Genomic DNA, 288,358 nt, shown 5'->3' with positions numbered 1-288,358 from the left:
GATGGGCCTTATGCCAATGCATCTAACTTGCCATTCCACTCTTCAATTCTTGTTAATATGTAATTCAGTTTAAGCTATCTGAACTACAGAGGACCCAGGTTCAATTCCCAGCATCCACATGCTGGCTCACAACTGTCTGTATCTCTGCTCATGGGGGGGATCTGACCCTCTCTTCTGGCCTCTTTGCACTGCGTGCATATGATGTACAAACATACATGAAGGCAAAATACCCCCATTAAAAATGGGAAAATTATCTTTTTTTTAAAAAAAAAAACCAAACATCTGAAATATGTTCAAATTCTTATCTGCTCCCTAAATTTTATCTAACCCGTATTCTGTTTGGGGAAGCACAAAATTATATCAAATCAGAGGTCCTGGGTTAGCGGACCATTCCTTTGAACCGTTTGACCTTGGAAACGTTATTTTACCTTTTCTGTACTTAGATCTCTTATCTGTAGGGGGGAATGTGACATAAGCAGCACAGGTGACAGCTGGGAGAAGGAGAGGGACCCAAGGAGACAGCAGAACACAGGCTCTGTCAGTTGGCACTACTCTGAACATGCCAGCTCTGGTTTTCGCCTTCACTAGGATTTAACTACCTTATCGGTACCCAAATATCCTCATCTTCATTCTGCTTTTCCTCAATAAACTGTTATCAGGGACTAGTTTTTACTTCACAGATATGCGGGTGTGGGGCGGGAGTGGGTATGTGCGTATGTATGCGCGTGTGTGTATGCCCGTGTGTGCATCTTTTTTGAAGACTGGCTAGCATCCTAGGCTAGCTCTGAACCCCCGAGCCTCTTGCCTCAGTCTGGGTGATGCACCCTCCTAGCTGTTCCGTTTCCATACCGTCATATTTTCCAAGTGGGTGCTTGGTGGGTAGGTTTCCGATGGAGTCTATGAGACAAACTACAAGAGCACTGAAGCATACATTTTGTTAGGAAAGTGGCTCAAGTTTACTGTCAAGTACTTATCACTATTGCGAAAGGGAGCAGGCCTTTTCGGCAAGCAGACGTCCTTCTCTACCCTTATCTAGAGGTGAAGGGCCGAGGAAGCTGAGGGACTCAAGCTCCTCCAGTCCCTGCTACATGACAGGCAATGATGCTGTGGGGGAAAGGCACCACAAGCCTTGAGGGGAAAATGTGTCTGGCTCATTAAAGAGAATTTTCTGAAGGCTAAAACGGGGGGGCTAAGAATCATGGTGTTACGTGAGAATGTTAAATTTTCAATCGGTGTGAGTAAGCCTTATGCTTACTTTGAAAGTAATTAGGAAAGAAGGCAAACAAGAAATGGTTGAAGCAGAAAGACAATGAATGGGTGTGTCTTCGTTCCCACGTCCTTTGCTTCAATGGTTGTTTGAGCTTTCAAATAAAGATGCATGTTTCCACTGAACGCCCTTCTGGAAGTAAATCTGTCATACCTCCACTGTCTCACACTTGGGACAATCAAACAAAATAAAAACCATCTCCGAAAAGGTATTCAAAAAATCAAAGGGGAAAAACATTTCCAAGACTATGTTAGTGCTGTGTTTTGTATTTTGTGTGTGTGTGTGTGTGTGTGTGTTTTAGGTAAACTTATAGGGGATGAAAACCTTAATCGAGCATGACTTAAAACCCACTGGCTGCTGTCCAACCAGACAGGACGAACCACAAAATCGGATTATAGAGCAAAATACCAGTTAGTTACAATTAAGTGGTAAAGTAATAGGAAAGGGTATTAGAAATTCAAAGATCTCTATAGTGTGTAACTTCATTTCCTCTTCCTCCTCTTGCTCCATCCTGCATTTTTCTATCTGATTGTTTGCTGTAGCCACAGGCAGCAGCTGGCACTGTGGGCATGCAACACCACATCACTTGATGGAGTCTAACTTGAATCCAGGAGACACAAATTATAAGACAACTGCATTTGGAGACCTGGTCTCACGTTCATGTAAAAAAAAAAAAATCTCTGGAAATGAACAACTTTTTTTCCTGCTGCACAAATGTTTCTCTCTGTTGAGAACATAACCTTACTCTATTCAGAGTAAGTTTATCTGGAAGCCGTGGAAATACAGGTAGAATACAGAATTGCATGTAGATGTGATGGCTAATGGTTTCATTTTATGGCCACTGATTACCACGTTTGGACTAGGGATACAAGCAATATAACCTAATAAGTACCCACTTTTCCTTTCCTCATGTACATAAATGATGGTATATGTAACAGCACTTTCGATTTGGTGGGGGCGTGCTGTACCCATTTTACAAATGAAGGAACAACTAGGAGCTGGGATTAAGCCTTTGGGACTCAGACTCCAAACCTGTGTTTATACAGGAGTCAAATTTCGTAATCACTGAAATAAACTGGTTTTTACTTAAAGGAACTGTACCTTTAAAAAAAGTAGACATGGGAATATTTCTAGGCTTATGATTCCAATTTAAGATATCTAACTTAGTATCTGATTTAATTTTGAAAGCAATGCTAAATTAATTTTTTAAAAGCTCAGGTCTACAGACATGCTTCACGCACAGCAGGTGCCTGCCATGCATGAGGCCTGTATTGGCTCCTCAGCACTGCAATGGGGAAAATGCTCAAATAAAACAGAACGGAGTGGCAGTGTGGCTTCAGGTGCTCACACCATCACCTATAAATTACGGTGCTCACATGAACGCCTTCATATTTAAAAACCCAGTTAGGCTCCAGTTCTAAATCACATCATGGGACGCGTCATATTCATTAAATTCGCTGTGGTTTTCCCTTTCGGTGGTTTAAGGTAATGACATTTACTTAAATTTGATACAGCATGATATTATCTCCATTTTATGAATAAAGAAACCGGGGCCGAAGAGTAGACGTGACAAATTCACACAGCTGGTTGGGACCAGAGGTGGGGCTCCAGCCCAGACAGCTTTACTTCAAGCTCACATCTGTGCCCCTCACCACCATGCTCTATATAGTGACAGCCACATCCCCCGGGCCTACACTTATGAAGGTCGGTGTTCAGAGAGTCCTACAACCCACAGTGTTCCAACACGGCACCCTAGAGCTCAAACTTCACCATTCGCCATGCCACCGAACCCGTTCAGGTCCCGAGACATTCCCCAGGAAGAACGACGTACACCAGGCAGGCTTTGACCGCGAGCACAAGGATTTACTGGTAAGCATCCACTCTCTTACCGTCTACGCTGGCGTCGTCCACCAGAATGATCTCCTTCAGCAGTATTGCAGGCGAAGAATAGAGCACACTGTGGACGGTGCGGAGCAGCGTGGACCACGCTTCGTTATGAAAGACTATTATGACGCTGGTGGTAGGCAGGGGAGGGCAGCGCTTAAATTTCTGCTCAATACATCTAGGAGAAGTTAAGCAAGTGGGAGAGCAATGATGACTTCTGATTTATTTCACCATCATTACACCATTTCTATACCATCGCTAAGTTATCATTATTTAATCGTTATCACCCGAAACGATGGCAACTCAAATAAACAAATAGAACCAAATAGACAGCAATGCTTATTCATATATGAAAGTATCTTAATGATTCATGAGTATAACTAGGCTGAAGCAAAGTTCTAGAAGCAGCTCCTTCCTCCTAATCATGCTCACCGATACAGACGACATGGGTCAGGTTTTCTACACTGTCCTGTTTTAGAAAGAGATATAACCCATAAATGAATCAATGTGCAAAAATCAAAATGTCTAACTACTGTCCAATAAATTTTTTTTCTTGTTTAAGTCACACATTTTTCTTATTTGATTTAAACCGTATAACTTCATTTCCCAAGTTAATTTAATCAAATTTAGTTTTATATATGGAATCAAAACAAGAAGTAAGCTCACCACAAAACCTAGGTTCTTATCATCAAATGCTTAGGACCATTTAACCATCTGTGTTAAGGAATTCACTCTGAAAATGTCCTTTGCTATTTGATTAAGACCTATCACTTTCAAATTATCTTTTAACAGGACATACTTAGAAATTTAAAGATCTATATATCCACGCTCAAAGGTCTATGCTGGGCCAGTCATGATGGTACATGACTTCAGTACCAGCATTTGGAGCAAGAGGCAGGTGAATCTTAGTGAGCTTGAGGCGAGTCTGGTCTACATTGCAAATTCCAGGCCAGCCAAGTCTACATACTTAGACCCTATCTTTAGGAGAAAAAAAAATAAAAGTCTTATGCATATTACCATCTGTTACATTGATATACACAGGGAAAGGATTCCTAAGCGGTCTTGATTTGATTAATTAGTGCTACTTTCAATTACCTAAAAGCATTGGTTACAGATTGCTATCAAATTTACTTTTGCAACATTGTCTTCCTCATAAAAAACATTATTTACAAATTAATTAGGACAGAAAGGCAACTGTGGCTCCGTACAGCCTCCAGCCCTGTCATGATGAACACAGTCACCAGTCTTTAGAGTGGAGGTGAGGAGAGAGGGAGGCATTTACAACCCAGGGCATGACATTAACTGTGTGTGGTCTGTGCAGAAGATAAGCTGACAAGACAGCAGTGTCTATAAGGTCATTGAAATGTCATGCATGACTGCTCCATTTGAGGCAGTAGACTATACCATTCCCCCACGCTATAAAAACAGCATGCAAACAATCAAAGATTGCTGCTCAGACTCAAAGGGAAGGAGGTAAATCATTCACTCGTAGAGATAAGAGCCAATACATTTCAGTTGTCGTGAGTGGCCAGGGGGCCTTCTCCAGTGTAGCAGCCGAGCCTACAAACAAGCCAGCAGGTCCTCTCATGAAAGGCCTTCATAACCATACCTTGGTAGAAATGTGCTTGGGATTCTTTCCCAAAAGCAGGTCAGTAGGGTGAGATGTTTATGGAAGAAAAAAGGAATTAGTCAGCGGTAGCTGTGAAGAAGACCTGTCGGGAAAGCGGACAGGGAAGAGAGGGCAGGGAAAAAAAGCGCTGTTTGGGATAGAATGTCACACACAAACTACAGCAAGTTACTTTTTAAATTGAATTTTGAATAAACTACTGAGTGAAAATAAGACGCAAATATGCATATTCATTTTCTCATAATGATGCAGAAATAAATTACTAAATGTAAGTTTATCTTTTAATACATATAGGTTTATAAACTAACATACAGTTCTGACAAACCCCACAGTGTGGCATTTTCTCACGTTGTAAGGAAAGAAGAGAATTAGGGATTAGGGATTTTTACCTACCTTTATTTGCTATGTAGTCAATTAATACAATATCAGGTAAGGATTATATGACATTAAAGATGCAACGGACAAAACTGCGCGCGCGCACACACACACACACACACACACATGTCACTAGTAAAATGTCACCAATTTAATTGGGTGAAGCATTCCCTCTGTTTAAGTAAGCTAGAATGTATTTGCCTAAGAAGTAACTATCAACGAGAATTAGTAAAAATGGAAGCGAGAGGGTCACAGGCCAAGTGTTGATTCCATCATTAATGCAAGCGATAAAATTTCTCAGTACGACTTTATAAACTGCAATCATTCTGAAATAACGTGCACAGTAAATTTATGCTACAAGCCATTTCATATCATTTAAACTAGCGCAATCAAATAACCTGCTGCAGAGACTCTATATTTACTGTAAGACAATTTGTAAAACTCAGCATTTAGAAATCACTTAGTTATAAATCAGGTCATCATCTGGCTTTAGGAGACACTAGATCCACATGGCTGCTGAGCCTTGAATAAAACACTGGTGAGATTTTCAGAAAAGGGGGTCCCGTTGATACTGGTTATGTTGAAAGTAAGAAACAACTAGCCTTTAGCACTCCCCACAAAATGTTATCCAGAGAGTGGCGGAGAAGCAGATCTCCAACTCCAAACTAATTATGGCTGTTAATGTGCTCAGCTGGTTTTTTTCTCCCTCAGTAACTACATTACTGAACGTTATTGAAGTTTACTAACACTAGAATTAAAATGCTCATCTTAAGAAGATAGTAACTGACATCTAATAAATAAAAATTATGCTAAATGAGTTCTTATGGGGACTGCTTTTCGGTCACCATGTCTTCCAGAATCAGTAAAATGTAATACTGCATCTGAATCTATTGATAAAAGAGAGAACCATCGGAAACACAAGGGTATTTTATAGAGCAACTGTTTCTTCCTGCACTTACTCTGAAGTGATGGGCAACTTAACCTTGAACCACACCGGTGTTACATCATCCTTCCCCTGCAGCTTCAATATGCAGGGATGCATGTAGTCAGAGCAGGAATTCACAGTTGCAAATCTAGTAAAACTCTCTGCGTGCAGATGTAATCTGTTAGAACCAGTAAACGGAATATATAGTAGGCACCAGCTGCTTACTGTTTGCCTGTCTTGTCTTCTTAAAAATTCATGGATGGTTCGAGAGTTCAGGAATTCATACCACCCTTTGCAATTCAAATACAGTATTTAAACCTCACGTTAGGTAACAGAATGCTTAAATAAAGGCACAGAGAAAGATTCTGTATAGCTGAGACAAGTACAGAAATGACATAAGGAATATTTGCCTCTAATTCTACAGCCATGAGAGCACACCAGCAGACCCTCTGAGCAGGTGGAAGTGAGTTGTAACAATGTCCTCTCTAAGAAGGAAGTGTACAAACCCAGGGCCTTCTGAGATATAATCACGTCTTCACAGTACACAGAGCGTGTGACATACTTTACAAACCAATACACTACCTAATAGCTTCAAAATCTTGGCACAGTTTAAAAAACATTTCTATTCCATAGCAAATCAGAGAAATGAGAACTATCCCTTCACCTCCTCTATTTTCTATAAAAAACTGCCCAAATGTTCCTAAGTGGATGAGGAAATTATAGCATTTGGGATGGGGGGAGATTTCTCCTTGAGTATACATCAGATCTAGAACACGGTTTTCTAATTCAGAAGGTGCGTTTCCTGCCTCCACTGCCAAACCAACAAGAGCTATGGATTCTCTGCCTCAAAAGTTAAAAGAAAATCAAAGGAGACATCGAACGCACAGCACTGACTGCTGTTTTGCTTCAGAGTGCCTAAGGAGCCAGCCTGAGTTAGCGCCTCTTCCTTGAAAACCCTGCTGAAAAACAGTAAGGGAATATTCTTCAACATACTCAGGCGGTCGGGTGTCAGGTCCAAGGTCGCGGTGTAAAGAAATCCTGTCACTGGCAAAGGCGTTGAAGCAGTGCTTCGTCTCCCCACGCTCTTTCTCCTTCTGCTCCTCCAGGCTGAGGTGGGTGACCTTGAAAGGCTTGCCAGAAGCACCAGGTGCATTGGAATCCTGAGGTGGGCGGTCGAGAACGGGTTTCAGCTCGGCTGCTGTATAGTACCCCGGCAGACAGGGTCTCTGGGGGATATCGATGCTCGGCTTGACGGGCGCTCCTATTTGCATCTTTGGCATTGCGTCTTTGATGTTGTTTACGGCTTCGAGCATGAAGTCAAACATTTTGTTCTTGTTTTTCAAGTTTCTCTCCATCCTTGATTCCTCCTTGGAATATTGAACGCTTACTTCTCGTTGCATTAAAATCAAAACGACCAAAAAGAAAAAGATGACCACGCCAAGCTTCCAGAACTTTTTGTGGTAATGTTTTTTAATGTGCAATTTTACTAGTCGCTTTAGGTGAGCCATTCTGGCATTAAGCGCTTGTTACTTGACAGATAACAGCTATGGTTTTCTTTGTTACTTATACTTTGTATCATAGATTTGCTGGTAAAAGGTTTCTTTAAACAGTAATACCTACAAACAGAGATGATAGATGATGTTAGTAATGATTCTTTTCTAAAGTCAAGGTACAATTCATTACCTCAGCCAACAACTGAACATGAGCTGAAATGTCCTCTTATGGCTCAAAGAACACGTAGACATTTCATCCTCAACAAAATGACACTTTAAGAAGAAAATAGCCATGGTCATTAAGTATGATTGACTGTGCCCTTTGAAAGAATAAAACTTCCTTGCCAGGAGAAAAAAACAAAACAAATCAAACCAAACCACACCACACATCTTGTTCACTCTGTCAACAACCACTATATGATACACACAAAATACCGCATTGCAAATAGATTTTTCAGATTTTCAAAAAGGATTGTCTGAGCTTGCTAACCAAGGGGTCAGCAAGGGGTCAGAGCCCTTCGTGAAGTGGATTATAAACAGGGCAGATGCATAGGGAAGTCATGCTGGCGTGCACTGGCAAACAACCTCAACAGTGACCTTCTTTTCATGTGCTTGGCCATTAACCAGTGAAGCACCGCTCCAGCTAGGCCAAGCTGATCAAGAAGCTGTACCTGTAAGTCGGCTGGCATTCTCTCCCAGATCTGTTCACAGGGCATTGCTGTGAGTCAAGACAGAATCACTACAAGTCTTACTGTAGGGTAATTTACAATTTACAATCAAGTTAAGTCATTGCTTTTGCCTGCTACTTCAATAACTCACACAAATGCAAAACCTAACATCACAGTGAGAACTGAGTTAACTTTGCTTGAGGTGTCTCTGGGCCTCCAGCATCTGAAGGCAGAAGTTGGCCTGAGGAAGGGCTGCTTGCAACTGAGCATGAGTCGAGAACACCGCGTTCGTTAGGCCCTGAAGTGAACCAGCATGAGTTGAGTTTCTTCGTGATCCTTGAAAACATGTTGTGTAAACTGGGTGGTGGTGGTGGCGGCGGCACGCGGCTTTCATCCTAGCACTCAGCACTCAGGAGGCAGAGGCAGGAGGATCTCCTTGAGTTTGAGGCCAGCCTGGTCAACAGAGTGAGTTCCAGGACAGCCAAGGCTACACAAAGAAGCCCTGTCCTGAAAAACCCAAATAAATACATAAATAAATAATAACAACATAAAAGGGCTCAGTATGATTCCAAGCCATCCCAATTATCAACAGTGGTGATGAAAGGCACATTGCCTCTTTTGTTGTCCCCCAGTCTACAAAATAATTAAATGAAATGTCATTTCTAACGGTGAAAACTAACTTGGACATTTTATTGGGCATTTGCTCCAATGTTATTATGTAATTTAAAATAAGGAAAAAAAATAACCTTGGCCCCAAAGATGCTCGATATGTCTGTTGCCCATAAAACTGAGACCCCAATGTTTTCTGGGCATTTCTAGCTTTAGGAGCTTCATGGTAGAATAAGGTGACCTGACGCGCTTTCGCCTGTCTTTAAACACTCCGTGTAGTTGTCTAATCTATGCTTTGGCCACAACATCCCAGTGCTTCCCCTCAGGGCACAAAGGCCTAGGGGTCAAAGTAATATAGGGCAAGCCAAGGGGCACAGCAGGGTCATATGACTCGGGACGCTGGCAGAGGTCTTAGAGGAAAGTGCCCAGGAGTGACTGACACGGCTGAACAGAATCTTGAGAGATAAAAAACTCTTAGGCAGATTGCCTAGACGGGTGAGGAGAGATAGGCTGGCACAGTTAAAGGCTTGGAAGTAAAAAAGGCACGGCCCGATCCGAGCCGAGGTGGGAATGTCGGGAGAACGACACGGGGAGGCCAGGTAGAAACCAATTCACAGAAAGCCTGCACATCTTCTGGGGATTCTGGAATTTACCCTTGTTATCTCAGGGGCTGATGACTTTAAGGCATGATCATAACCAATCTCATGTACTGGAAAACCCAGCCCTAGCAAATGTGGTACTATCAGGGGTACCAGAAGGGTAGAGAGGAATCCTAAGAGTCCAGCAACAGAATTAATTACATTTAAGAGAGGAACAGGAGCCGGATGGCTACAGAGATAAGAGCTGACAGAGGCAGGTACCAGTTCTGAGACTGGCCAGAAACCTGCCTTGCGGAGTCCTAGAAGAGGCTACTCGCAGAGAGGAACCAGTTCCCTGGACTAGTGCTGAGGGGCAGTGCCGGCTTCTGAAGTCAAGCTCACTTTTCATCGAGTAGCTGAGGCCAAGATAACTTTGGGCTGGTTGCCTGGGACAGAGGGTTGAGAGCTACCTCCACAAATGACCAATTGTTTCAGGCCTTTGTGTGAGTCTGGGAAAGGGTTTGGGGAGCAGCTACCTAGTCCAGAAGGATCCAGCCTTACTGGCCAAGTCAAGTCCTGTAAACAGGACAGAGTGGGGGAGGCTGGCTCTCGGAAAGCTGTTCCCTGTGGGGGCCTAGCACTGGAGCAAGCCATGGAAAGAGTCCAGCAGCGGTACAAGTATGCTCACCAAGAGCCCTGAAGCCAGGAGGGGAAGCCCCTGTTCTGCTCAGTGTCCTTGAAGCACTTTGCTGGTGTGGCTGAACCCTGCATCAGTTGGTGCAGGCCAAACCCTTATGAGATTCTGCTCTAATACTGCACGGCAGGCTAATAATTAATACACACAGACAGTAAGCTGCTGAGCATTAAAGGCTTTCCTTTGGACTCCCCAGCCTTTCCTGTCCACTACAAGGCTCAGTGTTATTCTCAGTAGATTAGGACCGCAGTAGCAGAGCTGGTGAGACAGCCTCTGTTCCTGCTCCGGACAAAGCCCTCAGGTAGCTGGGGAGGGGTGCTGGCTGACGTTCATGGCCATGGCATGTGTTCCTTACCCCGTTTCATCAGTAAAAGCTTTTCTCTTGAAGAGAAAAATCCTTCAGTGTATTTACATGAGATAAACCTCTGCAGGGTCTGCCCCTTCTGAAAGGCTTAGATACACAGCCTCAAATTCCAGCCTCATCAGTCTTAATGGCTCAGCTCTTTCAAGGCCATGGCCGTACAAAGCATCGTAACTTCCAGTCAAGCAATAAAGATCTATATCCCTGGCCATCTCATTCTAAACCCAGTGGACAAACACAGTTTCTACCTGTCAGAAGAATTTCCTTGTTGGGGGGGGGGGCATCTTTTACGTCTAACAATGGGCGGGGCTGGATTCTGCAGCTATCTTCTCTCAGTGCTGCCGGGTAACCGCATTCTCTTCTGTGAATCAGTTCTGAGATTTCTTTCTCTATCATTTGGACTAATTCCCCCCAAGAAGTCACAGATATGAGCTGGAAGGGACCAAAGGCTATTGTTTGGGACAGAGTCACCCAAAGAGCCTTGTGTTAAAGGCTTGTCTGCCCTCACCCCCACTCAGAGGAGGGAGAACTTGAGGAAGGGAAGTCTAATGGGAGCAGAAGTTCCTTCTGCTACTTCACCACAATGAGTTGCTAATTTGATACTTTCTGTTTCTAAGAATTGGTGCAAAAAAATTCTAGAGTATTCCCAGGATACTCCAGAAAATGGCTGTTGGCACAGCTAGGGAAGAGTACTGGATCTGGGAATTGACACAGGTTTGGAAAATAGTTGAAATGAAAGCTCTCGCTTCTGACAACTAAAAGTTGCTTATCTGTTCCAGTCCTTAGTGACCACTAGGGATCTGTCAAAAACATCTCAGCTGCCAGGAGTGATGTAGACGGCACGCACGGCTTTCTGATGGTTCTACAGCCCCACCCTCCATTACGGGAGAAGTATCTACTTTGTCTTTGGTGGTTAAGGTGCGTTTGCCTCTTTGCTTCAGCTGCAACGGGATCCCATTAACTCCACTGAAATCAGGAAGCTCATCTCAACAACCTGAAGAGAGCAACGGCCGACTGCTTTATCCCCAGGTGCGAAGGCACGACTCACGGGTATATTTCACAACATCTAAGGGAACGGCCCTGTGGAATGTGGCTGGAGGGTGAGTGTCCGGGATGCACTTGGTAGTAAGTCTCATCAGACAGCCCGGTTAGGGAGGGGTAGAACACAACTCCCAAGCAGAAGGTCATTTCAGTTCATTCGTCTTTCGTGGAAGGCCCAAGAGTATTGAAGGATGGGTATACAGAGGGCAGAACAGTAAGACTCCTCGCTCAGCTCAGCTACTTTCACCTTTCTATGGTCTTCCTCTCCACTCCTTCCTGAATCTCAGTGCCCCGCCAGCCTATAGAAGGGACAGCGAACTTTTCATAAGGAGTCAATCACTCCCGTCCTCCCTACCTTCCTTTTTTTCTTTTGTTAAAAGACCACATGGCCTCTAATGCAACTACTCAATGCTGCGGGGGTGGGGGGGGGGGAGGACAATGTATAAATAAATAAGCATAAAGCATATCTGTGTTCCTATTATTATTATTATTATTATCATTATTATTATTTTGCAAAGACTGTGCACCAAATTTGGCCCAGGGGCTGTGTATTCCAACTCTTGCTCTAAAACTCCTAAAAGACTTGAATCTCAACATAGCAAATTTCCCCATTAGTCCCTCCCTAGCTCTACCAACCTGGCTGGAACATAACCACATCCATCTTCAAATCCTTCACAGCATTTTTAAGGTCAGATGGCAGAAGGGCCTAACAGGAAACATAAAACAGCTTTGCCTGCTGCTTCAATTTTCCCCGGGGACCCCGCATCACCCTCTCCTCGTGCTTCAGCAATCAAAACTTCCTTTGTTATAAGTTTACATCGGACATAAAGCAGTCTCAGCCTAAAACATAACTGCTCCTTCAATAGCTGACCTCAGGGCAGTTTTCCTGAAGGCCACGAGCAGTCAGCTGTCTGTCACAAAGGGAAACTGAGCATCCCTGTACTGAATGACAAGCTCTAAATAGGGAGGGTCCATAATCCTGCGGGATTTAAACTTAATTCCCTAAGCAATGGGTGAGGCCCTGGTGGATTTTAAGCAGTATGTTAACCAAAACCGAAAGCTAAAATGATTGCCCTTGAAAGTTGTTCGGGATATACATTATTTTTGGAGAAAGAGGAGGTCAGATAGGAGGGTAAAGGCAATTAAGGGATTATTAAAAATAATGTGAGCAAGAGACGGATAAGAGAGATATGGAGGTTTGGAAAAAAGACCCAAGAGGCAGCTGAACTCAGCAAATCATTTGATAAAGAGCCTAGGAGATTCAGTCTGAGCTGGAGATGACCCTTCGCTTGGTGAACGGAAGTCGCTGATGAGCTCTCTGTTCTAGACTAAGGAAAACTGTGTCAGACAGCAACAACGAAAGAAACACTGCACGCTATGTTTGCAGATGACGACCATCATGAAAAGGTTAACGACAAAAATAAATTACGAAGGAAATGTGCAAAGGTAATAATGATTTTCTTAATGTGGTATCTTGACTTCCTTAATGCCATAAACCGTTTCTCAGGAAGATATGTTATACAAAACAGGAGAGGGAACAAGTAGGAAGGGTCACATTATCTAAAAAAGAGCAACTCGAGAGATATCAAAGGAAAATCACCAACAGAAGTCCCAGAACAGGCCCTATCAGCAATGGCTCCAGCAGAACAAGAGGACGAGAGAGAAGGTACCAATAACCTAATGTTTAGATTACATACAACTAAAGAGGTCTTGGCATATGAAGACGTCAGACTGCAACTGATATATGGAAAAATCAGGCAGGCCCCTTTTCTTAAATTAGCTAAGGACTAACAAAGGGTTAAAATTGATCTCTAAGCTAGCCACAGGACACACGGAGGTCTCAACTATTTGGAGGCTGAAGGTTAACTTATGTCGGGAGCATTTGAGACCAACCTGGCCAACTACAGACCAGACCTGATTACACCTCATTTAAAAAAAAATAAATTTAAACTACACCTAATTTAAAGAATAATTTTTTATGTAAATTTATTTATTTACACAAATAAAGACCGATGCCCAGCTGAGGGTGAAGGAACACATTGGCAGGCAGGGCGCTCGGAAGCCGGAGGCAAGAGAGTCCATCCTGGACTGCACAGCGAGCGCAGCGGCCGAGCGGGGCTTATCTAGGAGACCATGCTTCAAACGCCAAACGAAACCACCTCAATGGACCTGGGTGGATGTGTCGTGAGCTGTATCTACATAACCCTAATAAATAAACATCACACCGCAAACGAAGACCGAGACTTCGATGCGGAGGAAGGAAGAGCAGAGGTGGACGTGTGAACGTCACAACGAGAAGACCGCAGACAGTGCCAAGCCCTGACCGGGGAAGCAGCACTGTCAGCGTATCATTCCGAGGGAGAACACTACTAGAGGCATCTAAAGAGAGGGGGGACGGGTGACTGGAGGTTCGCCGTCACCGTGGTGACTCATTCAGTAATCACACTTCAATGTCTTTGCTCACACATGAGGGAGATGGAAGCCGTGAGTTAGAATCAGACATCCGCGGCCGTGTCTTAGTTCTCAGAGCTAAGACTGAACCGTCTAGAGGCAGTGAATGCGCTAACCTCTCAGTTTTTCCCCCCCTTTCTCTAAAGGAATGGAGGAAAACGGCATATATTTCACAAGCTGCTGTGAAAATTTAATGAGTTCATACATGGATCTAATAGCAAGGGAAGGATAAAAAGACAAGATCTCCTGAGGAAATTGGGAGCATGGAGACCATGGGAGAGGGTAGGAGGGGAGGGGAGAGAAAAGGAGGGGAGCAGAGAAAAATGTAGAGCTCAATAAAATAAAGAAAAAAAGAGCTTCTAATCAATTTCTTTTATCAGTAGATGATACATATAATGTTTGTATGTTGTATCCACGAGTGCAAGCAGTTGTGCCCAGTGTTCATAAGTCTTATTATTTCCTTAGAATAGATTTCTAAAAGTGGATTTTGTTGTCTATAGATACAATCAACTTAGGACTAAAAAAAAATTTCTATGTTGGAAAAAAAATTAATGAGTTACATGTAGATTGCTGAAAGTATGTTGGACAAATGAGCAACAGTAAGCAAAGATCAGAAATTACTAAGGTGATAAATAGGAATTATTACATGATAAAAAATAGCGGTTAGTAATTGAAAACATAGTTCAGCCTGTGGGGTAAACATTAAAGCTGACCACCCTCTTCTGGGAGGAAATTCATTATAAAGGTGGATACATAGCCAAGTACCAAGTAGCTCGTTATTTCTTCAGGATAACATTTAGTGTGTGATTGGGAGGGAGGGGAGTGCAAATTCCAGAGAGAGACAAATTCCAGTTATAGTTAGAGATAAAAACGAAGAAGCTCAGATTGGAACTTGAAGGCTGAGTATTAACTGACAGGCCCAAAGGTAGGGAGGTGCTTGTTACAGGCAGAAAGAATCACACTTGGCAATGACTTAGAGGCAAGAAGAACATGGCAGTAAAAGAGGTTGCCAGAGAAGCAGGCAGGAGGGGGTGGGGTGGCAGCAGCTGAGTCATGCCCAGACTTTAGGCCACATTAAAGGGTTTGTCTTACCCTAAGGGCGTGGAAGGGTTTTGGGAAGGGGTCACTGTGGCCAAGTATTTTGAAAACTCTCATTCTGAATGCAGTGTGAAGAACAAACCAGAAAGAAGTCAGAAGTAGTTCGGAAAGGCTGGCTATCAGGCCATCGCACAAGTCCAGGTAAGAGATGATGCTCTTCATGGGCCTGGAGGAAAAAATGCATAGATTTGGAAAATGTGCATTTAAAAGATAAAATTAAGAGAATTTGGTCATGATAAGAAATTTTAAAGGAAAACACCAAATATCAAGGCCCCCTTTTCTTTACTTTCTGTCGCCACCCCCCACTTTTGGTTTAGCCTAACCACACTATACTCGGGTAAAACCTGCCCTCCTATACTGTCTCACCAGGAGTAACGTCCTCGATTGGGAAGTATTTATAAACAAAAGCTGCATGGTCTTTCAACCACAAAGTTAACTTTTCACTAATGATAAATACACAAAGTCCCCCAAATAACAGAATTCAGAGATGGGCATAATAGCAACCTAAGTTAAAGAGGCAAGTTCAATGAAACGCTTCTCTCATATTGCTGGTCGTTTCCTAATGCTCCCCCTCCCCCAGAGGAAAGTGCTCTACCACTATGCCTCCCAGCCACATCAATTCACTGCTTCATACTCCAGGTATGGCTTGCAGAAAATGGTTGCATATTTCGCAAACCATCCAAACGATGTTTGTGCCTGCACACAAACAGGTGCAGAAGCAGATCCACCAAAACCCTCCAATCTGTTGAAACCTAAGAGTTACAGAAAAATTTAGATGAGCTCTACTAGAGAAGAAAGTAGTTCCAGTTTATGATTTTCATTTGTTTTGAATCATTGCCTCAGGGGTTCTGCTGAGGGTGGATTTGAGGACTGCAAGAGGACACACTAAGATTCAGATAGGAAGGAAGTATAGTAGCCTAGACAAGAGCTGTTAACTCCCTGCTAAAGGGGAGAAAGCAGGGGAGGAGTTTTAGTGGTGAGAAACCAGTAAAACGTTGGGCAGACTGAGTGAGCGGATGGTTGCTGTGCTAGTCTGTGATGGCCACATCAAAGTACTCTGCCCCAGCTCATTTATAAACAAAATTAACTGTCCACATTCTAGTAAGTTCAAGGTTGGGGCCCTAGCAGACCAATGCACAGAGAGGGACCATTCCCACAGATGACACACTTGTCCTAGGTGCATCCGCTTAGGGGAATTACCAAAAGCTGACAACGTTCCAGCTCTCCTAGCCCCAGTGAAGCACAGCCCTCACGACCCAATCACCTTCCAAAGGCCTGGGTCTTGTTTTGAGGTGGGTCTAAACAACGCGGCCTTGGCCAGCCTGTAGCTTGCTAGGTAAGACAGCCTGGCCTTAAACTCACAGAGATCTGCCTGTCTATGCTCTAAGGGTACTAGGACTGTGTATACCACCATAGCTGGCAGCTCTCATATCTTAAAACCAACACACATGGAATTAGATGTCTACATATGTATTTTGGAGGGGCACAAATCCTCATATGATAATTATTGTGGAGGCCGGTAAGACATGGTTAAAAACAACTCTGTATTTGTGGTCTGATTCTCAGATAGTACTATAGGCCCGTAGTCTATTCTTCCCAATCTCTTGAGCCGGATGTGTTTCAACATCAGAATGTTTTGGAAAGTTAGGATAGTGGCATGGTTCATATACCTAACGTAATGCTGTTCCTCATCACAGCCAAGGGCAGTACTGTCTAATAACAGCCAGCACTATTTCTGTAGCAAGATCCACCCTACTAATGGTATAGATGGCAGTTTGTCAGTTTCCTGACGGTTCATTTGCTCAAGTTTGGCTAACAAATGAGTCACACGAATTTTTGTGGGTAGGACGACATGATAAGATTTCTGACACCTATAGATGGACTACAGGAAGTGAAACTTTTTCTTTCTTTCTTTCTCTCTCTCTTTTTTTTTTTTTTTTTTGCTTGTGACGTGATGATGGCCCTGTCTACACACATGTGTAATCTCCAGTTATTAGGATGATAAGTTAGAGACACCCAGCAGGCCATCATACAGATGAGCAAATTAGTTTACACAGTTTGAAATTCAAACAAGTATAAGGAAAAGGTTACAGAATTACAAGCCCAATTCAGAGAATGACTCAGAAAGGCTTCTGTCTAGTTATCAGTAGCCACTAATGACCCAGAATTCTGAGTCTTACTTGCCCGTGTTTTACCAGAAATTAAAGTATTTTGGTCTCTGGCCATCACTGGAACTGATTAAATTCAATGTTGTCATTAACAGTACATTAATTATGCTAAAATCACCCAAATTATATAATACTAATTATACTGTACTAACTAGATGCATAAATGGATAGGTAACAGAAAACATTCCTTTCTTCTTGATCAGCTTTTAGACTAATAAGTGATTTGTTTATTCCAAATGTATTACTATACTCTGTGGACCAGAGAAATGAATGCATCTGGTATTAGCCATTCCCCAAATATAAAATACAGAAATATTTTCTTCAGGAGCAGAGCTATTTCCACCAAGAATGTGAAGGTGGGGTAAAGTTAAAAGTGTTTTTGAAAACATTAATTATCCACAATCAGACTGCCCCGGACTATATCCCTACAAATCACTTAGGGATCTAATCTTGGTTTTATGTGTGATTGTTTTTGTTTTTTTTTTAATATGAGGTCTCAGCTATGTAGCTCTGGTTGGCCTGGAACTCACTATATAGACTAAATTAGCCTCAAACATACCTCTGTCTCCCGAATGCTATATTTTAAAGGCAAATACAACACCCCTAGTCTTAATCTAACTTACTGATTTATTACAATTTATTTCTTTATCTTTATGTGTATAGGTACTTTGCCTGAGCATATGTGTGCAGTGCTCACAGAGGCCAGAAGAGGGCGTTAGGTCCCTTGTAATTGGTGTAAGTTTGTTGTGAATGGCCATCTGAGTGCTAGGAACTGGATGTTTTCTTGACCAGCAGACCATGCTCTGATCTGTTGAGCCATACCTCCAGCCCTTTAGTCTAATTTCTGAATCTAGTCTTTTATGGAGAGGAAGTGAGTCCTGTAATTCATCTCTTATACCTGTTTCACAATGAACGTTAAAATATTAACAGAATATATATATATATATATCATATATAAAATAGTAAATTAGACTATGCATTCGTTAGTAAATGTTTTTCATAATCCCTAAGTATAACTCAGTCATAGAACTTATAATAAAATTAGCACCAGGGGTGGAAGAATGACAGAATTACTTTTCTCACTTTACTTTCACTTGACAACTGTTACCATCAAGATGTCCTCACAGAACATTTCTAGTCCCCCCCCCATCTCTACATACACCACAGCAGGGGAGCCCATTTAAAGTATAATAATATACAATGAGATTTTGTGTAGCCCCTGATGTTTGAGAGGTTATCCAGTGTCGAAATGCTAGGGCCTCAAACTCTCCATTAAATAAGGAGTGCAATATGATTTAATGAAGTGTGTGTGTGTGTGTGTGTGTGTGTGTGTGTGAGAGAGAGAGAGAGAGAGAGAGAGAGAGAGAGAGAGAGAGAGAGAGAGAACCTTCAGAACAATGAGCCTCAACACATATAATCGGAGGACACTTTTAGCATTTCAGGTACTACCCATTAGCTGACATGAAATCAATCTAGTATATTAATGCATTTTTTTAGAAAAGCATCTGTGTCGCAAGGCTAGATATTGTTTTGTGAAACTCATTTCTTGTATGTACATACACCCTTGCCAATGTACTGAGTTGAAACAGAATATTTCAAATTAGAGGACTGTGGGTTTAAAAAAAAATGTTTTTGCAGCACTGGTATTAAGGAAGTGTGCTTGAAACCAAACGTCTAGATTATTGCAAGTGCAGGGAAGACATTGGGTCTATGCCTTATAAAATATGGTTCCAGCCAATATAATAAAAGATCAGAACTGGCTAATATCGTCCAAACTGGCTCAAAAAAATAACAGTGCCTCTGGAATACCAAAAAGGGATTAAAAATTCCAGCCCATATGGCACCATCAACACACACGTGAAATTCTCAGCCAGGGGAACGCATGCCGGCCTCCCGGAGACTCCACAGAGCAAGGTGGAGAACAGGGTAAATCAGAGCTGGACAGAGGACAATGGACCGCCCTATAGTTACAAAGCCCTTACAGACTGCGTGAAAGAGAAGACCAGCATCTTGTGATACGTGAGGAGAGCGGAGAGATGTAATGATACAAAAGCCACCACAACAGGGCCATCGCTAGCACTTGCGGCATGACAGTTAGGACACCCCTCGGGGCTCCTGCTATTCAACTGGGATGGCTTGACTGGACAACCAAGACAAGAAGGGACGACCGAGAATGTTCTTAAGGCTTCATGAGCTTCGGGGAGGAAATCATCTCCCCCCCCCCCAATACTTTACAGACAGAAACCAAGGCTGCACTGTTATTGCAACTAACAAAAACATGCTACATTTTTTCCCCTAAAATTAGAGTCAAGGTAGTCTGATAAAACCTGCCCAATAGCCAGTGAAAACTAATAGTGTTCAAACAGCACTTAAACATCAATTTCTCACTATGGAGACAAGACCTTCTTAAAGGTAGGTGAGGCTCTTGAAAAGCCTTGGTTGAATTAACTATTATGTGCTGCTATGATGTTTTTTTTAAAGGATTTAATTGCACCTCATAAAAAAGTCCATCTGTATAGCCTAGAGCATTTTAAGTTAAGCCTACAATCTAAATATATATTTTAAAAATTAGTAAAGGCAGAACTAAACACACCTAGGTAGTGGAATTACTATTTATTATTAATTTTTTTCTATGAAAAATATGTTGGTTAAAAATGTATGAAAAATGCTTGGTAGTAATATACTGCCCAGAATGTTTCAACTAACATACATGTTGGGTTCAGATAATGGTAAAGGTTAAAAAGAAATAATTACAGGGTTCGGCCTTGAACTTAGATGCCTAGGAAACAAACTCTAAAGTTAGTTGGAGTACAGACTTTCTCACAACTCAGAAACTCTGAAGCGCAACTGTAACTTTCTGGATTTTAACAAAGGTTCGAATTCAGATGTTCATTATGTAGTGTAACTTCAGTGGCAAGTCATGTTAGTAACATGTTCCTTAAAAAAAAAAAATCAGAAAAGGAGGGAGGGGGTAACTTGATTCAATCCCCAAAACAGAAGGAAGGAATTAACTCTATGGTAAGAGCAGTTTTAACCTTAATTTTTAGGCTTCCGAAAATCCTAATTAGGTAGACAGGAATTTGGGCTTGGCACTCCCAGGTTCAGACGTGGCAGGATGCTGAAACAAAGTTTTTTTTTTTTTTTTTTTTTTTTGAACCTTTGAGTCATATGCCACAGGCACACCAGATCCGAGATACACTGGTCCTTAAGTCAACAGGTCCTCTAAGAGGAGGGTGTGCAGCTGGTGAACCGCAGCTCTATTTCCTCCTGCCACGAAGACCTGGACTCTGCAACCTTCAACCGGAAAGTGGGCGCAGCTCTGGCTCCGGGAGTGCACCCGGAAAGTGCAGAGCGCGAATGCCCGCGTCCCGACCACCAAGCGCCTTCCAAACCATTCGGAAAGCTTCGAGATGGCTCGGAACTGCCGCGGTTTCCAGTCTGGGACTGTCTGGGGGTTGGCGGGGAAAGTTGCCCAGCACAGCCACAATCCTCCCCGTCGTGGGTTTGGCCCCACTAGGTACCCGGGAGCGGGAAGGCAACCTGCTAACCCAAGTTGGCGAGCCTTGCGCAGCGCCTCCGCCGGAGATCCGCCTTCCCGAGGACCAGCCCGGGGTCAGAGGGACTTTCGGTCCGGGTAGAGCACTCGGGCTGGAGCTTTGACCCCGGGGCTGCCGAGGGGCATCGGCGACAGGAGTGACCCGTGTCCCCGCCGGCCTCTCCCGCTCCCGAAGGGGGGCAACTGAAACCCGCTCTCGAGACCGGGTCCAACCGGCCGCGGGCAGCTTCGGGGGGGCCGTCCCACAGCCTGTCCCTCTCCCGGATCGCGGGGTCCCCGCCGGCTTCGAGCCGGCTTACCTGGCAGGTGGGCAGGGCAGGCGGCGGGAAGCTGTGGCCGGCCGGGGGCGCTGCCCGCCGGCCCGGAGCCAAGTGCAGGTGGCGGCGCGGGCGACTCGGGTGGCTGGGACTCGCGTGGGCCGTTCGGTTCAACTCCTCCGCCGCCGCCGCTTCCTGCCTGCCCGCCGGGCCTCCCGCGTTGCCAGGCGAGGAGGCGGCCAAGGCTCCTCTTCCTCTGCGAGTCTCCCAGGTGAGCTCCCGCCGGCGACGTCGGCAGGGGCGAGGCCGGATCCCGCGCCTGCGCGCCAGCCCCGCGCCCCGCCCAGGTCCTACCTGAGCGCTCCAGGTGAGCGGCGGGCGAGCCGGCCGGGCGCGCGCCCCGCAACTCCTCCGCAGCCCGCGCGCCTCCTGCCCAGCCCCGCGGCGTTTCGCTCTGCGCGGCCCCGCGCCGGGGCCACCCGGTACCCGGGCCCACAGGCGGGCGGGGGGTGAGGGGGACCTTGCGAAATCTGAGCCGCACTTCCCCCCCCCCCCCGCCCCTTACGCGGCTCCCCTGCTTCTCCGCGTGGTCCAAACCCAGGGATGCGGAGGGGACCACGGTGGCACCGCGTGGCTTCCCCACGGGGCCGGCCGCTTATCACCAGTTAGGTCGGTGAGCTTCCTCCCTTGGTAGCCTTGATTTCATCACTCCTCTCACTTGAGCGCAGCTAGTGGTTTCCGTTTCTGGCCGCGGGCGCTAGGGTAGGGATGCCTCGCGTCCCAAGGAGGCGCCTCCCCTCTTCCAAAGTAGAGCTTCTAGTATTTGGTCAAGTTTAGCTGATTTGAGGTGCACCACCATCCTTTCCTAAGTTGCTGTCTGTTGCAACGCGAGCCAATATCCACAGGAGAGGCATAGCAGCGCCCTTGGGAGAATCCCTCTGCCAGGGTTTTGGAACGAGAGTTTGTGGTTTCCTGGAGAGGGATTGTTTTTATTGAAGAGTGGTCTAAAAGACCAAGGTGAGAACCTAAGCTATTAAACATGGTAGGTTTTGCCGGTGTGTCTAAGACACTCAAGTCGTGTTTCCCCCTTTCTTTTTCACAGTGCCTTCCGTTCCTGGGACCCTGACACCCAAAACTAGGGCTTCAAATTGCCTTTACGCGGTCCTATGCAATTGTTATTTGACTGTTCTCAAAAGTATGTGGGGACATGGAAAAACAGCTAAGGACTTCAGGCAACGTGTTTGATCACATAGGGTTAGGTTTTCCTGTAAAAAACAACGAAGGCCTTCCTTCTACATTTTGCCACTGACACCGCTTTACTAGCTTATGAGTTTTATATGTGTCTTGAAATGAAGGTTTAAAATTATTAGTACACTATCAACAGAGGTTAGTTTTACTTGTGTACAACGTTCATTTTAATCAAACACCATTTTACAGTCCTAACACCTATAATTAGGTTTAAAACTCAGATAATTCTTTGTTTTGCATATTTCTGATTGTTTTGTGGGAATCCGGGAACTTTTGTGTGACATTTTTAGCATTAGCATCTAAAAGCATTTTTACGTTCCTTCCTCTTTTTTCCTCCTAAAATAAAGATTTAAGAGACAAGTGTGTATTGTGTTAATTACCAAAACAACTTTTCATGGTGGGTCTTTAGGCCCAGAAACAAAACATGAATTTCCTAAATTCATTTTATTTTGTTGGTTCTGTGATTTCTTTTGTGTGTGTGTGTGTGTGTGTGTGTATGTGTGTGTGTGTGTGTGTGTGTGTGTGTTTGCATCTAAATGGAGAGAGAATCGTGCTCGTCTATGGGGGAATTTAGAGGAAATCCTAGGAGCCACAACATTCCTCCCTCCTTGCTGTGCATAACCCACCCTGGATGAGGCAGGAGTGTGGCAGTGCCCACTGAGCAGGGCCAGAGCACATGGTACAGGATGGCATCCTAGAGTCACAGGAGAGCAACTGGGAAGGGCAGCTAGGACATCGGACCAAAGGACAGTGTGAGACAATAGGCCCAAAGATGCAAGATGAGTGGACAGGGGAGATGTGGGAGGTGTTTGAGTTATGGAAAAAATTCACTGCCAGTTTTACAAGGGCAGAGATGGTACCCAGGTCATCAGTATTTCTGAATCTAGCCTTACTTGTTCCCTCCGCACGGTATCTGAACTATTATTTCACATCATTCTGAAAGCAGTGTTACATTTAATTTCAAAATTTTCTTCTTCATATCAAAATTAGAATGCTAAAGGCTAAGAACAAGCATTATTGTACTGAAAAATTTAATATCCTAAGTCTAATTAGATGTAAGAAACTTGAAAGTACCATCCTATTCGTAATTATGAAACCAAGCATTCATTTCATAGAAGTAAAATTAACATCTCATTGCACAATAAACTCCGGGAGGCTTCATGCACACATGTGTCTCTGAAACAAGTCTACTTAATAGTACATATTTGGCATATGATTATACTTAAACGAGGAAACTGGGCAGATTTGACACAGGAAAGCTGTTTGCCACAAACAGCTCTTCTCTCGTCAACACACGCATGTATGTTCAAACGTGTAGAGCTAGTCACAGACTGCTCAGTTGTGTAGACCTGAGACACTCACTGATGAATCATTTCGGTTAACATTTAAACTATTACCAAGATCAAGACTTGTATCAGCTTCATAGGAAACGTGTGAATAAGTCCACCACATGCCACGAAAACCAAACCAAACAATGTGTGTGGCATCTTTACCAAAATAGAGATGCAAAGAATGGCTGGCTTAAGACCACATATAGGGAAATAATCTTGGGCAAGAGAAGTGGTGGGTTGGTCATCTAAAGTACATGGTTTGAAGAAGGGCCAATTTTCAGATGCCTCTCCTTTCTGAGATGCTGTGTCAAGCTCTTTCCACTCTCACGAGGCATATTCCTTTCCACAAAGTAAACTGTAAATGTGTACAAAATTCTTTTACATTCAAATTCATCTAAATGACATACTGTGAGAATTGTTATGAATTTAAGAAACCCTACATATATATAAGCATAATATATTATGTACATTTATATACATATATACATAAATATATAGCAAGGAAGAAACATTAAAATAACTTACACAAAAATTAAATTAGTAAAAATTCTTTGTAAAATATACAGTTTAATAAATGACATGGTGGCCTTCCGTGCGGCATGCTGTATGTTTAGCTTGCTAAGTGTTTAAGTGCTGGTTCAACAGGCCTTGGCTTGGACTTGAGAACAGTTTCCCCTCTTGCTATCCTCCTTCTGAGCTCAAAGCCTAACGGAGAGATTTGGCTCAAGAGAGACTAAACAGGTTGAAACAATTTCTATCAAAGAAACAAAAGACCTGAAGTGCTATTGATTCAAAGAGGACAAGGGGGAAGGCATGTCTGCGAGGTGACACCAATGTGCAAGCGTTTTCAAAATGATAAACCAGCTCACCCTGTATTGTACTAGACAACACAATGAAGTCATTAGAAAGAAATTATTCATGTTTGAACTGTTTTGGACTTCTTGGGGGTTTTTTGAAGGGGCTGCTTTAAGAGTATCGTCAGAATGACCATTCAGGTTTTGAAAAGAGATAGACGTATTTGTGAAGCTGTTTATTGACTTAAATTACAGTAGAATTGTCTAGTTAATGTTGTTTCCTTGATGATTGGCACACAGTAGGTGCTTAATAAATATTTGATGAAATATATTGAATAGAGAGAAGAGTTGCAGGCTTTTAAGCATTAGCATAAAAGCAAAAAGAAATGCCGTGCTGAGTCAGACTAATATTCAGTCTAAGTAGCTCTGAATTCTGACAGCGGCACAAAAGGACATAGGAAAAAATAGGACAATGGTCTTGCATGATGTGGACCTCCAAGATCTACTCCAGATATTGATGGAGGCGGGTCTTCTATCAATCTGTTGATTTCATTGGTTAATTAATAAAGAAAACTGCTTGGCCTAATAGGTTAGAAAATAGGTGGGTGGAGGAGACAGAACAGGAAGAAGGAAGTGAGGTAGAAGGCTCAGTCAGATGCCACGCCTCTCCTAAGTCAGACAGGTCGCCATGCCTCTCCTCTCCAAGATGGACGGTTAAGATCTCTCCTGGTAAGCCACACCTCGTGGTGCTACACAGATTACTAAATATGGGTTAAAGGAAGATGTGAGAATTAGCCAATAAGAAGCTGAAACTATGGGCCAGGCAGTGTTTCAAAAGAATACAGTTTCCGTGTAATTATTTTGGGTAGAGCTAGCCGGGTGGCAGGAAACAGCCCCGCCGCTCCTTCTACAAGATATCCCTGGCTGATACTCTTCCTAGATTGATATTTCTTTTTCTGAAAAGTGACTTTTTTTCATGGCAAAAGAATTCACATTCACTGCAGAAAGATATGTTCATAGCAAGATGCATAAATTCGTGTGTGTGTGTGTATGTGTGTGTATGTGGACACACACATGCGTGCGTGCTGAGTATTGAGTATTGAGTTCAGGACCACTTCACATACCAAGCAACAAACATTCTACCACTTAGCGACACTCATGACTCTTCAAACATTTTCTATTAAATATATTTCCAGATATATTTATTATTAAAGGCATTGTGAAAGTAGAAAAATGAACATAGTAAACAGCTTGCCAAATAAAAAGGCAAGATCATTTTGGGGAATTTGTTTTATAGCCACAAATTTTTGAAACATAACTTTCAGATGGTTCTGGAACAACTGCAACCTTCATCTCTTAAAACATTTATAATAATTTTTTTTTATTTCTCTTAAGATAGCTGATGGATACCACAAAAGAAGTATTTGGGTCGGATGGTATAGTAGAAAAGATGCTGAGGACTTTGGATTATAAATGAGAAGTAGAAGAATAAAACGCAAACAAATCAGTCACGTGGTTTATTCTCTGAGGGCCTGAGGGAACTTTTGGGACACTTTCCACACCAAGGTCTAGTCAAGGAGGCTTCATTTCAGAAAGTATACAGGCAAAGAACTAAACCAGGAGTGGTACCAACTTTCTTCAGCTCCACGGAGATCTGATACAATTACCTCAACATTGTCGCTAGGACCTTAGACTTCACTGGAATCCAGTCTATTTGGTTCTTGGAAGAATGGTGTCCATGGGGGTCTGAACGAGAATGCTCTCCGTAGACTCATAGATTTTAAAATTTGGTCAGGGAGTGGCACTATTTGAAAGGGTTAGTAGGTGTGGCCTTATTGGAAGAATTGTGTGACTGGGGGGCGAACTTTGAGGTTTCAAAAGTCCATTTTAAGCCGAGAGTCTCTTTCTTCCTGCGGCCTGCTCTTGGATGTAGAACTCCCAACTACGTCTCTAGTACCGTGCCTGTCTTCATGCTGCTGTGCCTCCTGCCGTGATGATAATGGACCAAGCCACTGAAACTGTAAGCAAGTCCAAATAAATGCTTTCTTTTGTAAGAGTTGCCATAGTGATGGTGTTTCTGCACACCAACCAAATGATGACCAAGACAACGTCCAACAAAGCCTGTGTGCTTTTGATGATTAATTTTGGTTGTCAATTTGATGGAATTGATAATAGCCACGGAGCACACCCTTGGGAATGTCTGTGAGGGTTTTTCTAAGTTAGATTGAAGTAGAGATACCCACCCTACATGTAAGCAGTGCCAATTTATGGGCTAAGGCCCTAAACTTTTATAAACAAAAAGAAGAAATGGAGTCAAACAACAATATTCATTGTTCCTCAGCTCTCTGCTTCTTGCTTCTGCAGCTGTGCTGTCCCTCCCAGAATGGACTGTGCTTCTTAAAACTGTGAGACAAAATAAGCCCACCCTTTCCCGTCCCTATTTCCCTCCTTTTTTTCCAGTTGCTACTGACCACACAGCAACCTAACAAGTAACTAATACCATCACTTGAACGGTCTTATGTGTGCCTTAGAAAATGTCATCAGTGGGTATTGTGGAGCTCTGTCTTCCAAGGGTATGATCTAGAACCTCCCAAGATCCAGCCTCTTAACACTCCTTAGCTCCTCTCCCAGCAGCATCTAACCTGCGTGCTGTCTTGAGATGTGCTAGAAGGTATAGAAAATGGAATGTTGGCTAGACTCTACTGGTGCAGCTTTTATGAGTGTTCCCTCATGCTTATTGAGTTTTGGCTCTGAATATTACTGAGTTCTGGTTAGTTATCCATGCTCCTGTGAGTAATTTCTCATGAATGCTTTTTTAAAATAATCCCAGTTACTCGCTTGTTTTCCCAAGCTGGATTTGTAAGAAGTTGTTTATTTAGTTTGTTGGTGTCCTATTTGCAATGAATAGACATATCTACATATCTGTAGATCTCCCCAAGGAAAGTCATGAAACATTGTAAAGTTCACACGTGGGTCCAGGACTTAGCAAGTGAATGGCCATTTTCCCGTACTAGAAGTGATGAGCTGTGATTCAGCTGGCTGAAGGGAAGCTGGGCTGCCTTTCATCCCCATTCTTCCTGTAATAAGATACTCTCTCCCCATAGAGTATAATCTCCTATCCCAGCAGGAATTTATCCCCTTGCACAGCCAGCCAGCCATCTTCAGATGACCACTGGAATAAAAACTAGCCTCCAACTTTGTCTTTGAATGTGTGGAAGATGGCAAATTGGATACAAATTCTTCCTGCTCCAGTAAGCAAGCATGGCCTTCACACTTCAACTTTGTTGTTTCTTCCACCAAGAAGTGCACTTCATTTTCTTGACTATTGACCTTGTAGTATTTGCACAATTGGAACTAGAACTTAAGGAAAACATTTTACCTTTTTCTTTCTCTTCCTCGGAATGTGCTCCTGAGTGCACTGCGCCACAAAGCACGGGGTGAAAGAGTATGCGTTTGTGGGGAAGGGGACAAAGCAGGTAGAGAAGGAGACAGAGAGAAGAGAAGGAGAGATGGGGGAGAGAGAACCCTTCCATCCTAGAAGTTCCATTTGAGCACAACTCCCTGCCCAGTGCCAGAGGAGTGTGATCCAGTGGATAACCACAGGCAATTACTCCCCAAAGAACCATGTGAGCGGTTCACAAAGTTATGAGGAAACATTAATTTGTTACTGTTGATGCCGGCATACTTTGGGGTTCATTTTAAGTATTTAAGTTTGATATTTCATCAGACACAAATGGAAGGGTTCTAAGAGGCGAAGGATTAGATTTATTAAAAAGAGAGGAGTAAAGGCCCAGAAGCATGTCTGTAACATCTCAGAATTTCGGAATACCATAGCTTAGGATGCTGCTTGTGCAGACCAAGATAACCACTAAAATGAATCTGACCCGTGAAATCTGACTGGCAAGAGGATTCTGACAGGGACAACAAAAGAAGCTGGTTTCATTGACCCTATCAATGCAAGAAGTGAGCACCTGATATTCCACATTGTCTAATGTTGATTAAGAACAGAAGGCATCTCAGGTAGCATTAACAACATAATGTGCCCCAGAAAGGCGCACCAGGTTCCCCAGATGTAACCAATTGTAGGCAAAATAATTTTTGTAAATTATGTTTTATTGAAAAAGAAGCTTGTCCATTCATATATATATATATATGCACATATATATATATCATATATGTATATGTTGTTTACAGTTGCTTTGATGTAACAGTGCCAGGTTAAAGTAGCTGTGACAAAGACCACATATTCTGTGTAGTCTAAGCTATTTTCTGTCTGTGCTTTGAGAAATCTTTGGTTTAGAAGAAGCACAAGAAACTGAGAAAACATGCAACTTGCATGACATCACAAAACGAACCATGTAGATAGACATGGTCAAAGCCACACAGAGGCCGTCGTCAGAATAGGACAGCCTAGTTGCCTGTGATGACTTAGAGCCCCATGAAATGTAGTTGCTAAGATTTGATTATCACATGGTGTGGTAGGGATGGATGCGAGGAAAAAAATAAAACTTAAGGACAGACATTGAGGACTGTAGAGATGGCATAGTCAATAAGGTGCTTGCTGAGCTGTGCAAGCATGAAGACTTGAAGTGGGTTAAAACAGCACTTCTGTTTGTCCTTGTAATTCCACTATCAGAGAGGCAGAGACAGGAAGAGCTCTGAGGTTGCTGAATCGCTGAATGAGACTCTGGAAAACAACTGAATGAGATATCTGGCATCAGGGCTGGAAAAAATGGCGCAGGCATAGAGGTTAAGAGCACTAACTGCTCTTCCAGAGTACCTGATTTCAATTCCCAGCAACCACATGGAGGCTCACAACCATCTGTAATGAGATCTGGTGTCCTCTTTTGGCCTGAAGGGATATATGCAGGCAGAATGCTGTATATACGATAAATAAATCTCTTTTTTTTAAAAAAGACATCTGACTGGTGACTTCAACCTCTGGCTTCCACGTGCATCTGTACACACATATCCACACAAAGCACACATGAACATGTCCTCACACACATGCTGTTTTTGCATAAAAATAATGTTGCATTAAGTTTCTTATATTTTATTCTGTCTTTATAAATTCATGTGCCCCTAGTTGACTATCACAGTGAGAAATAAAAAAATTAATACAAAAGAAATGCATGTTGAGTATCTCGCCTCCATGCTACAGGAGAGCATTGGTGTTTTGCAAAGACTGGATGGCAGAATCAGCACATGCATGTGAGCTTTCATGAACAGCGTTCTGAGACGGATGGTGACAACACACTCTTGTACTTCCGTCTTTTGAGATGCAAATATCCCCTCTCTCCTTTCTCAGATGCCAAGACTAAGAGAGACTGCTGGATGGGAAGACCACTGTCAAGTAAGAGACAGTAGAACAAGGCTCATGAAGCCCGAGGTTTCTTGCTTAAAAAAACAAAACAAAACAAAAAAACACTGTTTAAGCACCTCAGAGGATAAAGAAGTGGCATATAGTATTTAGTCATTACCTTGCATTTCAAGAAAATTTTACTTTTTTCTTTGAACTAGGGTGTGGGAGAAAGAAGAATATTTGCTGAAAATTACCACCATGCTGAGGATTATTACTACGTTGCCTTATGTGGTCCCTGTCATTCTCAGGGACCTGTGTAATTAATTGTTCGGGTGAGGAGGTGCAGGGCCATTCTCAGAGACTTACAGCTAACAGTGTGGAAAAGTGAGAACATTGCGAATGTGCCGTCACCTTTAGTTTATCCGTAGATTTCTGCCCCCCTGGGCTTTCTATTGCTATGATAAAACACCGATCAACAGCATCCTGGGGAAGAAAGGATTCATTTCATCCTACTGGTTATAGTTCATGACTGACGGGAGACCAGGCAGGAGCTCAAGCAGAAACCGTAGAGAAATGATGTTTGCTGACTTGCTTTTCGTGGCTTGCTCAGCCTGCGTTCTTATATAATCCTGTACTACCTTTTAGGGAATGCCGCCACCCACAGTGAGCTAGGCCCTCCTTCATTAATTACCAATCAAGCAATGCTTCATACCGTGCCCACGAGCCATTCTGATGGAGGCTCATCTTCGTTTTCACTTCCCTCTTCACAGGTGTGTCAAGTTGACAATCAAGAATAGTCCCCACAACAGTCACAGAAGTTTCTGATTCCCCAATTTCTACTTTGTTAATTCAGTAACAAATTGTGGAAAAGTGAAGCCATATAAGTTTATTTTTAAATACATATTTTACAATACATTCACTTCTATTAAGCCAAAATTAATGATTGTCACATAGATATTCCTTTAAACATAAGATATGATAAAACATAATATTATACAAAACCAAATATACCAATTTTCATAATGAAAGTATTAAAGAATATGGGATCCAGAGATGTAAAAGGAAGTTAAAAAAAACTATGTCAATACAATGCTTCATTTTGTGGTTTGTTTCTTTTGGTACATTAAATATACCTGGAGGGCTGGAGATGTAGCTCAGGGGTGGAGTGCTGGCTTAGAATATACAAGGACATGGATTTGACTTTTAGCTACACACACGAACACATGCACATTGAAACACACATGTATCAATAGTTATACATATTTTCATGTATATACATTTGTATATGTACATAAAATATAGTAAGGAGGACTTAAACATGCATATTTATGTAATTGTCTAGTAAAGCAGTATGTAATATTTTAACACAAATAAAATGTTATAAAATAATGCTTTATAATATTTTACAGCATAATTTTCTTCATTTAGTTATAATTAAAATATATAATGACAAATTTTCAGCTTATAGTCTGATGTAAAAATAGTCTTTAGAAAGAGCAACTGTTAAATGAAACTATTCTTGAGAGCAGCCAAACTAAGGTGAGATAATAAAAATCCACTGATATAGAGGAGAAATTGTGGGTTTTGTAGTTTAATTATACTGTAACAATACAGAAAGTGCTAGATTTTGGAATTTCAGAGGTTAGGTTGCACTGATGAGGTAGACTAAACCAGAAAAAAGATCCTCATACTATATCATAAGATTTCAAAATCCAGAGTCTAAAGATGGTCAAGCACTGCAGACTGGTGACATCCTGTCAGTTTTCTCCATGGAATGTGACCTCTCATGGTGTCACGAGCCACAGTAAACAGGATTTACTAGTTCTCATCTGACCTTTCCTTTCCTCTTACAGTAATTAAACACATCCATCATCTCATTGAAGTCATGAAATGACGGCTAAGGGAAGGTTTTCAAACTTGTGTTTATTTCATGCACATTGGTGTTTTGCCTGCATGTATGTCTGGGTGAGGCTGTCAGACCCCTTGGAACTGGAGTTGCAGACAGTGATAAGCTGCCATGTGGGTACTGGGGATTAACCTGAATTTTGTGGAAGAGCAGCCAGTGCTCTTAACAGCTCAACCATCTCTCCAATCCTGGTAATTTAAAGATTGTACTACCTTAAAAACATTTTCCTTAGATGTAAGAGTGGCAATGGTTTGTTTATATTCTTTTTTTCTCATTTTTTTATTAAAAATTTCCATCTCCTCCCCTCCTCCTCCCCCTTCCCTCCCCTCCCTTCCACCCATACCCCCACTCCGCCCCTTTCCAAGCCAAAGAGCCATCAGGGTTCCCTTCACTATGTTAAGTCCAAGGTCCTCCCAGCTCCCCCTAAGTCCAGGAAGGTGAGCAACCAAACTGACAAGGCTCACAGTGAGCCCGTCCATGCTGTAGAGTTCATGCTCATCACCATTGTCCTTGGTTTCTCAGTCCTCCTCCACCATCAGCCACATTCAGAGAGTCCAGTTTGGTCCCCTGTTCCATCCGTCCCATTCCAACTGGACTTGGTGGTCTCCCATTAGATCTGTCCCACCGTCTCAATGGGTAAATGCACTCCTCACGGTCCTGACTTCCTTGCTCATGATCTCCCTCCTTTTGCTCCTCATCAGGACCTTGGGAGCTCAATCCGGTGCTTCTATGTGGGGCTCTGTCATTTTCTCCATCCAATGCCAGGTGAAGGTTCTATGGTGATATGCAAGATATTCATGAGTATGGCAATAGGATCTGGACATTTCTGGCACCCTCTCCTCAGCTGCCCAAGGAACTAGCTGGGGGCGTCTTCCTGAACACCTGGGGACCCCTCTAGAGTCAAGTCTCTGCCAACCCTAGAATGGCTCCCTTAATTAAGATATATAATTCCTTGTTCCCATATCCACCCTTCCTATATCCCAACCATCCTATTCCCCCAAGCTCTTCCCATCCTCCACTTCACACTTTTCTCTCCCCATCCCCCCTCCCCCCATCCCTCCCCACCCCTATGTTCCCATTTTTTGTCCGGCAATCTTGTCTACTTCCAATATCCAGGAGGATAACTATATGTTTTTCTTTGGATTCACCTTCTCATATATCTTCTCTAGGATTTTTTTTTTTACGAATTATAGGCTCGATGTCCTTTATTTATGGCTAGAAACCAATTATGAGTGAGTACATCCCATGTTTATATTCTTTTTATACTTTTACTAAGTATGAAACATTTTCTAAGGAATATCCATTAAACACATGCACTGTGAGAAGACTCATGGGAAAATGAAGAAGTATGAGCCTGGTTAGACGAGTGTTGCTCTCTCCTGTGAGGTACTTGGGTCCCCACCATTTCCAGATCTAAGCTTTGTGTTATTCGTTCTCTTTGCCTTCCTACAGAATTTGGCCACATTTCCATTTAACATATGTGGGTTCATTTTGTGCATGTTTGAACTTAGTGCAGCAGTCCCATGCACTGCCCATGCCGTATTTTTTCTCTCAAAAATGTATACATTATATTTATATAAAATTGACACATGCTGTTGTATGTAGTTGTGACAAATTAAACTCCTGCCATTTTGTGTTCTCCTGCACCGAAGAATCTTGTTACATGTGTTTGTAAGAGAGAGACGAAGGTCCTGCTTGTATGTGGCTTCTGGTTACAAAGTATGTAAAAGATACCCCTTGGATAAATGTGGATGATCGAAATTGCTGTGTTATAAGTGACTTATTAGATGATGCCCAGTTGTTTTTCTCATTGAGGTTGCACGGTATGTCTTTGCAGTCTTACCGGAACATTCTTTAATAGTTTGTTACATGGCTATGGCATACATGTATATATGTGTAGGAGAAATATATTCTTTTGCATAAAAAGGTTTTCTGCTCCAGAAATCTGAACAATAGCACCGAAGCAGCCTTTGAAAAGAACCAAACACTGCAAAAGCTGTGGTTGATTGGGAATTTTGTCATTTGTTGCCAGGAAACAAAATATTAAGGGAAAAAATGGGAAGTATGTTTTCATTGTGTCTTGACAGATGGAAAAACAAATGCGTTTATCTTCCACTTGCCTTTCGTCACGCTGCAGATGCCTCCATTTCAGGAGCCGGAGTAGGCGTTTGCTCCTGTTTCAGCCCTGGGCCTTGGTCTTTCAGACTCCAAGGCTGGTGTGATAAACAAGAAACCAGCTTCAGGCACAGGTTCTTCTTGAGCCATATCTCCTAAAATAGTCAGAATCTGAATACTGGAAGGTGGTTTAATATATTTTTATCTCAACCATAACCTTTTTTTTTCTACTATAGCAATTTCATGTTTTAAGCTGATGGAGACCCACTACTGCACTATTGGGTATATCTCAAATATCCTAAATCTTTAGACTTTACTTTACTAAAGCCCACAGGGCACAGTACCACCAGAAGTAGATACTTCTCATTTATAGCTAAGTTTCTTTAATCAGTGCACGCTCATAAGAAGAGTGATATTCTTTTAAAAAGAACATTTGGCAAAATGCAAAATGGGGAAGGGTCTTCTATGATGTTCCCTTTACATGCTATTCCAAAGCTTCCTAATGTTATGAGAGCTCCAAATTATTTAATTAGAACTGAGCAAATGGTAATATCTTGAACATTCCTCGAGTGGTTCATGCCAGCTCTAATGTTTTTCTGATTAATGTCTGTGCCTTTTATGGTCTGCTGCACTAGAAGTGGGTATTTCATCAGATGCTCAGTTCATCAGAGCAGGACGCTTGCTAATGCACTTTGGAAGTATCAAGTCAGTAACCAGAAATACTTAGGAACAATCACTGCTATCAGCTTAGTGGAAAATTTATGGAATATGAGACAGTACAGTTAGAAATATACCACAGACCTCTACTGCTAATCACATGAAGAATCACAGAAAATTTCTGGATTTTTCAAAGCAGAGTATATGGAAGTCTAAATGATTTGGTGGTGGTTGTTAATTCGTTGTTGGAGAGCTACTCAAAACAAAGATGGTTTCTGCAATCCAGTATTGCGTAGTGACTGATTACATAAGCCATTAAAACTTCGAACGTCTTAAATTCAAATAATGATGGCATGGAATGAATACTAAGAAATGCTTCTCAGGGATACTAAGCATTTTCTGTGTGTTATTCTATGATTTGCATAAAGCCCTTGAAGGTAGGTAATAGTGTACCATGCCACACGAGGTTTAGAAAATGACACAACTTCCCTAAAGATGCGAAGCTCATGAACAGACGAGTGAGAACCCACCCCGTGCAGACGACTACAGAAGACTGTGTCCATGATCACATACAACTTTACTAAGATGCGCCTTATATTTGTACCTCCCTCTCACAGCAACGATCTCACGTGGTGGAAACACTAAGCCCTAGATGGATACACTCACGAGTAACAATAAGATTGTCTTACATATGAACTGGGCCATGGTGCCATTTGCTATCCCTTTCCCGAAGAAACTGACAGTGTGGTTGAAGGGACAATACGTGAATACAATTATTTGCAATCAAAAGCAAAATGCGTCAAGTGCCATAGAGAACGTACCAAATCAGAGTACAAATGACAGATCTCCCAGTGGCTAAAGGCATGAGTCTTTATAAAGACAGGGATGTGATTTTTGTGAGAAGGCAGAAATACCCACGACTTTGTAGCAGGCATTCTTTCATTCCCCACCCCCAGGGAAAAAAGGAAGAAGGAAGAGGAGGAGGGTTTTTATGTAATGGGATACGGTTCTTACTTATAGTTCTGGTTGGGCTAAGAGAAGGCTTGTATATAGGTTAGAGGAAAGAATTTGTGTTAAGTATTAGGGAGGGAGGAATTAGTGTAGGTTTGCAGACAGCAGGATCATTCATTTAACAAGTATTCCCGTGGCTTCTCTCATGCCAGGTCTTGTGATAAGTGATGGAACTCGAGTGAACAAGGCCACTCTATTCCGTCTCCTTCTGTCCCCACTAAAGGTCAGTGACAGGGGAACATACCAGGTTTCTCACTGAGAAAGTGACGGCTATGTGTCAACCAGGGGCAAAACCCAGAATGGGGAAACGATTTGGTGCCTTGCTTAGTGTTTCTTAAATAAACCTCCTTTAAGAACTAAACGTTTAAGGATGACATTAATGTGGGATTCCCCTCAGTTAAAAAAGAAGCTGTTTTTGGCCAATGGTTTTACAGAATATAGCTAGGCTGGAAAAGATATATATATATATATATATATATATATATATATATATATATATATAGAGAGAGAGAGAGAGAGAGAGAGAGAGAGAGAGAGTAGGTGGAGTCAGAGAGAAGCCGTGTAGCCCTGCTACACAGGTTAATCGAAATGGGTTAATTTAAAACAAAAGACTTAGCCAGAAATACACTTGAGCCATTGGCCAAACAGTATTGCAAATAATGTAGTTTCTGTGTGGTTATTTCGAGTCTAGGCAGCCGGGAACAAATGAGTGGCCTCTGATAAAAGATCGTGGCCCCTGACAACAAAACGTGACAGAGTGGATGGGGAAAACCCCATGAAGCTTCAACCCTACGCAAAGAACCACAGACAACTAAGGAATGCTGAGAGTGGGGGAAATAGTCTTCCCCAGGGAAGAGCACAGCAGTTGGTTACCCAGGTCCAAATGGTCATCCCTGAAAACGTACTTACAAGTAGCATTATACAGACTTGAGAAGGTTATGTTTAGGAATATATATGCATATACATATATGTACTTAACAAGAATTAATGAAAAAAAGAGGCCAGAATTTGAAACAGAGCGAGGGGGGGGGGGGGAAAACGGGAGTGTTGGGAGGGAGGAAAGGGAAGGGAGAAATGTTGTGATTATAATCTCAAAGACAATGCGAGGCATTTTGTTTAGGAATAGCTTTAGGTTCTATTACCTTTTGTGACGTGAAAACAATGTACCGTGTTATTATTCAGAGAAGGTTATAAAGCATCTGAACTTGGTCACGTTAGCAATACTCAAAACATTTTTGACAGCGTTTTCGAACAATGATAATTTAGAAAATTCATCTTAATCACGATTAGAATTGCTGTTTGGGGCTGGAGTTGAGGTCAGCGGCAGAGTATACGCTTGGCATGCACAAGGCTCTGGGGTCAAACCTCAGGACTAAAGCCGTTGGTAACAGTGTTTCTCCCTTAAGCCCCTCCCACTCTCTTTCCACTTTCCATTAATAATGTACATTCTCTATAATGTAAAAAAAAACTGAGGAACGAATCAGTTTAATATTATCACTGCTTGATTATCAGAACATGCCTCTGTGTCAGAATTCTTGTCAGTCAAGTTTTGGAAAGATAAACACATTCCACACTGAGTTGCTCGTTCCAAACTGCTGCCATGACTAAATAGACAAACATATTGAGGGATGTCTTTGGTACATTTGAATGTGGCTCTGACACCTCCAAATATATATATATATTAAAATGTTATTTGAATTAGAAATTTTTCTAGTGAACAGATAATGAGTATTGGAAATGTGAGAAGCCCAGTCTAAAAGGAACTCAAGGAAAAGGGTTGCAAGCCGGCCAGCTTTGACTGAACGCTTTTCCCCATACGAAAAAATGCAAACTGGCAAGATTTGGTTTTCTATAGACTTAGAAATATAAAGTATGGGCATTTATAAAAACCGAAGGTTTAGAGTACTGAATTCTTATTTCTGAGAATAGCATTGTCTCAGTAGAAATTAGCAGTTAGGGAAGAGCTTCCAAACAATCCAATTAGCATGGAAACAGCTCACAGGAAGAAGAGAGTAATTACTCAGAGAGAAGAAATCAGACTGCAGCCAATTAAAAAAAAATTAAGCGGAACATACTAATGCTTGCTTTGCTTTAGCAGCTCAGTGCATGGCATCGAAAGATGTGGAAGCAGCTGGTAGGATGTATGTACCAATTCCCTGCATTGCATAGCAAATAACTACTATAAAAGTTTCTCAAAATAACTTGATTAAATAACTAAACAAAACCATCATTTTATGTGTTTTGCCTTTTTAAAGGTATCCTGTTTCAAATCAAAATGCAGGATTTTATGTTCCCTAATGTATATACTTTCGAACTGGGCATAGTGGTGGCACATACTTTATCTCAGCAAGCAGGAGACAGAGGCAGGCAAGCCCTGTATCAAAAAACAAATTCTAGATGGTCAAGATTCTCTCCTGTAAGCAGCCCTGCAGCTGCCTTTGTGAGGGTTTTATTTGATAAAGTATGTTTTTACCAGGAAAACCTTCTGAGAGAAAGTCCCTGCTTTATTATCTCCATGTCAGTAACATCCTATCCCTGTTGCCGTTTTATTCTGACTTCACTGATCTAGCAACCCTGTCACCTGCTGCTTGTTAGGAGTGTATTTGGCTGCAAATTGAAAATAAAAAAGGGCACAAGTATCGACATAAATAAAGGTTTGTTTTTTATGTAACAAATCTGCGCTGCCAATGGTTCTGTTACCAGGCAGTGTCAGTATGAATTGTATCTGATTCCATTTTCTGTTTTTACATCTTTGTTAATGGTGCTGGCTTTTCTGACAGAGGTTTGTTACATGGGACATCTTCTGCAATTCCCCTAGCTGAGGTCTGAATAAGGACCTTTTGCATGTTCTGTAACTCTTCTACCGCTGATCTCCAGCTCCTGGTTGTCAAAGCAGAAACACAAAATGTAGGCAGCGATAGTAGCTTGTCTAGCAAGGGGAAGCTGCATAGACAGAGAAGACAGGGAAAGCAGAAACCAGTTTCTCCAGCTTGCATGCCCATTGGCAGATATATGGATAATGACACATACACGCCATGAAAATGCATGCAGTCTTAAAAAAGTGTCAAATCATGGCACTTTCAGGAAAGCAGATGCAACGAGGAAGCATTATGTTAAAAGAAAACAAGACTCACAAAGAGAAAAATCATATTTTTCTCTCATATGCAGAACCAAGATTTAAATGCATACCTCTCTCTCTCTCTCTCTCTCTCTCTCTGTGTGTGTGTGTGTGTGAGAGAGAGAGAGAGAGAGAGAGAGAGAGAGAGAGAGAGGAGAGAGAGAACTATAAAGGGGACTATGAGGGAGAGAAAGAGATCTGTTGATAGAATCTGTATCATGTAATAGGGAAGCAGAAGACAAGAAGACCTGGAGAAAGGAAAGAACCAGATGGAAGGGAAAGGATGCAGAAGCGAGGATGAGGGTGGGTGGAGGAATGAATGAGAGCCTGGCATAAAGTCACAAGTATGAGGATGGTATGGTGAAGCCTATTGCTTTGCGTGATAATTTACAAACTTAACCTAAAAAAACAACTAAAAATAAAATATTTTTTTGCAGGGAGTGGGGTAAGGAGAAGAGCATTTCTATGTGCACCCTTGGCTGTCCTGGAGCTTGTTCTGTAGGCCACGCTGGCCTCAAACTTAGAGATCCACCTGCCTCTGCCTCTGCCTCCCAAGTGTAAAATGTTTAAAGATTAGGATTGCGTTTATTCTCTTTCTTACATTCAGGACTGAAGTCATACCAGGGGAATGTCCCCAAATTTCACCCAGTTGTGCAAATGTGAAAGGTTCTATATGAAACCAGAGAGTAACTATATGAGTACAGGAAGATAGATAGATAGATAGATAGATAGATAGATAGATAGATAGATAGATAGATAGATACATAGATACATAGATACATAGATACATAGATACATAAGTAGGTAGACAGACACATACATACATATATACATACATAATACATACATAGGTAGATAGATACATAGGTAGGTAGATAGATACTTAGATAGATAAATAGATAGATTGACAGACAGACAGGTAGGTAGATAGATACATAGGTAGAAAGACAGATACATAATACATGCATACATACAAGGGTAGGTAGATAGATAGATAGATAGATAGATAGATAGATGATACATACATACATACATACATACATACAGACAGACAGGCAGGCAGGCAGGCAGGCAGGCAGGCAGGCAGGCAGGCAGACAGGCATTTATACGTATTTCCATTATTACTCATCTCAGAATGCTGAGGAAACTGCAGCCTGCATACCTTGATAACTTGAACACCAGAACTTAACTTCGCGATTCCAGGGGACGATCCAGGTTTTGATGGGTCCCCTTGTTTTGATTTGCAGCATGCTTCCTCCTATTTTTACTTAAGGTGCAGAATTAATCTGTTTTCTCTTCCTTGTTTTATAAAGAAAATAACCTTATAATGAGCTTTCCAATACCATTTCATAGTTTAAACCTCGTCAATTCCCAGGGATCCTCATCCATAGTCCATAAAAAATAAATGTCTGAAAAATGTGGAAATACAGGAGTGTGTTTGGGTTCCACGTCTTATATCTTCTAGTGTGCAACAAAGTTGTAGATGCAGGAAAAATAACAACAGAAAAAAATGGTTCTCATTTTAATTCCGTTTAGGTGAAGATGAAGAAATTATAGCTATAACCTAAGACATGCTGAAATTGTACACAATCCGTGTGCTGTTCATCTTCTATCTGATGACAGTTGCATGCTCACAGCCTGGCCCACTTTACTGAGCTATCCCAACAACCCACCCAGTCATGAGTCTTATCTTTTTATGAATAAGAAATCTGAAAGCTGAAGCTCAACATTAGGAGGCCGAAAGCTAGCCAAGCCAAGCAAAGTGGAGCTCCAGTTTGGACTAGAACTTTTCTGAGTTCCATCTGAGTCAGGTTTTCACACACAGCACGTACTGCTACAGACTCACTGATTGAGTTCGTGGGGGCAAAAAGACAGCTTAACTCATTTTACACATCCGCTGCGTTTTAACCCCCTGTCAATTCCTGGAGTTCTCACTGGGGTCTTTGGTTAAGTGGGTAGAAAGAAACAAGATTAGATTAGCTTCTTGAGAGATCAGATAAGAATGTGTGTGTGTGTTTGTGTGTGTGTGTGTGTGTGTGTGTGTTTGTGTGTGTGCGTGTGCGTGCTTGTGTGTGTGTGCATGCATGTGTTTGTGTGTGTGTGTGTGTGTTTTGGTTCTGGAGTTGAAGTGCTGCTTGCATCCTTATGAAGTTATGAAGAAGGATGATTAAGATAAAAGGGTGGCCTCGAACTCAGAGATCTGCCGCCTGGTCTACAAGAGCTAGCTCCAGGACAGGCTCTAGAAACTACAGGGAAACCCTGTCTCAAAAAACCAAAAAAAAAAAAAAAAAAAAAAAAAAAAAAAAAAAAAAAAAAGAAAAAAGGGTGGAAGAAAAGAAAAGCATCAAAGATGGAAAATAGGAAACAGAAAAGACAAGAAGAGAGGATCATGAGGTGTTTCTCTAGGACTCTCCCTGGACGCTTTGGCAAAGTACTATGTATGCTGTGCTGTGGCTCAGTCATCTCTGGTGTCCAGCCAAATAGGTGGTTTGGCACGGTTCATCACAGTGAGCAGAATCCTGGGGAATCAGGACAGGGACTGAATTACTTTCCCAAGCTATTCTTCACATTCTAATCCTGCCCTGAAGGACTTTGGTTGTTAATCTCAAACCACATAAATATTTAACTCGGAGTTATGGCTCAGAAGTCCGCTTTCCAACGGGTGTTGGGTTAATACTCCCAGTCTGAACATCAGGCTGAGATGAAGCCACGGTGGGTGATTTCATGCTCATGCTCCGCGTGCAGGGGTCTGAAAGCACAAGTGTCCAAACTTGAATTTATTTTGTACGTGCTTCCAGGTCCTGTTATATGGCATAGAATCCCTGATACAGAACAAAGTTTAAGGCTCAAACATGCATCCAAGATTTCAATCTGCCTTTTTGTTTTCTACACGAAAACAAAGAAAAAAAAAAAAGTCATGACCTAAACTGGTTTCCTAGCCCCGTTTCGAACTTTTCTCCGTTCCTGTACAACACTGACATTTATAGTCCTTTCTGAATGACCATTCAAGCTAGCTCAGGCATTCTGCAGTAACAAATGTTCTTAAAATGTCAGTGACCTCAAATGAAAGACTTCTTTCTTGCAATGCTATGTGCTTATTACAGATACACTTGACTCTGGTCTACAATCCTGACTGAACAAAAAGTCCCTCCCTGGAATATACACAGTCTCAGGTCAGGTTGCTAAGAAGTCACATTCTGGCCATTTCAGTTTCCATCTTTTATTGGCCAACACGGGTCACAGAGAATCCTCCCACTAGGAAGGCTAGAGAGGAGGCAGGACAATCCAGAGAAAGACCAAAAACCAGCTGGGCAAACTCCAAACTCTTCAACGCCATGTCTGGTGTCAAAATATGCTTTAAATTGCTAATTCCTTTCAGCTTTGTTGACTGCAGCACACTTCTTTCTCTTGGGTTAGCACCACTCACTGTAAGCAACTTTTCTCATGACTCTGACATCTCCAACATCTTTGGGTCTCCAAGGCAACCCAGGCTTTACCTTTACAGCTTCATGCATGGCCTCTCTAGGCCTTTGTGCAGGGACACTCTTATAGATGTCTGGCCTCATCAGCGTTCCCTAGTCTCAGGGATTCCATAACCCCTTTCTTGTATCCTTAACTCTAAAGCCAAAACCACTTGGCTAAAAGCTGTCAAGTTCTGCTGCTTGCTGGGGCTGGAACATGACCCCTCATTCAAATACATTTTCACCAGTTTTATGTTTTTGATGGTTTCCTTCACTTTCTACACTTGACTGTCCTGAAACTTAGCTGGCCTTAAACTCTGAAATCCACCTGCCTCTACTTCCTCAGTGCTGGGATTAAAGGTGGGGTGCTACCATTTCCACCCTAGGCTTTTCGTTAATTCATTGTCACAAGTTGGAAGAGTTGGAAGCTTAGTGAGTAGGATCTTGCCTTAAGGTCAACACTCCCTTTATCCCACCTAGCATAGGACTCTTCTTTAATCTTTTTATTTTGATCACATGATTTAGCTCTATTCAACTTCCTGGTGCCTTGTTCTCAAACTATATATTTTGTACTTTTCCTTGCTTAGCTTGCTTCTTTTCATTATAGATCTGCATAAGACTGGCTACCAGTAATGTCATGACACAGCCAATGATAGGCTTTTTTTTTTTTTTTTTTTGACAAGGGTAGAAAGCAGCCACATTCTTCACCAAAATATCACAAGAAGGTTTTCTGGACCACATACTAATTTTTTTTTCCTCTGAAACCTCTTGAACCAGATCCCTACAATTCAGTTTACGTTCAGCATCACCGTCTTCCATGCTCTTGTAGCACCTCGTCCCTGGTAGCAACTTCTGTCTTAGGGTTTCTATCGCTGTGAGGAGACACTATCATCACAGCAACTCTTAGAAAAGAAAATGTTTAATTGGGGCTGGCTTACACGTCAGAGGTTTAGTCCATTGTTGTCATGGCAGGAAGCGTGGTGGCACGCAGACAGATGTGGTGCTGGAGGAGTAGCTTAGAGTCCTACATCTGGATAGGCACTCAGCCGGAAGAGAAAAAGCCACTGGGGGCCTAGTTTGGGCTTCTGAAACCTCAAAGCTAACCCCCAGTGACACACTTCCTCTAACAAGGCCACACCTACCAATAATGTCCTTTTTTATGGGCCTATTGGGGCCATTTCCATTAACACCACCGCAGCAGTCAACAGTGATTGTCTCATGCTAGAGCAACAGGGAACCCTGCAGCTGCTCTGTTTACAAAGCTGTATTCCTCAGCAGTACCAACCTGGCCCTGAAGGTTTGGAGGGTTCCTGGTCTTCAGTCCCCATTGTAAAGCTAAGGAACTTGGCTTCTGATGGCAGCAAAAGATGGCAGCAAAAAACAATGTATCAGATCAATTCATCAGCAAGAAAGGAAGATGGGCCAGGGACCAGCTGCTTCCCTGTCCAACTTCTGGTTCTCCAGCCACTGCCCTTACTGCTCACTCTGTGGGGAAGTCAAGCACTTCCAATGGACCCTTCCTGGAAACACCCTCACACACCCAGCCAGAGGCATGTTTCTTAGCTGGTTCAAGATAGACTGTAATTGGTGATCAAGATAAACCATGGTACCTATAATAAGCCTGACAAAATTAATTTTAAAAAATTTCCTAGAATTTGAAACTTATGCCTGGGTCTTTTCATTCTAAGAGCAAGCAAGGCCCTTCACTTAGCCATTGCTTCTTCTCAAGTTCTTTTTATTTTTTTTTTACTTTTTCTTATTTTTAAAACAATCTTATTTTATACACCAATCCCAGTTCTCTCTCCCTCCACTCTTCTCAAGTTCTTAAATGGCACCGTTATTTGTTCCTGAGGCTATTAACTATACCGTGGCTGTGTAGTCTTGGCCAAGTGTTTTTCAACCCTGTGCTTCTATTTCCTCCTTTGGAAATTTTGTTTAGTGTTGGTGCCCATAGCATATTGTCCTAGCTATAAAGAGATGAGCGGGGAGTACTGAGGAAACATAAGCCATTTTTATTAGAACTCTCATCAGCCTAGTTTCTTTTAGGGCACAGTTCTCGCACTGCCTTTTGAGGATAAGTTGATGGGAAAATTGTACGAAAAATAAGAAAAGAAGAAGTATCAAGGGTTGTGTAATGAGGTAATACAAATGTATACTAAAGCCACTCTTGGCAAACACTTCCTTTATGATCCTGTCACTCTCCCCGCACTTATCACCCGTCTTGCCTACAATGTCATGTCTGTGCCTAGTTAAAAAACACAGCAGTCTGGAAAATAACCCATTGTAATAATACTGTCCTTAATCAAGATCTAGAGTGTGGCACTAAGACAGGCATTCAAATGAAGTGTGTCTTGTCTATCTTCTCATTTATGCAACTCTCTTTCATTTTTCCTTTGTTCCATGCGTCCTTTTTTCTGATTTTGATCTCTTTATAATAGGTAATGTGCTATGATACTTCTTACTAATGGATCTGTAATGGAAAACTTCATAGAATATTTTTGTGCTGCAGATAACTAGGATAATTTACTTGAAAAAAAATACTTAGGATAATGCCGGGGTGGGTAACAGACATGAAGAGTGGGTTGTTCCCCCCGCCTCCCCCACACATGCGCCCTTTCCCCCCGCCAGACACAACCATGCAAGTTTGTGAAGAAATAAATAGGGGAAGCTATCAACCAAATAAGCTGCAGTTGAGGTCACTGTGTAGTGCTAAGGGAACTAGAAAGTAAGTTCCCTCTCAGGCCTGGGTCACTTCTTGCACCCCAGTGGCCTTTCTTCTTAGGGGCAGGCCTCGGAGTCCAAGGGAAACACTAAAGATACACTTGGGACACCGCAGAGAAAGCTCTTGCAAACACACTGAGAGGAACTTGACATTTGATTTTGAGTTAAATTTGTTTTATTTGTAGTTATTTTCTGCCTGCATGTATGAGAGAACAGAGGACAGCTTCCGGGAGTCAGCTCTTTCCTTCCCTTCCTGATGGTAGGGTTGTGGAGTGAGGGCTTTGACCTGCCAAGCTACTCCACCATCCTACTTCATGGCGTTTGGTTTTTTCCTTAAATTTTCTTTTTTTTTTTTTAAGAGTGCTTTTGGAAAGATAGAGGATAGGTGAACTTTGAAATTGCCCTTTACTTTTAGAATGTAAGAGTTGTAATTTTTCCTAGTCCAACGTTGCTTAGGGATAGTTTTTTTTTTTTTTTTTTTTTTTTTTTTTTTTTTCCTCAGAAATAGGTATTCTGAGACCTTTGCCTCTATCTGGATTTTTTTTTTTTTTTCTGACAGGAAGATGTGGAATGTGTCAGTACCACGACTCTGATGACTAATATACTAGCCTACGCTCAGATAACTGACTTGTGCTCTGGCCTTAGAGTCGACCCTCCAGCAGCTCAAGTCCTCCTGTCTTTGAAGAGCATGAGCAAGTGTGTATGTGAACACACGCCCTTCCCTTTTCCATCTCCTGCCGCTCTGGCACATCGGCTTACTCCATTGCGCTGGCTGTGTTCGCCCACAAACACTTCGTTGCATAAATATTGGCTAAGCGTGAACTTTGAGTACACAAGTTAACTCAGTGAAGATTCCCAGCTCTCCTGTGCATCAGGCATGAGGAATTTATCCATGGGCACGAGGAGGAGTAGAAGGAGGAAATTCCTGTTCCAGGAACTTCAGATGTTCCAGGGGAAAAACAAGTAAAGACTAGGGTCATAAAAGTCTTGTATTGCCTCCACACAGAGAGAGGAGGGGCGGGTTAAAGTGTGCTGGGGAAAGGGGGATTCTGGGAAGGTAACATTTATGGCAAAGTACAAGTAGAGTCTAGAGTCGTGTCCTAGGAAGAAGGCTTGCATTCAAGTGGAAGCATAGGTTGGAGACAATGTATAGATTTGGGAAGTTAAATATGGTTTTGAAGTCATTATTTTTCCAGCAGCTTGTGTGACCTCGGACACGTCATTTTTCCTTCCGAGTCTTGTGACTGCAGTAGGATCCGCACGGGGGGGGGGGGGGGGGGGGGGGGAATGAGTGTCTCTGCTCAAGTCCAGCAAAGAAGAAGCCCAGAGCCAACACTCATTAACTTGGGGGAGTTGTTGGAATTGCTCATGCCTCAGTTTCCCCATCTGAAAGTAGAATTGATAGTGCAAGCTGATTTCTTATGGCTGTTGAGAGAGTTACACATGCTCACTTAATAAAATAATTAGTAGTTCCTATTCATGCTAGTCCCTCCAACTGTATCCAATTATTTAATGACACAATATGTAATAGTAAATTTTGCCTCTGACATGAGGAGTGGATGCACAGTAAGCTTTTTTTCTACTTACTATAGAGTACTATGCTAAAAAATGATGAGAAAAATAAACATACATTTTAAGAAATGTAAAAATATATAGCCTAATCATAAGAAATATTGGCATGTACTCATAATAAAGGTAAAGTATAAAATATGCAGGGAAGCACAAATATTGGCCTTTAGTGGTTCAGGAAAACAAGAAATAATGAAAAGTATATGAGACACATCCTTGGGTATGGGACTCTGGAGGAAGGATTGGGCATCTCCTGGGTAGGAAGATTAACCAGTCTTGAGTCAATGAGTGGGCAGGTTGGCTAGTGCTGGGTGGGCTATGGGAAAGGAAACAATGGGTTCAAGACAAGCATGAGCAGTCTCTCTCTCTCTCTCTCTCTCTCTCTCTTTTTCTGTGCATGCGTGTGTGTGTGTGTGTGTGTGTGTGTGTGTGTGTGTGTGTTGGGGCATCGTGGCAAAGAAAGTGACCCATTCAAAATAGTTGGCTCTTGAGCTGCCTTCTGGTGGTCATCACACGATAGATGGGGATACAATAATGAGTAAGACATGAAAGACATCTTGTTAGGTGCTGCTCGCTAAAGACTTGTTTGTCTTTTACTGCCTGCCTTCTCCATCTTTCCTTTCTCTTTCCTCCCTGGAAAACAGAATTATTATTAGGCACAATACACTAGAGGGATATACCTTCCCTTACATCATTCCTACGTGACACAGCTTTGTTGGGGGAAAAGTGATGTAAGAAAACTCCTTTCATTTCGCATCTCACATGATATGATGTTGTCACGTGAGACAGCCCGGTTACTATTTCTTGAGTTATAATTAGACTCCAAGTGGGCTGTTTTATTAAACGCAGTGTCTGTTCTGCTCTCTTCTCTTACCCCTCTTCCCACCCTTGGAAGCACAGGGTCCTTGTTTTCAAGTCGTGTGAGCGTGGTGAAGGGTAGTTAGCAATAAATACAGAGGGGAACTGAGTTGCCTTGAGAACTTCAGTGGTCTAGAAACTCTCATGATGCAGGCAAATTCTTCCAGATACTGTGAGCTGATGTTGTTCTGAGGGGCACAAACTTACGGAGATCCTTTTTTTTTTATGATAGGAAAGCAAACATATGCAAACATTTTAATGCACTAAATTTTTTAAATGCATATTCTATTCACTTTAAATCAATGCTCATCTCTAGTATTACTTGGCATAGTGAACTTTCTGACTGTTCATATTTTCATTACAAAATTATTCAGTGAAGAATGTTTTGTCAGATCTCCTAGCCAGGGAGAGTTTCTACTTCAGCTTCATTTATAGAACGCCACCCTACTGCACACGCTCACATGTGTGTGCAGACATGTGTTCCCTTGTCTGCTGTGAACCCAAGAAGCAAAGGAGATAGAAGTGCCCTTCGGTGTAGCACTAATATAATAAACTGTGGTACAGTTGCACAGATAATCACAGTGTACTTAGTAGAGTGAACGCTTTTGCTTTGAGTTGTCTCATTGCAAATAACACCTTGGACAGATTTTCAAACTGACAAAATTACGTAAAAGAAAGTAAATGGGCATAAGGTTTGTGAGACATATACAAATACATATACACATATGTATATATGTATATGTATGTATGTATACACACACATACATACTTAGACTGCATAGTTCATGTGTTCATTCAGTACACTTTAAAGGCTGTGTTTGCCCAGAAAACTCCTGGAAAGAAGAAGGAAGTACACACTTCATGGGTGGACATGAAGCTAAGGCAACTTCTCAACTTTATAATCCTGCAGCTTTCACCATCACCTGTGCTAATGTCTTTTTTATTAAAATGTTTAATTAATACAATAACATAGCAAATGGAGAAAAGCCTAAATAGACTTTTAAAAGGCGGCTTTGATATAATCTTCACATTAATCAAGCAGTGTCTCTCAGCATTTGTTTTGTTAAAAGGCCATTTCCTCCCATCTCGAAAATAACAACACATCTTAACAACAACTTAGTTTTCAAGGGAAGCATGTTTTCTCACTTTGGGGAAAGATAGAGACTGAGTAGGAACCACAGAAACCTGGTATTTCATAGCACAGTAGAATTGCTTTAATTTCCGTTTTTTTCAAAGGCCCAGGAGAGCCTCCTGCTCCTCGCTGCCACTCACTAGGGTAATATTTCTCTTTGCTCTGGAGCACAGTTCGCGTTGGGGGCAGCAGGCCAACTTTTCCCCTTTCTGCCTTTCATGGTTTCTGTCCGTCTTCCCCGCTGCTTCAGTTCAGGTCAGGCACACAGATAAGCATTATGCCCAGAAGAAAACTGCCTTTGTCTCTCTGGACTAATAAATGAATGGAACCAGTTATTTTCGTTGGCTTATTCTGCAAGGAAACCAAACTTGTTTCCACGGATCTTAGATTGGTCCTAAACTGAGCTACTTGTTTTTATTAATAAGCAGCAGTGATTACTCCAAAGTGTGTATGTGTGTGTGTGTATATATATATATATGTATATATGTATGTATATATACATATATATATATATCCACAGTTTATAGACGCAGTCCTATGAGCTGCTGGTAGAAGAGCTCTGTTCTAAACTGGAAACCATGAGGCTTGAGGCCTGTCATATTCCCACTTTAGGGAGTTTGAGTCTCTCCGGTGAGTGGACTCTGCCTTCATGTTCTAGATGTTTCTATATTCTTGTATGTAGGTAGTGCTCCTTCTCGGGCTGCACTGCCTTCTGCTGTTGAGCAGAGAGCATTCATGGAACATGCACAAGTATTGCACAGAGCTCTGCATTAGGAAGAAATCCAAAACCCAGGTCTGTGTTTCCAGGGTTCCAGTGTTCCAGGGTTCCAGTGTTCCAGGGTTCCAGGGTTCCAGTGTTCCAGGGTTCCAGGGTTCCAGGGTTGGTGCTGGAAAAGCAGCAAGCTTTTCGCTCCCATGGTGCACATGCAGCGAAACCTTAGGGTGATTCTCCCTCTGTCTATAAAAAGCAAGCGTTGTCTTTTTCAAAAGTGCTCTGGTTAAGATTTTTTGATGGACCTCTTCATTACATGTTCAAACTGTCCCTAAATTATTCCTACAGACTGTGCATGACATCATTTAACATAATTATTATCACTGTCCAGGGGATGACAGAGGGTCTCAGTTCTCACTTGGTGTCCCAGGCTGGCTTGGAACTTGAAGCAATCCTTCTCTTTCAGCCTTGTGAGTGATAAGATTCCAGACATGAGCCCTTATACCTGATTTTAGTTATCATCCTGCTTTTTAAAAAATTGGAATTGTCTTATAATTCAAATTTTGCTTAACTGTTCTCTCCAACTGTCATGTCTGATATACTGGCATATCAAAGAAATAATTTTGTAAGAAAAAATAGACAAGGAATTGAAATCAATATAAAATTTTCCTAGTCTATATTTTATATGCATTTAGCTTTAAACAGATCCATATCCTACCTGTATTATTAAGCCCCCAGAGAAACCGACTATTAAAATGGCCAGTATATTCCTACAGACAGCGGCATGGCAGACCTTAGGGAAGCAGAGATATATTTCCAAATAAACAGGATTCTCCGCAAGGAGTTTAAGACATGCTATTCTTTGGTGTGTTGGTTATTTGGAGGTGAGATCACTTGAGAAACAGCAGGGGTGGGAGGTTTCTGCCCTCCCCTTTTCTACTTAAATACTCGCTACAGCATTTTGATGAGAAGGAGACAAATATCCTGACCTCCAGAGACTACAGTGGCTCCCATCCAAATCCACTGCTATAGTTCAGTTTCCCTTGATTTTCTTCAGCACCTTCCTATAACTTTACTGCTCTGAGAACCTTAGCCCACCCTTCAGGGCCACTCTCTTTCAATTAATAACATACGCATCAGAGAAATAGACTGTTTACTGATTTCTACCCAACGCCTTATACTGTCTAGCGCAGGCAAACATTTAAATAATTCTGATTCAGATCTCCAGTAACACCTACTGCAAACATCTAAGTGCCTTTTTTCTGATCACTTGTTCAGGTTTTATTTTTGCAAACTCCTCGCTATAGATATTTAAGGTGCCTGCAATGGAGTCTCACTTTAAAATGTTAATATTACTAAATATTACTCGTTATTTCACGCAGAGGTTACGTTCTGGGTCCATGAAGTGGTGAGGAGACATGAAATGACGAGAGGTCTGCATAAAGAGGTGAGGAATCAGAAAACTAGTAGAGCTGCAGAGACCGCAAGCGGAAAGATGAGAAAGGTGTGTGCTGCAGGAAGTCAACGCATTGCTAAGACAACGCCCCCGAGTTTGGTTGCCTTCTGGAGGAAAACCTCAAAGTTTTGGCGTGAATAAATGTAACTGAACAATGTTGTTTAGGAGGACTGATAAAATAGATCATGGATAAAATGGATAGCAATAGATCATGCCTAAATCTACTTTCAAATATTGCTAATTTGTCAATGGGCTGAAAATAAAAGCCCCCTTTCCTACCAGAGTTTAAAATAATCCCTTCTTTTCTTTCCCTCTCTCATACTTATTTATTTAGACCAGGACCTGATGTCTTAGATCCGTTTTACCAGGATCTTTTAAACCAAACACACTTAGAAGTTTTGACATCTTTCCAAAATGAATTAGGGTAATTCTTACAGTCTGTAGATATTTAAATCCAGAAGTGTTAGTTCAATGGTTAAAATCACGAGGTGATTCATCTGTTTGGCATGTTTGGCAAAATAAGTGAGTCCCTGGTCAGCATGTAGATAATACTGTAGCCCCGCGGATACTGTTTCCCAGGACTGCTCAACGTTTCCCAGGGACTCACCCTTCCCAAGGACGCTTGTGTGACACTGCAGGTAGAACTTCCAGGCAGGGCCCAGGAATCAGACACAACTTACGCTGTCCAGCTCAATGAAGGAAGGTCTGGCTAGGTGTTTTCAGTTAAACCTACAATTGTACCAAAAAAAGCAAGGATGCTTGGCTCCTTCTCACAGTTGCGGATGCTGTTGAATACAGTGATAAATACTCTTCAGCAGCTTCCGTTTGAGGTTTTTTTTTTTTTTTTATTTCATCAGAGCAATGCACACATGCAGTTATCTTCAAAAAACTAAACCAAATACGTGAAGACTCTCAAGAAAATCACTTCCCATCTCCAGTGTCCCAAGTCAAGGGCAAGATTTTCCACACTTAATTTGTTTATATTCAACTGCAGATACCTCTGCTAACTGCTCATTACACCGAGTTTCCAACTGGGCATCATGATGAATGGTTGCTTTTTATCTGTAAGAACAACATCAGTGTACACACCAGGAGTACACCACACTCTTCTCGACACTCAAGTACAAGGTTCTCTGCTGACTTTCTCATTCTGGAGAGCACACTTGGGGTTAAGTCAGAATTTAATTACCATTGTTATGACTATGCACATCACTTACATCTGAGCCATGCTGTCTTGTAATTGAAATTGCTTCGTGTGTGTGCGCGTGTGCGGGCGTGCGTGCATGGTGTGTGTGTGTGTGTGTGTGTGTGTGTGTGTGTGTGTGTGTGGTGTTTTATAGACCTTAAAGGAGACCTTGTCTCCTTATTTTATGTACCCTTCAGTCAGTTATCTCCCATTTTCTGATGCTTCTGTTAAACTGCTAGTAAAATCAGATCAGTGTACCGTCTCTGCTACCCCTTTTCCCAAGATCACCTTCCTGAAGCTGTCTGTCCTTCTTTTCATCCCTTCTTTTCGCTGTACTCCAGCCAACGGCTTTGGCTCTTATTATAGACATTCCCCTTTCCCCTCATCTGTAATCTGCCTTTTTCGGGGTTCAGATTTCACACACCTCTTTTGTATTCTCCTCACCATTTTTGAAGAAACAAACTGTGGGGCAGCCTCTTACTTCGAGGCCCTAAGCAGCAAACATGTTTGAGGAATTACGTGTCAACAAAGCACCTGCATTTTCCCCTCAAGATTGGCTGTGGTTTGGCAGGTCCAGGACCTCTAGGTTAGAAGTCACATTCCCTCAGAATCCTGAAGGCAGCGTTCTAGCAGGAATGTAGTTCGGGTTGCTCTTGAAGAAGTTCGGCGAAATCTGATCTTGATTCTGACAGATAAAATGCTTTGGGTTGTTCTTTTATCTCTAGCTTTCTGAGGATGACTCAACTTGAGTCTTTCTACATACACTAGTGATCATCGGTCCTTCCATTTTGTAAATGTGTCCTGTGGTTCCATTTTAAAGTTTCTTGTTTTTCTTTGATAATGCTGCTCCCTCCATGTATCTCTTCCTCGGGCAATGATTACTGACAAGATATGATGATGTCTAGTTATTCTGAGCAGCTAATTGGATCTTACAAGGCACAGGTCTGGTCCCTGTTGATAGCCATACAGGACAAAGGCTGTTCTTTTCACATTTTGCATTTCTATTTTTAATTATATTTATCTGAAAGTTTTATCAACTCTTATATTTTAATTCTTTTAGGTTTTTTGGTATTACTGTGTTTTCTTTTTTAATGTAAAAAACTTTTATTTTTCTGAACATTCCTTTCAGAAAGCACCCTGATGTTTTTCTTGGGTGAGTTCTCTACTTTTGCCTCTGAAATCCTTGCTTCCAGGTATTTGTCATGTTGCTCTTTGAAGGGATCCTAGTGTCTGATGGGATGCCAAGAGCTCGGACTCTCCAGGCCATTCAAAAGCCAGCACCAGCATTGTCTTCTGCACGAACTTTGGGCAAGTGGTCTGGCCTTTGTTTTTCTTGGTGAAATGGAATAGGGATATCCTATTCGCTGTATGGGATATTGGGAAATACATGAGAAATTCATGTGTACCGAGCACTGAGAACACTTCCTGCGACAGAGGGAAAGAGTAAGTCAGATGATCTCTATCACACTGTACACTCTTCCCGTGTGTTCGCTGTTAGTTTCAGACTGTCTCTTTCTAATGATAAGTACTGGTGGTCTTTAGTTCTGTGTTCTTATTTAAGGATAAGAAACTAAAAGCTGATTGGATGCTGTCAGAATACTTTGTATTCCTGTGTTAGGATTTCAGGAGAGACAGAACCTTATATGCTCAAGAGTATTTTAAGGGCCAAGAAATGAGAGTTTCAGGTAAGTCCTCTTTAAATAATTCCTTCAATGATTTGTTTTTACTCTTAGGAATTTAATATGTGTATACTATGAAATATGATCACATCTAGTCTTCCACTTTTCTCTCCCACTCTTCACATATCCCTTTCAGTATGTCTCTCCGCCCAAAGTCATCTCTCTCTCTCTCTCTCTCTCTCTCTCTCTGTAACCCAAGTCTAATTAAAGTTGCTTATATGTTCATGGCTGTGAGGACTTCCACTGGAGCACGAGAATTCTACCAGCGGGCACATCCTCAAAAAAGAAATTTTTCATGCTCCAGCACCTGTTAATTCTACTAATAGTTCTTTGATAAGAAGTAGGGTGTGGCCATCATCTAAGTCACCTGTGCCAGAATTTTAGCTGTGCAGGTAACTCTGTCTGGTGAGATTCACAAATTAGATAGCTGTGTCATATCTGGGAGACTGAATTTCCCACCACCCCTCCTCGTCCTCTATGAAAACTCAAGACCACACTCACTTAGACTTGACTCTCTGAAGCAGATAATACAGCATTAATGGCATGCAGCATGTTTAAACTATAGCATAACCACCGCACTGGGAAGGATAATTTTGGACTTTGAACATCTTGACAGAGACTTTGTGTCTAAGATATATTTATTTCAAGTAGCAGACACTGTTTACATTACATGTCTGGCTTTATTTTCACCACGGAGAATGGGATTAATCTTCACTCATAGACTCACTGGTTTGAGAACAGAAAGAAAGGAAAGTAGTCAAGAAGTTCAGTGGGAGGCACAAAACAGCTAAGCATCCAAATTGGGACACTTAAGGAACCGAAAGTCATGTTATCAGCTGCTCACAGTGTAACTGGCATTTCTAGCTGTACACACTGGCAATTTTACCCTGCATTTACCTAACATGTTTCAAAACTCTTAGTTTAAAATGAATATGATAGTAGGTTAGCAGGGAAATTTTTACCTGTTCCAATTATACTAAGTTACAGTGAACATGGAGAAGTACTTTGTAAAAGACATGGGAGATATTTATGGATGATTTATTGATATTATTATCAACCCATTCACAGGCTGATCATTGATATATCAGCACTTAGGTGCTATGTTTAAGAAAGGGGAGATGAGGACAATCTCGCCATTAAATAAGATTTATTTGGTAAAAAGGATTCACACCTTACACATTGTATTCTGTCTTCAAATTAACATAGCTGCTGTTTCGTCGGATCACCGGCATGTGGAGACATACTTGGCTGTGGACTGTGGTACAGGGAAGTGACAAAAAAAAGCTCGGGTTGGTAGCCTTTCGCACACATCAGAATTACCAGGAGAACTGGAAGGGGCACAGATGTCCCGGTCCCACCAGCTTTTGATACAGTAAAATCTAGGTTAGGGACTGAGAATTTACATTTCATGAAAAGCTGTGGGCGTTGCTGCTGCTATTGCCTTGGGACCACTGTTTTCAAGACTCTAAAACACAGCTCTTGCCTTCATTATGGACCCGCAAATGCTAGATGGTATGAAATGATATTCATTGATTAACTACTATTGTTACAGCAAAATCAGAGCCTGTTGAAAGGAATCAATTGCATTCTTCAAGAGTTTACATGAGTTTCCATTAAAAAAAAAAATAAGATGAGAAAAGGTAACTTTGAGCTCAATCGGAGATCCCAAAGCCTAAAACTAAATTGATCCGGCAAAGCTCGGTACCAATGGCTTTCACAGGGAAGTCACCTAGATGAAAATGTCAGACGGATGTGTCCTTATCCCTCTGTGCATGAGGAGAAGCTGACGCTTAAGAAGGATAAGAAGTGGGTGATAAAACATTCTGCCTTGCCCAGGTGTCGAATTTCCCAAATCAAGGGACCCTGAACAAACCGGGATGGCTGGTTACCCTAACAAGGGAGTCAGCAATTCCCAACTTATGTGGAAGAGCACAGCTTGGGGCCCTGCAAGTCTGCGAGTGCTAGAGCTAGCGGGCTTCATGTATCCCCTGAAGGGTTATGGGTGTTTCCATCCCCTGTCCTCCGTCTATGGACCGGGAGCTGCTCACTCTGTGCTCTCTGCTAGAGAATCAAAGCTGAAACCTGTTTCTAATATACCTTATATTTGCAATGGAGGAAGCTGGCGCCTGAAGAGCATAAATTACTTAATCAAGATGACCTCTGACTTGACTTTTAGAGATCATCTTTTGAGAAATAAACAGATCATTTTAATCTTTATATTAGAAATCCAAATATTTGAGAAAATATGTTTTTTTTCCACAAAGAAATCACACTTCAACTTGTTAGTACTGAATGATAAAATACGCTAACTGTAATAATGTATTTTCTGTACCAGAGAATAGTTAATTCCACTAGAGAAAAATGCATGGGGTAGGAGAAACTCTAGAGATGCATTAACATTGGTCAGTCAAATAGATTTTGTGAGTTATGCCCAATATAAAAGCAGAACATATGGGTGTGAATATAAGCAGGAAAGACAGAAAGACCATTCACTATATTCTAATTGTATATGATACAGCAGCTAAATTAAAGACATTGCACAGTGCAGTATGGTAAGAGCTCACAAGAGGAGGTTCTTAGCCACTTAGGAAAGGGTGGGTTACCAGGGGGCTCATTCCTGAACGCAGTTCTGAAGGAAATTATGGTTGGTTGCAGATGGAGCCAACCAGTGGGAGGTAGCGTCTATGAACTCGGAGCAAGGATTCACTGTGAGTTGGTATCATGGAAATCAGGGATGACTTAGAGATAAAAACAAAGCACCAACTAAAACAGCACTCAGGAGGTATTCAAGAAGCTCACAGGCTACAGAGGATAGTTAGGACAGTAGGTAGCTTTTGACCTGCTGACAAGGAGCCAAAGTGCTTGTGTTCCAATGCCTTTAGCGACATCAATTCGACATTATATCTGTCATCATCATTACTGTTATGTTTATTATTTAGGTAATCTGCATTGTTTTAAATAGGTATAAACACTATCTTATGCTATGTGCAATATGGTAAGGCACATATGAAACTAATTGTGTGTGTGTGTGTGTGTGCGTGCGCATGCGTATGTTCGTGTGTGCGTGTGTGGCAGGGGAGTATACTTTCTCATGCAAGTATATATGAGGAGGCCAGAGGCTAACGTCAGGATGTCTTTCTCAATCACTTCTCCACCATAGTATTTTAAAAGAGTTTTTGAAAGGTGGAGTCCATCGCTGAATCTAGAACTTGAGGTTTTGGGTCAGCGGCACTCAGAAAGCCTTGGGATTCACTATCCTCTGAATCCCGGTACTGGGGTTACCATGCCCAGCTCTTTAAGGGTGATGGGGATCTGAGCTCAGGTTCTCATGCGTTCACAGCAAGAACTTTACCCACGGAGCTCTCTCTTTAGCCCCCTAAAATGAATGCTAACGGAAGCTATGACTCAGAGAGTTGGGGTGTACGCCGTCAAGTGGTTAAAGCCGATGCAAGAAGACCAGCATCTCCCTTCAAAGCTTTATTGTGAAACCCTCATACTGTATGCATAACAATTAGGCTGCAAGTCACAGAATTTAGACCAGTGAAGTTTCCACAAAGTTCCTTGGCAGCAGATGCTAATCCAAGTGGATTATGTGATTATGTGATGACACCTGAATATTCCTCAGTAGCCACGACAAAAGAACAAAAGCTTAGTGTTAACACTGCTTACGACATTCAGTAAAGGAGGATTTCTTAGGGCATCTGGATCTGGAAGAGAATGCCACACTGGCCCTGACTTGAGCAACTGAGACCTCTAAGCCCTCCCCTAGTGACACACTGCCTCCAACAGGACCACCACCTACTCCAAGAAGGCCACATCTCCTAATAGTGCCTCTCCCTGTGGGCACATGGGAGCCATTTTTCAAATCATCACAGCGGGGGAAAGCCCATGAAACTTAAATTGCCTATTGAAGCCATACTTCTCGCCAGGGCTACTGAGGGGGCTCGTTTATCCTCTCCGTGATCCTCACATTTTTCTCCTTCAATATAAAAAGCTAATAGGGTCATATCAAATCATTAGCCTCTTTCCCTTGTTATCCTCTACCATTAAGAATTAGCATGCTACATTATAGGATTTGTGCCACTTCTAGGGAATTTTAATCAACGGAGAATACATCTTTTTAAATTAAGATTTTTTTAAATGGGTATATAGATATTGTTCGTGCATGTATGTCTGTGTATCCCACATATGCAGTGGCCAAAAGGGCAGAAGGGAGCATCCAATCCTCTGAAACTGAAAATATCCTTAGTTACATCTATGTTTTTCTCCTTTTCATAGCAAAGAGAGGGGAAAGGATGACAGGCTGTTTGGTAGACCAGTTAGAGAGAAGGAAGTCTTATTCTCTTCGTAACTTGCTTTGTTTGTGACGATTCCACTTCTGGATCAGGAATATTGTGGGAAAATCATTGGAGAGTCTGAACTGTTCTAAGTGCTAAGCTGGAAAGTCATTCATTGTAGTCTCCCTCTACATGCATGCATGTGTCTTAGCATCTCTTTGCAATAAATGTGTGTGTGTGTGTTTGTGTGTTATATTCACCATTAAGTTTATCAAGCATAAATAAGGACAGTTTTCTGTGCCACTGTCGAATCAAGACCTTGAGACTTGCCAAGAGAATAGCACTCATAATTAACAAAAGATCTGCCTCTAAAAATGTACCCACATCCAGGTGTGGGATTCAAATATTCGAGAATGCACCCAAGATTCAACAGTTTCAGGCCTATGTCCAGGTACCCATTTATAATATTACTTCTCTACTGTTCACTTACTGATGAAGAGCCCACCATTTTAAAAAGTTTTCCACATTCAGGAAACTAAGAGGCTCTGGTCATTCTCGCTATGCTTTGTTTTCTTTCTTATGTCTTGATCATAAATGTGGGGAAACTGAGCAGGACATAAGACATTTTGCGATCTCTTGGTCTTGGGATAAATAAAGAGTAGTAACAACAAAAATTAATAAGGACTTTAGAATGAAACCCAACAAAATTGTCACCCCCCATACCAATAATCTCTTTATCTCTGGAGTCAAACAACCACAGTTCCAAAATATTTTTGAAAAATCATGTCTGGATCAGCTTGTATATCTATTATTTTTATTATTCCCTAAGTAGTATAGTGTAATAAATATTTCCATACATGTCCATTGAGTTTGGGATTATAAGTAATGTAGAGATGATTTAATGTATTCAAGAGGACATCCATAGGTTCTGTGCAGGTTCTCTGCCATTAGATGTAAAGATCAGCAGTCAGGCGTTCAGAGATCCAAGGGGTTCTAGAACCAATGGCCTATGGTTACTGAAATCTGTACATGAAACCTCTTCATTATGCCATCATCTACTTATTCTTTTTGAGTCTGGTCTGTGAAGATTCTGAGAGCTTCTTAGCAAGATCCCATAATGAGAAAATTTAGGCCCATTCATCCATGTATCCCTTCCATAGGAGTTAACAACTGGCCCCAGGTGGTACAGCACTCCTGTGACTAACTGAGGCTTGAAACAACAAAGGAGTGTAACAGCCCAATGCCTGCGGTGGAGAAAAAGAAACCCATGTCTCATTATTTTGTGGGTTTCCTAGTCAAGGTGTGGGCACTTACTGTGTGCTGGATGGGCAGACCCTGAGTTACTTGGTTTTCAGAAAGAAGCAATTAGGGCTCAAGGTCACAGATTCCCCACAGTTGTGAACAGTTGAGGCGTCAAGTGGTCAGTTCCTCTCTGAGCTTCATTTTTCTCGGGTTTCAAACGAACATTTGAAAAATGAAACAAAATCCACCTTGCAAAAATATTTCAGTAGTAATTTCTATGAAGACCCCGCTTGTTCTACCTAAGAGGACATGTCTCAGATTGCTAAGGTAGAGTTTGAAGCAAAGACCTGCTGGTTCAGTATGCAAGGGATCCACATGCTATTTGGTAGCGTGGTACAAAAATCTTCATTAGTTCAAAGGAGAATCTGATTGGCTGGATACGTGGCCCCTCAGGGCTGTGAGATGTGTTTTGAGAAATGGTGCCCTTGCAGTAAAAGCAATCAGTCTTCTTCCCAGGGTCATGCTCCAGAGAGCCCCCTTAATGTGTCTGCTGGGCAGAAAGAAGCACAGTATTTCACAGAGAATCAAAGCCTGCTCTTTTTTTGATGAGAACATTTGATAAGAAATGTCCTGAGTCTTAGTTTTGCTGAGATCCGAATTATTGAGAAACAGATGGGTGCGCAAGGCTTTATGTCAGGAACGCCTAACGCTGGCCAGACTTGCTTTCTCAACCATTTAGTCCTTGAATCTCAGAGATAGAAGCTTTAAAGATGTGTTTTGAGAGCAGGAAAATTTGAAACCTGGTGAGAAGTCTTACCAGTTTAACAAACTGGATGTTATGACTACTTTCTTTGTGGCAGTTTCCTCTACTCTGAGAAAAAAAAACAGTAACCCACGCTAAGAGAAAGAACTGAGAACCGTGTTGTGTCTGACACCACATTATGGATAATAAATATATTCTCTAAATGACTTTGTAGATGGATGCCAGCACAGCAAGAGCTTGTGAAACAGTTCATGTGATTATATTGGAGAAGATTTAATGATGAAAGGGTAGTAATTAAACATAATGATAAAAAAGCATGCAGCAACCAATTCTGTATGCACGTAAGTATCATCTGAACATAAAGCCAACAAACCCAGGGTGGACCCTGATAAGACTGCAGAGGGTCAAGCAGAAGCTGCCGTTCTTGCTGGATTTAGTGCTGAGACAATGTTATTTGCAGCTAAATGCATTATAATTGATTTGCCATTGACGGATTTACTTCCAGTGGGGCATATTCTTCCCGATAACCACGATATGCTTGTTTCTTCCCCTAGACAATCCCCCACTGTACTAGAAGATCTAGGAAACCTTATCAGTAATCAGAAATGACTCTCCCAGGCCCTGTTGGGTGTGGAGTCCTTTTGAAGTGTGTAGAGTGGGTGTCCAGAGAGTTTTAACCTAAAAGGAAGCTGCCTTTTCTTAGTCACTGGGAGATGCCAGAAATTAAAAACAATTATGTTTTATTTATTATTATTTATTTATTTATTTATTTTACCTTGGGCAAGGGTTGAGACCCTGCTTTCTTTGTTTTTGTTTTTGTTTTCCAATTGTTGTTTGTGTAGATTATCATGATCTAAAGGAAATAAAATCAGATCCTCACCTACAAGTACATTTAAAGTTTATACTTTTCTAATATCTAAATTTTAAAAGTTAACAGAAACCGGTGGAAATGCAGTTAATTACATATTGCATTTAGTTCAATACATCTGAGTTATCATTTTAAAATTCAATAAAAATTTTACAAATTCATCTGCAGTATTAATTTCACACTGTCTTTCAAATCTTCCATGTATTTTATACTTTTACTTTATCTCCATCTTGGCTACCTGGGTCAAATGTTCAGTAGACGGTACATACACAGGGAGTCGTACACACATCTCCTCTGCTTCAGTCACAGAATATAACACTCAGCACATAGTATACGGTAGCATGCTACTTTGTTCTCCAAGACATCATTAGACGAGTGTTATTCTGTTCTCATGTCTGATTTAATGGAGCCCTACACATCATACATCCTACTACTGGAGATGAAAATAACCTCGGTAGGCCTAGGGGATGTCATAACTGCATCTGTCCTTAAGGCTTTTCTTATTATTCTCTATTGAATGCCAACTTATAGCTTGTAGGTGGAAATATAGTAATCCATCCTAGGAACTCCCATTTTTCAAGTGCACATTGATGGCAAATATAAATAAATTGAGTGCTGGCTTTGTCCAGGTCAAGCAGAATAGTTGATGTCAGAAACAAATGCTTGGACCAAAATCAAATCTTTGTTAGTGTCTTTTGGGTTAAAAAGTGTTTTACATAAGATTACTTGAGTTGCAATCATCTTAGGAAATTGATTAAGAGTCCAGAGAGTGGACTATTGTCATACAAGTCTTCCACTTGTTTGTTTAGAGTTACTCTGAGATATTTTATGCTAGCTGTGGCTATTGTGAAGGGCGATGTTTCTCTGATTTCTTTCTCAGCCCATTTACCATCTGTGTAAAGGAAGGCTACTCATTTGTTTGAGTTAATCTTGTATCCTGTTACATTACTAAAAGTGTTTATGAGTTGTAGAAGTTCTTTGGTAGAATTTTTTGGGTTGCTTACGTAAACTATCATATCTTCAGCAAATAGTTAGGGTTTGACTTTTTTTCCGATTTATATCCCCTTAATCTCCTTTTGTATTCTTATGGTTCTAGCTAGGACTTCATGAACTATATTAAATAGATATAGAGAGAGTGGACAACCTTGTCATTTTCCTGATTTCAGTGGGATGGCTGTGAGTTTCTCTCCATTTAGTTTGATGTTGTTTGTTGGCTTGCTGTATATTGCCTTTATTATGTTTAGGTATATTCCTTGTATCCCTGCTCTCTCCAAAACCTTTATCATGAAGGGATGCTGTATTTTGTCGAAAGCTTTTTCAATATCTAATGAGAGAGTTATATGGTGGATTACATTGACAGATTTTTGTATTTTGAACCATCCCTGCATCTCTGGGTTGAAGCCGACTTGATCATGATGGATGATGGTTCTGATGTGTTTTTGGATTCGATTTGCCAGTATTTTATTGAGTATTTTTGCATTAATGTTCATGAGTGAGATTGCTCTGCAATTCTCTTTCTTAGTAATGTCTTTATGTGGTTTGAATATCAGGGAAATTGTAGCCTCATAAAAGGAGTTTGACAGTGTTCTTTCTGTTTCTATTGTGTGGAATAATTTGAGCATTGGTCAGTTCTTCTTTGAAAATCTTGTAGAATTCTGAGCTGAAACCATCTGGTCCTGGGCTTTTTTGGGGGGGTTGGGAGATTTTTGATGACTGTTTCTATTTCTTTAGCAGTTATAGGTATATTTAATGCTTATCTGGTCTTGATTTAATTTTGGTAAGTGATATTTATCCACAAAGGAGATCTGTCTTTATCTACTTCTCACATAGATTAGATCTATGTATGACCTTTGAATGGACCCAATCTCATCCGATGCACCATTTTCTTAATGGAGCTTCTCTCTTCTCAGATGACTTTTGCTTGTGTCAAGTTGACATAAAACTGTCCAGCGCAGTGTGGCTCTGTGCTGTGAGCTGTAGTGTGCTGAGTCATCCCTCTGCACCCAAGATCCCCAAAGGCAACTCAAGGGCCATAGAAGGAAGTTCTTTTTGTATTGGCTAATAGCTTATGATGACTTTGGGTGATTTAGTTTTCAAAAAAATTGGGTCCTCTGATTTTCATTATGAAAAGAATTATACCAGGAGCTTGTACAAGGAAATGATGATAGAAATAGAGGATTTTCTTTCTAAAAATCTAAAAAAAGCTAGTTTCTTATTTGACCATGGGGTCATGTAATTAAAGATGTCTTGGAAAGTCTTTGGAATGTGTTCATTGTTCTTATTTTAATGGAAAAGAACAATCAACCCAATAATTGCTTCTGCGTAGGCAGTGTTGAGGTAGTGGTACAGGGTATGGAAGAGCACAGAGTTTTTCAGCCTGGTTTGCTTAAGGCATAGCTTCCAAAGTCCACTCAGGTCTATGTGACCACTTTACTTAAAAATAAAGAATATACCAATTATATATATATATATTTATACATATATATGTATATATATATTATGTTCAGTCTTATTTGACAAGTAAGAAACTGCTAAGACAGTTGTTACATTTTCCTCTTCTCCCAAAAATCATATACTTTTGACATTTTAGTTAGGGGGCCCAGAATATATTTTCAAGGAAAGAAGAGTTTTAGAGTTTGTTGATAAAGTTAGAAATTATATGTAATTGATAAAATAAATAATAAGCAGACAAATGAAAGAAGAACAATATAAAAACGGGGAAATTAAGGATGCATGGCCTTACACCCAACACCCAGATCAGAAGGAGAGGAATGTTAAAAGAAGGTAAACTAGAAAGTGTGTCATTCAACTGAGCTTATTGAGAATGATGGATTTTATCTGTGTGTTGTTATTTAACCTGTGACTTCTTTGGAGTTCACCCCCATTTTTAGAAAATCAAACCATTTTAGTAAAATATTCTATTGCTCTCAGTGAATAGAAATTGACCACTTGCCTTAGGCATAGGATGTCTGGTGTCTCCATGATTTTATTGAGGGCGGCCCAGAAATGCCTGTAAAGGCCTCGGGGTGTGAGAGTTTAGGGGTTCATCTTATATACACAAGTTTTGAAGGTTCTTTTTGTTTTGTTTGTTTGTCTGTGTTTTAGAAGCTCACACGAGCTATTTACAGAATGCAAGCCGTGGATGTTTTCTTTCTCTGTCTTTAGGATTTTCCGTGTCAGGCCATTTCTCAGCCACCCTCAGAGCTAATACAGGTACATCTTCCTGTGCGGGAAGAAAAAAATTCGTTTGTCTGGTACGAAGCATGTAGACAAATTGCTTTCTACTTCCTTCAAGGCTTCAATACTCGTTTCAGATACCCAAGGGAACTCAAAAACTTTGTGGTACCTAGCGTAGGAAATCCTTCCCATTCACATTAATTTCATATCAAATCTGTCCACAAATAGCTCTTTGTGTATCCATTTCATTTTTAAGGTATTCGATCAAAGGCATGAGGAGAATTTTACTATCATAGCTCTTGAATTTTACTAGTGAGTTTGAAACAATTTTCCCTTTTATCTCTTCTGCTAACTGTAGTTTTTCAGAAAACTTAAAAAAAAAATCTGAATTTTATTCTTCTCTAGTTACAGCCACAGCAAAATTTAGCATTGGTATAAATATGACATAATCCAGAGAGGTTTGAGGAGGACCCCATTCTTTCCTTCACATTCAAGCACCACCCTCTGGATAGAAAAGGTACGAAAGCCCAAGCATGTCGCTGTGTCTCCACACTCAGCCATAGGACCTGTAACCCGATCGATCCTGTTTTCACTGCAAGTCCTTTGAAGTTAGGCTCTTAGCATGGCTACTGATGCCTGCAGCGTGCCTCGCGAGCATCAGTCCTTCAAACACAAAGCACAGGGCTTGCCATAGTGATGGTCCATGAATTACTTTCAACTCATCTTAAAAATAACCTTTACTACTGAATGCTATTATTTCATTTTTAGAAATGGAAATAATAATAGTCACTTGGCCCTACCGGACACACTCCCCAAGCTGCTATCTAAACTTGGAAGCAAAGACATTTAATGGTGTGCTTACATCCGTCTGGATTCTTTCATTATAGTCTCCTTACACACCAGACACCAGCTCTTCTTGCAGAAGTATAACTACTGAAGAATGGCTTGGGGAATCTGTGCGCTGCACCGTGTATTTGATGTGCTTCCAGTTCAAGCAAAAGACCATTGACCAACAAAAGCACAACTCAGTTACTTCAGGAGTGATTCTAAATATACGTATTTATATATTTATATTGGTACACAATGAAAACCATACTTAAAAGGTTTAAAGGGCTGACTTTTGAATTGCATTATGTAGATTCCTAGAATCAAATACAAAGGGTTGAACATTTTCTAATCCAATCATTTCTTAAATTGGTATTAACAGATAATAATTTTTTCAAGGACTCTCCAATTGTTTTCCAGAAACAATTGAAAATTGTCCTTTAGTTTTTATTTACATTTCTTTAAGTTGTGTGTGTATGCGTATGTAGTGTATGTATGCTCGTATGTGGGGAGGTACATACCAGTATGTGGGTACACGTGGTTATGCATGTGTGTGCTGGGGCCAGAGGTCAGTATCAGGTGTCTTTCTCAGTTTCTACCTACCATTTGTGTGTGTGTGTGTGTGTGTGTGTGTGTGTGTATCTCTCTCTCTCTCTCTCTCTCTATATATATATATATATATATATTCATTATTGTATATATGATCTCTCTCTCTCTGTGTATACTATTACATTACACTGTCAAAGTATGGATTTACATGTTATGCTTGGTCCTCCCCAAAAGTGTCTCAGTTAATTAAGAGATTGCCTAGAAATAATGATAACCAGTGTTCAATTCTCAGAACAAACCTGGAAAACTACGTGCAGTAGCTTGTGTTTACAATCTTCTCACTGTGGAAGTAGAGGGACGCAGACCACTAGAACTCCATGGCTATCCAGCTACAATATATATATATATATATATATATATATATATATATATATATATATATATATATTCCTTAATATAGCCTGCTAGTTCTGTATGTATAATATTACTTGTATGTATGTTTTTAGGGATGACCATTTGTTATTGGATAATCAGTTAGTTTTCTCTTCCCTGAAGCTCTTCTCAGCATTCCTTAGTTTTTATGTAAGGTTGAGGCCTTGCAGGCTTTCCCCCTTCCGTTTTTGGCATACTTGCTTAATTCTAGTTGCAAGGTTCTAATTGAGTTTTTGGATTTTTCAATTCCATCTTCATTTCAGCTTGTCGTCTTTAATGTTTCTATCTGCTTTTTGAATTTCATTCTCAAGTTTTGGATTCTCAAGACACACTGACTTACACGATGTGCCTCCATGCAGGTATCAAAAAGCCAGCTAGGATGCAGCATGGGGGGAGGATGTTTCCAGACTGTGACCAAATGACTATCAGGAAAGGAAAGTGAGTGTTTAACTCAAAAGGCCACCAGGGAGAAATTAAATTATATACATACATCTTCACTCTTCTTGCCTAACAAAAGTCCAAAATCATGAAGGAAAAATTCCAAGGGAAATAAAAAGAGAGGGAAGGAAGAAGGAGAAGGAGAAAAGGAGAAGGGGAAGGAAAAACGGAGACGAGGAAGAAGTCAGTCGTCAAGACAAAACTAAAACTGCGTGGATAGAAAAGGATCTTGGAACAATCATTTTTTGTTAAATGATCTGAGAGTTAGAAAAGAAACCTATTCAATGTGGAATTGTGTTATCTAAATAGCACAGCACTCAGAGGGTGTGCAGCTTTTCCCATGGGTATCACCGTGAGGCTTGCGTTCGTGGAGGGGGTGTAATCTACAGCAAACAAACAGCCGCGCGTCAAGCCTGGAGCGCCAATCCGCTTCACTTCCAAGGAGGCTCGGCGAAAGATAAACAAGTGCCATCCCTTTCCTTCTGCTAATTTAAGCTTAAAATGAAAATCGAAAATCCCCAGGGTTGCTGAAAAAGGTCTTTGTTTTCAACAAATGATAGGCTTTAAATCCCATTCAGTCGCTACTGTTGAATATGGCTCAAGACAAAACTGCAGCCGCTTGCACTTCAGCGACCGGTGTAAAGGCTCGCTCTCGGGATTGCCTTAACAGATGCATTAACCGCATCCGCTCCAGCTCAGGACACGCCCCGCCCCCTCCCTTTGCTGTCTGGGTTTATCGGGTACGACTTTGGTCTCCCAAAGTGCCTCAGTGACTTGCAGCACTAAGCGGAACACCTCTCCGAGGAGATGGCGTGAAGAGTTCAAACCCCTCTGACGGACATTGCTTTAGGCAAGAATCTTTCTCAGGAGATTCTGACGTGTGCCCCTCTGCATTGCTTTGAAAGTCCCTCCCCTTTCTGAAAAATCTCCCTTATTCTCAAATATTACAAACTCCCTCTCCCTTTGAGACCCCCTTGCCTTTGCATGAACACGGGGACTTTACAGTTTTCCTTCGCGCTGATGTTCTAGAACACGCCATGTGTGCTAGCTGCACCGAAAAAATGCACCAGGAAGTGCACTAGCATCTGGGAGAGCTCAGCTCTGACTTCTTTTCATTTTTCCCAGCAACAAAGGATTTGCATCTGACGAGCAGCTTGGTTGTGATCAACACCCTAAGAAGATGCTTTGGGATTAAAAGGCCAGGGCATAGAATGATGCTTTTTGCTTTGGATTATTTGCTTAGAAACTCTAGCCAAAGCCAGTGAGCCATAGATCAAAGCCGGTTTCCTCGGCGATTTTAATGGCAGCTTCAGGTCTGAGTCAGCGACCTGGACCTTTCATTCATTCAGGCTGCCAGGAGAAGGGAAAGGGGAGGTCAGGTCCCTGTTGGGCTGAAACTCCATTCCCTGGCACCTGAAACAACTAGCCTCAAGGCTCAGGAGGCTGCCAGAGCTTCTCTACCTCAGACAGTAAATGACTAGATGCCATCGGGGTACCATTCTGGGAAGGAGGCTTTATCCCACAGTGGATGCTTTCCGTGCGTCTTAGGACAGGATCAAGGCCATCACCCGTCTGGTGCCAGAAGTGTTGGCTGCCCATGGCTCCCAGCTAAGCCTCTCCAGGAACTGTCCTTGGCATGAGATTGTTTTCTCTCACGTGGGTAGGGAGCAACCTGCCTGAGCAGTGCAGGGCCAGGCCTGGGGAAAGGTAGGTGAGGAGCTGGCCTTCTCAGCTGAATGTAAAACTGTCAGATTCTGTACTGATCAAAATATCACAGTTCTACATAACAATACCATCAGTATGGATAAATTTTTCTTTTTGCTAGAGACTTGGATATGTTTCCACATAAACACTGATCACACATTTATTTATATTTATTTTTTAATGTCTTGTACTTTATGATTTTTTTATGATTTTATTTTTTTTTAACAATGATGTGTTAATACAGTCACCATTTTGACTACTGAATATTTTGGACGGGCCTAAAATTTGCCTCCAGGCAAATGCCTCACTCATCCACTTTAACCTCGCACTGCTGGGTTGTTTTATCAGGGACAAAAGCCTGTCTACTTTGACTTAAAAAGGCCAATCCTGAAGGGGCTTCTTCAGCAGCAGAGAGGCCCCTGGAGATCAGCAGAATCCTGCTGCACAGTCCAGCCCTGCTTCTCATCCCTCTTTCTTTCATCAGTGTTATTCCCAAAGATGCTTCTTCAGGTGAACCTCTGTCTGTTTCCCCTGGGCGGTACCAGGCAAGAGAAATGAATATGGATTCACAGAGAGTCTGGGAAACTGTCCAAAATCCCACAGTCCCTATGTGCTGAGAATTCGGGATGGTCTCACATAAAGTCCTCGCTCTATCCTATAGACTAGGGCACAGCCCAACAGGTCAAAGGTAAGGCCAAAGACCCCTGCCATTCTCTTACACCGTCCCAGTGTGCTGCGGTAAGGTTCTGGGATTTCTGGGTGGTCAGCCTGAGATGACTCCAGCCTTGTAAGCAGCAGACCGACGGGCTTTCTTAAAGATGTCCGCATACCAATATCTAGAACAGCAGGTGTGCTAACTGTCAGGGCAAGAGAAACTGCAGATGTGGCTGCATTAATAGGGGGAGCACCTTGCTCTGTTCGTCAGGAACCACTTCAGGCCACTACAGGCACAGGCTCCTCACTAAAGGAGGAAGGAGACAGAAGTTAAGATATGATGACAGAAACCCATTGGAGTGATGTGATCATGAGCCCCCTCCTTCCCCCCGTCCACACACCACAAAAAATGCAGGTGGCTTCTAGAACCTGGTGAGTTCAAAGAACAAACTCTACATTAGAACTCCCAAAGGAAGACAGCTTGGTAACACCCTGTACCCTGCACCCTGCTTTCAGGCATAGAAGACCCATTTCAGACTTCTAACCTAAAGAGAGAGGAAAACAAACTTGTTCTATTGGGAGCCAACCACTGTGCAGTGATTTTCTTGGAACAGCAGTAGGAGACTAGTACACACCCCCCAAGGGCAGGACTTTTTCTCCCAACATCAGGGTTTCTCTCCCTGTCACTCTGACTTGCTCCTTAGCTGGAGGGGAACCCTAATGTAACTTGAAGAACTGGAGACAAGTTCAGCGAAGACTTCTCAGCTATACAACATTAGACAATTTTTTTTTTAAAAGAGCTTGATTGTGTGCAAGGATTGATCATCAGTACTGGTACAGATGGCCATGTTCTTTCGACAGATGGGAGTCTAGGATGGGCGGGACAGCTGCATGGAGGCAGCAGGATGATTGACAGAAAGGCAAGCACAATCCAGGAACTCTTTAGACAAGGACACTTTTTTTTTTTTTTTAACTGTTCTGATTTTTCCCCAATTCTTCAGCAATACTTTCATGTTTTTTAAGATAATATTTTACAAGTATATTTCCTTTACTCTGCTGATTCTGTGGTATTTGTCTAGTACTCAGAATATTGATTGTCTAAAACTATTTAGTGTGTGGTAGCAGAAGACAAAATGCCTATTATTTTCATGTGAAACCAAGGGTTCTGTTTTTCTCTTGTTCCTTGCTGCCTTGGAAGAGAGTCCAGTTTCAGATTCTCTTGTAGTTGAACAATAGAAGACTGGCCTAGGGTCATGCTGTTAACCATTTGTGTCTAAAGGACACCAAGGTTTATCATACAAGAGCTGAATGTTGGAGAACTTTCTATATTAGTTATTATGAAAATGATAAAATTTCTTGGATAAGAGCCACAACAGGAAAATTTGGAGCATTAACTAAATATAAAAAACATAAACAGAAGAGAGTTGATTAGAGAGAGGATCTTATGTTGTGTCCATGAGATGAGGGAGGGAGAGAGAGGCAGTCATAGTTTTATAGTTAAATGGCTAGGACCTTGAGCAACCTTGAAATGCTATTTTGCTCTTAGCATGTGTCAGCAAGGTGGGTTTACAGTGGAGTCATTATCAGACAGAGCCCTAGAATCCATCCGGAGACTCATCTCTTCCTCCCTAAGGGCTGGCTGTCTTCACTTGCCTTCTGCCTCTCCTGATAAGTTCACTTTACCAGATAACATCTTGTTTGTGCTGAGCCCCTGAAGGAGTGACACTCATCTATCTTCTTGGATTGAGCTTCCTTGTTTGACTGATGCTAACTCACAATGCCCCAGGACAGACATATGATCCCAAGAAGATGAAGGTGTTATTACTCACACTTGGAGAATGGCATAACAGGGGATCCTTAGGGCTCAAGGAAGCCAGCCTGATTTGATCCTCTCCAAGTTTCTCCTCATCTTTCAAAGCAGTTGAGATGGTAGTTAAGGTGCATTTTTACACAATTAAAAATATATAAATATAAAACTCTTAACACAGAAAGAGCTATATAAGGTTCAGAGAGTTCTATGCCAACACAATACCAAAATGTAGGCATATGGATCTTTATGACTGTCTTTGGTTGGGAAAGTGGAAAGCCTTGCAGTAGTCTGAGTAGACGACAGACATCTGGTAGGAAGGAAATAAATGGAATTGCAGTGTAGAGGCAGGTGTGCTGGTTTACTTGGGTGCTATGGCAAGAAAACCACACACTTCAGGCCATCACGGGCAACTTGATAAGACATTGTAGAAAAAGATGACAAAATGATGAGATGAAAATTTAATGTTTTCTCTATTTTTAATTAAAATATGCTTTTTAAATGTAGATGATTAGCTATGCCTGGGTATAGGATGGGTAGTTGATGAGCCAACATGGCTTGCACAGAATACAGTGTTGGAGACGGATGGTTAGCTGGCTTCCTGTGATGGTCTCATGGTTGGATAACCTAATATAACGGAAGGAGAGATCACAGACTAAAACAGGAAGCCAGAGGCAGGAGTGGGGGACAGTTTTTTTTTATAATAATAATCTGGTCTTGGAGGCTCTAACTGGAGTCTTGAGAGAACTACATTAATCTCTTCAGAGGTGAAGGTTTAGGTGACCCAGTCACCTTTCACTAGGTGAAATTTCTTCAAATTTCCGCTGCTTTTTAGTGTCAGAACACTAGGGCATATGCCTTGAGCACACATTCCGTTTGGGTGTGGGATTACCCTATATAAAATTAAACTATAATTAAAATTAAAATTGATTTTGTATATATTATATATTATATATTATATATAATATAATAGATTTATTATATATATTTTTATTTTAATTATATATACATATACATACATACACACACACACACACACACACACACACATATATATATATATATACATACACACATTGGTAAATGGATGTGGTAAATAAATCATGTTCTCTGAGCTCTACCCCTCATTTCTAAAATGAAAGGACAGTAACCTGAAATGTTAAGAGGCATATGCATTCCATAAGCAATGTCAATGACTTACTAACGACCAGAAGACACCCTGTTGTTGGAGATGAATGGCCTGACAAGGCGTTTCAGAAACGTATGCATAGTGCATTTTATCTCACTGCCAGCAGCTCCCGGCGTTCCACTAGGAAACTGCATTCGGACAGAGCAGCCCATTCTTTGCACTGCCTCCTTAAAGGCAAGTTCCTCAGTATCAAAGGTTGACGGCTGTGCTAGGAATAATCATTTGAGCCCAGAAATAAGATTTAGCTGTAAAACATACGTAAAAATGTTTTTCTTTGAAACGGTCTGGGGGCTGACCCTCAAGGAGTGCCCTGTCAGTGTGCACGGAGGATGACGTCGCATAGGTGTGAACAGGCTGAGTAGTCTGCCCTCAGGTTCCTTTGTGGTCCTTCCGGCTGGGGCTCCAGTATTGCTCCCTTATTAAGCACAATGCAGGGCATTTCCCACCTGCTCTGTGTGCCCTTCCGGCTCAAACCACATTCCTGACAGCAGGTCAGTGTTGAATCAGCTGCCTCCCATCTATAGGCTTGTTTGCATGTCAACAGTCTACCCTTAAGTACCATCTTAAACACCAGAAGCCAGAGGCTTCAAAAGCCGAGAGAATTTGCCCCGAGTCACACTGTTAAGAAGGCTGAAACCCCAGATTGTCTGGTTCCAAAGCACAAGATGCGACAGGGGCCTCTCTGTTCTTATCCACGATTAGAGGCAGGTCAGACCGAGTACAAAGTGGTGTGCCTCATGCTGTTCTAAGTCAGAGAGGGTCTATTAAAATTATATCGATCTGAACCAAACTCTGCTCCTGTATTGCACTGTCTCCTTAGAAAATAACCATAGAGGATGGGCTAGAAACGGTTTTAGAATTGTACTTAACTATTTTTACAATGCGAATCTCCAGCTGTCCCCTTTCAATTTGTTTTTGGTGCTGTTTGAAAGGATAGCATATCTCGTCTAGCTCTCTCGGCCACCGATGTAGGTTTTGCTACTCTTTTCACCTTCCACTATTTGCCTTCTGCCGGGGCTCCTCTGCCACCCACTGCAGTTCGGTTCTCAGCTGTTGAGGGAATAGCAGAGGGCTTCATTATTTTTTTTTAAGTTAGTGTGGATAAGAGGGAACAGAGCAGGTTCCTCCCAGACGCTGATTTCTAGTCGGCATGCTGCTTGGGTTCCCTGGATGAACATATTTCAGCCATCCTGTGCCTAAGGAGAAAAACACCACTCCTGGCTCAGGTCGCTATGGTAACCGATGCGCAGCAGGCAGCTGCTGTTTCATTTAACATCACTGGCTTTAAGAACTTGAGGGGAAAGTATACTTTCATATAAGAGAAAGGGGAAGGTGGGCAGTTTAATTAACGCATCTCAAGCTAATGCAAGGAAACAGGTCACTTGCTCTGTTTGACCGCATCTCTCCGAGTTCTATTTTAGGTCTGTATCAGATCTCAATAATCAAAGGACAGGATCTTTCTCTCATCACGTGTGAAGCGCACAGAGTGGGCAAGAGAGGAGAAGCAGGGGTTATGCCGGACCTTTAGCAGAGGATTTTTCACTTTCTAAAGCCATCTCAGCTTGAGCGTATACAGAATTGCTTTCTCTTCTCTCTCCCACAAAGGAGGCCTGAGAGATGGGTTGCTAGGCAACCTCACACCGAAGTCTGGGGCGCTTTGAAATTAACATAGCTGACCTCCCCATCATCTCTGCAGCTATGCTATTCAAAACCATTTTATAAGTCTGTAGGATTCAAGAAAGTAGATATAAAATGTAAATACAAAATAAAGAATAGGGGAAATAAATCCTTTTCAAGACAAGACCAAGATACACTCCATGAGCTAGGCAGCAATCAGGAAGGATAGGTGGAGGAGGGAAAACAGTGCTGGCTGTTGTAAATCAGAAACTCACATTGTTTAGTCATATAGGAAGACAACACTTTCCTCAGTATTTTTGGAAATATTTATAACTGCCAAGTAGACCATCACAGCAGAATCTGAAAATACTTAGGGTCCATGAAAAGATAACTCAGTTTCTAATGATGCCATTGCTTTATGTTCTTCACCACATGGTGGTTTGTTGAAAGCTTCAGAGTCTCCTCTCTCCTTTCTGTCACTACCTCATTAATGTGACACTGTTGGCGTGGGAAGAGATAGAACTCATTCTGCAGGGAGGGGAGCCTTTAGAAGGAAACGGCAAAGGTGCTCTATGGAACACAGCAGAGGCTGGTAGCTACAGGACATTCTTTCATGTGACTTTTTCAATGCTCCATGCCACTTGGGTATCGTTATGGGGACATTTTAAGACAGGCTGCATGGATCAATACTAAAAAATCAAAGTTGGCGGTGTGTGTGCTGGGCAGGGAGGACTGCAAACAAATGGGCTTCAGAGGGTTTTGTGTTTGTTGTGAGTGCTGGGGTGGGGTGATTCTGAACCACTTTCATTGGATTAATGAGAAACTAATGAGTTAGGATCCAGGGTTTCAGTATGAAGACTCATGGAAATAATTCTGGTGGAATCAAGAAGCTCTGTGGAATGATTTGGAATTGATGGGGTTTTGTGATTCCTAAAATATACATGTTCACATGAAAAGAAGTACACCTATGAGATCCATATATATGTGCTCTCATGCATGTATACATGTTTACTGACCGCAGAAAGAGTGCAATTTTCTACCCTGGGATCAAAGAACAGATTTCTGTACCCATATTTCAATTATTTTTCCTTTATTTATTTGTTGTATAAGTGTGTGGGTATACGGATTCTTGTATGTGTGTGGAAAATGGAGGATGATTTGTGGGTGTCAGGTCCCACCTTCCATTCTGTTGGTTATAAGGATCAAACTCCTGTCATCAGATTTGGCTGAAAATGATTTCAACCTCTGAGCTGTCTATCTCTTCTCCTACCTTAGGTTTGAATTTCAAATATCAACCCCCCCAAAAAGGGAATCATGTCTTTTCAGCCCCCAAAAGGGAATCATCTCTTTTCAGTCTTGTTTAAATGGCATAGAATGGAAATGCCTGGATTCCAAGGCCCTGGGCAGAGTAATCAGAAATTGAATTCAGGGGGCCTCCTCATGCTGGAAAGTAAGGAAGCACACATGGTAGACAGAAGTTTCTGTCCCATCCGGTCCCATGGCCATTCAGTCCCAAAGAAACACACAGAGGTTTATATTAATTAGAAACTGTTCAGCCTACTAGCTCAGGCTTATTATTGACTAGTTCTTACAACTTTTAACCCATAATTCTTGTCTATGTTTAGTCACGTGGCTTGGTACCTTTTCTCAGTAAGGTATTCTCATCTTGCTTCCTCTGCATCTGACTGGTGACTGTATCTCTGTTTTCCTCGACCCAGAATTGTCCTAGTTGGTTGTCCCACCTATACTTCCTGCCTGGCTACTGGCCAAACAGCATTTTATTAAACCAGTATGAGTGACAAATCTTGACAGTGTACAAGAACATTTATCCCACAGCAACACACACACACACACACACACACACACACGAATGATGCAGGGTGTCACAAGGTCACAGGAATTGGCTGAAGGGACTTCAGATGCCAAACCTGAAAAACCTTGAGCACCAGAATTATTAAAAACATTTAAAAATTATGAAAGATCCTGAAAACCTGAAATTCCTTGCCCTACAGGCTAAATTATAAATTTAAAATGGAGATAATATCCTTTCATATAATAAACTTCTGGTTGCTGAATGCTGTATATTGTAGGAGAAAGGGGTAATATCTCTTCTGGCCATCAAGAGGAAATGCAATCAGAGAAGACGAACAACACAAATAGAGGGACTTTTGGAAGAAGAGTGGGAAGCCTATGTGATACCCAAAGCGTCTCTTTATAGATTTATAGTTGTAAGGAGAAATAAAGCCATATATGCAGAACTCTGGGTAATCAAAGCTAATTCACCTGCCAGGCAAATGGACATGTGTGTTTTTTTTAGATGTGATTTTCTGAGGACATAACACTCATGTTCTGTGCTGGCCGTGGATGCTTATGATCTCAGGTGGAATTATCAGATAAACCCAAAATAAGTAGTATTACAGCATAAAAATCAGGTGCTGTGGGGGACTGTAGTTACCTAGAAAATGCATGGCATAAAAGACAGAGAAAGTTTGAAACTAAAGATTTATTTATTTTATGTATATGAGCGCTCTATTGCATGTATACCTGTACGCAGGAAGAAGGCATCAGATCCGACTATAGATGGTTGTGAGCCACCATGTGGTTGCTGGGAATTGAACTCAGGACCTCTGAAAGAGCAGTCAGTGCTCTTAACATCTAAGCCATCTCTCCAGCCCCAAAGTTTAAAATTTAAACAAGGCTAAAAAGACAGCAGCTGACCAGAGAGTAGATCCTAATCCAGAGGTGAGGCTGGGAGTTGAGAGAGACCCTATGGGATCAATTGGCAGTAAGAGGCGAGAAGGTATTGTATCCATTCTGAATTTCCTAATGTTGATAATGGCCACAGTTTGACTACACAGGCAACTATCTTCTTAGGGAAGAAATTAATTAAGGGTAGAGGTGTGTGTAACTTACATACCACACAACCCCATCTTGGGATGCTCCGAAAGAACAAGCCATGGTTATTGATATGTGATTGTGTGAATGCATATAAAAATTGCACTTATGCAAAGATAAAATATTAGATACTTCAATAAGTCTCTGAGTAAATATCTGTTTTGGTTTGGGAGCCTCTACCGTCTTTTCATCTATGCAACTCCCTCCAAATCTGAAATGATTTCCAAATGAATTGTTTATTTAACTGTTCATATCTGTTGGTGGAAAAATTAATTTATACTGGAATACAAATGGATCCTTAACATTTTAAGAAACATATGAAGGACCGGACGGATAGCCTAGTGAGTATTTATAAAGAAGCCTGATGAGTTGAGTTCTGTTCCCCAGAATCCACAGAAAGAAATGGAGGCATGATGATACCACTCTGTAACCCAGTACTGGAGAAGAAAAGACAGCTTCATTTCTGGGGCTTGTCGGTCATCTTAGCACACCTGGCAAGTTCCAGGACAATGAGACACTCTGCCTACAACACACAAATGACAAAGCATAAAAAGTGTGGGTGGTCCCCAGGCATCAAAGCTAACGTTTTTCTCTGGCCTCTATGTGCCTGGATACACATAGAGACATGCACATGTGCACAATCCAACACTCATGTATATTCACACACACACACACACACACACACACACACGAACAGAACCAGAAAAATATATGATTAATCAACACATCAAATAAGACATGCTTTAACTGCAGAGAAATGACACCAGGTTATAGGCCCATGTCTATCTTGTGTGGCATGTGTTCACGTATTTAAATTTGCATATATATATACACACACACACATACATATATATGTGTGTGTGTGTTTAGACTTTCCTCTACTCTGTGATTCTTGCATCACACTATCTTCTGCACCTTACTGTGTCTGTCCTGATGAGCATAAATAGCAATTTTCCAAAAACACTGCTATCAGGCAGGATTTCTCATATATTGAATCGGCGGATTTCAATGGTCTCGCTGTGGTTTCACGGAAAGAACACTTCTGCAGGTCAGCATTTTGGCTTCACCATTTTTCCTGAGAGCAGCTAAGCTTAGGGAGCCTTCCAGTGATAGCTCAATCAGATGCTGCCGTCTACCGCCAAGCACCTGTCCTGCTGCAAGTGTTTTCTCAGGCGCTTACATCACTTCCCCCATTAAAAATACAACCAGGCTGCCTTGGGCAGAAACGGAAGTAGTAATTACCTTCTTAAAATATCCCTGTTTTCTTAAAAACAGCTTAAGATTGCCAAAAGAACTTGCTTGAAGGAAGATAAAAATAACCCACACTATTTGACAGCAGGCTGGCTTAAAGACTGCCTTCTCTTCTAAGGTTCACCCCTCGGAAGGAGGCATTCAGAACCCCGTTGCTCAGCTGTCTTCATTTATGGGCTCAGATTGCATTCGTGGGCAGCGCGCCAGCTTTCCCGATGAGCACTGTAAGGCAGATTGCAAAGTGAAGCGTTTGCCTCAAAAACATCTGGCTCTAAAGAAAGGTGGGAGGAGCTAGGTGACACACTTTTGCTCAGAACTGTGATTTATCACGTCTAGTGCCAAACCCCCCTGCCCCCATCTCAAATCTGTAAGGCCGACTTCTAACAACCACAACTCGGAACATGGAAGTTAGTGGGAAAGTCCCTCAAGTCCAAGCCAGACAGGGGCCAAGACTTCATGTTTATGCAGGACAAGGGGCTGCCCTTTGGTCAAGACTATTTACTATAAAACAGCTAAAGCCCGTTAGCATAAGTGCTCCTCCAAACACCTTAGTACAGCCTGTCTCCCTCCGAAGTTTCCTCTCTTCATTTCTTTACAAAAATTGTGCAGCTCTGACTCGTTCTTCTATAGTTCCTGCACCCCCCTGTTTTCCTACTTACACTTTCCCAAATCTCTGAATTCTTCTCCCTTCAATAGTGACTGGCTTTTCCACATAAATATTTCAATACCAAATACTTCTTTCTTAAAAATTAATCAGGCAAGTCAAAACTTCTCTTAACCCTTTTCTTTCCACTGTCCTTTATCTAAATATTAGACTTCTAAATATCTGTCTATTCTGTCTCCTGATCCTTGCCTTCCATTCTCAGGGTGTCACTAGTCTACATAGCTCTTAGCCCCTTTGGGTGAGGAATTCTCCGTGTGATCCTTCAAGGGCTCCTCTGTCCAGTCAGTCAATGCCATTTCCTGGAAGTCTCTTGTCTGTCTTCTCACTCTGGATCTCAGGCAACCAAAGGAAATTAGAATATATTTTGTGGGGACAATTAGAAAAAATTTGACTTAAGAAATGAATGTCAGCTCTTTTTTCTGACTCATATTTGCTAAGAGCTTTGAACAGTGAAAAGGAAGCTTGCAAAGGTTGCCCTCTAAAAATTATATTTAAAATGTTACATTTTTATTGTAAAATGTTTATTGTTGGCTTTCATCATGGCAAAGAAATAATTATAACTTAAATTATAATTATAAAGCAAGAATATATAAATATATGTGATATATATGTACATATATTCAGTCTTGTGTATGTGTGTATATAGGGACTGTTATATATGGGTCTGGGTTATTTTTTTAAATTTTACATTTTGAAAAATGGTATATAATTTGAACAATTATACTTTTCAGCTTTTACAATTTTAAACAGTTAAATATCTTTGGAAAAATTTACTGTTTGAATGTATTTAATATCTACATAGCAATCCATCATTAGATAAATGCGAATATATTTGGTTCTTTCTTTCTTTTTTTTTTTAATGTGAACAGTGTCAGTTCAGTGACACCAAAAAAAAAAAAAAAAAAAGCCATGCTGCCCATGGCCCCTTCATCCCTGAGTACTCCCGCTGGTGCTTCTCTAAACAGGGCAGGTGATCCGGGGAAAGATTCGCTGTGTGGCCTTATTTCTAGGGCAGTGCACAAGCACAGCGCTTGCCGTCCATGCATTATTTATAAAGAGCTCAATCAGCACCAACAGTGCCACATGAGTCTCTGGAAATGACTTGTCTTCTTTGGCCGCTCTTCTCAGAATCTTGATTCCAATCTACTTGAACCCTAGTCTAAAGTTCAACCTCAATCCCTCCACCATTCCTGTAGGAAGCCCTCCCCTCCCAGGCTTGCTATGGGTTTTCTTGGCTTTGGGGGAAGGAAACTATTTTCCCCAGGATACCCCCACTTATCACACCAAAACTGTAAAAATCAAAGCATGCTAAACTTCCAAAGACTCCTTTTTCCCTGAGGGCATTTATTGAGAGCCAGGCTCCATGGAAGTTTCTTCTACCTGTGGGACTTGTGACTCTTTTCCATCCTGAAGGTAGGCACAAACATCTACTCAATGTACCGCAGCTGTTGAAAGTGTAGTTTGGAGTGGTAGCTGCCTAATCTGAGCTTCAAGTTTCACATACTTGTGATTTAGAGATGTCATAAAAAAAAAATCAACTCAGCGGAGAAAAAATATTCAGTCAATACTGAAAAGTTTAGATAGGGTGGCAGGAGCCAGCGTGGTAGGATGGTTACATGGAAACCAGCCTGGGTCTGGCAATGGCTTTTCTGAAGTGAAAGGAAAAATAACGAAAGGAGTAGGGCCGTTCAGGGACTGTGCCCCGAACGCCCACCCTCGGATATGCTCTTGCTCCAGCACGGCTGTACTCCTAAAGGTTCATAATGTTCACAAACAGCACTACCAAGGGGGACCAAGTGTGCAAATATACGAGTCCGTGCGAGGATGTCTCACAGGCCAACCCCACGCACAAGCGCACAGTCTGAAGGGGGCAGAGGAAACAATGAGGAGTCTCACCACTGGGGAAGAATCCTCTTTCAGCAGCTGCTAATGCTCACACTTCTTCACATAGGGGTTGGGTAGTTTGGAGTCTCTAGAATAAGAATAACACATTTTCCCAGAGTTGTGATGAGCAAGTGTCGTAAGACATGTAAAAGTGTTTTTATTAGATATGAAATAGTTCCTAAATGTCATTATCAGAGTTTTATGAAATGTTATAATTGCAATTTTGGTGAAGGATGATTGGAATTTTATAGCCCATAATTGGCACTAGCGGGACACAAAAATCACAGAGATGTGATTTCCAAAGTAATCTATTTTAAAGAAAACCAATTATTAAAATATTTTATTGCAAGTGAAAATAAAACTGAAGACTATTATATTTTTAAAGAACTGGAAAAGATGATGTAGATGAGAAACTGAAGAAAACGCTAAGGACTGAGCTGGCTAAGATTCGGGCATTGTGATGTAAAAAGCCGAGCCTGGCTATGGAAGAGAGCTATTAGCCAGGGCAGGGCCTGCAGCTGCGCTCGCTCCCCTTCTGTGCTTTCTGAGTCCCTGGTGACCAAAAGCAACGCCCATGCTTCTCAGCAGACCTGTGCCTCCGACCCATTAGAGACACGGACTGGAATACTTCACTCAGTCCTGTGGCTTTTGGGTAAGAACTGCCAGGCTACCTATTTAAACAGGTTTCAGAAAGTGGCCATTTAATATTGCACTAGCTTTGAGAGTAGGAAGCACAAACATAACAAAGGAAGAAGGCAAAGCATGCTTTCAAACTTTTCCAGGAAAGGTTTTTCTAAGAAATGCCATTTCCTCCAATATGTAACACTGCAGATTGTCCTGTGAGATTATCTTTATTCTACAAAACAACGTATCTTTTGAGTTCTGAGAAAAATGAAAACCATTTTATTAAAATATACATTTAACATCTTTTTATAAATTACATGAGATTATATCATAAACTATAATAAAAATTAACAGATAACTGTAGACTTTAAATAGGATTGTTGAAAACCTAATGCTCTTTAGAAAAGATATAATACCTAGACCTTAACAAAAATATCCTCTGTAGACAGGAGCTAGCCTTTATCACAGAACTACCTCATTTGCGGCTAACGGAAGAGGAAAGCCGGCTCTCACCCAGCCTCTCCACCAGCAAACACCACAGAAGATGTTCATCCGTGGACAGCAGCAGCCTCTGCTGGAGAAGGGGGAACAGGCTTCTGTGACCATGTCAGCTGGAGGTGTGTGGCATCCCTGCCACCTCCTGCTCAAAGGAAATAATCATTTTCATGGTCTTAAAGATGCACGGGCCTTATCAAGTATATCCTTTCTGATTTTGGGGTAAGCTGGATGCGCTTCAAGAACCTGGGAAAGAAAGCCAACATAAATTGTAATGAACGGTTGAGAACGAGGGAACCACGACTCTTACTATAAATGGGCATTGCGGCCATAACTATAAGGTTGCAAAGGCGACCACGGCTGTAGTGGTGACTCATTTAGATGAGCAGGTATGAGCAGCAGACTATGGAACACATGGAAACATCCCATACGCGCTTCTAAACAAAAGGCTTAGAGGGCAACTTATAATACTTCTGTAACTTAGCTACTTCAGATGGCTAACAAACTCTGGGCGATGAAGTTACAGGGAGCATGCATCAGCTTTCCCTGGACTGTTGGAACACTCAGATTCTGGGAATACCATGTCTAAGAGTGAGGAGCTGCCGGTTTAAAAAGACAGAGTTCTATCAGTGACCCTAATATGCACTAGGATGCACAGCCTTGCTTTACTGTGCACTCTTACCCCTAGTGGGAGTCTAGAGCACGGTCTCTGTAGCGTCCACAGTTACCTTTGTGGGAAACGCTGCTTTACAGATTAAACAGTCAACAGCAGTCCCCTCCCCAGATGTTCAATACAACAAGATGGGAACATAACTCTCTGATCAAAGGGACCTGAAACCATTTTAAGGAGCTTATTCTGGAATTCTTGCCCTGCTTGGCGGATCACTGAGACAGGGCAGGTACAAAGGAGCTGTGGAAATTCTAAACCTGGAAAGAACTTAAATACACTGTTTTAATTGTGGGGTTTTAATGGAATGAAATGCAAAAGTACTTTTTATAGAGTAATTTTATCTGTAATTTACAAATCAAAATTCTCTAATAAATACATTTAAATACAGTCAGTTCTACTTAAAATAACGACCTGGGAAACCAGTATTATCTTCACATGTGTGCCTGGTGCTGCAGAAATCAGAAAGGATGGTGGAGCCCCTGGACCTGAGTTACAGGTGGTTGAGAGCTGCACATTAGCGCTGGCAACCAAACCTGAGCCCTCTGCAAGAGCAGCAAACGTCCCTAACTGCTGGGTCATCTCGCCAGGCCTTCACATATCTTCCAAACTGGGTTTTGTTTAACATGTTTTCCCTACTAGCCTATGTCTTTAAAATGACACAAGCACTTTACTACTTGAAGTCCATTCATAAGCACGTCCTTGCTTTAAATAAACTTATTTTCTAAATTTTGAGCTGACACTGATAATTTCTCCACAATTTATTTAATAAACTAGCTAAAGGACTGCATTTGTCTATTGCTTTCGATTGGATTACATTTTGAGAGTACAAGAAACTTGTCCACCTGTGCCTTGTGTTATGAGGCCTGTCCTTTAAGAGCTGAGCCGCCTCTCTAGCCTCCATCTGCACTAGCAAAGAAACTGTAATTTCAGCATTTACCTGGTGACAAATGTCAATTGCATCCACATATCGCTTTGCTTTTAAGTAGTTAAATGCCAATTTGTAACCTGTTAAGACAGAAAACAAAATACAGTGGTATATGCTTTTTTCCTTCCTCTTTTGTTGACTCATTAGAGAAGCCCCGAGGGAGGCTGTTGGCCAAGCTAGCACAGAAAAGTGACGTGGTATTAGAAAATGAAGGGAAATTAAGACGAGTAACCAGAAAAGAGCAAAGCTAGAAAAAAGGATGGCAGTGAATACCTGTTGGGAGAGACACTGCACAGTGTACTGAAGAGGTCTCATTGGTTTCAGGTTACAGTAAAAAGTCATCAAAAGGCAGTAAAAAAACACCATACACACTAATTTATATGGCACAGGTTCATTTTGTATTTATTAGGGAAACTGATTTCTGTAGCCAACCTTCTATTAGGAGAGGATGTACCTTATTTAAGCAATTGGATGAGTCAATGAGTAATTTCAGACACAGAGAGATTCCAGTCATGAGCCAATCCCAGAATGTTATAGCAGGAGTCTAAACCACAGGAAAAGGGTGTGGTATTTGAAATGGAAGGATAAGGCCTAGGATGAGCTGGCTGGGAATCAAAAACACTTCCTCTTTCAGGTGGGGGGGGGAGACTGGGATGACTACATCTGTCAAGACCGGTGAGTGGTGAGACACAGAAGAAACAAAACCCCTTCAGAGTCCTTGCTTACAAGACAGCAAATCAGAGAGCAGCACAGGTGATTTGTCATCAGATGTCCAATTAACGAACAGTAAGTCTTGTCACAATTTTGCACACCAGAATGTCACTCTTCTAGTGTTGACAACTGGAAATTTTAAGACACCCAAAATGATTATTGCTCTCCTACAAGAACTTCAAGAAAGAGAAAACTAAGATTACAGTTTGGGCGGCTGGGAAACAAACGGGCAGCCTCTGCCTACAGGTCCCCAAGTCCTGGGAGGAGAGGGTAAGTATTGATGCCCAGTTTAGAGCTGAGCCGTTCTCATCCTCTCATTACCTGCACCTTGGCCATTTGTGAGTTTCTGAGTCACCATCTACTGCAAATAGAAACTTCTCAGATGAGGGTTCAGAGGTACATTAATCTATGGGGATAGCAATACGCCATTCATTAGGGGTCAGTTTAATACTCTGGCCATTTAGCAGAATAATTCTAATCGGTTCTCCTTTAGGGCCTATGGCATGCTAACCACAGATTCTTGGCCCAACAGTGGTGCCAAGTTTGGGTTTCATCTTGAGAACAGGAGTTAAATCCAATTAGAAAGCGGGTGGTTACTCCCAGGACATTTGTGCCACTAGTCCATAATGGCTATGTCTTGTCAGGAATGTTATTATTGTATCTCACAGATTTCACATCTGGGAAAAATAGTAACTTTTCTCCTCCAGTAGTGTGAACATCAGTTTTCAGCACTGTGGAATATCAGTTTTCAGCACTGTGAAAGCCAGCCAGCAGGGAAGCTAATTTAGTATCTTCAAGTTCACTGACTCAAGTTTGTGATACTGTCAGAAATAGGGTCAAGTCCAGGGTAACCAATAGCACTAACAGTATCCTGTAATGTTTAGGTACCTATGAGACCTCATTGACCAGTAATTCCAAAAGGCGAAACCCAGGTGACAAATAGGAGACATGTGTCCTCTGTATCCTACAGAGCCACTGTACATATGAACTTGCAGTGGTTATGATAGCACACACAAACCCCGTGCAAACACAAGCCAGACCAAGTCCCAAGATGGAGGGGAAAGTGGGCACAAATCCCAACATTACTGAGGAGTCATTAGCAATGGATAGCTGCTAGGAGAGGGAGAGTCAGTTTCCTTTAAGACTGTTGACATTGGTAGGCTGACGCACTCCAATGGAAGGCCACACATTATGAATATGTGGGCAGTCAAATTGGACTCAATAGGTGAAAAAAAGAGAGAGAATACAAGTTTGGTGGGTAGGGAAAGGAGGTAGATATTGTAGAAATTAGGGCAGGAATGAATATAATAAAACAACTGTGCCTCATCCAGGTGGTGGTGGCGCATGCGTTTAATCCCAGCACTCAAGAGGCAGAGGCAGACAGGTCTCTATGAGTTCAAGGCCAGTCTGGTCTACAAGAGGACAGGCTTCAAAGCTACAGAGAAACCCTATCTTGAAAAAAAAATTGTGCCCCCCAAATTACTGCTCAAACAACTAATGAAAACTGAAAACTTAAGAAAGAGAAAGGTAAAAACAGGATAGCTATTTAACATTTGACTACTTGTTGAAATATTATTAATATAAAATAATGTAAAATAATAGATGTTTAATTTTACATCTTAAAATAGAAAACAGGAAAATAAAAATGTTGCTCATGGGCTCCAATGAAAGGACTGTGTTGTAGCTTCATGTCTGTTGCTGTGATAAAATACCATGATCAAAGCAACTTAAGGGAGGAAAGGGTTTATATAGCTTACACTTCATGTATAGTCCATCATTTCAAAGAAAGCAAGGTAGAATTCACACTGCTGGTCATGTCACATCCACATCCAAGAACAAAGAGAGAACAAATGTATTTTTTGCTTACTTGCTCTCTGCTTCGTTTTCTCTTCTACTGTTAAGGAAACCCTGCCTAGGGAATAGTCCTGTCCACATGGGTTGGGTTTTCTCACATTAAATTAATAAGACAGTTCACCACAGGCATGCCCACAGAACAATCTGATCAATTCCTCTACCGAGGATCTCTTCTTGGGTGATTCCAGGTTGTGACATATTGAAAATAAAAAGTGGTCACTGGCTGGAACGAATTTTTAATATTTCAAACAAACATTTAAAAATACTAATTGAAAAATATAATCACATGGCAGAAAAAGAAATAAGAATTATCCCAAATTCACAATGTTTGGTATAAATATGTATGGATGTAAACCTTAAATATACATACATGTGCCTATGTAAAAGTGAAAACAAGTTTCTGTGAAGTAAATTCAAGGTTACAACCAAGAAATTCTAAAATGGACTAATATCCAGTGATATTTTAAAATAAAAGAATTTACGATGTCATGTCACATCAAACACAATTTATGTGAGAACTACTCACATACATAAGTGTGGGTGGTTTTCTGGATTGCTAACTGTGGTAGTTTAAAAGAAAATGGCCCCCAAGGGGGTGGTACTATTAGGAGGCGTGGCTTTGTTGGAGTAGATGTCTTGTTGGAGAAAGTGTTCCACCACGAAGGTGGGCTTTGAGGTCACCTGTATGCTCAAGCCACGCCCAGTGAGAAAGTTCATTTCCTGTTACCTGCAAGGTGTAGAATGTTCAGCTCCTTCTCCAGCACCATGTCTGTCTGCATGCCACCGTGTCCTGCCATGGTGATGATGGACTAAACCTCTGAACTGTAAGCCACCCAATTAAATGTTTTCCTTTTAAGAGCTGCCATGGTCACGGTGTCTCTTCACAGCAATAGAACACTAAGAAAGTGACTACTTTGGAATCACAGGCACATGGCCCGAGTTTTTGGTTTCCAGTTTGCTTAACTATTAAGAAAACGATTATTAACCTCTCATAGTATAATTATATTTGTTTTTGTTTTTACTTATGGCTATGGGTGATAATTCATGTGTGATATGCACCACTTGCATGTCTGGTTCCAGAAGAGGAAGTCAGCTCCCCTGGAATTGGAGATACAGATGGCTGTAGGCCATCCTGTGGGTGCTGGGAACAGAGCCTGGGACATCTGGAAGTGCATCTAGTGCTCTTCACTGCTGAGGCATCTCTCTAGTCCCTCTTAGTGCAACTTTAAAGATTATATGGTAATCTTATTATGGAATGTTTTTAGGAACTTTGGAGTACCACATAAATAATAGCACCTTTTTTCTGACAAACTCTATATTAAAAACCATGACTTGAATGTTGGAAGTCAATAAGGTTATCTTGAACAAAAGCAAAATGAGAAAGGAAATAAAGGGCTAGAAAGCACAAGGAACACGCGTAATACAGGCATGCAACATCTCTCAAAAGTGTGCACAATCAATTATAGGGCAAGCGGGAGAAAGGAAAAGCGAACCAGCAGTCTAGCGACTGCCATGTAACCTTCCCTCACTGGCTCTCAGTTCCTAGTGCTCCTCTAGTTAGAATAATATCTCATTTTAAATGTGTTCTTGTGCATAGTTAGACAAGGTACACAACTATATGTATATATTATATGTGAATTATAAATATATTACCGGCATTTCTATCTTGGTGCCATTTGCAGTGACAGCACCCGATTCTGAATGCTATGGAAACAGTACGTAGATTCCAAGGGTCTCTTGACAAGTGAAAGTGAAATGCACTGTGAATTTGCCCGGTCAGACTGGAGGAGTGGATACAGTGACAGTCGGAAAGGGGAAACAAAATAATTGAAAATGTCGGAGGAACAGCTATGAAAGGAATACTGGGACAGCTGCCAAGATCATTTATAAACTACAATAATGTAAGGAAAAGCTGGCAGGCTGGAGTCTTCGTGTTTTCAGAAGCTTTCCAAGGAATGGAGTATATAAATAACTTGGAAACATCTTACTCTGGAATAAATTATGAACATTATTTATATTTTATGGGTATTTCGAAATTTACATGTTACAAGGCGACTCTACCTCATGTGATGTACAAAATGAAATGGAATAAAAACTTCTAAACAATCATTAGCTCCTGCACTTTGTCTAATCCAGTGATTTAGCAGATCCCGAAGACACACAGTCAGGGCCGGGCTACACAGGTGGCACCGAGTGAAGGAAGAGTGTCTGACTATAAGTCAACCCCGCGACAGCTCTTACAGACTGGGCCCATCGCAGGCTAAGCCATGAAATCGCCTAATCTAATGAAAACATCAACACCTTTATACTCACAAATGAGCCAAACCATATTTAGAAACACAATGACATGCAGTAAAGCAGATCCGAAGGGACCTAGCGAATAAAGCAGTTTTACAGGCTTTGTGGCCACAGAAACTTTCTCCATCACTCTCTCTCAGCTATAAAAAGCCCGCCAATGTTTTAAGGGAGCGTAGGTGAAGTCTGCTTAGCAGTTTCAAAAGACCGTGTCAAATGGGAAAGATGACAGTCTTCTCAGAAGAAAAGAAAGTACCTGAGGGTCACATCAGGAGGAAGTTCCACTGGAGGCCATCCTCTGCGAGAGGGAAGGACACTAGACTGCACCACAAGACAGATCTGTACTGCTTCAGTGAACCAGACTCAGCTCAATGGGAGGAGCCCCATTACCAGGAGGCTGAGGCTAGTCACTGAGCACACTTCTGATGTCACCCAACTGTTCTGAGACTCTAGACTGATAGTCTTCAAGCAAGAGTCTACAGATACAACTAAAGATGGCTCTAGATGCTTAGAGTAACGCAGCCCTTTAACACCCCAAAACTGTACTTGAAAGGCTTTAGAAGATCAACAAAAGAAACGTAGGTGATGATCTAATGTAACATTTGCATAGTTTATTTGGCAACGGGATACTTTTTGTCCATAACGTTACCTTTTTTGCAAGTAGGAGAGCAAAGGAGAGGAAAAGGCAGAATCAGTCTAGATGAAAGTTGACTGAAGACAAGCCAGAACTGGAAATCATACTTAACTATAATACAGGCAATAACTCATGAGTACGAAACACTGACAATGGAAGTTGGTTTTTAACATATATATTGTTCTAAAGATATATTTGAGAGAAGATTTAGAAATGATATGCCATTTCTTGTGAACACCCTGGGCCCAGTGTGCTGAACTCACCCACGGCTGGATTTGTCTGGTTAGTGTGTTTCCATGCCATCTCGTAGTTGAAGGCCGCGTCTGTATATGCTTGCTCTTTCTCCATAATGTAGCCCATATATTCATAAGCTTTGCAACAAGACTGAGGGGAAAACGGAAAGCATGAACAGATCAAGCTCTGTACCAATCAGATTTCATGGGATGTGAACGACAAGCACAGCAGGCACACGAACCCTTCCAATGGTGGCTCAAGGAGTGGCTTTCAAACTCGACTCTGACACCAAGAACCAGCACAAAGCTTTCAGGAGCAGAATTTGTTGCATAGAAACACATATCATGGTGTGCACGTTTTACTCATATACAGGCGCCCAGATTATTGTGAATTTAAACACATATATAGACTTACTATGGATATATAACTTTCCTTCAAAAATTAACTACTGACTCGGCTCCTGCCCCATATGACCAAGCAAAACATCCTCAGATGCTACGTAATTTTAACCATATAAATGCTGGGATGCTTCTCTAAAGAAAGACTTCCTAAATACCACCAAACTCATGGCACCCAGAATGTACCAGCTTCTAAATCACCCATATATTCAGACACTAGTCATATTTCAAATTGTCATCCTATAATTTAATTTTTAAAAAGTTTGTTAGACAGAGAATCTAATCCATGCCACAGATCGTGAGTGGTTTGAAATAGTTCAAGTCTGTTTTGATCTAGAGAATTTCTCTTCTGTCTCTCTTATCTTAACCAAAAGTAGTACAGTCTTTACAGGAGCATTTACTTCCATGCAGGTTTAGATGACTGCATCTTTGTGGTATTTCTATAATATAGTTCAATAACACTGATAGTTCCTGCTTTTTGCAGTGGTTCTCAACCTTCCTGATATTGTGACCCTTTAATACTGTTCCTCGTGCTGGGTGACCTCCAACTATACTTCATAAGTGTAATTTTGCTTCTGATATGAATTACACTGTAAACATCTGATATTCAGCATATCTGATATGCGACCCCACAGGTTGAGAAATGCTGTTTTAGCGGCTCAGTCTGAATATTTCCTTTATATGCTAACAATTTATTGTAACATTTTTCCTTATTCTAAGACATTTCATCAGTATTTTCATTAAAGCCACTTCCCATTAAAACACAGACAAAATGAACATCTGGAAAGTCCCTTTTACTGCTGAGATGCCCAACCCAGATCTTAATGTTTTGATATTACTTTTTTCATCTCATTTGATTGAAAATACAGTGTACATTTGTATTTAACTTAATTATTGTGTATTCTGTCTCATCCCAGAGTTGTCTTTGTCACAGACATTTTGTTCTTCCATAATAAAGCCCAAGGTATTTGATTTTCTCCCTTTTTGTAATATTCTGTCCATTCATAAACTCATCAAGTTGGAAAAAATAGTGATACTTATCATTGCCTATTACTTGGAAAAAATCTTTACATCAAGATGTTTTACCAAAGAATCGACTCCTTTGCAGTGCAGTTTACAGAAAACCCAGGACAAGGGCTGCATTCTTCCCAATTGTCTGATAAAGAAGTCAGTTTATTAGCACACTGCAGTGTTGACTCATTCTATTTTCTGTTCGTATTTTTAAGGAGTATTGGTTTAACATATTGGATGTGCTTTAATCTGTTGCAGTTGTCATTCCCTTTGGTACTTGGTGTCCCAACTCTGGTTGCTGGACTGTCTTCAGGGTGGCTCCCAAGTGCCTGGCATGACTCTTTGATAGCTTCCTTGCCATCTGCTATGGCAAGATGCTCTAGTGTTGTCTAAGGCTTTCTTGGTCCAAATATCAGTGATTTTCACTTTAAAATTACATAACTCAAGGTCCCTAAGCATTGATTTCGGAGCCTCATGCTTTCAAATAGACAAGCCAAACCAACATGGCTGAATGAAGGCTCTAAAGGAGCAAGCAAGTTTAATCATGGAAGGTGTTGCTGTTTGCTCAGTGTTGACAAAGCTGAGATCTATCTGTGACAGAGTTGTAAATCCTATTCAATGTTGCCTAATATCAGACTAGGCATATAGCATTCAACTGTACAGTAATTTAGATTTTAAAGCTTATTAATGAATATTTTGTTTTCAAGGCCAATTTAAGTTAAATTTGATGAAACTGGTCATTTAAAGAAGCCTACCAATTGATAAATGACTAATGAATTGTAATTTTTAATTTTTAAGACATTATCTTAATACTACTAGGTAATCATAACTCCTCCTTAAAAAGTAAATGACCTCCATTTTATAATCTAATTTGCTTAAAGAAAATACAAAAAATTACTGTGATTAATATTTTTAGCTAATTGGTATGAATCTGTGAATATAAACAGCCTCAACTTTCTAAGTCAAATATAACTATTTCTCAGCAAATACTAATTCATACCTGAACTTTAAATATGTTGATGGTAAGATACCTTCTTTATGTGTATGAACAACAGAATGTAAATAAAAAGGGCTTACATTGTACAGACTTGAAGATTTTCCATTTTATATCTAAAAATAAGAACCTTTATTAATTAAATTAGAAGCCTCCATCTCTGTTATGCATAGGGGGTTCTAATACTATGGAAATGACATGCAGCTGCAATAACTTAATCAAAAAGACTTCTTAAAGGGAGGGACAGACGGCCACAATTAACACTCCGCAATTTTCATTAGCTCTGGGATGAGATGGGTAATCATGGCGAATGCTTGACATTCTAAAAGCACTTCCTGTTAAGTAGGGCACCCTCAGCTGAAACTTGAAGCTGCATAAATCTATCTTCCTGTTCCCCTCAAGAGAACACAGCTTCTTTCTTTACCACTCATCACACTCATTTCCTGATTACAGTAAGAATAAACATTTAAAATTCAAGACCCCCTGGGGAAACACCAGGAACTGCCCCATTGCTCTACAGCGGACGCTGACATGACACAGCTGACCACTGTTTCTCAGTCACCTACCCGGTTGTGGCACAGGCACCGCTTCAGCAATTCTTCTGCCATGTCATATTTCGCTGACTGAATATAAATATCAGCAAGCAGCAGCCAGCTCTTTTCCAGGTCCTCGGCTTCAATAGGATTCCAAGTCATTTTTGCAATCCGCTTCAGCTGGTTTCTGGCTTTTGGAGTCTGTTTTAAGATCATATAAGCTGTTGCCATTCCCAAGAGAGCTGGGATATGGTCCTTCTGTAAGAAAGCTAAACTTTAGATCACAAGAAGCACCTCCCGGGCAGCAGCAAACACCTGCTAGGAACTCACCTGTGCCTCTGGCTGCGTGCAGGGTAAGTGACTATCACTCTTCCACACAGCAAAGGATCCCCAGGAATCCACTATGAGGAAATCAATAAACCTGTGGCCCAGGTGGATTCACAAACTATGCAGATGCTGAAGCTCAGTCCCAGCAACCAGTGCAACTTCATCTCTAATGGGATTGACTGCCTGATGTAGTTTTGTACAGAAACAGAAAGACTGAAATCTGACTCCACTGTAAGGCTTTCCGAGTTAAAGTTTTGCCTCCTTGGTTCTTTTCACCTGTCAAACAGGAGTAACACTTTCCCGTCCAAATGATGGACCTTACTGCTATTTTCCCGCTTTTATTGACAAAAAACTTTTCCCAGTGAAGTTTGGCTAATAAAATGCCATAAATAGGAGTGCCCCAAATCATTTGTACAGTCCATGAAATACTCATGGTTTAAAGCAGACTTCTAGATGTAGAGCCTGCACTCGCTTGATAGGGTCGATAAAGCACAATATTCCTTCAGATAAGGTTAAAGTCCCAAAACGTCAGACTTCTGTAATGCCAAGAAGCTAAAAAGAACTGGCACACAAAAGGGGCTGTTAGAAACTACCCAGAACACGGACTTAAGCAACAGTGTGTAAATCCCTGACTAAGCTCAGTGGAGGAATCACAATACTTTGAGGAAGAAGGTCTCAGTTTAAAGCTCGGAGAGCAGAAATGTAATGGAGGAGAGTGTAATGTTGTGGCAAGTCCTCTCTCTCTCTCTCTCTCTCTTTCTTTCTCTGCATGTGTGTGCATGCTTGTGTATCAAGACCAGATGCTGATGCAGGTGTCTTTCTCAGTCACTTTCCAAATATTCATTTCTGAGTCAGGGTCACAAACTAGACATGAAGTTCAATGATTTGGTTAAGGCTGTGTAGTCAATAACTCCAGAGATCCCAGGACCCCCAAGTGCTTGGACTACTGAAGGGCACCTCTACTTCTCTGACTGATATGTGGGTATGGGGAGTCTGAGCCCATGCTTGATTGACAAGCACTTTACCAACACAGCCATCTTCCAATCTCCATAGCTAAGAGTTTCTGAAAACCGAGTTCGAATCTTAGCAGTAGACCATCGGGCCTCTTTCTGACCTCTGATGTGGACTCAGCATTTTCTGGGTACACACAGCTTCTTAAGCGCAATTCCTTTACTCTCAGCCACCGCAGAGGACAAAACTCAGGGTAGGCCAATACAGTGCCAACATGATCTCTACAGGGGTTCAGTGGGCCCACAAAAGCCAGTGGGCCAGTGCAGCATGGCCTCGTGCACCGTGCCTCTTCCCCCATGACTTCCTGTCATGTTCCTCTGAGCGACACAGTGCTCTGAATTAGACATCGCGCTGCCTTTGTTCGTACTTCCCTTCATTCAGAATACTTTGCCCACTTCTATCTGTAAAAATGCAAATTTCCCAAGACCTTGAGCCACAGCTGTTTCTAGAATCCCAGCTCCTTTACAAGAATTTCCAACTCTCCTTACAGTCCCTTCCATTTGCAGCTACAAGGGAGATTAGAACACATTTTCTGGATTCAGATAACCATTATATTCAGTATGCTTCTCTTATTTTTTCTGAAGATTATGAAAATTTGAAAAGAAGAATACACTATTTATTCCTGTGATTCACACTCTGCTGAATCCCGACTGGCTGCTTAATGAATAGTCATTGTAATGAATACACTGCCTATGAGTTACATGAAAAAATGCAATGCAAACACCACGTTCCTGAATTTTAGTTCCCCCATCACCATCTCTTGGCTCATCCAGTTAGTAAACAGATTTGCAGGTAATACCCGAGTAACACAGACAGGCAGGCTAAAAACAGTGCAGTCTCTTCTCCATAGAAAACCCTGCTTAGTCTCTCGATAAAAGAGATGCAAGGCTAGTAGTCACTGCACCTGGCTTTTATTTCTCTTAAGCTTTACAAGAGAATGATGGATTTACTCAGTAAAAACTCATGACTATGTGATAGACTACCTCTCACAGCAGTCGGTGGCTGGGACACCTAACTGCAAATTGAACCTTTCAAAATTCTTTTATTTTGCATGAACATTCCAATGCCAATTTTTTCAGTAGCTGACAATCTGTTACAGAATGCCAATTCGGGGAGGCCTATTCTTTTCTTAGTTTTAAAAAACAAAACCATATCACAGAAACAATGTATTGATGGAATATATATTATTTTATTTATAAAATATATTTTAAAATATATTTTATTTCTTTATAGTAATATATATAAGATGACACAGTGAATTACTGTTGACCTTGAAGTCAGACTGCTCATCTTTAAAATGGGAGCAATAATCATGACAGCCTCCCTTCCAAGAGTCATGGTCTGAAAATTAAGCTGTATTTTAGTCTTATAAATTCTATATAATATATGAATATTATATCCTTATTATGACCTGACCCATAATATAGATATTAACTAAAGTACTCTTGTTACTTTGCTTTCATTAATGCCTTATGTTAACAAAGAATGACTCTCTTTTTATTGAGTGAAATGCTTAATATCACATTACATAAGTTTTTTTGGACTATTTTTATTTTTGAAACTTTTTATAACGAGAAAATCTATACAAATCAGCTTATTTCTAGATCTGAAAAACCCACTATTTTATGTAAAGGCTTAGATTATCATTCTAAACTAATAATGACTATCAGTACTTCATTTAAGGAGTGTCCACAAATGTCTTTTCCTGGGTTTTGAGCCGGACCTGACATTAACAACATCACACTGTCAATCAAAGAAGGAAATTGAAGCAATCCTGAAAGGTATATTTGGTGGTCTGAATAAAAACGGCCGCCATAGGCTCATAGGGAGCGGCACGATTAGAAGGTGTGGCCTTGCTGGAGGAGTGTGGCTTTGTTGGAGGAAGTGTCACTTGGGGGTGGGTTTTGAGGTTTCAGATGCTCAAGCCAGGGCTGTTGTCTCACTTCTCACTTTTTCCTGCAGATCCAGATCCAGAACTTCCAGCGTCCTCTCCAGCACCATGTCTGCCTGCATGGCTGTTTTCTGCCATGATGAAAATGGACTAAACCTCTGAAACTGTAAGCCAGCCCCAAGAAAATGTTTTCCTTATTAATAGTTGCCATCATGGTGTCTCTACAGCAATAGAAACTCTAACTAAGACAGCTTATCTGCCTTTGTCCCCTATTCCATCCTTCAGGGCATGGGGCAATATTTTTGACAACATCATCTTAGTATTTACAGAAGGGTTCTGCTCTGCTCTCTGTGGTGCTGATGCTGAGGTGGGCTTGCTGTTTTGTCTTATAGTGGTTTACAGTGATAATGAAGCTGCCATCTAAACAAGTCTGCACGAATCCATGGCATTTTATTCTCAGGGTCCTGGAAAGTGGCCAGTGGGACCACAGGAAGAGAATTTTGGTAGCCTATCTACCATTGTGACCTCCAAGTCAAACACAATCAGAAACACTTTTGATATCCTATGAGAAAAACATAATCTTGAGTTTCGGGGGTCTAGGGCATTGTTCGGTGGATGAGAAAGAGATCAGTGATGATAGCTAGAAACAGGTGTTACTAACTGTGACTGTCCTTTCCTTAGCAGTACTGTGTACAGGAAGGGAAGGTCTGATCAAACCCTAGGGATAGGGATAAGATTTGAGTGAGACAGGAAAAGAAAAAGGAAATAACAATAAGAAATATTCCAGGAGATAATTTCAGTGTTGCTAGAGAAAAATCATTTGTATAACTGAATTACATATCAGTGCTGATTCCACTCAGCTCTCCAGCTGGAGAAGCTCCAGGTACACCCGAGTGAGAAGGTGGACCAGCTGGGCAGCATTCATTTTCACTTCGTAACTTAGACTCAGCCATAGCTACGGCATGAAAAGCCTCCAGAACACAAGGTTCTTTTTAGAATTACCTGTGCTCTTGTGAAGAATTTCCTTTCTGTAGAATTAATTTCATGTTCCCTTAGAAACTAACACACCAAAATGGATGGTACATTATGTAAGGTTACATAAAAATATGTGTCTACTTTTTGTTAAGCATCAGTTATTAGGTCATGTTCGGAAAATAATCAGCTACCCCAAACAGCACTTTGTCTTATCAAGAGGAGGCCGACAAAGCCGCAAAGGAAAGCCACTCACCTCCGCGGCTGCGATTTCAGTGAAGGTGTTCAGTGCCTGCTCCACACTGGACTTCTGCTTGGTGGCCATTAGACAGCAGTTTTCCATGACGCGGAGCTGCAGGCGCCCCTGGACAGTCTGAGGCTTTAGTTCCTTCAAGAGCTTCTCTGCCGTCCGCACTGCTAACTGCACAGACTCCTGCTTCTCCGTCGAACTACTGTGGACGTGAAGAATAAATCAATAAATATATATGTCTGCCACTCATGGCACAAAATAGACTGATATTAGAACTCAGGGCACTGGTTCCTCTTTATCATTCATGCAAAGAATTCTTGGTGAAGACCATACATTCATTCTCTTCTAATACCAAGAGATGAAGTATAAATTAATTTTAACCAAAATTACTATCTCCTCAGTGAGATACCATTAAACCCTGAATCACTCTAGAATGAAAACCTGACAATATCTATACATGGTAAACATACTTTATGATCATACTTGTGCTGCAAATACTTTACTTACTGAGACAGCTCCCCAGGGCCAGTCATCACTATTACCTCATGGACTGTGTTTATTATGGTTGTCAAATTCTGTCCCTTACTTTATTGTTGACAGAGGAATTAGAGGAATGCCCTTGTAATCCATCTATTATGATTTAGGAATGAAAAGCATTTCCTGCCTAATTGTTTTAACTTTTAATATTGAGATAAACACCACGACTAGGATAACTTATAAAACATACTGTTTAATTTGGCTATCTCAGAGTACTAAGAGTCCATGATCGCATAGCAAAGGAAAGTTGAGAGCTCACATTTTGATACACAAACACAAAGCAGAGACAGCACTGAGAATCTCCAAGTATTTTGAAACCTCAAAGCCCACCCTCGGTGACACACCTTCTCCAGTAAGGCCACACCGCCCAATAATTCCCCCAAAGTTCTACCAACTGGGCACCAAATACTGAAATATATGAGCCCATGGGATTCGCAGTCATTCAAACTACACACTGAGATGGAAAATCATTATTTTCATCCATCTGTCTGTCTGTCTGTCTAGTATCATATATCATGATATATTTATCCAATTTGCCTTTTCCTCTGCATCATGCTAGAAGGTGGTTTTCTTTTGATTTCCTGTTGGAAATGTGTCAACTGCTACTCACCCCAGATCCCCATCGAGGTTTTCAAATACTTCACCGCCAATAGTTTCGTTATCTGGATTCAAGCAGATTTCTATCATATTATAAAGTGCATTTTGGCCCCAATCACTATCTTTTCGAGCTTTATTAAAATGTCGAAGGGCATCATTTGGTTCTCCAGTATACCTAATTGTATGATTGAAAAAAAAGCCAACTCAATCACTGATTACAAATTTTATACTAGATCACAATATGCTTCATAAATAAATCTATTAAAACACTTCAAATTGCAAATTTATTTCTAAATATGAAGAAAAGCCTTTTCTACTTTCTGTACAATGAAGGGAGAAAATCATTATGATGTAGGATTTATCTGACAAAAGATTTACCAAAAATGTAATCCTTTACAGTACTGAAATCCTGGCTCCAATTTTGATCTGGAGTTGTATTTCTCGGCCATTGAAAAAAATCTAGGAACATCTTCAAGTTTCCCACATCTTCTCAGGAGATCAATCAAACGAGACAAAGTCATAAAATTATCTAGAAACAAACAATGTTTCAGATATAGATAACATGCTAAGACATTTGGTCTAATTGCTATGATTCTACTTTATTAATGTAGAATTTACTTCAAATGAAACACAATGTAATCATCAAATGATTGCTTTATGTGCTATAACTTCCTAATGAGATGCGTAGCCTTGATCATCTATCAAATGATACCTGTTTTCCTGGCCTGGCTACTGTGGAAGAAGGCGTAACACGAGCATGTCTAGAAAAAGCTTCATTTTGTTGCTACTTTCCATTTTCCTGGAGTCAAACCTCCTAGAGAAACTCTTAATCTAGGTCATCTAAAATCTGAAATGCAGGAAGAGGGGTTGACAACTGTCTGAGACTATTTAAAACTGCTTGCAGATGGAGGTGGTAACAGATGTGTGTCCTGGTGATTAAGGTGGGCAATCAAGGTTTTATTCCGAATTTATTTAATGGGTGAACTGCTAAAGACTAGACTCAGTGGACCGAACTGCAGCCTTACCATAGTAGTTGCAGGATTTTAATCTGATTATACCTTTTCCTAGAGGAAATAATTAATTCAGTTCTCTGGTTTCCAATAGAAAGTAAAACTTTCTATTAAGTCCCTCCCAGCTTTCCCTTACCAGTAATGCACTAGGATTTGAGGATGATTTTTACTAAGATTCCTGAACACCAGAAGAGGAAAAAATACACAAAGTTGTGTGTGAAGTAGAAAAAACTGACTCAACTCATGACATAGAGAAGAGGAAAGTCATATTTGCATGACCAATGGTAAAGTATTTGTAAATAGAATTTGGCTTAATCCCAGCACTCGGGAGGCAGAGGCAGTTGGATCTCTCTGAGTTTGAGGCTAGTCTGGTCTACAGAGTGAGTTCCAGGACAGCCAGAGTTGCACAGAGAAACCCTGTCTCAGAAATAAAAATCAGCCAACACTTAGGATTTTGATTTTGAGTCAATATTAAATAATAAATATTTTCCAATTGTCAAGGAGTCAATTGTCAATGCTACGATTTTAACAGCTGCCTGACAGTATATTACATTAGTAGGTGATTTCTCTGGGAGTTTATTTTTAGGTTGTAGGGCTCCTCTGTTTCAATTACCATAGGGCTCATTAGGACTTTATTAAACCTCTTACACACACTACTACGAGAACTTTCTTAGGGTGAATTCACAGGACTAAAGCATCTATTTGAGCAAACAAACATAACCCCCATTTTTAAAACAAATTATCCTTGATTTTAACTTTGAAAAAGTTAAATTATATGATGTATCCATACTCTTATGAGACCATGCCTGGAGCACTAAATAAAACCTCAACCAGATGTTTGTGCATTTTACAGCAGTGCTACTCACAACAACCAGGAAAGGGGCACTACCCATATATCCATTAAAGATGGCAGATAAATGTGATATAAGCACACATAAGACATTAGTTTCTGGAAAATGTAAGCAAACTCTTAACATAACAAGACGGATGAACTCCGAAGACTAAGCTAGGTGAAATAAGCCAGACACATAGACAAAGCTGCAGGTTATCGTTAGCCACGTGGACTTGCTAAGAATCACAGACAGCAAAATGGAGATTGTCAGCAGAGGAAATAGACAGAAGAGAACTGGGGCCCAAAGTCACAGTTTGGCAAGATTACACAAGCTGGGGTGGTTACCATGGCTTCACAACAGTGTCAGCATACATGCATACAGTCACTGAACTGTAGGCTTAAAAATGGTTGGGATGGGGCTGGAGAGACGGCTCAGCAGTTATGAGCACTAGCTGCTCTTCCAGAAGTCCTGAGTTTAATTCCCAGCAACCACATGGTGGTTCAAACAATCTACAGTGGGACCTGATGCCACTATATTTCTGGTATAAGTTGTATGTGCAGATACAACACTCATACATAAAGTAAATAAATCTTAAAAAAAGAAAAAAATGGGTGAGATGGTAAATTTTATGTTGCACAATTTGTCAGAATAAAGAAATTAAGAAAAGAACTTTGGAAGATTTGCATCTATTCAGTTACACATCTGAAAAACAAGCAAATTCTTGGCCCTCTCCAAAACCTAAATTTGAGTCTATAGATTCTGTGTATCTTGCCTTGTGGTGTCATTATAAAGAACAGAAATTTAGGAAAAGAAAATTCAAAACTGGCCTTTTCTTTTAGCAGTGTGAAGACAAATAAATAAATTATCTCTACCTAAGGACTAATTTTTTTTTCTTAAAGTAAATATAATATCAACCTTCAGAGCACTGCAGAAATGAAATCAAATGAAGGTACGGAAGAGGTTTGTAAGCTTCCAATACATTTACAAGTCTTTGTACAATAGGATGCATAGTCCGTCATAAAGCCAGAGGCTAAAAGTAGAATTCAACTAAACAAGGACTAAAAGTTAACTACCTGGCTGAACTTCTTGTGTGCTATTGCTAATATGCATGAGACATATTTTGCAAATATGTGCTTTCAACACTGGGAAGCCAGTTTCTTGAAAAATTCTCTCCTTCTAGTATTGCTGAAATGTAGTCATCATTAGCTCAAGTAATAAGGACCACAGAAAGACTAAACTACATTGTGTTATCTTTTTATTAGCATTGGCATTTGAGAGAATGAAGCATTTTCATTCTTAAAAATGGCAATATCTGATGACGTAAAAATTGTGCGCATAAGAGTGGTGCTATTTGAGAGAGGGAGGGGATGCGAGTAGCAGGGAGAGGGACAGAAAGGGTTAATGGAAATGAACATGGTGGACTTAGTATATACATCCAGGAAAATGCCATGTTGGCTTCACCGTGCCATCATCCTTGCATTTTTACATGGGTTTTTTAGAGATCCACAGTATCTCCCCATCCCCTACTTTTGTGTCTTTTTTTTTTTGAAAAAAACTATTTCTTCATAATTTCAATGTAAGGACATTGTAATCGAGCAATACTAAAAGACATGAACTCAACTTTGCACAATTACTATACACTTGTAAAAAAGAAGGAACATGTTTATTTATAAATGTTCCGAAGCAACCAGCCTACCAACTCAATAATTATCAGCTGTCTACAACAAATGCTGGTGTTGAGGAACAGAAGCCTAGGTGAGAGAACACCCATGTGACACAAGAGGGGTTCTCTAAAGGGGTTCTTGTCAAAGAAACGCCAGTGTGTAAGGGCAATATGGCCAAGAACAGCTAAACCTACTCAGGAGGAAACCAAGTCTGTGTTTCAAAGAGATAAGATTGGGTAATTCCTTCGTAGCAATATGAAATGGCAACAGCTTCAGGAAGAACGAAAACAACCTGTGGGAGATTAGAAGAAAGGGCAGGAAAGCCATGATGGAGGCCTACAGGAAATAAAGGTGGGTTTGGGCAAAGTGAGCAGAAAGAATATGAAGCGGCTCATATCTGAGTACTGTCGTTGTAATGTGGGAGACTGGGAATGGAATTCCCTTTCAACTCCTTGCATTTTCTCATTTAGGTGAGGGGAAGGAAAGTGGTAGGAGTGCCAGAAATTTGAGGAGACAAAAGAAAACGTGAAAAGCAGTTGGAATGGTGAAGGCACTCGAGTAAAACAGGGGTACCACAAGGCAGGCCAGCCAGGCGAGGCTCACCATTACAGACACCAACAGACAGTGGGCATTTTCCTAATGGCCATCTGAGCTACTCAGACCCAAGTGTGGGATTAGCAGAGTCAGATTCAAGCAGCTTCTCCTTCCCTAACAGTTGATAAGCTAAAGAGGAAAACAAACAAAACCTAAACAGACAGCGGGGTGATTACATTTGAATGAAAACATCAGCGTGCACTTACCTGGCTGGCGCTCTAAAAGCTGCCGCAGGTGAAACACCGCTTGTTCGTAGTCCTGTTGTCTGAACATGAGGTCAGCCATCAGCTGCAAAGACAAACTGGCTCTAAAAACAGTCCACATGCTTTTACAAAGTTTATTCTTTTAAAGAAGATTTATCCCTATAAAAATATTTATGAAAAATAGGACAAGAATTTGCAAAAAGCTAATCAAGCATGCAAACCAGATTGCTCTGTTCACAAATTTTTATTTTGAGGGAAAAAACCCAAAAAATGTTTCACATGGTGACATAAAAATAAATTTGAAGGGACAGAGAGATGGAGTTTAAGAGCATGCACTCACTGCTCTTTTGGAAGTCCCAAGTTCAATTCCCAGCACCCACGTGGGCAGTTCATAACCACTTCCAACTCCAGTTCCAGGGTGACCCAATACCTCTGAACTCCGAGGGCACGGGACTGAAGTGCACACCCCCTATTATCCTTACAATATAAATAAAAATTATAAACATATATCTATAACACCAATTCAAAGGTTATTTAACATTCCACTGTGCTACTGTAGAAACTTGCCTCACTATGATAGAGTGGCAATAATAACATAAAAAATGTTACATATATTTCAAGTGGAAAACATGCAAGACCTGCTGAGATTTTTCCATGTGTTTTAAAGCAGGATGGGTTATATTCTACATAGTTGTAATGAGCCTCATACAATGTCACGCACATGAGATTTAAAAGTTGAAACAGCTTCGATCCAGGTAGAAAAGAAGAACTGTGTAAAACAAGACAGTGATACATCGAGGTTTTGCTATTATCTATCTATCTATCTATCTATCTATCTATCTATCTATCTATCTATCTATCTATCTATCTATCTATCATCTATCTATCTATCTATCTATCTATCTATCTATCTATCTATCTATCATCTATCTATCATCTATCTATCTATCTATCTATCATCTATCTATCATCTATCTATCTATCTACCATCTATCTATCTATCATCTATCATCTATCTATCTATCTATCTATCTATCTATCTATCTATCATCTATCTATCTATCTATCTACCTATCTATCTATCATCTATCTATCTATCTATCTATCTATCTATCTATCTATCTATCTATCTATCTATCTATCTATCTATCTATCATCTATCTATCTATCTATCTATCTATCTATCTATCTATCTATATCTATCTTCTATTTATCGATGTATCTATTATCTATGTATGTATGTATGTATGTATGTATGTATCTATCTATCTATCTATCTATCTATCTCTCTGTCGATGTACTGCTTCTGTGACCCCAGAAGTCTACTGGAATCTTACATTAACCCAGAATGTCAAATTCAGGGTTTAACAGGTCTCATGAAGGATGACCACAGAACTACACCTGTCCAACATGCCCCACAGGCTCCCAAGGGAAAGCAGAGCGCAGTCAAATTTGCTGTCACTCCTGTAACTGTGTGGCTAATGAATGATCTTCAGTATTTGTCGGAAGACACGCCCATGTTAGCCATAGGTTGTACTTCCATAAGCAAAAATGAATAGCACCTCATATCCAGTAACAGTTCTATGGTAAATTTGCACATTCCAGTTGCTTGAGCAGAGAACTCCAGACTGACCATGGTGGCCGGTTCACTATCCTGGTCCCTCTGGAGAAGCAGTGCACAGTGCCGCAGGGAGGCATCAAGGTCTTCTTGGGCCAAGTATAACTGTGCCAGTTCCAACATTATCTAGGCGACGAAATCAAGACAGTCAGAAACTGGTTTCAAAATAAAATGAATGAAATGTCTGGATAAAATTAAACTTCATGTGTTTGAAACTCATCACAGTAAAAATGTCACGCACAATAGACCCTGTAAACGATAGGCACATTCGTCTCTACTCTTCAGGAATAGACTGAAAAGCAGGTGATAACTCACTTCAAAGACAGGGAGACAAAAGGCATTGCTGATCTTAAAGCTGGACACTGCATTTCAGTGCAGACTTCTCTGGAAGGGCCATGGCAAAGCTCTTTAAACCTGCTGTCTCATTGTAAAGTGAGAAAGGATCAACTAACAGTGGCCACACAGGCTTCTGAGTCAGAACTACTGTTCCTCCTCTTTTGTCACCACTGGACAGGGTGCCTGCCTGGAAGGCCTTTCCGAAGACTATTCCAGCAGTGACCACACTGAGTCACTACGGTCACCTTCAGTCCCCGCACCAGGGAACCATCCAAATACAGATGCTCAAGTGGACAGCATGCTTACCTGACTGAATCAAACTGCCTAGCTTGAGATGGCTGTGATTAAAAAGGAGCTGTAAACTAAGTATGAAGACACAGATGAATATTTGCAATAGAGCAATTGCAGATTTCGTTTACATTGGTTATTCCACTACACATTTTGTGTTTGTGGTGGATGTGTGCAGGGAGGCTCGAGTTCCACATCAGGTACACTTCCACTGATCACCGATTCAGAGAGGCTGTCTTTCTAGAAATCCCGTGATCCTCCTGCTCTGACTCACCAGTGGGATTGAGATGTGTGCTGCTGTGCCCAGCTATTTAACACAGCTTTGCGGTGGGTGTAAAGCGTCAATCTGGGTCCTTATGCTTGTGTGGCAGGCACGTCACTGATTGTGCCAACTCTGCAGTCCCTCCAGAATAAGGCATCACCAGGCTTTTTGATTTTCTACTACTGGGGATTGAGCCCAGAGCCTGGAACATGCTAGGGAAGCAATCTACTGTGGAGCTCTACCCCAGTCCCATATGCGTTCTGAAAGCTTTCCAGAAACAGTATTGATTTTCTAAAACCTGTTTCCTACTGTTTTTTTTTATTGTCAAATAATCTTTATTAATAATCTTATGAGGCTTCTGCATCTAAGCAAACTAGATGACACCCGGAATAAAAGGTACTTACAATGTTTGTGATAGTACTGACCTTACTATCTGTTTCACAATGAACCAGGGCCTCTCTATAAAACGTAATTGCCTTTTCATAGTCTCGCTGAGCAGCAGAGTGTTTTGCAATCTCTGCACAAATTTCAGCTGCGAAGTGCTTCTGGGAGGGAACGGCATCTGGCTGCTCCATCTGAACGCGCTTCAGTATCCGAGTCTGCAGTTCACGAGCCTAGAAAACAGTAAGCATTGAAAAAGGAGAAAGAATCAGAAAAGGGAAACAAGCGATTTTCGACAGGTCATATGACAATGTAATTTTGCAGTGTCATATAAATATCAATATGAGCATTGATAGTCTGTGAGCCTTATGAAGATCTCAAACATGCAGCGACTAGCAAATTAGCCAGCAGGCAGTATCTGCCCAACCAAAGTACTGCAATATTGAGTATTTTTCTATGTTATAGGGATGAACACAGGAAAAAAAGTCACAAAAGGAAGCAGCGACAAAACAATTAGAAAGGTCACTAGATGCTATCAGTAAATAACTATAAATGCTAAATGTTTACTATATTAATGAAATAAAATAATAAATTGAAATATTGGTAGATTATAAGTAACAAGTACACTGCATGTTGATAGCTTATGAACTAATTAAATATTTTTGTAAAGAAAAAGCCATACCATAACCCAATCAGGCTATTGAACTGTGCTTTTCTACACTTGGGAATCAATGATTTATTCAGAAGGGATGGAAACAAAACACAGCAACTAGCTACCCACTGTCAAGAATTATCTCTGTTATAAGATATAAAAACTAACAAAGATACGATAGCAACAGAATGAAAAGCCCTTGAAGTTGCCTAAATGTCTGCTGATGGGCAAATCACCTGTCAGTGTATAGAAACATATGCTAAGCACATGCACCTTAGAACGAGGAATCTTCACCTGTGTAAGAACAGCAAGCTGATTGCTAGATTGGAAAAAATGCTGTTTTATCCATACTTCTGGCTTGGAGAACATTAATAAGCGGGAGAGAATGCCTATTCTTTAGTGTTTAACAAGCAGACTCGAGCCCTGACTTATTATCATTTTTCATAAATATAAGAATTGACTAATATCTGAGAGTTATGTTAGTACACCACATTAATAGACACAAAAGAGGGCATATAACCATCTTTTTTTTTTTCGAGACAGGGTTTCTCTGCAGCTTTTTTGGAGCCTGTCCTAGAACTAGCTCTTGTAGACCAGGCTGGCCTCGAACTCACAGAGATCCGCCTGCCTCTGCCTCCCGAGTGCTGGGATTAAAGGCGTGCGCCACCACCGCCCGGCTCTTAACCATCTTGATAGAATAATGACTTTCACTTTCCTATTAAAAATTGTTAGTAAACAAGAAAGTTAACTGAAAATCATTTAACTACTTTAGAAAATAACCAAAGAAATGCAAAACTTCTACTTTGAAAATCACCAAGTACAGGAAGAATGAAAGAGGAAAGTAAGTGGAGACATTCAGCACTGAACTCACACACGAGTCATACCACTTTCCCGGGTCATTGAGCTGTAGCAGAAATAAAATGGTGAAGCATCCTTGTCTGTTACAATTGCAGGGTCTTATGTGGACCGTTTTTTTAGGCACTGAATCTTTATTTTTTTTGGTACATGCTCTGGAACTATCGGGTCAACAGGGAGTATTTTCAGCACGCCTCCCCGCCCTCGGCCCACAGGCACACACACTGTACCTGCTGTAAGGCAGCAATTGCATCACCGGGTCTTTCCAGTTTAGAGTAGACTTTTGCTAGAAGGACTTGGGACCGCCCATCCTCCATGAGAGCTGACAGTTCATTTACTAGGAATGGAATGGAAGGGGGATGATATCATCTTTAATACCTGTCCATATTTCTCTACATTAAAAAACTGGTCCTAAAAAGATTTTGACAATAAATAACTTAACATTTTATATAGTTAAAGTATAGCAAAATCTTAAAAAAAATTTAGGATAGTAATTGGCTGGAAGACAATGTAGAGCACCAAACAGTAATTGGCATTTGTTTTTAGACACTTTTCAGCAGGTAATCTCATCAGTCACAAGATCGCAACTTTCATTTTTCAGTCCATAAAAATGTCTGTTGAAGCCATTAAAATAGAATAGTCTCTGCATATGAAGGAAACTGCTTTTTTTTTTTATTCTTAATAAGTCACCATCATTAAGGGCCCAATGGGTAATGTTAACAGGTTTGGTTTCTAGTCTAGGCTCATCTCTATTACCCTGTAGAATAATATTACCTACTAGCATTCAAGGTAAAACTTCAAATAAGTCCAGTAAATAATCCAAACAAAGAGGCATGCCACACCACTAAATAAGGAAAAAGGAAGTTTGTTGCCCCATTTATGAAGCATACAATCCAGGCCACAATCTGCTACAAATTTTCATATACATCCTATACCTTTAGATCAAGCACTATTTGTAGGAGTTGGCTCTCTCCTTCTTTCATATGGATCCTGGACTTAAAGCTCAGGTTGCCAGGCATGGCAGCAAGCAGCTTTACCTGACTGAGCCACCTTGCTGGCTCAATCACTGTTTAACATTTCAACTTGCAAAGTAGTATTTGTTTTATAATTAACTTAATCAACAAATCTGGGTAACAAAAACAGCCTAGCATGAGTAAGTTTCCACAATTTCTCATAGCTACTTTACAGGTAAGAAAAGCTGTCAAGTGAGCACAAGTAGCCAACAGTCAGATGCTTGTGAAAGCCCACGGAAGCCAGAGTCTTTGCTCTGGCCTAACTGGAGGGACAGAGGGGCAGGTCTGGCAAAGTATTGTGGCAGAATTTATACTGAAAAGTTTCAGATCACTTCTGGATTCAGGGAGACTTGTAGCAGCAGCTGAGGACAGAAGCAGGCCAGAATGGTGGAAGGAGGGAGACGCAAGCAGCAGGCCAGCCAGCTCCCATCCTAACCCAGGAGAAACAAATAGGGACAGAAGGTAGTGGACACTGAGTCGTGGGAACAGTGAAACACAGAAGTGAGTCGTCAGCTATTTAAATGTAAGGAGAAGGCAGAAGCCAACACTTTGGTTCTTACCAACGAAAAAGGGCAGGGAAGCTGTGATGGATGGTAGGAGGAGGGCTCCATGCAGAGCACACTGGAGAGGTGCATTAGGAATTCAGGGTTAGCCAGCATAAATTAAAGACGTGTGTTAGACGTCAGGTACTAGTGTTTACAAGCTGTGGAAACCTGTATACATGCAGGAATGTGAGCTGTAGGTTGCTGATTTAAGAAATAGGGACAATCAAAAGCTAATTAATACAGTAATGAAATGTGTATGAAGGTACCTGAGGGTGCCTCAGGCTGTGTTCAGCAAACATTCACTAAGCATTTATTACATAAACACAACACAGCTAACATATAAAGCACATTTGTATTTCCTCTATAACCTTAGGCCCTTTGTGTTTAATAGTGATATCTGACCGACCAATGTATACTGTTTGGCATAAGTAAGGAATCACACAGTAAATGTATTTCTAATTAGGAGGATTTATGGGTCAACTTCATTAAAACTAAACTAAGACCATTTGGGAGTATTAGAGAGCTTAGGGTAGATTTTTCTTACAGATGTGAGCATACATGGTGTTAGCAAAAGAAAATCAATGGAATGAAATTAAAGTTTGCTATAGAGTAACATATATGTGATTTATTATGAACTAAAGGTGGCATTTAAAAAACAACTAAATTAAGATTGACTATCCATTTCAAAGATGACAAAGAAAAAAATTATATATAATATAAAGTCCTTAATTCAAAAATAAAGACAAAAAGGCTAGGTAATATCATAAAACTTTTACAAAATGATTAGAAAAGCTTTTTTAAAGAATAAGTAACTTAGAAACCAAAGAAGAAAGATGGTCAGATATAATATATGGTAAGACACAATAAATAACCTTGATAAAACAAACAAATAAACAACAATAAAAAACCCAACAAACGCCAAAAAACACCAGTCCCAACAAGATCATCTACAAAAAAAAAAAAAAAAAAAAAAACCAGGTAAAGGATTAAGGACAAAGAGGATGTACTAAAAACTGCTTGTGATCCATAAACAGAAAGATTAACCTCAGTCATCAAAGAGGTGCACGTTAAAAGCAGGGCAATGTTTTTTTTTTGTCAAATGATACACAGTACCTGGCATTTTTATCCTTAAGACATTATAAGAAAAAAAAACCAACCACACTGAACCTCATAGAAGAGAAAGTGGCAAGTATACTTGAATGCATTGGCCTAGAAGATCACTTCCTAAATATAATCCAAGTAGCACAGACACCGTGAGAAACAATGAATAAATGGGATCTCCTAAAACTGAGAAGCTGTAAAGCAAAGGACATGGTCAACAAGACAAAATGGCAGCCTACAGAATAGGAAAAGATCTTCACTGACTCCACATGGCTGATCTCCAAAATATAAGAAATTGTTCATAAAAAGAACAAATAATCCAATAAAAAATGGGGTACAGACCTAAACAGAGCTCTCAACATAAAAATATATAGCTCAATAAAAACAATAGAAAAAGAAATACAGCAAGTACTTGAAGAGATGACTCAGTGGTAAATATGGCTGCTCTCATGTCTGACAAATAGTTCAATCCCTGAGACATACTTCACCAAGTTGTTCTCTGACCGTAACACCTACCTAATGGCATGAGAGCACACCCACAACACATATTATAAACAACATATATTATAAGAGTAAATAAATGTAAACAATTTAAAAAGCACGTATACACCAAGGATTAAGATGTAAGTATATTGATTGTTATTCTTTATGCTGCCAATGTGGGAAAACAAAATAAATGCTCAATAATACCAGTAAAGTTAAAAATATTACCAAGTTATAAAACACTAACACTATTTGATTAAATGGTATGAATGTAAAGGTACCAGCATATATTTCCTCACATTGTATACAGAAAATATCTGAAAAGTTAATACATTTTTTGAAAAGAAAAATCACAATAACCACATTTATATAACAACACAAACAAATGTATAGAGAATATATATTTAATCACCTTCTACCTATATGGAAAGTAATGAGGGTAAGCAGAGTATTTGGATAGCAGCTGATTTATACATTACTATACTTTTCTAATACCTGTATTTTTTCATGCATGTGTTTGTATATGTGCATGTGTGTATCATGCAGAGGCCATAGTCAATGTCAGGGCCATTCTTCATCCTACCTTTGAGATAGGGTCTCACAAACATGGAGCTGGATAACTTGGACATAGTATCTGGTCAGTATCGAATACAAATCATGTGTGTATTCAGGCATCTGTATGGCCTCTCTTTGGGGTCCACGTCCTTATCTGGAGCCACTAAGAGCACTGCCTGTGCACATTCTCTGTGTTCCCTTTTATAAAGGCTCTGCCCATCTCCCATCTCTCCCTCTTTCTCTCTGTCTGCCTGTCTGTCTCTTTGTCTCTTTCTTCTCTTCTGCTACTCCTGTTCCCAGAGGCCGGTCTCTCCTCTCCCTTCCCTCTTTTCCAATAAAAATCCCCTCCACCTGAGCTCTGTCACATGGCAGCTTTTTTTTTCAAACACGGTCTCTGCTTCCCCATTTCTAAGATTACATTCACAAGGTGATGGGCTTCTTAAAATTTTTCTTTTAAATGTCAGTGCTAGGGATCCGAACCCAGGTCTTCAAGGAAGCATGTTCAATGGAGCTATCTCTGCAACCTCTCAAGACGCTTGAATTCTTTAAAAAATTAATAATTTTATAAGGTCAAGATTATAAAAGTGTTGATGTGCTTAAATACCAGCAATTGTAATTTGTATATGTAATTTTGGGAAATTAAGTTCTAGTATAACATAATGAACTATTTTTTATTAAATTCATTATTAGATTTAAATCACACCCATTTGGCAGAGTTGAGTTCTGAAAGAATAAAAATACATGTGAATTAATATTACCAATCACATGTAAAAATATAAAGAAAATCAATATATAATTATGTATTAGAAAAATAAATGGACTAGATTTTTCAAGCAAGCTTATTTCCAATAAGAATGACTTTCATACCAGGTTCATGAGCTAGAGAATGCTGGAGAACTTTCTCTGCTTTCTCATACAACTTCAGCCTTAGTAGAAGCTCAGCCAGATCATAGCAAAGGCAATTCTGCTGTCCACTCTTCAGAGCCGCTTCGTAATAGGTGATCGCCTAAAGACAGTCCATTTCAGTCAGGTCTTAAAAAAATCAAGGAAATTTCATACATCCCAGGCATAAGTAACATATAAAGAACTTTAGGAATATATCTATGCTTTCAGAGAAGTTGCTTTTCTTAGAGAATCACAGATCATATAGCAATCAGCATTTTCTTACAATAAAGGAATAATGAACAATAGCTGGTAAAATATGTTTAGAGATTGTTCTAGAGGTCAGAAAGCCTTCCTAAATGCATTTGCATTTCCTAGTTGGATTTCTAGTTGGTGTACATACACTTAACAATACAAGAATACACTAAAGAAAGCACTTTATCCCTATTAGAAACAAAAAGACAACCTTCTTGAAGCATACAGCTTGACCAAAACTGGCACAGCCAAAAGAAAAATGATTATGTTACATTATATGATAGAGGAAATGCGATGTTAGTGACTTTATGACCATTATTTGGTTGCAAAGATTGAAAAGAAGCTTAAAGAAATGCTCCGGTCAAAACAATCTTCATAAAATACAACACTGAAGAAAGAAAGTCTCTGGGAAAATCTGATATGACACCAATACCAGTTTGCACACACGAATGTAGAGCTTAATATCAGCAAAGATGCAGAAAATGAGGACTTCTCCACAGCGGGTCGAGATCTCCACAGCAGATGTACTGGCACTGTGAAGCAATTACCTTGGAGTAATTGTGAGTTTTGACAAGTGCTTTTCCAATTTTTCTTGCCAGTGTTCCATCTTTCGGGTTCTGATTTAATGCTTGCTCGTAGGCCACTATGGCTTCTTCGGGCTAACATTGTCAGACACAAATGACAGACATTAACAAACAAATTAACTGGACCCATTAAAGAGCAACATTTCCATAAGTTAGCCCCTTCCAACCTGGAATACTTTTGTTTTAACACAGTATATAGTTCAGGACATACAAGTAGATAATTCTAGATGGAAGATAGAAAGTAGGCTGGATATTCATCACTGCAGGCAGACCCACAGTGACCACACTCTTTGACTATATCAACTCTGCATTTTCTGCCAGTCACCATAACTGTCAGAAGCTCTCTCTCCACCTTTCTGTTTAGAGGAACCTCCAGACACTCTTCTAGCAACATCTCTACTGCAGATAAGAAGATCGCTGAGCTAAGTCTCTATGTGGAAAACATCGTGGAAGCTAACCTTTTATTGCAGTCACTAGAACTCAAATATTAAACATGATGAAAAAGCCAAATTCCTTTTAATAGAAAGTAATACTAATTATAGAGTTCCACATTTTTTTTTAATAAATTTGAGTTAAGTAGAACTAGAAATTTTACCTCTTGAATGTTCATGTAGGCATCACCAAGGAGCAGAAAGGACCGGGGGCTTGGTATTCTTTCAGCAATTTCTCTGGAAATTAGACCAACCCTACTTAGCATATTGAATACTGGTAACATTTACAAACCTGTTAGATATAATGTTGGCTCATGTGCCTCAAGTGTACAGCAGCCTTCAGAATATTGCCAGCATTGCTAGCTTGTTAAAACCACACGCTCTGCATGCATACATTTTCTGCTACATCAAAGGTACTTTCCATTGGCTCTTTCCATTTTCTGACGTGCACGGAGGAGAGTAAAGGTAGACAGTGAACAGACAGCTCCCATTGTCTAGGGGATTCCTTAACAGGAGGAATACATTGTGTTGTCCTCCTATACAACCTGAGCTCTCATCTTCAAGGTAAAAATTATTAGACGAATTACCTCAAAGATAGCAAGTCTTCTGCTTCAGTAGCTGCTGTTTACTTAATTGCAGCAATTAGAATCCTGCAGTCTTCCGGCTTCACCCTACTCGCAAGTGCTCCAATGACAAGTGTGCACCTGGCTTGCTGCTCAGCTTTAAGCATATCTTATCTAACTAGTATTTGCTAGATAAAGCTAACTACTATTTCAACTTTATAGATGATACTAAGGGTGCATGTCCATTGAGGCAGGACCGAGGCCTTCCTCCTGTAGCTAGGCTGAGCAAGGTATCCCTCCGCAGGGAATGGGCTCCAAAGAGCCAGTTTTAAAAAAACAAAACAAAAAAAGTACATGCTCCTGGCTAATCTATCAGATTTTCCTGAAACCAAACCATGCTTTTCATTATCACAGTACAGCACAGCCAAAAGAAACGAAACCTTTTGGTCTCTGTTTTGTTTTTGGAGAGAAGAGTCTTGCTATACAACCTCACTGGCCTGAAACTCTTATGTAGTGCAGACTTCTCTCAAACTCACAGCAATCCTCCTGCCTCAGACTGCTGAGTGCTACAAGCCATCATACTGGGCTCTCATAGGAATAGTATAGAAACATGATTCTGGCCCTTGAACTCCTCACCAACAGAAGGTGCAGGTTTCTCTGAATACTTCTTACCAAGCATTTGAGTAAAATGTCTGGTTAGATCATGGAATATGCCAATGAGCAAGGGCTGACTCGGTCTGCTTATTCAGTCACGTACTTGAGTCTGTGTGGATACTGTTTTGTTTGTGGCAAAGAACAGCAACATGTATGCAGGTAAATTCAAGTAAATCTTAGGGGCTTGGTGTGACAAAGCCATTAGAGCTACTGCTCACTAGAGTCTGGAGCACACTCACAATTTTCCTCTTCTCCAATAGATACACCAAGTATTAAATATGCCTGTCTGCTCCCTGGACTGGTGCTATATATAACATGTTGCTATTAGAGTGTTATCTAACTCTGGCTTTTTCTTTCTTCAAACAACGGAGTAAGAGCTAAAAGGAACATTTGATGAGGGGATTTAAGAAACTACAAGGCCATATAGAGAAGCAACCATGGTTCTGTTTAGGATAAACGCCTTGGTGACAGTGGTCATGGGCAGAAGGAAGAAGGGGACCACCTCCAAGAAAAGACCTATAAAGAATCTGTGACATAAAAAAGACAGAGTGTAAACGAGAGGCTTCATTTCAGGAGGGAAGGGTGCCCTGAAAGTACTTACCTGTAACAGGTGATATATAACATTTTCTCTTTCCTATGCTTCAGGTAAATATCTGCCATTTTTTCTTTGGCTTCTGTAAAATAAGGCTGTTCAGTTGTGACATTCCGAAGCATGCCTAATGCACGCTCTGTATCTCCTTGAGCCAGAGCCAGGTCTGCATTAGCAATAGTGACACGTAATTCTTCACACGTTCCAGAAAACTCATGGATGGCATCTTGCAAAACCTTGGCTGCCTCATGCTGTAAAGAAAAAAAAATTAAAGACTCCTTCAAAACAAATTACCCCAGAGAGGAAGCTCATCTACCTAAACACAATGACTAAGAGATGTCAGTACATTCATGGTATTTACAAAAATAAACTGATACATTTTTAAGTAAAGTCTGTAAGTGTAAGGAGACCAAAACCAGTAGAGGTTATAAATATTAGTCAAGTGATTATTTTCTTACAACCAGGATGACAGCAGTTGCTATACAGAGTCACTGCTATTCCAGAAGAGAATCATAAATTACATGACTTGATTTCATGGTGGTCAACAAGGCAGACACACCGGAAAAGTCATCCAGGCAAATTACATTTAACTTCTAGGCACTTGCAGAATGCACATGTTTTACTGAAAACTAAGGAAAAAGTCTGTTGCTAAATATATACATATATATTATATTATATACATATATATAGAAAATTTTTCAAATAGAACTACAAATCTATGTATTACATATTACACAGGAGATTAGAGAAGTAGTACACACGCACACACACACACACACACACACACACCTCCAATTTGAGCTAACTTACCTGTTCTCCATTTAAGCGGTGAACCTCCACCAACTCAAGAAAGATTGATAATCGATGGCTCGCATCAACCTCAGTTCTGTGCTTTGACTTCGAGGAGGCTCTGCTTTTCCTCATTCCTGGTAGGTTCATTGCCATGTGCAGAGTTTTAATTGCTTCTGCTACCTCTCCCATTTTCTTCTGTGACTGTGCTTTGATTAAATGATATAATGGGTAGTCTCTCACCTGAGGAAAAAATTAGCAATAATTCTCTGGAGTGTATACAATGGAAAAACAGAATTAACAACCTACCAAATGTGATATAGGATTCCTGAGTTTAGCTCATTTGTAATCCTATCCACAACATCTATTTCTGACTTTTTACTTATTCACTTCCTCATAATAATTTTAAATTAAAATTTTATTAGAAAGGACTTGCAAATTAAAAAAGAGAAAAGAAAACCTCACATACTGAAATTAACCAGACCCAAATACTGTACATCTCGACCAACCATGTAGAAGCCTAATCATGCTAACTCTAAAGTCCAGGGAATCTGTGACTCTAGCATCCTCCTGATGTCTAAGAGGTTGAACAACTGATTTTTTTTTTACAGGCTAACAATTACATCCTAAATTTTGAATTTTCAGTAAAGGGATATCTTTATTTGAGGCTCCTCTAGTAGTGATATGTCTCTTTGATTTCTGGAAAAAAATATACATTTCTATTATTTTTACTTTTAATACTAAGTTTTACTTTTAATAGTAGGTTAAAAGCTACTTTTAATACAAAGGTGCTTTCCTTAAACATTGGCCTTCCCTTTTCATACTACCCCTAAACACAAAGTAAAGAATCTTCCACTTGTATCACAGCTGTAAACAGTACACAGAGAGCACAGAAGGGGCTAACAGAGTAGATGAAGAGAAGCCAAAGGAGACGGCTACCAGAGTGGTGGGATGGAAGCCACCAAAGAACGAAGGAGCCTTAGTCCTCCAGTGGCGAGGCTGTGCGCCTGGGGAACTGAATGGACACTCACACCTTACTCCTCATCCAGAGACTGATGCACAGGGCATGGGCACAGCACCGGATGCTCCTCCATTGAGAGATCTATTGTCCCAAGGAAAAGCAGGACTAGCTCTGGACTCTTACTTAGAATCTGAATTCTCCAGCTCATTTACTGGCTTTCCCACGATAATGGAGTGAACCATCAGTTTGACGCTTCTTCTACGAGTCTTAAATAGTGCTGGAAGCATTCAGGAAAAATAACTGAAATTTCATGGATAGTAAGAAGTGTCTTTATAGCTGAAAACCATATATTATTCATTTTGAAAATTATCTGATAATTTTCTGTATTATCTGATAATGAGTCTTAAAAGAGATTATGAGAAAATAACGTGAAGAGGTTGTGGTGGCTCCCGCCTGCACTCCTAGGACTGAGGACGCTGAGGCAGGAGGACTGCTGTAAGTTTGTGGACAGCCTGGTCTACAAAGTGAATTCCAGGCCAGCCTGACCTACAAAGAAAGATACCACCTCTTTAAAAAAGCAGAAAAGGAACAAAAAAAGAAAAGAAAGAAAAGCAAAGCTCAAAAAAAAAAAATGGGCAGCAACATTTACTAACTTTATCCATAACAGTACTTGCACAATTCTCCATGGTTCAAAATTGTTGTACATATACTGACTGCTATATTTAATTCTCATTGTAACAAGTACTTACTCAATAAATTATACAAACCCACCCCTGAGGCTTAGAGATAGATACAAAGTCTAAAAGTTGATTCTTAATCATTAATTACCAAATTCATACAAATTTATTTTATTCTTTGGTGTGTGTGTGTGTGTGTGTGTGTGTGTGTGTGTGCTGTGACAGGTTTTCCATATTGTCCAGGCTGGCCTGGAGCTCCTGGTCTCCAGCCTCTTAAGTAGAGAGGATTACAGGTTCCCACTGCCTAGGTAGTCTGACATTGTGGTGTTTATGTTGGGGCAATTCATACTGTTTTTAATCATTATCAAAGACACCTGAACTTTTTCTCCCATTTCTTGTAATTTCAAAATTCTATTAAAATATTTATTGGCAAAATATTTTAGACTCAGATGTAAACCAATTGAACATGTATATATTCATTAAAAGTACAGGGTATGTCTTAACTATTTTAATCTGGAATACTTACGTTAAAATTATAGCTCAGACAAAGTTCCAGGGCCTGAGAACACAGTTTGACTTTGTCTTGAGACAAATACACCTGAGCCATCAAGAGGTGGGCCTCTGCATGAGACGGGCTGCGCTCCAGGCAATGCTGCAGGTTGTTGTACGCGGCTTCAGTGTCACCTAATGCGGGAAAACAGCGCCCGTGAGGCTGAGTTCAGAGGTAGAACCCAGAGAGGACCCAGGCTATGAGCAGCTATGGTTCTTCTGTTTAACCCCTCTGTTCTTGAAGCCATGCCCCATCCTGGAGTCACCTGAAAGACAGGCCTATGTGTCAGGCCAACAGCAGGTCACAGCAAACCAAAGGAAACATAAAGGATGCCAGTTGGTCCCCATTATTACTGGCAGGACTAAAAATCTACCTTCATTTTCCTTCTAAAAAGTTGTTCCTGATTGCTTTAAAAGGGTTTTGAGACTGTCGTCATTTCTATGAGAATTGTCTCCCAGAGGCTTGAGCATTTGAGCCCTTGATGGCCAGCTGGGGGCACTGTTTGCGGAGGTTTGGAAATGAAGGCCTTGCTGGAGGAAACGCATCACTGAGGGGGGGGGGGCTGAGTTTTTAACCTCACTCCACTTCCATTTCACATTCTGGGCTTCATGTTTGCATGTGAAGCCTGATCCCAGCCTCTCGCTCCAGCCACGGCACCTGCACCCGCTGTCATACTTCCCCACCATAAAGGATCGGATCCTCTGGACCTGTAAGGCCACCTAAACCATTTCTTCTATAAATTGCCTTGCTCTTACTGTTTTATCATAGCAATAGAAAGGTGACTAGGACAAAGACACCTGCATTAATAAACCTAGCATTCTGGGGTATCACTTACACTAACGAAGAAGACACATTCTAAATCTGGACTACATGACTGTGTGTAAAATAGGAAAAAGGCCAATGACACATTCCTGAAATTTTAAAGCATGAGACATAGATGAAAATGCCTTTAAACACCAACTGAAATATCAAATATTTTGGAAAACATCTGCTATGTATCCAGAAGTCTTAAAAAAAATCCACTTAGTTTTAAAGCATTGGCTAAGATTAATGTGTAAGAATGGTAACGTTAATCTCGGGCTGGAAGTTAGAGCTGTCAGAGGCTCTGCACAGCATCTGCAGCATTGACTTTAGGTGCTGCAGCTGCCTTGAGATGCAGTCCATACAGACTCATTTGTGCCGTTCCCAAAAACTGGCTTTAAGTAGATATAACAAGGCCCACTTCCCATCCAGCCTTCTGAGAATGGGGGAAAGAAGAGTCCTAAATTATTTTGTTTAAATATACTTCACCTTTACCTACATCTGCAGAAAAAAAGGGGATGAATTCAGTTTCCTAGTTCACAGGAACTCAGCCTACAGAACCTTTACAGTACCCATTGTCCCCTCAGAGGTAGAAAATTAACGGACAGATTATTGAGAGACAGCGCAAAGATTTACTAAACAAATTGTCAAGGTCTGGCAACCAACCATCAGCAAAACCAATAACTTGGGGATCTTTGTTACTGTAATGCCCAATACCTAGAACTACGATGGCAAAAGGGGATGAGCATGCTAAGGCTGGTAAATTTAGGTGTGTCAGTGGTGCTAGACTCAAAATGGCCCCAACCCCAATATACTGTTACAATAATAGAGGTAAGTGGTTAAGAAAGGCCGTCATGTGTAGTGCCACTGATGTGAACTACTACTCTCTCTAGTGGGTGCTTGGACACGGTTTCGCTCTTAACAGCTGCTACTGCAAGGGATTCTAAGAAACTGAAGCTTCATAAATAAGTGTCTGTGCACTGAGTTTCCAATATGCCCTTGGTCCACTAAAGCGTACATATTCTACATTTTAATGTTTCTATTTACTCCCCCAATACATTTTTAATGTTTGGACAGCTTCTCTTACTTGCTACTAGGTTTTCACGTGAAAACTGTTTAAGAAGAAAGAGTAATAAGAACTAATTGGGGTCGCTTGTATGAAGTGATCTAAGATAACGGGTTTGGCATTTTTGTTTCAGTTTCAGGAGAAACACATAATTCACAGACACAAGGCACACTGCACGTGACTGTGCTCCCTGGGGTGGAGTACAGGACCCATTTCCATCTGTCACTGCCAACACCACGACCACAGCCCTCAGTTACTCTAAGAGCTAAGGTATATATCACCTGACAAATACTTCACTTTGGCCATCAAGAAGACAGCTTGCGGAAGACCTGGAACACTCCTTATAATTGTCTCCAAGACTGAAGAGCAATGCCTGAGAACTGGAGAGAGAGGTTGCCCGGGACCTGCAGGCTAAACAAAGAAAATCAGAGCAGTTTGCTGAGTTCATAACTGCAGTTAGCCAGGATCAGACATACATTCATTTCAGCGTGACTAGAAGAAAGTGGTATTTTTTATAAAATTTCTCTTTTTTCACACTACCTTTGCTATATAAATGGACAAATATTAAATTACCTTCCTAGTTCATCTATGAATAGACTGTGCAAATAGTGGGTTGTGCAGTTAGAAATTAGGGATTGTTATGTAATTAATATTTTGATAACACAGTAATAAAGCAGTAATCAGTTCTAAAGTTTTCAAAGAAACATACGTTGAAAGAAAAAGAGCCGTTTCTTGGTTAAATACCCTGCATTGCTTCATTGATGCTGCTTCCTTGACCTGAAAGATGCTGTCCCCATCCTCTTCACCTGATGTACTGTCGGCTGCATCCTTCAGGTCAATGACTGTGCTCCTTTACAGAAGATCCCTCTGGATGAGGGCCACATGGCTAACAGTAAGGTGCCACACTTCCTGTCCTATGCTGAGGCACAGAGCATGTTCTCAAGAAGATACTCGAAATAAGACTACTGCCTAACCTCTTCAGATCCCCACAGCACACATCCTGCAGTGCCTTCCCACCCAGTGCTGCTGCTTTTATGGGACCAACGGTCTTTGTGTGTGTTCAAGTTCAGAATTTTATGCTTCTTTGAATTGAAACTAAGCCAATTCTTTAAAACTGTTGTGATGGTTGATATTGACTGTTCCACTCTAAGTGCGGCTGAGTCCATCCTATGAACCAGACTCCTGGACCAAATACAAAGGAAAAAGTAGTAGAGCACCGTGTTCATCTCTCTGGCTCACCTTACATTCCTGCTGCCATCCCCTCTCCATCATGTTGGACTATACCCACAAACTGTGAACCAAAATAAGCCCACCTTTCCTTCCTCCCTCTCCCCACTTCTTCAGTCCCTTCTAATTTCTTTCCTCTTTCCTTCCCTTCATCCTTCTTTCTCTCCCTTCTCTCCTTCCCTCCTTAAGTTGCTTTTATCAGGAATTTTTGTTATAGCAATAATTCAAGTCATTAATACAGATTTTTCTCACTAGAGAAATAGTTAAAGTAAAAACGATGCTAAGTATTTAATAGTTACCTAGCCACCAGAGGTGGGAGTGCATGCCTTTAATCCCAGTACTCAGGAGGCAGAGGCAGGAGAATCTCTGTGAGTTCAAGGCCAGCCTGGTCTACATAGTGAGTTCTAGGGCAGTCCAGGCTACAAAAGAAATTCTGTTTTGAAAAAAAGTCACCTTGCCACCTCTAAGAAATACTGAGAACAACTCTCATTTTTTTCCTTCTATTTTATGTTGTTGTATTTTGAGACTGGGCCTCACTATGCAGCCCAGGCTGGCCTCAATCTCACAATTCTGTCACCTCTGCTACTTAATAGCTACAATCATAGGTGTGGGCAACTTCATCCAAATAAAACAGCCATTGCCTTTTACTAGGATTTTCTATACAATCAAATATTAAAAATAGAAGACTAGAAACAATTTTTGAGATTATACTTGTTAGGTTATAAAGAAAAAGAAAACTGAATGTGAAAGAGGCCAATGAACGAAGAACAGGCAGATCTGTGGCCAGTGTTGCCTTTCTGGCATGTTCCCATGTAAACTGACCAAGTTACAAAATGCGGATAAAAACTGCATTATGAGAAAAACAGGATGTGTAATTGGATTAGATATCTAGCTACAAAGGAATATATCACTTTGTGAACTATGGTTTGAATCATTCTTAGCACAGTTATCAAAGAAATCCTCTGAAGTCCTCAAAAACAGAAGCCCTGTCTGTCCTTGTCTCCCCTATGATAGTCTCACCCGTGATTTCTCCACTCCCACTCCCACTCCCAGGCCAGTCACACTCATCCCCTGGTGTCCCTGTGGGCATCTTCATCAGCTGTTCCCTTTGTTGAAACCAACTCTTTCCACAGGTTACCTTCAATTCTTCTTTTCCTATGGCCTACTCTGACCCTTCCACACAAATGTTCATCACCTTTCCCCTGTTATGATTCCTTGAAGCATACTCTACCACGTCCAGTCTAATTAAGGCATATTATCACACTTTTAAAGTATGTCCTTTGGGGCAAGAGTTATTTTTCTCCATGCACATTCCTCCAGCTCCATGCACTGTGCTGCATGTGTTATAAAACCTCTGCAGAAAGAAGCCTAGGTGCTGAAGGAATACTGAAATATGCATTCAACCTTCTAAGCAACTTGGACGGCTGCTGACATAGGAGTCTGATCTCACCCGGTCTGAGTTAAGCATCGAGAATGTCTCTGGGAGAGCATAGTTTTAGGAGGATCTAAAGGCCTGGCAAATGACACAATGATAAACGCCCTGTGGAGCTTCCCAAGAGAAGACCATCTTTCTAACTTTCTTTGGTCACACATCATCTAAGGCTGGAAATAGGGATGTTAATACTTTGATTTTGGCAGTGTGTATTGGGTAGAGTTATCTGAAAAAAACCTATGTTGAAATATGAGCTGAGCCCAGGAAGATAGGTTATTTGCAATTACTGCCAATACCAAGGAACACTGTGGAATGAATGCATGTCATGTTGGAATGGATTCCCGGGTAGGGCACATGGGTTTCTAGGGCTACTACTCAAAAATGCTAATGCTTTCAAAAGACCACCAGTATCTCCAAGCTAAATCAAGCAGATGGAGACTGACATTCAGGTTCCATATAAAACAAATGACAAGAGCTAAAAGGAGTATGGTAATTGGAGTGTGAACCTAGAATACAGAATGTCAAGAGAGATGAGGAGTCCTTCTCTGGAACTCAAAGGCATGAGTAATAGATTAAGTTATTGTTAACTGTTAGCTCTGTAGGTATAAAAAAAAGGAAATGACTCACCTGCACTCATACAGAACAAGAACAGAAATGTTGCACACAAGAAGGATCTAATCCAAAGCTAACCATCTACTTTATGATGTTCTCTATGTCATTCCAAGGAACAGAAAGAATAGTCAACGGTCCACCTTTAGCATAAAGTAGAGTTTGATTTCATATGGGAAGTGGCTTCATTGGTTTCATAAAAAGAACTCCAGTTTTGAGTTTGCCTAAGGTGAGATTGCACTTAGCATGATCAATCAGATCCAAATATGAAGCAAGCATGAGCATTAAGCTCCTTTAATACTTCTAAAGGGAGAGTTTTAGGATTTTAAAAAATTTTAAATAAGTTTTAACAAATCATTACTTTCCTTATTTGGTAGTAATCATTTCTATAAAGATGGATTTAAAGTGATTTCAGCTAACAGAATTATGAATGCTAATTACAGGTACAGATATAGTTGAACACAGCAAAAAGAACTTGTTAACCTTGCAGAATTACCTACCTGAACCGGACAGAAATTCAGATATTCAGTAACAACTTCTAGTAAGAAGTCAGGATTGAGCTTCTCAAAATACTGTATTCCAAGAGGTAAATCTTCTAAGTGTGACAAGTGAGTATTCACAACATCATTTAACAGATTTACAACTTCCTCCTGTCGATTATTTTTCTTTGTAGCAAGAACTGCGTGCAAATACATTAATTCCTGAAATATAAGTATATTTCACAGTTATTCCATTTGGCTATAAAGTCATTTATTTCTGTTTAGATTTCAAAAATACAGGAGGTTTTATTTATAAGAAATTATTTAAACCTTTGATATGAAATCATTAAATCTAAGTATGAGCTGCATGGAATTTTAAGATCCCTGAGAAAAACATTTAAAGCCGACTTGCACAGTGGTAAACTAACAAATGCAGTCATACATTAAGTGCGCGCTTCTTCACCATCTAGAGCTGCGGCTGAACTGTCCCTTAGAGTTCCCGTCTCATGACAGCAGCTGTGACCTGCCAGCTGAGAAAACGCCTTACCGCGGACTTCCCCATCGACTGCTGGAATTCACTGAAGAACTCCAGCTGCTGGGCTGCATCCTGCAGCTGTCCTTCCATTAGCTGACATCGGATGAGCCCTAGATCAAACCAAAGCAGTCAAGGCGTATTCCAACCAACTAAACTAAGTTAACAAAACATTTTCTTCCCCCACAGCAATCTTGCTTTAGACTGAAAAAAAAAAAAACACTAAAAGAAGAACACAGCAGGGGCAGAGGTGGGGAAGAAAATCAGTAGCCGGGGAGTAGGTAACATCTTTTACCGCAAATTCATAACTTGATAGAAGCAACCAAATGAAATCCATTCTTTCAAGATAGTATTTGTGAATTATTGTTATTTTTAAAGATACATGACAGCCTCTTGTGTATAGAAGAAGCCGTTTAGTTAGTACACACACACACACACACACACACACACACACACACACGTACATTCTCTGCTTCAGTGGGCTGGCCCTTCAAGCAGGTTTCCCCTGGAGGACATCTAAGCATTAGCATACCTGTGATGGCAGAGATGTTGCTTTCGTTCAGGGTCATGGCAGTCCTGTACCACTTCCAGGCCTCCTTAACTTTGTCTTGCAGAATCATTTGGTAGCCGAGCTCCGTAGCAATTTCTGCTTGCTGCGGGGTTAAACTAAATGCTTTTTCTAGGAAACCTTGAACTTTTTGAAGAATGAGTTGATTACGTCCACACTGAAAAGAAAACAAAATAAGAACAAAATGAAACAAATCTAGACAAGAAGCCTAGCAATGCTCAACTCAAAGACCTATGCTTCTCTACATTAAATGCAGCCTGAAGTGCATAGGATGGAAGGAATGGGACTTCTAGGTACTGCATCAAGGAGGAGTGTATGGTCCATCACTAGTTGTATATTTTAATTTAACAACATCACCATTTTATTACATATGATCTTGCAGCATGAAAACAATAATTTTCATGATTCTTTTACAAATTAGATAGGAAAATCTTTATTTTAAGGTTTCTAAATCTATGTGCATAATTAAGAAAAAATTCTCTCCCCTTAAAGACAACCTGTACAAATAGCAAAAAATATTTGAAAAGGGATATGGCTCTCGTATTTTTAGAATAAGCTTAACCAAAAATTTTTGACACCAGTGTTGTTAAATAACTATTGGACATATCTACTTTTTTTTTTTTTTTTGGTTTTTCGAGACAGAGTTTCTCTGTAGCTTTGAAGCCTATCCTGGAACTAGCTCTTGTAGACCAGGCTGGTCTCGAACTCACAGAGATCCGCCTGCCTCTGCCTCCCGAGTGCTGGGATTAAAGGCGTGCGCCACCACCGCCCGGCTGGACATATCTACTTTTAAGAGCAAAATACTTCTCTAAATATTTCAATAAACAATTCTATACGTGTTCTCAAAAATGACAATATGTCTGGCAATAACACAAATAAAAAAGAAACATATCATAAATTTAAAATTTTTCTTCTCTAAATTTCATACATCCTACATGTTTTAAGATACGATAATTTCTAAAGTTTAGCAATAATATCCTTAACTTTTTCTTTCAAGTTAGATAATTCTTTTACTTATGTTTATTTTCTTCCATATATTTTCTGCTAGCTCACTGAACTGTTCAAACCTCTAATTCCTGTTGCTGGCTCTACTCTTCTGCTGTATCCATCCCTATCGTTTTGCTTTTACAGAATGCTCCTAACAGAAACATGCCGTCACAAAATTAAGACAGTGGTCTTTTCCTCCATTGAAACACTCTGCAATTCACCTTAACTGATTTCCCCAAAGGCTTTATAACAGAAAACAAAAGCACAGAACCTCCCTCACCCACTGCACTCTTGCTTTCTTTGTATGGAAGGTTCTCTCATCTCCGTGACCCCCTCCCCCATAGTCCCTCGAAATCTGGGAAGAGGTAGTTACAATCTCCTGCGTCTCCTTTCTTGGGAATGAATGATACACTTAGATCACATTGATTTCACCCCAGGCCATATGCTCCTCAGTGCTTCATCCATGGCTAACTGCAAACTCTTAGAGATAGAGGTCTGGCTTGGAGGCAATCTTACGGTTCTGCTGAAGGCTATTGTAAGCTTATAAAATAGCTGAGCATTCTGTGGTTCCACGACATCCAATGCAGTTGCTAAATTTTCCAGCTTGGAAGCAGCCTAAAACAAGGTAAACAGTATTACCCTTAAAATAAACTAAGAAAAAAAATCTATTACATGAATATATGCTCTAATATACTATTACTGATATATTTTTTAATGATTTAATTTTATTTTACATGTATGTGTGAGTGCCTGCTTGTATGTGTACGTACCATGTATGTGTCTGCTGCCTGTGGAAGCCAAAAAAGGGTGTGAGATCTCCTGGAACACAAATAGTTGTGAGCTGCCACAGGGGTGCTGGGAACTGAACCCAGTTTTCTGCAAGAGCAACAACTACCACTGAGTACAGCAATACAAGAGCATCAGTCACTGCTGAGCCATCTCTCCAGCTCTCTATTACTGATAAGACCTTGAGTTTTTATAAATTTCTCCTGTGTGTTATGCATGTGTGTGTGTGTGTGTGTGTGTGTGTGTGTGTGCGTGCTTGTGTGCACATGCACGTGCGCACATGCATGCTATAAGGTGGTTTGTGCATGAGTAAATGTTTGTGTGTGCACGAGTTTGTATGAACATGTGTGTGTATAGAGGCTATCTTTTACTTTCTTACTTTTGAGACAGGGTCTCCTACTGAATCTGGAGCTTATCAATTCTGCAAGAGCAGTTGCTAGGTGAGCTCCAGGTATCCTTCAGTGTCTGTCTCCCCAGTGCTAGCAATACAAGCATGTGCCACCATGCCTGCTTTTATGGGTACTGGAGATCCAAACTCAAACCCTCATGTTTGTATAGAAAGCACTTTACATGCTGAGTATTTCGTCAGGTCCCCCAGTGGAATCTTATATATTGTAGGGTGACTTAAATCAATTTGAAGCTCCAGTCTTTTTTTTAAGCTCCAGTAATTACACAAAATTATTTCTTGTAAATAACCATCATTGAATAGAAGCCTTTGGATGGGTGAAGATAGCCACAGTTATTCAACAAATGTACAAACTGAGCTCGCTCCTTAATAATGAAGCCATGACACAAAGGCTGTTGGAATGATAATATAGTTACAAAAATGTTACATGAACCTTTGAACTACACAGATAGCCTAGTTTATATTTGAAATGGTATCTATAATATAGAAATCATGAAAGTGGTTAAGTTAAATAATTTATTTTACTTTTTTCAAAAACAATCTCTTTTTTAAATTTTATATGCCAGTCCCAGTTCATAAACCAGAAACAGCAAATTATTTATTGTAGTTCCCGAGCTCATCTAACTCATGCAAACTCAATTAAACTGCAAACATACTACAAATTCTACTTTGTATAAATATGCTCAAAACAATGCTATGTACTGGCATCTTACATAAAACAACACATATACTCTACTTAATCAATCTAAAATCATTTTGGAGAGGAGTTTCCCTACATATGTGTACTTTACTAGTTGGTACAAGACAATCAAGTCTTTGTAATTCTGTATTTCTAGCAGCTAATTAAAAATTATAATAGCAATATTGTGAGATAGAATTTTGAGCTTCTAATGAGTATGCACACATGCATGTATAAGGAAGTGTAATGAAATTCACTGTGATACAGACAACTTAAACTGTATAACACCATTTACCTTCTCTATGTCCCCTTCCCTGCATAGATAATATAGAGCCAGCATTCTCAGCGCCTCCACGTTGTTACTGTCCTGGAGCAGCAACCTGCAGGAAGACGTGCAGTTAATGACTTTGTTTGTTTGTTTTTTTTGAGGGATTAAAAGTTTGGTGGCTTGACCTTTCCACTCCTCAACTAAGTAGTTTTAATGACTACTTTAAAATTAAAGTTATCTGGAATTTAAATATTAACAGGAGTTGTGCCTGTCTCATTTAATACTGTGGTAATGCAACATAAAGTGTTATGTATGCTATATAATATCATTAACATTAATAATGTTAACTTTAGTTAATTATACTATAATTAATTATAATTAATACTATACTAACTATAAACAGCAGTGTATTAAATGTTGAGTTTGGGAGCTGGAGACAAGGTCAGTGGTTAAGAGCACTTGCTGCTCTTGCAGACGACCTGGGTTCAGTTCTAAGCTCCTAGCAGTCCCAGCGGATCTGACACTTTCATCTGGTCTCCATGGGAACCACAGCAAAGTGGAGCACTTGCATCCAAGCAGGCTTGCTTCCATGACCTTCTCCAGGTTTCTGCTCAAATGCCCTTCTCCAGTGAGACCTTCCACATCCCCTCCTGACTTCCCACTCCAGCATGCCGCTGTACTCAACCCTTTTCCTCCCTAGGACCTACGCTTAACGGCTACATAATTTAATTATGCTGCTTAGCATATGATTCATCTCTCCTTAACAATAGCTTCCTAATGGCAGAGAGATGTATTGATGAAAGCATCTATCTTAAAATACTCAGATATTGATGTAAATAAGCAAAATTATTTCTTGTAAATAACCATCAGGGTTTTTGCATAGGTATGTGTTGCATGCTATACACATGTGCTAGCATGTGTATGAGCACGTATATGTGCACATGCATGTGGAAGCCCAAAGTTGACGTCCTGTTTCTTTCCCAGTCACTTTCCACATTATATATTGAGACAGTGTCTTCTGCTTGACGACTCCCTGTCCATGCCTCCCACACACGAAGACTTTACATGGGTGAAACGCCCACCCAGACGTCAGACTGGCAGCGAGCACGTTAAGCACCGAGTCATCTCTCCAGTTCCAATTACATGCTTAAAAGCAGTACAATTTGAAGTGTCTTTGCAATTCTGTGCTGCTTGGAATAAAATCATTGCATGTTACTTGAAAAATTAAATTTATGCTGATTATGAAGGTCTTGTAACAGACAGAACACAACCAGATTATTTTCCTCATGCATAACCAGATCAAAGAGGCTGTAATGTCATTTCCCACTTCACCTCTGTGCCGTCTCCACCGTCTGATCCCAATCCTGTAACGCCAGCTGCAATTTCATTTTTTTCTCAAAGGCAGGAAGGAAGTTTGGGAAGTTTACAATTATCTGGCTCACGGTCTCCAGGGCTCCAGAGTAATTCTGGCGCATTTCAAGGCACAGTACCTAATAGGAGGAGAAAGCTGACATTGAAACTGTGGTCTTGTACACCAGGCCCTCTCGGGCCAGCCTGGGCTAAGGCAGAATAAGGCAGAATACTTCTGCTTTTTTTTTTTTTTTTTTAGTTTTATCAAAATCATATCTTAAAATATCACAGAAATTAACACACATTAGCAATTTTGCTCTACAATAGATTCTTAACTTGATAACAGGATACATTTTAAACTAGTATGCAGAAGTACTCAGGAAGCTGAGGCAGGAAGAGAGACGACATTTAAGGTCTATCTGCTACACACTGAGGCCAGGTTAGCCACAGATGTGGTACAGAATAAGGCCCTGTCTCCAAAAAGCAAACAAGTAAAAGAAAAAGCCCATTTAAAAATATAAAGAATATTGCCCTTAGAATGGGAAAATTACCTTTGTAGAATAAAGTATCTCTTGGAGGTTTTTAAAAGAGCATATAAACTAAAGCAATTTTTCATATTTTATCCGTACTTAGAAATGTTATGTTCAGGTTAGAAAATAAGCAAAACAAAGTCCCAGCAGCTGCCATGCGATCTCTTCTTGGGGTTCTCCAGGCAGAACTGAAGACATCACGAAGAGGCACACCCAGGATGGCTATTGCCCAACTGCTGGTGTATACAGGAAAAATAAAAACTGCCCACAATGTCCATAAATGAGTCATTAAATTGGAGGTCATATACTTAACAGATGGTAGGTGACCTTAGAAGGACTGCAGATGTGTGCAATTCATACCCATTTCACAGAGCACACGCCCTGTGTGACAGCTGGCTAGTTTAGCAGTAGTAACTACCCCTCATTCACATGTTACTGTGCCGCCTGCCTTGGAACATTTTTACAGGGTCTGTGCAGTGTACATACTGTCTCTTCCAGAGGAAAATAAGCTGTAAATGTAATCAGAGTATTGAAAACGCATGGAGAGGCCTGCAAGATGACTCAGTGGAGGAAGGCATCTGCCACCAACACCTAATGACCTGAACTCACTGTCCAGAACCCACACGGTAGGAGAGGACTGACCCTGCAAGCTCTTCTATGCATGTGCAAGCACAAACTCACACACACACACACGCACACACACTCACATAATGGACATTCATAAATCATCATATTTTTACCTTTTAACTTTTCCTTCTACATTAAGATTTACCTCAGTATATTTCAATTAAAAATTAACATTTTATCTCATCATTTAATATAAAGTGCAATATGTATTTTTATGTGTGTATATATATATATATACATATATATACATATTTCCATATAGTTATAGAAGGTATAGTCATCCAGAAATCTATTATGTCATAATAAAATATTTAGATTTTCAAATAATTGACAATAATAGAAGAAAAATTAGGATAAATTTTGTACAAATTTTCTCTTGGAATCTACCTACATAGCTAATACTTGTTCATCCCTGGGTTTGTTAGAGGCCCCAGCACTGCTAAAAGAGAAAACAGCCTTTTCAAGATCTATTTTTAACTATGTGCTTTTATTGTCCCTGGAGGCACTAGATCCTTTGGAGTGGAGCCTCAGCTGGAGACGTGGGTGCTGCGAACAGGACTCACGTCCTCAGCAAGAGGTCTTGAGCACTGAGCCATCTCTCCAGCTCCTGAAATGGTAATGAAAAAACTTCATTTTATTCATTGTGGAGTCTGAAGGCAGGCACGTGTGGACCACAGCACATGTGGAACTCAGAGTCAACTCTTTCCTTCTGTACGGTTAAGGCATGGTCTCTCTTACTGTCTCTCTCCGCCTGTGGACACCAGGGGAGCAAGCCTACGAGCTCCTGAGTGATTGTCCTGTCTCCACCCCACCTCCTCCTGTATCTTGTCAGAGAGGGCTGGGATTATAGATCTCAGTCACGGCGTCCAATTTGATTTGTGGTTTAAGGGATCAACTGTACACACTTATGCTTTCATGGCGAGCGTTTTTATCCACTACCTCACCAGTACCAATAATTTTATTTTATTTATTTGTTTATTCTGCGTGTGCCTGCGGGTGAGTACAAGGACGCACAGGCGGAGGTCAGAGGACAACTTTCAGGGTCTGTGGGATCCTCCCTTCTCACATGTGCGTTCTGGGGCTCAAACTCAAATTCTTTTATCTTCTGAGCCATCTGCCTGCAGCCCACTGATAAATGTGGAAAGGCATTCGGGAGATGTTAGTGGAGACAGACGAAAGGCTGTAACTTAACTCGTCCAGCTCACAGTGATGTTTAAAGACTGACAACTGTTTAGCCTCAAAATGCAAATCAAGATGCAAAGCTGTTCAAGCTTTACACTAGCTACCTCTCCAATACAAACGTAAAGCTAAAGCCAGAGAATTGCCCATTAGGTCGCCTCTCCTCATCACCCCTGACCTGGGGTCCATGCCCCCCTTCTTTCCTCTAGCCTTTAACGTCTCACTCATTCTCCTCTGACCGCCTGGATATCTCGCTGTGTCCTGAAGGTGACTTAAGGTCACTGAAATCTGTCACTTCTTATTTTTAATGTTTTCTACATCATGCTATCAGGGCTGTAGTCTTCATTGTCTATAAGTCTTTGTTCAAAAGCCAAATGTATTGACTACCTCCTTTCCAACGGCAAACTGACCGTATGCCTCAGCTCCCATCTCCCACCCCTGCTTTATTTTTGACTGCAGTTCCCACCTACCATCGCGTCATACACCAGGTTTAACTTACACATTTTCCTCCCTGTTCTTCCTGCTGGCAGAACAGAAGACCCACAACCACGTGAGGTGTTTACCTTCTCCATGTCATGCTTTCTCTCCAGTGACACACACACACACACACACACACACACACACACACACACACACACTAGATGTAAGGGAAACACTGCGCAGGAGGGAATAAAGAACCAACTACAGAAAGAGCATTGATCCAGAACTCAGGCCCTTTAGTAGAGACACCATTCTCTACTCTGTCCTGCACAGATGTGAGCTCCTCTAATAGTTGATAGCGGGATCAAAGTATCCTCTTTGGTGACCTAGTGAGTTCTGATTAGATTTCAAGTTTTAAATTTTAAAACACTCGATTTATTCACTTTGATTCCAACTCACCTTACCCAGCAGAGCGAAAATATCATTTCCATCTTGCAATCCCTCCTCAAAATACCTTAGTGCTTTCTTAGCATAAGGTTCTTTCCTTCTTGTGATATCAAGCCACGCTTTCAGAATCGGCCCCTGGAAAAGAAAGTTACTACCTGAGTCAGTATGACTACCACAAAGTTTGTCAGCGATTACATTACTGCTGAAACACACCTCCTTCTCGGAGCCTTTGACAGCAAATGGCCACCCTGATATCAGCAAAGTAATAGCTGCCGTGTGGCTCACTCTGTGAGGACGAGTTGTCTCTCTGCATACAGCGCCAATGAGCTGGGATGCGGAAGAGAAATGATGCCTAACTTCGCACATGATAAAGACCAAGAGAAGTGCACAGCTATCACAGGCCCTGCAACAGTCTGGCGAGCTAGAAAACTGGGAAATGAGAACTGAAATCATGGGTATTCCCAACGGATCGGAAGGTCTGTTTGACCGCAAAGAAGATAGTTTCCTTTAAAAGTCAAATAAGAAATGGATCTGTTCTCCTTGCTATGATTATAGAGTGACTTCTAGGCATTTAATAAAGGTCTCTTGCCTCCCTGCATATTCACCTGGAGCTATGGGTGAGGCTATCAACCCGAGCCCCTCCAACTAAGGAGGCCGCCTACCATGTGAATGCATTCCAAAGGCTATTTCTGTGGAGTAAGTGACAAAGTACAGTTCCAGCCCTGAACCTTCAGTGGCCTTCCTTTCCCGAAGCTCCTCGTCTGGCCTGTTTGGCCAGCACTTGACACACAGCGCATGTGAACACAACATCTCACTGCCCCCTACTGTCAGTGTCTCCACTCCACACCTGCTCCTCACGGAAACCAGATCTCACGAGATTCCAGGACACCGCGGCACCCCTTGAGTGCAGGCCTCATCTTTCTTTCATTACGTCTATCAGCTGACAAATCTTGGCGGGTCTTTAACATTACTTGTTACTCCTCTGGGCAACTCAAAACCTTTGGCCAGAATACAGTCTTTTCTCCAAGTTTTAGTTTCTGTCTAAATCAGTACAGCTTATAAACAATTAATTTTCCTGATCTGCACTGTAATAATATAACGTTCATGACTGAAAGTCCTTAAGGATTTCTTAATGTCTGTCAAATTATCTATAGATACTCGTGCCTAGCAACCGTGATCCTTCTATTTCTCTACAGTATTACCATTCTCATGTACCCCATGTTCCATGAAATGTAAAGCCCTCGAGGTAAGCAGAAATGGTGTCTTCATCTCTACCTCTTATCTTCAACCTGGGGTAACTACTCCCCCTTTCCAGGTTTGCTGGTGAAATTGGTTGGGGCGGGGCTGGGGGCTTGCTTTCTTGGTTTTAGCTGAAATGCTATTTCCCTTCTAAACATTCCCTCCCATCACCGAACTTTACAGATGTTACGTGATAGGGGAAAATGCTTTCTATCACTTAATCTTTCAGATGTTATGTGATTGAGGGAACTATTCATCAAAATAATGATTTGTACAAAATAGGCAAGCAATAAATGCCAGACGTTATCTACCTGGGCACCTTAATCACATCTCTGCGAATCACTTCAGTCTTCCCAGGAGGCAGGTGAGGCAAGTGCCCTAGACTGATTTACCCAAGAAAACAAAGCTTGTGCGCTCTTCCTGTGTGGATTACTAATACCACAATTCAGGAGTCGTAGGGCAGACATGTTCAATGAGTGGGAAAGAAGGGGGAAAGAAAGGAAACAGAAGCAAACAGGCTACAGATCCATTCTAGAGTTACTCGTACAGAAACAAGAAACCTCAGTCCAACCATATTATTTAGGAATATTCCATATATAGGAAAACTATTTGTAAGTTACAGCTAACAAATAAGCTCATGATGCAAGAAACAAGCTACCTTTGAAAAGCCCTATTTTGCAATAAAGAATATTAAAAGAAAGTTGTTATTTTTTGAGACCAGAGTGGCTATAATAAAGAAACAAACTAAGGGTACTACTATATAGTAACACAATCTTCTTTCAATAGCATTGTTTTAAATTAGGAAAAGTGGTCACCTCATTGCCGTCATGTGGCATTTTCGACATTCTGTCAATATATTCTCTTGCCTTATCATGGCGACCAATGTGCCACAAAAATAGGCCTGCATGATACAAGGCTTTGCGTCCGGCTTCCTTACGTTGCTCCTTCATTTTGGTGTCTAATTCCAGGATAGCTTCTCTATCTGAGGGGGGAAATAAGATTAAATCTAAATTAAAGTTCAGATCAAGTGTTTATAATAGGTTAGATGACTCACCAGATAGAGAACTGGGTTTTTCTCTCAAGGACAGCATTATTAGAAACAAAATACACACTATACATGCCATCTAAATACTGCAGGTATGCTGCTTCAGTTAAGAAGAACGAGCAAGCCAGGCTGTGAGGGTGAACACCTTAAATGCTAGCACTTGGGAGGCAGAGACGTGAGGATCTCTGTGAGTTCACGGTCGGCCTGGTCTCCAAAGAGAATTCCAGGGCTGCCAGGGCTACACAAAGAGAAACCTTGTCTTGAAAACAAATTAATCAAACTAATCTGAAAAAAGAAAAAAGAAAAAATATCAAAATGAATCTAAATAATGCCTTTTTTTAAACCCAGTATGTACACACACACACACACACACACACACAAAAATATAAAGTGGATATAAAGTTACTGAATTTGCTCTTTTTTAAAAAACTGAATCTTTGAAATGGGCCTATTTTACACTCACAGTACATTTCAACCGAGGCTAAGTTATCTTCAGAGAGAATGTATCCAGGCCTTTAAACTCAGAGTTGAAAGACTGATCCATACATTCAACTTGTTCCATACATACATTGCCTAATTAATCAGGGATCAACTTAAAATTTAAAATTTAAAAAGTAAATTAAAAATTGGGCTGGTAAGATGGCTTGGTGCGAAAAAATGCCTACAGCATAAGCCTGGTATCATGAGTTTGATCCCCAGAACCTATGTAAAAGGCCTAGATGGGACAGCACACATCTAATCTCAGAGCTCCTACAATGAGGTGGGAGGCACACTGTGTTAGTTTTATGTCAGCTTGACATTAACCAGAGCGATTTGGGAACTTCAACTGAGAAAACGTCCCTACGGGATTAGCTTGTGCGCCATTTTGTTAATTAATCAATGATATGGGAGGGCCAAGCTCACTATGTATGGTGCCAACCCTGGGCTGGTGGTCCCGGATACAGTTGGAGCAAGCCATGAGGGGCAAGTCAGCACAGAGCAGGTCCCTCACTCCCGACTCCCATAGCCTCTGCATATTTCCATGCCTCCAGGTTCCTGCTGACTTCCCAGGATAACGGTCTATGAACTGTAAGATAAAATAAACCCTTTTCTCCTGAAGTTGCTTTGCAAATGTTTTATCATAGAAGCAAAACCCCTAACTATAAAAGAAATTGATACCGGATCATGAGGTGACAGACCTGACCATGGTGTTTTGGGGAGCACTGGCCAGGGTCTTTGTGACTTTGAGCTGGAAAAACCGCTGAGTGCTCAGAGCTCAGTGGGCTGTTCTCTGGGAACTTAGGAAACAATGCTGAGAACAGCACAGATGATGGAAGCCTGGTTTGTGAAATGTCAGAGGGAAGTCAGAGTCCCTCAAAGACTCTAGCATGGCAGTTTGATATTTTAAATTAAGAATCTGTGGTTCTGGTCATCTGGGGCTGAAAAATCAGACGATTAACAACAGCTAAGCATCAGAGAATACAAACCTTTACTTAGGGACAACTGATGCTGGTTTAGTGGGACCTGGGGAATTCGTGGTGGTTAAGAAGAGACCAGCATCACTGAAGCAAGGTCTTCTGAGAAGGATATTCCTGGAGTCAGCACAGAGACAACTGGGGTCCAAAGGAGGCCACGGTTGTACCTTGTGCTAGAAGGAGGCCACGGTTGTACCTTGTGCTAGCAGCTGAACTTGGTGGTCTCCCAGGTGATAATGGGTTTGAAGACATGAAGGGGTCATGGAGAGAAACTGAGGCTTGGAGAGACTACTGGTGAAGGTGCAGCTTAGTTGTAGTCTAGAGTACAACATTTTGGAGATGTCATGGGATGACCACCAAGAGCAGCAACAAGGGTGGATGAAGGCTGATTAGATAAGGTACAAGTGTTATGAATGGCAGACCAGAGAAGCACAACTGTCTAAGTCCTTTGGAGCCCAGAAGATCATGAGTCACTCCCAGACACTAGACATTCAATTACATACACTGTTGAAGTTGACTGTTCCCTCTTGCAGTAAGAAAGTAATTAACTTGTTTTTTAAGTTCACAGGAATGTACAGTTATGAGACCCTGAATATTTATTTTAAAGTAACTTTAAATTCTAGAGAGAGACACTGGAATTTAACAGAAACTTAGGAATTTTACAGACTTAATATTTTAGACACCCTGCGTATTTTAAAGAGACCCAACTTTTAAAGTGTTTAAAAATTTTAAAGACTGAGGAGCTTTACCATGTGTCTTCGGGACAAATGGACAAGGAGAGGTTCTAGATGAACGGCGACACATTCGTGTGTCGGGCTGACACGGGGTCGATTGTGCTGGCTAATTTTCATGTCAACTTGACCCTAGCTAAAGTTATTTAGAAAGAAAGAAACTTGAGAAAATTTCCCCACCAGACTGCCCTGTGGGAAAGTCTATGGGAACATTTCTTGATTAATAATTGATGTGGGAGGGTCCAGCCCACTGTGGGTGGTGGTACCTCAAGCCAGGTCTTATGGATGGTAAAAGAAAGCAGGCTGAACAACCCACGAGGAAGAAACCAATACACAGCACTCCTGCATGACCTCTGCATCAATTTCTGCCCCCGAGTGATGGACTACAGTCTATAAGGGGAACTAAACGCTTTTCTCTCCAAGATGCTTTTGGTCACAGTGTTTTCTCACAGCAGCAGAATACTAAGGCATGGACGGAGAAAAATCACTTGGAAGCTTGTGGGTCAGATAACCTGGAGTTCCCAGTGTGGCAGAAACATGAGAAACCCCGCCTTAAAAGGTGGAGGAGAGAAAAGTTGAACATGCCATTGTATGCATAAGCCAGCTCCCCCCATACCCCTTGCCTCACAGACAGAAAGACAGACAGACACACATACAAATAATAATATTTAAGTAAATAAAAATTAAATAAAAAAATTCTGCCACATCTTGGGGGATATTTGATCACACTATGAACCCTGAGTTTTTATTTGTGCTGATTAAATAAAATTAACCTTGAATCAGGAGGCTGAGTTAGCAATTAGTTGACACAGATCATAGAGTATCAGAGGGCATCCGGGAGAGACAGAGAGACACAAGAAGTAGTAGGGATGGATTTGGAGTAGCATGGCCTTTCTGGTTTGGCAGAGTGGGAGCATGGGGCTTTTGAAGACACCAGCAAGGAGAGAAGGTAAGTTTTTTTGCTACTTAGTCTCTCTGAGCTTACAGGTCTTAGTTAAAGCTACCTTTAGAGGCAGTGACAGAGCCGGTGCCTACGGGACAGAATTCCTGCCAGGCTGTGACCGAGCGGCCAGGCCACAGCTAGAGAAGCAGGCTGGGGGAGGAGGAGCCACAGTTGCTGGCTGAAGTAGTAGACAGGGCACAGCCACCATGCTCCACACGATCAGATTACCCACCTTTCATGTGTGAAAGCGGCACTTCGGTATGTACTACAACTGAGTGGTGTCTGTCATTCCCAAGACAGCCCACTATATTATAGTACTTTCATTAAAGAAATGTAGAAAACATTGTAATCATTCTAAAATAACACAAACACCAGAGGGAGTGTCAGGACTAGCTCCCAAACCACGTGGCTCTCAAGTCCAATCCTGAAGCACACACGCACAGCTAGAACAGTAGGACTGTTTCATAACTTTGAAACGTACCTGGTACACCCCAATAGAGAGTGCATGCCAGTTTACTTGTCAAGCGATGTTTTATTTTGTTTTTGTAATCTCTGCATGTGTGCTTGGTTGGCATGAGAGAGGTATGTGATAGGTTTCTTAAAATAGAAAAAAATGCTTCTAATATTTAAAAACTCATGACATGCAGTTCATTTAATTATTTGAAATATTTACAGTGCTATTGCTACTGGACATATACACATATATTTTAAGTTACCTGTGGCTTGGATTCTCTTCTTTCTCAGTCATAGGTTATACTACTCACCAGCACAATGCAATTAATCTTTAAAGACCAGCTTATGAACAACGTTCTTCCCATAATACAGCCACATGTCCCAACCACTGTGCAGAACAATGTTCCTTCCATAATATAACCAAATGTCCCAACTACTAACCAGGAAAATTACAATGTTACTTTAATAGCATAGCCATATGTCTCAACTACTACCAAGAATAATATTTCTTCCATAATATAGCCATATATCCCAACTACTACACAGAACAATGTTCCTTCCACCATATAGCCATAAGTCAAAGTGAATCAGATATAGAAAATCCATCCAAACACTGTACTTAAATACTATACCTGGATTGGGGCTCATTTTATGGACATACATTAGTGCAATCAGCGAACACAGTGATACATCTTGTTTATTTTTAATGGCCTCAAATTCCCGAAGGGCTTCTTGAGCTTTACCTGGAAATCAAGATTAGGGTGTGGGAGGAAAAAGTATTCTTAGTTCAGAGCCAGGATTCAGAGACTACGAAGACATCTGGTGACTAGTGCAATACCTTCCATGAGGGTCCCGTAGGCATGGTAAAACCTGAACACTGGATCACTGCTATACTTCTTCATCCCTTCGCTGGCAACAAGCAGCACATGGTGATAATATCTCTCTTGACAATAGTAATTAATGAGTGCCTGAAAGGAAATAATGGCTAAAGGTTAACAGTCTGTTTTTCTGAAAAATATTCAGAAGCAGTTATCAGCCTAAAATCTTGGATAATCCAGAATTTCACAATCTCTTCCCTACTCCTAAAATACCACTGCAAACGGACACATAATAGTAAGGACGAGACAGAATGAGCATGGGTTTTCCTTTTTCAATGTGATTTCTTTTTCCCTTTAATAATTTTGTCAAGAATACTGGAGGCAGATTACTTTTATATTTTAACCCTTTGGCTACATTTTCTTAAAGATTTAGAATAAAAAAGAAATCAGAAAAAAGTAGACCAAGAAAATGAAGAGTCTTGGTCCACTTAGCAATTCTCAGTGTTTTGCTGTTTCTTATTTGGTTTCGTTTGACACAAACTTGGGTCATCTGGGAAGAGAGAACCTCAGTTGACAAAATGCTTCCATCAGACTGTAGGCAAGTCTCAAGAGGCATTTTCTTGGTTAATGACTCATGTGGGAGGTCCCAGCCCACTCTGGGCATGCTGCCCCTGGTCAGGGGTTCATGGACTATATATCTGGTTGATCAGTGAAACATTGGAAGAATGAACTGACTTGGCCGTGTTCTAGAAGGTGTGTCTCTGGAGGCTTAGGCATTTCAAAAGCCCATGGTAGTCCCTACTTGTATTTGTTCCTGTCTCTCGGTGTCTGTCTCTCTTTCTTCCTGCTGCTTATGGATCAGGACAAAAGCTCTCAGTTACTGTCTTGGACAGATCTGGACTCTAACCCTTTGAACTGTAAGCCACCAGATTAAGTGTTTTCCTTTATTAGAGTTGCCATGGTCATGGTGTCTCTTCACAGCAATAGAACCTTAACTAAGACAGGACTTGGGTAGTTTACAGTTCAGAGGTTCAGTCCATTATCATCATGGCAGCATGCAGCCAGATGTAGTGCTGAAGAAGGAGCTAAGAGAGTGTTACATGTTGATATGCAGGCCACAGGATGTGAATTGGGACACTGGGCGTGGCTTGAGCATATAAGAGATCTCCAAGCCTACCCCCACAGTGACACACGTCCTCCAACAAGGCCACACCTACTCCAAAAAGCCGCACCTTCCAGTAGTGCCATTTCCTATGAGCTTCTGGGGGCCAATTACATTCATACTCCCACAACACCATCATCTCTGCTTCATTTCCTGTCTCCAGAGTGCTTCCTTGAGTTCCCACCCTAATAAAACACAATGACCAAAAGCAGCTTAGGGAGGATAGAGTGCATTTCACCGTATAGTTTACAGTGCAGGGAAGTCAGAGGGCTTTGAAGAAACGTGACTTACTGGCTTGTTCAGTCTGCTTTCTTATAGCACAGAGAACTAGCAGCCCCCACAGAGAGATGGGCCCTTTCAGAAGAATCAACAATCAAGAAAATTCCTTGTAGACTCGACTACAGGCAATTTGATGGAAACATTTTCTCAACTGAGGTTTCTTATTCTCAGATGACCCTACCTGTGCCAAGTTGTCATAGCCAGCACACCAGCAGTGGTCAGTTGGAATTGGTCTAAGGGTTCCTGGGGCTATCTCTGAGGCTTACTAAAGAGGGAAATCAGACTCTCACATGGCTGTGACTACCAGACTCCTTTACTCCATAAAACAGCATGTGGGGGAATCCTGTGCCATTGTCTGACTACAGAAGGTCTAGCATGAGTAAGAAGCAGACAGGGCAGATGTGTGTGCAGACAGTTCTCTCAGTCTGGATTCTGGAGGCTACATCTATGCCTTTTCTAGATCCCAGTCACACAACAGTCTCTAGCACCTCTGCTCTGCTCCCCTCCTGTGCATTCTGCTCCGCACCCCCCTCTCCACCTTGCTTCTGGAGAGAAGAACACACATGCCATCCACTAGTTTGCTTTTTCACAAGTTCCTCGTGAACTGTCGGGGGTCACAAATGAGCTGTCTGTGTCCCAGTATTATCCTCCTTGACTTTCATGGAACATTTAAAAACACCCATCAACTACAATTCTGAGTTGAAGGCAGTACTGGGCTGTCAGACAGGACGTGGATTGAAAGGAGCAAAGACACAGCCTCGAGTCTTGGTCTCTGTTACACTTTTGCTCATTTACAAACGGCCGTTAGTAAATCAAACATCGAGGTGGGGATGAGGAGTATCTGAAGATGACGTAAGAGTACCAGTCGGCACAAACAGGAGAAGGATTCAGACTCTGCTGTTGGGCCCACACCCCTCTGCCAACCTGCGCCTTTAGATTCCGCCACCTGCTACCCCATCATCAAGTGAATGACCACGCCCCTTCCCACTCATCCAGCACTGCTAAGTGAAGCTTCAAGCGTGACTGTTCCTCTGGCTTTCCTATTACTCCCTATATCTATGCTACTCTTGGGGTTCAAGTTAGACCATTTAGTCCAACAAACTTCAGTTTGATTTTTGAGACAGGGTTTCATTATGTAGCCCAGGCTGGCTCAAACGTGCTCTCTTCCTGCCTGTGTCCTACGTGCTGCCAGTTGATAGGTACTCCATGCTCAGCAGGGTGGCAAGCATTTGCTGTCTACGTTCTAGTCCTAGGTACTAGCTACTCTCTAGCACTACATACTGAGAAGAGAGTGATTATTTGGTACTGAGAAATGTTAGTAAGAGGGGTCACTGTCCTGAAAAAAAAAAAAACTTTGAACGTCCTGGTGAAATTGCAAACGGAACACCAGTTGAGAGACACTGCAGCGATTAACATAGGAAAGTGGCCAGTACATTACAATTAGGAACACAGAATATTGTACCCAGTTGATAAGCGTGAGTAACCAGAGAATCCACTCCTGCAGAGCATTGTAGAGCTGATTCTCCAATTATAAGCCCTCGCTCCTTCTCCTCATACGTTTAACACCATGATTTGCCTTGATGATTCTTGAGAAAGGCCTGGCAGTTTATAAGGAACAACCACAAGGAGCTAAGAGTACAGTACCTGGGATGGGTGCAGAGATGCGTGGGGCCAAAAGCCAGCCCTTAATCTACAACAGTGGGCTTAGACACATTTGGCTTCCCACTTGGCTTGGTCTGGCCCGTGAACTAAAACTGGCTGGAGAGAAGGGGCCAAGAGAAACATTTCATAGACAAATTCGGAGCTCATAAAGATTTATTGGCATATGAGGATGATCATCCAAGTACATTCACAGCTGGTTCTCAATTACAGTGTAGATAGACAGAGATCTTAAATTAGGTACCACCTGGCATTTTGTAGAGGATGTTTGCCACTCCTTGTTCAAGAACCCCTTCCAGGCAGAATATTGGACAGATCGAAGGGAAAGGGATTGGACATGATTTGCTCCTGCGATGAATGACGAAAAATTGAACTATGGTTTTATCATTTAAGTAGCTTTATTGAAGAAACTCATTTGGGCAACCTAACGGATAGATTGGGGGTGATGAAAAATGTAAAAGTTGGAGGAAAAACTTGAAAGGCAAGGCAGAAATTTATGAAAAATAAAAAAGCTTTACATTTCCGTCTTCCCTAACCTTCAGAGCTGGCTTTCCTCTGTGCAGGATCAGTAGCTCACACGGCATTCATGCCTTTAACAGCTCCGGGGTTCAGCCCTCATAAACCGAGTGTAAGCTGCAAGACCCGGCATGTTTACAGCAGTATCTTAAGATACTGGTAAATAGTGCGTGTGAGACACACTGATGGCGGGCAACCAATGTTTGTTAAATGCACTTGGGATTTTTTTCCAGCATTAGATTGCAAATGGGTCAGTTTAATGTCCAGGAGTCTGTTCGGCTAGCTGCAACTTCCAGAAGATATCCAGGAAGAAGCGCCCCACAAATATCGGATAAGTCTGAGAACGAACAGAGAAAAACCGTCATCTGAAAAGGAAAGTTCTCGCACTTCCACACCTCGTCTTTGTTGCACCGTTTCTGAAATATTTGCTGAATGCATCAATCAGAAGAACATTTTCGTATGCTAAATACCCCTCTCTTTTTTAAGTCTGTCTTTAACTGCTTGCACATCTTGTCATGGTCCTTTACAGGCCAATGCAGAGTGGAACTTTAGGATGGCTAAGTCCCTAAAAATCACACCTGGGGACGAAGCAAGCTTTCCCAGTAGAGGTCCAAAGCCAACACAAGCAACAGGCTGGGTGCTGGCCGTTAACGGCGAGGCAGCGGCTGTGCCCGGGCCTCGGGATCATCCTCAGAGGTGTAGGGATGGGGGCGACATCTTGGCCAAGGCCGCAGGCCCTCACCGTCCGCGGCCGCTGCCCATGCCACCCTGGCCAGGTACCAACCACCTCGCAGTGTCCCCTCGCCCAGCCCACGCCCCGCGCTACCCGCTCACCTTAAGCCTCTGGGCGTCCATGGTCACCAGCTGCCCGGAGCGTGCTGGCCAATGCCAGCCGCCAGGGTCAGGGGCTCGGACCCTCTGTCCTGGCCCTCAAACCTTAAGGGACGGGGTGGGCGGTGCGAACGGCGTGGCCATATCGCCATTGGCTGCCGGCGCGAGGGGGTGGAGCCTGGCCGAAGGACTGCGAGGGCGGGGCCCCGGAGCAGGCTCGGGGGGAACCCAGAGGGAGGACTGAGAGGGCCACTCCGCTGGGCACCGAGTGCGGCTGAGTGGTGGGGCCGCACAGCGGAGGTTCAGCCTGGAGACTGCGCTAGGAGGAGGGGGTGGGTGGAGCTAGAGGTATGAGATTAAAGAATGAAGATGATGAAGCAGGAAATAGGAAGAAGGGCAACGCTGCTTTCCATCCCTGCAAACAAAGGCAGACTCCATTTTCTCAGCGTTTAAAGCGGATTTGCGCAATGCGGCTCAGTGGCGTGTTTGACCGGGGAAAATGATTTAACGGCCCCGTGTAGTAATAGCGTGATGGCCACAAGGTGGCGCAGAAAAATCACAATTTGGCAAAACTGTGAAGCCTGGCTTGGGCCTGTTCTAAATCTTGGCAAGCACTGCTGGAATTTTGTTATCTGAGTGCTTATTAAACTGGGCCACCAGACTCCCACCCGAAAGTCTTAATTTTGAATGTGCAATTCTCTCTTTCAGATTTGTATTTCTTAAGGGTTTGCTGTAATTTGGATATAAACTGTCCCTCAATGACAGGCACGATGGATGCTTAAACTCCCCAGTCTGTGGTGCTGCTGGGAGTGGTGGAACCTTTGATTCTTGGGTGCCCTTGAAGAGGATGTTGGGACCCTGGTCCTCTCCACCTTTCAGCTTACTTCCTGGCAGCCCCAAAGTGACTGGGCCTTCTCCACCATGAGCTTGCACCACGATGTTCTGTTGTTCTGACAGGCCTGAAAGGAGGCCGATTCCATGGTCTCCTACCCTCTTGGCCCTGTGAGGGCTTCTCTTCTTTACCAGTGTATTTATTATGAGAGCCAGTAAGCTGACCGCCGGCTTTAAAATGAAGCAAGGTTTTCCACTGGCTTTTCTTTAAAGTACGTTACACTCAGTGAGGGACGTATTATTATCGTGGGGTTATTTCTAACAGTCCAGGTAATTGGCTCTGGGGATGGGCAGTTGGTAATACCTACTGATCTGGTTTCCGAAGCACGCCACACAGAAAACCTCAGGCTATAAAAGCTTGGTGCTAAATAAAATGTGTAGTCTTGAGATTGCAAACTTGAATCCAAGGGGGGAAAGTCTCTCTGAGGATCACAGTTATGGGCATAGATGGCCAGCCTTTAAACCTTTAAACCCCAGATGAGCTAAGACCAATGGAAAGCTACACACTGGAGCATGTTGATGTAGTCCCTTGTCGAGTTTCTAATGGTAAATTGAGTAGCACCAAGCATTAGTTAGCTGTGGTGATTTGATGTTCCTCCATAAACTCTGGGCAGGGAGTTCCTTTTTAATTGTCTTTCTTGAAACACTCTATGTTCGCTAACACAAATGTTTCTACTATTTCTCTACTCTTAGCTACACTTGTCTGAGCATGGAGCCTAAGACTACCTCCATGTCTTTTCCGAGTATAGCCCCAAATATCCCTTAGAAATGTCTTTAATCCATGTAGAAGCAGGGATTCTTCTTTGGTAGATTGCCTTTTTTCCCCCACCTACAAAAATTTACTCAGCCGGGCGGCGGTGGCGCACGCCTTTAATCCCAGCACTCGGGAGGCAGAGGCAGGCGGATCTCTGTGAATTCGAGGCCAGCCTGGTCTACAAGAGCTAGTTCCAGGACAGGCTCCAAAGCTACAGAGAAACCCTGTCTCGAAAAAAACCAAAAAAAAAAAAAAATTTACTCTTTCTTTAGAGAGAGCTCTAATCCATTCTCTGTGAAACCTATGAAGATTACCATAAGCGGATGGGTTTGAGAAAGAATATGGGTGTGTGTGTGTGTGTGTGTGTGTGGGGGGGTGATGGATCTGGTCTCTAGCCCTGCGATGGAGCTGATTTGTGCTACTTAACTTCTGTGACTTGCAAAGTGATTATTTTGGGGAAGTGGTATTAGGTTTATGGCAAGCATATTGATCTCGTAAGCATTTAGTGCTTGTGATATCATCAATGCTTCCATTCAATTGTGTCTTTTTTTCTCCGTAGTTCTTATGCTGACCTATCTTGATCTGAACTATGTCATTATGCATCAGGTTAAGAGAAAACATGGAGGAGATCTGAATGGTTCTGGTGAAGACAGAAGGAAAGGGGCCACAGAGGAGAAGCTATGCAAGGAAGACAAAGAAAAATGACATTATTTGAACAAAACCTGTTTGTACACCATTCTCTGCTTCTGTTGGGAAAGTATGCATTCTCTGTCCACACAGGAAGATCATCTTTCTATTTTTTTAGAAGAAGAGGAAAAATTGGATATTAGATAAAATTAGATAAAGCTATCAGCTGTTTTGATATATTTAGTCAAAATTATGCTGTGCCCAAGTGGCATGCTATGGAAGCGGCACTCCTTGCAGCCTTTCCTGTCTCTTTGCAGCTTGCTGTTATAACTTGCTGGCCCTGAAAGCTCAGTAGTTTGCATGTCTGAATGTTCTACTTAGTAACATTTGGGCCAGGTGCTCCTCAAAGTGTCCCTGTACCCTGATGCTTGCGCTGTTCTCTCGTGCACGTCCTAGTTAGGGTTTCTATTGCTGTGAAGAATCACCATGACAATGGCAACTCTTACAAAGAAACGTTTAGTTGGGGAGAGGGGCTTACTTACAGTTTCAGAGGTTCAGCCCATCATAGTCATGACCAGGAGCGTGGTGGTCTGCAGGCAGATGTGGTGCTGGATCTGAGAGTCCTACATCTTAACTCAGAAGCCACAGGAAGTCGACTGACTGTCCCACTGAAAGAAGCTTGAGAAGAAGAGACCTCAAAGCCTCCTCCCACAGCGCCACACTTTCTATAGTTAATTCTGCACAGCTCCGGTAAAACATAAAAAGAAATGGAGGGAACCTGTGGGATTTACGACGGCTATACGTGAGACTCAACAGCAGGGCGAATCAGTAGGATGTTTCCCCATAATTATCAGAAATGAAGAATGGGACGATGATCCCACATGGGAGTCCCTGACGTTGAAATTCCTCAAGGGGATAAAACCTGCTGCCTCTGCCTAAGGGCGCACCTCTCCAAACACAATCACTCAAGACAGCGGAAGTGTCCGGAACCAGGAGCTGTACTACGTCTGTAATCCCAGTTACAAGGGAAACTGAGGCAGGATGATCACTTGAACCCAGGAGTTCAAGATAGTCAACTGGAAATACACACAATCTTTTTTTTAAAAAAGCAACAAAATGTTCTTGTCAAATAAGTGGTACTGGTGATCAGTCTTGAATTTAATGAAATTAAAAAGAAAAAGAAAAATATTCTTGTGTGTACATTAATTTTAAGACAGAGACTTCATACCCATTTAAAAGCATAATGAATTTGTTTATTGATTTGTACACCATTTAAAATATGATGTACCATTATATTTCCTTAAAATAGTATACATGGTTTTTGGCCACTGGAGGACCGACAAGAAGACTTTATGATCAATGATGTCAAGCTTGGGCTCAGATACTCAGATAGCAGTCACTTGGTGTGCAGGGGGTGGGGAGGGACTCCATGAGCCACTGGTCGGAGTCTGAGGTAGTGGGTCTAACTGGGTAGGCAAAGCATGCGTGCATAACACATTTCTAAGTATTGCTGATGTTTTTCTGCCTAAGGATCACAACCGCAAAAACCAGCATTTTCTTAAAAGTGTGGTATTAACCCCATGTACTGACCATCTTTTCTCTACCATAAGGTTATTTTGCTATGCACACACACCAATGTAGTTGCCCTTTGTCTTGCATGAGATGGTGGTGTGTGCAAAAGTTTTTGTATGTCAATAGTAAGAGAACATTTAAAGTCACAGTTCCATACAGTTGAAGAGAATATGTATATGGATTGGTACAGCCATATTTGTGTGTTTGTGTGTGTGCGCACACACACATATGCCACAGTGCACATAACGAGGCCAGAGGAAAACTCTGTGGAATGCATTTTAACCTTTTATCTTTGTGTAAGTAAGAGGTTTCACATGCAGGTCGTTGCTTGCCTGGGAAGCCCCTTACCCACAGAACCATCTTGCTGACCCCCCCGCCCAAACCCTTAACGGCTTCTAAAACTAAGCTAGCTTCAGTTCACAACCAGGTCCCCAGACTATGGGTACCAGAAACATTTTAAAGACTTGTGTCTGAAAATGGAAGATGCTATAGAATAAATCATTCCTTTCTAAATATAAATGTAGGCAGTACTGAGCGACTATGTTTGCCAGGGGAATCCAGAGTTTGGTTCAGTTTGAGGGATGAATTGGACACCGAGACATGAATGTTCTGGTAACACATAAGCTCCCACATATGTATCCACAAAAAGTCATTTTCTATCAATTTTAGAGATCTAGATGATTGTTTGTAAATTTGATAGTATTTTTCCAGATGGTTGTGCCAAAACCAACATGCATGGAACAGTTACCTTCCCCAGTCAGGAGAAACTGTCATTTCCTTCCTCCCTCCCTTCCCTCCCTATCTGCTTATTTGGATGCATGTGGTTCATGTTGGTGCATATGCCTATGATTTTGAGTGCATATGTGTGAGTGTATATAGCAGCCAGGCATTAAATTAGGTGTCTTCCTGTCAGTCTCCACAGTGTGTCTGGAACTAGTCTCTTAGTGAACTTGGGATTGCTGATTTGGCAAGACTGGCTTGGTAGTAAATGCTGGGATTGAAATGTGTATACCCAGCATTTGAGTTTCAGATGTATAGCCCTGCACCTGGCTTTTTACCTGGCGCCTGGGGATTTGAACTCAGGTCCACATGCTGGACAGCAAACACTTTACCAACTGAGCTGTTGCTTGATCTTGTGTATATTTTCTTTAAAATTTTTTAATTTTTAAATTAATGTGTGTGTGTGTGTGTGTGTGTGTGTGTGTGTGTAGGTCTGAGGAAAATATTGGTGTCCCTCTCTGTCACTCTCCACTTTAATCAGCTATTAAACTTGTATGATTCAGGGTACATTCGGTACTGTGAAGATAAATATGCCTTCATAGATGCTGTGCTTGCAGAATTGTTTGTCCTAGAAGAGACATTTGGCAACAAAAAAATCATGGGGTGATATAATGATCTTGCTCCCAGGAGAACTACCCACATCTGAAAAAGAAGGGACAGTAACAGTTTATAATCTAGCAAATCAAATTTTGTTGAGTTTATGCAACAGAAATGCTGATAGAAGTGAACAAAAAGGAATAAAATTATTTGTTGCTCTCTTACTAGCTGTAAAATAATGGAAACACCCACCATCAATGTCTATCAATAAGTGACTGTTAAATTTATATAATGTAATATTTTTCAGCACTTAAGAATGAACCTGATTTATGTGTCACATGGGAAAATATCCAAGATATAGCCATTGAGATGTTGATGCAGCAAAGCATAAAAATATTACAGTGTTTATAATTAAAAACCTTGCATATATGTACACATAAGATGTCGTATCTTGATAATTTCTCAGGAATAGGACAATTGTATTTGTGTTTGTCTCCACTGTTTGGGGGTGATTCCTTTTCCCCATAAATAATTTATATGCTTTATTTTTGCAGCTTAATCAGGAAAATACTATAAAATTTTAATAAAGTTTACAGACTTGGCGCAATGACATATGAGCGCTGGCCTCATTCCCAAATGATTGGTGTTTAGTTTTTGAGTTTATCATAGGGTAATTTTCTGTCAAAAACAAAATACACTCTGTGTCCTTAAAACATATTAGCAGTGATTTTTCTGGGATGGTGACCTTTCCTGCTCTCTCTTTGGCACTAATAGGTTTTTCATCTTAAGTGTCCACAGGCTCTTCAGAACAGCCCAGATGTCCGGAATTTGTTCCTGGTGTAGATTCCTTTGTTCCCGTGCTTAACCACTTCTCCCAGAGCCAAGCAGACATCTTTCCCCAATTTTCCCAAAGCCCTGTAAAAGTTCGTCATGTTCCTGCTGTTACAACATGGGTCCTTTCGGTAAGGTTAGGTTGTACTCACTGAGAGGAAGCAATGTCGTGTTTACTCTGCTCTTACTGGGAAGTCTAAGCGCGTGTATCCGTCTGTCCTGAGGTAATCTGTGCTTCAGTGGTGCCACAGCTTCCTCGGTATGTTGTGTTGACTATGTCCTGCAGTCAACCATGATGAGTCGCTGAGAGCTTTGACACTTGTGGGGCTAAATACTCCAAAAGTGGAGTTAGTCTGACATGTCTGATCACAGACTCTGAGAAGAGCTTCCTATAAAATGTTCTTCTACCTCACTGGAACAGGCAGCAAGGCTCGGTGCACATGCGCAATACACAGGTATAGCCTTTTCTTGGGGATTCTGATTTGAGATAAGGGTTGGGACTTTATTTTAAATGAATGCCCTGGTATATCTTTATAAAAGGAAGAGTTAAAGATGCTGAGAGGTGGCTGATGTTATACAGTAGGCCTGGAGACGCGGTACCCACCATGACGCTGATGTGTAGATTTAAAGTGTGGTTCAAGGATAAGGCCATGGAAATATTTAGGTTCTGATGTGGAGAAAGGGGAGTGGCAGAGTGTTATAAGGCACACTGCCTACGCTCACACTAAATTTTATACAGTTAATGCCCAGTGAGTTTTTTGTTACGTGTTATAGCGTGTGACATATAAGAAGTCGCTGCTGTCTGTAAGTTAAAGATGAATTCTTTGTTTCTGAGTACGTCAACCATTTTCCCCAAGTCGTGTTATCCATTCCCTATTCACCATTCCTACCTTACCGTAATATCCTGTGTTCTAGCATTCCTACCTTACCGTAATATCCTGTGTTCTAGCATTTCATCTGTTTCAAGTTATCAGGCAATGTAGCCCCGTAACTACTTTCCCTAAGGTAGTGTAACTGAATACAGTTACAGCAAAGAATGAATCAAAGGCACTGTATATTTGCTTTTAGAATTTTTTCTATGACTGCAAGGAATACTGCTGAATAAGGCATTGCTCCCCATCCCTGATGAAAGATGGCCATTAATAATGCAGATTAGAATGAGGAAAACAGCTCCAGTTCCTTCCATAAGAATAAATTTAGTATGTCCAGCTTAGGGGCTCCAACATAAAAGAGAATAGAGTATTATAGACTTCTTAAGTTCAAAAAAAAATTAAAAATTACTTTTGAACTAATGACTTGAAAAAACATCCATATATATATATATATGTCTATATCTATGCATTTACTTACATCTATATTTGTTTCTTTGCAGGTAATAGTAATATGTTCTTTTCAACATTCGTATGTACGTACATATGTGTATATATAAGTATATTTCCATTGGAACTTTTTCGATGTATTTTTATTTTGCACACGCTGCATATAATGATGGACCTCAGATACAGTTTGTAAGAAAAGAAAAAGACCTCAGATGGCTGCGTAGCTTTACAATTCTTTCTTTCTTTACTGCATACGCATGAGTGAGAGAGCCTGCGTGTGTGCACTGGTTATGTGCTCGGCACCGACGGAAACAGGAAGAGTGTGTCAGATTCTCCAGGCCAGTCCCACTCTGCTGAGGAAAATCTTACTCTGCAGCCCAGGTGGTAACTCACTATGTAGGCCCAGCTTTCCTCAAACTCACTTTAAAGTTCCTGCTTCTGCCCCCTGAGGGATGGGATTCCAGGTTTGAGCCCATACCCTCAGCTAAATACTTTTTCAAAGAATTGTTTATAGCAAGGCTAGCAAATTACCATTTTTTCTCATTCACGAGACGGTCGATGGTTGCTAGGCAACAGGTGTCTGTATTTTTCTGTCAGAGAGGAGGCAGAGGCCAATAGGAGTGTACGTATGAATTGCAAGTCACACTCTTCAAGGCCTACTGAGAGTTGAGGTATGGAGAAGATGAAGAAACCAGACATCTATCCTGATCTGCCCAGGCTAGCCCCAGCTCATGCCGTGTTCTGCCCAGGCTAGCCCCAGCTCATGCCGTGATCTGCCCAGGCTAGCCCCAGCTCATGCTGTGTTGGTATGGTCATTAGTACTGTCTCCCTTCTCAAGGCATGCTCATAAATTCTCAAAGAATGCACTGGAAACTTGTTTTTCAGTCTTAAATAACATTACTTATCCTTGAAAAGTAGACCTGCTTTATCTATTAAGAGGAGTGCTGAAGAAATTGAAGAAAAATCTTCCATGTGTTTAAATAAACAAGTCTACAAACATTTTTGTGGTATATTTTATTATATGTTTCTATACTAGTCATTGAGACTTTATAAATGAGAAATGCAAATGAAATACAAAGTACTTACTTTTTGTTAATATTTTTTGTTACCAGGTTCCTCACCACCTCTATTTCTCCTATTTCTATTTATCTAGAAACAGCAATATTTAATGCCATTTCTTTTGAGATAATTGGTCTCACAAGCTTGACTCCTTTTTGCCGCAGTATACAATGTCTTAGGCACTACTCATTACCTCTGAGTATCCATTTTCTTAGGTCAACCAAACTTCTTCCACACAGGAAAACAAACCATGGAACCCTAAAAGAGAAGTTACTCAAGCTTATGTCTTAGTCCTTCCTGACTATATTTATTTACTCCCCAAGAAACTTCCATTGTGTTTCTCTCTCTCTCTCTCTCTCTCTCTCTCTCTCTCTCTCTCTCTCTCTCTCTCTCTCTCTCTCGTAAGGTTAGAACCTGCTTGTTCCTGACCTCCTCCATTGCATTCACAGACCTGCTGCAAATGCTGCCACTGTACCAGGCTGCTTCTCAGTTTGGGGTCTGATTGAACATAGCTACCATAATGACTGGCTGTCTGGAGCCAGTTATCTATAAGGAACACTTGCACTGAGTTATTTTGTCTTCATGAGAATAAGTTATTGATATCTGCAGATGGTAAAACTGAACCAGAGAGACATTAAGGGAGCTTTAGAAGCCATTCAGTGAATGAGTAGCTTTGTACAGCTGGAACTTTTGGCCATGATTCCTTATTTTTTTTCTGTTAAGCATTTCCTCCCTCTTTTATTCAGCAGAACCCGGATCAGAAGTTGCCATGTAGCCTTGCTTTGAGCTGCACATCTATTCCTTCAATGCTGTAATTTACAAATTTATCCTTTTCTTTTTTGTCTTTGTGAACTAGACCAGTAACTCAATAACAGAAGTTAGGAAATCAGGTTTACTTCCTGCTGTTTTCATTTTTGTTTTATTTATTTAGCTAGTTGTTGTTGTTGGCGGCCGTGTATTTGTATGTGTGTGTTTCTGTGAGTGTGTGTGATTGTATTTATATGCATGTGTGTTTGTGTATACATGAACCATGGCAATCAAAAGGAGGCTGCGGGACACTATGGGACCTGGAAATGGAACTCAAGCTATTAGGTTTGGCAGCAAGCGTCTTTACCCTCAAAGCCACTTTGTCAGCTCCTGGATAGTTTCTTTAGTGACTGAGAGGGACAGAATGGGAAGAAATTGGTGTCAGACTTGCTAAATTGAACACGACAGCTGAATGTATTAGCACAAAACACCAGTAGACAGTTGAAATTACAGCACCAGCTCAGCAAAATGACCAATACTGACTGCAATATAATTCTAAGGAGAAAAGTCTATAAGGCAAAAACAAATGAGATGTGGAAAGAAACCTAAGGTACTCTGGTTTCCTAAAAGATAATAAGGGTCACAATTTAAAGCAAGATGGGAATGATCATGATCATCAAGTTCTCAAAAAGTTCCATATCCCATTAAGACGGAACACAGATAATTAAATTTGCCTGCCTTTAAACTGGTAGAACAGGAATCAAACACCAAACATGAAAAAGAAAAAAGCTTTCTTTAGAAGAACCCAGTTTAGCATTGCATTAGCAGTTTAGCTTTTAAATGTGTGCTTTTAAATGCAGAGCCCATACAATACAGTCAAGACCTTCTATCATCAGACCCCTGCCTGTCTCTCAGCTCCTGGCAGTATTCATTTTCACTTCAGGATATATTAAACTGTCTGCTACCGCAGTCAAATTGCCTGACTTCAAATGTATCGCCAATAACTCAATGGAGGAAGATAACACTTGGGTATTAATGTTTTCCGGTAACACTATACTACATTATTCTTGCACCTTTCCCCTCCCCTTTTTCTCTCCTTTCTATAACTTTTACTTATACTCACAATGGCAGCTTCAAGGTGAGAAACGAATTCATTAACATGTGGTGGGAAAATTCATTTTTCTATAGCAGTATTTGCATGAGGTATTTATCATTAAGGTTATAGTTCCCTTTGCAGTATTACTAAGAAGTTTTCTGCCTGCATATCGTCACAAATGCAGGTTAAAGAACTGAGAAATCAAAACGGCACTGTCTCTTCTACAGCTAACATTTGGATCTGCCGGGATGATTCTATTTTATAAGCGAGTGCTGGACCACTAAGCTATTTCTCCAGCTCACCACTCATCATTTCTAAGTCAACACCAAATAGGAGGGATGTCATCACCCACGTGAGAAACCATGACCACACAGCCTCCACTCATACGTCAGTCATCTTTGTTCCTGTGTCCACACATTGTTCTTTCCAGCTCTTTACCTCATGCTAACAGCATCATAATACAGACATCCTGATAGGTAGCCTAACTTTTGACAATTTTTAAGTGATTATATCAACAAGATGATTCCCAGACAAAAATCTCTCATCTTTTTCTTTTAATTTTAAGCAGCAGAAGGGATAAGTATGGACCCCAGTTTTCTATTTAAAAGATGGGAGGGAGTGTAAAGATGAATAGGGTCAACTAGAGTTATTTCTTTTCTAAACCAAGAATTCATACTTAGAAAGTCCAAAGACAGATGGAAAAGGATCAGTCAAGGGAAAGAGTGAAGATGTACAGGAGACACGGCCAAGCTAGTGTGTCATGGCTGGGGAGAAGGATTTTCACTGCAAAAGGTGGAGGGCAACGAAGCAAGAGGGAAGTGGGGGAAACAATGAAAGTGAGAGGAAAGGCAGGTGAATTATGAGAGAGAAAGGGGAGAGGAAAGATGCAAGGATAATGTAGTTTCTATTTTTTAAATTTGTGATAGCTATACTAGCCTTAAAAATTAAGACATTACAGTCTCAATAGCTAATTGGTGGTTCATACTTAAATTTAACCAGCATTACCAACAACAATTTTTATTTCTACTATTTCCTAGTCTATTACCTCATGGTGTTTGGCTTGCATAACCCTTCATCTTCAAGCAGTTCCTTGTTTTTTTTTTTTCTGTGACACTGACATTTTAAGTGTAAACTCACTTCTTTAATAGAATGTCTTTGATTTTACTTTGCGAACGCTTATACGATGGTTATGAAATCCCAATGGTGACTTAGAAGTAATGTGACCTTCTTGGGGTAACTCAACAAGAGATAGGATCATTTGGTCTCCTTACTGATAATGCTTTTCATGGTTGTATCTGCCTAGTTTATCCATTGCTAATTTTCTATTTAAAAACTTTTAATTAATAAAGAAGAGATAGTTTGCAGCAATATAAGATTTCTGCTTTTTGTGATAATATGAGCAAAGAGTCAAGACCATAATGGGGACACCCACAGATACAGCTGACTCTGAGGAGTGGATGGGGGGCTGGTGTGGAGGGAAGGTGGGGGAAGAGGGAAGAGAGGTGGGAATGGGAACTGGGATAGTTATGTAAAATGAGAAATGATTGTTTTAATAATAAAAAAGTTAAAAAAAGATCTTGCTCCTCTCCAAACTCTTATGCACAAGTCCCAGAATTCTTTGAGAGTTCTTGTGTAAGTTAATTGTAATGGTTGTTTCACGGCAGTTTCTGACTCTTCCTTCCTCTGCTTTTGTTCACTAAAGTCCTACTATAAGGAAGATGTTTTCCCTTTTCCCTACTTATTTATATAAGTAAATCCATTACATAAATTGGTACCATTTATTTCTGGTGTTGTGTTCTTTTAGTTGTATTCAGGTACTTAGCTTGCTTCAGATTTGGCCTATGACACGAATATTCTAGGTCTTTTTCTATCCTATTGACAAGACCTCATAAATCTCTGTACATCAATTACTTTAAATTTTTTTATTGTAAGTGTTTGAGTGATTTTTCCGGTATGCCAATGTACCACGCTCATGCCTCATGCAAATGGAGGGCAGAAGAGGGTATCAAATTCCACAGAGCTAGAGTTACAGATGGCTGTGAAGTCCCATGTGGATGCTGGGAATTGAATCCAGATCCTGTGGAAGAGTAGCTGGTATTCTTAAGCCCTAAACCATCTCTCCAGGCCCCCAAGTACTTTTTGACACAGCGTATATTATGAAAATCTGTACCAAAGTAGGGCGATTTGTAGGCGTATGTTTCACTGTTTCTTCTTGGTATGTGGAAATTTACTGATGAGACCTGGTAGAAGCTCATTGTCATTTCCTGGAAGTAGAGCATTCTTTTCAGTCACTTCTGAATGGGAATTCCCTATTGATTTGGATGATGTACCACAAATAAACATGTTAAGTAGGACATAGAAAGATGGAAAATGCATTGGGCATCACTCCACTCCTGCTTTTCTGGTCAAACCTATTGTTCCCCTTTCTTGTTTTATGACTAAGAAGGTAAAATGCTGGAGTTAAATGAAGCTTTTTCTTTCCTCAGAGATGCAGATAATTCTGCTGGTCAGTTTTGTTACCTCAACCACTCTAATAACCTCTCCACGTCTGTGGTAGTTTGAGTAGGAATGGCTTCCATAGACTTGTGTGTTTGAATGCTTGGCTCAAAGGGATTGGCACTATTGGGAGGTGTGGTCTTGTTGGAGGAGGTGTATCCTTGGTGGGGGGAGGGGAAGGAGGAGGGTTTGGAGGTCTCAGATGTTAAAGTCAGGCCAATGTCTCCATTTCTTTCTGTGGGCTGTGGATCCAGATGTAGAACACTCAGTTCCTTTGCAACTCTTGTCTGCCCACATGCCACCGTGCTTTCTACCTTGATGATAATGAACAAATCTCTGAACTGTAAGCCAGCCCCAATTAAACGTTTTTCTTGATAAGAGTTGCTGTGGTCATGGTGTCTCTTCACAACAATAAAACCCTAACTAAGACAATGTCTGTGAATTCATGACCATATTGTGTTTCTCTCAATCAGTTACATAAAGTCTTCAAGCCAAGCTGAGGGAAGCCATTGCTTCCTGTTAACTTTGAGGAGCTGTTTTGTCATTTTGTATCAGCCTGGAAGGAGACACATGGCATGTTAAAATAAGGCAATGAGAGGCTTTTTGTAGAGAAATCATTTACAAGGGTGTCAAAACCTTCTGGGGGAAAGTCATAAGGAATAAGGAAGCACCTCCAGATCCAGGAAAGCGAGAGAAGGATTATTCAGCTCCACAGGAAGTTGCTTTGGTTGTAAGATGGGGCACTCTGACCCTCAGTGGGTAAGGCCTGCAAGGAAGGAACAGGCAGTTAAATGTTTCTCTCGCATGCTTTTCATACTGATGTCCGGCACTGGTTTCCCATTGGCCAGCCGATTGGAAGCTAAGGGGCAGAGGAACATACACACGTGATACAGATGTCTTCTTTCTCAGGGGAAACACAGAGAGGGTGCAGGGAGCTTCTGGAGGAGCATAGTAGCCCACTCCTAGCAACTTTGGGTTTTTAAAAGGTGCTTTCAAGGCTTCCTTTTGTATCTCAAGAGGTCATCCTCAATGTATTGGATCGCATAACTTTCCCCTCTATGAATACCAGTTCATGTCTTAGCACGGGCTCTTTGTTCCCACCAAGATCACATCTTGTTGCTTCTAGCTGCTGGCTGCTTGGGGGAGGGGCACATTCTAGAAAGTCCCATTTTTACTCCAAGTTTTCTGTTCCATACAGCAAGTGTGTGTGTGTGTGTGTGCGCGCGTGCTCGCATGTGTGTAACTCTCCCCACCATACATCAAAGCATCTTCATGTTGTTATAAAATTCTGCTAACAAAAAGTAACCGGGCAAACAATAAAATAAAAAAGTTAATTTTTATTAGTTCTGCACATTTTTTTCATTGTGATTAGCAACATTTTGGATAATAGTAGCATTTTCCCACATGCAGTTCATGAATACAGTTTGTCTAAATATTTTTAAGAAAAGAGGTGCCTATGGTCTGCTTCTGTAAGAAACACAAAATATGTTGATGTGGTTGACTATGTAAGTGTAATACTGTCTGTTTTTTAGGAAAAGAAATTAGGAAGCTCACATTGATATTTAGAACAATCTAGAGAACTGTGTTTCCAAAGCAAAGAAAAATAATTAAACAGCAATTGGGGGTTAAGGACAGAGGTAGGTAAGCGCTACAATCAGCAGTTAGCACAGACACGACAATAACTGTAAATTAAATGTGATACCCTTTTCCAATTGCAAATCCTAATTTGGATGTGGAGTGGTAGATGTAGTTTGCCCCTTAAAATTGTGAAATGAAAAAAAAATGTAATAAAAAGACAGAGATCTACCGCTACCCTGGCGTGTTTTCATTTCTTAGTTAGCAAAGATCTTCCATGAAAAACTGCTATGGATAGAAAGTAAGAAAAGTGATCGTGAAATCAACCCGAAGATAATTTCCTCTTCATATGTACATAATGCTGAAAAATAAAAGAAAGTGACTTTGTACAGTATTTATATTCGCTTATAAAATTCTAAACAGGTTTTAACAGGTTAAGCAGTGTTGTTGTGTTTTTCTTTTTCAAACATGTATGTACAGTCTGTCTATACACTGAATGTTACCCACGGAAGATTTAAAAAGAACCCAAACGTCGTTAAAGTGCTGCAAACTATTGCTTAATGACTTAAAGAAATGAAATCTGCTGAACAGTTTCCTTGACTTAGCCACTGGTCTATGGTTTCTCATGAAGGAGATTCTGAGTGGTGGGAGAAACTAGATACCGCAACATGGTAATATCAACATGCACTGGCAGCATCCACACTATCTATAATGGTACAGAATACGGTAGATTACCTGTGGAAAGCTTGCACGCTACATTTCATGTGGTACATATTTGATGCAATAAATGCTGTGCTTAGGTCACTATTCGTTTGCTCAAACGTGCACCACAGAGTAAAATGACTATTTACATGATAAATAGCATCTCATTAACACGTACAGTGTCAACCTCGCTGAGAGCTGAAGATGGCTAAACAAAGTGCAGGATTAAGCGGAAATTGATAAAGGGTTCGCTTGGTCAGCTCACTCTGCTAGGGGTGGGGGCAGGGTGTCATACTCAGTAGTGAGAGACTTTTAAGAGACAATGAACAGAAACATAGCGTGGTTCCAGACGTTTGAATGAAGTGTGCACCCACTAAGACTTAATGACCTATCCTGAAAAGTCTCCTTGGACTAAGGGCTAGACTTGACAGAACTGGACGAACAGAGCCCATAATCTGATGATCACTACGGTGTGCACCCCGCGCACCCCCTCAGGAACACAGATGATATGGAACTGTTGAAGAACTATCTCTGCTGTCCTTTGACCTTTCCTCCTGCATAATTTTAAGGTGCAGCATGCCCCCCCCCCACCACCACCCCGTGCAAAACCACACCTTTGTGCAGACAGGAGGGCCATAACTCCAGGTGACACACCTGGAAAAGAGTCCCTTTAGTCTATTTCCCAACAGAAACTTCGTGTTTACAAAATTAGTCACATGTAACAAAGGACACATGGATTTAAAAAAGAAAAAAAGATGAATCCACTAACTGAGCTTGTAAAAAACGTGACAAATCTGGCAGTTGAAATGCAAATGGTGGATACAGTTACTACACTAGAGTGTTTCCCGTTAACCCCCAAATTATAGCTCTCCGCCCCTTTTAGACTGGTCCCTACAGTCTGCATAGCCATTGTCTCTGTCTTCAGCAGTGTCAGCTGGTAGTGAGAACAGTAACCGCCTGCCAAGGTCGTCTCCCCTTTACACACAAGTCACAGAGTTTGCCGACAAGGGGGTCACTGTCTTATTAGGCACTGACCTTAAGTAAATATGTGTAAAAACAGTCGGTTTGGCATTGACCTCCTAAAGGAGTCCTTTTGACTTCACCTTCACAGGCTGTAAACAATTTGTCACCCAATTTATTATTATTATTATTATTTTGTTGTTGGTTTGTTTATTTCCCTTTGGCTTTTTCATCTTTTCCTTCCTGCTCATGTTTTTCCACGATTGGCTTTGTCACCCGATCGTAGGAGGGTGGACAAGCTGCAGTGGACATTGTGAGGTCAGTTTTCTCTGTAATAGAGTTTTCGTTTATCCTGTCAATGATCATGTCTTCTTTTACAAGAAGACTAGCCCCACCTTTGAGCTTGTTCTTATTGTACGTGAATGAAGCTTGTTTGACCGTTCGCTTCAAAAGGTGGCGCCTATAAGCACGCTGAATGATAACGGCAGACACCTCTTCTTGTTTGCGTTTCAAAGTAGTAGTGATTGGCTGATAGGAGACCTTAGAGGGGTTGGAGGCCATGAACCGCTCTTCCATCTGGACTCGAAGGGCATCCATCTCTCCACTCTCCCCCAAGACACGCTTTGTAAAAGCAAATAGGATGTCCAGGCAGTGGATGCGGTCTCCGCTCACCATGGGCAGATCCATGGCGATGAGCTGCAGTTTGTTTGGTTGTGGCAAATTGAGGGGCGGTTCAAGCGCAGCTGCAAACTGAGATAATTTCTCAAATTCCATGAACTGAGTGGCGTCGGGGTCGAACTTCTCCCAGACCTCATAGAACATCTCAAAGTCGTCCTCACTCAGGGGCTCTGCGCTTTCTTCTGTGGCGACGCTGAAGTTCTCCAGGATGACAGCGATGTACATGTTCACCACAACCAGGAAGGATATGATGATGTAGCTGACAAAAAAGAAAATCCCCACAGAGGGGTTCCCACAATCCCCCTTCACCGAGCTTCCAGGGTTAACTTTATTAGGGTCACAGTCAGGGGGTTTGCTGTTGAGGATGGGGGCCAGCAGTCCGTCCCAGCCTGCCGAGGTGGTGATTTGGAACAGGCAGATCATGCTGTTGCCAAAAGTCTCAAAGTTGAACATGTCATCAATTCCGACTTCCCTCTTAACATAGGCAAAGTTGGACATCCCAAAGATGGCGTAGATGAACATGACCAGGAAAAGCAGGAGGCCGATGTTGAACAGCGCGGGAAGGGACATCATCAGAGCGAAGAGCAGGGTGCGGATGCCCTTGGCGCCTTTGATCAGGCGTAGGATTCGGCCGATCCTGGCCAGTCGGATGACTCGGAAGAGGGTAGGGGACACAAAGTACTTCTCTATCAGCTCGGCCAGAAACATGCCTGTAGAAAAATAATTAGAATTTCAATCAGTGAAGAAGTCATCCATTAAAATATTTGATTTATTAAAGTTCCAAAGTCAAGTTCAGAACATTGAGATTCAACTGTGCAATATTAGGCATCGTACACAGATAATACAATTATCTTCCAGTATTTTCAGCAGACTTGTCCCAGGAAGCACCTCCCCTCTCTAGAATATCAACATTCTTTTATATTCTTTTATATCATAGGGCATCACATTTGCATATAACCTATACACACCCTTCTGAAGGTTTTAAATTACTCTTAATCTATTTATCGTATTTAATAACATAAACATCAGAAAATGAGTTGCGGCGTTCATTTTAAAGGAAATAAAAGCAATGTCTATGTATGGTCAGTAGAGCTGCAGGGTTCTTTTTTTTTTTTTTTTTTTTTTGGTTTTACGAGACAGGGTTTCTCTGTGGCTTTGGAGCCTGTCCTGGAACTAGCTCTTGTAGACCAGGCTGGTCTCGAACTCACAGAGATCTGCCTGCCTCTGCCTCCCGAGTGCTGGGATTAAAGGCGTGCGCCACCATCGCCCGGCTAGAGCTGCAGGGTTCTTAAACATAATTTTGACCTCTGAATTTGTGCAAACCAAATTCATAGATAGGGAAGACTGAATGTATATAGAATTATATGATGTATAGCATAAATCAATATTAATTTTAACTCAGAGAAAATTAAAAGATAAGAACCATAGTATTATGTTTTCAGAGGTGTTAATATGCCATAGATAACCTGAAATCTCATCAGAAATAAATGCTGAAGTTTGCTCCAGTATCAACAGCTAAAGATGGAAGTACAAGTGCATATGGATATGATGAGTTTCTCTAAATTTGTTGAATATGACTTTCCTCTTCTCACCTCATCAACCAAAAATATTGGAGTGTTTAATGCTGTTTTCCTCTTCCTATAAACTTGATGCTTCCTTGAGTCTCTAGCACAATACTCTTTTTTATATTATTATTATTATTATTATTAAAAATTTCTGCCTCTTCCCCACCTCCCATTTCCCTCCCCCTCCTTTAACTCCCCTCCCCCTCCCTTTCCAGTCCAAGGAGCAGTCAGGGTTCCGTGCCCTGCGGGAAGTCCAAGGTCCAACCCACTCCATCTAGGTCCAGGAAGGTGCGCATCTAAACAGACTAGGCTCCCCAAAAGCCAGTATATGCGGTAGGATCAAAACCCAGTAGCACAATACTCTTACGGAATCGTTTATGCATGTGCTTGTACACTTACAACATGCTCCAAGGATAATGCTCCTTTGGTCTCCTGTAGCATCTCAAGTCTTTAAATTTTAGAGCTCCTTTCTCCCTGTGATTCTGTTTTTTTGGCATATGTCTGTTTACATGGTACGCATATGTGTATGCTTGTTCTCGAGTGTGTGTGTGTGTGTGTGTGTGTGTGTGTGTGTATGTGTCTTGACATTCAGAGTCTCCTTGATTGCTTTCTACTTTATTTATTGAGACAGGGTCTCTCAGTTGAATACAAAGCTCTCTGGTATGTTATTTGGGGCAACTAAGAGTCCTCAGAGTGTTGAAGTTATAGGTAAGCTATCACACTTGACAAGAATTTATATGGCTACTAGGGATCTTACCTCCAGTTCTTAAGCATACACAACGAGTTCTTTACAGTCTTGGACATTTCTGAACCCCTTCCCATTCTTTTTAAATAAAGACTCCACTAAAGAGTAACACACACACACACACACACACACACACACACACACACACACACGAGAGCACATATACAAAATAAAAAGAAAAAAAAAATCAACAAACCAAATAATAAACCCAAAATGCCTTAAAGTATAAAGGCCTCATTCTCTTGTCAGCCTTCTCTGTTTCTGTTTCTATCTCTGTGTTTCTCTTTCTGAATATTCTAGTTACATGATTGTATCTACTGATTTGTGTTGGAATTAAAGACTACATATAAGTGAGATTTAAGATGTACAGCCTGTCAGAATAGGTAATAACACAAAAATCCTTTCCAACAGAGAATCTTATGGTTAAAATGTTGCAGTGACCTTGCTTTAATTAAAAAGGAATATTTGGGGCCTATATAGGGACTTCTTCACTTCTATACAGCATTATTTGTACATGCAGTGGAATGAGCTACCTTCAAGAGACCCTTATATATTACACAATTGGAAAGATATGACTAAGTGGGAGATGCCCTATGCTGCCAGTTTCCTTCTAGAAATATTGAAAGCTTTCATTTAGCAATCATAGTGAATTACCGTTTGTCTTTATTAACGCTTACTTTTTAATCCCTCTTCTCTTTTATTTCCTTTGCCCATTGCAAGCATGTTCCACCCTGTGTGCCATTGACCCCACAGCTGCATGTCTAATGTAATGTCCTTCCCGACCACCAGACCAGATTTGTAGTTCCCCTCTCATCAGAATTATCTACATTAGTGGTTCTCAGCCTTCCTAATGCTGCGACCCTTTAGCGCAGTTCCTCATGTTGTGGTGACCCCAACCATTTATTTATATTAACTATTTATATTAACCAAATTACTTTTGTTGCTATTTCCTAACTGTAATTTTGCTTCTGTTATGAATCATATCATAAATAGCTGTATTTTCTGATGGTCTTAGATGACCTCTGTTAAAGGGTCATTTGACCTCAAAGGGGTCACATCCCACAGGTTGAATGCTGGTGCTCTCAATAGTGTATAGAGTATTCAGTCTCAGTCACTTAAAATGCCATTTATGTTTTGGTCCATAGCACAGATCTACATAATAAAATCTACCTCAGTAAAGGAGATTTTACTAATTGACAAATAAATAATGTATCAAATAGATACAATGGAAAAAAATAAATAATGGTATGTTCTAGGAGCCTAACTTTGGAAGAAAAATAAATACAGCTTGATAAAACCTATCAACATTTTCACTTTGAATAGTGAGATGACCTCTGTTCCAAATTTGTTGTTCAAGCTTGCACCTTTATCAGGATGAGTTTGGCAGTCTTTGCACATCTTACCTACGATGGAGAGAATGACCACCACGAAATCAAAAATATTCCACCCAATGGTGAAATAATAATGGCGGAGGGAGATGAGCTTCAGCACGCACTCGCCAGTGAACAGCACGATGAACACCAGGTTGATGCGTGCCAAAATGCTAGTCACGTAATCGCTCTGGTCATCCGTCTCCACCATCATGGTGACCATGTTCAAACAGATGAGAATCATGATACTGATGTCAAACACTTGTCTGGTCACAAAGTCAAACACCATTCCTTGAAATTTGTTCTGCGGAGAAACACAAATACTTTCAGCCATGGGAGATCTTCCTGGTAGACATGCATGTATGTTAACTACTTCCTCTATTGACTTCGTTTCTAGTATTATACATGGTACCTACCTACCTATTGGCACCAATCTTTATGATAAACGCTGTAGTACACTTTTACATCTAGTTACTTAAATTGTTTTAAACCATGTATATTCTTGAGAATATCAAATCCCTTGCTGAAGGGCTTCTCTCTGTAATCTCTAAATAGAAACACCCTGAATTTCCACACATCAAGGTCACAGGAATGTAGGAAGAGCCCATTTGATTTGGTGTTACCAAACGCCAGCTGCTCTGGCTGCAGCACTTTCCAAGGATCGGCTGGACCACGTGACCATTTAAAAACATGCAGTAAATATTAATATTAGATTTGCTTTCTTCCTAGAGGATTGTCAACGGGACCACGTGACTTCAAGGACACATCTGAAACAGCATACATTTATACCCCACCTTGGCAACATTAATCTGTTCCCTGCAAGCGGCTCTTATATATAATCTGCCCCTGATTATATAGACCATCCAAGGATGGGTCTCCATGGAGAGTATCAGACTAGAAAGGCATTCCTTGTTGTGCTACTGCAAGATGAACATGCGAACTTGGCTACTGATATGTGGTCCCGACCCTCAGTCGGCTGCTTTCAAACCTGCGGACCATTGCCTGTTTCTTCCTCTGGGAAATTGAAGGAGCCTAAGGATATTTTATTATCATAAATTTTGAGGCACATACTTGAGTCATTTCTCTGTGCAGTGCTAAGTCTCAATGCAAAAATTTTCTCATTAAGAAAGAAATTCTCAGCTGTTGGGAGCAGTGAGACCCCAGATCTTGAATTTCTTGTAATCCCCTGATCTGAGTGCCTACAGCTGTTCTGAGCACGAGACCTTCACGAGTTCTGATGGCAGAGTGGTTTCTGGTGGGTTTGGCTGGGGCATGGCTATCTCTATATAATCTGCCCCTGAACACAATAAAGGGGGCATTCTTGGGGAATTCAAGGATGAATTCCCCAAGTGTCGCTGTCTCTCTGTCTGTGTGTCTGTGTATTTTAACCTCCTGCCCCTTGCCCAAAGCTCGGTAACTGGGTGCCAGCGCACTGAATGTAGACACGGGGGCGCAGTGCGTGGCACTCAGCTAACAAAATAGGAATATTTCCTAATGTTTTGTTCTCTGATTCATCCTTGGAAATATTTTCAGTTTAAAGATTACTGCCATGAAAATCACTATGATAGGGTAAACACTCTTTTATTATAGTTTGTTGAAGTCATCTTGGAAATATGAGAATAGTTATTTATTATCACAAATTGTAATCATTCCGACATCAGTAATTGGCAACATTTTAGCCATATATAAATATATTAGATACTAGAATTCTTACCTCCTCCAAAATGCTTCAATATTTCTACTAATTGAGCAACAATTACATTGGAGATGATATGCCAGTGAACATTTTGTCTACCTCTTAATCTAAAAAAGCCCAATGGATGCTAGTCCCTCCCAATGTTTATGTGTTCCTCATCATTGCACAACAGCTATGGTAAAAACACAAGTGTGCAGATCACACTCCCTGGGTCATTTGGCTATATAGTTGGGATTCTAGTTGTATAGTTTTAAGTCATTTGAAGGTGAACTTGCATTTCATGTATATTCTTTTTTTTTTTTTTTTGGTGTCAAAAAATCTATTAGACCCGGGTGTCGGTGGCTCATGCCTTTAATTCCAGCACTCGGGAGGCAGAGGCAGGCAGGTCTCAGTGAGTTTGAGGCCAGCCTCGTCTATAAGAGCTAGTTCCAGGACAGGCTCCAAATGCTACAGAAAAACCCTATCTTGAAAAACCAACCAACCAACCAAATGAACAAACAAAAACCCAACAGACTTCAGAAAGACATAAGTTAATGATGTTCAAGAAGTACAAATTTTTCCGCTGGAAATAGTAGTTGACTCCCTTTGTATAACAAAACACATTCAATGCTGTCTTATAGGATTGTCATTCACTCTTTCTTACTCCTGGTCGAGGGATGGGCTTTTGTGGCTTTTTTGATCCTAATTTTTTCATCGCATTATAATATTTCTTCTGTTCTTCAGTCATAAAGATGTCTTGACCTCCAAAGTATAGAAAAGAAAAATCAAAACTGGTTAAAACCATATCCATTCCTACATATTTGTCAATATTATAACAAGAAATTTAAAGAAATTAGCATGACTTTTCCTGTGATTTTTGAAGCTGAAAAATTAAAAGTATGTCATGGTGATTGAAATTACATTTATTTCTTAAGATAATTCAAAATGGCCATTATTATTATATTGAGAGAAAAAGCACAGAAACTCTTAAGTAGTTACTCAAGACCATATACATGAGCAGTAAATCTTGGCTCACTGGGACACTACATATTTAGTCCCTTAACTTAAACACATCCCCTTTTTGATGTAATACAATGATACAATGATTTTCCTATTCAGATGTAGGAAGAATTGAACACACACACACATACACACACACACATACACACATGCGTGTGTGCACACATCTTCTTAACTTACAATCTCCTTAATTCTGTCAAGAATTCTAGGAGAGGGGCAAAAGAAGCCTGGAGGAGCTCAGAGATGAGTGCTCATCAGAATGACAGGTGTGGGACAGGAGAGGAGGCCCAGAGGACTGGACAGCAGCTGAGAAGTGCAAATGGAGCAGAGGAAGCTGCTAGAAATAGGATACTATCAGCATTGACAACAGCAATGCTTTGTAGTGTAAAAATCCTCGGTATCGATGAGTAAATAGACTCAATAAATACTATGAAGTAGTGGGACATAAAGACCTATTTGGCTGTGAAGCACTTAAATGCACTCAAATCTATTAGCCATAAAACATACAAAAGTTAAAGTTAATTTGGCTTTTATCTAGTAAATACCAACTATTAAAAACTAAGAGAATGTTTGATGTCAGTGAGCAAGCTGGAACAAGGTCATGGTCATAGAGTTTATACAGTTGACTGAATGCATGACTCCAAGGAGGCAAAATATTTCCCTCTGCAAATTTATTGTAAGAAAAGATTTAAACACTCAAATATTTTATGGGAAAAATTGACAAGTCATTAAGACTAGAAACAACAAAATTAACCAAGTTATGATAAATGCATATGATACTGAGAAAACGTTGCCAAAAAAGGAGCATTTAAAATTATATATTAGAAAGTATTTATCCCAGGCTGGCCTTGAACTCGTGTTCCTTCTGCCTCTGCCTCCTTCAGCAAATCCTACTGGTGTGTACCACCAAAAGCAATAGTGGGAAGTGAGCCTTAACTGCCCTTCCCCTGTAATCAGACTGATGATCACCTTAATTATTATCATAGAACCTTCATCCAGTAAATGGTGGAAGCAGATGCAGAAATACACAACTAAGCACTGGGCCAAGCTCCTTGAGTCCAGCCATAGAGAGGAAGGAATGATAATATGAGCAAAGGGGTCAAGACCATGATGGGGAAACCCACACAAACAGCTTCACTGACAACTGAGAAACCTGTATAGGACTAAAATAGACCCTCTGAAATTGGGCAACTTGGGCAGTTTGTGTTGTTACTAGCAGTGAAAACAAAATTTATCTCTAGAGTATAAACTTTTTTTTTTGAGCCCATTCCCTATGGAGGGATACCTTACTTAGCCTAGAAATAGGGGGAAGGGTCTTGGTCCTGCCTCAAGTGATGTGAAGACTTTGTTGACTCACCATAGGAGGCCTCATGTTCTCTAAGGACTAGATGCGGGTGGGGAGGGGGGAAGGCCAGAAGGCAGGGTGGGGGAGGGAGAGGGAACTGGGATTAATAGGTAAAATAAGATTGTTTTAAAAATTAAAGAAAAAGTATTTCAGGGCTGGGACAATGGTTCAGTGTATCCAGGCATTTGCTGCCAAGACTAACCACCTGGCTTTAAACCTTGGGACCCAGGAGGAGGGGACCAGCTTCTGCATGTTGTCTGCTGACTACCACACACTGCACACCCTACTCTCATGAATAAAGAACTGTAATTTAAAAAAAAAGTATATCAGAGTGGGCCTAAGTGGTAAATGCTTTACACGGAGGCATGAGTATCTTGGCTCAGATGTCAAACACCTGTGTTAAAGTGGGCATGGCAACATGTGCTCATAATCATGGTGCTAGGAATGTGGAGATCGGCGAACCCATTGGGCTCCCTCTCCGGCCACCTAGCTGAGCTGATGACCTGCAGGTTCAGTGAGGGATCCTGTCTTAAAGGTTCTGGTGGGTAGCAATTGAAGTAGATCACTATGTCTACCACTGGCCTTTATATGCATAGGTACATTCAACTTCACAAAAGCTTGCACACACTCACATGAGCAAACATACATACAACATATGCACACCCCATGCACACATGCATGCATGTGGAATATTTCCAGGTCAGGCAAAGTGATGTGTGCCTAGAATCCCAGCGTTTTGGGACTGATGCAGGAGGACTGTCACTGGTTTTAGGCTAATGAGTGCTATATAGTGATGTCAGGCCAGCTTGGGGTATAGAGTGAGACTCTCAGAAGAAAACAAAACAAAACAGAAAACAAATGAGAAGCAGTTCAATAAGGAGAATATTCATGGAAACAGTTTGAGCAGAGAAATATGAAATACGAACTCTTGACTGACAATATTTATTTGCATGGCATCTTTAATGTGTATACACAATTATAAGAGTCAAATAAGCCTTATAAATGATAATAGAAAAATATTCTCCAAATTAAAACTAGAAACGATTGCTTTGAGTTAAATAACCAGAAAAAGAAGTACAAACTATAAAAGCAATAGAAAAGAGTATATAATATATATTTATATATGTATATATGTATACTGAACTTCATTTCTTGTGAAAATTCTAAATATTTTAAGTTTTGATGGATATTTACATGTATATTGCATACAATATTCACTGATCAAACCAAACCTCCTTTTATCTACCTTTCCACATGCTTTTCCAGTCTCTAGTGACGCTTTAGCTTCAAATACATTGTAAAGGAGAATGTGTTGTTATGGATAAGCCATATGGAAAAAGTCATAAGCTAATTTGTTTCTGAATTCAAGATCTCATCTTGATTAAAATTCAAATTCTATGTTATCTCCTCCATGTCAGTATGTTAGAAATATTTTAAAAATACTCATCTTCTTCTTCTGCTGGTTGAAATTGTCTATGATGACACCAATGAACAGGTTCAGGGTGAAGAAGGACCCAAAGATGATGAAGATGACGAAGTAGAGATACATGTACAGACTTTCCTCATACTTAGGCTGCAGCTCCACCTGCCAGAGGAGAGCATTTTGTTAACTGCTAGAGCAGCTTTAAAGTGGGAAGCACATTGGTGCTTTTCCATATAGTAGATTATATCCCCAGTAATCAATCAGTAGATTTTCTTCCCATATGAACTGCCTCTAAAGAAAAGAAGAACCTCCAGGACAGGCTCCAAAGCTACAGAGAATCCCTGTCTCGAAAAACCAAAAACCAAAAAAAAAAAAAAAAAAAAAAAAAAAAAAAAAGAAAAGAAGAACCTCTGAAACTGGGCACTAAAAAGTTTTGGTATAAAAAGTAATGTAATATGGCATTCTAAAACTATTTATATAACTTTATATATGATGAATATTTTGTCATTTGGAGAGTATGCCTTAAACTTGGCAATTTTTAAGTTAGCTAACTTTGAGTAATTTGAAAATATTAGTGAGTTCCGTGTGGTGTCTCATGTCTGCACAACCCAAGCACTTGGGAGGATGAGGCTGGAGACTTGCCATGAGTATTTGACAAGCCTGAGTTGCAATGTAACACCCTGTCTTCAAAACAACCAAAGAAAATTGTTAGTGAAAAAAGTAGCTCTTATAAATAGATAGAGAATATATTTAGAGTGCTGATTCATTTGTGTATGGATCTATATAGCCAGTAAAAGAGCAGGATTATTCAGTTGGAGGCTGGCATCTTGCACTACCATTACCACAGTCACAAAAGTTTTAGATCGAATAGACAGGCTGAACATTTCATTTTCTATAATCCTCCATTGATAACCAACTCTCAGGCTTATTGTTATAAAAATAGACATAGACAGACCTGTTCCTCGTTGCACAACAAAAGAATCAAGATTTACTATACGTAGATTCCTAACGCATTGTCTCTTTTGAAAGACAACAGAGTTAAAATCGATCGACCAAGTAAGGGGAAGTCGTTGTAATGAAGTGAAATGACTTAACTCCAGATGTGATCAAAAAGTACCCAGGGAGATCAGGAGGGTTTCAAGATTATATATGTCGACATCGTGACCTAGGTGTCTGGGCTACCAAGGGAAAAAAATGAAACAAGAACAAGAGAAAAAAGTAACAGGGAGGAAGAAAACTCTAAATTTTACAGTTTAGAGATCAATCTTAGAGGAAGCCTGAGGTTTGAATGTACGTCTGGAAGAAAACGTGTGTAACCAAATAAAGTAGAATTGCTAAAAGCATTTTTTACAGGCTCCAGTCAATTCATGGATGCTACTAATGTAGAGCAGACTTGAAAAGACTGATGTGTCTAAGGGATCTCCACCTGTGTCTTCAGCTTTCCAGGTCTCCCTGGAGGCTGCCTGCACGTTTCAGCTGTTGATGACAATCATATACTTTTTCTGCTTGCTCCTTTACATCAAATATAGATACTAGAGAGCATTCTCATGGCTATTAAATGAATGAGTCGAGTTTTTCTCTTCTTTCCCTTCAGTTTTTTGGTTAAACTCAATACAGCATTTGCTGTTCTCGAGTGCAAATGTTTTTTCCTGAATATTTTAGCTAAAATAGAGTCAGTTCACCTGACTAATTATTGAGCTGATCTAGGCACCTGATCAATATTTCCAGAAGAAGTAAGCTATAAGGAATACTTACATTTCTGGAGTCAACTGCGGCATACATGATATCCATCCAGCCCTTAAATGTGGCCTGTTAGAAAGGACAGCCATGTCTTACTTTGGGTTAAAATTCAGAATTCATACTTATTAAATATTCTTACTGTACATTTTAAAGAAGTATTTTAAAGTCATTTTGAAACAAATTTTACAGGGATTTTGAACAAAGACAGAAAGAGAACCAGGTGACCACACATCTTTCTATCTTATAACCAGCTCTAAAGTAAGTTTCAAGCTTAACATGCTATCATACTTTGGTACAAAGCCCTAGAAATGTAAGTAGAATTGGCAATATATGCAGCAATTACAAACTAGGTCTGAGGATCTTCTGCAGAAATCTGTCTTCCAGGTGACCAAACTGACAACATTTAAGGTTGTTCTTTACTTTAACACTCTAAAAATCATATGGTTTTATATAAAAAGCTGCAACCATCTTTTAAAGAAAATTTCAGAAACAATCCTACATTCACTCTCTGTTGTGTAATCCTTGAAGAGAATGAGTTAATATAAATAAGAGACATGGGAAAGAGAAGGACAGACACTGTCATTTGCATACTGAAGAGGCATCCCTACTCTAATGCCTTACGGTCATTTGCTATGTGTCTTAGAACATAGATTTTGAGCCCAAAGGCCCTGAAATGCATACCTATTCCTTAGTCAGTGAGGAAGCCTAGCATGATTTTTTTTTTGAGGTATCCTTGTTTTTAAGTCCTTGACCTTCATGGAGTGGTGGATGACGTGAGAGGAATGCATGTTAGCCAGAACACAGAAATATTTTCTTTCAGATAAAGCAGAGAGATGGAGAATATGCCAGTGGCTGAGGTCAATTATAGAACTTGTCTATCATAATCTTCATACAGGAGCCAGAAATAATTGATTTGAGGAACCATTTCAGTGGAATTACTAATCAACAGAGAGGTGAGAGGTGATTCTGTATGGCCTAGTGTGAAGTGGCCCTTAAAGACTTGCTTATGTAGAGCAGAGCACGCTGAAGAACCTTGTGCAGCCAGCCCCTTCTTTTTCAGAATCACTTAGCATTTCAAAGGATTATTTAAAATGCCGATTTTTCTGTCCTTGGTTTTATGAAGAAAGTGATACTTTGGATACACGACTTATCAGTGTGAGTGTCAGTACAGGGTGAGCAGGGATGGAAGCAAAACACGGTGAACCCATTATAATGGTTACGAGATTATTCTTGCTCTATTTCAAAAATCCTTGTATTCAGCAGTAAACATTCAGAGTAGGCTACAAGGTCTGGGAGAAAGATATTCCAAGAACACAAAAAGAGACAAGGTTATCAAAGAATAGTAGTAAGGACGTCTATGAAAGCTGTTGGCAACAGCATAGGCTTGTTTGCTGGTTCTCTGTTAAGGACCCAAAACCTTATCTTAGCAAACCAAGTACAGTTCTGCTCCGAACATCGTAAAGAAGCGAAAGAGAAGAAAATATATAGCGTTTTTTATTTGTTTTTCTTTTTTAAGCAGAAAAACTAGACCAGTATTTTGTTTTGTTTTGTTTTGTTTTAGTAAATAATCTGGTTTTTGCTTACACTCACTGTGTTGCAGTTAGAAGTGTCCCTGGATAAATACATTTAAGGACCCACCACCTTTCATAATTTAAAAATACACATATAAACTATTCTTAGGGAACTAATGGGATGTTTAGGGTAAAACAGAACTCAGCAATGGCAATGAAATCTCATATGGTTTGAGACTAGAGTTGTCTGCCTTTGAATTCTACATGCTGGCACTCTGTTATTTTTTTTCCCCCCACTGGGAAAACATAATCTTCACACCCAACCATCTTTCTCAAACTTCCAAATCAGAGTAGCGTCGCTGAGCGTCAGTGAATTCTTACACATCAGCTACTATCCAGGAATGTTTGCTAAATACCAGTGATTTCATTTAGTTATTAACAAACTTTTTCATAAAGACAGGAATTTGAGGAAACGCAAGAAAAAGAAAATGAGACCCTTGGGAAAAACTGAAACGCCTGACCTCTGTTGACTCTGCCTTCTCATGTGAACGTTCCTACTCTTCTGGACTCTGAGACTTGTACCAACAAATAATGCTGAAAAATTATTACAAGCTTTCTTCTTAACTAAATAACTCTGCAATAACCACTTTGTTAGTATTCTGAGCAATGAAATTTTTAGAGAAAAGAGTGTTCACTTACAACTTGAAGCAAAGAGAGATACCCAAATCCTACATTATCAAAGTTTACTTTCACATTTTTCCAGCGGGCAGTTTCATTTCTTTCTATGAGTTTTAGGCAATCGGAATGATTGTTCACTTCGGTGATTTCAAACATGTCACCAGTTGTGGTATTAACACAGTGGTAGAATTTGCCAGCAAACAAATTTACGCCCATGATGCTGAAAATGAGCCAGAATATAAGACAAACCAGAAGCACATTCATGATGGAGGGGATTGCTCCTAACAGGGCATTCACAACCACCTAATACACAAATGGAGAGAAAGAAGAGTCAGAATTCTTATTGGTTCAAAGCAGAAAGACATTCCCCTAGGAATTTTCATCTTTATTTTTTTTCTACCAAGACTACTTAGCCTATTTATGTAAGAGCAAAGCAAAAATAATCTTAAAATAAATCCATTCTTCCATAAATGTTATGCTTAGAAAAATAAATATAGGCCATATGCAAAGAAACGGGGGGGGGGGGGAAGAAGAAATTCAATATAAAGGAGGAGCTAAAAAAAAGGAAAATCAGAGGAATTTGCTACTGGATGACATCAGATGTGTAGTTTATTAGAAAAAAAGAGAAGTAGGAACTTCTGAGCAGAAGATTAGCTCATTTCAAAAACAATGAAAAAAACCAATATGTCAAAGAACATAACTAAAACATTTGGGCATGAATTGATTTGACCAGTATATGTTAGAAATAAACTAAAATTAAGATGTATAAATATAAAACTATTTTAAACACCTAATATATTTTTGGCCTTAATTATCCATGCATCGCTATAACTAATAATAGTTTTTGCATAAGAAGCAAGACAATTTAGCATTATGTATTTCAGTAGATCATCACATCGTTTATTTCAAGCTCCAGTCATGCCAGTTGTTTCATTTACTGAGTTTAATCCAATAAACTTATTTTAAATGAAACACTAGGAAGATCAGTTTCGCAGGAAAATGAGAAGAGGAGGGAGGGCCATACTTCTCAGATCTGATGTGACTCTGTAAAGCCCTGTGCTAAACTGTTATCTCCCCCCCCCCCTTTTTTTTTTTATAAAAAAGGAACTTATTTCCTTCTTATCCTTAATTCAGGACCACAGATTAAAAATATCTACTCTCTGGGAGTTCCAGCTTCCTTCTCCATAGCTCTCTCCGGAGCAGCACATGAGTAGCTAAGAGAGGGGATAAAGGCTAGACCTACGACACTCTTCAGTGGCGGATGTGTCTCAGACTTGAACATGAATGGCTGAGATTGGTGCCAATCATGTGGCAATGCCTGCTGCTTCTGTCAGTTTGGTGCTTCTTAATATCACCTACTTTCTTTTGATTAGAGTTGAATTTCCGAATAAATGGTTTTGCCTGTCTGATGGTAGTATAAGAGCCAATTCCGTGTACTTCTGAGCCCTGGTTGAACTCTGTAGGAAACAATAACCACCGGGGGCCACAAAACAGTGTGTTAAGTGGGCCAAAGGAAATTATGACAAAGCTTGGAAATGAACATGAAAAGGTTAATTCGATTGAGCTGTCCAGGCAGAAACCGAGGACAGGCTTGTGTGGAGAAATACATATATACATAGCAACTATCTCACTCTATAGCCTGCCTGAAAGAGTTAACACACAAACCTTTCTTTACATATTATTTGTTGAAGTGATCTTCAATTTAATTTTGAAGTTATTTATTGAAAAGGATTCTAAAAATACTTTTAGATATTATTTTAAATGTACTCATAGAGTTAATTTTTTGAATTTGAGTAATGAATAATGAAATGGAGCAATCGTTCCTCTTTGGGTTTATCGTCTCAATGAACATTGAAGGTTGTGTCTGCTGTGACTACGGAGTTGGTACTACCAAGTGAGTTTCTGCCTTTAACCCCCATGGCACTGACCACCCCGATACTGGTCTGCAGCTCTCGTGCTGTGTTCTTCAAACCTTTCCGACTTGGCCGTTTGCCCACCTTCCTGATCTCCTTGGCTCTGATCTCTGTTACTTTAGAACATTAGTACATTATTGTCAGATTGTTCTTTCCCCTTCTTTTGGCATAGATATCTTGCTACATGGATATCATGGATACTTGGGGTAGATATATTCCTTCTATCCAAAGCTGAAAGCTATTCCAAGTCCCATTTTAAAATTTCCTGGTGGTTCTTTAGCCATTAGAAAAATTTATCTCTCTTTGACATCTACATCACTCCTTAGTCTCTATCTACTTTCCTTGAAACATTTATTTGTCCACTTATTTATCCACTTATGTGTCTATCTGCCTGTCTGCCTACCTACCCACCATAACTGTCTATCTGTCTGTCTATCATCTATCTATCTATCTATCTATCTATCTATCTATCTATCTATCTATCATCTACCTACCTATCTATCATCTATCTGTCTATCTATCTATCTATCTATCTATCTATCTATCTATCTATCTATCTATCGATCTATCATCTATCTATATCTATCTATCATCTATCTATCTATCTATCATCTATCATCTATCTATCTATCTATCTATCTATCTATCTATCTATCTATCTATCTACCTATCTATCTATCATCTATCTATATCTATCTATTATCTATCTATCTATCTATCTATCATCTATCTATCTATCTATCTATCATCTATCTATCTATCTATCTATCTATCTATCTATCTATCTATCTATCTATCTGTGTGAGTATGTGTGTGTGTATGAACATGTTAAATGTTTAGCACTGTATGGCAGTCAGAGGACAACTTTCAGGAGCTGTTTTTTCCACCATACAGGGTGGTTTATGGGGATTCTGCTCAGGTGTCAGACATGGCTGCAGAAGAATCTCTCACTACCATGGTAAATTTCCTCTTCCAGCTTCCCTAGCTGGCCACATACACTCCAAACCCCTCTCTGATGGTAACTATGTGCTAATGCGTTTGCCTGAGACTCTTCTTTCTTTACAACTTCCCAGTATTTCTCCTTGAGATGACCACACCCCTTCTCAAGACTTTAGCTCAAAATAAGCACGTCCTTTACTTAGTCTAACTCTACCCACCGGGTCAGCCTCCTTAACAAAGGTGAGAGTTGTCTCCTTTGAATTCAAGACTCTTAACTTTAGTACTGGAAAGAACTTCAAAGACAATTTTGTGTTGGGGTTTCATTTGGAAAATGAGACTAATGAAGCTAAAACAAGGAAGGTTCGGAAAGTGGGCCAGAATTGGCATTTCATGCTCCTTTTCATTCCCCCTACTTATTTTTTCAAGAACTCCCACCACTTACGGGTTTCTGTGTGAAAGTTAGATTCCTATATCTTTGGTAGATTATGATACTTTAATGTGTGTATGTCTCATGCATAGATGTGTGTTTCCGTGTGACAGCATATATGTGTGCAAGTGTGCATGCACATGTGGAACACATGTGTAGAGGCATGAAGTAGATGTAGGAGTGGAGGTGTTCTTTGACTGTTTTGAATCTTACTCATTGAGTCATTTGAACTCAGAGCTTGCTGTCAGGGCTAGTGTAGCTAGCTAGCTTTTTCTGGAGATCTCTTTCCATCTGCTTAGCTCTGGAATTACAGGTGAGCTGTTATTCTTATCTGGAATTTACATGGGTTCTGGGGAACCAAATTCTAGTCCTCATGCTTGACTGGCTAGGAATTGAACCATCTGGAGACGGAGTTACCATCTCTGCAGACAGCTTTGTAAAAATGTAAGATACAAATACATATTTACTAGTTATTAAGACTTTGATTGTTTTGAGTGAGACAGAGATCTTTCAGAATAGGAAAAGGAAAATAACTGCCTGAAGAAACAAATAAAGTAAAATTTATCTTAGCATGTTTTGAACACAACATAATTTTTAGATTTTATTTCTAGATTATATGAGAAGGATAAGTAAAGATTTGAATAAGGATTTTTTTGTATAATGTAATAAATATGAGTGAAATCCTTTGAAACAGGGATTGGTTTTGAATTGAAATTAATGTTCATTACTGAGTTTGTGATGATGTCCAGTATTGTGTAGAAATGTAGTTCAGGAGAAGATGTACAAATTTGCCATAGATTTGGCCCAGTGAGAAATTTTATTTCGCAAGGAACTTTGTCTTGGAAAACCATTTGGCGTAGCATCAGAGGATTTGTCAATCAAAATACACTTAAAGTCGTTATTTCATTAAAGTACAGAGCAAAAGGTCACAAAGGGATTGTCTTTCCCAAGAGCCCCAAGCATCCCCTGGTTCTGCAGAGAGGGAGATGTATTAATTCCTTTCAGTCTCTAGGGAGAGTCAGTAATTGGCTCCTATGTGGGGATGTACTGGGAAGAGTTAGTCTAAGTAAATTGGAAAGAACAAATTGAGGTTATAAGGTGCATAAAAAGGAGATGTCTAAGAAAGAAGCATGCTTAATGGGTTGATTGTAGAGACTGCTTCTTCCAACAATTTTTTAAAACCATCTCCCAGTAGGATTTCTCTTTAGTAGCACAATCAGTTCTTAGAGTCTCTTTCTTCCTTAAGGTCCACACTTCTGGTTAAATTGATGAAAAATGAGGAACAGACAAATATGCTAGTGGATGTTGGACATTTCAGTGCACTCAAGTTTCCTCTAAGTGAAGAGATTTGATTTTTCAAGTCAGTGCTAATCATTGTTTCCATAGCTTTTCTAAGAAATACAGAAAAGTTGTATGAATAATAATGTAATAATAGGAAAGTAGAAATCATGACTTCTGAATATGAAAAGTAAAAAAAAATCTTCAAAAAGCCTAACACCTAAATCAGTATTATTAAATTTTATTAATATGTCTGATAGGCAAATGTATCAATTATTCAAACAAAACGCTATTTTTCTTATTCTAAATAACAAAAATTATCTTTCTTACATGAGACTCCTGAATTTTAAGAGGTAATGAAAATGAGATTTGTTTTTATTTTGGGGTTCACTGTGATGTCGTCACAATGTCCACAGATGCTGGGGTGGCTTGCAAGGAGTTGGCTTATGCATTAATACCTTAGTGCTCATGAGGGTTTTTTATTTCTACATGTGTGCTCTATTCTATATAGTTCAATTAAGCTCATTTTTGACGTTTCTTGGTTTTAGAATTTAAAACATATTTTTGTATGTTCTGCTCTTTCACGGGTATCTCACCTTTCTGCCTTTTGCAAATAACATATTTTTAGCGATAGAAACTGAGACAGAGCATAATCAATAATGACCCTTTGATGCCTGGCATGTTCCACCTTAGCCTCTGCTCACACACATTAACAGTCAACTTATGGACTTCAGCTGGCCCTTGGAGAGACCAGAGCAGTGTCTCCATGGCAAGAGATATATGCCTCAGACACTATCATCAGCTTGACAAGTTAGAACAATTTTATCATAATCATCCTACACCAGGGTCCCCCACCCTCACCAATCAAGTCATATCCCAATAAATGGACAATGAAGTACACAGTAGCTAAATCATATATATTTAGTGAAATTTAACAAAAATATGCACTACTGGGGTCATAATCCACAGAAGTTAAGATTAATCTAAATATATATATATATATATTATTTTTTCCCAAAAGAAAGTTAAGCTCACTGAAAGTAGTGGATTAGGAAGTAAACGTTGCGTTGTACCTACTGTGGTACAATCGTACCCTTCCCGTTCCCTCCCTCATCCCCACTACACATAAGTCACAGTGCAAGGATTAAAGGTAGCAAAAGGGGTAATACAGTACCCATAATAAAGGGCTGAGGGGAGGAACCACCGCTCCACCCCATCCAAGTTGGAGCAAGATTATCCTATATAAAATAGAAATATATAGTTTATTATTAGTTAGAGATGTGATATGACAGAACATTTGGTGCTACTTTTTGTATATGATGCTCGCTGTCTGTTTCCCTAGCAATTAAGACTTGAGTTCCTCTGAAGTGGTATTTACGATTTCCCAGACTAGGAAACTAAAATGCTAATTTAAATACCAGTTTGAGTTGACCCTAGGTATTCACGACATTGGTTCATTCAGTTCAATTTCACAAGTTGAAACATTTGGACTGGAAATTTGAAATACAATAAATGTTCAAAAGCTGTCAGCCAAAAATGTGCATAAACCATGCAGAACAAAAAAAGGACAACGTGATGATGTCTCGTTTATTACTTGCTAACTCCTTCTCAAGCATTATGCAGCATGCCGGATTCAGTAGTGTTGCATAAAAGCACATGCTTTGAAAGAGTGACAGAAACCCAAAGCAGAGTGAGTGCCTGGTTTTCACTGTGACCCAGCTATTGCGATTCTATGCTGCCACAGAGAATAAAATGAGAGTTTCTGAAGACATCCTAATCTCAGTTCCCGGTCACAGGCATCATCACATCCAACCTCCCCATCACCCACAGTCAGATTTTCACAGAGAAGAATTTATATACTAGAAATATAGCAGAAGGAGCGAGAAGAATGTTATTTTGACTTTACAATGCCAAGCTGGTGCTGAGGAGTTGCCGTTGGTGTGTGGTGTTCCTGGCCTCATGTTGAGCCAAGGAATCATAGTCAGAAATGAGCTTCTTAGCATCTACACAGAGTTTTTTTTATGACTTCAGTTTTTTTTAAAAAAAGCATTATTAATAATAATAGATAAAGTCACTATTATCAGAAACAGAAGTTAGAAAAGAAAGTCATTTGTTACAGAAAGTAAATCTTACATATAAAAATAAAAATCAATAAAGGATAAAAACATATAAAAATTTAAAAATAAAAGACTGTAGATTTAACAATCTTATAAAAGATCAAATTTGAAATATTTTCTAACAACCACATATACTTAGCATCATTCAGCATTGGGGAGCTTTTTAAATTATGGATTTTAATTCAGTCAACATAATTTTATATAAAATGCATGAGAATGATGTTGTCCTTGACAACTGAAATTGCCATTCTGGAGTGACAGTGTTTTTTTTTTTTTTAAACTGGAAAAGATTAATGCCTGCATAACCTGGAGAAAGCATACAATAGTTTTTAATATAAATGTGAATATGAAATCAAGACTTCTTTGAGCTTGACTGTGACTAGTAAAGAGACGTTTCCATATATGTTAGGGAAATTAAAATGAGTGTTAAGCCTTTTGAAGTGTACTATAATAAAATCGATAATAGACGTCTATTTATGAGGGAACACAGGATGCCTGCCATTTCCACGCTGCAGAAGATCCGGTAGCATCACTTGCCCGAGAGCATAGGTGACCCTAAGGCTGTAACAGGACAAAGGCTTTCTCTTTCGTTTGCACGTTTTATCTGCTTTGGTTAGAGAACATGCATTTTGGGTCTTAAAAATATAAAATCAAATTTTACACTGTAATCTTACATAAATGTTTTATGCTTTAAAATAATCATAATAACAGTAAGTCAATAAATGCAAAATTCTACCCTGTGATCAATTATGGAGAAGGGCTTAGTGTTTGCGCAAAAGGGTGAAATAAAATTTTGTATAAGTGAGAAATGAGTTTTAAGTTAAGGTTCATTGGTGAGTCATCTATAGTAATGAATATAAAATACATGTTCTGTTTCTTTTTCCTTAATAGCTTGGCTTTATTGTTATAAGATGTGTGGGTATATATATTTAACTTGGTATCTTATTTATGTTTTAAGATTAGCTTAGTTACAACTTGGTGCTATAAGGGATAAGTCAGCCAGTAGTTCATATTCGTCCTTGAATATATTAAGATAATGAAAATGTTGGCATTCTAAAGACAAAACACTCAAGAACTCATTTTGTCCCCTTTGTACTCATACATATTCATGAATAACATTAATTTCAGTAAGATTCCTTAAGTACAGACAGGTCATCACAACAGAGAATGACATGACACAAAATTATATCTTATAACTCCTTAGTTATCAAATAGAGTATCTGCCTTTTTTTGAGTTTGGGATTATAAGGAAACTCCCAAGATCAATTATGAAATAAGGTCATTATAATTAGCCAAGCAGATAAATGATATTGAATCATTTTCAGAAAGGGCTATTTTCTCTTGCATATCACCAAGAAGTCAATATGCAACAGAGAAAATGATAAAATAGCAATTTTTTTTTGCAAAGAGTCGCCATTCCTTTTGCATGCATCTATTTCTTGTTAGTTAAACTGGATTCAGTCTAGCTTTGGCAATATAGAATACTCCAGAGTTTCCATTTTCTTACCCTCATCCCTTCAAATCGTGATAAGGCTCTTAGTGGTCTCAGAGCTCTCAGTGTCCTGAGGGATTTGATGGCCCCAAGTTCAGAGTAACCCAAGGCATTTGCTGTTAAACTGACCAAAGAAACCTGCACAACACAAATAAAATGAAGAATAAACAAAACTGCTTTTGTTCAATTTGTAGCTCCCACCTAATATAAAAGATGCAATTTTTAAAATTGATAGTTGTTCTGTTACTCTATTAAAAGAACATAGCAATAAAGTGACTTCCAACGACATCTTGCTATATCTATAGATGGTGTCACTCAACCCTCATCCGAGAAGCTGCTTCTTACAGTAGATACCCACAACTGGACAAGGCTGAGTGGGAGCACTCAGCCTTTGGAGCACTCAGCCCTAAATGGGATGTCTTCATTAGATCCCTCCTCTTAAGGCTTAGGGAGCCATGAGGAAGAGGATGCTGAAAGATCTTAAGAGCCAGAGTTGGTGAAAAACTCCAAGGAAGAAGTGTCTTCCCGACACAACAGAGTGAGACACACTTGAATTCACAGCAATAGCGAGAGCATGCACAGTACCAGAAGAAAATTTAAACCAGACTAAATCCCAGCCTGGGGGAGGGGACAAGAGCAGAAAGTCATACCCCTAATGAAGAAATTATCTGTAACTGATAACCTCTCAGAGACAGAAAACCAATTTTCTTCAGTTTAGTGACACTGGGTTATATATCACCCACATTCGAGGACTGTCCTCATGATAAGTAGTTGATCAAGACAAAATGGAATCAGGATTGTCGTTTGTTTGTTTTGGTTTGGTGGTTTTTATTTTTACTTTTGGTTTGTTTTCTTCTTTTCTTCTTTCACATTTTAAAGAACATGAAGTTGTGAGTCTAGGGAAGATCTGGGAGAACTTGGAGGAGAAATGATATCAAAATATACTGTATGAAAAACTTCAAAAATATTAAAAATATAAAATGATCATAGGTGAATATTAAAAGGAAAGAATTTACAAAGTACTCCAACTGTGAGTTATCAAAACATGAGGTAATTTCTAATGATTCATTTCCTTCAATATTATAAAATTGATTGTTCCTTTGGGGTTCCCTTCAATCCACTCACTTCATCTTAACCTCACTGGGTGGCCTTGTTACTTGTTCTAAGTAAAAGAAATATTGATTATTAATAACTAAAATTCTCTATAAGAACATCTGCTGTATCAAGGGCTTTCTGTAAATCTTGTTTATATCAGAGAAAATTTCCTCCCTGACATAAAGTAGACATGTCTTTCCCTATCCTCTGCAGGTTTACGGAGCTAGAAATCTCTGCATAAAATCTTCCAGTAAGTAACAGAGATTTACAAAATTATAGTAGTACCCAATGTCCCATTAGTTTTCCAGTTTTCTTTGCTATTGGGGCACAAAATCAGTTTGGTGGAGAGTCTAACTGGAGACTGACTGATTCATAACCTGGCAGCATAAACACCACATTCTAAATGTTTTTTCCATCATTTATCTTGTATATTTCCAACATGTTTTATAAATATAAATTTATATATTCTACTAGATCTTATCTCCCTTATTTATTCATTCATTCATTTACTTATATTGGTTTTCCTAATGGTTTCTCTGTATAGCCCCGGCTGTCCTGGGACATGCTCTGTAGACCAGGCTGGCCTCGAATTCAGAGATCTGCCTGCCTCTGCCTCTCTAGTGCTGCAATTAGAGATGTGTGTCAGCTCCCTTATTTTGATTAGTTACTGAATCGGTCTAAACTTCTGAGTTTCCCGCTATCATTTGGTGAGAGGTTCAAGGGCTGGGCAGCCCATCTTGTCATCATAGCACAGTGGCCAGAGTTTCATCATTTTAGAAGAAGGCTACAAATGGGACAAACTACCTCTAGCAAAAGACATGACATGGAAGATACCTACATCAACAATTAAGAAGTCCAGCCAACACCAGGCATTGGTAAAATAAGTTTGATAGCCATAGGCCACCCACTTGAGAAGCATCTCCAGGATGAAGATGTAAGTGAAGACCTTGTCAGCATACTCCAGCATGGTCTTGATGGTCTTCCGCTGATCAATGTATATGTCTTCAAAGGCCTAAGAAGAAAAAGTCACACATTTTAGCTTTCACAAGCCACAGAATCCGAAAGCTTTATTTTTCCAGATTGTATATGCACATGGTATTCCCTTGAGACAGGAGAGACTTGGTGTTGTTCTGCTACTCTCTGGGTCTTTTCATTTTAAATTAGATAAAAAAGGCATACTTTTCTAGGTACTAAAACCAGAGGGGTCTTCATGACTCTACTCTTTCTGAAGTGAAAGTATAATTTCATGAGCCAATTGGCTAGGCCAGAAAGTATGTCTTCATTGTCATATTGCATGGCAGACATTGTCATTCTTTTCTTGCCATGGGTGTGACTCAGAGGCTAGAGTATTTGTCTAAGCTATGTGAGACCAGAAATTCTACCTTCAGCTCCATGAGAGGGAAAAATATTCCATCTCTTACTTATGTTTTTTATAGAGAAGAGATTAAATAAATAATGATGGTTTTTATAAAGCAGGAATGGTTTATCAACATATTGTCCAATTTTACTAAGTACGTCACTGTATTTTGTTTATTGATTTTGCAGATAGTTTTACTTCTTAGCAGAGATAAGGCGACATTACTTAATGTTAACGTGACATTACTTTTTAGTTAGATCCTACTATGTGTTGTACTAAAATAAACCTGAGATGGTACTTTACTTCTGAGATATATTTTGTTCAATGATGAAAGGATTTTTTGGCTAAAGTGGTATGAAGAAAACATTTATCCTACCCAGAAATCAACAGGAAAATAAATACAAGATTTAAAATCTTGTAAGAAATTCTGTTTTACTCAGGGAAGCACTTTGTATTTATTTATGTATATATTTTATCTGTGAATCCATGTATGCATATATGTATGAACATCTCTCTCTCTATTTATCATCTATCTATTAAATATTTTATGACAGCCAGGCACTTGGGAGGCAGAAGCAGGTGGATCTCTGTGAGTTCGAGGCTAGCCTAGTCAATAAGAACTAGTTCCAGGACAGGCTCCAAAGCTACAGAGAAACTTGGTCTCAAAAAACCAAAAATAAAATAAAATAACCCCCAAAACAGAAACAAACAAATCAAACTATTTTATGACTTCAATATTTCTTTACATCTAAAATTCTAAAATGCTACCAATATAGTTCTATCTTTGTAAATAATTTTCATCTAAATTTAAAGAGATTCTGATGGAACTAACATCTTCCAATGAAGAGAATCCAATCTTTAAATCATCACTTAGGCATTCTGTCCACTATTAATTTTCACGAATATTCATTGTTTTCTGAGAAGCCCAAGAGTTGTGAGCACACACGAAAAGGGACAGAGAAGTGCTTCCTAAGGACCTATTGGAGTGCCCACCCAGAGTTCATTCGATCTCAGAGGACGTGGAATCATAGTAACAGCTCTTCCACGAACTTTTCTGTGGTTCTCACTTTCACGTTTCATTCAGCAGAGAGGAAATGAATACTCATTTGTTTATAATGACCAAGCAGAAGGGCCAACTTTTCTGAGCTTCTTCATAATAAGCAAGCACTGATGAATGCTTAGAAATGAATGATTAGAAATATACACACATACAGAAAGCAAGCCCAGCAATACAGAGTTACTTGTTAAATTTGTGTCTGGGAGATTAAAAGGTGGAATAATTGAAGCCTCAGTGGCAACTAAGGCTATGGAGTGCAAAGGGTTAGAAAGTCCCTGGTGCCAGGTGATTTTCAGAGTCCCTGCTGTAGCACGTTGGGTTAATTACTTAATTACGTTCACTCACCAGAGCACCGCTACTCAGGAGGATCATGAACACAATGAAGGTCTCAAACCAGTTGTGCTCAACTATTCGGAAGCAAGTTCTACGCAGGTTCCACCATTGCTTTCCTCGCCCTTCCTCCACACTAATTTGACAGCACTTGAATCTCCGTACACAGCCTGCAAACATAAGGTTCCAATAGGAGTAGAGAAGACAGCTCTGCCGCCGCCATAATGCACCTTGTCAAGCCCAGGTGTATCCTTCCACCACCAGCGTGACCCCTAATTGACTGTGATCACACTTTCATCTTACAGCAACAAGTGTGTATTTATGAGCGATGGGAAATCGATGGACCACGCGGCATCTTCAGATTTTGCCTTTTCTTTGCACAATGATGCTTTAAAAAAACCACTTTGTAAATTACAAATGTGACAAGTAGTTTGTCTTTACGGTATGAATGTATTATATTCTGTTGTAGCTGCTCGATTAAAGGACTGCAAAATAAAATTGATAACTGAACATTAAACATCCCCCTTAAGAAGTGTGTAGAGTGGCAATACAGATTCCATCAGCATATAGGTATTCTTGTGGTGCTCCTGGAAGGGTGTGTATGTTTTTCCTGAGATAGCTGAGTTTACTAACAGGTGATTTGAATGACCCTGTTTCGATGCGCCTTTGGCTTCCCCACATTGCTTTTATTTTCTGAATCAAACCTGTGGCCATCACTAATTGCCTTTCTAAACACCATGGAAAAAAATTAAAAGGGAAAGAAGAAAGTACTATATATGTTCTTGTGTTTAAGTACTTTACACTAAGTTTTCTTTTCTTTTTTTTTTAAAAAAAGAGATAAATACAGGAACACTGCCCCAAGGCAAAAGGAAGACAGTGGCGAGAAGAGGTGGGATGTCAGAAAGAAAGCAGAGAAAGAGAAAGTAAGGTATGAGTGGAAGAAGAGCTAAGGAGCAGAGCAGTGAAGGAAAGGGGCAGAAGGAAGGAGTAAGCTGCCACAAACACTTAAGAAAGTAATCACAAGAGAGCTGCCCGGGTGAATTCTGTTTGAATTCGTCAGCAGAACAAGAAACTTCCTGATGGGCACACAAAGGTAGTTTTGAGAAAGGCTTAGCATGATAATATACGTAGTTTACAGAGGAAACAAAGAAAGACTGGTGACATTTTAGGCCTATCAGGCAAAGAACAATGAATATAAAATTAGAAATAAACTGAGATTTCCCAAACTCAAATCTCAAAGGCTCAAAATCATAGTAAATACTAACTATAGGAGAATGGGTCTCACACTTTTGCCTGCATCTCTGTCGGCTCAAGCAGGCTCTGTGAAGAGCCCAGGAATCCAGGGCACTGTGCATTTCCTATGTTCACAGTATGCATTAAGAATTTTGCTTTTCATGTAAAAACCTGGCTTTAAATTTGAAACCCCCTGAATTTTCATAGCCAGAATATTTACCATTCGAGCAAATTCTCTTTGTGAGCATCGGACAAACATTTAAGACATAAACTTCTTGTAAAAACAATCACTATTTTCTCTGAAAAAAATGTCAATTAGTCATGAGTTTTGATGAAACAGAAGCATTTTTCTCTAAACTCATAACCTCTGCTATGGTTGAAAGGAAATAATCAGAGTACGGTACTGGATTTAAAATTTTCGAAATGCTTGAAATGGGCCTAAGTTTTCTCGTGTGTGAGGGACCCACTTTGGGTGGTTGGCAGCTGCAAAAGCTGCCCTCTCCAGGTGCAGTGCGAGCATGACCACCTCCCCTTTACCTTCAGTGAAGCAGGCTTCAGGCTCCAGGGTTTCTTCGGGTTCAATGACAGGCTGTTCCTCTGCAGGGGCCCCAATGTCCACTGTGCTCCCTTCTGAAGAGCTACTGCTTTCATTGAGTTTCTGTGCAGAAAACGGGCATAAAGAGCAAATTCCTTTAATAATTCTCTGGTGAATTATTATACCACGAAGGGATTACTATTATGACTGTATTTTGTGTTTTTCTTGAGGAAAGAGGGCCTGAACATTCATAGTAAAACAGAGATTCAGAAGAAGAAGAAGGAGAAGCTCACTATAAATTCCTTGCCCAGGAATTTCTGTATGCAATCAGAGTGCCATATCAGGTTGGGTTGTTACAAGTGACCATCAGTAACATAGTAAGGACATTTCTGTCCTGTGGATTGGGCGGGGGAGGGCAATGTCATGATTTGTAGGAGTGGGGAGGAGAGAGAGAGAGGATGAAACCAAGAGAAACCTTAGGAAGAAATAAAATCCTTAGTCTATTCTATGTTTGAACGTCTATATATGGTTCTTTAAAACTGTCTTACTTCTGGCTATTATGACCTGCTGCTTTAACTTATGTTTATAATATCCATTGTTAGTTAGATCAGAAGATCAGAATTATTTATTATAAAAGCACCCATATTTTTATATTCCATATGCTCTTTGGAGACAAGATGTCTTACAAAAAGTTTAAAAAAATACATCAATAAACAAATATCTTTAAATTAGTAAATAAGCAGGTTCCCAATTACTGAAAAATATTTTAGAATATAAAGCATTGCAAAGACAGATCAATAAATCCACAGAAAAGTCAGTTTCCCTTAATGCATAATGTTTATACTAATATCCCATGTGAAGCTAACTAGATAGAAACACTGTTTCTCAGCATTTGACAGTAGTAATCAAACACATGGCTCTCTTTTTGACTTTTTGGGATACAAGGATGGCCACAGTTTTCACTAATACATTTGAGGTACTGACTTTTTATTCTGCCTTTCAAAGAAAACAAAAGTTGATAGATTGATATAGATGTGAATAATTTGCATTGGTATGTATCTTGGTTTATTGATACAAATTTAAGGTCAGTTTTGTTATATGTATATTTATTTCTTTTTTTTTTTTTTTGGTTTTTCGAGACAGGGTTTCTCTGCAGCTTTAGAGCCTGTCCTGGAACTAGCTCTTGTAGACCAGGCTGGCCTCGAACTCAGAGATCCGCCTGCCTCTGCCTCCCGAGTGCTGGGATTAAAGGCGTGCGCCATCACCACCCGGCTTGTATATTTATTTCTAATCTTGATTAAGGTATTGTGTTTTTGAAGTTCATTTTAAAAATGTAATGTATGATTAAGAAATATAGGTTAATAGTTATCTATAATAGTCAAGACTGTAGTCATGCTAGGTTTTTTTTAAATATATAGAGATATATTTCAGTTAGTTAGGTATTCTTCAAATCTTTCAGAGACCTTTAAATATGGCATTTAAAATGTTTTAACAACTTAGGACTTTTCATGACAATGAGACACATCTGCTCCTGGCAGCACCAAGCTACTTCAAGAGGAAGATGGTCATTGAAGAGGCTCCTTATGGTGTTGGTTAGCCATTTGGGCAAGAAACTGCTCTTGCCTGGATTGCTTCACTGAACATGCAGGACCCGCAGAGAAATGACTGCTGAACTTGCCTAAAGGTGAGATGATCTTTTGGGGTTTCTGCTTCATGAAAGAGTCTGCAAGACACTTTGCAGGATACAGAAGAAAGTGACTGAACTGTTTTTGAAATTTCCTGCTTCATTGAAAAGTTTTCCAGATACTATGGGCCTATAGGTTAAAGATGGATGCCCCAATGGTACAGAAGAACTTTGGGTAATTGTCTAGGCAGCAAGATGTCTCTGTCATTTCTAGAATTTTGGAAGTTGCTTCAATGCACTTTTTGTTTACTTAGGTAATATTGTATTCTTCTGGAGTCTTTGATGGAGTTGAAGAATTTATAGTTATAGTTAAAGTTTTCCTTAGTTATGACAAAAGATAAAGTATATATAAATAACTGTAATTCTTGCTTGATAACTGTTTTGTTATATGTAATTTTACTATGATAAAGTTAAAGCCTTTTTTTTATTTAAACAGAAAAGGAAGGTGATGTGGGAGCCCCCTCTTGTGCTGTGATTATCATTAATGAAAACAGAAACTGCCTTGGCCTGTTGATAGGGCAGAACTTACATAGACAGGGAAGATGGAACTGAATGCTGGGGAAAAGAAGGGCAGAATCAGGAGATGCCATGGAGCTGCTGTTGCTGGAGATAGACATGCTGAAACTTTGATGGTAGGCCACAACCTCGTGGTGATATACAGATTAATAGAAATGGGTTAAATTATGATGTAAGAGTTAGCCAATAAGAAGCTAGAGCTGATGGACCAAGCAGTGATTTAATTAATACAGTTTCTGTGTGATTATTTCAGTTCTGGGTGGCCGGGACAAACAAGCGTTTCCTTACAATAGCTTTGATAAAACTAAGTACTATTTTTATTGTCCTATAATAAAGAATTATCTGAGAAATTCCTGGAGAAATTTTTAAGAACTCAGCCAAAGGCATTATGTTAATATTTTCAAGGTGTCATTGTGTGTAGAAGACAAATTGATCCCCTCCTCAGTAAGACTCACTTGTAATATATTTATATTCACATTTCGTATTTTGACATTTTAAGGCTGCTTACATATGGTTTTACCTCTTACAAAGTATTTTTCATGAATAAACACAGGCTGACAGCTTTTTTCTTATTATTTGTATATTGGCATCCTAATCCATAGATATAATATGAGCTTTAAATTATTTCTACTTGTACTTTATTCTTTTGAGTTATTAGAAAATTTCTTTGTAGTGAGGATATGACAGGACAGTTTGATAAAAAAATAATAAAAACAAGGTAAACATTGGTGTGTAATTGGAAACACAAAAACTCAACCATGTTTACCAAAAGTTGGATTGCATAAAGACCTGTCATCCCTTAGTTTTTAGATGGAATTCTGCTGTGGGAATTCCTTCAACCAATAGCCTTTAAGATGCCAGCCCACTTTGGGTTGGTCTCATGTACTAAAAATCAGATGAAAAGCAGACGTGGGCCTCTTGGTTGCAGGATTTAGTTCTAGTTCCCAGTGCATGCAGAGGACTGTGGGTCACTACCCTTTCTGAGAGTTTATCCCCAAATAAATATACTCCATTCCAGGCTATTGTGGAACTCTTTTGCATGTCAACAAAATTCTGTCTTCTAATTTACATTAATTTATTGACCAGATCTGAGGTTAGATACCTCCATTCACCGTCTATTTTCTGGAATTTACTACGATTTACTTTGAGTTCAAATACAAAGTTCAGTTTTGTAAACCCCTCTTGGACACTGGCAAATAGTGCTCACATTAAAAATACTAATACTTATGAGATAAATGTAAATTTGGAAAAAAAACTCATACTTTCACCTTCATTGTTGTGTCATTAAGAGACACGGTGTCTTCATTTAGTTTGTTACTTACATTTTAAGCACAAGATAAAAACATTGTATCAAAACTCTAGAAGTAAACATATGCTTACCAATATATTTTTATTTTTTCATTGTCTTTTTTTTTTGGTTTTTCGAGACAGGGTTTCTCTGCAGCTTTTTTAGAGCCTGTCCTGGAACTAGCTCTTGTAGACCAGGCTGGTCTCGAACTCACAGAGATCCTCCTGCCTCTGCCTCCCGAGTGCTGGGATTAAAGGCGTGCGCCACCACCGCCTGGCCTTTTTTTCATTGTCAAAATTTTTTAAAAAAATGAGTATAGTTCTTTTTTTGATATAACACTACCACTCAAACATGGAAGAAAGCTCTTTTGCTGCAAGGGAAGGGCTCACTTCAACTTTGCACACAAGACACGTTTCCAAAAATATTTTAGAGATACTAGGTAAGAATGCAACCCAAATGTCTTTCAAACAAGAATTTTACTAATTTAAAATTTAATTTGCTTCTCCTTTTTCTGTTCTTAAATCGCTACTAACTTTTACTTTGAAATGAAAGTATTGTTTTTCACTGTTTTGAGATTAATAAAATATTTTAAAGACATTTTGGCACTTATTAAGCTATTAATCAATATTTAACTTATTAAATCACAAATGGACTTAATAGAGAGTGGGTGTATTTTTACATGTGAACCCCAGGAGCTAAATTATACACATATCCTCCGATCTGTGGAATCCATAAATAGTTGGCAGGCTCTCTTAAGAGGTGAGATGAAGGGATGCAGAAACCGCATCGCTCTTGAAACACGCTCTTTGCCTTGCCCACTAGGGCATTCCAAAATCACTTAAATCTGCCATGTTGATGCTAAGAGCATTTTCCCTTCACAGTGGATTTATGCCATGTTTCTTGCTTTTAAAGTTGTTCTTTGGTACAGAAAGTGATTTTGACCTTGAAGGTGAAAAACACAACACAGAACAAGCAAAGCAGGCTCGGTGTTTATCCGGGAGGAATCAATCAGATGGCTTGTTCTTGTGCTCAGCTTTAATTTTAAACATGAAATGCTTTTATTTGGAGACCAGATTTATTACAGGGATCTTATTTATGTATATTAATGAGAGTTTAACTCAAAATAAATCATTCTGGAACGTCATGATCAAAGGGTATATTGCACCGTTGCATGCATGTAGAGACACAACAAAGAAAACACATGTATAAACTGAGCATATATCAACCTATGAATAGAGCATGACCTATTTTAAATCTTAGCCTTTTACTGAGATAACACATATATGCAAACACAAATAAGTGAGATCCCTGATACTCTGTTTATCAGTTATTATAGACTCAGAGTGTTAAACGGATGGAATGGATTTGGAGTGTATGAAGGAAGATGTATTTTTTTTTGTTTTTTTTTTCACACTCTTAATTCATTTCCATAGACACTGCAGTTAGGATTTTCCCACTATTGTGCCTCTGTGCTGTTTCCCTGAATATGAATCCCCAAAATATCTCAATGCAGCCACTGATCGTTTTAATATCAGCCCCTACATCTAAAAGTGAGAATTAGTCACTTGACACACAAACTTTATAAAAGCTTGAGTCATCCTTAAATTGACATGTTCAATAACCTAAATGACGACATATGCCAGCAGTATCTATCTCGGACAACTACCTACCAAATACCGCATGGTTTCGCTTGAAACATGGTGGATATACCAACAAATTTTTATAAGGAATCGAATGTCTTTGACATATTGATGTCTTTAAAGTATTTGGACTATAAGGATGCTTTACTATTTGGGGACTTCTATCAAAGCTTGAACCACAGATTCTTTGTTTTAGTTTTTTTTTTTTTTTTTTAGAATTGTATTACAAAATTATCTATGTCCTCAATGAATAATATACCATAATGTCCATTATAAGTTGAAAATATAAGTAAAAAGTATATTAAGGACACATACTGAACACCGTAGCTAGCAGCACAGTAAACAGGAACACATTGGTTATTGAGAAATAGTAGTAGTAAGTCAGTCCAAGTCAGGGACAGCCTGCTAATGTTTAAAGTTAATATTTTTGCAAGTAAGATCCCATGCACTGAATTGTATTTCCCCACCTATTTTTCTGTTCCAACTTCAAATGATGAAGCTATCTATATATCTGAAACTGGGGTTTGTCAATGAGCCTACTTATCAAGAGAATCATGAGGCTAAGGCTATAATCCAGTAGAGTGATGCCCTTACAAGTTGGGAAATTACAGGTTGGGAAAGAGAAAACATGTATTTCTGGGATATGTGCACATATCCCAGACAGGCTCTGTAAAGACACAAAGAAGATGGCCATCTACAACTTTAGAAGATGGCCCTCAGCAGACACCGACCCGGTGGTACCATGGTCTTGAATTGTCTACTTTCCAGAACCGTGAATAAATAAATTTTGCTTATATCACTCATCCAGTTCATATTGCAGTGCTATTTTAGCCCACATAGAACTATAACCTAGTGCAATTTTAATGTGAGGAACAACATGGACCACTTCTTTTGAAAGTTCACTCTATGAATTTGAGCTGAGGTGATAAAATAGAACAACATAAATACTCATAGACGAAGCTCCGGATTTCACTTTTATCAGTTATATGCTCCTAAGCATCCAAAACAGTTTTGATTTATTTTTACTTGAAAAGTTACAATACCATGTTCCCTCACTGTTCATTATAAAAATTAAGTAGTTATATAATGATGTTATTTTATTTTCATTTACCATTTGTTACTCATTTAACATTTAATATTCTTTTCTTTTATTTTTTTCGAGACAGGGTTTTTCTGTAGCTTTGGAGCCTGTCCTGGAATTAGCTCTTGTAGACCAGGCTGGCCTCGAACTCACAAAGATCCACCTGCCCCTGCCTCCCGAGTGCTGGGATTAAAGGCCTGCGCCACCACCACCCGGCAACATTTAATATTCTTTAATAAGACTGTGAAAAATCACACATTAGTATATTATGCTTTGATTTGTCATTCATCTCCCTGGGATTGAGTCTTTGGCTTCTCAATAAAATAATATTTGATTTTATGCCCAAAAGTTTCTACAAATTTTAAGTACAGACAATATAGTCTACATACATTTATTTATACATATACATATGCATAGATTTCTACCTCCCCAAATTTATATGATCTTACCTCTTTGCTTTCTTCTAGATCCGATTCACTGCTAAAGTCCTCTGTGTTTAAGTTCTCAAAGTCAGACTCCCCCACAGCAATGGGAACAGTCACCGTGAGGGTGGGGTTGTTTATGAATGACATGTAATCACTCTCATCAATGATGTACTTTTCCACGCTGCTGCCAGTTCCTATGCCACTAGTGGTTCCATTCACGTCTTTCAGACAGTTCAGATCTTTCCCAATTTCTGTCGTGTGGTTCGATATACAATTCTCTTTTCTGTTGTTTAGATCATCCAGTGGCTTAATTTCATCTAAAATCTTCTGTTTCCTAACAAAGGACTGCTGAATAAACTCGTATATTTTTCTTTTCACATACGCTATTCCCTTGTGCATTCTGTCCACGGCAATTTGAAGGTTGTTCATTTCATTGTCGTCGTCAGTGGCTGCAAGGTTGTCTGCACTAAATGAGCTCAGAAGCAAGGCCAGGAAGAGGTTCAGGACCTTGAAAACAAACATAGGTACATCTTCACCAAAACACAGAGAAGAGCACAGGTCCCTTATCCCCTAGGTTTAGAAATAATCTAAATCTATATGAGCAAGAGATACAGCAGTTGTTAGAAGTTAGGGAAGCTAAGTCAGAACACAAACTGCATATCATAGGCTCTGGGTTCAACATCCAGCCCTGGAAAAGTCTTGGACATTCAGAATTTTTTTTTTCTCATGGTTTATTTTTTCTTATATTTAAAAATTTCCATCTCCTTCCCTCCTCCTCCCCCCTCCCTCCCCTCCTCCTCTCCCTTCCCTCCCCTCCTTCTCCCCCTTCCCTCCCCTCCCCTCCACCCATACCTCCCCTCCCTCCCTCTCAAGGCCAAGGAGCCATCAGGGTTCCCCACTCTATGCTAAGACCAAGGTCCTCCCAACTCCCCCCAGGTCCAGGAAGGTGATCGACCAAGCTAAGAAGGCTCCCACAGAGCCCGTCCATGCAGAAGAATCAGAGCCCAGAGCCATTGTCCTTTGCTTCTCAGTCAGCCCCCGCTGTTGGCCACATTCAGAGAGACGGGTTTGGTCGCATGATCCATCAGTCCCATTCCAACTGGAGTTGGTGATCTCCCATTAGTTCTGTCCCACCGTCTCCATGAGTGAACGCACCCCTCTCGTTCCTGACTTTCTCCCTCATGTTCTCGCTCCTTCTGCTCCCCCAGCTGGCGACAGATGGGGAAGGTGACTGAGCCCCACATTGGAGCACTGGACTGAGCTCCCAAGGTCCTGATGAGGAGCAGAAGGAACGAGAACATGAGGGAGAAAGTCAGGACATTCAGAATTTTTGATATGGCCTTATCTCTATAAAACAAAAGCATTTTTCCTACTGCTCTGAAGATTTCCCACACATGAAATGAAGAATTCAAATGAATTAATTTAGTATTGTATTTAAAGTTATATGAGTAAAATAAAACATTCACTGATATAATCTAACAGTTCTAAATTTAAAAATCATTAATAGTTGCAAATATGCATTTAAATATACTTTGAAGTTTCTTTCTTGATAGTATTATGTTGATGGGTGTTAACAAAATCATCATGATTATGACCAAATTTAGAATTAAAAGCTTAAGTCTTTAAAATGTTCATTGACCTTTTTTTTTTTGGTTTGTTTTTTTCGAGAAAGGGTTTCTTTGTGTAGTTCTGGTTGTCCTGGAACTAGCTTTGTAGCCCAGTCTAGTCACAAACTCACAGAGATCCACATGACTTTGCCTCTCACGTGTTGGGATTAAAGGAATGCACCAGCATTAATTAACCATTCTTGTCAACACTATTTGATATCAAAAGATCTCTCTCCCTCCACATGCACAAGCACACACACCCACACACACTACACATGCACAAAGAGACACATATACATGGCATATATACACGTGGCAGATTTTAAAAAGATTTTATCAATTCTATGCAATTTACAAAATAAATGTGATGAAATGATTGACCCAAAATGGTATTGAGGATAAAAATTATAGATATTAGTGTGCACACATTTTAAAACTGTATTTCTTTATTACCATGGTGTATTGTGATAGTACATATTGCCATATTACAGTATTTGTTTCACAATGAGACTATAAACATATCTAAGATCAGAGGTATTAACATTAATGATGATAAAAGTTATTTTTCCTTTAATCCCAGCACTCGGGAGGCAGAGGCAGGCCGATCTCTGTGAGTTCGAGGCCAGCCTGGTCTACAAGAGCTAGTTCCAGGACAGGCTCTAAAAAAGCTGCAGAGAAACCCTGTCTCGAAAAACCAAAAAAAAAAAGTTATTTTTAATAAAATGAGCACCACTCTGTCATGCTGTGAGTGTATATCTGAAATGCATATCGAATTTGGCTACATACCACGAGGTTCCCAATCACCATGACCATCATAAAGACAGTAAGGCACATGGCTTGGCCCGCAACCTCCATGCAATCCCACATGGTCTCTATCCACTCGCCACATAGCACCCGGAACACGATCAGGAAGGAGTGGAAGAAGTCGTTCATGTGCCAGCGCGGGAGTTTGCAGTCACTGGCAATTTTGCAGACACAGTCTTTGTAGCTCTTCCCAAACAGCTGCATGCCGACCACGGCGAAGATGAAGACAATGATGGCCAACACCAGGGTCAGGTTGCCCAGGGCGCCCACCGAGTTGCCGATGATCTTGATGAGCATATTCAGTGTGGGCCAGGATTTTGCCAACTTGAAGACTCGGAGCTAGAAAATGAGAACAAATTAATATATGTTATTATGATCTTCACAAGCATTAATTATATTGAGGCTTACTAAGGAAAAGGGGGGTACAGCCAGTGACTGTGCTTCTTCCTAGCCTGAATGCAGCCATGAGGTTCATAGTTAACCCTACACATCCCCAAACCCTCCTACATTGTCTTGCTCGAACATTCTCAGATTTATGGTTAATATTTGGATCTTCCCAGGAAGAATCTAATTTTTCCAGCTTTTAATTATGTAGATCATCTTCTTTGAAAGTTAATTCTTAATTATATATTGGAAACTGTTCTTCAATTTGTTTCTCTGAGACATACCAAATTTCATACTGTCATATTAACATCTGATTGTGAATAAGTTTTGCCAAAGGATTCATTTGTCAAGAAGGTTTTAAGTAACTTTACATTGAGCCTGATATGAATAGAAAAAAATATTTATGTCAATTAATGTTACCCTGGAGTAAAGATATAAATAAATACACATGCATTGTACACCTGGAATATTTACTATGACTCCTCTTTGATCTTCAGGACCATGTATATGAATTCATGCATATGTTTAATAGTCCTATAAATTTTTTAGTTATTGATGGAATTAGAATTACATGCATTTCGGGTGAAAGTCATTCCCTGCTACCAAGGGCTATTTGCATTTCAAGTCACTATCAAACTATTGACCATATCCATTGAGCACACTTCTTTGGTTTGAGAATATTAATTGTACAGTCATTAGAAACAATAGTTCGTCAACATGGCAACAGAAAAAAAGACATTAGTGTTCACATGACAGGGTTAGTGACAGCTCAGTGGCAAAGCATGTTCAGGATTCTGTGTTATGTAACCAAGCACTGAAAACTAGTAACTGATAGTATTAGTAAAGTTTACATGTCTAAACTCTTCAGAAGAAAGCTTCTTTTTTATATAAATAACTGGAGAGATAATATTCCCATTTAGAGGCATCAAGTTACACAAAACCATAAGATGTTAAGTCTATGTGTGGGAAAGTCTATGGCACCATTGGGAAAAACAATTATTATTGCCATGGTCTTCTTTACCAGTCGAAATGATCGGAGAACTGATAATCCTTCCACATTGGCAAGGCCAAGTTCTACCAAGCTTAGTGTCACAATGAAACCATCAAAGATATTCCAGCCTTCTTGGAAATAATAGTAAGGGTCCATGGCTATGATTTTCAGGAACATTTCCGCTGTGAAGATCCCAGTAAAAACCTAAGATCAAAACAAAAATACTCAAATTCTATCAGATAATGATTATGATAAATATGCCATCATTTTTTTTCCTTTGGATAAAAAGCTTAGGCTAGTTCTCTGTTACTAATCCTGTTACTGTCTTCCTTGTAGAGGCAAATTTAGTTGACAAGGCTGGTTTGAATTACGTACTGTATTATCCTCACAGAAGCTACAGTAACCAGCTAAGCGAATACTGTAATTATTCCATTACAAGGGAAGGAAACAATATTCCAAGGTGCACAAAACACCCGTCTTTTTCAACCAGCTAAAAAAATTGCGAAATTAAAATTTGTGTACCAATGTACAATTTTGATGATGTTCGTTCTGTTAAATTGCCTTTATTTACAGACCTCATGTAACCCATATAATGATAAGATTTTTTCCACAGTTTTATTTGTATGCTTATCCTTATTTCTTTCAAATCAGGTAGCTATTGTTCGTGTGCATCTTGTGTTGCAATGTTATCATCATTATCATTACTTCTTATATGCATAAAAAGCATATTCCCATACTACAAATAGTAGATATTTAAAATACAAATACTCTATAGGATATGCATATTTTCATTTTCTATATCAATAAAATCCTAAAATTCCCCCCAATATTATATTAAATGCACACCATACTTTACATACTTGTTCCTTCAAATAAAAGCTGAGATTTCTAAGTTGATTCAGAAAATATTTTAACAACTGATGTTTTCAAAAAAAAAAGAAAAAAGAAAAAAAATTAAAAAAAGCCGGGTGGTGGTGGTGCACGCCTTTAATCCCAGCACTCGGGAGGCCGAGGCAGAGGCAGGTGGATCACTGTGAGTTCGAGGCCAGCCGGGTCTACAAGAGCTAGTTCCAGGGCAGGCTCTAAAAAAGCTGCAGAGAAACCCTGTCTCGAAAAATCAAAAAAAAAAAAAAAAAAAAAAGAAAGAAAGAAAGAAAGAAAATAACTGATGTTTTAAGATAAAAAGGAGAGTATTAAGTGGAAACTTTGACTAAAAATTGGTTTACTAATCACAGTATGTAGAAAATGCAGTGAGTCTGTACATACTTCATGGTCTGTATCTAGAACAGATTTGTAACACAGAGAACTGACTTCCTAGAAAGAACCTGGAAGGAGAAAAGAGGGAGACACTTCTTGTGTTATTGATCACTTTTTGAAAGAACACAGAAGGAGGAGAATTCATGACCTCATTTGAACCTTCTAGAGCAACAGCACAGTGATGCTATCCATGGCCTTAAATTCTGAAACACTTCAGATTTTCAAAACGTTGGAAACATCACTATTGACTTTTTAATTATTACTACAGGTCTATGTTCTATTTCTCAGCTTTTTTCATAGACATGAAAAAAAGCAGTGCATAGACTGTTGGATATAATCGCCTTAGGGATGTAGGAATTGTGGTTGGAAGAGCGCTGATAAGCTATTAAATATAGTAAACAGTTTCTCAAGCAGAAAATTTGAATACTGAACAGATTTACCTTCTAGTATGCTTACCAAGTTTCCTACTGTAAGCACATTATTGAAATGATCCGTCATGGGGTAGTGCTCCATGGCCATGAAAAGGGTATTTAAGACAATGCAGATCGTGATGGCCAGGTCAACAAATGGGTCCATCACTACCAGGTTGACAATATGTTTCACTTTTAGCCAATATGGGGAACAGTCCCAAATTAAGAATATGTTGGAAAATTTATACCAACAAGGTGGACATTTTTGCCTTGATTCTTCTAGTTCTAGATTAAAAAAAAAAAGAAGGAAGAATACTAAATGACCATTTTTGCAGTATAAATATTTACATTAGATCACTAAACACTTTCAATAGCAAGAGTATTTCTGTTTGCTGCAAAGATAATTACTTGATACAATGATATAGATGCCATCAGACATATACATAAGGTAGAGGTAAGAAAGAAATAATTTTCCTTTTTCGCATTGATCCTGCTGCTGCGCACATGGCTGCTAGTAAGGTTGTTGGCCTTAGAGATAAAGTTGCAACAGGAACATAGATAATTAACTCTGTAAAATCCTGTGTTCTGGACAGGCTGCTCATTTGTAGTATTTAGGATAAGGATTAATGAGATATGTCATGCTTTAAACATGCTTTTATTTTTGTGAAAATGACTTGTTCTTCTCTCCAATCTTAAAATTATTTTGGATCATGATGTAAGGAACCATTTTGCTGAAATTTGAAGCTAATTACATCAGAGGATTTTTGATCGATAAATTAGAAACCTCTCAGAATTCCCACATACTACTAAGACAGAGTCCAGCACACTGAATGAATATTCAACACGTTCAGAATGTATGACCACCTATTTAATAGTAGGGTCATTTATTTTTTTTCTGAGAATATATATAGTTGCCAACATATAAGTGGAGATATTAACTCCAATAAGGTAATGGAAGTTAGATGCAGAGATCCACAATAGAGCACTGGGCTGAGTTCCCAAAGTCCAATAGAAGAGAGAGAGGAGTGATAATATAAGCAAAGGGGACAAGACCATCATGGGGATACCCACTGAAACAGCTGACCTGAGCTAATGGGATCTCAATGACTCTGGTCCAACAGCAGGGGAACCGGTGTAGGACCAAACTAGGCCCTCTCATATGAATGACAGTTGTATGACTGGGGCAGACTGTGGGGCCACTGGTAGAGAGGTGAGGATTTATCTCTACTTCTTGTACTGGCTTTTTGGAACCCATTCTCTTTGGAGGGATACCTTGCTCAGCCTAGATACAGCGAGGAGGGCCTTGGCACTTCCTCAAAGCAATGTGCTAGACTGTATTGACTTCCCATGGAAAGCCTTACCCTCTCTGAGGAGTGGACTGGGGGTGGGGTGAAGGGGGGAAGTGGAGGGAGCAGGAGAAGGGGAGGGAGTGGGAACTGATATTGGTATGTAAAATGAGAAAAGATAGGCTTAAAAATTAATTAATTAATTAAAAAAGCTAATGGATGTTTATTAAAATAATGGCAGTGGGTTTGTTACAAACCTTCTACTGTATTTGTTAAGATGCTGGCTATACTCATTGCCCTTTGCCTTTGGGAAGGATCTTCCAGAAAGTCCATGGAAACATGGAAAGAACTTGACCTTCTCTTTCTCATCTCAGTTTCAGTGGTTGTTCCCTGTAAAGAAAATGCTAAGGCATTAAATGATTAACTCGAGCAATGTGGTGCACAAAAAAATGGAGACAGTGATTTTCATGAAACACATGCATCGTGCATCTTTATATTTAATTGCTGATGGCAGATGCTGGCGACTTATTGGATTATTAACCTGGAATATTCAAACTGTTAACCATGTAGTCATAAAAGAAAATTTAAATGTTTGACTCCTTGATTTTATAATTATGATATATATGATTATAATATAGTTGGTAAAGATTTTCATGGGCGTATTTAAGTTGTTTTCAATTACAGAACAAATTGTAAAATCCTAAAACTTTAAAAAGTCAGATAGGTGGTCAAACCATTTCACTTTTGAAAAATTAGCCACTACATTTTAAGAAAATACCAACTATATTTTAAGAAAATACCAAAGACTATTAGTACACTTAGCTGTCATCTCATTTCCTGATATAAGACATAGATGGTCATTGATAATACAAAGTATATGCTAAAATTTATACATATGATGCAAAGTTAACAGTTTCATCCAGGGTACCAAAGCAATAAGTCTTCTAATGTAAACTTAGTCATGCCTCATCATGCTGATATATTTCCAAGTGAGTGTAGAGTTGAAGAGGAAACATCCTTTGTTTGGAAAGTTCTGTCTGAATGCACAGTCACAAACACACGATACTCCTTTGTTATATAGACAAATATTTTTTCTGGATTAATAATTTATTGGTGTCCCTTTATGTAGATTGACTTTATTGAATACGTATATCAGCATTTTAGTACAATAAATATGAACCCTGGAAATTTCAGGTAATGATGAAGATATCTATGCACAGTGTTTTTGAAAATCTGAACTAAAGCAAAGATAAAGAGTCTGGTGGGAAGATTTACTACACACCCTTTTACACTTAGAAGCTATTTAGTTACTCATACAATAGGTCAATAGGGGTGATGCCTCTATTTCTAAATTCAGTATGGGTACATAGCAAATCATCCGAGATAGTAATCATTGTCCAATTAATCCTTAGCATATACAGTAGGAAATGCATTCACGTTTGTGCAGGGAGTGGTGGGGTTCTACGGTTTAGTTGGTTAGTCTATTAAAGGTGCTACAAGATGCAGAGGCATTCTCAGCTCGACCAACCAGGAATCATTCCCAAGAGTTCCATTCTGTAGAAACACTGGCTGGTGCAGCAATCATGGGCCAGCCATGCCTGAACTATGTAAAACTTTCTTACATTGTCATCAGTAGCTGGCTTATCTATTATCACCTCTGGCAGAAGCTGTCCAACTGGCGACGTCGGAACGGAGGGTCCACCAACCAAGGAAACCACACCATTGCAGTCCACCGTGCTGTGCATCTTCCCATTTGCTGGAAACACTGCCAGCATTCGGGATGACCTGCTAGTTTGACTCAGGTTACTGTTGCGACGCTCTCCATGTCTTCGGGGAACAAACAGTGAGTCTCTCCGGCTCTCATTATCCTCAAACGTGCTGTGTTCATCATCGGCAAAGTCATTCTCAGACCCCACATCCTTTGCTCGCCCTCTAAAGCTGAAAAGGCTCGTTCTGCTATTGCGTCTTGGGGAAAACAGGGAACCACGGATGCTCAACAGAGACTAAAGGTTTGACACAAACAACAAAAAGTAAAATAGTATTAAAACAATGTGTTGGGATAGTTTTGAAAGATTAAGTTGAAGGAAATTTCATCATTTGTTAAAGAAGGTAGCACATTCCTTCTGATTAATATAATTTATAGGCATTCTGATAAAATTAAATTAGCTTTGTACTGTATGTTTTCCAGCCATTGACATTAAATAATAGATAGCTGGAATGTAGCCTGAGATAACGGAAAGAAATTACCCAGCCACTATCTCTTAGATTTAAACAGAAGCATCTGTAAGACTCTCTACGCATGAAACCATGTGCAGTAAACATGAACAGTAGGGCTGTGATGTTCTGCATTTATTTTTCCTTTCAGATAATTCCAATACTAGTTTTTATAGTCTATTTAGTTCATCTTTATATTACCACTTTCTTTTTTTCCGGTTCACCTGTAAAATAGGTTATCTGTAGAACCAGAAGTTAAAAATTCCGAAATTCTGAATGATGCACTTTTCTGCAAAGTGTACCGTGGCTAATATTTCAGAAGTTCATAGGACAACTGAGAAACAAGTTAGGGGAAGAAAATCAACATAGTGTTTTAAATTAACCGAAGGCATATTTCTGAGTAGCTAACTCTTAGTCTATTTCGTTGATGTTGTTAGAAGATCTGAGGACTGGAAGATTAATTGCCACTAATTACAGAAAATTACCAGAAGACATATTCAACATGAAAATACAGTTCTCCTGACTTCCAACCCTGTGTTACTTCAAAAGCATCTTGATGTGGAAGTCCCCTCTGTGTGCTGTGATTACCATTAATGAATAAAGAAACCGCCTTGGCCTGTTGACAGGGCAAAACTTAGGTAGGCGGGGAGGACTGGACTGAATGTTGGGAGAAAGAAGGGTGGAGTCAGAGACACCATGGATCCAGGGCCAGAGGTAGACTTGCTGAAACTTGGCTGGTAGGCCACCACCTCATGGTGATTCACAGAATAAAAGAAATGGGTTAAATTAAAATTCAAGAATTAGCCAATAAGAAACTAGAGCTAATGGACCAAGCAGTGATTTAAATAATATGGTTTCTGTGTGATTATTTCGGTTCTGGGCGGCCAGGACGAACAAGCAAGCTTTCTCCTACAGCATCTAAGATCATATTTGCATTTGTGTAGAGTGGAATAAATCTTTCATATAGCTATATGGAGAAAAAGCAATCTGAAGCATAAGGCTACAGTAGTCCATTCAGTTACCCCCCCCCCCCACATCTGTTTCCATTTTTCGACAGAGAACTCGGCAGTGCGTACCTGGTGGGGGGAAGAGTACCTCTTTTCGTACGTCAGTCTGTTCCCTTCTATGGAGAAGCGAAACCCTTTCCTTCTGACGCTGTCTTCAGACTCGGATTTGTGGAACTCATCCTCGTCTTTCTCTTCCCCTCCAGACTGCTCTTTCTGTTTTCTTTTCTTCCGCCGATTCCGTCTTTCCTTAGCGCTCTTCGAACTCAACTTGGAGGCTTCTGACGAGCTATCTGAGAGCCTGCCTGCTGCACTGGGCTCTCTGGAATGTTCGGAGGCGGTTGCAGCTGCTGCCTGCTACATAGAGGAGAAATCGTTTCGGTGTGGTGCAAGAAAAGATTGCTTATGATCTTTCTTCAAGTTGCTCAAGTTCTGCATCATATACAAAATACTAACTAACCGGAGTAAATATCATCTAGAAGATGCTTTCTGGGTGTAGGGTTTTTCTTTCTTTCTTTTAAGTAATAGCGACTTAAGGAAATAGTCTACTTTTCCCCATGGTAACATTTATTAAGTCTGTATTATGCAACAAAGACCACATGTTCATAAAGATTCTTTGGGCATTGATAGAAATATAAAAAAAACTATAGGACTCAATCTGTTCTAAAAATTAGTTCTTAATGGCCATTATCTTCATTTTTCTGAAAAACAAACAGAAACAGAAGAAAAACTTCAGAGTTACTTAATATCCTACGCCAAAGTTGGAAGTTGAGCTTAGGTCTTCTCCAGTTTCTAAAAGTATTTAATACCATCAACATATTATCAATTGAGGTTAAGAAAGGTATCTCAATCCCTTTCCCACTCCTCCATAATACTATTGTATGTAAGAAGGAGAGAGGGGTCACTAGCTTTCCGCTAAGCAGGAGAAGATGTTCAATCCTCCAAAAGCTGTCCCAACCACCTTTATCTAAACAGTGGCTACCCCTAGTTGGGAGAGTATGGGAGAAAAACCATCCTATGTGGTTACAGCTTGTTTGGTTACGAAGCTGCACTTTTTAGTCATTGTTACTCCCACAATATCTACAATACAGATCTGAGCAGAAGAATTGGTATGCCAGAAGAAACTCTTTCTTTATGGCCAAGATGGTTCCAAATAAAGTTTGACTTGAATAAAATTTTATTTTATTAGCCTTTTTAAAAATACAAACAATGAATTTGTATGTCCCATTTACAAACAACAAGGAACCATGGGAGATGGGACTCAGTTTTATCATTCATTGCACCAGCTCCACTGATTCGTCCTGGCAAACTTGAGTAAGCCTTTGTTAATTACTTCATATTACTAGTGTTGCTCCGTTGCTTATTTGATGCTTATAGATCAGAGGACTTTTTAATGTAAAGGACATTAAACAACCACACTAAAAGACAACGTGTTTTATGTATATGAGTGTTGGTCTGCATGTATATATGTGTACTGCATGTGTGCCTTGTATTCTCAGAATTCAGAGGGCAGGAGTAAAACCCCCTGGAACTGGAGTTACAGATGGTTGTGAGCCATATGTGTAAGGTAGGAAGTGAACCCAGGTCTTCTGTGAAAGTAGCAAGTGCTCACAACCACAGAGTCATCTCTCTGGCCAAAGACAATGCATGTTTTGAGCAAAGAAAAAGAAGAAATGACTTTAAAGAAACAGGTACATATGTTCTATATGACAACTAATTAATTGCTTGGCAGAAAAGATGATTCCATTACAATAATCTAGCACCAGCAGATTCATCCAGAAATGGTTTTCTTACTTGAAAAAAAGGTCACAATTTTCCTTTTCCTCTCAGAATCTTAAAGTGAGAAAAAAAATCACAGGAGAGACTTCCGTAGTTAGTATGAACACACCCTTGTACAACCACATGATGTGGCTAGACTAACTCTAGCTAGAAAGATGATCCACATACAAAAGTCCTTGTGGAATCTTGCTGTTCCCAGCTTCCTCTGGTACTGTCAGACAAGTCCACCCTCCACTTTCATTGCAGTTTGTTTGTATCAAGCAAATAATAAAAAGGGGGTACGAGAAGAATAGAGAAGCAAAGGTCTGGGTTGTGAGACAAGATCCGTCTGAACTGCTGAGTACCTGTGCAGCCTCCTGCTGCTTCTTCAGCTGCTCCAACATCTGCTGAAACTCCGCCTCTTTCTGCTCAGCCTCCTCCATGGTGGCCTGATTCTGCTCCTCATAGGCCATGGCCACCACAGCCAGGATCAAGTTTATCAGGTAGAAGGAGCCCAAGAAAATGACCAGCACAAAAAATATCATGTATGTTTTCCCGGCAGCACGCAATGTCTAGAAACAAGAATATCAGAATTACTTTCGCAATCATTTCAGTAGCTGGTTACTGTGTGTCTGGCAGAACTCTGACAAAATTAACTATTGTGTCCCTGCACTAATTCTTTAACCTCTGTTTCTTCTTTCTCTTTCACCTATGCATTCATAGTCATTGTAAATGATTCTTGGATTCACCAAGAATAAAAAACAATGGATAGAAAACAATTGGGAACTCCATCAAAAAGCTGAGCCTTTCATGGAAGAGGCTAAAAGAAAGATAATACTTGAGAGGGAGACAGGGCGAAGGGGAAATTTGTCTTTCGTTGGGTTGAAATTGTGTCTAAGAAGAACGTGAAATAGCACTGAGTCATGGAGAAACAGAACAGATTTACTCTCCTTGACTTTTACAACGTGGATTGTAAGCAGCAGGATAGAGAAGCCCACATCTCTGATCTCAAAGCTGTACTTTCTCTACTAGATCATGCTGTGGCTCGCATTTCATGACTCAGTGTGTATCCTTATATTCTTCTACTTAAATGCAGTAAGTATCTCTTCAGATTCTCACCAGTTGGTAAAGATTCTCCCAGAAGTCCTGAGTCATCAGTCGAAACAGGGACAAAAATGCCCAACTGAAGGTATCAAAGCTTGTGTAACCATAATTAGGGTTTCTACCAGCTTTTACACACACATATCCTTCTGGACATTGGCTGCAAATGGGGAAAAAGAAAGTTGGCAAGACATTCTGCGTCTTTTTATTCTGGTAGAAGACTATGCTTACAAAATGTTCCATCACTACTAAAAGGACACAAGAGTGTGGAATCCAACACCTTGGTACATTTCCCACCTCTGACTTTATAGTTTATCACTAGCTGCCAGGTGTTGCTGTTGCTAAGTAACCTTTCTTCCTCACTGCAGAGTCTGCAAAGGTGACTCATTGCTTGATACTTACCTCGGGGAAATAGCAGCATTACAGATCAATGTGTTGTTTCTTGCATTACAGAAGAAACCTTAACATTTAGAATATGCCCTGTTTTATTTATATTATAATTACTGAAAATTAGTATGTATTAAGTTAGTTTATGTTTATCAGTGATTTTCTACAGAAAGAGCTAGACATACATATAGGAATAAACCACACATACTCACATCTCACACAAAGGATCAGCTTACCCTGCATCAGAGCTATTTCCACACAGTAGTGCATCTAAAAAACCCTCCAGGAAATAATGATATCCTGTTTGGAAAAAAGAAAGTCACGTGACACACACTTGTACTTTGAAAAACACTAAAAGAGTAGGGAAATCAGTTCCTATTTTCAGTTTCTTTAAGTGACTTTAAGCAAACCACATTACCTGCTTAAACACATGGGTTTTTCCTTCTCTTCTTTCAAATCTTACTGTTGTATTATGGGTATGAGGTTTTCTTCATTATCAATGTAAAATTAGTGAAAACCATAGGTACTCACGAAATGTTTATGGGAAGGTATCAGTGTTTTCTATTAGTTTCACGAAATAAAATATATTCATCAGCAGGAGATGAGAATGATAGATATTTCAAAATAACTACATATTTCAAAATAAAAAATATTGTTTTCTTGTTTCCCTTCCATATTTAATACCATTAGTAAATTCTTTAAATTAACCATAATTTACATTTATGTTTCTGGAATTTATTTCAGTAGCTTATAATGAAAATTCATAATTATACCAACTATATGAATATTTTAATGAAATGAAAATTTTAGAATGGAAGGAAACAAATGCTACTTTTTACAAATAAATGAAAATTTTAGAATAGCAATTACAATAGGTGAGCATCACGTCATATCACTGTTCCTTAGTTCTTATAAGCCCCTCCCTCATTTCAATAGTTACTTGAGAATCATGTCTGCAAGGCTTTCCTTGACCATGCAGGCCATCAGAAGTCCAGTCCCCAATGCAGAAGGAGATCTCTCCTTAACCACAGGCCACATCAGCCAAAAGACCAGAGAAGAAACAGAAACAAAGAAAGAAAACACCCATACAACAAAGAAAAATCTAGAACTATTTCTGAAATCATTCCAAATCTAGGTGCCCAAATGTCAGTATAAGAACACAAATAACAACGCCAGGGCAACGTGTCACTACTAGAGCTCAACTATTACACTATGGCAATCCCAAATATTCCAACACAGCTGAAACATAAGAAAACAACCCAAAACTAACTTTATGACGATGAATAAAAAGGAAATGAATAAATCCTTGAGACGGATCCAAGAAAATCAACCAGAAACTCGAGGAAATCAATAAATCTCTTAAAGAATTGCAAGAAAACAAACAAACAAGCAGTTGACAGAAACCAGTAAAACTATACAAGACCTGAAAAATGGAAATAGAAGCAATTAAAAATAAACTGGGGGAATTCTGGAAATGGAAACTCTAGGTAAGCTAACACGAACTACAGGTGTAAGCATCACCAACAAAGTACAGAATACCAGAGAAGGAAGAGAGAATCTCAGGCATTGAAGATACAATAGAAGAAATAGATTCATTGATCAAAAAATGCTAATTCTAAAAAATCCCCAAAGCAAAATATCCAAGAAACCAGGGAGACTATGAAAAGACTAAACCTAAGAATAATAGGAATAGATGTAGGAGAAGACTTTCAGCTCAAAGGCCAAGGAAATATTTTTAACAGAATCACGGAGGAAAAAATTTCTAACCTAAAGAAGGACATGCCTAAAAAGGTATAAGAAGATTACAAAATAGCAAATAGATTGGACCAGAAAAGAAAGATCCCTCACCACACAACAATGAGAACACTAAACACAAAGAACAAAGAAATAATATTAAAGGCTGCAAAAGAAAAAAGATCAAATAACATAAAAAGGCAGATCTATTAGAAGTACACCTGACTTCTTATTGGAGACTCTAAAAGTCAGAAGGGCCTAAAGAGATGAGCTGCAGACTCCTAGAGACCACAGATGCCAGCAAAGACTATTATGCTCAGTAAAACTTTCAATCATTATAGATGGAGAAATCAAGTTATTTCATCATAAAGTCAATTTAAATAATATTTACCCACAAACCCAGACATACAGAAAGTATTAGGAGGAAAATTCCAACCCCAGAAAGTTAACTACACCCATGAAAATAAGGCAATAAATATTTTTTCACCAGTACAATAGAAGGAGAACACACACACACACACACACACACACACACGCACACACACACATGCAACCACCATCAACAACTACAATAAAATAACAGGCATCAATAATAATTGGTCATTGAAATCTTTCAATGTCAACAGACTCAATTCCATAATAAAAAATTGCAGATAAACAGAAATGAATAGGAAAACAAGGTCCATCCTTCTTCAGCATTCAAGAAAAAAAATGTCTTAATTTCTTTTCTTTCTTATTTGTGGTTTTTCGAGACAGGGTTTCTCTGTTGCTTTGGAGCCTGTCCTGGAACTAGCTCTTGTAGACCAGGCTGGTCTCGAACGCACAAAGATCCACCTCCCTCTGCCTCCCGAGTGCTGGAATTAAGGCGTGCACAAAATGTCTTAACATCAAAGATAGAAATTACCTCTGAGTAAAGGGTTAGAAAAAGATTTTCCAATCAAATGGCCCCAAGAAGCAAGGTGGTCCAGTGATTCTAATTTAATCTAACAAAATAGACTTCATGCCAAAATTAATCAAAGGAGATGTGGAAGGATACTTCATACTCATCAAAAGAAAAATCCACTAAGATAACATCTCAAATCTCAATATCTATGGTCAAAACACAGGGGCACCGCACCCACATTTGTAAAGGAAACACGAGTAAAGCTTACGTCACACATTGATATTGGGAGACTTAAATACCCAACTCTCACAAATGAAAGATCATGCAGACAAAAACTAAACAGAGAACTACTGGAGTTAACAGAATTTATGACTCAAATGGACCTAGTAGAAATCTATAGAACATTTCACCCAAACACAAAAGAATACCCTTTCTTCACAGCACCTGATGGAGCATACTCTAAAACTGACCACATAGTTGGCCATAAAGCAAGTCTCAACAGATAAAAGAAAATTAAAATAATCCCTTGCATCCTATCAGACCACCATGGATTAAAGATGGATCTTAACAACAACAGAAAGCCTACAAACTCACAGAAGCTCAATTACTCTCTACTGAATTACCACTGTGTCAAGGAATAAAGAAAGAATGAAATTAAAGACTTCCTAGAATTTATTCAAAACAAATGTATAATGTACCCAAGTTTATGGGACACAATGAAAGAAGTGCTAAGGTTCTCAGCACTAAGTGCTATCTTAAAAAAATATTTGAAGAGCTCTCATACTCGTGACTTAAGAGCACACCTGAAAGCTTTAGAACAAAAAGAACACACCCAAGAGGAGTAGATGGTAGGAAATCATCAAACTCACAGCTAAAATCAATAAAATAGAAATGCAGAGATAAATACAAATAATCAATGAAACAAAAAGCTGGTTCTTTGAGAAGTTCAACAAAATAGACAAACCCTTATCCAATTATCTAAAATACTTAGAATATCCTAATTAACTATGTCATAAACAAAAAGGGGGACATAACAGCAGACAATGAGGAAGTCCAGAGAATCACTAGGTCACACTATAAAAACCTGTGTTCTACAAGATTGGAAAATCTTAAAGAAATGGACAAATTTCTTGATAGACACCACTTACCAAAATTAAATCAAGATCAGATAAATAGTTTAAATAGACCTATAAACTCCAAGGAAATAGAAGCAGTCATTAAAATTTTTCTAACCAAAACCAAAACCAACCAACAAACAACAATGCAAAAGATCAGAACCAGATGGTTTTAGCTCAGAATTCTGCCAGACTTTCAAAGAAGAGCTAATACCTATACTTCTTAAATCATTGCACAAAATAGAAGCAGAAGAAACATTGCCAAATTCTTTTTATGAGACAGCAGTCACCCTGAAACCGAAGCCACACAAAGACTCAGGAAAGAAAAAGAATTACAGACCAATTTCCTTCCTTCATGAACACCGATGCAAAAATACTCAATAAATACTTAACAAACAAAATGCAAAAACACATCAAGAAATCATCCACTATAATCAAGCAGGCTTCATCTCAAAGATGCAAGAATGGATTAACATATGAAAATCTATCAATATAATCTACCATATAAACAAACTGAAAGAAAAAAAACTGCATGATCATTAGGTGCTGAAAAGATCTTTTGCAAAAGCCAATACCCTTCGCGATAAAATCTTGGAGAGACAGGGATACAAGGGACATACTTAAGCATAAAGATAGTATACAGCAAGCTGACAGCCAACATCAAATTAAGTGGAGAGAAACTCAAAGCAATTCTACTAAAATCAAGAAAGAAAGAGAAGGTTGTCCACTCTCTCCATAAAAGTTAAAGATACAGCAATAAGTCAGAAGAGCTCCAGGGGATATAAATTGGAAAGGAAGAAGCCAAAATATCATTATTTATAGATGATAGTATACATAAGTGACCCCAAAAATTCTACCTGAGAAGTTCTACAGCCAATAAACCCCTTTAGTGAAGTGGCTGGATACAAGATTAAATAAAAAAATCAAAAATCAAAAAAGAAAAACAAAAACAGAAACAAACGACTCTCCTTCCTATATACAAATGATAATTAAATTGGCTAAGAAAAAAATGAGGAAAACCACCTTTCACAAGAGCCACAAATAATATAAAGTATCTTTTTTAAACAAGTATAATATTATTAGAGAAGGTGATAATCAGACTTTAGAGTTAAAAATCAGCAAATATTTACTTTATTTTTAGAATGTAAGAAAAATAATGCCTAGGAGAAAGAATAAACCTAAGGGATGTTTTCATAGTCAGTGCTGATCTTAGACAAAATCTGGACAAACTACAGCTTTTAGAGCCTTGGTAAAAGTGAGAACTTTGGGGCATTATGTGTCATGTTTAAGGCACATTGATCCCTTGCTCTGGCAGTGTTTAGAACGCATTTCTCATCTAACGCTGACATTTATTTGCAGATCATTGGCTGGCAGGTAACTGCACATCACAGAGAAGAAGATACCAAACCAAGGCATTTTTCAGATCCAGTTACAATGAGACTTTGATCGTCTGTTTTCTATTTCTTTACACTATTATTGCTTCAAGAACTATCAAGTGGCTTTAAGAACAATTCCAGCAGCTTTCTAGTACCCTGAGGTTTGTTCTTTATTCCGGAACATTACTCATTTCCCCGAGGTAATAACAAAATGGTGATAATCAAGCATATGGAGAGCTTGGCTTTAAACCCCAACATGTTTCTTTATCAGCATATTTCCTTCCTAGATAAATCTGGTTTGACTTTCCTTGCTTTTGAAATACTACTACAGACAAATGCTAAAATTAAAAAAGGAGGCAGAAAATTTTGCTTATTTCATTGTGACTTAAAAAAAGAAAAACTAGAAAGAGAAAGATAAGGGTCGCTTATTTTCCATTCTTTCATAATTGATTCTTTCAACGATCAATGGTTTGATCTAAATTCTTTGAACAAAAATAAGCCAATTCTTAAAATTTTGTTGATTAATCTGGCTTTTGAATTGATATCTTTTGAGTCAAATTGACTTTATTGTTTTCTTCTTTGATATGGTTTTTTTCAATCAAATATTATTACTTGTGAATCTGACTTCATTTTCCTACAATAATAATTGAGTCTAGCCTACAAAAAAATATTTCATCATGTATTATTAAGTCAATATATTGTCACCAATATTCCCCTTTATCCTTGCCTAGTCCAGGCCTCTGAAATAAGTTTTAGTGTCCACATTTAGCAAGTGGTTTTCCACAAACCATCTTTTCTTTTGTTGTTATAGCTGTCACATGAAGAATGCACACTGATGCATTATCCTAGGGAATTTCTCCCTGGCTGAATTCATTAGCTTTATACAAAATAACACAAGAGAAAGTAGTATTCAACAATAAGAATTAGAATAGCTGTCAAATTAAACAATATATGTGTGCAAGCTGCTTCAAATTCTTCTTAAAATTATCCAGCGAGATAACAAATGGCCTATTGTTTAAACTTCATGGAAAGGACTAGCAGTGTGGCTCAGTGGTACAGCACCCGCTCAACTTGTGCAAAGTCCTGGGTTAAATCCCCAGCGTTCTTGGCAGAGAAAACAAACAAAATCCAGGAGAAAGGAACGTCAAACAAAAACCTAGATTCGAGTATTTATGACGTTTCATCAGATAATTGTTTAGTGGTTACAGCTTCCTTCTGGTCATCTTTTACTTGTCCAGGAATAGACAGATAGCAGGCAAACAAGGAAAGAATTAAGTACTCATAATGGTAATTCTTACTTGAGTCTTGAATATATGATTTCCAGTCAAACTCAAACACGGTTTCATTGACAAGAGTGCCGTTATAATCAGTAGTTATATTCCTCTCTATGCTGTGTTCCTCAAGGGAAGCATTGGTGGGAGGCCATTGTACACATTTATTCCTCAGGTTGCCCATGAACAGCTGCAGCCCGATTAGCGCAAAGACACTGAGACAGAACACCGTGAGGATCATGACGTCAGACAGCTTCTTCACCGACTGGATCAGGGCCCCCACGATGGTCTTCAGGCCTGAAAGAAAGAAGCATATCGTTACGAAGGCTTAAGCATCCGAAGTAATAACTAAATTCTTCGCACAGTTCCCTTGAAAACATTGTGTCAATGTGTAAGTCCCAAGATGCTGCCCACGGCAGGTGGATATTTAATATAAAAATAATTCAGAGTATTACTACATTTTAAAACAAGTCTTCCATGCTGGTATAGGCTTTATTATATAATTTGTCTTTTGTTACAAACGAATAAGTTTGTTTCACACAGGAATCAATAGGTAGAATGAATAAAATTAATACATATAATAGGTAACAAAACCTTAATAAAATTGACATTTCAAAATACATTTTAAAATAGAAACTGCTTGGAGTGTCCACTCATTAAACACAAAAGTAGATAAAACCTGTAGGGACAGGAAGAGTAACATTATGCTAAGCACTCTGTTTTATGATTCTTGATTTTCTTTCTTTTTTTTTCTCTGCAAAATGTCAGGCTATAAACCATTCTTAGTGCTCATTGGCTTCTGAACACTGGGCGTAGAAATACCCACTTGCTCTTTGCCCTTTACACAGGCACAGCTGAGTAGCGTCTGATTCTTGATTGTCTACAACGATGAATGTCAAGCAAGGAGGCCCAGTTGAAAAAGTCCTGGATTTAACTCAGGGATTAACCTATACGCTTGCACATAGCTCTCACCTGGAATGACTGAAATGGTTTTCAATGCTCGAAGAACTCTGAACGTTCTCAACGCTGAGACATTGCCCAGGTCCACAAACTCTGTCACATATCTGTAGCGGGGAGTTCACACACAAACACAATGACAGGATGCAAAGAAAGATTTGTAGATACAGTTACTTTATACTTTATTCTAATCAAGTCTTACCTAAAACTGCTGAAGCAGTTTTTAGACTCAGCTCTAAAAGCATGAAGAGCTGAAAATTACCCAGTTTACAAACTCTGTGACTTACCTGTAGGGTTAAATCAAAATTATTAAAGATGTGGAGGGACTTAGTGTTTATCTGGCACATTTATGGAGAACTTTGGCTGTTTTTAAATGATAGTAGTGTAAGTTGCCAATTAAATTTAGAATTCATCACAATAGCCTTAATTTCACAGTAAATACCATTAGCTAAATGTTAACTTCCATAAAGTTTCATAAAGTGAGTCAAAATTGTATGCGATTTGGGCAAATTAAAGGGTAAACACCCCATGTGCTATGGTTTCTGTTGAAAATGAAATTGTCCAATGGAAATGTAACTATTGCAATAGATTGTCTATTGCCCTACCATTCAAGATAGCATTTGCTAGCATAACTTTTGAGTAAAAGTTGGATAAATGAACAATAGCATGTTATGTGACCCAATGTTGCTCTGTCATTTCTTCTATTTTAATCTAAGAAAGAGAAATCCCAACTGTTATCCTGTAAGTTGTGGCTGAAAGGTTTGGGGAAGGATTGCATATCCTGATCTGATATAAAATCATAGAATTAAGACCAGACAGCCAGTATTTACACTTCTGAGCATATCAGTACCATCTGTCCTTGTCTACCCCTTCAGTCCTGCTGATACCGAGAAAGTCAGCTCCCAAAGATGGGATAAGTGGTGTTAGCCCACTGTCCTCCACACCTACTTTCACCTACTCCTGTTATTTTCAGCTCCTCTTTTGGGAGGCAGTTCATCATTCGCAAAAGGGAGAAGACAGGAAGTCGGGAAACAAGCACAGAACTAGCTTAAAAGGTTTATGTGAGTAAAATAAAGAAGGCCATCAAGAGAGAGGTGAGAGGAAGAAGAAGAATCAGAAGGGCAATAGAGGTAGAGTGTGTCCATTTACAATCCTTAAAGATCAGTTTGCTCATGAGATAATGATTTATTAAGTTTGTAATGCACTGAGTTCTTTGGTTTTCTTATGATCTAATTTTCAGTATATTTTGATGCATGGCTACTTGCTTTCTGGGTTCCACAAAGTTAGCAAAGGAGCTATGGGAGGAGTGTGCACAGCATGAGTAAGAAAGATCAGTGCAAATTACTGGAGTCAGTACAAGTTTTGCTGCTGTGACTTTTGGAAACCATCCTCCAGGTCAGGTGATAAATAATTTACACTTCTATCTTATGGGGTGTTTGTGCAAGAAGACTGGCATATGAAATTTTCAGGATAAATCTTCATTGGCACTAAAATTGATCCTGCAACTACTCTACATGGAATGGTGAAATGGTCTTGCTCTTTTGAGATAAGCGTTAAAACAGAGTTCAATTAACCTAAATCATGCCAGCATGGTTTACCACTAAAGCATACTGTTTAAAAACTTGGACAGAAATCCAAACTATATTGTCCTCTGAAGTTTCCAAAAATAGACACTTACGCAAATGTAATGACGGTGAAGTCAAGCCAGTTCCATGGGTCACGGAGGAAAGTAAAATCTTCTAAACAGAAACCCCTTGCAATAATTTTTATTAGTGATTCAAAAGTGTATATTCCTGTGAAGGTGTACCTAGGAACAAGTAAGCCAAGAATAATGAAGGATATTGTAGCTTTCCCTCAGAGTACCCCAGTTCCCTAACATTCTGTCAGTAGAAAACACAGACACCAAAACCGAAAGCTAAACCCGTTGATGTTAGTTTCATTAATAAAACACCACATTAATTTACAGTTGACTTTTCTCATGGCTGGTATTAAAAGTCAACTTTCCAAAACCTACAGTCACTGAAGAAGAGCCTCAGTGAGTGTTTGGTTCGCTCGGGCTCACTTGTGGGCACGTTGACTGCCTTAACTGATGAGCGAAGACTCCCTTCATACCCCCCCCCCCTTGAAATTGGGCAGCACTGTTCCTTGCTTTGGGGCCCTGGGCTGCGTAAGAGAAGAGAACGCTAGCACACACACATTTGTCTGTCTCTGGTCTGAATGTGGTGTGCCCAGCTAATTCAAGCTCCTGCCTTGACTTTCTTGGAGTAACCATGAAACCTGGAACTGTGAACTACAATAAGCTCTTTCTCAGTTACGCTCATTTGTCAGGTACGGTACCATAGCAACAGAAATGAAACTAGAATAGATACATAGTACGTGAAGGGTCATTTCCTAAGCTACCATCAGAGCAGGTGAGAAGTACATGCCATGCACAGTCAGTCTAGCTACTCCCTGAAATGTCTTGGCATCAACAGATGCAGACTCCTGAGAGTTAGTCAGCAAGGTCTCAGATTGGAATAGACAATCAATAATTGAAGAAGCATAAGATGATTCTCCTTTAGAAGGGAAAAAAATCTCAATCTCAATTGCTTTTTAAAGATTTGCTTTCTTTAGTTAGTCGTGTGTGTTTGAGTCTTGTATGTTAACTTAAATACTTTCAGAATCCATCTTATACCAGTTTATTTTTTTTTCAGAGTCTGAGAAAAGGTTGTCATAGGCTCCCATCTAGAAGCATTGGAAGAATAGGCATTGGGAATACTGTGTGTATGGTAGAGTAGCAGCCAGAGTTAGAGGAGCAGAACCTGGGCAGTGTGAGCAGGTACAGTAGCCATAGCTCCAGTTATCACAAACTGTGTGTCTCTTCCCCAGTGGTGCCCCAGGCATGGGGAGATGGTCACTACCATAGTAACGCTTCCAGTATGGGGAGATGGGCACTACCATAGTAACACTTCCAGCTTCGGAAAATGATACCGGGACTTTCACTGTCATCTGCTTAGCCTTCAACCAACTGAATTTCCAAGTTTTATAAACCTGAAATTTTAGTCAAGTCCTTGATGTTCACACTTGAAATAAATATAAATCTGGATGAAATATGAATATCTCATGGTACTAAGACTCAATGTTGTTTTTAATGTACCATTTACAGCTTAACCTTTTAGATTCTTAAATAGCCAAATTAATGTGTTCATCTGGATGGAAGACCAGCATATCTTGTCTATCTTTCTGCAATTAATTTCATTGTATTTATTTCAAATACCAGATCCTAAGAGAAAACCCATTGAGTATTCTCTTAGACTTCTGTTAACTATTAACTACAGTGCTGGGTGTGGTGGCTCACACCTTTAATCCTAGCACTCGAGAGGCAGATGTGGGCAGATCTTTGTGAGTTCCAGGCCAGCCTGGTCTACAGAGTGAGTTCCAGGACAACCGTAGCTACACAGAGAAACCCCATTGAAAAACAAAACAGCCAGCTACAAGGTAAAGGGAAAACCCATATTCAACACCAGCAAGCCTGGGACTCAGAGAGTGTTGTCTTATTGTCCAATTGTATCTGTAAATGGCTTTGTCAAGTATACTTTTGAGTTTCACTTAAGGGGTACATTGAAACAAGGCTTCAGAATTTCAATGTGTATACATGAATAAATATTTAAAATATATATAATTGAACTTACTCTACATTCTTCGTCCAGTCAGGAGGGTTGCTCATTGTCATAAATACACAGTTTGTCAAAATAGTGCACATGATTAGCATGCTGAATAATGTAAGTTAGTGTTAAGGAACATACAAACAGAAGTTCACATTTAAAAAGCAGTAACACCGAAAAACCCAGATGTTAGCACAACAACTCATGGATAAACATGTGCCTGTGTATTATCGAATCTCCTTAAACTTCACTTTCATCTGTTAAAAATGCATAATAGTGTGGCCTCCACACTTCAGATTAAATGAGAATATTCATAGATATAAGAATATTAGCTTTATTGTAGCTGTTTCCAAACAAGTATGATTTCCTCTAGAGAGCTTGGTTGGGGGAGGGGGAGGTCCCATGTGTTTTACATGGATTTGCAACACGCTTGAGCAGAAAGTATTAATTTGTACCAAGTCACACAATTAGAATGGTACACTTTTGAGGAAGATGCATTTCTGCAGTAGAGGAATTTCTTCAATAATGGATAGAATTTATGAATGACTATTCCTTACGGTTAAAGCAGAGTACTGTGCAAAGCACTGGGTTGCTGTGTTTGAGTGAGTATACACACGTACAACAGCAAGGGAGGAGATAAAAAGGGGGCGGCACTCTTGAAGGTCAAGGCTCATCATCCCTTGGATGCAATTGAAATTCCACACAGCAACATGCTCTTGGACCTCGTTTCTATGTGCTTTCACCTCCCGGTGTCTCCACCTGCATTCATACATGGATGTCAACCATGAACAGACGGTGTTGCTTGGCTGTGTAGATCAAAGAAACTAATGCGTGTGAGATGTTTGCAAAGAATGCCCTTGGAGACGTGTCTATGCACTGAGTGATAGGCTGAAGGAAGGAAATGTAATAAAATTGCAGCTCTGAAAGTGGCTGCTAAAGTCATTAGAGAAATCACTGAAATAATGTCTGAGCTCTGGAGAGCACAGACGGTTGATGCAGGATCCTAAAATGCTTGTTTTCTGCTAGAAGTTCAGATGTTCTTTCCACTGCCATTGATTGGCTAAACACTTCCATTAGGTGTAAAGAACATTTTCATCAAACGTCCACATGGTGGCACTAGAAAGACTAACTCAGCTAGAAAAGCTTCTAAGCATTAAAACAGTGAACATAGACATTTTTATATGATAATTTTTTTTGTTTTCAGTAACAACCTATTGACAATATTAAGGAATTACTTGTAACTAACTCAACTTAAAAAGAGAATGACATTTACTTTTGTTGTTTTTTATTGTTTTTGCTACTGTGAAACTAATTATTTTGCTTTCTGTTTTTGCTTCCTCCTTTTGTTAGTGTAGTGCTGGCTTTTTGATTGTTTTTTTAATGTCTTACTTATTTAGATAGTTAGTTACTATTTTAATAGTGTTGCAGAACAAACTATCCCAATGCTTCATGCTTGTTCAACTCTATAGATTTTAGAATGCAATTTTTTTAAAGTCTTGCTAGTATGACTTATACTTATGATACTTACTTAAAATAGTATTTTGTATTATTTATATTATGACTAAGGCCAACAACAGAAATTTAGTCATAAACGAGTTTTTGACAGATCAATACCCACATTTGACTTAGTTGTAAAAATCTTTGAACCCCAGTGGGAACCACAGGACCACGTTTCCTTCAACCTGTTTGGACAGTTTTAACTTTTTCACGAACATCCTGAGTCTTTACTAAATGATAGTTTTGCACTGTAGAATCGTATTCAGCAGTTTAAATTTGATATACAGTCAGTATTACTGTGTTTCATATAAATCATCAGAAAAGCTGGAAAATTAGCTAATCCTGGAGTCTCTTTGGATGCTTCTATGCTTACAAGATCATTCCAGGATCCATTAAAATGGCATATATCATATCTGCAACTAACTTGCATTTTATTTTGAAAGTAGATTTTTTTGTTATATAATTTTGCTGAAAATTCTATTCGACTCTGTATAGGAGGTAGTAATAAATATGGTTATCTTTCACAAGCTTAGGGAATTCAGTAAGTACATGACAACTAGTATCAATTGTCAACCTGACCGAATCTAGGATCGCTGAGGAAACAGGACTCCTGGCATGTCTCTGGGGAGTTATTTTGATTGTTTTGTTAATTCAGATGGAAAGATCCAGCTCCTGTGGCTGGCATTGTTCCCCGGCTAGAATCCTGGAGTGTAGACCAGCCTTTAGGGCTAGAGGTCTGACTCAGTGGAAGAGTGTTTGCCTGCTGTATCTAAGGCCCTGGGCTCAAATCTCATTCACTACAAAGTAGAAAAACAAGATTGGTGTGACAAATAAAGGATGCTAGTGGATAGGATAAAGTGTAGAGTGTGTGCACATCTTAACATATATATATATACATATACATATATATATATATATATCACATTATACAAGCAGTTAACATAAATTACTTGCAAAAGGATATGAGTGTACCAAAATCTTAATAGCTATTTTCCTAAGAGGATTGAAGGGAGTTAAAATGTACAGAGCGGAGGTGGCACTGAACCGGAAGATGGCCTTCCCTTTATTCAATACTATAAAAGTCTGCAAGACAGGAACAAACACAGAAGCATAAACTCTACTTTCTATTTTCCAATAGTGTTACAGTCAAAAATTCCAATTTGTACATCCAGAACAATCACTATTGATGTGCATGATGAACACTAGCTCCCTCTTGATCATTAATGTTCTAGAGAGGAGACCTACGAGGGCTCTTACCTTCCAGCATCCACTTACCTGAGTTTGTACACCAGTTAGGACAGGAGAATGTCCTTATTTTCTGAATATTTTAAGCAGCTTAGTTAAGCCAAAGTTTGACATGGGGACACATTTCATTTTTATTCTAAAGTGCATAAGACTTCCTTTTCATAATGACTTGTTTGCCTAGGTCAAATATCTGGAAAATTAATCCTGCAGAATGCAAAATCATTCAACAGAACTGAACATTTTAAAACTAAATATTCCTTTGCTATCTGTGCTTATAAAATAAACATTATCATTCTGTTGGTACAAGAAAACAGAAGCTGCTGCCATCGAGCACACTTGGGTTAGATGGATATCATCCAGTCATTGATTTCTGGAGGCCAGGCTCCCTGGAGAGTATCCTGTTGACCAGGAGTGCTAACTTCTGTATTGGGATTTCTGGGTTAGCTGACACATTGAATTCTAATCCCAATTGATTTCCAACAGCATGGAGGAAAAGCTCACTGTCCCAGGAGAACTCAGAACCCATAATAACAAACAGAGTCCATCCCGAAATTGGACATGCTACACAACAAGAGTCAGTGTGCAGAGAAGAGAAAAAAGAAACTAAATGACTCACCAAGCAATGGAGCACCATGGAACACTCTGACATAGATCTTCTAAGGCACTTATCGATATTCAGACTATGTGGGAGGAAAATGTTGACTTCTTTGTGAATACCATACCAAGGTGAAAGAATTCTGAAGTTTTTTTTTTCTTTAAATTTCTAAGTATAGGGAATTGAATTAAGGCTTCCTGCACGTTAAGCAAGTGCTTTAGCACAGGGATGTATTCCCAGTTCAGCATGTATGTGTATGTGTGTTGAATCTCTAGCCCAGAGTCTTACACAAATGATCCATTACTTCATAATGTCTCAGTACAGTTTTAAGATGTTCTTAAACCTAATCCTTAAAACTCCCAACTTTTGACCTTGACAAGCCTATCTACATGAACCTCCATTATGATTAGCATTAGAACATGCTATTTGTTTTCCTACTAAGAATCTTTCATAGATTTCTTCCCCACATTCAAACTTCGGACACTAATAGATTTTCCATTTTGACTTCAATATTTCCAAGTGGAGCAACCTTCAAATGCAGAGTTGCTCTTTGAAAATAGAACGTTCTATCAGGTTTATAGGGAGAAATGCCCTAAATGTGCTATGAAAATATCCCCTAAGCAGTGCAGGTCTCTTAGTCTTTTCTGGGTTGTGACACAGAAAGATTCAACTGCCTAGAGTAAAACCCATGTTTAGAATGTTGTAAGGAAATTTGGCAGGCCGTTTTATGTCTGTTGAACAGAATAATCAAATAAAACAAGAGAGTAGGTTGTCCTGTCCCATTTCCTTTCAGGTCTTTGTCAACTAACACCGCTGGATTCATCAATTAACAGAGGAGCAGAGACCCCCATCTCCGGGGTGGGGAAATGCTACTCTTTGACCACCTTCAGCTGGCCAAAAGCAGCTTCTTTATTCATTAACCGATAAAAGCAACATGTATACATAAGGGTTGAGTCCAGCTCGAGAAGTCTTTCCTAAGAAGCCTACTTGTGGGAGGAACATTTCACAGGTGCTTACTCCAGTGTCAATTGCTTGCAGACAATAAGTTATTCCCTTTATTCTCTCTGATTCTTTCAGTTTTTCTGCCCCTAAATGACTATATGAAATCATTGTAAAACATGGACCGGCTTGTGCAAGGGAGATACCTTACGGAATATGAGGATTAATGGACACAAAAGGGATGATTTTAGGATTACCTGTCATTATCTTTTAATCTTTTGCCTACACCTCCTTTTCCAGAAAAATACTCAGAAAAATGTGATAGGAATGCTGGACACTAGAGTAGGAACAGCAGTAAAAATGTAACTAGAAAGAATGTATGCCCTTGTACTAAGAATATCATTTCAGATAACATTACAGGCTGATTTTAGTGGATAGAGTGAGAGAGATGACAGAGGAATTTCAGGCTAACTAAGGCCTCTATCATCTGGAGGGTAAGAAGGTTTTGGAAGGTCAACAAGAGTTCAGTAGATCCAGGGTCGTCATAAGGAGACTGGCTGCACTTAGGATTCCTATATCACAGGTTCCTTGGTCACCTTCTGTTCAAATGAGAGAGCAAAGGAAATTGTGGTGGTTTGGATGAGAACAGCTCCAACATATATATTTAAATATTTGGGTCTCAGATGCCAGAACTGTTTGGGAAAGATTAGGAGGTGTGGCTTGTTGGAAGGCATGTATCAATAGATGTGGTTTTGGGGATTTTAAAGTCCATATTATTCCCAGTTTGATATGGGAAGTCCTTATGTATATGTGTTGCTTTTATTGGTTAATGAATAAAGAAGCTGCTTTTAGCCAATGGCTTAACAAAATATAGCCAGGCTAGAAAAGATATATAAAGAGAGTAGACAGAGTCAGGGAGAAGCCATGGAACTGCCGGAGGAGAAACACACGAGTTGCCAGCCGGAACCTTGCTGGTAAAAAATAAAATAATAGAAATGGGTTCACTTATGATAGTGATTTAAATAATACAGTTTCTATGTGATTATTTCGAGTCAGGGAGGTTGGGAAATGAACTAGCGGCCTCCCCCAACACCAGCTAACTCTCTCTCTCTCTCTTTCTCTCTCTCTCTCTCTCTCTCTCTCTCTCTCTCTCTCTCTCTCTCTCTCTCTCTCTGTGTGTGTGTGTGTGTGTGTCTTGCCTGTGGATCCAGTGCAAGCTCTCAGCTACTGCCTCAGAACCCACCTGACTATTGCCATGCTCCTCACCATGACAGTCACGGACTCATATGAGCCCCTCCCCACAAATTAAATGCTCTTATTAGTCACCTTAGTCATGGTGTTTTGTCATGGCAATAGGAAAATCACTAAGACAGAAATACTTGATGAAAAAAAGAAATGAGAGAAGAGAAATCAATAACAGAATAGGCAATGTTAGAGAAGTCAATGGTGGGTGAGGAAGAGCAGAAACTACACTTTCGTAAAATAAGCCAAAGGCAAGATCAGAAGCTCTGCCTAGCAAGAGAGAACCAGGAAGAAGTTCTAGACATGGGAACTCAACAAGGTGGCTTTTATAGAAGCACTGGACCCCCAGTACTCATCAGTCATTGAACATTTGAAAGTTCCCTGGATGCATTAATACTTGGACAGAATTCTTAATTTTTCAAGCTTTCAATCTTTAGGATAATATTTGATGCATTTATTTGTTAAATGCAAATAATTTGTAACATATTTCAGAAAGAATTTTGTGTGCCATGTGCAGATCCATGGGGTTGAGTAGAAAGAGAGGATCAGTGATGTTTGACTGCACAACATGGTTTTTTTGTGCCTTATTTTTTCATAAGATTTCCTCCCACCACTGCCAAGGATTGTACAATAAGGCCAACACTGCAGAACCATTTCCTTGTTTTCCCCCTACTGATGCTCCACTCCTCTCAGGTGGAAACATACATGCTCAAACACAAGCTCCATCTATGTCACTCTGAAGTGTTTATGGATTTACTTTCAAAAGCCTTGCAATGAAGAGTGCCCCATTGTATGCAGAATTGTAATCATTATCAGATCAGTAAATCTGAGTTAGAACTTAAGTTTGCTTTTTGCAAGACTCTGCTGTGTATTTCCTTACAGGTCTGTGTCTGCTCTCCTTGTAATGCTTCCGTAGCAGAGAAGTCAGTTGGCAACTGTAAAAACACTCAGAAGAATGCCTCTAAATCATAGTGCTGATGGTACAGCATGGGGAGGAGAATCTGAAGGAATCAAAGTTCTCGGGCATGAAGAAGCAACTCCAAAGCTGCCAACCATCTGGATATGTTTGCTTTTTCTATTTACACATATAAACGTATTTACACACACACATTCTCCCTTTCAGGGAAAAATCCTAATCTAGTGAAAGTATCAGTATACTGTTATCTGAATAAACATATACCGTGTGCCTTTAAGTCAACAAACATTTACACAGCATTCAAAGGCATATCATTTTTGATTTCTTATAAGAAATGTGCTAGGTGATCATATAGTATGATATTGCATCACCCTTTAAATCTACTTAGGGTCAACACAGCTCCCGAAGACAATTTTAATTTCATTAAGTGATGTCAATCCAAAAGAATACTCCAAACTTGGGAGTTGAGGAGAAACGACAAACACCAGCACCTCGTCTAAAAAGATTCTCCACACTCATAGCTGATAAGAACATTCACGTGAGTGGATGACCCCAGTGTCAAGTGGCAAGAGTCTGCCTTTTAGTGGCAACTAGCCGCATTTGTGTCTATTCCTTATACTTATCCCTCGGTTCATTTACTGTAAGGGAAAAACAAAAGGTTCAGTGTCATCACTGCAAAGAAATAGAATTATAGGCACTTTGTGAGAACATTTTAATATGAGAATAATTTTCTTCCTCAGAACAAGCTTTGAAACAAGGCACTATGGGTAAAATTCAGATGTATAAAAACATCATTTATGAATGCATTTATGGGAATGAAGCATTCCCTCCTACCTTAGGATTGCTCTGATCTGTCAAGTATCTTTTTTGTATATTCACTAAAGTTAAATAATATTTTTTGCAGTGCTTATATGATGAATAATTAGGTAGCATGCATATGCCAGACCCCAGAAAAGCAGCGCCTAATTTAGGCACAACTGTTGACTTCAGTTTACAAACTATCTCTTTAGTACTATACTTACCAAGCTTTGTGCTGCATCTGGGAAAGAAAACACATGTACTTAAGTCCTGGCCCTTATTTGTTCACGGACAAGGAATGCTCAGCTGCCAACGGTAGCACAAATAAACTTAGAAGACTCGATGGAGGTGTAGATAACCTAGCATTAGCCAATGCAAACATACTGTAAAATAAAAACCTGAACTGTAAAGATTTCAGACACTCTAATACTACAGGAAAAGCTAATGGAGAGTGTGAAATGCACCTCAGTGGTTTTCTCTTTAACCCAATGCAACACTGACATCGGATAAAGAAATATGAGAATCATTGAGCTATTTCATGTGACTTTTTGGTACTGTCTCCAGTCTTCTCAGTCTAGTCTCGCTGGATTTTAGAAACTCAGAGCCACACTTCACCTACTGTGCTGAACAGGTTTGACCTAACCTCAAGCACTAACTGACCAGCCAAGTCACACTCTTCAGCAACCCTTGCCAGCAAAACATCATCAGTTCTCAATATTATATAGAATATATGGATTAGAGCCCTTGACTCGTCACAATCTGGTAATCTCTCTCATATCTGCACTTAGAGAAAGTGACTTTTTCTTATGACTTTTGTCAAGGAGGAAACTTGAATTTGGTAAGTGTCTATTTTCACTTTTGCCTTCTGAATATGTAGCCATTGGTTTAACCTTTATTTCAATCTAGAGCTCATATTCCTTAAAGCACACAATTAAGACTTCAGTTGTAACATTTCACCTATATATTAACAGAAAACTGTTACATAACAAGGGTGACTCCAAATGTATTCCACTTACCTTCTCTAAAAGTTAATTTGCAAAGACAAAAGATAAAATACGAAAGTGGGCTGGATGACAAGAAATAGCTAAAAGTATCACATCCAGATGTGGAGGTTCTCTCCTGTAATATAGCACTCATGAGCTGAGGCAGGAGTACTGCTGTGAGTTTGAGGTAAGGCTAAGTGATAGAGTAAGACCCTTTCTCAGAAAACAAAATAAATAAGTAATATATGCTATAGGCATACATTTATAACTGAGTTTATTCTTTGCATGGAAGTTTAAATCACGAACAACTGTATCTGGAAGGGAATTTGAATATATTTTCACATAAGGGAGTAAATAAATATGTTTTTCTTCTCAAATTTCAAACGCGATGTAACTTTCCTTCCCAGGTGCTGGGATCAAAGCCAGGATCCAAAAAGTGGGAAGTGAGCAGTCTTCCACTAAATTCTTCCCGGGTCTTATGTAATTCCTAATGAAATTTTACCTGAATTGATAGTAGCTGGAACTGCATTGCTGTGTAGAAGGAAGAGGCGCTCTAGAAATAGTTCCAGGGCTAGCTCTACGTTGGGCTCAGGTGCACATCTTTCCTCCATACCCCTCTGGTGGTCATAATGGGAAACTGTCCTAATTCTGCCAGGGAGCAGGGCAGGCTATGTCTTTTGACTGCTGGGAAGGCAAGGGGTTCTACAATGTGTGTGGGGGGAATGGGACAGAACAAGAGTCACATGACCATTACAGAGATACTTCGAAGTTTGGGGTGTGAAACACAGACGGCAAGAGATTTTTCTCAGTCCCCATCAAAGCAAACATTCCTCATTCTGGTTCAGTCCGTCGTGTGTTTTTTTTCTCTCTCTGAGAGTCTTTAAGCAGCCTCATCCTTCCCCACCCCTTTTTTTTTAGGCTGTGGCTTTAGGCAGAGATTTTCTTCCTTGTTCGGCTCAGGGGTGAATGAAAAGTTGTCTCCCAGCTCCTCTCCCAGAATCTGCTGGCCTACAGCTCACTGACTGCAATTCCTCTAACAGAACCTTCATGCAGATATGGGGAAGGTCTTTAAGCCATGGATTGAGAACTGAAATCAAAAGAGGCTGGCAAATGGAAATGGTTTCTGAGAATCATCAGTGCCACATTTATAAACTTGAAAAAATAACTTGAAAGTTAAACAATACCAATGTAATATAACAAAACAGTCATGGGTATCAATATGTCAGAATTATTTTTGTTTTAATTTTGGCCATAGTCTCATACAACGGAGAGGACTATGTGTGCAAGAAAGATTCTATTAAATTACTTGTATGGTTTCTCAGGTTGGAAGAGAGAGTGGGGCTTATGGAGAGAATCCAGTGGGGGTTATTTGCTTTGAAAATAAACTGGATATTCTTTAAGATGTACTATATGATCCCGTTAGCTAACTTCAGACCCATCAATAAGATAACAGGATGCTGTACTATGTTACTAGGGTGACTGACATCCTCCTCATTTAATAGCCCAGCTCTGCTACAGTATCTTCTTTATGTTTCCCCTGTCACTGAACTTGTCTTCACATCTCAATTTAGATGCAATTTACATTAAGAAATCCCAAGAATAAAGTTTTAAGTTGAGGTTCTACATAAAGGTGTGTAACATCCTCAGGATCAGGTGGGAAGTGTAGCTGAATTAGATGCTGATAGTGTGAAAGATTTGTTTTCAAGAAACAGGGTCTTTGGGAAATGCTACCAGATTACTTGCTAGTAATTTTACAGTCTTGGGAAAGCTATCTAACCTCAGTTTTACTGTTTTTAAATAGAGACCAAAGCTATCTTGAATGAACTGGTAGGGCAAACAAGAATTTAAATATACAGATGCATAGTACGTAGGGGAGGGAGCAATCTAGCTATGTAGAAGCTATCTAGACTAGCTTCTCCAGAAGTCTCTGTCTCTTCACTGTGGAAGAAATCTCTGCCCCACTGCCCGTCTGTGTGGCATGGGTAGAAGTGTCTCATCCTTTAGGAAATGATTCAGCATGTGCCACTTACCTGGTCCAGCAGACTGTCATATCCACTTGTTCACAGTAAACAACCATGTGTGCTGATTATAGGCCACTCCAGAGCTTTCGTTAAAGCTTAGAAAATACAAGTGTCTTTTCTTGAGGTTACTCTGCTGTAGATGTTAACTTAGTGTGACTGATTGCTATTTGTGCCACCTTGTGGGTGAGCCTGCCTACACAGGAATCTAGCTAGCATAAGCACAAACAGAGCCCAAACTGCTGAAGGGCTGTCCTCATGGTGCCACTTTAGATGCTGTGTCTTTTGTTATTCAACCTGGATTTGGCCCACAGGTTTGCTTCCCTGCCCCGCCCCCTTCCTTTTGTCTCCCCTTGAATGTAGTTTTTGCTGAGTTTGGGTTACTTTTATTTGAACAATCTCTTAACAATATGGTGGATATCTACTAAATGTCAAAGGTCATTTAGCTTGCCCTGGGACCTTTTCTGAGATAGACACTGAGTGGAAAAGCAGCAAGGAATAAGGAAGAAGCAATGGGAGTAGGAGAAAGATTCAGGGAGCCACGGCAATATGTTGGAGTTAAGAGGGTGTGTAGGTGACAGTTACTCTGGAGACCCCGTGGATACAATATGGAGAGTTGTAAGACAGAGACCAGTGAGATGCCAACCCACAGGACCATGAGACTTTAAATGCCATCTAGATTTTCCTAGAAAAATAAGACCTTCCTCACCCTAACTGAAAACAAAATAAAAACTTGCTACAGGTCAACCATAAATTGGAAGCCTCTCGTGTAAGGCTTCTCCTACAGCCCCAGTACCGAGATGGTACACATTGTGTTAGGACTGTTGGTAGAAAGGATGTTTTTTTTTTTTAAAAAAAAATTGTTAGGAGACTTTCAAGGACACAGTATAGTTTTTAAACGAATGCATTTCTATATTCCAAAATATAACAAGGTTCTATTTTTCACTACAGATCTAAAATATCTTTCTATTTCTAGTAAAAATGCCACATTGTCAAACGAGTATTTCTTTCCGTGGTACTAATGAGTCATCTGTAATTTTAAGAACATAGAAGGGAGACGTTTTCTGAACAGAGAGTGGGTGAAATTGAATGTATAGTCAAATGGTACAGTAGCAACTCAAGTTATGAAACTGAGGGGGAAAATATCATAAAAGGAACTGTACTTACAAATTGAAATGTCCTTGTGACACAGACCAAGCAAACAAGCAAATAGAAAGCATTAGCTTGGGATATCATTGTAAAGGTTCCTAAGGCCAGCATGAGATGAAAACTCCGTGAATTTTGACTGGATAGTACTGTGATTACCTTCTTCTCCTTTGAAGTGCTGTGTGCTTAAAACATCTGAAGAATTTCTGACTCCTAATGCTTCCATGCGCCAGGGAAACCCACATCACTGTACCACTAATCACTGTTTAAAGTGCGTTAATAATTATTATATAATTTGTACATCAGAAACTGGGGCAATTAGGATAAAAATATGTGGGCATATGTCACAATAACATACACCGACAGCAGTGACATTTCCATAAGCCCAATGACATTGACTGTCTTTATAAAAGAACACAGAGAACTTTGGCATGCTAAAGTGTATTCACATAAGTTTCTGCACATCTGATGTGATTGCACTTTATCCTGAGATATACCACAAGAAATACATTCTGGCTGGGCGGTGGTGGCGCACGCCTTTAATCCCAGCACTCCGGAGGCAGAGGCAGGTGGATCTCTGTGAGTTCGAGGCCAGCCTGGTCTACAAGAGCTAGTTCCAGGACAGGCTCTAAAAAAGCTGCAGAGAAACCCTGTCTCGAAAAACCAAAAAAAAAAAAAAAAATACATTCTGTAACCAACCAGATTCATGGTCACTGTCATTGTTCCATGCCTATCCTTCCCAAAACTCATAAATTTAATTATTTCTATTCCAGTGTTACGAAGTACAACATTTAAAAGTTTGTTATTCATTGGGCGCTTCTCCTTGAGGAATGACTTGCTGCCTTTCCAGGAAAAGATAAGGCCCTTCTTGTTTCTGCCTGCCTTACAGTCTTCCATCATGTGATGGTTCAGCTAGCTTCTCAATCTTGGACAAGCTGGTCTCCCCACGCTTAAGCCAATACATTCCTGTTCTTTACAATTGCAAATGCCAGATGCAATGTTCCTGCAGGCTAAAGTGTCCTAAAGAGTCAGCATTTTAAAAGCATTCTACATATTACAAAGAACTAAGCACGATGATTTATATAAAAGTGATATATTAACTGTGTTTGAGTTCAGTCTAAGGGAAACCATCGGTGCTTACATATTCCACCTCACTTTGAAAACCAAATCAACATTCACAGTGTTTTCAGTCATAGAGAATCTCACCCCTAATGATATTTGACCAGTAGACCCCTTGGTTGTTCCATCAATTCGTTCTCCTCATTCTCTCTTCTACTCTCCCTCTCCCTATGTATATAAATATGTATGATTATGTGTATGTTTGAGTGTTGGATTATTTTAATGAAGACCACTCTAATGGTGAAGATACTACTTGCTTACATAAAATTAATGACAAAATTGTAGAAGGAATGCAATTTTAAAAGATTATGATTTCCTAAGCAACTCCAACTTCTGTCAGTGAAAACTTAATGTCCATTGATTGTTTATGAATTGTTAATGAAGCAATCTATATTTTGAAAAAAAAAATTAAGACCAGTAAAGCAATGGACAGACAACCTACAGAACGTTTTAGAACACAGGGTTGTGAAAGAAGGAGAATACTACGAACGTGGCTCGGCCATGTGTTCTAAGGTACTCTATGCAGGGCTTTACTGGTGCATTCTTGCCACCCCAGCGCAGCAGACTGGAAGAGTGTGGGTTCAAGGCCAGTCTGAGCCACACAGGGAATTACTGTCTCCAAAACGGGACAAACGAAGCACATAGCGTGTTTGGTTTAAAGGACTTAGGTCTGCCAACAGTTCGAGCAGCACTGCTGTCCGACGGCTCACATTTGGAGATTTGCGGGACGGGAGTTCAATGTGAAAACGGAGGACATACATTTCCTTAGGAAAAAAAAGTTCTTTCCTGATAACGGTTTTTCTCTTATCAGGTTGTTCTGCTTGCACAACAAGATTTGTTCCGAATGTCAGAACGTTTTTTCCTTCTCCACGCCATGTGCATCTGAAGATAAGAGCAGCGGGATGTTGAAGGCAAGTTTAGGGGCGGGGTCCAGCAGTGCTGAGCTTGCTGCCAAGTCAGAGCTGAGTTCACTTGGTGCTTCTTAAGACCTTTTAAGTATTTGTCACACGCTTGTGGGGTTTTGTTTTCCGTTTTCCTTTGTGTCATTTTATACAATTTAAATTCAGTATAAGCCAGTTAGGGACCATCGTGGACAAAACCTTTCTTCAAGACAGTGCCTTCCACCAATCTGAAAGTTCTTTGTTTTTGAAAGCATAGTATTTTGCTTTTTATTTTTATTTTACTTACTGATTGTTTGGTTTTTTTTTTTTTTTTTTTTTTTTAGACAGGATATCACTGTGTAGCTTTGGATGATCTGAATCTTGCTATCTAGACCAGGCTGACCTTGAACTCTCAGAAATTTGCTTGCCACTGCTTCCCAAGTTTTGGGGTTTAAGAAGTACACCACCAGGGCTGGTAATCTGAAAGTTCTTTAACTTAAAGAGAAAAATACAAATGATAGTCTGTGGTAATTTGAATAAGAATGGTCCCATAGGCCCAATAATTGAATGTTTATTCATCAGGGACTGACCCTCCTTGAGAAGGACTCAGAGGTGTGTCCTTGGAGTAGGTGTGGCCTTGTTGGAGAAGCGTGTCACAAGGGGGCGGGCTCTGAGGTTTCCAAAACCCAAGCCAGGCCCAATGATTCTTTCTATCTGTTGCCTTCTCATGCAGATGTAGAACTATCAGCTACATCTCCAGCACCATGTCTGCATGTGTGTCACCATGTTCTCTGTCCTGATGATAATTGACCAAACCTCTGAATGTAAGGAAATCCCAGTTAAATGTGTTCTTTATCAGAATTTGCCACGGTCATGGTGTCTCTTTACAGTAATCCAGCACTGACTACAATAGTCTGTTTTCCACCTGATGAATGACTACCCTTGACAACATGTTTCACTGTGGTCTTTCTCAAACCATTCGTTTACAGATTTAAAAAGAAGGATTGCAGCATTGGAGATGGAATGCCGGAATTCAGTTCTGCATTTTGACAGACTTCCTCTTGGTGACTGTAACAAATTTTAGATGGTGAGTTTTACTGGGAAATTGGAGGCTCCATATTTGGGTAAGCAGATGCCTGATAAGGAAAGGACTTTCTAACCTTTACCACAGGAGCCTCTGACACACTGCATGGCTCTAGGAACTATAAATAAACAAACACAATCTATGGGATGAACCAAATTCTGTGTAGCACACATGTGGGTCTTTATTTCACAAATTCCTCATATTTACTTCTAATAAATATCAACTATGGGATGAATAACCTTTGTGCTGACTGGTTTTATGTCACCTTGACATAACATAAAGTCATTTTTGAGGAGGGAATATCAATTGAGAAAATGCCTTTACTAGATTGGTCTGTGGGGAAGCCCGTGGTATATTTTCTTGATTGACGTGGGGGATCCCAATCTATGTTGTGGTGTCATCCCTGGGCAGGTGCTCCTAGGTTCTATTAAAAAAAAATCAGGCTGAGAAAGCCATGAGGAGCAAGGCAGTAAGCAGCACTCTTCCATGGGCTCTGTATCAGCTCCTGCCTTCAGGTTCCTTCTTGACTTTCTGTCCTAACTTTCTGCGTGTTGATTTCTGATGTGGAACTGTAAGCTGAAATAAATTCTCCCCACCTCCTTCTTACCTCGGGTGATGATGTTTTATCATAGCCATAGAAACTCTAAGACACTCTCTCTCACTCAAAATTGCCATTATTGGCAGCTTTTGTCCTGATCAGAATTGGGCTAAGAGTAAGCTGTCTCTGAAAGTTTGAAGTATTTTAGGGTTCATGGCCAATGGAAACCTTTACTTGATTAGATAATTACAATTCCTGTTTGTTAGCTATCCATTAAGAAGTTAGAAATATATTGTGCTTGGTCAAAATTAACTAAAGCCATAAATGTAAAAGACAATAAATGTTTTTTTAATCATCTGTTTTTTTTTTTTTTTTCAGGAAGGAGGATGATGAAATCATGGTGAAAATAAAAGTTTAGGTGCCTGATATAAGGTATTTATTTCAAGAAGGAAAATAAAAGTCATAGACATTCATATATTAATTATACACATATGTATATCCTTCAGATTCTTCTTATTTATTACTAATTTCAACACATTTTTAGTAAAAGATCAAGTATTTTAAAAACTGTACATTATAGTGAAGGACACCATCACTTGAATAAAGAGGCATCCTACAGAATGGAGGAAGTCTTTGGCAGCTATACATCTGATAGAGGGTTAGTATCTAGAAAATATAAAGGACTCAAAAAATGAAACAAAACAAGATAACAACACAATTAAAAAGAACATAAAGGAGGGATGTTATTAAACAGAGTTCTTTTATGATAGATACACATGTCTGAAAAAATACTTTTAAAACGCTCAACATCCTAAGGGAAATGCAAATTAAAACTTCACTGAGGTTTTATATCACTCCAGTCACAACGACTAGGTTAATAAAACAAAAGAAACGATAAGAAAATGAAAATAAAGGAGGCCAAATGCTGGGATGGATGCTGGGAAAGGAGCACACTCATTCACTGCTGGGAAGACTGCAGACTGCTGTAACCAGGATAGAAATCAGTGCGGCAGTTCCTCCCAAAGCTAGAAATCGTCACTCCTGTCTGGTCTCATGGTGCTGTAAAGTACTGTGCATGCCACCAGAGAAGAACATTACTCAAAGCTCATCAGTCTTACCCAGTTGTGAATCTTGAGAGATATTGACTTTGTAAGACATGCCAACTGGAACACTAGTGGCACAAACAACACAGGTGTAACTAACCCCCTTCTGGTTGGGTTTAATTCCAAAGCTGCAAGATCAAACCCACACCTGGAACCATTTCTGGGACAGAGAACCTATAGCTCAGTAGATCATAAGCCTTAGGGGGAGGAACCTACTTCTAAATGGACATAGCATTAATCCATTTCCTATTGACTTATCATTGTACCCACAGATAACGTTTATCAGAGAAACTTCAATTTGCAGTAGATAGTGATTTACACAGAGACTTACAACTGGCCAAGATTTAGAGAATAAGATACTAGAGACCTCAACCCTAAATGTAATATATATATATATATATATATATATACATATATATATGTATATATATATATATATATATATATATCATGCCTCTCCTTCCAGTGCTCACAGAGGTGGTTGGGGAAAGAGAATAAGAACCAAGGTTGTGGAAAACTACAAGGGAAGTGTCATAGAAAGGCACTGTAGGGGAGCTGAGCATAAGAACTCACAGCTGTTGAGACAGCATGCACAAGACCCATGCAAGTGCAAGCCAGATCAAATCCCATTGTGGAGACTGAATGTACAAGCACACCCCTAGCTGTGGAGCTGCTGATAATTGTGAACTGCTAAGAGGGGGAGACAGTTTCTCTACAAGTGTAGCTTCTATTAAGCTGACAACCACACTTCAGTGGGAAACCACACAACTATGAATATTAGAGGAATATACATTTTTTCTTGAAGGATTAAAATTTTAAAAAAAGAACACAAAGTTGAGTGGGAGAAGAGGGGACTGGATCTGGGAAGGACTGGAGGAAGGGTGAATGCCATCCAAACTCGAAGAACTAATGACAGCATTAACAACAATATACATCTGTGATGATTACTCAGGAAGGCCTTGATGATTAGCATGTGCACAGTTATATAGGCAGGAAGGCCTTGATGATTAGCATGTGCACAGTTATATAGGCAGGAAGGCCTTGATGATTAGCATGTGCACAGTTATATAGGCAGGAAGGCCTTGATGATTAGCATGTGCACAGTTATATAGGCTTAGAACACGGGTGGATGAATAAAATAGAACTTATTATACAGCCCCTCGTGTTAAGGACTAGCTACTGTAATAGACTGGACAGTATCTCCCAAGAGTTCATGCCAGGGTGAAACTGTGACTTAGCTTTGTAGGTAGAGTCTTTGTAGACATAATACAGTTAAGACGAAGCCCATATATGTTAGAAGGAGCATTGATATGGTTTGATTGCAAAACACCCCAACATTCTTATATATGAAAGCCATGAGCCAAAATAAATAATTTCCCCCAAAACAAATAAGAAAACAAAACAACAAAATACTCTTGTATATTGCATGACTACATTATGTATGGAAACAAAAAGTTACTTGACTTATTATTTATAACATGGCAAAGGAATTGAAAGCTCTTGTGTTGTAAAACTTTCTTCCATGAGAAATTCACACAGTACATTTTGAGGTCTTTTGTAACTCAGGGTGACTTCAAGATTTCAAGGTACAAAAATACATAAAATTGCTTAGTATATGTAATCTTCAGTGAGAATCTTTTAATTTGTTAAATTAGTTGCCTACAACTTACACTTATATTTAGATTTTTTTGTCTTGGTGTATTTGGGGCAACTCCATATGGTATAATATAATTTACTTTCTCCTCATAAATATGTATAAAACACCCACAAATGTTGGTCTCATTTCTTAAGCAGAAAGATGGTTAAGACTGTGCTAATTTAATTCAGTATGTGATGCTTCTGCAGAAGTCCAATGCATGCAGTTAGTGGCAAAATATACCTAATAAAAACACTTACTTTCTTATTGATATAGTAGGGGTCCAGGTCCTCCAGAGGCTCCGACACCATCTCTGGAGGAATGTCTCCATAGATAAATGGAAGGTTCTTCCCTGCTTCCAAGTCACTATTTGGCTTTGGGCCATTTTCGTCATCATCTTTTTTGTCTGGCTTGGGATTCTTAGCCTTTTCTTCTGCAATGCGCCTTTCAATAGCTGCAAGAGATTCTCTGGTGAAGAAGTTGAAGCTGTCAGGTCCTGGTGGTACAAGCACTGTTTGCTCCATCTTGTCATCCTGCACATTTTAATTACTATTTACTCTTCATGTGAGATTCCTAAAGAGGGAGGAACCAAAGGCATCACGAAGATTAAAAGCTGTTAGTATCTATAAATGCTCATCTAGAAACAGGAGCCAGAAGGCTTCACTATTTAATCTCCCCCCCAAATTGAAATGGCATCTCTCAACAAAACTTTTAAACAAATGTATTCTCTATGTTGAGTTTTAGCCAAGCACCCCAGTATAATTGCGCTTGTGTTTTACGAATAAAGGAGCTGGGCTGTGAGTTTATCTTTTTAAATTTTTCTTTTCTTTTTAAGGCTCGAGATTTTTTTTTTTTAAAAAAAATTAATTCAAACATTTTATTTTTTTGCTTTATAAATAATACCATTTAAAATTTCCACCTCCTCCCTTCCTCCCAGTTCTCTCCCTCTCCCCCTCACACCCTCCTCCCTACCCCTCCAGTCCTAAGAGAGGGCAAGATACCCTGCCCTGTGGGAAGTCCACGGCCTTCCCCTCTCCATCCAGGTCTAGGAAGGTGTGCATCCAAACAGACTAGGATCCCAAAAAGCCAGTACATGCAGTAGAATCAAATCCCAGTGCCGTTATCATTGGCTTCTCAGTCAGCCCCCTTAAGGTTTAAAACTTGGTTCAGTACAGCTATAAGTACATTATGGCAACTGTCACCAGGTCACTGATGGAATGTTCAGCCCAAGGCCCCCCTGTATGATAATACTAATGGCCACAGAAACACGGAACAATAGACCAGTCCGTTCAAAAGGATGGGAGAGGAGAAATCTGTCTTTAAAAAGGTTTCAGATCCAGCCTTGGAGGCCAACAAGGGGGGGACAAACGAGTGAGAGCTGGCTAGCATCCAGCAGAGTCACACAATCACATAGTCATTGCTGACAAAGTTCGTGCCTGTATCTACCCTGAGATGCGAGCCAGTGGAGCTGTGATCAGGGAACTGCATCCTCCTAGTAGAGTCTACCTGAGCACATAGACAAATACAGTCCAAGCTGGGACCAATGCCACTGGCATGGGTGGGATGGAGATGGACTAAACTGAAGGCAAAGCTGTAAGCACAGGAGATAGCAGCAGGTCCTGAGTTCACAAAGCAAGGCAGCTTCCTCAGTGAAGCAATTCTGAATCTCTTGCAGAGTCTACAGTCTGCACATATCCTGAGGACCCGGGTGAAACTCAACTCCATATCATGGAGTCAGACCTCAAGGCCAAATCCCAGATGTATCCTTTTGAAATCTATTTGATAAGAGCTCAAGTTTCACCCATACAGCTGTGCCAAACTTCCCAGAGCCCGAGCTCTGTCCTGTACGGATTTTATTTGGATAGAGCATTAGGTCATAAAGTCACCAAGCTCAGGTACGGGTAGTTGTCGCTTTGCTGTCTACGTCTGTAATAGAACACTCCAGTCAAATCATTTTCTCTGGCGTTTTCCTTGGACCTCAGAGTTCACATGAAAAAAAAAAAACCAGGCACCCATTTCTGTGAGGTCTGTGACCATATATTTTTAAGTGGATGAACAGGGAGAAGATAGGATTTGTGTCAGTTTTAGCACCTTCCACCTATAAAGTGAACTTTTCAGAGGCTCTTAAGTTTACTTGCAATGAATTGAAGGCCTGTAGAATACAATGTTTTATCTAAAACTCTTGATTCCCCCCATAAGGCTCCTGATAATACTGGCACTTATTTGTTTGGAAATAAAAGTTCAAGGCTAACAAACATGGCTGCTTTTCTCATTAAGGAAGTATTCTAACATACAAACACACATGGTTTTTACTTTAATTGATAAGAAATATAATCTGCACAAATGGTATAACTTCAAACCATGTAACAGAATGCAATGGGAAGTCTCCACCCAACCACATTTCTCCTTCTCAATATTAACTGCTATTTTCTGTCTCCTGCATATTTTCCCAGGGAGGTAATATATCTATGCTATATGAGTATATGCATTTTCATATGCATTCTATTTAAATCATATATACAAATAATAGTGCCATGTAAACTATTTGATGCTACTTTTAACAAAAACATGAGTATGCATTCCACTTCAGTTTCATTTATTTTATTTTATTTATTTTTTAGCTTATAATAATATCGTGTGTAACTTTTTTGTTGTTAGTTTTTTGTTTGTTTATTTTGTTGAGACCGACTTTCTCTGTGTAGCAGTCTTAGCTCTCCTGGAACCCACTTTGTAGACCAGGCTATCCTTGAACTCACCGAGATCTGCCTACCTCTGTCTCCTGAGTGCTGGGATTAAAGGCACATGCTACCATATACCCAGTTCATGAGTAACTCTTCATAACATTTTCATAATTAGTTTTGTTTGATTCTCCTCCCTCCCTTAAGCTCATACCATCTCCCCGTCCTGTCCCTGCTGTATCTTTATGTCTCTCCCCAGTCTTTGGCCTTCCGCTTTCACATGGCATTTGTACGATAGCCCTTCCCCATCTCTTAAATCTCTTAAAGCTTTTTTTCTCTTGTCATTGGACCCCTCTAGTTGATTGGTGTTTACCCACACTTACTGACACCTAAGTCACACATGTTAACAGTTAAAAGTTAGGATGTGCGTATGAAAGAGAACATGTATCATATGTATTTCTGAGGCTGTGTTATTTCATTTAACATATTTCCCAGTGCCTTCCATTTTCATGCAGATTTCATAATTTTATTGTGGAAACATCATACATTACTTAAATAAAACTAGATGGTATAGGTGAGTCACTCAACAATAATGCATCAAAAAGCAAGATGTATGAAGCTGCTGTCAGCACAATATGACCTTATCTTTGAAGGTAAACATTTTATAAGTACAAGAACATGCTAGAATAATGATCAGAAAGTAGTAGTACAGAAAATTCACCAATAGTTGAATTGAGTTGCTGTTATCTCTAACTGTTATGATGTAAACCTATTGAAAGGCTCTATAGTACTGGCAGCAGCAGAGGTCTGTTGACACCACCATCACCACAGAACCCATGAGTTCAGGAAAGCTACATGAGTAAGGATTTGGATTTCTCTTCTGCGTGGGGCTAGCACTGAGTTGTTGCCATCTGTCCTTGACCAAGGTACCATTGTGTGGTTCCTGACAATCCTGCCTAACATAGGTTTTGCTTTTCTATTTTTCTACGGTGAACAAATTTGAGAATATATGAGGGCATCTGCTTTCTCCTCATTTGCATTTAATCTGGGGTCTTTGTTCATCCACTTGGTCCCATCTTTGCTCTTTCGTAGCTTTAGCAGTCTCTCCTGTATGCATATATTTAGATTTTGCATGAAGGCATATTTTAAATACGTAGTTTCTTTGTAAACAACTTCTGTCTTTTAGAAAGGGTGCGACAACAGGGTTCATTTTCCATGAAGTCGTGTGGATAGAACAGAAGTGGGTATCTCCAGCCTTTCTATTCAGTATAAATGAGCCACCTTAGAGAAACACTATAAGAAAAAAAATTAGGGCCATTAATTGTGAGTGTCAATTGATACAGCTATACAATATCTATATATCTTGAGTATATTATGCTATATAAGTTTATGTGGCTCTCCATGTATTTCAGTCTTCTAAAATGGTTTAGTATATATGTTGAGAATAAACCAGACTCTTACTAAAATGATAGTCAGCTCCCGCAAGCCCTATCACTATTCTGAGGACATTGGCATATAGATGGCACACTTCTTGATGAGATGTTTTGGGCCACTTTGCAAAAATTCCACTGTCAAAGTAATAAAACCAGGTAAAATATTTTTCTTATTGTTATCATCTCACAAAAATTACTAAAAATATTTATTATTGCCTTTTCTACTCTCTCTCTCTCTCTCTCTCTCTCTCTCTCTCTCTGTGTGTGTGTGTGTGTGAAGTGTGTATGTTTGTGAGGTGTGTGTATAGAGTCTTGTGCCAGGGTGTGCAACTGGAGGTCTGAGAACAACTTTGCGGAGTTGGCCCTCTCTTTTTACCTTTAGTGAGTTCCTGAGATTAAGCTCTGGTCACCAGGCTGTGCAGGAAATATCCTTTACCCACCAAGACATCTTCCTGGCTCACTCAACTACTCGTTACTTCTATAAGGCTTGTGGTGTGCTTAATGCATTCTTGGATCAAAAACAAAAACAAAACATTTTTTTATGTTCACTGTAGCTTTGTTTTCTAAACTTTTTATTGATTTTATTGAGCTATACATTTTTCTCTCCCTTCTTCTCCCCTCCCCTTCTACCCTCCCTCAAGGTCTCCATGCTCCCAATTCACTCAGGAGATCTTGTCTTTTTCTACTTCCCATGTAGATTAGATCCATGTATGTCTTTCTTAGGGTCCTCATTGTTGCCTAGGTTCTCTGGGATTGTGAATTCTAGGCTGGTTTACTTTGCTTTATGTCTAAAAGCCACTTATGATTGAATACATATGGTATTTGTCTTTCTGGGTCTGAGTTACCTCACTCATATGTTTTCTAGATCCAACCACTTGCCTGCAAATCTCAAGATGTCATCATTTTTTTCTGCTGTGTAGTACTCCATTGTGTAAATGTATCACATTTTCCTTATCCATTCTTTGTTTTTTTATTTTTTTGGTTTTTAGAGACAGGGTTTCTCTGCAGCTTTTTTAGAGCCTATCCTGGAACTAGCTCTTGTAGACCAGGCTGGCCTCGAACTCACAGATCCGCCTGCCTCTGCCTCCCGAGTGCTGGGATTAAAGGCGTGCGCCACCACCGCCCGGCTCCTTATCCATTCTTTGGTCAAGGGGCATTTAGGTTGTTTCCAGGTTCTAGCTATGATAAACAATGCTGCTATGAATATCTCCAGACCCAGCAATACCACTTTTGGGTATATACCCAAAGGATGCTCAATCATACCACAAGGACATGTGCTCAAAGAATCCATAAGTAGTTTGGGGGAAAAAAAGGTGTTTTAGTAAAGAAGTCTTCCACTAAAAAGTTCAAAGACAACCTTATCGTGGTGAGTTATGGTCCAGCCACAGAGATTTTCTAGAAATGCCATTGTCTTTCACTGTGTTTATGTTGCAGATTCTGAGATAACGAGAAAGAACTGGGCTGATGGCACAGGAAGTCTGACATGGCTGCTCTAGCTTACCGACTGGAAATTAAGGGTGCACTTCCTAAAGGAACACAAGCCAGTTCAGTTCCCTCCCATTTTCCTGTCCCCATTCCACTTTCTGTAGAAATGGGAGGTATCAATTCAGTTTTATTAGAAAAACCATATTACTATAAACTCTCCAAAGATATAGGCAATAGAAATGTCACACACTCACTGCTCTCCCCAACAAAACAAGTCATGTTTGCCAATGGTGCCGGAAATGTGGGAATAATGTAGCTATTCTTAGCAGCCTACAGGAATTTAGGATTCTGCTAGGGTCAGCATTTTTCTCCTTATTGCTGTGAAATAATAATGGAAATAAACAAAAACCAAAGGCATATTTGCTGTGTATAATTTCTCAGATGGAAAAAAGAAGATAACATAGTAACAGGAGATGCTGGAAGTTGTTTTAATAACAGTGTTCCCAGTCTGTATGAAAGCACTTCTGGGACACATGGCACAATTAGATTATTTACCTGAGAGACAGCAAATGCACTCTGTGGCCCAATCTTTTCTGTATATCAAGGCATTCGTGATTTTAAGAGCTCAGAGTTATATTAAGGTTTGTGTGGCCAGGCGGTGGTGGTGCACGCCTTTAATTCCAGCACTCGGGAGGCAGAGGCAGGCGGATCTCTGAGTTCGAGGCCAGCCTGGTCTACAAGAGCTAGATCCAGGATAGGCTCTAGAAACTACAGGGAAACCCTGTCTCGAAAAACCAAAAAAAAAAAAAAAAATGGTTTGTGTGATTTTCACTTTTCATTTCTTGTCAATATTGCTTGGACAACACAGGTTATAAAATGGTTCATGAGAAGTCTATAAGCTGTTATAGCAAGAAAGATGTTTAAATTGTGTGATGAAATGCCCCCAGATTATTTGTGAGGTTTGGATGTCTCTTTCACATAAAGCTAATTTGAAGATGCTGTTCCTATTCTGATAATTCTTATGAATGGTTTCATCCCAAAGCAAATGTGTCCAAGGTATAGTTGATGCATGACGGAGTATATATAGCACAGAAGACAGGGACAGCTAGGAAGAAGCAGCAAAGTGCTACAGCAGACGCAAGGAGACTGAGAAGGAATGAGAGAGGAGTGTTAACCACAGATCAGCTACCCTGGCAAATGGCTCTCTGTGGTCCACACTTGCACTCATTGGGATGATCAAGGCACACAGTAATTTCCCCGAGTTAGGAGAACTTCAGACCAGCAGTGCGTGGGCTGCAGCAAGTTGATGGAGAAGGATTCTATGTATAACATCTGGACCCTGCACAATTTTCTAGTCTATGTCACAATTCTATCTCTAACACTACTGACTCCTGTTCAAAGAAAAATTATTTAAGCAGAGAGTATGCGGAAAGAATTTATAGGAAACAAGTCATGAAGGATGAAATAATTTCTTGATTTTAAAATTCACTATATTAATTTCCTCTTCATGGCTTTAATAATTTATGATATAAACCTACAGTCAGTTTATTATTTAAAATTTTATTTGGTAGCACTTAAACTGAAATTTAAAGTCAGTCACCCTGTCTTTCTTTTGTGGTATACTGCTCTGATTTATAGACACCCTTCAGGGGGTTTTAAGTTTTCTGTGTGCCCACCAGCAGATGACTGGTAACTTTGTACAGAGGACACACCACCAGATGCCAGGACATCTGTCCCAGCAGCTGGGGCACTGAGCCAAATCTATTTTTGTCTTGATATATGACACATGATTTGTGCAATCAATTTTGTACATTCTGAAAATATTCATTTAATTTATGCCACGGACAAGATCTTAAAGATCATCAGGGAGCGGGGAGAAAAAAATATTGCTGGATCAGATAATGATCTTCACGAGCTTCTCTATGAGACAGGCTCCAAGCTTTTGATTCATTTTAGGATTTGGGTGTTTCTGACTTTAATAGAGTCATGAATTTAAGTCTCAGAATGGAAATGGAGGTTAAACATTGCAGCATTGACCCTAAACATGGAAACCCTCTTTTGACTTCACAAGTCAGTGTGTTTGTGTGTCTGTATGTGTGCTAGGACAAAGAGCAGTAACATTATCTTAAATTATTACTATATCATTCAAAAATAACAGTAAACATTGTATAACCTGTATTCAGAAATCTCACAGAGTGATTTTTTCTAAAACAAATGCACATTTTAATGCTTATCGCAAAGATTTTTTTTTGTACAGTAAAGTGAACATCATAGACATGTCAGCTACCACAACATGAAGTTTGGTGTTGGTCCCTCATTCTTTTGACCTAACTTGTTTTGACCTTCTGGCCCTTTGTTCAAAGACTGGATGGTGAAGAACTTTTAAATGGTGTAGTCAAAACAAAATCTTTTACAGGAAATAATGTTTTTAATCCATGCCTTTTATTCTATTCAGTATGTTTTCTAAAATTCCTTATCTATGAAAAAATCATTTTTGTTATTCTTAATAACATATTCTCAATAACAGCTGCCATAGCATAATTGCATGTGTTCTTGAAACTTTGCAAATAATTTAAATGTTACTATAACACTCAAAAAAGCCTACACTCAAGTTACTTTTTCTTCTACTTAAATCTCAAAAATCCCTCCTGTTACTCTAATCTCAACACAAGCATTTGCTGAAGCTACTAAGCTTGGTGGGGCATTATTGGTTGTTGATCTGGAGATGCTACAGAAAGAGTCTAGAAGGGTCTATGTGGTGGAAACTGCAGCTCTTTCCACAGATTCCTGGGTGGGAGGAGCATGAGTCTGGTACTCTTACATCTGAAGGAAGACCTCTATTATGAGATATTTCTTCAAATTGTCTGAAATTCATTTGATTCACGTTAACTGCACAGCTTAATAGAATTTTCTCTTTAAAAGACACTTAAGTCTGGGCCATATATGAGCTGCTCATACATCACTGTGAATTAATTTAAAGAGATTTAAAGAGCCTGATTACTTCCCAATATCTACCTTATTTCTGTGAAAGAAAATTCCTGGAAAGAGAAGCTGTGTGTGCAAAGTCTGCTAGGCTGACCAAAACTTTGATGATATCAGAGAGGCTGCAATGTTGCTGATCCAGGTAGCCTGGTTACAGTTTCCACTCCTCCAAGATCCCACCCAGTTTCCTTCTCCTGCGGATCCGTTCCACCTCTGTTTCCTCTTCAGAAAAGGGCAGGACTCCAAGAGACCACAGCCAAACAGGATGAAATAAGATATAAAAAGACACAGCAAAAACCCTCCTAATGAGGCTGGACAAGACAACCTAATAGGAGGAAAAGAGTCCCAAGAGCAGGAAAGGAGAGATACACCAACTACCACTGTTAGAAGTGCCTCACCCAAACACCAAACTAACAGCCATCACACACATGTGGAGGACCTGGTGCCGACCCTCACGGGCCCTGTTTCTGCTGTTTCAGTCTCTCTGAGCCCATGTGAGCATTTCTTAGGTGATTCAGTGGGCCATGGTCTCCTTGTCCTCCATACCTCTGACTCCTACAATCTTTTCTCCCCATTTTCCATGGGGTTCCCTGAGCTCCAAGAGGAGGGAACCAACAGAGACCTCCAACTTAGACTCAGCGTAATGTCCGGCTGTGGGTCAATGAACATGCTCCTTTGGGACTAGCTTTATCCCTAAAGAGCTATTCCTTGTCCATCTCTGTATCAGTCCTAATATCTTGTTAAATAAACAAACTAAAAAAAAACTTGTATAACATATCAACTTGATGAACCACTGTGCACCACCAAAACAGGGCTAAGAAGGTTGTTATCAGATATCATGTGAGGCCTGTCTACCTGGCTATGGTCTGCTTCTTTGATCATCCACCAATGCATTTTAAAGTTGTCTTGATTCATAACTTCCCTTTGTTTTGCTATTACACAACTTCATGAAAGTGCTTCCGCATTAGAACACGGAATGGGTATAACCTCGTGCCCTATTTTGTAAGCCACGGCCATTCAAATTTGGCTCCAAAGTCAATAAGGATCTCTTCCTCCCTTTGAGTGGTGAGTTAGTTAGTTTTCTGTTGCTGTGATCAAACACCATAGCCAAGGAAACTTACAGAACAAGGAGTTTGTTGTAGTTCCAGGTTCCAGAGAATTAGGGTCCATGATGGTAGAATGAGAACATGGCAGACGAAGAAGCGACCGAGAACTCCATCTTGAACCGCAAGTAGGAATCAGAGAGAGTGAACTGGGAATGACGTATGATTTTTAAAAACCCCAAAGCCCAATCCTAGAGACATACTTTCTCCTGGAAGGCCCAACCTCACAGGCCTCCCCAAGCAGAGGTCGCTTGGGGATCAAGTACTCAAAAGCTCGAGAAAAAAAAAAAAAAAAAAAAAAAAAAGCTCGAGATTGTGGAAGACACAGCTCACTCAAACCAGTACAAAGTGGGGGCTGTGCTCTGTGCATCACCATGGCTCAGGACTAATGTGGGCTGATCTGGTTGAGGATGTGAGAGAATTTTGTGTGTTTGGTTTGGTTTTGGTATAAGAAGAGGAAGAGAATGGCATAAACTGTGAATTGTTAATTCAAAGGAAGGGAATGAGTTGAACTGATTTTAGTGGTTCTTTTCTTATAGGATTATTATATGCCAGGGAATGGTGTCTTAAAAAGATGAGTTTGTGGAAAAGAAATGAGAGGTAAGTCAAATGAGAAAAAGCAGTAGGGTGACCAAGTGTGAGAACTAGCTGGTCTTTTCAAATAAGTACCTATGTGAGTTGATAGATATGCTCATCTGTTTCATGGCAGTGAACAATTTCACCATTCTGTATGCATCCTATGAGATCATATTGGTGCTGTAAATGTGCACAGAAAGAGCCACTTAAAATCAGAGCGAGGACAGAGAGCATGATGTGGCAAAGGCAGAGAAAAGTAATTTACTCCACAATTTCGCTTGAAATACGAAGTCTTCATGAGTGATGCTGCTGCTATGCTTTATTTCATGTGTAGATTATAAAAAAAAATGCTATAAGCAGTGACATTTGTTTTCAGAAATGATGGAGAAAGTATAATAACCTAGTAAAAGAATGGAATTTATTTCAGTTTGATACTTCTAAGAGAATAATTTGCTTTGGAGAGTAAGTAATTATCATCATTGACTCAATAAAGATAAAGATACTATGCATTTGTGGAGAGGAAGGAGATGATTCTAAGGGGCAAAATGTTCACAGTGAGTTTGTGGGTTCGTGTCTCTATTTGGAATGGTCTCTCCATATGGAAGGGTTGTTATTCCATACAGGGAAGGCAGATTTTTCTCTGCTCTGGGCCTTACAGTGATGAATGCCTCTGATTAGCAGCCCTGTCCTTCAACAAGGATCAGACCTTCTCCAGGCTCAATTTAACCAATAAGGAAAACACGTGTGGAGAGATGGAGAAGCGTCAAAGTAAGAGGGGGAAAACAGACTCCATTCCAAAGAAAAGCGGAAGGTGGAGCTTCAGAAATCCAAAAGGCAGCAAAAAGAAAACTGAGAGCTTGTAGAAAAAGGTGACAGACCAGTAAGACATAAACCAAATAGCTCCACCTGCACGGCTCCAAGTGGGGGGGGGGGGGGGAGGAAAAAAAAAAGCAGAAGCCATTTCAAATGCTAAGAGGAAAGAGACTTGGGCGCTGGTCCCAAGGACAGTCCCAGGGCAGTTGTAAGGCTCAAACCCGGCTCCGTTCTTGGTGAGACAGAGACTCCTCCATTACACAGGCTTGTGGCCGAGAAAATTCCTATCGAGTCACTCTGCAGGACCCAGAGTGCGGGCCAGGCAAGATTTTGAAATCTATTTTTAAAAACTGAGTTAAGAATACGAGGCTACGAACTTGGGAAGCAGCGTGTAGGAGGACACAACCCAAGTTGGAGGAATGAGAAGGAGGGAAGTTATGCAGACACGGTGCCGATATATGACACTCCCAGAAAGTAAAATATTTTTTAAAGTGACAGAAACAACAGAAGCCTGAGAACCCGGGAACATGACAGCAGGGAATAACCAGAAACCAGGGAACCTCAACTTGGCCCGCCATAGTCCTAGGGTAACAAAAGAGGCCCAGGAAGGAGTTAGGAGGTGCAGTTGGCAGAAAGCTCAATTTGGGCAGGAAGTACATAGGGGAGGAGAGCCCTGCTGTCAGTCACTGAGAACACATCTCATTCACTGAGAGTAAACTTGGAATTTGATAACTGAGTCTGAGGCCAGTGGATATAGATCAGCAGCTTGAGTCTCTTCTCTGCCCCACTGCTTTACGGGCCGGGAACTAAGGTTCTAGAAATGATCTATAGAACTATGGCTCACCAATAGGCTGACTGATGAAATCAGAAGTTCTTGAAAGTATGAAGATAGGCCCTCCGCCTATCTAGAGTTCTCTTCTTTGGTTACTTAGCACATTCGCAATCCACCTGGGACACAGTTCACTTACTGCGAGGACATTGGCCACCTCAGGGGATACAATCTGGGTTATCTCAGTAAGGTGATGGAAACTCCCAGCACACAGACTACAAAGCTATGGTCTTTGGTACACCAAAAAGGGAAACTACCAAATTAAAACAACTTTGGCAGACAACACATATTTCTCCAACACAGACTCAGTAACAGAAGTACAGTCAAGACAATAGTTAGCCGATTAAAGGACTATGATCCTCACACCAGCTGGTCATGCAACTGGTAATCTCCAATTTTCTAGGACCTAGAAGGAATCCATTCCTATAATGGTATGCAAAGTCTTTCTGTATATGTGTTGCTTTTATTGGTTAATGAATCAAGAAACTGCTTTTGGCCAATGGCTTAACAGAATGTAGCCAGGCTGGAAGAGATATATAGAGTAGGCAGAGTCAGAGAGAAGCCACGTAGCCACTACCGGGGACAGATGCACTAGATCTTTACCCAGTAAACCATAACCACATGGCAATACACAGATTAATGGAGATGAGTTAGTTTAGGATATAAGAGTTAGCCAGAAATATGCTTAAGGTATCGACCAAACAGTATTGCAAATAATATAGTTTCTGAGTGATTATTTTGTGGTCTGGGTAGCCAGGAATGAACAAGTGGTCTCCTACTACACAATATGTTACCCACACGATTCCCAGCTTTCATATTTTTCATTTGCTAAGCTGTTAGTAGAACTTTTATAGTATTTTAAGATATGTTTCTTATTCCCATCATACCTTTATCTAATTTTATTCACACATATTTTTTCTTAATTGCACAATCTTTTGTCTTTTCCTTGACTTTTACTTCTTTTTTACCGCAGTGTTTCCTCTTTTCGGTGTGCTAGGCTTTTCGCAGTATTCTGACCTTACCTTGTATTATTTTAACTTGGAAGTTTTTCTTTTAATTTTGACTTTTTCTAACTTCTCACCCTTTCCTGCTCATCTCCAAAACACTCATCTATACTCTTTTTCCTTTTCTCTTGTTAACCTCACGCCTCTTCTCTACTCCTTTTTCTGTCCCTCTATCCTTTTCTCTTTCATTTACTACATCCTCATTTACCGTAAATAACAAGTATGTCTCTATCTTGAATGCAATGGTGTTGGTATTGTTATAGCATTTTGCTTTCTTCCCTCTGCTTGGTACTGGTGACTAAAACCTCCAGAGTAACCTGCTTGTTGGCACTGTGTGATGAATCCTAACTTGCTTGGCACTGCGCAGTGGATCTTACCCTGTTCTGCAATGTGCGGTGGACCCTAGCCTGCTCGGTGCTGTGCTGTGGTTTGGAACTATAATTGTAGAACTAAGGGCACAGAGGCAAGAGGATTAGATGTTCAAGTTTAAACTTAGCTAAGCCAGCCTGAGGCCAGCTGGGGCCTCTTCATGAGGTCACATCTCAAAACAGAAACAAAAAAAGGAATAGGAAAAAGAAAAATGGCTGAAATATTCAACACGCAGTCTTCAAATACAACTGCAAGAGATGTGTCAACACCAACAGATATAAAAATGGCAGCAAAGAAGCACAGGGATGTGACCCAGAGAAACAAAAGGCAATAAGACTGTCCCCAAAGGCCATACTTCCTCAACTAGTCAAAACATGCATTAAAACAGGTAAACATCTAGATGAAAATTTGACAAGTTTATTTGCTCAGTGACCTCCAAGAGGATACAAACAAGAAGATGAATTCAGTCTAGTATTTGGGGAGGAAAGTTAGCAACCCAGAAGAAAAAATCAGCAAAGTTGATGAGAAAATCAGGGGAATAGGTGAAAAAAATCAGTGACATGAAAGAAAGATTCAGCAGGAAAATTAAGAATTTTGAAAAAAAATTTAAAAAATGGTAGAAATAATGAAATAAAAAACAAACCAACAAGCCAATGGGAAAATTGATTTAATCAAAGAGGAGAAAAAGAATACGACGGAATCAGCAAATCCCCAATGCTAGAAAAAAATAATCATTTAACCAACTAAAAAAGAAACAACAAAGAAACTTATAGGAATTAGTAAACATAGCTCAAGAATAGCATTATAGGTAAACAGCCAGAACTCAACAATAAACACAGATTGGGCACAGAGATGCCTAGATAAAAAACAGAAACAAAACAAAACAAATATTTAAAAAAAAAGTGTGACCCTATACTTCCCTACTACTGTCTCCAAGAAACAGGCCCTATGGGTAAAGCCAGCCACTGTCAGACAGTGAGTTCGTGGACGACAGTCTGGATAACCTAACAAGTGAATGGAGGCTGGAAATAAGCTGGTGGAGCTGTGCTATATCTATGGTAACATAGATTCAAAACAAATTAGTCAGAAAACATAAAGAAGGCCAAGTGAGCAATAACTGGAACAATTAATCAAGAAGATATTGAAACTGAGGGGCACACCTGTAATCCCAGCACTAGACAAATGAAGAGGTGATTCTCTGTGTGTTTGAGGTCAGTCTGATCAACAGTTCCAAAACTGCGTAGAGACACTGTCTCAACTAAAAGACGATAAAACAATGGTCGACAGGCACCAGATTTTGGAGTCCCCTATTTCATAAAGCAAACACTAATGGAGAAAAAAAAATCAGATATATTCTATAATAATGGTAGAGGATTACAATATCAGACAACTGTCTTTAGATACATTATCCAAACTGATGACCAATAAAGGAATTTCAAAGTTAAACTATATCATAGGTCAAATGGACTTAAGATATATATACAGAATATTCAATTCAACATACATGTATACAGGCTCACATTTTTCTTGGGAACCTCTGGAAACACCTTTAAAAAGACAATATGCTATGTGACAAAACAACTCTTAACCAATAAATGTAAAAGAATTAAAATAATTTCTTATATCAACTTCAATCACAGGGGAATAAACTTGGAAATCAACAGCATGTGAAAGTGCAGAGAATACACAAACACGTGGAGACGAAACAATATACTCTCTTGTATATGTGTGCACATGGAGACAAGAGGTAGATGCATGTATGTGAGTTCTTCCTCAATCAGTCTCTCTTTTTTTTTTTTGTACAATTTTATCACTAAACCTGTCGTTTGTTGATTTGGTCAGATTGATTGACCGGCCAGCATGTTCCCAGCATCTTCCTATTTCTGCCTCTGCAAAGCTTCAATTACAGGAATGTGCTGCCCTATCGGCCATATTATGTGGGTGTTGTGGCTCTGAAGCCAGGTCCTCTGCTTTTAAGACTTTACTGAGCTGGCCTCTGAAAGGCATACTTTTGAATGACAAGTGACACAATGAAAGAGTCAAGAGAGGGGATTTAAAAATTGCTTGGCTCATAAGTAAAAAACATAACCTAAAAGAATCCTTGGTATAGAAAGAAAGTAGTTCTAGAAGGAAAGTTTCTAGCCGTGAGTGTTTACATTAAAAATCAGAGAGCTCTCTCTATTTCCAGTAGATGGTGATTATACCGTGAGTCACCACCACTGGCTAAAGTGCAGAGAAGAAGAAACTGCAGCATGCTCAGGCCTAAAGGGAACATATTACTGTGACTCCCCCTCCCCTCAATGCTCAGGGATCACCGAGGACGAGAAAGAGAATATGGCATAAGAGCCTGCGCTGGTGGATGCCTACAGGGAAGCATGACCTTCTGCACCCAGCAGGGCAGTTGTACACATGAACCTAGAGCAGTCCTGACCCCGTGTACAATACCAATGCAAGACCAGTCCAGTTGCCAGCAGGGAGAAGGGAATGGGGTACAACCCCATCCAAGTTCTGAAGTTACTGACACTTGGTAGTTGCTCAGAGAGGGAGAAACAATTTTTCCTAAGAGTACAACCCCTGGTTCATTGACCAATCTCCTGTAGTAGACTATACATGAATGCATTTTATAAAGTTATAAAAACAACAACAACAAAAAAAAAAATCAATGGACACAAAGTTAGGTGAGTAGCAGCGTGCTGTTAAAAAGCTGTGGGAGGAATCAAATATGATCAAAACACATTATTTTTCGACTCTCCAAGAACTAATAAAAGACCAGAGAGATATCAAGCAAATATCGTAATGTTGCAGATCAAGCACTGAGAAAAATGAGAACAGATCCTATCCCCCAACAAGCAAAACTAATAATCAGAGTGGAAATTAAAGAGAAAATTAAAAGCAATATGTAGAATTAATAAAAGGATGAAGATGATTTTTTGTAAAAATAAAGTTGACAAAGACAAAAGGAGAAAGGATTCAGATTAGAAAAATTATGAATGAAATAGGAAGGTGATTTCAGTCTCTAACCTAAGTTAAAGAATCGTTAGAGAATAGTTTTAGACAGTGTGCTCTAAAGCCTGGTTTCTAGCTTTAGCAGGACCCTCACAAGGGTTCTCCAAACCCAACTCAGAACCTGGCTGCTAAAGCTTTCTGGCTTGCTAGTCACGTTCTTATCATTAAGCAATCAGGAATTCCAGGACTTCAGCCTTGAATATTTTCACTTCAGTGGTTGCCTTAGACACTGTTCTATTGCTGTGAAGAGGCACCATGACCCAGGCAACTCTTATAAAGGAAGCATTTAATTGGGGGCTTGCTTACAGTTTCAGAGTCCATTATCATCATGGCAGGGAGCCTAGCAGTGGGCAGGCACTGGAGAGGTAGCTGAGAGCTACATCCTGAATGGCAAGCAGGAAGCAGAGAGACAGAGAGATAGAGAGACAGAGAGACAGAGACAGAGAGAAACTTTTGAAACCCCAAAGCTAACCCCCAGGTAAAGTCACATCTCCTAATCTTGTCTCAACAGTCCACTAACTGGGAACCAAGCATATGAGCCTATGGGGGCCGATCTCCTTGAAGCCATCACCATGTGTTTTCCCCATTGTAGATTTCAGTACCCTACAATTGACTTTGTACACACAGAAACCCAGGAAAATGCAAGTGAGACCCCTAAGGAGCAGAAGGCTGCACTGGGCGTCACAGCAGACCGGCTCGTCCACCTGTGCTTGTGTGAGTCATAACAGATGTGCTCACCAGAGATAAAGGACAATTTTTTTTAATTCAGTTTCATAAGTGGTATAAAATATTTCTAGCAAAAGTGAAGTGATAAGTGTGAACCAGACCCTGAGGCCTTCTCCAGTGTTCCGTTCACTAAGCAGAAGGGAGATATTTGATTATAAAATGTAACTAATGTGTTATATTTTATCATCATTACGAACCCTTGCTATAATCCAAAAGAGTGATACACGCTTAATAGCTGCTCCAAATTTTTAAATAAATAGTGTTTAATTAAAATCCGCTTAAAGCAAACTGTTAAGGTGTTAACCAATTTCCAATAGCTGATTATTGCATGCTATCTGTTGGTTTGTCCATGCTGCTATCTGTTATCCCTAAATAAATAAGCCAAAGCTTACAGATTCAATTTCCTAACATTTATATTTGAAAATAACACAACTTACCAAAATGATTTCAAACCACAATTACATTCTAATTATTAGCATTTTATTTAACCACAATCAATGATGTGAGACAGAGGTCACGATATAATGAGCTAATCACCAATATTTTACAGAACAAAAGAGCAGCATGGCACCTTACTGAAGGGCAAAGTTATACAAGGCACATCTTTACAGCAATAGGACAAAAAAGTATGGGGACACAGGTTAGGTGGCCCTAACACCATTTCTTTCTGTGGTGGCAATCTTGCTTACATCTGATACAGAAAAATTTCTCCTTTTTGAAAACTCGCATTACTAGCCTCACAGAAAGTTCATTAGGTCCTGGACACAAGGAAAGGTAGCTCAAGGAGTCACTGAACGAGCTTTAGAATATAAAGATGCTTAAGGCAATTTCAACTTTTTAAGGACTCATAAGAGGGACTTAGATACTTTTGAAATGAGTGAGGAGAATTTGGATGTATTTATTCCATGTGTTTATCAACAGTGTCAAGTTCACTTTGAGCTTTAAAGTTGGTGGGGGAGGTGATATAAAAGCATTAGGGCTGAAATCGTCCTGGCTGTGGTGGTGAACTGGGCTGCAGAGAAAGGGCCACTCTTTCTGCCCCTGGAGGCATTACTCAGCACTTTTCAGAATCCAGTGTATCTGGCTTGCTGTGGACAGTGTAAGCCCTTTAGCTGCCGCTCCATTTTATTTTTTTCTGCCAAAAGGAAGGCAGAGAATAAATCAGCAATAGGGCAAAGGGCAAATAATGATGTCTCCAACATTATCAACCAAACTTTGTCCTGCCTCCTGTCTTTTTTTTTCCAACTCCCTAGAATCATAAGTACAATTCTTTTATCTGACATCTTGGACCAAAATGATTTCCACACTGTGCCTGGTAATTTTTCAATTGACTATTAATAGCTAAATGGAATCGTAATCCATTATTTCCCCTTGGTCACCTTCTCATTATGCAAAACCAAGAAAGGACAATGCCATTATCCGTCTGGCCCAACTCTAACATGCATGTCATTGCCAAATCAAAGGAAATCAAACATAGTATCACAAAGCAATTCGCAGAGCTTCGGTTAACTCACCCCCCCCCCACACACACCTCTTAAGGAATCTGAGAAGGTCACACTAAATTTTAATTAAATGAAGACTTTTTATGGAATTGGTCCTGTATATTAAATCTAGAACTAAGAAAGGAGAGCTATATTCCCATTGTAATTGGAAGTATTTTTGTGGGCTAAATTAATATCATATATTGGGTTTTATTTACTAAATAATAAAGTTGGGAATATGAGCCACTATATTAAAAAAATCAAAGGAACTTTGAAAACCTATAGACAAAGCTTCCACTCCGGGACATCAATTCTTTCCTTTTTTTAATAAGGCATAAGTTTGGGACCAGGTTTCATCTCAAAGGTACCTGTGTTGGTAATTAGAATTCAGGATTCATGCATAGTGAATAATTAAATATTGAGATACACATATAAAATAATGTACCAGTCCAACATCCTTTATACCCAAAGGTTCTTAACCTGTGGGTCATGGTCCCTCTGGGGAACCAAACAACCTTTCCATAGGGCTAGCCTACGACCATCAAAAAACAAAGATACTTGCATTATGATTCATAACAGTAACACAATTACAGCCATGAGGCAGTAATGAAAGTAATTTTATGGTTTGGGGTCACCACAACATGAAGAATTGTCTTAAAGGGCTACAGCAATAGGAAGGTTGAGAACCACTGTTTTATACTATCAAAATGAAGTTTTGGGTCTAGGGGAGTGAGTGAGTTCATGACAACTGTATTTGTTAAAGATAGATCCAAGATTAAACTAATTTAAACATTAGAAGGAAGTGCTTCCGTCTTGGAGACTTAGATTCTCAGCCATGAATTTTTCTTGGTGAGGTCACCAAACTTAAAAAATTTAGAGTTGGTCATAGTTCTAAACACTATTTCTTGACTTCTCTTGGCTTCACTTATATTAGTTTCCTGTCCATAAACCAATAAATCTTATTAAGCCCTCTTCCCCTTTAAAACATTGACTTCCCTGAGAAACTTGCACACAAACCACTGTACATAGGCCTCATGACTCTTAGTCCTTTGCTGTGGCCATAGGTGTGTGGGAGAAATAAGCTGAAAGGGACCAAAATATGTGCTTAGTAACCTGAGAAAATAGGGATCTCCTGGGCAATGATAAATTGGGGTAAGAATGAGTTAGTATGTCATGGAAACATAATACCAAAACCATCTAGAATTGAATTTGGGGAAACTACACTCGGAGCATGCGAAGTGCCAAGTGGAACAGAGAAAGAGAGACAAGTAGAAAGGAAGCCATGGTGAAACCACCGAGATAAAGAGTGGGTTCATCTGATTAGGCAGCCAAATTCTCAGTTGCCCTCTGCCTTCCTGCTTTAGTTGTATTTAGGCCCTTGGCTCGCTAATTATATGCCTACTATTAATAAATCAATTACTGGCCGGGCGGTGGTGGCGCACGCCTTTAATCCCAGCACTCGGGAGGCAGAGGCAGGCGGATCTCTGTGAGTTCGAGACCAGCCTGGTCTACAAGAGCTAGTTCCAGGACAGGCTCCAAAGCCACAGAGAAACCCTGTCTCGAAAAACCAAAAAAAAAAAAAAAAAAAAAAAAAAAAAAAAAAAATCAATTACTTATCAAGTTGAAAGTCCTTTTATTTCTTGATATAAGTGTTCTGTGACAAAAACACAATGTGAAAATCTTTTACACATTACACGCTTTTTATTTAATTATTCATATTTCCATATTTATTTATTATTAATTTTTATTTGTGAGACATGGTTTTACTTTTAACCTATGATGGCCTTTAATTTACTGAATAGTCCAACCTGACCTTGAATTCTTGATGATCACCCCACCCCATTCTCCCAGGTGCTGGGATTACAGGCATGACCTACCACACCTAGCTAGGTTCTTAATGTTTTTCATTTCATATTTTTTAATTTTAATCTTTGACAGTTTCATACATGTTCATTATGTATGTTGATCATTTTTATCTCCCTTTTTGCTCACTGCTCGTATTCCCAATTAATTCTTTCATAGTTTCATGTCCCCCTTTTGGATGGTCACAGAATGATTGTAATTAAAGTTGTTTTCATGAACGTATATGTATGCAGGGGCATGGAGGGTATTTACTGGACTATGGACAACTAGCAAATGACTTTCAATAGTGAATGAAACTAGTTTCCTTCCCCTAGTAGCAATTAACTTTCTGCTAATGGCCCCTCAGGGAAGGGTGGAGTCCTTCATATGATTTAATATGATGGGGCCAATCTTGTGTGGGTAGAATGTTAGTTATGCTAACATTGTTAATGTGAGTCTTTCTTTTCTAAAGAAGATCAGGTTTTGATGACAATTTTTAATGTAGTTTTTTGACAGAAGAAATAACATTCTGAATGTCACACTTTAAAAATCCAAAAAAATCTTAGTATTAAATTATGCGATGTTTTAAATTCTTGAAAGTAGGTCCTCTGATTTCTTTCTCAGCCCATTTATCATCTGTATAAAGAAGGGCAACTGATTTTTTTTAGTTAATCTTGTATCCTGCTACATTACTGAAGGTGTTTATGAGTTATAGAAGTTCCTTGTTAGACTTTTTTTGGGTCATTTATGTAAATTATCATATCATCAGCAAATAGTGAGAGCTTGACTTCTTTTCCGATTTGTATCCCTTTGATCTCCTTTTGTTGCCTTGTTGCCCTATCTAGAATCTCCAGTACTGTATTGAATAGATATGGCGAGAGTGGACAACACTGTCTTGTTCCTGATTTCAATGGGATTGCTTTTAGTTTCTCTCCATTTAGTTTGATGTTGGCTGTTACGGTTTTATGTATATTGCCTTTATTATATTTAGGTATGTTCCTTGTATCCCTGTTCTCTCTAAGATCTTTATCATGAAGGCATGTTGTGTTTGTTGAAGGCTTTTTTAGTATCTAATAAGATGATCATGTGTTTTCATTTTTTTATCAGTTGGATCACATTAACATACTTTCATTTTTTGAACCATCCCTGCATCTCTGGGATGAAACCTACATGGTCATAGTGAAAGATTTTTCTGATGTGTTCTTAGATTCTGTTCACCATTATTTTATTGAGTATTTTTGCATCAATATTCAATAAATTGTGCTTACATAACTGGATATCAACATGTAGAAGCACAAAAATAGATCCATATGTATCTCCATGGACAAAATTCAAGTGCAAATGGATCAAAGACCTCAACATAAAATCAACTACACTGAACCTCATCAAAGAGGAAGTGGGAAGTACACATGAATGCATTGGTACAGGAGACCACTTCCTAAATATAATCCCAGTAGCACAGAAACTGAGAGAAACAATTAATAAATGACACCTCCTGAAACTGAGAAACTTCTGTAAAGCAAAGGACATGATCAACAAGACAAAACAGAAGCCTACAGAATGAAAAAAGTCTTCACCAACCCCACATTGGACAGAGGATTGAGCTCCAAAATATACAAAGAACTCAAGAAATTGGTCATCAAAAGAACTAATAATCCAATAAAAATATGGGGTACAGACATAAACAGAGAACTCAACAGATTAATCTAAAGTGGCTGAAAGACACTTAAGGAAATGCTCAGCATCCTTAGTCATCAGAGAAATGCAAAACGAAACAACTCTGTGATTCCATCTTATACCTGTCAGAATGGCCAAGATCAAAAACACTGATGACAGCTTATGCTATTATTTTCTCACAAAAGACTGTGGACAGTCAGTGTGTATTGCTATCATCAATCAACAGTGAGGATTGCATTTTTTTTCATGGAACATCTCCTATGCTTCTGAAGCTGTGAATTGATGAGAGATTATGCCTTTGAAAAAGCATAGGTAGATATATGATAAATGGTTGATGACTAGATAAATAGATGTTATATTGATATATAACAGCCTTCCTGAAGTACGGATAAGAAATATTTATCATCATCATCATTATTATTATTATTATTATTATTATTATTATTATTTCTGTCTTGGTCAATGTGGTCATTTACTTTATTCACAAGAAAATTAAATTGATCTGACACCACTTCCATTCACAAGATTATACCAGCTTTTACTCTATGTTGTTTTGGATAACACTCAATTTGAACATATGGATATTTTTTTTATTTGGTTTTTTTGAAGACATTTAAAGATATTGAATAAAGATGAAAGTCTTAAGACTACTTAATCACTTTTCTCAAAGATAGTATTCTGAATTTGCCTTTGCATGCAGTTGGCTACTAGAATGAAGAAAACTTACTATTAACCATTTAAATATAAATTTAAACATATTACATTCTTTCTTTTGTTTTCTCTGGTAGTTGGCAATTAAAGGAAAACTACACTTTCATTCAACTATCCCTTGAGAGCTGGTTTAAACTGGAATTTGTTTAAAACTTATCGCATGTGAAGCTATCTAGACTTCAACTAAAGATACAGGGTATAAAAAACTATTGAGATATTCAAAAGCCATTACATCCAGTTCTTGATTTTAAGTGGTCATCTAGAGCACCAACAAATTAGAGAACATGTGTAGCTAATGAAGCACTCTGTAGAAAAACTTGTGTGCAATCTGCACTCTTTGGCTCTTAACTTTTAATTATAATTCATAACATAAATTGTCTTATATTAATATATGTATTTACATATATGCTAATGAGGCATATGGTGGGGTACGCATGAAGGTAGCATAAAGGATAAAGCATAAAGGGAATAACATTTTTGAGTTAGTGTAAATGTAGGATTTAGAAAACTCTGAATTCGCTAAGATTGCATGAAAGACCTATATTCTCCATTTATCAGTATAAGCCTATAAGTTTATTTACATAGTTTACCATTGAAACCATTTCCCACCAAATGCCTTTTCCATTATAGAATCTGAGTTGACATTTTAATAGTATTATACTTTCTTGATCATAGAATAACAAACAGAATGTAATAATGCACCAAATGGGAAGGACTATATGTTTAAATGTCATTCAGGCTGGATAATCATTAATTTGATACTTCTATTCAACTGAGGAAAATATTGCTGAGATTAAACCAATAACATAAAAAGGGTTTAAGCTATCAAAAGTAGAACAAATGATTTAACTGAGACAATATTTTTATATTTATTCAATTTATAAAGAATGAACATAATTAAGATTGATGAGCACATTATACTTCATCATATGTTTGATAACTTGAAGATGATTTTGAACCGTAATGTGTTGATTTATGTAATATTAAACATTTTATTATTCATAGTGAAAGGTACTTCTTAGTAGCCAGACACCATTGAATTGCAGAGATATGTTTCATTTGATAAGTACATATAAAATTATTTAGGTAACACACTAATTTAAATCTGTTATTCATATATAACATAGATACACAGAAAGTAATACTCAAAATATCACAGATAACATAGAAAGCAATATTCAACAAATTCATTTTCAGTGATGTTTTATTTTAGAACTATTTACTTTGCAGACCATAGAAGACTTGAACACATTATGGCATGGTTTAATAATATTCAGAATGAATAATTCTTTAGCTGTTTCTAAACATCAATTGTGAAGGTTGGTTTTAATGCCATCTTGCCATAAATTTGAATCACCTGAGTAGGAGCCTCAACGGAAGGATTGTCCTGACTGCCTCATTTGATATGGGGAGACCCGCCCCAAGTGTGGGTGGCAGAACTGGCAGCAGCCCACATAAAGAAGGGGTTGTTGGAAGGAAGCTTATTCATGGTTTGCTGACTTGGCCTTCCCTCTTGCCGTTAAATTTCTTGACTCTCTTGTTTCTGCAGCTGATTCCCTTACTGATATCAAAACCAGTGGTCCCTGTTGTGGAAGAATATTTTTGTATGCTGTGAATATGTGTTGCTCTGATTGGTTTAATAAGAAGTTGAATTAAATAGGCAGTGTGTCTAGGCACAGAGAATGCTGAGAAGAAAAAAGGCAGAGTTCCAGACAGACATGGAGGAGGAAGCAGGAAAACAGGATGGACAGCAAGTAGATGTGGCAAACAAGCCTCAGAGCAGTATATAGATAAATAGAAATGGACTAATTTAAGTAATAAGAGTTAGTGGGACAAGCCTAAGCTATCAGATGCGCTTTCGTAATTAATAGTAAGTCTCCTTGTTATTATTGAATAGTTTGCGGTCCTAAAGAAAAATCTGACTACAGTACCCAGGTAAAGAGCTTCCATCATGGTTAATGTCTAGGCACTTGGCAGGTGCCATTCTGGATTTGGGCACTAGATTAAGACTGCTAAGGTAGCCATCCTTGTGGATGGATCAAGTATCACGTTGCCAGCCTACCCAGTGTGAGCTATCCACTGTGGATCTACACGGACTGCTGAGGCAGTTTCAAGGACTCTCAGGCTCTTTGATGTGAGATAGCTGTTGTTAGTATTTTAATGTAAACTGACTGAATAAATTAAATGCACGCACGCACACACATACACACATACACACACTTTGAAACACAGACATACAAAAGAGGGCATGATTAACTCTTTCAGGATTTTAGGTAGGGAAACTGTTGCCAAGAAGCTTCCTCACTAGTTTAGAACTTAAATGAATGAAAATACACCAGGAAGCAAAGGAAAGGGCTGTGGATATGTGAAACATGTAAAATTAATATGATGTTTTGAGATTTAGGAGAAAATTATAAAACAGAACCATGACAGTGTTTAAAAGTGTCTGACCAGTGCCAAGCATTACCTTATGTACTTGGCAAGCATAACTTTGGTCTTTATGATATGATTTGCAAATGGAGATTGTAATCACTATTTTATAGATGAGGAAGCAAAAATCAGAAAACAAAATGACAATATCAATGTGATCCTATGTGCAGCCAGGGCTGAACTATAAATGCTGATTTGCCATAGTCCAGGATCTAGAGTTGTTGCTTTGAATCATTTTAGCTGGAAATTTATCTCTGCTCATGGCATAGTGCCTGGTACCATGTTTATAAATATCTTCTGAAAGGAAGAATGAGTGAGTCAACTGAAATAGAACTTACTTTAGTTAGTTAATTTTATTGGAGTTATTTATGGAGACAAGATTAACCAAAATTCTCTAAAGAAAATGATGACACTACATATTGATCAAAATGATAGTTCTCATTCTTTCTTTCTTTGCTTTTTTTTTTGACACAGGGTCTAATTTCAGGACAGCCTTCGAATATCTTAGTAGGCCAAAATCTTGACTTAGGCTGCAGACATTGGGGATATCTTCATTCCTAAAATTCAAGAGCCAGTCTTTGTAGAAAACCAAAATAGTGATCTCCATTTTCTAGATGAGGAAGTCAAGAAAGAGAGGATTTAAAAGAGACGGCGAATGCTGTGTAATGCGTTCTCATAATCTCGTATGGGAAGAACCAAAAGCAACGTGCTGAGGTGTCAGAATGGTCGCCCTTAACCACTATCAGATGAGCCATGCTAAAATTCAACTAGGATGGCATAAAAGGCAAGTTAACAAGAAGAGCTAGAGACGCTGAGAACTCTCTGCTGAAGGAGCTGAACTATGAGGGCACGCATGAGATGTTACTGAGCTCAGAGGGAGAAGAGAAGTTTTATCAAGTAGTGGCGGATGTCTTATATACTCGAGAGAAGAAACACTGAGGAACTAATAGGAACCCTGGAATAGAGGGCGGACATGAAGACAGCAAAAAGCGAGCCTGCATAGAAGGAACTGGTTCAACACTCAGAGACGTGGCACTCTACCTTCCTAACACATTTCTTCATTTATAAAACAAGGTTTAAGCTTGGTAGCCCAGAAAGTTCCACAAAACCAACAGCTGGATCCTTCCTATCAGATTTAAGGTTCAAATTAGCTCCTATATCTTCTCTATATTTAGTATTTTCCCTTCAGAATATTCCCACTTAAAAACAGATTTAGGTACATGTTATCCTGTGGCTTTTCTATTCTTGGCCAATAGTTCCTACAGGGTTTTTTTTTTTTTAAATTTCCTTTTCTTTTCTGTTTTTCCATCTTTGAAATGAATTGGCCACTTAATCTTGTCAGGGTGGCTTCATGGATAAGAAAGTCAAGGGGCTGAGCACGTGAAGGGAAAAATCACCATTCTGAGGAAAGTACTTCCCAGGGAATAAAATCATTTCCAAAGACTTTATCTGTGGGAGAGTACTTCTGAGAGAAAATTTGTGATGTTTTAAATGACCTCAGCTTAAGACCTAAGAGGAACAGTTTATATCTTACACCCAACCCTTGTGGAGATGATCTTAACAATGGTATTTACAGTATTCAAAAATGTAGAACTCGCACATATCAATTAACTTGTAATAGTTAAATAAAATGAGATACACCTAGACAAGAGAATGGGGGGGGGGAATGAAAATGAGCAAAATAATTATATGTGGCACATACTGGATGAATCTCAGAAATACTTTAGATTAAAATGTCAGATAAAATATGACAGCATATGGTTCCATTTTTATGAAATGTCTAGAGAAAGCAAATGTGCAGAGGCAGAAGGAACAATCTGGGTTGCCTTGGGCTGGGTGGGAATAGACTACAAATGGCATTTGGTTTCTTTGAAGCTTGATGGAGATGTTATAAAATAATTGTGATGATGGTGGCACAGCTCTAATTATATTAAAGGCCACCGAACTACACCAAAGGCAATACAATGATTCTCACATACCAGTACTCATGATTTAATTAATTTCCTTTTTATGAATTTAATTTTATTTTCACTGGTGTGTGTGTGTGTGTGTCTTGTCTGTTTGTCTCTCTGTGTGTGTTGTATATAGGAGAGGGAAGGCACAATCATGCCATCTTGTGAGTTTGTAGAGACCAGAGGACAACTTTCTCAGATCCTTCCACTAGGGGCTCCAGTGACAACACTCAGGTATCAGGCTTGCCTGGCAGCAGTTTTAGCTGCTCAGCCAGCCATCTTTGCTGGTCTTATTTCTTATTTTAGAGCCAGAGTGTCCTGATCATTTTTTACTTGGTTAAATTCGTTAACAACAGATAAGAAAACGAATGACTGAGAATGTTATTTCTTGCTATGCTAACTTCCTGTTTCAGTTGGAGATCTAGTAATTATGAATATTAATATAGTGGCTTAAAACATGTATTGGTTCAAATATAGATATAAGAATACTAGGTTAAGTATAATTTTAAAAGAGGCCTATATAATATTACATTTTATATACATATTGGCCAAGAGTCCTCACCGTTACATGGTACAAGCTAAGAAAGTGCAGAAGATGAGGATTCAGACTAATTGATTGGGTGGTTCAACAATTTTTCCAAGGACTTACTTTCTGTGGTTCCACCACCATCGGTGATGTCTGACCAAGATGGCTGTCAAAAAGGGACGTGACATCCAGAGAGGCTGCAGCAGTAAGAAGGAAGACCTTTGTTTCCCCTTGTGACTTTTGTTTAGGTGACAAGTGTTCTTCCGGAAGCTCAGCTGCAGACTGTCCTCATATTTCATTAATGAGGTCAGAGCCGAGTACTGATTCAATCTGCACCAGAGCAATGAACTCACAAACTAGCCTTCCTCTCCAATTTTGGTGAAATAAATTAATTTCCTCAGTGTTGTAGAATATTATTTTAAGCTGTGTTACCTTTAATTATGCTGTCGAACATTTGTTTAATGATGCAATGGTGTGTTGCTTTATTTGTTGTTATTTATTTGTTTGTTTTTTGAGACAGGGTTTCTCTGTAGCTTTGGAGCCTGTCCTGAAACTAGCTCTTGTAGAACAGACCACGAACTCACAGAGATCGCCTGCCTCTGCCTCCCTAGTGCTGGAATTAAAGACACATGCCACCATCGCCTGGCAGTGTTGCATTCTTTTATGCTGCATTTGTTTAACTATATGAAGCTGTGTTACTTTGCCTGTCTAAAACACCTGACTGGTCTTATAAAGAGCTGAACAGCCAATAGCAAGACAGAAGAAAGTTGAAGCAGGGCCGACAGGCAGAGAGAATGAATAGAAAGAATGAATAAAAGGAGATGGAAGAGAAAGATCAAGGAACCAGTAAAGGAGAAAGAGAGCATGACAGTGGGGGCCAGCTATCCCACTACAGAGTCAGTCACAGAGAAAGAAATAAAGAAAACTATACAGAAATAGAGGAAGATAAAAGTCCAGAGGCAAAAGGTAGACAGGATAACTTAAGAAAAGCTGGGCAAAATCAAGCCAAGCTAAGGACAGTATTCATAAGAAAGTGTAAGTCTTGGAACTTGGTAGTGGGCCCCCCAAAAGAGCAAAGATTAAAAAAATAACCAACAACACCCAAGCCTTCTGGATATATCTGGAGGGGCACCCACAAAGAATGGCATTTCTACTTTGAAGAAGGCAGATACTGTCTGCTCTACTACTGAATGTACGAAAGGAAGGCAAGGTCCTTTAAATAGCCTTGAATCCATCATCAGTCAAGGTCATTGAAACGAGGTTGAACACAACATTATTTTAAAAGACATGAAATTCAAGATTATCCTCTGTGACTTAGAGTTTTTTCTAATAAATAACACAGTTTATTTCTAATAAAACATATATCATTGATGAAGGAGATGAAGAACTGCACTTGAAGATAACGCGGAAATAAAGTGTTGTGAGATCTAAAGAGATGTCTCCATTAAAGCCCTTCCCTCAGAGTTCAGGGAACTACTTGGAAGAAGCAGTAAAAGTGTAAGAGCTAGAGGGAATGGAAGACACCAGGATAACAAGGCCCTCTAAATGAACTAAGTAAAGCTCACATGAACTCACAGAGACTGAAGCAGCACGCAAGGGTCTGCACCAGGTCCTCTGTGTATACACAATAGCCCTCAGTTTAGTATATCTATGGGACTTCTGAGTGTGTGGACAGGTGAGTCTCTGATTTTATTAATTAATTAATTAATTAATTATTATTATTATAATAAAAATTTCCGCCTCCTCCCCACCTCCCATTTCCCTCCCCCTCCTTTAACTCCCCTCCCCCTCCCTTTCCAGTCCAAGGAGCAGTCAGGGTTCCCTGCCCTTCCGGAAGTCCAAGGTCCTCCCCCGTCCATCCAGGTCCAGGAAGGTGCGCATCTAAACAGACTAGGCTCCCCCCCAAAGCCAGTACATGCGGTAGGATAAAAACCCAGTGCCATTGTTCTTGGCTTCTCAGTCAGCCCTCATTGTCTGCCACATTCAGAGAATCCGGTTTGATCCCATGCTTTTTCAGTCCCAGTCGAGCTGGCCTTGGTGAGCTCCCATTAGGCCAGCCCCACAGTCTCAGTGGGTTGGCGCACTCCTCACGGTAGGTCCTGACTTCCTTGCTCATGTTCTCCTCCTTCAGCTCCTCATTTGGGCCTTGGGAGCTCAGTCCTGCACATTGGAGTGCGGGTCTCTGATTCTTAAATCTTCTCCTGGGGCCCGCTTCTTTTTGTTGGTTTGTCTTTTCTAACTTCAGTGTGATAATTTTTAAAAATCTTATTATATTTTATTTTCTTATACTTTGCTATCTCTTTGAGGCTTGTTCTCTAATGAGACTCAGAATGGGAGTGGAGAATGGGAAGAGAGGTGGGGAAGAATTGAGAGGAGTAGGGGGAGGGGAAACTATAATCAGAGCATATTGTATGAGAAAAGAATCTATGTTTAATAAAAGGGAAAGTATTGCATGTTACTCTGGTTTGGTATACCATATGGTTCCTAGGTCTCAAGAAATATATTAATGATTCCCTTCCCTTAGGTGAGAACAAGCCTTCAACAACACATATTTGAATAATGAATTATAATTTTAGAAATGCTTTACTATTCCCCTTCTAATATTATCTAATATCATCCAGTGTGTCATTAAAGAAAAATTCCATTGGATATTTTAAATTCCTTAAAAACTTTGTGTGGAAGAGTCCAGTGTTGGTTGCTGCTAGAAAATGCTAAAAATCAAGTTAGACACTAACTATCTGCAGGTCATTATTGATGACATCGAAATCATCTGTCTCTATTCTTTAAAGTAGAAAAAGGATGGGTTAGTTTAATGAACAAGCCTAACACGTATATTTTGAACACATGGTGGCAGGGTGTAAAAAAGTGGTAAGGGAAGCCCTTTGTGTGATCTCCGTCCACAGGGAGAAACAAGCATGAGAAAGAAATGTGAATACCAGTCCTTACATCCCAGTCCACATGTTCAAGGATTGGGTGATACTTTGTGTTCTGACAAATAAAGCTTGTCTGGTGATCAGAGGGCAGAGCCAGACATTAGTTAACCATAGAGGCCAGGCAGTGGTGGCACAAGCCTTTAATCCTAGCACTTTGGAAGAGGAAGCAGGAAGATTCGGAGTTCAAGGCCATCCTGGACTACACAAGATTGAGCCAACTGAAAGTTGAAACAGCCAGGCAGTGATGCCTAATGTCTTTGATTTTAGTATTTGGGATCTCATGCCATTGATCCCAGCACATGGGAGACTCAAGTTTTTAATTCCAGCATCCAGAGGTGGAGACAAGAATCAGGATCAGGCCGTTCAGTCTGAGGATTCTTAGAGAAAGGATCTTGCCTGTTAGGCTTGAGAATTTCTGGAGGTAAGAAGCGACTGTGGCTGTTCCTTTGCTTCTCTGATCTTTCAGCATTTACCTCATTGTCTGACTAATGTTTTTATTGTTAAGACTAATAAGAATCCCGCTTCATAAGTATTTGATTTTATCTTCTTGTGTGTGCTAGAAGGAATTGTTAGGGTTCTGCCTCCTTCTCAACAAAAGTTGCATTTAGATAGCAAACTATCTTTTGACTATTAATAGAAACAGAATTCTTGATATGTACTGCATATCAAATATTTGATAAATACATAAGTTTTTGAGACAAAGAAACTCAATTTGTAGACCAGGCTGGCCTCAGACTCAGAGATATGCCTCCCTCTGCCTCTGGGATTAAGGGTATGTTCCTCCACCACCCGGCAGATGCTTGATATTTTAAAGGTGGTATTTAAGCTTCTCTCAAAAGTTATGGTCCAACCAGAAAGAAACAATATTTGCATGATTTTATAAATTTAAAACTCTTAAGAAACTTTTTAAGATGGTATTGTTCATTCTGGTGACATGAAAAATATTTAATATATGGATACATGGAATATAATTGAAAATATCATAAAATTCTATTATACTAAAAGAACAATGTAGCATAAAACATTAAATATTAAAGCAATATCAATGATTAATATAAAGAATGAAGAAATTATGGGATTATGAGTATTATTTTCTTCCATATGCTTTTATAAATATTCTTCTGGTTTTTATAATAGCATTAGTAATTTATAACTATACAATCATTTAGGTGATTAAATATTGGACCCAAGCAAATACCAACATATAAAAGTACAAAAGTATAAAAGAAATAATTAAAATTTTCAGACCATGAGTCACATCTTAAAAGCTGCAGATAATCATTTGAGAAAAATCTCAGAATTAGTTTGAAAAGTGTCTAATGGTAGGTAGTCTATCATTAGGAATTTGGAGTTTGAATAAAATAATATAATGTTTTTAAATTATTTACTTGTTAGGTGCATTTTATATAACAGTATTTTAAAATATTCTTAAAGTTTATAGAGTTAGTAAATATGTAAGAATGCTCTAGAACATTCTTAGTTTGGTCTCATGTCCTTTAACTGCTGTTGGGTAATTACTTAGCAGGCAAAGTTGAACCAGGCAGTGATGATGGTACCTTGTCACAACAGACAAGACACAGCATCACGCTGAAGGAAGACACGGAGGGTCAAGTTGGAGCTGCGATGGAAGTCTGTGCTAGGCACAGCCACATCTCCAAAGGGAAATGAGTCATCCTTGGGGGCAGGAGAGGTCATGGGTTTTCAAGCATTGAAAGAAGCAGTTTCAAAGACTTAGAAGCCACTTCAATTATTCAGAGACACGCATTTAATTCTACAGGATTAATGGTAGGGTAGATGGGGTGTGGGGTAAGAGGTAAACCTGGATAGCTCATTAGAGCCAGCCATCTTGAATTGGATTTTTAAACCCTGACTCCAGTTTCAAATAATAGAAGTATGTTGTTTGCTTGTTTGTTTTGAGATAGCATATCATCATGTAGCCAGTACAAGATGACCCTGTGGCCTCAGCCTCCAGACTGCTAGGATTACAGGTGTGTATCACCTCACTGGGCTCAACAGTGGGGGTATAATGTGCATGCTAAGGCTGGTGGGAATGTAGAGGTGAGATTCTAACTGAGGGACAGTGGGGAGCTGTGGAAATAGTAGTGTTCGAACAACAGAAAATACTTGATTTATTCAAGTAAGGAAAGATGAGAGTTTAAATGAACATATTACATTTATAATTTGCTGATTTACTCCACAACACTTTTTATTCTCTTTTACTAAAACTAAATAAAGTAAATTGATAATGTACACAGCTCTGTTTGTTGTATCAGGAAATCTTAACACTTACAAGATGTGGCAATGTTCTGTCTGTCCAGCATAAGCTAAGGGGACTTACTGTCTGCATCTTTATCTCAGTTAGTGCATGTAGACAGTACAACACACACAGATAATTGTACCACAAAAGCAAACTCAGTCTTACAAATTTTTGCTTTCCAAATTTGTCTACATCGTTAATATTCTTATCATTACATGTGTTGCCAAGGATACCAGGACCCCCCAGGACTTGCTATGGAATGGCTTAGTCCTTGCATATGTATTATTTGTACGATTGAGGAAGGGTTAAGGCTTTAGTTTCTGTAAATGAAGTGTATTTCTATTAAGAATTAGAGAAATCTTGTTGGGCAGTGGTGGCACATGCCTTTAATCCCAGCACTCAGGAGACAGAGACAGGTGGATCTTCTGTGAGTTTGAGGCCAGCATGCTCTACAAAGTGAGTTCCAGGACAAGCCAGGGCTACACAGAGAAACCCTGTCGCAAAAAACACAAAAAACAAACAAAAAATATAAAAATATAAATAAATCATTTAATACTTAAATCATTAAGTATCAAAGCTGTGTAAACAGCAATCGTAAATAAATCCTAGTCAAATAACTTTAAATGGACAATACATGTTTCTAAAGAAAAGGAATTAGATGACATAAGGTTTATAATTTTGTAAATTTGCAAATATCTGACTTAATATCTAGATTCTTTCATATTTAATATGTTTTAATTTATATGTAGTTAAGAATGAACAATATCTGGCCTTACAGAGAGGTGCTTGGAAGCCCTTAATAGTGATTTCACATATTTTTTTGCTATTTCTACTACTAGTACACCTACCCACACTAGACAAACGGGGTCAGAGACACTTCAACAAACCCACTGTACTCCGCCACATGGAATCCAATGGCTTCTCTTGCACAGTTGGTTTATTGCTCACAAAAGATATATGTCGCACACATATATGCTGTGAGCTGGCTGTGATGTGCGAAGTTCAAATCTGATAAGCTTCCATCATTTGCCAGACAACATCACTGTTAGTAATGATGAAATCCTTCAAATATGAGAGGTTTTCAGTTCATGGTGGCAGATAAAAGTGTTCAATTTTCTCTTAAATCGTCATTTTTGTCACGGGCAACAAATCTTTACAATTATTTTCCTTGAAAAAAACTGAATCAAAAATTTCTGCAAGTGTAAGATGGAATAGTCTGCATCCATCTATCTGCCATTGTTTCCAAGTTAGGATAGTGTTCAATGGAAACAGGTCCAGCTCAGCAGATCACCCCACCCCCACGGCCGTGCAGACCACATTACCGTGCACAGAGCCCAAAAGAAGAACACTGACGATCTAGATGAAGTAATTGTGCATCATCATCAAGCAGACTCCTTTAAGATAATCAGATTTTCATTTTATTTGTTTATTATTTTTCCTAGGAGTGAATGGCTGTGAAAAATTTAACACTTCATCATCAAGGTTTATACTACTTAGTATACTACTTACTAAGGATTAACACGAAGAGTTTAAATTGCTTTTGCAATTTTTTTTTTTTGCAAAATCGGCAATCAGCACTGAGATGAACAAATAGTATGAACACATCTATACTATTATGAAGATAGTTCTGATATGATGAGCTTTAAAGGTCTTTAAGGGAATACACAAATGTTACGGGTAAGGCGAAAAATAACTGCAAAATTTACTTTTAAGAATTTTCCTGTCTTAAAAGGGTAAGGGGAAAAGGGATAGAATTTTGAGAACATCAAAGGTTAAAAAATTAATTGAGAAACAGTACTGCGAATATTTTTTACAAACTTCCTGGAATGAAGACAGGGTTAGAAGTGAAAAGAATGCAAAATCAAGGGTAAACTAAATCCCAGCAACAAAGGAGAGTAAAGATTAGGGGAGGGTGAGGTAAGGGTTCTCTCCTGAGGAAAAGGTGCTGCGATTAGGTTCTTATTTACTCCATAGTGCTATGGAAACGGTCACCTGTTTAATGATTCCTTCCCAGCTTGTCCTTATCTAGGTCCAGCTTCCATCTAGACATTCTTCAAATGGTACTCTCGACTCCCCTCACCCAGCTTGCACTATTTGTCTCGAATGCCCTAAATATTGGTATTCAATCTTCCAGACACTTCAAATTATCTGAAATCTGACCTGCTCAGGCTGGCTGGCTCTGAGATTATGGTATTCTAGACCTGAAACCAGCCTGTTGGCCCTTTGGTTTTGTACCAACACACTGCCTTACATAGCTCAAAATATCATTGGCCTTTTTTAATGGCATATCACATTCCGGGGGAAGGATCAAAACTGCTGGCTGGTTATATTTGTCCAGTCATTCAAAGTCCTACTTTTCAGGGTTGCCAAGTCCACTGGATCCTCAGGCAGAAATGTGTGTGAAAGAATTACTTCACATTTTTCTCCTCTCTGAGAATGCAATTGGGAATCTTGACCTCTAGGTTCTTTATTTTATTTGATGTTCTGCGTATTTAAACCTTAAAACATTCCTTAAAGTAGTGTGGGTATGGCTATTTACACAAGACATTAATAATCTATCTATGGGTTCAGGGTTCCCTTCGCTGCTTCTGCTAGGCAATTTCGTATCTTCTAGGACAAGGCTCTTCCTCATTGCTGTCCTTGCTCCACCAGTGCCTCTGGCTCAGTCTTGCTCACCAATTGTTAGCTCACATCTCATCCTGCCGTTCATATCAATTGATTCCGTCAATTTAGTCAGTTGGTTTCTATACAGTTTAAAATTTTATGTAAATAATGGTGTTTTATTGTTTATATATTGTTTAGTATCTTTAGTTTTTCAGTGTAAGGTCATTTTTTTTTTCCTCCTAAAACCCATGGCCAATAATAGACAGTCCATAAATGCAAGTAAATTTCCTGAAATCTGACTGAAGACATTAGACCACAAAACAATATAATTTCAGACTACTTTCAAATCAAATCTTGAATAGAGTCTCTTCCTAATTATTCCAAAATTTTTCAAAATAGTACATTGTTATTATTGAATATATATGGATTAATTAAATTAATATTCTAGGTGATAAAATTTTCAAACATTTGGTTATTTTTTCATTTACCCTATGGAGTCTACTATTTTGATTACATAATGTTTATCCTTACAAATTGATTTATCAAATTCCATCTGAAAAATAGTGTGTTCTAACTTCTATTATTATTATCATTATTATTTTAATGCTAGGGATCAAACCCAGTGTCTCATACATACTAAGCAACTACTCTACTATTGAGCTGTTCCTCTAGCTCCTATTCTGACTTTTAGAACAACATATTCTTACTTCAAAAATACTTTTCCCATTAGAAACTAAGGAATTTGAAAACAAATCAATAAAATGGGAAAACTACAAAACTACTAATACTGATGTTTGCTGAGTAACAATTTTAAGTTAATTTATTTTTTTATTTTTTGTTTATTATATCTAAATATGATCATGTTCTACAATATTAAAATTTAGAATTAAAAAGGAAAAATCATTCTAGTTTTAAAAAATTATAAGAAGAAAATAGAAATTGTAATCTCATATAGCAGACTCAACTTTAACACCCATTTTCTTCTTTTTGGGGGGAAACAAACATTTGTATTCTGCTGGTTTCTGTACTATTGTGTTGTGAGCAGTTTTTCATTGAATTAAATGGTATTTGATTTATTATACTTAATGGCACTGCAATATCTCATGGTTTACATAGATCATGATTTGACACAGCATATGCATACTATTTTAAGTTTTGTTTGGATGCAATACTCTTTCCTAATGGGGAATCGTTCAGTGGAAGGGGCAGAAAAGGTTCAGTGTATTCTTTGTTGAAACGGTCAGATGGATAATGCAAACGTGTCAGTCAGACTTTGACTTCTTAGAACCGTAGTTCAAATACAAAAGTCCCACAAACATCAAGAAAGCCTGAAAGCAGCTAGCTGGTTTGTTCAGGAGATTGTAGCATCATATGGGCGTTATTACAAAGGCCAGCGCTGGGGCCATCTACTCTTAGAGCTTGCCTCATTCCTGCCATTTCCTGGTACAGATGTACCAGGCTCTGGGCTGCACCATATTTCAAAGACATTATACTTAAATGAGCCTGGCCCGGTTTCTGTTGCTTATAGAAATACTTTGAAATTGATTATTTGATTTATAAATTTGTCCATAAGGTCTTGAGTTTTGCTTTCCTCTCAGTTCCTCTTGTGATTAAAATGAGTAAGAGCCTTGATTTTTTTTTTTTTACCATAGATGGTGGCTCTAAATATGTTTCCACTTCTGCACATCTTGTTACTTATAATGCTTCTTTAAATATAGTAGTAATTATTTAATATCCTCATTAGTATATTAACACATGCCCACATCACTCCTTATTGTAGGAGGATTGTGCGAATGATGAAAACCCACCATTAACACAACAATTTTAACAATGCATTAGCAAAGGAATGGTATCAATTCAATCTTCCTGTTTATTTTAGTAGTCACAAGCCAATGAAAGGCAGCCATCACAGGCTGAATTGTGTACACCTCTAAATTCATTTGCCTAAGGACCGACTTCCCTCCTCCCATATCTCTGTGCATTTGGAAGCAAGAGCTTTAAAATAATTAAATTTTGTGTGGTCTTCAGTTAGATACACTCTGACTGTTCATCAAAGCAAGCACTATGAATTCAGGACCATGGAAGTTTGCATGTTAGAACACAGAACAGGGCATCAGCAAGCCAAGCAGAGAAACACCACAAAGAATCATGCCTGTCAATATCTTGCCCTCATTTAAGCCTCCAGGGTCATAAACAAAAATCAGTTGTTTAAACCTCTCAATATGCAGTGTTTTGTTATAACTATATAATACATACATACATACATACATACATACATATATACATACCCAAAGCATCTAAAATAAAAGCCAACTCTATTTGAAAGACACATCTCTATGTCAAGTCCAACAGTACCTCCAGGGCATTTGAGAGACAAAAGCAGAGAAACAGCAGGTAATGAAGGACAAGAATATCACTTATGTGTGTTCAGCAGAGGATGTGCAATGCAATAGGGATCCTTCTTGGAAGTAACTAGCCATCTCTTCTCGGGAAGATTAGGCTCATTAAAATGCTGTACCTAATTATCACCTCTGCTTTCTGAGAGTGTCACAAACAAATACCTTTCCAATGAGAAGAAACATTCTAAGGTCCACTTAAACTCAGAAGTATGTACCAGCAGAATCTGGGTCAATTTCTTCAAACTTTAAGCTTATGTAAGGTTTTCCAAGAAGGGCCTTTTTTTGGTGGCATATCATTGAGAAATATATCTACAACATCCTGTATAAAATAAATGGTAGCAATATCACAGATACATCACCAGCAAGGTTGTTAGGAAAGTTCAAGTGGGGTAGGGAATATAGTCCTTTCAGGAAAGACTTCCGGGCTGACTAGATGCTCACAAGCCAAAGGCTGAAGCATAAACCCTACTTCATATTGCATACAAGAAGCTCAACTGGACCAGAGACAAAAGTGAAAAACTAGCTATAAAAACCACACTGAAAACAAAGTAAAATAACTGTAGGGTTTTGCACAGAGTTAGGCATATATGGTACCGAAACAAAAGGCACAGATGACATATAAAGGCAAGGCCTTTAACGCATTGACGTTAGGGGAGTGTAGCAAACAGAGTACAGAAGAGCAGAGCATTTGAGGTAGTGGCTGCTGATCACTCACAGGGACAAACGCAAACCCAAGTCTACTCTAAGTTGGAAACCCACATTTCCTGGCAGACTATAGTGTTGGATCTGAGCGCAAAGAGAAAACAGGTAGCTAGGAAATCAAAAATGATCTATCATTTGTACAGTACTCCCTTAGAATGGGGGTTCCAAGTGAACAAAGATGTGACAGTAATTTCAACATAGACAAAGATAGAAGCTGAGCTCTGTTTTCCCTAAGTATTTTGAAATCACACATCCATTGATTTGTAAAACATGACATATTCAAACACCTCTAGCCAACTTCTAAGTACTGGCTGCAGGAGCATGTGAGCATGGGTTTCCGTATCTCTACTTGCTTGCATCCCCCACTCCCAAGTTTGTTTGTTGCGGAGAAAAAGCCCCTCTCTGCAAGACTGACTAGATGGCCAGAGTTGTTCTTTTTTTCTATAAGGAAGTTTTTTTAGATTCATTTATAGGTGTGAATGTTTTACTTGAAAGCATGTCCACATTTCCCAAGCATTTTTGGCACCCAGGAAGATCAGAAGAGGGCACTGGATCACCTGGAAGTGGAATAAGTGATGGTTATGAGCCGTTATAAGGGTGCTGGGGACTGAACCTGCGTCCTCTGTAAGAGGAGCAAGAGCTCTTAATGGCCGAGTCATCTCTCCAGCCCTACCAGAGGTGTTCTTATTTGATAGGCTGTAGCACTGTAACAAATAACCTCACCCAGAGTCTTTCATCCAATTGTATATGTGCGTACATGCGTGCATGCACGTGTGCTTGTGTGTGTGTGTGTGTGTGTGTGTGTGTGCGTGTGTAGTAACATTTTTTAGCCAATAACACTGTATTCTAGGAATGATAACATTTTCTCCCAGACACTTTACAAGTTGTTAAAAAAATAGCTTCTTGTGAATATGAACAGATTACTTTTTAAAACCTAGAAAGTTGTCAATAAAACACAAGGCTTAAGTTTCCTCAACATAATTCCTTGATGATCTTTAATAGAATCCATTTTAAAAGTCTGAGTCCAGCCACTAGGACTGCACGGATCCAGGGGTGGGGTGCAGCTGTTGATCATATCTTCTCTCCTCTGCGTAAAGACGGTCCTCCCCTCAATCACTAAGAGCCCACCTCAGGGACCTCTGTGCCTTCTCTCTTCCCTGTGCTCCAACTCCTCTTATTTATGTACAACGTTCACTCCATCCCTCTCGTTTTTTAGGTTTCTACTTTAAGAGCCACATTTTCCACTTCCATTTTCTTTTCAAGCCCTCCTCCCCATCATTTCTGAATGCTGTGCTACTTTTCTTTAAGGGGCTTTGATAGCCCTTTATGCATTTTTACTGCCTAACTCCATCACTAAACTGAAGGCACCATGTGGACAAGAATTTCGTTGTGGTTTCTATCTTTCATTACCTAGGACAGGGACTTTCCTAGAGGACTAGAAGATCTATATCTATATCTATATCTATATCTATCTATCTATCTATCTATCTATCTATCTATCTATCATCTATCTATCTATCTATCTATCTATCTATCTATCTATCTATCTATCTATCTGGAAGATAATTTTTTGGCATCTTGCAAAGGAGAAAGGCAACAGGTTACTGCTGGCAAGGGCAGAGGACCCGTATCTGAGTCCATACTCTCACGACTAAGCAGTGGCTCTTTCACTGCATGGGTGAGAGTGTTCCAGAACACAGAAGCTATGGCAAGACTGTCTCTGGGTTGAAATTTGGGCTCTGCCACTTGTCCATTTAACAATAGCCAATCAAAGTTAGCCCCAATGGCTGTGGTTTCTTCACTTCTCAAATTAGCAACACTGAATTGAATTAAATTGAATCTCAGGATTCAAGAGTCCATTTGTGAAGTACTGCTTAGAAAGTAGCTGGCAAAAACTAAGTACCAAATCGTTTTTTAGAAAAGAAAATTGCACATTGGCATCTAGGTACATAGACAAAGGAGAAGAGTTGGGAATAGCATAATTGGAGACACTTTGTAGCTATTTGGATTTTTCACAAACAATAGTGCCAAGAGCAAGTTGCCTCCTACACCCTGCCCTAGCCTGAGAAACCCAACCTGGGCAGTGAGTACTGCGTACTGCGTACCTGACAACTCAGAATCTGGAAGGGAAGTGGCTGCTTCCCTAGGCGGGTCCCCACCGGTCCAGAGGGTGACAAATTCTGGCCCTTGAATTGCTTTTCTCTTTGTTTCCTGGCCATGGTTCTTCCCCCTCCTCCCTAATCCAAGGTAGCTGAGGGATCAGACCTTTTTGCTGTTGGCAAATCCAAGGAATTCAGTCTCTCTACCTAACCAGGAGGGAAACAACTTGAATAGAACTTTGTCCACCAGGCATTACCACTGTGTTCCTGTAAGGACTACTAGATTTCGGTTATCTACAGAGAACATTAAACAACCCCCAGGTTAACATTTATTGTCAGGAACACTCAGAAAATGTGCTCTGGTGTGTGTGTGTGGGGGGGGGGGGGGTCTCAAGTGCCTCTCCACAAGAGAGGAAGGATCCTCTGTAGAGCGGAGTGCTGAGTTTTTGGTACTTGTGTTGTGTCCTGCATTTTGCCTACCTGCTCCTGAGAACTCTGGATGGAAGGGCAGAATGTTGGCTTTTCTCCCCAGTGCCTTCTTGGATACTGTATAATTAATTAGGCCTCCAACCATGCCTTCCCAGCCCCCACAGATGGAGAAACCCTCTCAGCCATGTCTTAAAGAGGAATTGCTGTAACAAATGAGTCTCCTGGTAGCAAATTTCCCAGTAAGAGGGAGTCACGTAAATGGAGATATAGTATTGACAGCAAAATCCAACGTGTTATTTTTAACAGTGTAAACTCTCTATTTCTAGCCTTTGAAATAGACATTTGAAAACCAAAAAAAAAAAAAAACAAAAAACAAAAAAAAAAAAACCAATGCAATGGAGAATGAAAAGGAAAAAAAAAGCCACAGAAGTGAGTGGCAGTGAGTTTAACAAGACTGACCCCCCCACTGCCAGGTCCATGTGACATAACCAGCCTCTTGTGCTGGGTCTTGGTGGTTTATAATGCTACCTCATCTCTGCGAGATTGTTTTCCCGTAAATCTCTGTGGCCATCCATTCCTGTCTACACATTATGTTCCCAAAATAGACACCATCTGAAAATCGCTTCAGAGAGCTTGGTGGGGGAAGGCCTAAATTGCAACACTCCTCCAGTGAAGAGAGCGGCCGGGCTTGATGGCATTACCAATCAGCAGCCACAAAGGGGAGTTTGAGAGGAGTTTTTTCCATCACAGTTATTCTGCTTCTGAAAGGAAAGGAACGTGTCAGACGCGGCAAACGTGTGGCAGCTCCCGGTTACATCACCCTGGCATGTCAGGTATTGCAGCAAACGGGCGAGGTACGCTCCCCTCTGCTCTCAGGCAGGAGGAAGAGAGTCAGGAACCACCAGCCTCAGCATGGAATTTTCCTATTCCTCTTTGGCATCCTCCTCTTGGGAAGATTTAAAGCGCTATTTGGAGAAGCGCTTCGTTACTACACTAGCGCACAGGACAGACCATGCAAACCCTGCAGATCCATACCCAAGGAGAAGCCACATTTCCTAGGTGTGATAGCAACAGCGTTTGGCAATGTGCAAGTTTTCTGCTGAGGCTTAGAAATATTTAGTCACATGCACATCTGAACAGAAAGACACCCAAGCTTGACTCAGTCATTTCGTCAGACACATGAAAAAGCACCCGCTCTCTCACAGGCTGATTTCGACTGGTTTGTGGAAAGGAGAGGCAGCAGCCACTCAGTAGATGTGGCGAGAAGGGGAGGGTCTTTATACACAGACCTCGAACAGGTAGGAGAGAAAGAAAGCTCGACAGGTAAGAAGACACGTGAAAAAACCTCACACACCCAAGGAACATTTTTTTTTCGCTCTTTGGAGAGCAAGACGCTCCACAGCGGTTTCATGTGAACCACCCGGCACGTGCAGTTTCATTGCTGTTGGTGACCTCTGTCTAGTTAAAAGTAAGTTCGTCTTTCCGGTCTGGTATTGCATGAAACAGGGGACTCTTTATCACTTTTCTAAAGTTCCTTTGCAAGTGTAGTTAAGTAAGAGTCGGAGGGAAAACACCGGCTGTCCCTTCCTCGTCCTGGGAATGAAGCATCCCATCTCAACAGTCCAGCCCCTGCCGGAAGAAGCTGTCTCCCCTGCGATGCTGGGCTTCAGAAGCAACCCGCTGCCTTCTTGCTTCCCATATGAGGTCTAATTTTTGCATCATCTTTAGGAACAATATGACCTCTATTCACAGCCATCGAATCCAGTTCCAAAGCACCAATGACAGAGGGGGCGGGGGGCTTCAAGACCAGACCTTGCATAGGAGGATTGCAAGCAAGCAAAGGCAAGAGCTGGCCCGGCGCCAAGTTATTTTAGGCCAAAGAATCTCATCCTTCTATCAAAATGCTGAGCTGCAGAACGAACCTGATTTCAGTTCGTGGAAGGTTGAGAGAGGAGGGGGAAGGGGAGGAGGGGAGGAGGAGGATGGGAAGAAGTGGAGGGGAGGAGGAAGAGGGAAGGAGGAGGGGGGACACTTGGTCCGAATTCACATGCAAAAATAGACTTCCTGCTTTGCCCGAACTCTTATTTCCGTGGGCTCTTCTTCCCACGGATTACCAGGTACGAATTCACCACCGAAGATCACGAAAAAGCGATCAGATGGCTTACCTGAAGAAAAGGAAAATTATCCATCTGCAGTGAGGAACAGCATCTCCCCAAGGCGAGTCGGTACCTTCAGTTGCAACGGTTCAGATTCCTTCTTGCAAAAAGGTGACCCAAGTGTTTCACAAGGGCTGCAGCCTCACAGGGGAAGAACACACATACATAAACACACACACACACACACACATACACATGTACCAGAGACCTCTGCAGTATCCTCCCGGCTTCATCCTCGCCTCACTCTATGGTACCTAATACAAATCAGCAAATAGCTTGTTTAAAAAAAAAAAAAAAAAGAAAGAAAGAAAAAAGTGGAGACAGCACCTAACGTTACACTGCCATCTAGCGGCCACATAGTAATAGGCTCTCACAGCCTGGGTTTGTGTGTTCTTTTCCATGCCCTTCGCTTATCTTCCTCTTTTTCTTTTCGTTTTGGTTTTATTACTTCCTCTAACCTTTCTTTCAAACCCCGTTGCTCTGTTGATCAGAAAACTATTGGAGAGGAATATATTCAGTATTGGAGAGAGTTTCTCTTAAATAAAAAAAAAATGTGCTACTTTTGTTTGTGAATGCTACTTTCCCCTTTTTTTATAAATAAATTATTGTTAGCGTCACAGATTATAGAACCCACGAACGAAATTTGTCCTTTTCTTCTGCCAGGAGAAAAGCATGTGGTCCTTTATTACATAGCCATGGCTTTAGATCAGGAACTTCCTTGAATACTTTCTTCAATAGCACTGTATTAACAGGGCTTCCTTCCCATGGAGTAGTGAACAGCTCTGAAGAAGGTGGATTTGAGTTCTACTTTAAACCCACCACTGATGAGCATGTTTTAAGCTTACATTTCCCTTGTTTAGCTGTTGATATCAAATAATATTATCTTCATTCCCAACGTTTCCATGGTTTCATTGTCTTTGATTGCAATATGTCTCCCCATCCTCCAGATACAGTGTAACCCTGAATTGTCATGTTGTGCTTGAGAGGATAAATGTAAATACTATCGATGTCCACTAGGTCTTCTCCATACAACAAAGAACCCATGCTAAACGGTGAGTGGCTGCAGGAACTGAGCTTTCTAAGTTCTGAGCTCTGCTTTAAAGCATAAGCAGTCTTTCACAGTTGGTCATGCATAAACTTCCAGCTAATTGCACACACATGAGTCACTTGCTGCAGTTATTTGCCCAGGGTGTGTTTCCCCTGTCGCTTAGCATACTTAATGCTGATGAGAGTCACTATGCATGCTGTGCCATTTTAAAAACAATATCCCCAATCAGGCCTTTCATTTTTCTGTTCCCTTCTACACGACAGTGAGGAATACACGGTTAATATTCCTTCAGCAATTTGTATTGTGCAATTGAGAATACTGGGACATTCTGAACCATACTGAGGCGTGTTCAACTTGTGAGGCAAAAATCAACAAACAAATAAATAATAAAAATAAGGCCCTTGCTTCTGGGATTCATTATTATTATTATTATTATTATTATTATTATTATTATTATTTAGAACATACCAAATAGTCTCCCATCTCCATTCTAGAATCCTGGGATTGTAATCTCCAATTGTGTTTTTATAAAACTTTTGCTAGTCCTTGCTTGTGGGTTCATGGGTCTGTCTCATGGGCCCCTCTCTTGGTTTTGAAAGAAAAGCAGTTGACCAAAAATCTGGACATGGGGTGGAGAAACAGCTCATTTGGCAAATACAGCTTATTTGCCAGGTGTGTGTCAAAAAAAAGTTTCAGCACGGTGGAATTTGTTCACTGAAACACCTCAGAACTGGGAATGCTGAGGCAGAAGAATTCCAAGGATGAACTTGAAGTTAGTATGGGTCAAGAAGTCCCATGCCTCTCTCGATTGGCTTCCCAATGTTCAGCCTGGTGCTTGGTTGTGGATCTCTGCCTCGGGTTCTGTCAGTTGCTGGATGAAGACTCCATGTTGATAGTTGGGATATTCACCAGTCTGCTTTAAGGGGATGGCCAGTTCGGGCTCCCTCTCCACTGTTGCTGGGAGTCTTAGCTGGGGTCGTCCTTGAGGATTCCTGGGAATTTCCCTAGCACCAGTTTTCTCCCTAACCCCATAAGGGCTCTCTCTATCCCGATCTCTCTTTCATTGCTCTCCCACTTGTCTCTCCCTCCTTGACCATCCTGCTCCCTCAAGTTTTGTCTCCCATCCCCTCCCCTCCCCTCCCCTTTACTGCCCCCACCCCCAGTTTACCCAAGAGATCTCAACTAATTCTCCTTCCAAGGGTGATCTGTGTGTCCTTCTTAGAGTCTTCCTTGTTACCTAGCTTCTCGTGGAAACTCATGAGCTCTAGAACTGTGGAGCCTCTATGGGTTCAAACTAGGCCGTCCATATGTGGGAGACAGTGGCTGAGGGTTGAACTATCTGAGGGGCCTCTAGCAGTAAGACCAGGATCTATCCCTGGTGCATGAGGTAGCTTATTAGAGCCCATTTCCTATGGTGGGATATGCAGGGGAGAGGGGGTTGGTCCTGCCCAAATTTAATGTGCCAGACTTTGTTGACTCCCCATGGGAGTCTTTACCCATTGGGAAGAGCAGATAAGGTGTGGTCTGGGGGGATCTGAGGGGGCATGAGAGGAGGGGTGGGAGGGAAAACCATGGTGGGAATGTAAAATGAAATTTAAGAAAATAAATAAATAAAAATGTAAAGAAAGACGTTCTATGCTAGCTTTAGCCTCAAGCTTAGGCTGGTCTTGGGCTAGGGCTGAAGCTGAGGCTGGGCCTTGAGGCTAAAGCCAGCCACAGCCTAAGCTATAGTCACAATCATAGCCGTAACCACAGCCTCAGCTGCAACCTCAGCCTGAGCTATAGAGTGAGAAGTGTTTGTCTAAAAAAAAAAAAAAAAATGAGTAAGGTAATGTTCTGTTCCAGATCCAATAAAGCACATTAACTTGTATTTATTCAGTGTCTGAAAAATTGTGTTGCTTCTTCTCAGGTTCATTGAGGGCAACACCGAAAGAGCTGTGTGTCACCAACATTTGGTAACTACTTACCAGAGAGTTAGACATGAGAAGATAGTGGGAATTGTTTGAAGTACAAAGTAATGTTTATTTTTCAGCTCTAAGACTACATATTACATATGGTCAGTACTTAGAGTTTTGATTTATGCACATAAAAATAAGAAAACCCCAAACCCATACTTGAGTATTTTCTAACCGCGTATTTCAGAAGTCAGTACTGTGCATTTTTTTCTTAATAGTCATATGGACAGCTCTCCTTCCAGACTGCCAAGGTGAATGTGACCCCTTCTCTACAGAGGACCAGAGCTGGGACTGGTGTTCTTCAAGCTGAACAAGTCAAAAGAACCATGGCATGACTGGCATCTATAGGACCAGCCTTCTCACACGGTAGCTTTAGAATCAGCTCAGACAAACAGGGTGCCTAGAGAAGGAAGTTGCACAGCTAATAAAGAAGAAGGAGGGACAAATCCAAGCCAGAAAACTCCCTGAGTTCCCGAGAATGTCCCAGATTCATGTACCAGTATCTCAGAAGATCTGGTACATTCTTGCTTTGGATATACAAGATGCCACCAAAATAAAGTCCCTATTGAGCTCTATTGTTGGCACTCAGTGTTTTCAAAACCAGTTTATTCACTGCAAGGATAATTCAAGCCCAGAAGCTAGCAAATATTGTTCATACTTGGGCGTTTGGCTCTGAACTTATTCACTTTCAAAATATGTGATAATAGAGACTTTTTTTGCAGGCTTAATTCACATGATCAAGTCAAGCAAGCTAATCAAACCCTTTCTTTGAGAAGTTTCCTTGGCACACCAATCAACGAGAAAGACTGGCTATTTTCAATGCACACACCTTTCTTCCTTCCAGTTGGATGACTTTTTTTTTTTAATCATGACTTATACATCTTAGCAGACCTCGCCCATCTGCACATGGCAAAATGTGTCAATGTCTCAAATGCCTAGGTCAAATATTTTTCTCTATTGCTTTTTCTTATGCGCTCAGTGAAAAGATTCCTTTTTGCTCATCATGAAATAATTTTGTGTTTTGATTTATGGATTCTGGTTATATATGAAGTTGAAAATGTTAAGCATGATAGAGTAAGTGTTCCTTTGCATAATAATTCTGTAAAAGGTCAGCATCCCTTTAATTGTACAAGAGTGCTTTTAATGAATAGCTCGTCATTTTGTAGCAGACATGCAATTCATCAGAGTGGCGGCAACACTGCCTACTTTAATTATCACACATCTATGCCTGAAATGAAGGAAAATACAAGATTTTAAGATATTTTTGTAGAATACCCTTAAATCTGCACATTTAAATTTTAAAAACATGTTCACTTTCTAAATGGAAAAGTACAAACTAGGAAGAAACCTGCGACTCTATGCTGTGACCCACACGCTTGCTGTATGTGCCTGTTTCTCTGTTCTTGTGTTAAAAGTTTCCCATTTATTGTCCATATTATAAACCACAGTGGATCTACCACTGTATATATGTTTTGTGGTATCTTAATGAACAATTTTGCTTCATTCTCTCTGAAAAGTTTCCAACCCCAAAGACGGAGAGGACTATTTCTTGCCTTTCCAGCTCTAAGTTGCTCCTTCCTGGAGACCCTGTGTGATCTTGTCTCAGAACATATGATTGATTTCTTGCCTGACTTCCTGCTTGGTGAATGCAGGAACTGCCCAAAGCAGCTGTGAGATGTGGGCTCTGCCTCTTTTATGAATGGTTCAAAAAAGAAAAGGAAAAAGAAAAAGAGAGGAAAGAAAAAAAAAAGAGCATAAAATGTCCTGACCTTGCTTTTATGGTTCTGTCCTTACAGTGATTTGAGCCCAAGGAAGGGAGGTTACAGTGAGATGTTGATTCTGTTAGTAGAACACTGGCATTGAAGGATGTATAAGGGAGTCAAGGGCAAAAGCTGCCCTGGTGTCTTTACTGGTCAGTTTTAAGACAAGCAAGAGGGTCTCCTTGAGTAGTATCTTGAAAGGGTCAAGTTTTCTCAAGGAAAGGAAGCACAAATATCCCACAATGAAGCCCATAGTGTCTCCTAATAGGAAAACAAGAACAACAAACCTTTGTTAATTTCAACCTTAGAATGTCTATTATAATTAATTGTGACCACCATTATTTGAATCTATTTTTGATAATCAGTAAGGAATTATGAGCTGGAAAGTTGCCTCAGGCCATCCAGAAAAAAGTCTATTATTTTGGATAATAGAAATGTGGCATCCAGAGAGATGGTATACCTATTCAAGGTTACACAGACAATTTAGTGTGGCAGAAGTCCATTCAAGTTTTTTTTTTCACAGTTTAACTCTGAAGAAAATGAATATTGAGCGGGGATACGAGCACATAAGAAGCAAAATGGGAGCGAGTAGACTATTTCTAGATACACGAAGATTGATTTTCACTCATGTTTTGACAGAGATGAATGTAATAGAGGATCTAAGAGCTGTTTGAAAAGGTGATGGACAAAACCAACACTGGGTTTAGCCAAGAATAAAGTTAGTGACCATCTTTGTGTCTAGCTCTGTATACAGTTCTTAAAGGACCCCAAAGTTCTCAAACTCCAGGACATGAGAATCCAACACTTGCGACTTTCACTCGGTCCAAGGAGAGGCCTAGGAGAAACCAGGTTGCAAATGCTTCCGAGGTTCTATAATTTCATTAAAATCTGAAGTAAAACCTGAAAATATGCTTTGTTTCTTTCGTTAATAAATCATTGTCACGCAGGGAAACAAAGAAACTTTTTTTGAGACCAAGTTATTATCTTGTCTAGTCCATCACCAAAGCCTGGGCTCGAAGGATCCTCCTGCTTTAGCCTCTCAAATAGTGGAGTCTGAAGTCATGTACGCACATACCCACTGGAAAATTAAAGGCTGTGTCGCCCATTCCTATGTTGTATACCCCTCTGGCAAACAGACCAAGGATGAGACCTCAGCTTCTGAGGTAAGATCAAGGTATATTACTGTAACAGGAGGAGCGGGCTGCTTGTCATCCCAGCTGCCCTGCTAGCTTACACCTGAAATAATCACACAGAAACTGTATTAATTAAAACACTGCTTGGCCATTAGCTCTAGCCTCCTATTGGCTAACTCGCACATCTTGATTTAACCCATTTCTAATAATTTGTATGTCACCACAAGGGTGTGGTTTACCGGGAAAGATTCAGCATGTCTGACCTAGCAGTCTCATGGCGGTTCTCTCTTTGCTTTTTTTCCTCCCAGAATTCAGTTCTGTCTCCCCCCTACCTAAATTCTGCCCTATCACCAGGCCCAAAGCAGTTTCTTTATTAACCAATAAAAGCAACACAAATACAGAAGAACTTCCTACACCACATTACAGTCTTCAAGTGCTGTGTTTAGATCCACTCCCACAAGGGGCTGAAGAGGGAATGAAACTGCAAGAAGAAACAAAGAAGACACATAGACCACTCTGGAGAACTCAGGTACCACGTTGGGTTCTATTCTGTGCTTATTAAGTACTCACTCTTAGCTTAGCAACTTATTTAAATACATTGTTTGGGCTCTTCCCTGGTCTTTTTCACTTAGCAATCCCCCACCCCCACCCCCGACAAAGATAAGTAACTAAAACTGACAAAAATATCATGGGTTGCTTATTGGAGCTTAAATAGCAAATTTGCATTTGAGTATATTTTAAAATCATTCACAACACTTTCCTATATATGAAAGAGATCTAGTTAGTTTTTAGAATACACAATATTTTTGATGTTAAAAGAAATAGCTGATATTTATGAAGACAACTTTGCTTACAGAATAAAACTGCAACTTTGCCATAACTTAACATAAGCAAATACATAATTTCTATTCCCCTAAAGGATTATTCATGACATCTTTTTCTTTTCATGTTTAATAGGAAAAGGACAGGGACCTTTCTAAGAACATCACACTGTCACTACACTGTGTGATGGTGACATCAGAGCTCAGGGCCACCATATTACACATGGAAACTGCTTTTCACACGTTCCTGTGTGATTCCAATCTTCACAATTCTATTCACAATTGCACACAGACCACATGGGATCACATTTCCTTCTGCTCTGTCACTTTTGCAAAATTGATTCACTCCTCCTTGGCCAAATAGTGGACAGAGGTCATTGCAGCACATTGCAGGGGCTCCAGTGATTTGATGGAGATGGACAAGCGGATGGCAGAAAGATACACAAAAGTTTTACCAATAATTGCGTGCTGCTCAGACCTTTTGAAACTTCTGGGCCCCTGACCTGAGTCACTGCCTTTGGAATTGTCTCTGTTCACATTATCCATACCACATGTCGGGACTGCAAAGTAGTTTACCACATCCCAAATTACTGGGGCTCTGCTGGGAGGGGGAGTTTGGCAGCTGCACTCCCGTATTCTCGCATGTTGCTTTCCTACTTGTTTCTCTGCAACACCAAGAAAGGAAGCTTCCTCTCATAGGATGTTGAGCCTACAGAATGATTTTGGGTCAGCTTTATCCATGACCTTTTATAGGTAAGTGAGGTAGTTTAAAAGAGAACAGCCTCCACAGGCTTTGTATTTGCATACTTGCTTTCTAGATGGTGGAGCAGTTGGGAAGGTCTTAGCAGCAGTGGTCTGATTGGAGGAAGAGTGTCACTGGGGGCGGGTTTTGAGGTTTCAAAAGCCCATCCTTTCCTAGTTAGCTCTCCCAGCCTCGTGATTGTGTGTCTAAATGTTAGCTCTCAGCTACTGCTCTGGCCTGCCTGTTGCCATGCTCCCTACCCTGATGGTCATGACCCTCTGGAACCCTGAGCCCCAAACTAAATGTTTTGTTTGTCAGTTGCCTTGGTTACAGTGCTGAAAGTCCTTTCGCCATGTTGGTTGTTGTCATGGATTTAAAGTGATGTGTATTCCTCTTGTCTTTGTGAAAAAAAAAAAAGATTTGAATAAACCCAATGAGGATCTGGTTGGCACACTTTGAGTTAGCATGCATGGGGTGTGAGCAGTTCTGTGTCTGCAGCTAAGCAAACGCAAAGCAAAACATGGCTTTCCCAGTGGTTTCAGCAATGATGGAAACTTGGGGATCATTTTGACCTAGTTCACAGAGCAGCTGTTCCTAAGATTGTGTGTGTGTGTACATGTGTGTGCATGACACCAAAGAAAGAACAGTTTGCTAATGCTCTGAACCCCCCTCTTCTCATTCCTCTCCTCTCTCATCTATGGACTGGCAGGACCTCTGCCAACTGCTCTGTTCAGTCTCCTCTCTGGGTCCTCACGACCGAAGTTACTCTTCCATGGCACATGGATCGCTTTAAATTTTCACTTCTGATTTACTTCATGGTAAGACACGCATTATGCATTTTTAAAGAGGTTAAGTGAAAACAGCTTCATACAGAAACTGCTTGCTGGGATGCAGGAAGTAGCTATAGGAAAGCCAAGGGCCTTCCTTGCCAGAGTTGTTGTCAGTTTCAGCCATAAGAGGAGAGGAAGAAAATACATATCCAGAAAAACAAAGAGCACTGGAAGAGCCATAGGAGGTGGAAGAGGCTTAGCCCAAGAGGAATGCAGTTACATCTTGAGGCTGGAAATAAAATGTTGTAAACTCTCCCCAGTGTTCTATTAATGCCTTCTTTGGCCTGAGGCTGAAGAAGCCTATGGTGAAGACGGCATGGTGAGTGGCTTCTGGGGGCTGAGGATCTTGTCCTTATGCACGATTTGTCTTCTTTCCAGGGCTCATTAACCCCCCCCCCCTCTCCGTTACCCTTTGATTCTTCTGCTAGGAGCCTTTCTTCTCCCTATGGCTCTGGAATCATAGACCCTCCAGGTACACCTTCGGTCCTCTCTACTGTTGCTGTATGTTGGGTGTACCACTGTTTTGCAGCAACTCTCTTAAGCCTTCTTGTTCACATTTATCCCGAGCACAGGGAGGTTGACCTTCAGGTCCTAACAGATAGAAATGACTGCCATGAAGTGAGCAAAAAAGTAATATATTCTGCTGTATCTCCCCAGACACTTCTTTCTCTTTGCTTAAAACCACATTCATTCCTATGCCAACTGCTCAGGGATCATTGTGGAAGAGGGAGAGGAAAGAGTGTAAGAGCCAAGGAACAGGAAGCTTTCTGTGAAACTGGGTCTCCTTGAAATGTCAGAGAGGTTACATACATGAAGTCTCATGAAAATGACTGCCTAAACAAGACCTGAACAATGATAACAAGTCCAATGGACATACTAACATGGAAGGGGGAGAGATCACACACACATATATATGCCATTAAAGAAAGAAGATGCCATGAATTGAGAGAGAGCAAGGAAGAATACATGGGAAGAATTGGAGAAAGTAAAGGAAAGGGGTTATGTTGCAATTATAATTTAAATTTATTATCATAAAAAGCATTCATAGCTTTGACAGAGTCCATAGAGATAAAATCTTCATGGTAAATGATTCTACTTAGTCCTTCGATACATAGTACCATTCTAGAAAAAGATAGGTTCTCAGGAACAAAGCTATTGATATTCAAACGTTTCTATTTTCAGGTCAAATTTAGGTCTAATAATTTCATAGGAATGGGAATCATTGCTAAAACCTAATATGTACTGGGAACTTGACACCTCACAGAAATTTCATGACATTGATATTATTGCTGTGATCACCCAGCTTAGAAAACCAAGACTCAGAAATCTTGATCATTTTGGCAAAGGAGGAGGTAAAATGTAGTATGGAAACTAAGAATCTTTCTTCAAAGTAATAATATCATCCTAGCATCATGGCATGTGTGTTTTATATAAATCTCTCTTCAGTGACACATTATGGCTATGAAATAGACAAGTCTTCGGGATCCAAGTTCAAGAGCAAAGTAGGAGATGATGCAGCAATTCCTCACTTGTCTGGATTACACCACACTGCACTTGCTCAGATGCCATGGAAGAAACACATTTCTACGTGTGGCCCAGCCAAGGAGACCTGCAAGTACAAGACCAACCTGCAGCCAGAGTTCTGTCAAATGTGATGCGGGGCATGTGGCCAGGAAGGAAAATGGCAAATGGTACCTCTTCTTATTTGGCTTGGAGTCTCAGGTCTTGTATAGCATGTGAAAAGATATGACTATGTTTGGAAATACTCTCACCTAGTCAACACATAAACTAAATTGCAGAGGAAATGGAATCTCCGGAGAAGTATCTCTCAGTCTGTCAATGCCTTACTATCCAGAAGTCTAAAATTTTTTTGAGAAAACTAAAAGAGCAGGATTGCCAATCATGCGAGTTTGATAATGAGGATGTTTTGCCAAAGCTTCACGTTTTAAATATTGTACTGAATGCTGTGTTTTTCTTTTTCTTAGCTCTTTTTCAAACACACAAGTGCTTTTTGGCTCTGCTGAATGTCTGTGAAGTCAGAGATCCCATGAGAACATAGCGCTTTCTATGCTTTAAAGGCTTGCTTCTTCTTAGAGTGGGGCAGTGGACCAACATCTCCATCTTTGAGGAGCTTGTTGAAATTGTGTACCACGATCTCCAGAAAAGAATGTACATTTTGACAAGATGCCCCATAGGCATGACTCCTGTGGACTCTGTTGTTTAACCATGGTGCTGGAGGGTACCATTGTAACAGGTACTCAAGTTCTTAGCCCAGTTGATGCCATGATGTAAGTACCATTTAGATTGGAGGTTCTCAACCTGCCTAATGTTGCCACCCTTTAATATAGTTCCTCATGTTGTGGTGACACCTAGCCATAAACTTATTTTCGTTGCTACTTCATAAATGAATTTTTGATGCTCTCACAAATCGTAATATAAATATCTGGTATGAAAGATGGTTTCAGGCTTCGCCTGTTAAAGGATGGTTTGACCCTCCCCAGGTTGAGAACCACTAACTGAGGCTTTAAAACTCAGCATGTAAGCGGCACCACCTGATAACACAAAGACAATGACCCAATCTATCAAAGGTCATAGTTTTAGGAAAGTCCCTAAATGTACTAACGTTGCTTTCTAGCTTCCATAGTTCTGCCTCTGGCTAACTGTTCTTATTAACTGAGGTGTGTCAACTCAGGGTGTGGATTTGTGCTTAAAAGCTCATCCTGAGAAAGGTTTGGGACTGCACTTCTGTCACAAACACCCAGTGAAATCTCTAGCAGAATAATAAAGACTTTCTATTGGTCTAAACCCATGTCCAAGTAGTCTTTGCTTATAGATACCCCACACCATTAGCCGAGGAGTTTTACAGCTCTCGTGAGCTCCTTTATCGTTATTTTTATCACTTCTAAGTTGCAATGCAAAGAAATGGTTTTCATTATGACATTTCATACGTACATGTCACAAAATGCTGCTCTTACTTGTTCCTCCCAATGATGTTGTGTATTAGCATCTGGATAAAAAGGTATGGAAAATGGGCTACTGAACATGGTACATAAGAAAAATATGGAACTCTTGGATGTTTCAGGAGCAGCAGGTGAGGCAGGGCTAAAAGGGGCAGAAGAAAAGAGAATTTGAATTTTTATCTTTAGTGAAATCTATTAAATCTAAAAGCCACTGGTTTAGCTAAATATTTGGTAGAAGCTAGTAGTCGAGGAAGTCTGGTCCATCTGGGAGGAGGAACACAAAACAAGACAAAGGGGATGATGTTGAACTAGGTTCCTGAGAAGTTGTGGAAAGAAGTTGTATTTCCCCAGTCTGTAGCTACCTGATTGAATTACACCTGCGTGTTTTCAAATATGATAGTGTCTAAATTTACTGTATTATTTGTGTGGGCATAACTTTATTTTTATGTCAGTTTAACTTGCCAATAGGAGAAGCAGCACATTTCTGTCCTATTTAATATACTGTAACACTTAAGGGAAAAATAGCCTAAATTGGTGGTAGTCAGAATGGGACGTGGGACAGTTTGGCCTTTAGGAGATGTTT

The 288,358-nt window shown here is 39.9% G+C and overlaps 3 protein-coding genes and 1 non-coding gene across 14 annotated transcripts in view; all 4 read right to left on the bottom strand.

Annotated features, from left to right (window-relative positions):
- The window catches only part of Galnt3 (polypeptide N-acetylgalactosaminyltransferase 3), a 20,651-nt gene extending 13,065 nt beyond the window's left edge, over positions 1–7,586 (bottom strand). The window contains exons 1-2 of the mRNA XM_038337220.1: positions 7,072–7,586; positions 3,157–3,329 (exon numbers count right to left, since the gene is read on the bottom strand). Of these exons, the coding sequence (XP_038193148.1) occupies positions 3,157–3,329; positions 7,072–7,586 (688 nt within the window). The remainder of the gene's footprint in view (positions 1–3,156; positions 3,330–7,071) is intronic.
- Positions 7,587–80,379: 72,793 nt separating this feature from the next.
- On the bottom strand, positions 80,380–141,482 carry Ttc21b (tetratricopeptide repeat domain 21B). The gene is made up of 29 exons (XM_038337985.1): positions 141,362–141,482; positions 136,932–137,061; positions 136,726–136,836; positions 132,283–132,449; positions 130,241–130,363; positions 127,008–127,165; positions 125,703–125,787; positions 124,053–124,151; positions 122,514–122,706; positions 121,997–122,094; positions 121,471–121,671; positions 117,984–118,113; positions 115,812–115,969; positions 113,669–113,890; positions 112,871–113,109; positions 111,217–111,289; positions 110,586–110,696; positions 109,768–109,906; positions 105,434–105,540; positions 103,741–103,929; positions 102,445–102,555; positions 100,815–100,896; positions 96,886–97,036; positions 96,521–96,682; positions 95,380–95,575; positions 90,956–91,180; positions 88,016–88,136; positions 82,271–82,338; positions 80,380–80,909 (listed from the first exon to the last, which is right to left on the bottom strand). Exons 1-29 carry the CDS (start codon positions 141,380–141,382, stop codon positions 80,832–80,834), a joined length of 3,948 nt encoding a protein of 1,315 aa, XP_038193913.1. The 5' UTR covers positions 141,383–141,482; the 3' UTR covers positions 80,380–80,831.
- A 13,902-nt stretch (positions 141,483–155,384) lies between these two features.
- Positions 155,385–233,908, bottom strand: LOC119818474 (sodium channel protein type 1 subunit alpha). Of its 11 annotated transcripts, XM_038335874.1 has the most exons (27): positions 233,645–233,908; positions 218,106–218,224; positions 215,672–215,761; positions 213,679–213,807; positions 212,016–212,107; positions 211,071–211,340; positions 204,901–204,964; positions 204,296–204,437; positions 203,517–203,748; positions 201,491–201,768; positions 199,856–200,203; positions 198,458–198,590; positions 196,961–197,199; positions 195,278–195,451; positions 193,855–194,211; positions 191,486–191,968; positions 184,830–184,950; positions 183,075–183,229; positions 181,154–181,327; positions 179,236–179,358; positions 171,076–171,357; positions 168,881–168,934; positions 167,150–167,287; positions 164,002–164,106; positions 161,696–161,966; positions 157,683–158,692; positions 155,385–157,631 (listed from the first exon to the last, which is right to left on the bottom strand). In XM_038335874.1, exons 1-27 carry the CDS (start codon positions 233,906–233,908, stop codon positions 157,515–157,517), a joined length of 5,964 nt encoding a protein of 1,987 aa, XP_038191802.1. In that variant the 3' UTR covers positions 155,385–157,514. The 11 variants fall into 11 exon arrangements, with proteins under 11 accessions (XP_038191802.1, XP_038191797.1, XP_038191807.1 ...); XM_038335869.1 differs by having other exon boundaries at positions 155,385–158,692; XM_038335879.1 differs by lacking the exon at positions 179,236–179,358.
- Positions 211,803–211,930, bottom strand: LOC119820131. The gene has a single exon (XR_005286400.1). It is a non-coding gene; the product is annotated as a small nucleolar RNA SNORA43 (small nucleolar RNA).
- Positions 233,909–288,358: the final 54,450 nt, after the last annotated feature.

Source organism: Arvicola amphibius, chromosome 7 (assembly GCF_903992535.2).
Source record: "Arvicola amphibius chromosome 7, mArvAmp1.2, whole genome shotgun sequence".
Taxonomy (NCBI): domain Eukaryota; kingdom Metazoa; phylum Chordata; class Mammalia; order Rodentia; family Cricetidae; genus Arvicola; species Arvicola amphibius.
The sequence above is the reverse complement of the archived record's forward strand: the minus strand, read 5'-3'. Positions and strand labels throughout refer to the sequence as shown.

Excerpts from the sequence above, each read along its gene's own strand:
- Ttc21b (XM_038337985.1), bottom strand. The coding sequence starts at position 141,382 with ATGGACGCCCAGAGGCTTAAG. Across the intron at positions 136,837-136,931 it reads CTACGGGACCCTCATGGAAG|GTAAAGCTCAAGAAGCCCTT; the intron begins GTATTGCACTAG and ends CTTGATTTCCAG. Across the intron at positions 100,897-102,444 it reads ATAGTGAACCGGCCACCATG|CTGATGGCTGACCTCATGTT; the intron begins GTCAGTCTGGAG and ends TTGTCTTTGCAG.
- LOC119818474 (XM_038335867.1), bottom strand. The coding sequence starts at position 233,908 with ATGGAGCAAACAGTGCTTGTACCACCAGGACCTGACAGCTTCAACTTC. Across the intron at positions 218,225-233,644 it reads CCTACTATATCAATAAGAAA|ACTTTTATAGTATTGAATAA; the intron begins GTAAGTGTTTTT and ends CCTGTCTTGCAG. Across the intron at positions 184,951-191,485 it reads ATCTAGAAGAAAGCAAAGAG|AAACTCAATGAAAGCAGTAG; the intron begins GTAAGATCATAT and ends TTTTCTGCACAG.